The sequence below is a fragment of the Malaclemys terrapin genome, chromosome 4, assembly GCF_027887155.1.
Source record: "Malaclemys terrapin pileata isolate rMalTer1 chromosome 4, rMalTer1.hap1, whole genome shotgun sequence".
NCBI classification, from domain to species: domain Eukaryota; kingdom Metazoa; phylum Chordata; order Testudines; family Emydidae; genus Malaclemys; species Malaclemys terrapin.
In genome coordinates, this window is record NC_071508.1 from 150,972,773 (window position 1) to 151,261,130 (window position 288,358).

Below are 288,358 nucleotides of genomic sequence, written 5' to 3' on the forward strand. Positions count from 1 at the left end.
CAGAAGAACTATTCATACGGTTTTCTTGAGCTCACAATTTGAGGGGGAAAATACAGTTTTACACTTTTAACCATCTTACTGTTTAGCACTATTGCTCATGAAACAGAACCTTGCTTCATGGTAACATTCACCCCTCATGATACCCAGTGTAAAGCAGAACTTTACAGATAACATTAGTCTTTGTTGCATGTTTAGTTGTCCATAAATGATTTTTCTTTTTCATCCAACAAAAGGGAGAGAGTTTGAGTGAAACATCATGTCACAATTTTACAGAAATAAATCCATTTATTTTTTATAACATTCCTTTTTCTTTTTAAAATGAGTACAGTACTTGTAGCTGAAGAACTCTGAAAAAAAAGCTACTGAAGACCTGGCACTATGTTGTTGAGAATTACACACCTGGGCTGAGAGATAACACCTTTATAAATATTTGACAGATAAAGATTAAATTTAGTGTTTTTAAACAAAACTACGGAAGTTACATTCACCACCTGGTATTTTTTGAAGACAAATGTGTATTTCAAAATCTGTAAAAATTATTCATTTCCTAAATTTTTGTCATCATGCTTCATTATAACCTGTTAAAATTTTACATCTGTGCAGCTGATTATGCCCAACTGTCAAACAAATGTTAATCAATGTAACAGGAGCAATAGCAAACTAATACTGCACAATCATAAGTGGACTGATTTAAGAAATACATATTTTTCACAAATGTCACGCAAACCCCTGTTCTTGGTACCATATATATCACTCAAGGATTTTTTCCACTTACATAAGTAAGGCTAAGTGAGAAAACATGTCAGAACATGATTACATAATAAAAAGTATATTATTCATTACAAATTTCATATCTATTATTACATACAGGGTACTGTGCTGTAATTTCTAAAGAAGAGTGCAAATGAGCAGGATTGACTTCTCTTTAAAGACCTTAGATACTTCCATGTGGCCTGCAAGCAACACTGGTGAGGACAGTTCATGAGTGTTATACTGATTTGGTGTACATGTGCTGGTACAGGACAGTGAGGTGCTCTACAGGTTGTCAATAAAGGCAGCCATTCTAGTTTTCTACATGAAAGTGCAGGCACTGTGAAAAAGCAACTTTAGAATTGTTTCACTTGTCTTCATGTAAACATTTATCAGTCTGTCATATAGTGTATGTATTGATTGATCTACACACACATACACACCGTTTATTTTAGGTAGCTATATCAAGAAATTCTTCTAAATTCTTTTTGATGTGTGGTGGCTGAGATGCAGCCTGGATTAACAGGCTTTGACCCATTTGTGCAAAAAGTGCTTTTGATAATTTAGCTGTAGCTGTCCGAATATTTCCTCCAGCTCCGGGTAGCGATCCACTGTTTGTCATGTTTCCTAAGAGATGCCATAGGACAACTAAAACTTTCTGCTCTATAGCATGAGGCTTCCGTGGGTATAGCTCCATAACAAGATCTGTAAGAATTAAGAGAACACAATACAACCGTAATTACCATGCTGTAGTATATTATTTGTATTTTGTTTGCAAATACGATGACATCTATGAAGCCAATTTAAATAGTATCGCTTGTAAATCATCGCCCCCTCAGAGGCTTTTTACGTTTTTTAAAAGTTATATCCATCTACCACAAGTTAATAATTGTGACCATTCATTAAAAAGTGTCAGATAAACCTAGAAAAGAGGACACATTTTGAGGTAGGGTTCTTATAACGTCCTTTTCTCATCAGTATTGCAGTTTGAGTGTTAGGATAACTGACAGCGTGCTGGGCAACAGCAGCTCTACCGGCACGCTGACCACTGGATCACCAATTAAACCACTCCCAAGTAAGCCTCAGCAGTAAAGCTCAGCCTAATTGATTGGGATGGTCCAGAAGAGCCCCAAAGGCTAATTAGCCCATTACCCAAGGGGTAGAAAAGGCACAGGAAGGAAGTGCTCAGAAAGAAAGAAAGACTGCCAGGTTTTTCAGGGTCAGAGCCCACTGCATGGGCTATGTGCATGATTTCTGTGGCTGCAGGGCACATCTTGCCAAATGCGATACTATTGCTGTATGACAAACATAACCACTTGCATCAAGAAGGGAGTTTGGCAAATGAGAATAGAATACAAGTAAAAGTGAACTTGCAAAGCAATATGTAACTTTACCAGCAAGCTTTTCAGTCATGTCTTGTTTTGCTTTTCCATTCAAAAACTGGGCCTTTGTGCAGAATGGTTGGAGAAGCAAGTAATTATCTAAATTCAAAGAATAAAATGTTAAAAACCATCAGAATAATCACATTTATACAATAGAAAAGTATGTAGACAAGTTAAAATGACTTTATAAAATAAAATCTTCAGTTCACAATTTATTCAAATAAAACTACTGAACCAAAGAGACTTAAGATAGAAAGTCTCTTTTTTCACTGAAGATCAAAGGATTATTTTAACTTGTGAATTTTTATGAATAGCTACAAGAGAACTGATTTCTTGTAAGGACTAACTACTACATACTGCAGAGAGTTAGAAATGTACAAGGCCATGAACATCTACCTTCCTGCCCACTGGCCTAGTCTTCAAAGTTGCTTAACACTTTTAAATTCTATAAAAGTCATTACAGTTAGGGGCACTCAGCCATCTCAGCAGGTGCACCTCAATTTGCAGGACTGGGCCCTTCCTGTGTTATATAAGCTGACTTACAGCAACATTGTTGCATCAGTTTATGCACTGTGTAGGACTGATCAGGGCAAACTGCCTAAGTGATGGGAATGTGCAAAGTGAAAAAGGAAATGGATAGCCTCTGGTTTTTCATACTTCTCAAAAGTCACCAAAGTCAATCTACGCTGAGCTTATCAATATACTTAAACCCTCTCCTACCCACCATACATATACAATGGCTTGGTAGAAACAGTTTTATAAAGACTGGCTACTTCAAACAGTTAATTACCTAAATGTTGACAAAGAGCTTGAATAACATTTGTGGCAGCAGCATAGATCCCTGGATTCTTGGAGTTCAGGTTGTTGTCTACCATGGCTGGAATCAACATGTTGATAACAGGTGATAAGTTATCTTTCAGCAAAGGAATCATCTTGTACATTGTCTCTAGAGCTACCTGATTTACTTTGCTGTTGGAGTCATGTAAGCGAGACTTGAAAGCGTCAAAGATCTGAAAAAGCGTACAAATATCACAGGAGTTAGAGGAGTTTCATGTTTTCTCACACATTATTTGAGTAACTTGAATTGTGCACTTTACTCAAATAAGACTGATGTCATCTGGGATTTTATCCTTTTTACCAAGGTAAAATGGAGTTTGATATTTTTATACTGTATATAGTTCAAATGTATTCTAGTCATTCCCAGACAACACAATAAGGTTACACTAGCCTTCTGTAACTTTTGATCTGATAGCCGTATTTTCTGTGCTACTGATTTTTTTAAACAAGGCTACCCATTCAGACTGAATCCCTAGATTTTGCATGAGAAGAGTAGAGTGTCCCCCTCCCATATCATTTTAGAGCCATGTTTGTGCAGTGTTTAGCACAGTGGGGCTTGGTCTAGAATTTCAACCCCTGCATGCTACGACAACACAAATGATAAGGAATAAGTATGCCAAAGTGGTTTTTGCCTTCCTGAAGCAAAGACAAAACAGAAACAATAAGTATTTCTATTTATAGACTTAAGGCCAGAAGAGATTATTATGATCACCTATTCCAGTGGTCCTCAACAAGGGGTACGTGTACCCCTTGGGATACGCCAAGCTATTCCTCATCTAGATATTTGCCTAATTTTACAACAGGCTACATAAAAAGCACTAGCGAAGTCAGTACAAACTAAAATTTCATACAGACACTGACTTGTTTATACTACTCTATATACTATACACTGAAATGTAAGTACAATATTTATATTCCAATTGACTTATTTTATAATTATATGATAAAAATGAGAAAGCAAGCAATTTTTCAGTAATGTGCGCTGTGACACATTTGTATTGTTATGTCTGATTTTGTAAGCAAGTAGTTTTTAAGTGAAACTTGGGGGTACACAAGACAAATCAGACTCCTGAAAGTGGTACAGTAGTCCGGAAAGGTTAAGAGCCACTGTTCTAGTTTGACCTCCTGCATAACACAGAACCTCACTTAGTAATTTCTGTATCAAACCCACAATTTTTGTTTGAGCTAAAGCATCTCTGGGACACTGACAGAACAGCCAACTTGTGGGTGACCCATAACAACTTAACAAGAGGCACTGAAATGTAATCAAGACAATCTATTTTTATGTGGATTTCAAAGAGATGTACTAGACCAGAATTATTAACCCATTTATTTGTAGTAATAGAAATCAAGGGTAGATGCTAAGTGTATGTGTCTGTGTTTACCAGTATCTTGTTAGAAGCTTAACAATCTAATTAGCTGTAGATGCTAAATCCTGTTCCTATCTTATAATTAGGGTTGTCAAGTGATTAAAAAAATAATTGTGATTAATCACACAATAAAAAAATGAATCACGATTAATCACACTGTTAAACAATAAAAGAATACCATTTATTTAAATGTTTTTGGATGTTTTCTACATTTTCAAATATATTGGGATTTCAATTACAGCACAGAACACAAAGTGTACAGTGCTCACTTTATATTTATGTTTTATTACAAATATTTGTGCTATAAAAAACAAAATAGTATTTTTCAATTCACCTCATACAAGTACTGAGTACAATCTCTTTATCATGAAAGCTGAACTTACAAATGTAGAATTATGTAGAAAAAATATAAATGTATATTTGTGTGTATATATATACACACACACACACATTATTATATACATATATAATAATGTATATAAAATAAAACAATGTAAAACTTTAGAGCCTACAAGTTCACTCAGTCCTACTTCTTGCTCACTTAGCTACTCAGACAAACAAGCTTGTTTACATTTTCAGGAAATAATGCTGCCCGCTTCTTGTTTCCAATGTTACCTGAAAAGTGAGAATACATGGCACTGTTGTCGCAGGTGTTGCAAAATATTTCCGTGCCAGATGCATTAAAGATTCATATGTCCCTTCATGCTTCAACCACCATTCTAGAGGACATGCGTCCATGCTAATGAGGGGTTCTGCTCAATAACTATCCAAAGCAGTGCAGACTGATGCATGTTCACTTTCATCATCATGAGTCAGATGCCACCAGCAGAAGGTTGATTTTATTTTTTGGTGGTTTGGGTTCTGTAGTTTCCACATCAGAGTGTTGATTTTTTTAAGACTTCTGAAAGCATGCGCCACACCTCGTCCCTCTCAGATTTTGAAAGGTACTTCAGATTCTTAAACCTTGGGTTGAGTACTGTAGCTATCTTTAGAAATCTCACATTGGTACCTTCTTTGCATTTTGTAAAATCTGCAGTAAAACTGTTCTTAAAATGACCAACAGGTGCTGGGTCATCATGTGAGACTGCTATAATATGAAATATATGCAGAATGTGGGTAAAACAGAGCAGGAGACATACTATTCTCCCCCAAGGAGTTCAGTCACAAATTTAATTAACACAGTATTTGTTTAACAAGCATCATCAGCAGGGAAGCATGTCCTCTGGAATGGTGGCCAAAGCATGAAAGGGCATACGCATGTTTAGCATATCTGGCACATAAATATTTTGCAATGCCGGCTACAAAAGTGCCATGCGAACGCCTGTACTCACTTTCAGTTGACACTGTAACTAAGAAGCCAGCAGCATTATCTCCCGTAAATGTAAACAAACTTATCTGTCTTAGTGATTGGCTGAACAAGAAGTAGGACTGAGTGGAGTTGTAGGCTCTAAAGTTTTACATTATTTTGGTTTTGAGTGCAGTTATAGATTCATAGATTCTAGGACTGGAAGGGACCTCGAGAGGTCATCGAGTCCAGTCCCCTGCCCGCATGGCAGGACCAATACTTTCTAGACCATCCCTGATAGACATTTATCTAACCTACTCTTAAATATCTCCAGAGATGGAGATTCCACAACCTCCCTAGGCAATTTATTCCAGTGTTTAACCACCCTGACAGTTCGGAAATTTTTCCTAATGTCCAACCTAGACCTCCCTTGCTGCAGTTTAAACCCATTGCTTCTGGTTCTATCCTTAGAGGCTAAGGTGAACAAGATTTCTCCCTCCTCCTTATGACACCCTTTTAAATACCTGAAAACTGCTATCATGTCCCCTCTCAGTCTTCTCTTTTCCAAACTAAACAAACCCAATTCTTTCAGCCTTCCTTCATAGGTCATGTTCTCAAGACCTTTAATCATTCTTGTTGCTCTTCTCTGGACCCTTTCCAATTTCTCCACATCTTTTTTAAAATGCGGTGCCCAGAACTGGACACAATACTCCAGCTGAGGCCTAACCAGAGCAGAGTAGAGCGGAAGAATGACTTCTCGTGTCTTGCTCACAACACACCTGTTAATAAATCCCAGAATCATGTTTGCTTTTTTTGCAACAGCATCACACTGTTGACTCATATTTAGCTTGTGGTCCACTATAACCCCTAGATCCCTTTCTGCCATGCTCCTTCCTAGACAGTCTCTTCCCATTCTGTATGTGTGAAACTGATTTTTCCTTCCTAAGTGGAGCACTTTGCATTTGTCTTTGTTAAACTTCATCTTGTTTACCTCAGCCCATTTCTCCAATTTGTCCAGATCATTTTGAATTATGACCCTGTCCTCCAAAGCAGTTGCAATCCCTCCCAGTTTGGTATCATCCGCAAACTTAATAAGCGTACTTTCTATGCCAATATCTAAGTCGTTGATGAAGATATTGAACAGCGCCAGTCCCAAAACAGACCCCTGCGGTACCCCACTCGTTATGCCTTTCCAGCAGGATTGGGAACCATTAATAACAACTCTCTGAGTACGGTTATCCAGCCAGTTATGCACCCACCTTATAGTAGCCCCATCTAAATTGTATTTGCCTAGTTTATCGATAAGAATATCATGCGAGACCGTATCAAATGCCTTACTAAAGTCTAGGTATACCACATCCACAGCTTCACCCTTATCCACAAGGCTCGTTATCCTATCAAAAAAAGCTATCAGATTGGTTTGACATGATTTGTTCTTCACAAATCCATGCTGGCTGTTCCCTATCACCTTACCACCTTTCAAGTGTTTGCAGATGATTTCCTTAATTACTTGCTCCATTATCTTCCCTGGCACAGAAGTTAAACTAACTGGTCTGTAGTTTCCTGGGTTGTTTTTATTTCCATTTTTATAGATGGGCACTATATTTGCCCTTTTCCAGTCTTCTGGAATCTCTCCCGTCTCCCATGATTTTCCAAAGATAATAGCTAGAGGCTCAGATACCTCCTCTATTAGCTCCTTGAGTATTCTAGGATGCATTTCATCAGGCCCGGGTGACTTGCAGGCATCTAACTTTTCTAAGTGATTTTTAACTTGTTCTTTTTTTATTTTATCTGCTAAACCTACCCCCTTCCCATCAGCATTCACTATGTTAGGCATTCCTTCAGACTTCTCGGTGAAGACCGAAACAAAGAAGTCATTAAGCATCTCTGCCATTTCCAAGTTTCCTGTTACTGTTTCTCCCTCTTCACTAAGCAGTGGGCCTACCCTGTCTTTGGTCTTCCTCTTGCTTCTAATGTATTGATAAAAAGTCTTCTTGTTTCCTTTTATTCCCGTAGCTAGTTTGAGCTCATTTTGTGCCTTTGCCTTTCTAATCTTGCCCCTGCATTCCTGTGTTGTTTGCCTATATTCATCCTTTGTAATCTGTCCTAGTTTCCATTTTTTATATGATTCCTTTTTATTTTTTAGATCATGCAAGATCTTGTGGTTAAGCCAAGGTGGTCTTTTGCCACATTTTCTATCTTTCCTAACCAGCGGAATAGCTTGTTTTGGGGCCCTTAATAGTGTCCCTTTGAAAAACTGCCAACTCTCCTCAGTCATTTTTCCCCCTCAGTCTTGATTCCCATGGGACCTTACCTATCAGCTCTCTGAGCTTACCAAAATCTGCCTTCCTGAAATCCATTGTCTCTATTTTGCTGTTCTCCCTTCTACCCTTCCTTAGAATTGCAAACTCTATGATTTCATGATCACTTTCACCCAGGCTGCCTTCTACTTTCAAATTCTCAACGAGTTCCTCCCTATTTGTTAAAATCAAGTCTAGAACAGCTTCCCCCCAGTAGCTTTTTCAGCCTTCTGAAATAAAAAGTTGTCTCCAATGCAGTCCAAGAATTTGTTGGATAGTCTGTGCCCCGCTGTGTTATTTTCCCAACATATATCCGGATAGTTGAAGTTCCCCATCATCACCAAATCTTGGGCTTTGGATGATTTTGTTAGTTGCTTAAAAAAAGCCTCATCCACCTCTTCCACCTGGTTAGGTGGCCTGTAGTAGACTCCTAGCATGACATCTCCCTTGTTTTTTGCCCCTTTTAGCCTAACCCAGAGACTCTCAACACTTCCGTCTCCTATGTCCATCTCCACTCAGTCCAAGTGTGTACATTTTTAATATATAAGGCAACACCTCCTCCCTTTTTCCCCTGTCTATCCTTCCTGAGCAAGCTGTACCCCTCCACACCAACATTCCAATCATGTGTATTATCCCACCAAGTTTCAGTGATGCCAACAATGTCATAGTTGTATTTATTTATTAGCACTTCCAGTTCCTCCTGCTTATTCCCCATACTTCTCGCATTTGTATATAGGCATCTAAGATACTGGTTTGATCTTTCCTCCCAGTTTTGTCCTGACCGTCCTTTCTCTCTGACAATATAGCCCACACTCCCTCTTGTTTCCGACCCATCTCCCGGGTCTCCATGTTCCCCACTTATAGATTCATAGATTCATAGATTCTAGGACTGGAAGGGACCTCGAGAGGTCATCGAGTCCAGTCCCCTGCCCGCACGGCAGGACCAAATACTGCCTAGACCATCCCTAATAGACATTTATCTAACCTACTCTTAAATATCTCTAGAGACGGAGATTCCACAACCTCCCTAGGCAATTTGTTCCAGTGTTTAACCACCCTGACAGTTAGGAACTTTTTCCTAATGTCCAATCTAGACCTCCCTTGCTGCAGTTTAAACCCATTGTTTCTGGTTCTATCCTTAGAGGCTAAGGTGAACAAGTTCTCTCCCTCCTCCTTATGACACCCTTTTATATACCTGAAAACTGCTATCATGTCCCCTCTCAGTCTTCTCTTTTCCAAACTAAACAAACCCAATTCTTTCAGCCTTCCTTCATAGGTCATGTTCTCAAGACCTTTAATCATTCTTGTTGCTCTTCTTTGGACCCTTTCCAGTTTCTCCACATCTTTTTTAAAATGCGGCGCCCAGAACTGGACACAATACTCCAGCTGAGGCCTAACCAGAGCAGAGTAGAGCGGAAGAATGACTTCTCGTGTCTTGCTCACAACACACCTGTTAATGCATCCCAGAATCATGTTTGCTTTTTTTGCAACAGCATCACACTGTTGACTCATATTTAGCTTGTGGTCCACTATAACCCCTAGATCCCTTTCTGCCGTACTCCTTCCTAGACAGTCTTTTCCCATTCTTACCTGTGGGCTTTGCTCACCTGTCCCCGTCAAACCTAGTTTAAAGCCCTCCTCATCATCAACAACAAAATCTACATTTGTAAGTTGCACTTTCATGATAAAGAGATTGCATTACGGTATTGTATGAGGTGAACTGAAAAATACTATTTCCTTCGCTTATTTTTACAGTGCAAGTATTTGTAATAAAAATAATATAAAGTGAGCACTGTACACGTTCTATTCTGTGTTGTAACTGAAATCAATATATTTGAAAATGTAGAAAAACATCCAAAAATATTTAATACATTTCAATTGGTATTCTATTGTTTAACAGTGCGATTAAAACTCTGATTAATTGCGATTAATTTTTTTGAGTTAATCGTGAGTTAACTGCGATTAATTGACAGCCCCACTTATAATGCTTCGTTACTGTATTCTATGGACTCCAAAATCAAAAGGGGATATTATCATTTAGATGGGACTTGTGGTATAATAATATTATTGTCCTAATGTCTCCTTGAAACCTGTAATTCCACATAGTAAACCACTTGGGATCTGTCTTGTTAGTTTGAATGGCTAATTGCCTTATGTGAACGAATGCAACTAATTTACCTGCGTATGCATAGGAAATACAAGATTAGCATCAAAGTAACAATCTGCACTGCCAATTCTTTCTTGGGAAAGGTCCTGCTATGATAAAGGTCCTGCTTGTCAGCTTGCTAGGGAATTATAAAGGAAACTCATGTTCAACTGGTTTTCTACCTTGATCCCCAAGTCCTTTTTAGAGTCACTGCATACAGTCCCCATTCTGTAGGTGTGGCCTGCATTCTTTGTTCCTAGATTCATTACATTCTTACAACTGGCTGTATTAAAATGCATATTGTACAAATGAACTGTGGGAATGAAGAAAAATATATGTGTTTTGCAGTTTAAGTAATAAAGGGTTAAATTAGTTTAAAAAAATACGTGTTTCTGTAAGTCACATAAAGTGCAGGTCTGTTAGCAGTTGTGGGAAGGCCTTGAAAGTATGCAGCTTAATTGAAAAATTGGACCTGAGAGCTAATTGATAAGGTAGTAGTGAGAATCTCTGAAGCAGTACATTCTTATCAAGTCCTACAGAGAATCAGCATGAAGCTTAATGGGCCTTTGAAAGAGGATGTTTTTATATACAGTTACCTTCACAATGTTCGCAACAACGAGGTCTTGATTGTTCTCTGTGTCTGATAACAGTTGTTTAATTCCATTAATTCTGTCCCGGAAGTCTTTTGCATTCAGTAAGCTTGTAATGACCTTAACATATTCGGCACTTTCTAGTGAATTACGAGCAACTGGTTTTCTTGTAATTTCACGTGCTTCTGTAATCTCTCTGTTGGGGGGAAAAAAAGGATTACTGTTATTCGGTTAACATTCAGACCGGCTGGAACAATAGCTGTCAACTTTCTCAGCTATACAAACATCAAAAACTAAATAGAAAAAACTTCCTATCAAAGGCATTTTAAAGTAAGTTATTTAAAATGAACCATTTCTTACCCTACCCAAACTGTGGCTCTTCGAGATGATGTCAGTGTGGATCCAACTGTAAGTGCACGTGCAAGCAAGATCAGCGTCTGTTGGGGCTGTGCATGCACCCTATGCCTCCTCGTGCTTCTGTCCGAGGGCATAAAGGTCAGAGTGCCCAGGGACCCCTGCTCAGTTCCCCCACCACTCACAGCCCATGTTCGCAGAGGAGTGGGAATGGAGATCCAATCATGGGATCTGCACTAATGACTCCTCTTCAAAGAACCGGAGTTACTGTAGGGTTAGGAACTGTTCATTCGTCGAGTATATCTCATTGCTGATCCCAGTGTAGGCACCTGGCAAGCAGTGACTCTCCTGGGTGGTGAAATGAGGAACATCAGCTGCAGCAGGCAAATGGAGAGTGTAGCACTGCTCTCCCAAACTTGCCTGGCAGCTCAGTCTAATGCATAATGACAGACAAAAGTCAGTGGATTACTCCACATTGCCCCCATGCCAATCTCAGAAACTTAGCATATTTCTTAGCAGAGGATGTTGCTGGAGCTCTGGTGGAGTGAGCCTTGGTCTTCACTGGGAAAGATGTACATAAGAACGGTCATACTGGGTCAGACCAAAGGTCCGTCCAGCCCAGTGTCCTGTCTATCGAAAGTGGCCAATGCCAGGTGCCCCAGAGGGAATGAACAGAACACAGAATCATCAAGTGATCTCTCTCTTGTCATCCATCACCACCTTCTGACAAACAGAGGCTAGGGACACCATTCCTTACCCATCCTGGCTAACAGACATTAATGGACTTAACCTCCATGAATTTATCTAGTTCTCTTTTAAACCCTGTTATAGTCCTAGCCTTCACAACCTCCTCAGGCAAGGAGTTCCACAGGTTGACTGTGCGCTGTGTGAAGAATAACTTCCTTTTATTTATATATCCTAGATAATTGGTAACACTGTAAGATACATCATGTTATCCACTATTCTTTTGAACATCAAATGCAAATGAGATGCCTCACGTAAGAACTTCATATGAATTCATTTGACAGTAGAAACCAGAGCCAAAGCCAAGGTAGATTTATGCTTATTTAAATATCACCACAGACAAAAGGACTGATAACGGAGCTCAATGACACCTTGTCGCCAATGGCAGTGAAATACCCGATTTGTCATCCTGGAAGATTTCAGTACTCATACTGGCAAGGCTGCAGATTCAGCTTCATGCCCGTCACCCCAATCAGGGTATGGGCCGCCAACCACAGATCTCCAGAGTCCTCTATCCTGGGCCATTTGCTCTAGCTGGTTCCAGATATAGCCCATTTTTATGCTATCAGCCTGAAGGTTGCGTCGCCAGGTGTTTCTTGGACGGCCTCTTTTCCGCTTGCCTTGGGGGTTCCACCGCAATGCCTGTCTAGTGATGTTGGTTGGCTGCTTGCATAGTGTGTGTCCTATCCAGCCCCACCTTCTCCTTCTAATTTCTTCCTCTGCTGGAAGTTGACGGGTCCTCTCCAAGAGGTAGATGTGGCTGATGGTGTCTGGCCGGCAGATCTGGAGAATCCTTCTAAGGCGTTGCTCTCTTCATGTCTGGAATACAGCAACAGCTCTCCTGTCAACAATCGTCTCTGTCCAGCTTGCGTCCATCTTGTCTCGCTAATGCCTAGTAGGGTCAGGTTGTTGCTCCTCATCTCTGCTGCGACCTGCGCCGTCTTTCTTGACTCGTACATGGTCCTCACGTTCCATGTACCGATGATAATCCTCCTGGTTGCAAGAAGGGTAATCGGCTTAGTGGCTTCCTCACGACTTTCACCACCCAGCGTCATGCGTCTTCGAGTTGAAGGCCCTTCTTTTTCCAGGCTAAAGTCTCTGTTATCTCTACTGTTGGCGTTTCTGTAGCAAGTTAATTTTTTACGGGGTGGAGTTGCTAGCCCCACGCCCAACCCTCCTCCTTTATCCTGACTTGGGACAGGCAAATGACCCCAAAGGACCTCTCTGGTGGAGTTGCTGCAGATTCAAAAACCCCAAAACTCATCTCTTCACGAACTCTCACAGGTCACCTCTGGTCCAACAACCCTCACAGCCATTCATAACCTGGATATGATCTGCAGCCTAGATATCAAGATGGAAGACATTACAACCCAGACATGGTCTTGGACAGACCCTCACCTCATTAAGGCAGTGATCAGAGACCTTCTAGCATCCATGTAACAAGACTTATGGACTCCAAGAAATTCCAAAGCCTGTTACAGAAGACCAGCACCCCACTCACAGGACAAGGAGATGAAGGGCTCCCCACTCCAGCTTGCCGTCTCTCGCTGCTTGCAGATTTGCTGTGGCAGGCTCCTTCGACTGGCGTGGAAGGGCTCGCCATCTGGCCATCCACGACAACAAGAGTGGGGGAGAAGAAGGGGAAACGGTTCATCAGCCCTGCATAACACTCCACAGTAAATATGGGATGCTGATGCCAGGGCAAAAGGAGTGAACTGTGGGGGGTTCCTGGGTGAACCATAGGGGACTAGAGCAATAGAAGGGAGAGGGGGTTTGGGGCAACCAGCGGCTGGTGGCATACAGGCCGATCTATTGGGCAGATGGATTTGGGTGTTCAGGGCAGCAGAAGGGTACTGGTGGGAGCCAAGGGTGGTGGAGCAGGAGGAGAAGGGGATCTGATCTGCTTGTACCCAACAACCAACTGCCCATCTGTATTCCCAAAGTTCAGTACATTCACTCATCAAGAAGTTCTGGATACCCTAAAAGAGTCCTGGCTTCTAAAAGAGTCATGAACAAGTGATAACACGCCTGACCAATATAGCCAATGCCTCATTCAGAGAAGGAATCTTCCCTTCCTCTTTCAACCATCCAATAATCTGACCAACACCGAAAAAACCCACCCTGGATACTTTAGTCCTAGCCAACTATGGCCCAGTGTCAAACCTCCCATTCTTAAGCAGGCAACCAAGCAAGCAAAAGGCCAACTATAAGCTCATCTAACGGAAGCCAACATTCTACACCCAGCGCAATCTGGATTCAGGCCAGGACATGGAACTGGGACTGCTTTAGTGGCATTGATGGATGATCTCCTCCTGTCAATGGATAAAGGACAGACATCCATTCTCATCCTCCTGGACACCTCTGCACCAATTGACTCTGTGTGGAAGACAAAATCTTCTCCTAGAATGGTCCGAGCTTAGGGAATGAACTTTGTTAAGAACTAAGGACCATCACAAATCTCACCACTTCCTGCATTTCTCTGACCTGCCTTCTCTAATAATCACGTAGCAACAGGTATATTTATTTAATAAATATATTTTAATAGGAGAACAAAATCCCACCAAAACAAGACATTACACTGCATGTGCTTCTCATTCTGGAGAGAGGGTGAGGGGAAAAACACCACATGACAGATGCATAATCACTTTGCATATTGCTTTAAAAGACGGTTACTCACCGTTGTAACTGTTGTTCTTCGAGATGTGTTGCTCATATCCATTCCATTAGGTGTGTGCGCGCCGCGTGCACGATCGTCGGAAGATTTTCTACCCTAGCAACACCGGTGGGTCGGCTGTGGAGCCCCCTAGAGTGGCGCCTTCATGGCGCTGAATATATACCCCAGCCGACCCGGCGCCCCCTCAGTTCCTTCTTGCCGGCTACTCCGACAGTGGGGACGGGGGGCGGGTTTGGAATGGATATGAGCAACACATCTCGAAGAACAACAGTTACAACGGTGAGTAACCGTCTTTTCTTCTTCGAGTGCTTGCTCGTATCCATTCCATTAGGTGACTCCCAAGCCCAACTTAGGTGGTGGGGTCGGAGTGAGACATTGCTGTGTGCAAAACCGCTGATCCGAAAGCAGCATCGTCTCTGGACTGCTGCACTAGTGCATAGTGAGCTGTAAATGTGTGGACTGATGACCAAACCGCTGCTCTACAAATGTCCTGGATCGGAACTTGTGCCAGGAAAGCCGTCGAGGAAGCCTGTGCCCTCGTGGAGTGAGCGGTGAGGGTGCCAGGTCATAGCAAGTCCGGATGCAAGACGTAATCCAGGAGGATAGGCGTTGTGAGGAGACCGGTGAGCCTTTCATTCGGTCGGCCACTGCAACGAAGAGTTGCGTCGTCTTTCTAAAGTGCTTTGTGCGGTCAATATAGAAGGCCAGGGCCCTTCGTACGTCCAGGGAATGCAAACGTTGATCCTGGCGAGTGGCATGTGGTTTGGGATGAAAGACCGGGAGAAAGATGTCCTGGTTGATATGAAAAGGAGAAACCACCTTAGGGAGAAAGGCAGGATGTGGACGAAGCTGCACTTTATCCTTATGGAAAACTGTATAAGGGGGCTCGGATGTAAGCGCCCTGAGTTCAGAAACGCGCCTTGCTGAGGTGATGGCTACAAGGAAGGCTGTCTTCCAGGATAGGTACAAAAGTGAACAGGTGGCCAGTGGCTCGAATGGAGGACCTGTGAGCTTGGAGAGAACCAGGTTGAGGTCCCACGTCTGAACGGGCTGACGTTGTTGTGGGTACATCCGGTCTAAGCCCTTGAGGAATCTAACGACCATCGGGTTAGAGAATACCGAGGACGCGAGTTCCCCTGGGTGAAAGGCCGATATAGCGGCCAGGTGAACTCTAATTGAAGATATCGCCAACCCCTGCTGTTTTAGGGAGAGGAGATATTCCAAAATGAGAGGAATGGGTGCCTGCAACGGGGACATGGCTCGTTGTTCGCACCAACAGGAGAACCGCTTCCACTTGGCCAGGTACGTGGTGCGTGTTGAGGGCTTCCTACTGCTCAGCAGAATCTGTTGGACAGAGTGCGAGCATTGCTGCTCTGCCTGGGTGAACCATGGAGCAGCCACGCCGTGAGGTGGAGTGATTGCAGGTTGGGGTGACGCAGCCGGCCGTGGTCCTGAGAGATGAGATCCGGACACAACGGAAGCGGGATCGGTGTCTGAACCGAGAGTTCCAACAGTGTGGTGTACCAATGTTGTCTCGGCCACGCTGGAGCGACCAGAATTACCTGTGCCTGGTCTCTGCGCAATTTGAGCAGTACCTTGTGGACCAGAGGAAACGGAGGGAAGGCATAAAACAGGTGGTCTTTCCAGGGAAGGAGAAACGCATCCGAGAGGGAGCCCGGAGCTCGACCTTGTAGGGAGCAGAACACGTGGCACTTCCTGTTGTCTCGAGATGCAAACAGGTCTATCTGGGGAAACCCCCACTTTTGGAAGATGGAATGTATGATGTCCGGACGGATAGACCACTCGTGCGTCTGGAAGGACCTGCTGAGTCGGTCCGCTAGAGTGTTCTGGACTCCAGGGAGGAACGATGCCGAGAGATGGATTGAGTGGGCGATGCAAAAGTCCCACAGGCGAATGGCCTCTTGGCATAGAATTGACGAACGTGCTCCTCCTTGCTTGTTGATGTAAAACATGGCTGTGGTGTTGTCGATGAGAACTAACACACATCGGCCACGTAGGAGGTTGAGAAATGCCTGGCACGCCAGGCGCACCGCCATCAGTTCCCGAACATTGATGTGCAGGGCTAGCTGGGGTGCAGTCCACAGGCCCTGGGTATGGTGTTCGTTGAGATGGGCGCCCCAACCCAGAGATGAAGCGTCTGTGACCAGGTGCAGAGAGGGTTGTGGGGCATGAAATGGCATCCCCTCGCAGACCACATTGTGATCTAGCCACCAGGTGAGGGAGGTCAGGACCGAGATCGGGACCGTGACCACCATGTTCAGGCTGTCCCGATGTGGTCGATATATTGACGACACCCAGGTCTGGAGTGGGCGAAGCCGAAGTCTGGCATGCCTGGTTACGTACGTGCAGGAAGCCATGTGACCCAGCAGGGTAAGGCACGACCTCACCGTGGTAGTTGGGAATGCCTGGAGCCCTTGAATGAGGCTCGTGATGGTGCCAAATCGGTTGTCTGGCAGGATGGCTTGTGCACGTCTGGAGTCTAGAACTGCGCCTATGAATTCTATTCTCTGGGTAGGTTCTAGAGTGGATTTGTCCTTGTTGAGTAGGATGCCCAACTCGTTGAATGTGTGCACTATTATGTGGACGTGAGCTTGAACTTGCTCCTTGGTGCGACCGCGTACCAGCCAGTCGTCTAGGTACGGGAACACCTGTATCCCTTGCCGACGAAGGTACGCTGCCACGACAGCCATACATTTCGTGAACACTCTTGGGGCCGAGGATAGGCCGAAGGGAAGGACTGCAAATTGGTAGTGCACCGCGTTTACCACGAATCGCAGGAAGCGTCTGTGAGGTGGGTAAATTGAGATGTGAAAGTATGCGTCTTTCATGTCGAGGGCGGCGAACCAGTCTCCAGGATCGAGGGAAGGGATAATGGCCCCCAAAGAGACCATGCGGAACTTCAACTTTACTACGAATTTGTTGAGTCCGCGCAAGTCCAAGATGGGCCGCAGACCTCCTTTGGACTTGGGGATCAGGAAGTAACGGGAATAAAATCCCCTGCCCCTTAACTCTATCGGAACCTCCTCTATGGCCCCCATGGCCAGGAGCGTAGAAACCTCCTGTATAAGAAGTTGCTCGTGAGAAGGGTCCCTGAAGAGGGACGGGGAAGGGGGGTGTGAGGGGGGGATAGAAGAAAACTGGATAGTGTATCCCCTCTCCACCGTGCGGAGGACCCAACAGTCCGAAGTTATAAGGGACCAAGCGCGGTGGAAGTGGGAGAGACGATCCTGAAAGGAGGGGGCTGGATCCTGGGGGATGACTGGGGCACCGTCCTCGACCGCACCTTCAAAAGTTCTGTCTAGGACCTGAAGGTGGTCTTGGTGGCCCCTGGTTCTGACCGGGTTGAGGGCCAGCCCATCTTCTCCTACCACCTCGCCCTCGCCTCCGGGCCGAGTCTTGTCTCTGACGAGGCGGGGGGGGGGGGTAGAAGCGCTGAGGCTGCGGCCTAAATGGTCTGCGCTGAGGGCCCACAACATGCATCCCCAGGGAGCGCATGATTGTTCTCGAGTCCTTGAGGCTCTGCAGGCGAGAGTCCGTCTTGTCTGAGAACAATCCATGTCCCTCAAAGGGCAGATCCTGTAGGGTTTGCTGCAGCTCCGGAGGCAAACCCGAAACCTGAAGCCAGGAGATCCTGCGCATAGCGATACCCGAAGCCAGGGTCCTCGCAGCTGAGTCTGCTATGTCCAAGGAGGCCTGCAAGGAGGTCCGAGCCACCTTCTTGCCCTCCTCTACCATGGCTCCAAACTCTTCCCTGGACTCCTGGGGAATCAACTCCTTAAACTTCCCCATAGAGTTCCAGGAGTTAAAATTGTAGCGGCTCAGTAGCGCCTGTTGGTTCGCCGCTCTAAGTTGCAGCCCTCCGGCTGAGTAAACCTTACGGCCAAACAAATCGAGCCGCTTAGCCTCTTTTGATTTAGGCGCTGCAGCCTGCTGGCCGTGGCGCTCTCGTGCGTTCACTGATTCCACCACCAGTGAACACGGTTGGGGGTGGGTATACAAGTACCCGTAGTCCTTAGACGGGACAAAGTATTTCCTTTCCACCCCTCTCGCTGTGGGTGGGATAGAGGCAGGAGTTTGCCATATCGTATCCGCATTCGTTTGAATCGTGCGGATCAGGGGTAACGCCACCCTCGATGGGGCATCCGCTCCAAGGATATTCACGATCGGGTCGTGCACCTCCACTATCTCCTCTGCCTGCAGGTCCATGTTACGGGCCATCCTGCGCAGAAGATCCTGGTGAGCCCGAAGATCTATTGGAGGTGGGCCTGTGCACGATGTGCCCGCCACTGCCTCATCCGGAGAAGAAGAGGAAGATGCCTCCGGTGGAACAGGATCCAAGGGCTGGTCCTGGTCTCCCTGTTCCTGGGCTGGAGCATCACCTGTGCCTGGGTCCAGGGCGTCAGGTGGTCCGGACCCAGAAGCCTCCATGCCCCCTGGCGGAGGCCGAGAAATGGTGGACTCCGGGGCCCCTCTGATGGAGTGACCGGAGCGAGAGGTCGAAGCAATTGGAGCCCCTTGCGCCTGATGGTACGCCCACGGGGTCCAAAACGACCAGTGAGATGGGCCATGAGAATGGTCCTCTGCCATCTCCTGCCAATGGCCCAAGTCCTGTTCCTCGGCTTGCCCCTGAGGGGGGTATGCCGATCTCGAGAGGTCCTCCGAGGAGTGGGACACCGATCTCGATGGCCACGGCGGTGCCGAGGGCGTCGAGACGATTCCCATTGGCTGCGGTGCCGCACGGTGCCGGTCCGGAGATGATCTATCTCTACGCGGTGCCGGCGATCGGTGCCGGGACCGCGACCGGTGCCGATGACCTCGTCGGTGCCGGGAGTCGGATCTGGACCTCGACGAGGACCTGGAGTATGCCCGGTGCCGGGAGCGGCCTCTCGACGTCGAGCGTCGACCGTAGCAGTGCCGAGAACTACGTCTCGACGTTGATCGGTGCCGACGATCATAGCGGTGCCGAGACGTAGAGCGGTGCCGCGAAGAAGATCTTGGCCGCGAGTACGACCGGTGCCGAGGCGATATTCGGTGCCGGGACTGCGAGCGGCGTGGGGACCTGCTTCGGGACCTGGATCGGTGCCGAGGTTCCAGCCCTTGCGATGGAGGGCGCATCAAGGCAGGTTTCCCCCTCGACTGGACCAGGCGAGTCAACGGTGCAGTCGGTGCCGGTGGTTGAGGCGGTGCCGGCTCCGTGAGAGCTATTAAGTCTCTCGCCGCCGCGAAGGTCTCTGGAGTCGACGGGAGGCACTGTATCACCGCCGGTCTCGGTGGAGACGCTATCTGCACCGGACTCAACGGCCTCGGCGCCGAAGTCGACGGTGCTGGAGGCACCTGTTTCCGGTGCTCCACCGGCGGACGCGGCTCTACCCCCGGCACTGGGGGAGCCGGCGTCTTCGGCATGGATGTCCCCGTCTTATGGGCTTTTTTATGCCCCGGGGATAATGACCGGCGCCGAGGCACTGCTTGCGGTGCCGACGAGGTCCGGTGCCGGGGAGGCTTGTCTGACGCCACTCGCGTGGTCGTCATAGCCGGTGCCGCCGGGGCACTGCGCACCGAGGTGCTAGGTGCCGGGGCCTGACTTGTAGATGGAGCGTCCGGACTAAGTGCCGCCTCCATCAGGAGTTGCCGGAGCCGAAAGTCCCGCTCCTTCTTGGTCCTTGGTCTGAAGGCCTTACAGATCTTGCACTTGTCTGTTTGATGGGACTCTCCCAGGCACTTCAGACAGGAGTCGTGCGGGTCGCTCGTGGGCATAGGCTTAGCGCAGGAGGCGCACTGCTTGAAGCCGGGAGCGTTGGGCATGAGCCCGGCCCCGCGGCCGGGGGAGAAAGAGGGAGACGACCCCCTTAATCCCCTGAACTACTTAGAACAACTAGAACAACTTTTAAACTATTTAACTATTTAACTATAAACACTAGAACTATAACTATAACGATAACTATGATACAACAAACTAAGCTAGGGAGAGTGGAGAACAGCTAAGCAGCGCTCCACAGTTCCAACGACCGTCAGGGGCGGTAAGAAGGAACTGAGGGGGCGCCGGGTCGGCTGGGGTATATATTCAGCGCCATGAAGGCGCCACTCTAGGGGGCTCCACAGCCGACCCGCCGGTGTTGCTAGGGTAGAAAATCTTCCGACGATCGTGCACGCGGCGCGCACACACCTAATGGAATGGATATGAGCAAGCACTCGAAGAAGAATAGAGGACGCTCAAATAGTATGGTGATGAGTTTGGTATAAAAACCTATACAGAACAGAATTTGTGATGAGATGACCTGTATCTTGGAACATCCAACTATATCCAGGAATAAATGGGGACACTGCCTGAATGGGTTGGTTCTGTCAACATACTAAACAAAGCTCTGGAAACGTCCAGTAAGTGCAACGACTCCCCCAGTGAAGAGCAGGGAAAAAAACAGGAAAACTCATGAGACCTTCTTTGTAGCCCCTTTCAGAATGCTCCTTGCTTCATCTCACTTTGAAGACAGTCTTCCTTCACTTCAGCCAGAAGAGTGAGTGAGCGTCGAGCACTTAAGGCTGACACTCCTTACTGACTTTCAATAGGGTCGTGGTGGTGTGGAAAACTCATGCCGAATTCTGTGACTGAGACATAAGTTTCAGAGTGGTAGCCATGTTAGTCTGTATCAGCAAAAAGAACGCGGAGTCCTTGTGGCATAAGTATTAGCTGTGAGATTGAGGCTGTAAGTGCTGAGGCTACCAGTGCAAAAAGCATCATGTCAAAGTTGCTGGTGCCAGTTTTGACAGTATCCTCTTAGTTGCCTTTCTTCTGCTGCCTGACCCCAGGGCGTGGTGTCTGTTTGAGGGCGGGCTGGCCAATGCCAACTCTTTCAGAGCCACTTGGGTGGTGGTTGTTTCCTCTGGATCCAAAGTGACTAGTATGGATTGTTCAACCAGATGTAACTTGAGCCAAGCCTCCATGGACTGCGGGCCCTGAAGGAAAACGATCAGCACGCTACGCACTTTGGGATACAGCTCTCCCATAGGAAGAATAGGCAATGGCTGTGTCGGTCAGTGAGGGGAATGATGCCAATGCACAGTTTGAACCCTGATGGCTTAGAGTCTGTCATGTTAGCACAAAGAGCCTTGCCCCACCGTACGGGTGTGGGGAACTACTCTTTTCTTCCTGCAACATCCAAAGTAAAGAAAATAGAGGATAAGAGTGAAGATAAATTCTCTACACCCAAGTAATCAAGAAAACGATGAGTTTGAAGCTCTACAGTAACAGGTTAGACACTTGCTGGGTTCTATCTCGCTGCCACAAGCAATTCAAGGGAACAGAGATGTCTGCAGCCACCCTTTATGACCTTCACATGTGGCTCCAATGGACAATGCTATTCAAAAGACTTCAACCTTGTGCACATGAGGTGCACGCACACCTACAGGGGGATCCACACTAACACATACTCAAAGAAGAATTATATTTAACAAAGGAATAATAAAATATGTTACAAATTCATGTGCAATTCCTTTTACTCAGTATACTTTTAATATTGCTTCTCGGACCTCTACCTTTCTTCTCTTTTTTCAAAATAGTTTCCAATGGTATCTACAAAGCAAGTGAAGGTGTGATGGGTTTGTACTCAGGTTCTAGCCTATGCTGAAGACCGTACTGTCACATCTTTAAAACTATTGTTACCCACACTGGCTAAACTAAAGCTAGCATAAGTATGCCTACCTCTGCTACAATCACACCTTCATCTGCTGTGTAGATGTAGCCTAAAAGAGACTATTAAAACAGGAAGGAAAACTATTATACTTTCCACGAGCATCCAAAATATCAAACATCACATTTCAATCCAATGTGGGGTCCATGCTCTGTGTATTATATATAAACTATTTATATTTCAAATGGTTATTCTTCTACATGGCCATGTTTACAAATTAGGAAACACAGATTAAAGGCAAAACAGCTGTTGAATATTTGGTACACAGATAGGTAACTTTTTTGTATCCAAAACATGTGCTATCTAGCGTATGTAATGCAATTTAGTACACTGTATATGTGTATTAGCTCAGGATCTCTATTGCTTTACTAGGTGCTCAAGAGTATTGAGTAATTGGTTTGCTACAGTTTATACGCTCTCAAAAGTCCAGAAACTGTTTGCTTCTACTTGCAATTTGTTTTACGCCTGTAGTTTTAAAATGTATTTAGCCACACCTTCAATATAAGTTTGTTTGTGACATTTCCTAACAATTATCAGTATTTCGAATAAGTATCTGTCTTCTCAATGCTTGGGGTAGTAGCTACCAGAATGTAGCATTCCCCTGTCTGAATCTAAATAGTTTATACCAATGATGAATCTGGATTTTCAAAAAAACAAGGGTCAGTATTATAATGATTAATATCAGAGGGGTAGCCATGTTAGTCTGAATCTGTAAAAAGCAACAGAGGGTCCTGTGGCACCTTTAAGACTAACAGAAGTATTGGGAGCATAAGCTTTCGTGGGTAAGAACCTCACTTCTTCAGATGCAAATTTGACACCATCAGATCAGGATTAAACAAAGACTGTGAAAGGCTATCCAACTACAGAAGCAGTTTCTTCTCCCTTGGTGTTCACGCCTCAACTGCTAGCAGAGCACCTCACCCTCCCTGACTGAACTAACCTTGTTATCTCCATACTGATTTATACCTGCCTCTGGAGATTTCCATTACTTGCATCTGAAGAAGTGAGGTTCTTACCCACGAAAGCTTATGGTCCCTATACTTCTGTTAGTCTTAAAGGTGCCACAGGACCCTCTGTTGCTTTTTAATGATTAATATGGGAGTTGTGTAAACGTGAGGCGTACTCCTCTATTTTTATCATGTGACAATACTGCCATTTAGTGATTTTTATCAGACAAGTTATCCACTGACCAGCTCAATTACTTATGGACTAGTACGGAATAATCAGAATACTGTTGACAAGAGTTCGAAGAGCCCATTGCAGAATTTATATGCGATTTATTTTAATTATTTTGTATTAGTCTCCCAGCCAATAATGTAACTTCTCCAGTAGAGTTTAGTCATTATCAGATTAATGATTAAGCACTATAAAACATATGTACTGATATTCTTACTGATATGGTCCACCACTGAGTAAGAACTTCAGTTAATCCAATGTCATGCACAGAAAAAGTAAAACCTTTAAACGACATTTACAGTAATAGTGAAGCACTGTATGTGAATAAAAGGCACGACAAATGCTCCTTCATAAGATACATGTGTTTTCATAGGCAATCGGTGAGTTAATTGGCACTTAACTGCACAAAGCAGTAAGTTAGTTATTAGTAAGAAGTTACAGCCTCCTAACTAAAAGTTTTTACTTGAGACATATCAAGTTCTACCAACTTTTTTCTTTTTTTAAGTTCCACTCAAATCTGACAAATATTGCCATGAACATTGCTACAATCTCTCCCCAGTGGTACTGCAAAGAATATTCCCTGGAGATTAATTACTAATAGAGTATGTAATTTAGCCAGACAATTCTACCTTTCAGTGATATTGAGAGCATCTCTCGAAGTGGATGATGACCTTGAATGTCCAATGCTACCAGTATGAGAACGTCTTCCTTTGGCTGACGGTGTGTCTAGAGGCATCTCTCCTAGGCCCTGCAAATATGACAGTAAATAAGAGGTTATCCAGTAATGTGCTGTGGTGTTGGAAGCGCTAATAGCAAGCCTAACGGCTAATCAAACTGCAGTAGCAAATAGTTCACTTGTTGCAACCGAAGCAATTACAGATTAGATTAGCTTTGTGTCTTTTCATTGACACAATCTGTTTGTATTGTACTCCAAAGCAATAACATTTTACACTACAAAATAAAATGACCATTTATCCGTAGTATTAACATTATTCACCATTGCAAAGATGCCAGACTATAAACTCACTATTTATTTATATTAATTAAATTCACATAAGTAGGAAAGATACTTAAAACACTGCTATTTCACCTCTTCGTTTCCTTGTTTAAGTTATCCCCTTCTCCTCCAGCCTTCCTGATTTATATGCCAAAGCTACATCCACTGGTGATAGCCAAAACTACCCAAAGCTAAACTCCATCAACTGCCACTGCTTGATCCCTGCCCAGGTTTAAGTCCTCAAAGGAGAAAGTCACAACAGACTTTTCCCGTATGCAATTTATTGAAAATGAGGAGTCAAACTGCCATCTTCACATTTAGAAGCTCCTAATGATTCTGCAATTATTGGGTTAAATGTCTGAGTTCTGCAAATACCTAGAATAAGGAGCTGTTTCCATCCCATTAAATATGTTAGTTACAAGTTTCGGTGCCAACTATCAAATTTCTAATTCTTCCTTTTGGGAAGCCGTTAACTAGTTGGTTTTATGGGGCAATTTTAAATTAATCCACTTGTCTTAAAAACCAGAATTTAAAAAGAATACTTGTTGTATTCTGTAAAACCCTTTTGAAATAGTAAGTACAGTACAGTACAGTCATGTCTGGATGCTAAAAGGGATGGACTAATGTTGGTTATAAAACTAGGTTCTCAATGCTGAGCTTAAAACTCTCAGTGATTTAGTTTGTTCCCTCAGCCTGTGACCACACTGGCAAAAAAACTGGACATGCCATTCACCACTGCTGCAGCTGCTTAAATGTTGACAATGGTGAAAACTGTAGTGTAGACATTATTTAGGACTTTTTAGTCCGTCATCTGATCTTGTTCCATAGTACTGAAACAAGTACTTACACCAAAACACTGAGGGACAATTACATCTCTTCCTATTTTATTTTATTGTAAGTCACTTTATGCTCCTCACTGTAAATTATTAATTTGTTTTACATGTAACTTCGCTTTTCAAGTCATCACACAAGGTACAGAACGTTGGGCAGTCAAAGGAACTGACTACCACAAGTCCCTTCAAAGCAGCAACCTACCAGTGGTTGCATCCCCCAGGGTGCATCAGTAAGAACAAATGTTTTAATAATAAATTATACACAACTTAACTACATATTTTTCTAGCTAAGAATTCACTATTGAATATTAAAGTGCCAGCTATGTGCTAGGAGCCATAGAAGACAAAGATAAGCCCCTGAACACTAGTCATCAGAAATGTGAAATACAACATCTCTCAAGGAAGTTGCCTAACATGCTGTGAGACCTCTTGGCAGCAGTATTTCTGAAGATGGTAAAGGGTTTTCAGTACACTGGATGATGGACAATGGTAGCTCTTGGGTCCCACAGATTTGGTCTTCACCCTGGACAGTGTCTGGGTAATAAAGCCAGCTAATTGTGCTGAAACTACCTTATCTTAAACCGTGGCAAAATGAAACCTGTTCGGTGGAGGCTGTTGATAGGAGGTTTCAACTGCCTGTTTGTTGAGGGAACTTGTTCAGAAGTTGTGGACCAGATTAAGAAACCTGGAGAATGTCTACACTGCAATTAAAAACGCATGGCTGGCCCATGCCAGCTGACTCAGGCTCACGGGGCTCAGGATTTGGGGCCGTTTAATTGTGATGCAGATATTCAGGCTCGGGCTGTAGCCTGGGCTCGAAGACCCTGCAAGGTGAGAGGGTCCCAGAGGCTCCAGCTCAAGCCTGAATATCTACACCTCGATTAAACGGCCCCTTAGCCTGTGTCAGCTGTGGGTTTTTAACTGAAGTGTAGACATACCCCAATGTCCTTTTTGGTCAGGTCCCTTCTAATGAAAGCCATGTGTCAGAGGTGATTTCCAAGTGTCTATTTCGGTTGTGCAATCTGTGCAACCTACACCCTTACTTATTCTGATGTGCCCTCCGCAAAGCAACATGCTCCTTCCTATCCATGAGGCAGGATTATTGTAATTCCATTATAGCAGGTCTCCTCTTTCATTTGTTCCTGGTTCAGAGGCAGCAACACATCAGCTCAGGTTTAAGCAATGTGAGCATATTACGCTGTCTCTGCATTCTTTACACTGGCTGTTAAAGTGGCAGACTGACTATAGAGATAACTGGTTTTAAAGCTTGTCCTCAAAACTTTGAGCCTCATCTTGCCCATCATTTAAGGATCCCAACACTGTCTGAAGCCAGCAATCATGCCTTAGCTGCAGTGGATTATGGGGTAGGACTCGTCCCAACCACAGATCTAACTCAATCCATCTCTTTCCTATTTATAAAAAAGCACCTAAAAATTACTTCCATCCCAGATGTCCTCTACTGACTCCTTATTAATTATTTTATTTATTACATTATACCCATGTGTTTGCTTTTTGGATTTAAAGAGGATTATAATTTTGTTTGTGTATTTTAATTTACTTTTATGTTGTACAGAATCTGTCATGCTAAAAGTGGCATTTAATAAATAATGATGAAAGTATTTCACTGTCTTTTCCTTTCTTAAAATTGGTATGCACATTAGTTGTTTTTGAAGAGTGTCAGACTGATACCACTGGATACTGAAGTCTTAACAAGCTTCGCAAACACTGCACTGTGAAATGTATGCCTCCGTTCTCTTCAGAAAGGAGTATGTCTTGCAGAGAGAGAGAGGACACAGCAATTTTTAGGCCCAGTCTTTGGCCTTGCCATTGAATCAGTCAACAAGCAATAACTTGGTACCAGCTGCCATGGTGCTTTGTGTGATGTGGACTACTCTCCACAAGGAAAATGGCTATTAATTGGGCTACACAGCAGTAGAGATTGCTGTGTACTACTGACCTGGGCCAGATTAGAAACAATGACCAGCAGGTTCACAGATTTTTAAAGCCAGAAGAGACCATCATGATAATTTCATATGACCTGCTGAATAACGTAGGCCATAGAACTTCATCCAGTGATTCCTGCACTGTGCCCAATAACTTGTGTTTGGGCTAGAACATATCCTTTAGAAAGATATCCAACCCTGACTGAAGGCATTAAGTGTAATCTGAAGGCATTAAGGATAATCTATCGTCTCGCAATCTGTTCCAATGGTTAAATACAATCACTGTTAAATTTTTCCAGCGGTTGGATTTGTTACACATTTGTCTGCTCAATTATATAACCCTCTAGTAGAGATAACCTAACACAGGGTGAGGGTCTTTTTAGACCAGGGGTAGGCAAGCTGTGGCACGTGAGCTGATTTTCAGTGGCACTCACACTGCCCGGGTCCTGGCCACCGGTCTGGGGGGCTCTGCATTTTAATTTAATTTTAAATGAAGCTTCTTAAACATTTTAAAAACCTTATTTACTTTACATACAACAATAGTTTAGTTACATATTATAGACTTGTAGAAAGAGACCTTCTAAAAAGGTTAAAATGTATGACTGGCACGCAAAACCTTAAATGAGAGTGAATAAATGAATACTCGGCACACCACTTCTGAAAGGTTGCCGACCCTTGTTTTAGACCATGATCAAGTCTTCTTTCAACTTTCTCTTTGATAAGCAAAAAAGACTGAGCTCCTGAAATCTCTCATTGCAAAGTGTTTTTCAGACTTTAAATAATTTTTGAAGCTCTTTCATGAACCCCTTCCTGTTTTTCAATATATTTTTTCAAATGCAGATACCAGAACTGGACACAGTAGCATGTAATGGTCTCACTAATGCCATATACAGCGGTAATACCACCTCCTTACTGCAATATCCCCATTTATACATCCAAGGACTGCATTGACCCTCTTAGCCACAGCATTGCTTTAGGAGCTTGTGTTCAGTGGGTTATCCAGCTTGAACCCCAAGTCCTTTTCAGAGCCACTGCTTTACAGAAGCGGATCTATCTGGAAGGTATGGCTTACACTCTTCGTTTCCAGAGGAATGGCTGTATTAAAAAGTACATCTGACCAGTGGCTTACCAGTGGCCTTGTATCACCTTATAGATCCCGCAAGCCGTTTACTCTCCCTACATTTATTTTTTCTAACCTGTTAGACGAAAGCTTTTCCATATACCTTTTGACGTAGACTGCTGACAGACTCCTTAATGTAAGGTAAATCCTTAGACGGCACATACTTTTCAAGCATTTTGTCAAAGTCTGGGTGAGTCATCAAACTGAAGAGCATCTTTCGACCATAGTACCTAAAATCGTAGCAAACCATTTCATATTAACCTAGAAATATTAGGGAAATTTGGACCATTACCATATGTCTAATTCATCACAATAGAACATATCTTAAAATGTAATTTTCTAAGTGCCAAAACACTGTCAGATATTTATATGCCCTCACCACCTCCTTCAAAGAAACCATACTCAAGAGAAGCTAGTTTAGGTACATAAAAAGGTGAAAAAACGCTAGTTTAGCAGTTAAAGAATGAAAATAATCTTTAGTTTCCATCTGGAACAGTTATTTGCCATATATAAAGTATACTACTACCTACTGACCTTGTTTCTTGTGAGCCATCCTGTGCAAACTTGGCTACGGCAGGTAAAGTCCTGTCAGTAACATCCTTAATTCCAGATAATATCCGTCCTGGTCCCATTCGTTCCACCACATCTGACAAGTGCTGGGCTGTGCATCTTCTCACTGCAGTGTGCAAATGACTAGAGGAGAAACAGTCAGATACAAATGGTCATTAATGACCATGGAAAGAGCTATGCTATATTTTCTCACTCTTTCAATGCTTACTGAAAGCCCTGTGTTTTAAATTCTTCCACTCAAGCTGCAACTCTGCTCTACTGACCAACTGCTGAAATTCGGATACTTATTTTAACTTTGTACAAAGAGATGTCCATTTCCACTCCATGGCACCAAATTTCATTCCTACTCATATACATACCACATACACACTAGAATGCACAATTAAAATAGAAGAATAAATTTCACTTTTGTTTCAAGTCATTTTTACTTTCTGGCTCTCCTACACTGGCACACTGCTGCAACAACCAAGTTGCAAATGCTGACGGAAAACATTCTTTTAGAAGTGTCTTTTTAAAGCAAAGTGAACATTAATTTAAAAGTAATCTATTTTAAAGATGAATAGTAAGAAACATACCTTCCAACATAGTCACTAACTTTATTACCAACAAATTATTGTGCTCTAAAACATTCTACACAAGGATACCAATCTATAGAGTCATTTACAATAAAACAAATCAGCATCTTTATTATCCTTTCAAAACTCCACTCAAGTCTATTTTCCCACCAGAGGTGGTGCCAGCAAGTCACTACCTTCATGCAAACAGAAAATTCTCACCCAAAATGTCAGAAGCATGCACCCAACTATTATGTATCTACATAGAAGCGCAATTGCAAATTAGACATATGCAATTCTGAATATTCAGGCCTCTCTTCCCAATTTTGTTATTTTAGCCTCCAGATAGAAATTTGATACTGGGGCTAGCACAGCACTTACAGACCTTATTGTGAACAGAGCAGTATGACCTTCTAAACAATAAATATATAGCTTGTCAGTCACACGCTAAAGAGAAAAAGGACGTTTAGAAGAGAGACTTAAAGAAAAGAAGTGACTTGTGGGCTTGGCGGAAGTAAAGCACAAGTAGAGGAGCAATTCCTATTGCATGGATTGGAGGGGAAAGACAAGGACTAGATCCAGGCTGGAGGAACTTAGTGAGCAGGCAGAGAAGGGAACAGATCAAGTGACAGATTGGAGAGAATCTATGGAATGCTATCAAGATTAAGAGGGCAATTTTTAAGTGGATTTGGCACTTGATAGGAGTCTCTGTAAGTGACAGAGTTATAATAAATAAATAATTAATGGAGATATCCCATCTCCTAGAACTGGAAGGGACCTTGAAAGGTCATCGAGTCCAGCCCCCTGCCTTCACTAGCAGGACCAACTACTGATTTTGCCCCAGATCCTTAAGTGGCCCCTCAAGAATTGAACTCACAACCCTGGGTTTAGCAAGCCAATGCTCAAACCACTGAGCTATCCCTCCCGCCCCAGTTGGAGTTGCAGGGGATGATGCAATATGTAAGAGCAAGAGTAATGTCGCAGCACCAGTGAGCAAAGAGTCCTCCAGTCTGGAAGACCAGGCTAAACAGAAGTGCTCCTAGACAAGTAAAAGCATCATTCTGCCTGTCAGACAATGCAGCAATAGAAGAGAGGGGCTAAGTGATCTTAGGCACAGCAGCTGAGCTGCCCATCCGCAGAGAGGAGAGTGGGAGTGGCGCAAAGGCCTGAGCTGAGTCTGGCATAAAAGGACGAGAAGTGGCTGAGCAAAGCAGTAGAACAGAGCTCCCAGTCAAAGCGAAGGTAATGGACCTAGCTGATGTCAGTTACACAAGAAAGGCCCTAGGGCATACCTGAGGCTGAAGCACAGTTTGAAGGCCCTGTCTGTTAGTGCTCGGGATCAGAGGTCTGTGGTGACTGAAGCGTGGAGAGAGCTGATGCGAGCTTTTCAGGTAGTCCGATAGTTCAAAGGCGAGCAACAGTTTAATTTTCCAGCGACAGTAGCAAGTCTGAGTAGCAAGTTTTGGGGTGTATCTACATTGCAATAAAAACCTGCGGTGACTCGGGCTTGCAGGGGCTGTTTAACTGCAGTGTAGACGTTTGATGGGCCAGCCTCGGCTGTCTAATTGCAGTGTAGACATACCCTTAGAGTCTTGCAAACCTGGCAGCAATGGAGCTGCTGCAAGACAGAGTTTCTTTGATTTTATGAGGAAGCACAAAGACTGTAAGCTGCAGTCACATAGTTCAAAGATTATTTTTGCCAAGAAAGTGAACAATGGTGTAAACTGCCTAACCAAGACAAAACATGCTACAACTGGATTACTTACTGAAACTGCAAAAATACAATTTGATTTGATCTTAGGTGGGAGATGGCCTCTCTAAATTACACGGGTAACACTACAATCTTGTAATTCCAGCTTTAACTGCTGTTACCAGGGCCAGGCACGATTTAAAAAATCAATCCTTTATTTACACACTATTTAAAACACTTTTTAATAGAATTATGTAGACAGACTTCATTTTTTAAAATTGTCAATATTTGGATCAATTGCTCTTTTTGGAGGGGCGGAGGGATGGGGTGTTCAAAATTCCATCTGAAAGCCTGGCCAACTAAATGTAACGCACATGACACAGAAGAGTATAAAGAACACGAGAAACTTCGACCTAAAACACTTCCTCAGCAGACATGGTTTTCATGTCAAAAAGACTGAATGTTTTGTTTAATTTGCAGAAAGCATGAAGAGGTTTCTGCTAATTGCAATGCTTTTGCAAGAAGATGTAAAACCTTTCTAGTTTCTCTTATATGTTCACAACAGCTCTGCTTCTTGGGTGAAATGCATGGTAGCAGAAAACGTCACCCTGTTCTCAAGAAGCTCCAATTACTCTATATAAAATGTAGCATGAAGAGATTCCAATGCTGGCTCTTGTTTAACCCTGTTTACACAGATGCTAGACATGATTTTAAAATCTCTTAAATTGAAATACTCCAACTTGCAAGGCACAAGTGGTCTAACCTTGGATAAACACCCACTCACAGAGGTAACACAATGTCTTTTGGGAAAAAATGTCTCAAAAAAAGTATACCAGAAAGTAGATGTATTACTGTGCTTGTTGATATACTGTGCTGAAAGCTCTGTCACTGAGAAAGAGTCAGCATACATCAAATTTGCTCAGGATGGGGAGCCTTATACTCTCCTTGCTGACACAACAAACTTGGAATGTGGCAGTTAATAGTATCCTACAGGGAATAAAAACAGCCTTCCGAGCTGGGGTCAATTGTAACTTGACCTAAACTTAGATGGTGCAGTAGTGAATATGGACTGTTCAGACAGTTCACAGGCCAAATTTAGACAAGATATTCATGTTGCTGTGCAGTGTGTCATACACAACCTTGAGCTTCCTATTCTGGATGTTAAAGAATTCTTGTCCTTATCTTAAAAGTGCTGAAGATTATTTTGAAGGTCATATTGAAAGACACTTTGGAATTTTACTGTATAAGTCTTGAGGGGATGACAACTCCAAGTTTTTTTCTGATGCCTTGGAGGCAACTGATTTATCTGGGAAGTATGCACCATGTCGATTGGGTTGCCAGTCAGATCAGAACACAATGAAAGCAATGTTAAAAATAGGGACTATTACTCATATTGCAAAAACTGAGTCAAAGCAGAAGTCAGAGTCAGAGTTTAAGGCCAGAAGGGACCACCAGATCATCTAGTCTAGCCTCCTGTATATCACAGGTCACCATCACCACCATCATCCTCTTCCTCCCCCCACCCCCACCCCAATATACATAAAATCCAACAACTGAAATTAGACCAATTTATTACAACCCACAGGAGACTAGACTGTTCTGTGCCATAAGCAGGCAGGGAACAGGAGGGACTGAGGTCCTCACAATGGCCTGGAATTGATTAAGTGAGATATACCCAGATAATCCTGGAAAGTGACCTGCACCCACATGCTGCAGAGGAAGATAAAAACCAAACAAAAAACCTAATGTCACTGACAATCTGACTTGGCAGAAAATTCCTTCCCAACTCTACACGGGGTGATCAGTTACATGCTGTGCATGTGAGCAAGAACCAGCCAGCCAAGCACCTGAGAGAGAGAATGCTCAGTACCACCTCAGAGCCCTGGCCTTGCCTATCCAATCTCCCATTTCCAGCTATGGCTATCTCTGATGCTTTAGAGCAGTGGTCTCCAAACGCATCCCCCGCCGCGCTGCAGGGCCGGATCTACCATTTTTGCCGTCCCAAGCAAACCCCCCCCCCCCCCCCAAAAGCCACTCAGACTCCCGCCCGAACTGCTGGGGGAAAAAAAAAAAAAAAGGCCGCCCAAACTGCCAAAGCGGCACTCCTCCTGCCATGCTGCTCCTGCTATTTGGAGGCTGTTCCAGAACCTCATCCCTCTGATGGTTAGAAACCTTCTAATTTCCAGCCTGAATTTGTTCATAGCCAGTGTATGCCCATTTGTTCTTGTGTCATCATCCTTTAGCTTAAATAGATCATCTTCATCTCCCCGGTGTTTGACCCCTAATGTGTTTATAGAGAGCAATCAGACCCCTTCTCAATCTTCTTTTTTGCTAGACTAAAGAAGCCAAGCTTTACGAGTCTCCTCTCATAAGACAGGCCCTATGTTCCCTGATCATCCTAGTAACTCTTCTCTCCCTTTTCCAGTTGGAATTAATCTTTATTGAACATGGGTGACCAGAATTTTACCCAGTATTCCAAATGAGGTGTTTCACCAGTACCTTGTACAATGGCCTTAATACTTCTCCATCTATCGGAAATGCCTTGCCTGATACATCCTAGAATTGCATTTGCTTTTTTCACAGCTGCATCACATTGGTGGCTCAGTTATCCTGTGATTGACCCACACACCCAGGCTTCTCTCCTTTTTGTTGCTTCCCACTGAAGAGCCCCCAGCTTGTAGCAGAATTCATTCAATCCTACATGACCTTGTACCTTGTACTACTGAATTTCATCCTGTTTATCTCTCCATATTTTCCTGTATAATATTCCAATCCTCCTCTGTATTGACAATAACTCCTAACTTTGTATCAGCAAATTTCATTAGCACACTGACTTTTTGTGCTAAGGTAATTTAATACTAATATTGAATAAGACTGATCCCAAAACCAATCCATTAGTAACCTCCCTCCAGTCCGATAACTCACCTTTCAGCACAACCCATTGCTTTCTCCCCTTGAGCCAGTTCTTGATCTACCTTCCAGTTCTTGTACTGATTCCCATCTTCCCTAATTTAACTAATGATTTCCCATGTGGTCTCATGTCAAATGCTTTACTGAAGTCCAAGTATATTAGAACTCCTGCACTTTCCTTATCTAAAAAAAATAAGTTATTTTCTCTAAGACGACAACCAGGGTTAATCTGGTAGAATCTACTTTTGCTAAACCCATGTTCCATCACATCCCCTTTACTGCCATTAATTTAATTACTCTTTCCTTCACAATTTGTTCTAAAGCCTTGCAAACTACTGAGGTCAGATTAAGAGGTCTTTAATTGCACAAATCACCTTTTCCCCCTTTCTTAAATATAGGTACAACATTACCTATTCTCCACCATATGGTACTCCTCCAGATACATTTATTAAAAATTCTTGTTACCAGAGTAGCAAGTATTTCATGATGAATTTAATCATCACTGTGACTGAAGTCTCCTTTATTTTTTGAAGAACTGGATCTCTAGTTTAAGATGCGATGCTGGAACTCTCAGCACAAAAGACAATTCTGACTTGTGTATCTGAAAATGGATCAGGGACGGGCAAATTTGAAGGGGAAGCCTTTATAGGCCTCTAAAAGCAAAGCTGCAGAATGGTCATATCTATATTCTTGAAGTTTCAATTGTACATATGGATGTCCCATTTACCAAGCTACGGCAACAACCAGTGACGCAGTTTCAATGCCTGGATTGAGACAGCAGCCTAGGGTATTTGGTTCTTTTTAAAGGATCATTATATGTCACAGTATGTAAACTGACAATTTGCTGCACTAGTTTGTAAAGGTACTAAGAAAAAGAAAAGTGACCTATATCAATGGTTGACCTCTAAAATTAAATTATGATGAATGACAATTTAAAGGAATGCAGTGTAGTTGTAGTCATGTTAGTCCCAGGATATTAGAGAGACAAGGTACATGAAGTGGTATTTTTTATTGGCTCAACTTCTGTTGGTGAGAAAGAAGTTCTCGAGCTTCACAGAGCTCTTCTTCAGATCGTGGTCCTTCCTCTAATCAAAACAAGCACGCGCACATATATGTAGCGCAGTACATTCCAAGACTTGACATAGGTGAGGAAACAGCGCAAGTGAAGATGCTTTCCAGAACCCTCAATCTATTTTCTACTGGCCTGATGGATGACCCGGAACAAAACATACTGGTGGACAGAGTCACAGGTATCACTCAACAACAGGCAGCACTACTGCAGGACTAATCTAGTGCTATTCTGTATGCTCTGATCTAGCTTCCAAACTAGAAGGATTTGGGGTTTTTTTGTATTATAAATTTTATCTGAATCTGAAATACTTGATTGCACAGTCTCAGTTCCAAGTAACAGTAGGAAACAGATGGTGCAGCGGCATTTTCTAATTACATTAAAGCAAGGACCCCAGTTTGGGAACCACTGCTTTAGGCAATCACAGCAGATACCGTGTGTTATTTTAATTTATCAGAGAGAACGAGACCACAGACCAAATACAGGGACAAACCACATTTTCTTGTTGGACACAAAGTTACAGTCTTAGCTTAGCTGAGGGATAAGCAATTGGAACATTTTTTCCCCACAGCCTGGGCGGCAGTATTCTGTCCCCCCAGAAGTTTAATCAGGGAATTACAACAGTCCGCTGCGAAGTAATGACACAGAAATAAGGATTCCAGCAGAAAAAGAATCAGATTCTGGCAGCATTCTGGAAATTGTGACAGACCAACTTGCCAGCAAGAAAAGTAGGGGGGAAAGGGCTAGAATCAAAAATAAAGCCAAGATTTTTAACTCTGGGAACAAAGTTAAAGTTTGAGTTAAGGAGTGTGACCGTCAGAGACACTGGAGAGGGAGGACTTAGCACTGAAAATTCATATATATCCAGAAGCAGGCAGAGAGATCACAGAATGAGACAAAAAAGGTATACATCACTAGAAGGGATGTCTAAGACTGAAGCTAACTACTAGGGGTCCTATAGATGGAAGATGGATAGAGGATATAAAAGGTCGAAAGACAATATGCTTAATAAAAAAGGGAATGAGTAAACTTTCTACCAAAAATAAAGGGGAGAGAATAGGATTCAAATCATGAAAAAAGAGATGGAGAGAAGTTGTCTCGTTTAAGGTACTCAAAGAATGATTGATAGAATGAAAACTCATGCCAAAACCAAGCAGGAAGTCGAAATTCATGTACAGAGACAAAGAACAGCTTGTTAGCCACTCGAAGTGTAGTCTCAGTACTGTGAAATCGATCAAGAAGGATGTGTTCAGAGGTAGCTAGAAGTGAAAGAAAACCACTTTCCCAAAACTGCTGAAGAGAAAGGTTTATGACAACAAAATAGGTGGCAGAGGAGGATGGATTAAATAAGCTCTGCCAGAAGACAATGAATGTTATCAGGCTTCTCAAGAATATGGCAATGAACACTACTACAAATTACTGCAGTCTTACAAAACTATCATAAAATGTACCAACCAGGCACAAATTTTACTAATCTGATACCTTTTACCATGATAATGGAAAAAAATCTTACATTTTATTTGACTGTCAAAAAACATTGCTCTGGATAATCAGAGTTTTGGAAGCCTGGAGTATTTCATTTTGAATGTTCTGCTTTGATAAGAAAAACGAAGTGCCTTATGTGATGCACCCAATTTTTGAATAGTTATTTCATTACAAGCTCTTTAGGAGTTACCTTTGACCTCCATTTATAAGAGAACAAAGTGCACGTGCTGGAGTCACATTATTAACCATAGCCTTCAATGCTTTGTCTACGTCTTCCCTTATAAAGGTGTTGGATTCCCCGGCTTTGTGCAACAGGACTTTTATAGTACTGTCTAGTTCTTGATCCATGCTCTTTTTCAGGTAGGTGAACAAATCCCCTAAACAGACTACAGCAGCTCGGGAAACGCCTGAGCGTAAATTCTTCACCTGCAAACAGGAAAAACCCAAACAATGTGTAAGTAGTAAAGCTTAATTTTATTTTCCTCTTTGTAAATTTTTAGTCATTTAGAAAAAGAGAAATTCTCATCTTGATTCCTGATGGGTGAGAGTTAATATGCATAACATATCAAAATGCTATCGGGTTAGATCTTAATTTTCACAGCTTTCAAGCAAATTTTAAAATACTGAATATCCCAAATACAGGCTGCTTTACAAAACTGTGCACCCATCCTTTCAAAGATGGCCAACATACAGAAAACAGCAGCAACTGAACATAACACCTTGCCACTCAAATGTTTACTCACTCCTATCAAAACAATATTTTTGGCATAAGATTTTTAGATGAAAATTTAACCTCTTGAACTACAGCCAGACTTGTTTCATGCAGCTTTCCAGTCAACACATCAACATGATAGGCAGACAAACATCGAACAAAGTTTAGTCCTTCGATCTTCTTCTCCCTATATAAAATAAATATTTAGATTAAAAGCAGTATCTCACAAAGACAGCAGATAACTAGAATGTCTGGGGTGACAGTGGCTCATAAATTGAATGTGAGTCAACAATGCACTGCAGTTGCAGAAAAGGCTAATATCCTATGAACTGTTGTATGTCCTGCTCTGCTCAGCATGGTGAGGCCTCTGCTGGAGCAATGTGTCCAATTCTGGGGGCCACACTTCGTGGACAGACTGGCGAGAGCCCAGAGAAGAGCAACAAAAATTATAAAAGCTTTAGAAAACCTGACCTATGAAAAAAGGTTAAAAAACCTGGGCATGTTTAGTCATGAGAAAAGATGAGGGGGGGATGGGGGGAGATGACTTGATAAAAGTCTTCCAATATGTTAAGGGTTGTTATGAAGAGGATGGTGATCAATTGTTCTCCGTGTCCACTGAAGGTAGGAGAAGCAGTAATGGGCTTAATCTGCAGCAAGAGAGATTTACATTAGATATTAGGAAACTTTCTAACTATAAAGATAGTTAAACCCTGGAACAGGCTTCCTAGGAAGGTTGAGGAGTCCCCATCATTGGAGGTTTTTAAGAGTAGGTCAGACAGGGATGGTTTAGGTTTACTTGGTCCTGCCACAGCACAGGGGGATGAACTACAGCACTGTTTCTCAACAACTAGTCCTTGGACCGGTACCAGTCCCTCAGATTTCCCTGACACAGTTTAGGAAGGCAGAAAGCTGGTCCCTACTATCAAAAAGATTGAGAAACATTGGACTAGATGACCTCTGAGGTCCCTTCCAGCCCTGCCTTTGATTCTGTGTCCAAGTAGCACAACCATCGGGATTATTAAGGAAACAAATAGTGAATACAAATTGTTTCCCAAAACAGCAATCATTTAAACTAGAACCTCTGGCAAAAATATTCCTTGGTACAGACAGAAGCAGGGCTGGATTAAAACAGGACGGGGCTGTAGGTACATCGCCCCCCCTCTTCCTCCAAAGAGAGGCAGGAAGGGAGCCAATAGGCCAATGCCACTGCTCATCTCTGGAGTGTCAGTAGGGGCCCATCCTCACATCTGGAACAACACAGTGATGTTGGTTGGGAGCGCCGCAGCACACTGGGTCTTGGAATTAACAACCCACTGAGATGCTTGTCCCACCTCTCAGAGCTGTTGTCTCAGGCTGTATGCAAACTCAGGCAGGCATCACTCTGATGGCTATGCCTAATTCACTTTTTCAATATTTTCTTTGCAACCATGAGGATTTGCCCTCTTTTCTTATATTTTACTAAACAGACTTAACTTTTTTAACCAAAAAGCTATGTACATTTCATTTTTTAAAAATAGGTATTAACATAAATGCTGCAAATTATAATCAGACTCCATATATGTGTGGGTATATATGTATACACACCAGTCATCATCCGCTAAAAGTCGTAATGCTTCTGTCAGCGCTGTTTCAGGTTTTGAAAAGGGTCGCAACTCTGATGGATCCATTATCTCTGGACTATGCGTGACTGATGGGATCCGATCCTTATTCTGCCCTCGCGGTCCAGGAGATGTTTCATCTGTAAAGTCATTAAGTGTTTAAGCAATAATCAGTGACAATCTTCATAATATGAAGAAAGTGACTAGTAGTAAGACATGAACGTAGTTAGCTACATTAAAGCTGGTATCTGGACAGATTGCTAAAGGGCTGAGTTTTCAAAAAGGTCACCACAGTTACACCCACAATATTTGCAAGCGCACCATTTGGTGCATGTAAATGAAAATTTGTGCACACAGGCACTCACTTTGAACACTAACTTGAATTGCACACACAAATGCAGTGTTTTACATGGACAAACAGATGCATTCAAAAATATTGTGGGCAAACCTAAGAAGGCTACTGCCTGCATTTGAATTTATTTAGAAGTCTAATTTGAAAATTCTTTATATCCCCATAACTCAGAATTTTTCCAGAATTCAGACGAAATGATGTGCTGTTTCTCAGTTACAGACTTTTCTGATATAAACAGGTATTTGGTTCTATAGTTTGGAGAGGCAACAAAATCTTGGCCTAAGGACTGAATAGCTCCCCAGAAATCTCTAATGTTCCAAGCTATGCAGTCATAAAAATACACGAATTCCGCAATTAAATGTTCCCAGCAGGACTAGTTAACACCACTGAATGATTCCTTTGAATTTTACTGCTAGTGAATCATTCATTTTAAATTTTAACGAGCTACTGCTCAAATTCAGTTGATCAGTATCACGCTACCTATAATATAATTGCAAAGACAGCTGTAGATTTTCAACAAGTTTTACTAGCAAACTAGAGAGACGACTTTCTAATCATTTCATAATCCAAAATGCATTTGTTTTTTAGTTTGTATTGCTACTGTTCTAGCCTAGTGATAATGGCTCAAGAACTACCAGAATAGCAGCTCTAAGCCTCCAGTTTGAAGGGCTTTCTGTCAGACATTTTAACTGCATCAGAGTTAATCTTCTCTTAAACTGACATATAGTATCTGGGGGGGTTTTAACTTTGTTTTTACTCCATTAAATAATTTTTGAGTCACTAAGGAAGGGGGGGAAAAGTGAAATGCTCCTAGGGTTTTAAATGGCTGTATTTGCCAAACTCTAGATGAAAAATATTTCAAGGGAGCAGAGACCACCTCAGTGACCCAAAAATAACTGGCCTAAAATTGTATTTTCCTTGCAGGTCAGACATCTAATCATCTTCAACTCTTGTTCCTTTGGTAAGGTAATCAAAAACGAGTGGCCCTGCACACTCCCTGAACTAGAGCCTTAGCACCACTCTGCTCACTTTACAGTGCACACGGAACAAACTGCCTGTAGTCAATGTAGTCGGGATAGTTGGTTCCTATGTCCCCTCCCCTGCAGTCCCCTGTACACCGCACTCTGAGTATCCACACTTACTGGAGCGTCCCTGGGGACCACTGACAGTTGGCAAACACTATAGAATCTCCCAGCTTCTTGTAACCCCCACCTGGGCTGGATTGGGACAGAGCTTTGCAGGAACTTCGGGAGCTGCCAGCAGCAGAACTGAGCTGCAGCTGCACTGTTGCTCTGTCTTCATCAGGGAGTGTTAGGAAGGAGATAATATATTAAGAGCTAAAAACATCAGGATGGTAGGCATGCCCTGCTCAGGAACAAACACAATACACTTTATGGGGAAATGGCTGTGTGCTATTCTGGAAGAAGCTACCGAGACTGAGCATTGCCATGGAACTCTCATCACAAAAAATAAAATAAAATCCTAGAACCCTCCACCCAATAATGATTCTTACAACCGCTGTGCTGCTTCTCAGGTATCCTGAGTAAAGAGAGTCAGGGACTAAGGAGTAAAAATGGTGGTTATGTTTTTAGGTATATCTATTCTACACTCATAAGTAGAGCATCTAAGACTTCCGTCGCATGTGCTTAAAAGCTTAATTTTTACTGATTTCAATGGGATCACTCATGTACTTAAGTAGAAGCAAATGTGTAAGTCTTTGTAGGATCAGGACCTGAGTGTCTTAGTGGGTGTCAGGGATGCAACTTTAGCATCTAAGCCTTAGTGCTGTTTTGCTAAAACAGCAATTACCATATGATAAACTTTTGGTGAAATCCTAGCTCTATTTAAGGTCAGTGGGAATTTTGCCATTGACTTCAATAGGGCCAAAATTTCACCCAATGTGTTTGTCTTTTTCCCCCCATCTGGTTAACACACACAGATAACACTGGGTCAGGATTTTATGCTCATTGGGGGATACAGTATTTTAATGTGGGTTTCAATCTATCAATAAAATTTGTCTTTGTAACTACTTGCAGTTTTGGGATATGTATCTGCCTCTTCCACAAAAGAAGATGGAGATGTGAAAAATGTATTAGAAGTGTTGTTCTATACCTGCAAAATGTAAGTTTATTCTCTGTAACGATTTCTTATTAGTAATAAGAAGTGGTAGCTAGCACTGAGCTAAAATGTAAGGGCATACACAGCTCTGCACACATTCCTGTAATAGAAAAAAAAATAATGAAACTGCAGTTTTAAAATAAAGCGTATTAAGCCTGATTATACTATGGGTTTGTCTCATCTGCCAGCATCCAAACATTTTAATACAATGTTTTACATTTAATTAACTGTAACAGCTTACCTGAATCTAGCAAGACTGAAGACTGTGTCTTCTTTAAACTGGATGTTCTTTTTAGTGAAGTACTGAAGGCAACATCTTCTAAAGATAAAGACTCATTCTTGGATGTTAACAACACATCTCCATAAAAACTTAAACCTACAAAACAGAGAAAGAACAGGAAAATCAGAAAAAGGGAAGAGGTCGCTATGTCTTAGTACTATGCTGTACTCTATAAAGATCTCAGAAACAGTCAGCTTATCTGTCATAAATTCCTTCCTTATTATTGTTAGTATTTTATATCCAACAACAAATAAACTCATGAAGATTACATTGTAGCATAACATTTCAGTAATACTAGATATCATTTTGGGCAGTCATAACCTTAAATAATTAGTGTTATTATACCAGATTTAGAACATACTTCTTAGTCAACACCATTTAATAGTATGCCATTAAATTGACAAAATACTAACCATTACTTTCTGTTGCCATTTTCTCTGGTTCACTATGTTTAAGTCGTTCCCAGGGATTTCGTTCCTTTTTTTCAACATCGACTTCCTGATGTTCTTTATGACTCTCTTCTTTTTCTTCTTTCTTCTTCTGCCTCATCTTATCCCGGGCAGATTTTGACATGGCAACTTTCATCTGCACAAAACAGGAAAATTCCCACTGTAAAATGTAATTGAACTGAAATAGTTCAGTCAATAACTTAAACCTAGAAATCATCTTTGCTAAACAAAGATGCTCACAACTTCTGCTACTACTCCACAGTGCGTTTGGGAATTATTTACGCTAATTTAGGACCCAATCCTGCAAAGACTTCTGCATGTGCTTACCTCTATGCACTGTGAGCAGTCCCACTGGAGTCAATGGGACTACTTATATTGTGTAAAATGAGCATGAGACTCTTTGCAGCACAGAAATAATCACTCGTGGTAATCTATGAATAATTAAGTTATTGGGGGAGCAGGACTGTGAACCCCTCGATTTAATGGTACTAATTGTGTGAATAACTACTCACTAATTTGAGTAAAGGGTATGGAGTCCAGCCCAACTTCCATTATTTGACTTTTTTTTTTTTTTTAATTTTTTGATAGAGCAGTCTTCAAACTGTGAGACCTGATTATTTTAAAAATTACTTAAAGGGTTCTTGTGATCCCCTGTTTATGCTTAAGAGTAAATGGTGGATTCTCTGTAACTTGAAGTCTTTAAATCAAGATCTAAGGACTTCAGTAACTCAGCCAGATGATATGGGCCTATTGAAGAAGTGGGCAAGTGAGGTTCTGCGATGTGCGGGGGGTCAGACTAGATGATCATGATGGTCCCTTCTGGCCTCAAAGTCTAGGAGTATTTTCAGTTAGTAATTTTCTCCCTTACTTATAAGGAAATAATGAAACTGACTATTAAAATTGCAGTCAAGTGCACGGATTAAACAAAGTGAGAAAACAGATAAACGGTCATTAATTTCTTTAAATTTTAGCAACCTTAGAGGTTACTTGCCATGCATTTTCAGGAAGAAATGTGATTTTCATTTTGAAGATGTACCTTGACCTTGTGTTATTTTATACAAATAAATATCAATGTTCAAAGTCATAAGAAAGTTGAACAAGATGTAAGTAGCAGCACAGCTCTTCATGAAATCTCTCCACAGGGCAGACACTGAGACAAGATTATTTACAGGGAATGTATGGCTAATGAATGGTGCTGGATTAAATGTCTGCAAACTATAGTCCTCTTTTTGTCCACACAACAGAAGATGGTCAGTAACAGCAGCTGGTTCCTCACACTGCCTTGCCAAAATATTCCAATCATGAAAGGAAGAGACTACCTTAGGGGCCAGTGGGAAGTTCATTCTCCATGTCCATTCAAGCCTTCGTCTCTTTGCTCAGAGTGTTAACAAAAATTGCTAATTAGTAACAATTTTAATGGCTATTTTGTGATGTTGATACATTTCAGTACCTGCGACAGCTGAACAAACAACTGCATTGAATTGAACATTTGCAACAACCAATTGAATTCCTTCACCAAATGTATCCCTTTAATCTGTTTGAATTGTCATAAAAAGACTGATGAAATAAAATAAATCTCTATTTCAGGTCTAAAGACAACTTTGTGTGAACATTTGTACAAACAAAACTATTCACATAAATGTTTACTAAAAGTGTGCAAACAGACAAAGCAACATTTTGTTCAGAGGTCATCAAGATATTGACAAATGATTCCTCATTATTCACTGAGTTTTAGTCTCCAGCCTGTGCTGGAATTAGACCAGAGACCAAGAAATAAAAAGTTCTGTATCCCATTACCAGCCACCTGAGATATCGATGACTGTACTTTAATCAAACATTTATTTACCAGAATCTGGAGAACATAAAACTATATTCACTAGTGACACTTGAAAAACAATCAAATCTGTTTTACACTCTTACATCTTTCTCATGTTCAGTATCAAGGAAAGGTGCACTGTTCTGCTGGACAGCTCTCCCATAGATCCCTGAGAGAGGCTCAATGCCTTGTTTGAGAGAAAGGACGTCTCCGTTTTCCACACACGATATCATGGACTGGCTGTATGTTAATGACGCAGATGGGGGGCTTCCAAAAACACCTGAAATGGTTATCATATTGTAACCTCACCAGGAGGTCATTTTCACACAGCAGAAGTCACTCAGTAACAAACTAAAGCAAAGCAAAAATAATTCCAGAAAATAAAACTTGGGTTGCTCTAACGTTAGTGCCAAATTCTACCCAAAGTTACATTATGCATTTCCACTGACTGCAATGGGACTTTATGGGTGGGTATACGTGCAAAATTTGGTCCTCATATTTTCTCACTGTTCTGTGTTATTTAATGCTAATATTGTAGTACAGTGTATATTACATTTCTCATTAAGAATGTAAAAATATATAGTAATTCCAATCCTTTTTTCAACTTTAATACTTTTAATTTATTTTTAAAATTGGGGATTGTTTAATCTTTAAATAATAAACATTTGAATGAGCTCATTTCAAACTCCTCTTCTCCTGACTGTCCAAAAATACAGGCTTTGTTTCTATACTAAAATTGTATTGCACATATAGAAAATAAAATGTTATTTTAAAATACCTTTTCCAACAATTACTACAGAATCTTCAGACAGGGCACTCGGTGAAATGAAGTCTAGGTTGTTAATTTGCTGTAAACTAGATGTTGACCCTGTAAATCCTAAAAATTACACACAAAGAAGAGCTAAATCATGTAGTTTACCCAGTACTATATATTGCATTCTTCCAAAGTACACCTCTACCTCGATATAACGTGACCCGATATAACACGAATTCGGATATAACATGGTAAAGCAGTGCTTGGGCGGGGGGGGGGGGGGGGAGGAGTAGGCGCACTCCGGTGGATCAAAGCAAGTTGGATATAACGCGGTTTCACCTATAATGCGGTAAGATTTTTTGGCTCCCAAGGACAGCGTTATACCGAGGTAGAGGTGTATCATCTTACCAAACTTAGTTTGAACTGATTAATCACTTTTATGCAGGACTGTATTTCTAATTTACTGCCAGGCTTAATTAATGCTGAAATTCTCAGAAGTACTATATCACATATACTAAATATCATTACTTTCAAATATACTAAATACCAACTGGCTTAACAGAATTATTTTCCACGCACCTATTTTTCCAATAATTCAGCACAATTGTGCCAATTTAGCATCAATTGAAAACCACTGGTTTTCTGTTCCAAAGAGCACTTCATGTTGATTACTGCACAATTTAGCAGTTCTTCAATTTTTCAGTTAACATACATTTTATATTTTAATTCTGGTTGCACTGTTTGCATATATGGCAATGTCAATCAGTAACAATGGCAGACTGGCATTACATTCTTTAGCATTAAATAACTCCCATGGAGTTAACATTTTCAGCTTGAGGATAGTCACTGGAAAAAAAATCACAAATACAGTAAAAAAATGTTATGGCAAATAGATGCTGATGTGCTGCAAGCCTGACTTTATTTTATTGTTACGATTACATCTGACAGTCTATAACAAAGACTTTTGAGCACAGAGGATTGAGACCAAGCCAGGGCTATACAAACTGAAGAGTCAAAAGAATTCGTAAGCCCTTTAAGACTCTGTGCCATGAGAGCTGTTCTGTTTCCTGACTCAACTTCCATCTAACTCCTTCCCTATGGAAAGTTAACTTTAGGGAGATGGGGCTGATGCTGTTGAAACTGACCAGCAAATGATTGGTTTTTGATTCTGGATTTTTGCTTCTACTCCCTCCCCTCCAGCCCCCTTTTTATTTTACATAACATAATAGAAAGCCTGGAACTGGTTTGTTTTGGGGGAGAGATTAATGTCTCCCTCTGCTCCCCGCATCCCCTATCTCTCCCCCCAAAAAAAAGGTTATTAGTTGCTATTTATTTTATACCTTAGAAATCTGAGGTACATCAAGCCTGGTCGTGTCTGCTTTAACTGAATAACTTCTTGAGGTTCTAACAAGCTGTTTAGTGTGAGGTTTTATACCTTAACCGAACAGGCATGGGAATTGTATCTTTAGCCAAATATTACTTATATTACAGTAGCGGCTAAGAACCTAACCAAGGATTGTCCTACATGTTGTACAAAGAAGCCAGTGTCTGTCCCAGATGGCTTACAGTCATGGTGTTTCATAGGCAACAGGAATTAAACTGGTGTTAACAAATAAAAGTGTTAAACACTCTGACTAAAATCCCTTCCCCCCCCTTCACTCCAACAGCTCAGCTTTCAGTCTCTTGCAATGGCATCATGTCACTGTATCTATGCTGACTGGACAGTTTGCAGGGTAGATAAGTCCCCAAATTTTTAATGCTAAAAAGAAAAAAAAAAAAAAAAAGAGCGGATAACCATACTCTTTGGGGACAGATTCTCTTGGAGACTTTCTTTATACATCACACATGTCTATCAGGCTTTGACATACGACCAATACATTTCACATCAGAAACTAAAATACTGCCACAGGATATTTACTTTAGCCACTACCAATCACCCAGATTGGGGGGAGGGATAGCTCAGTGGTTTGAGCATTGGCTTGCTAAACCCAGGATTGAGAGTTCAATCCTTGAGGGGGCCACTAAGGGATCGGGGGCAAAATCAGTACTTGGTCCTGCTAGTGAAGGCAGGGGGCTGGACTCGATGACCCTTCAGGGTCCCTATATATATATATATATATATATATATATACACATACACACACACACACCTAAGTGATGTAAAAGATGAAGACTGTATCCCTTAATTTGGCTTTCATTTTTAGCTTTCTTGGTCAAAAAGACACACTATCATGGCTATATGCTAATAATGGCCAGAGTCAGAGAAACACATAAAAGCCAAAATCCTTTAACCATAGGTAAGCTGATTACGATGCAGGGAGCAGTAGCTTTTGTATATTACTAATATGTGCCTAGTGCTAGATCAACGCAACTTTTCAAGACTTCATTAGAACTTAAACACAAAAGCTTATGATTTATCTGCCTGAACTTTACCAATAACGATGGCTTAATTTAAAAAATGAAATATATATAGCTATATCCATATTTTGGCTGAGAAAAGTGAGATTCTGATAATTCATTTAAAATCTTTTCCTATCCCGGAGACTTTAACAGTTATCTAACACTAGTTCATTAACTGCTTGTTAATTTCATAAATATATCTTATTAAGATAGAGATTGTAATTATAGGACCAAGTTGAATTCCATGAAATATTTGATTTATAAAAAGCTAACAAATGTTTGGGATTTTTTTGCCATAAACAGGACGTCACAGGAACATAGGAAGCTCACTAACCTTTTGTAGGTTTACAATGCCTTTGATGCTCTTTGTTCTGACCTTTAAAAACACAAGGTGATACTTCTCTCTGCTTGTCATCTTCATAATCACCAGATCCATTTCCATAGTTCAGACGTTGGCCAATTATGCTCACATTAGAGGTTGCTTTATCATGAAATGTTATCCCTGCACAACAGAATGCACAGCGAAGTGTTCAGTATGTATCACTGAAATGGTGTGTCACCATTTCATAAATAAAAAACCCCTCAAATCATCACATTTTTTGATAGCTCTGCAGGGTTGAGGCCAGTTTTAACATGCCCTAGCTGTGTTACAGGAAAAGGAAAAGAAACAATCCCAGAAGTCTCCTCTCATACACAAGCGCACAGTAGGATTTCAAAATGGTCAATTAAAGTCTAATAGAGTAAAAAAAAAACAAAAAACACACTTCTGGGCTAAGATTTTATAGGTCAACTAAGACCAGACAAAATTAGATACTACTTAAGTGGGGCTTGTTATGAAAATAATGGACAGATCCTTCACTAAAATGGTTTCACTTTGACTGAATTAGTTATCTCTTTCTTTTTATGCACAACAAATTACCTGCACTGGAGCTCTGTTCTACTATGTTAGTACTTCTATTCCTTCCTGAAGATAGTCTTGCTGGACGTGATTTGCATCCAAGTAGAGGAAAGATGTCTGAGCTGCTGCAATACAAAATCATTTCTATAAATATATTTCTGAATGGCACTAGGAGCCCTGCCTAAGAACATTTTTCACCTAAAGTGAAAACAGTACATGTTGGGTACAAAACATTTCCAGCACATCACCAGAAATGGTCATGTTTACTACAGAGTAGAGAAAGAATACATTTGGTAATGATCAGGTTCATCACCCCCTCCAAACCCTCCCCCTCCACCTCCTTCTAAGAGCAAAAAGTTACACGAGGCAGGTATATGGGAGAAGTTTCCATTTCTCCTGCCCATGCTGGTATTTGTTCGGTGAACACAAAATTTCAACCTCCAATGCTGGAAAGCCTGCTGTAGGCCTAGCTGGAGCCCTAGTACCATCTCTTCTGGGCATTTGTTTATGTAGTTACTTGAGAACTCTGAGTGTTCTTGTACCATCCTCTCTGGTCATGAATGTGCTTACTTGGTTAGCAAACACCTAGTGTATTACTATTCCGCCATGGCCAGGCCTACTTTGGTTCAGCTTGTCACTTATGCCTAGGGCTCCAGCAAGGCCTACATCAGCATCTGAACTAAACGCTCTTAAATATATAAAGAAACTTCAAGGTATTTAATGACTCCTGGGATGGCATTCTGTCACTCTTGCACAAATTCAAACTTCCTTATATAGGTCAGATCCTCCCTGGTGGACTAGACAGACTTGCATTAGCTCTGAGCACTATCATACATTAAGGCTGCAACGTCGGGGACTAATGGAAATGTCCTGTATTACAGAATACTGTTCCCATCGCTCCTGGTCAGAGCCAATGCTGCAACAACATGGCATGCCAGAGGTTTTTTCCGTTGGATTTTTACATTACGTTCTTCAGGCCTGAACTGCATGCAGCTTGGCCATGTGCCTAGGAAGAAGGTAAGGAGAGGCTGTACTTGCAACACTCGGCAAAATATTTCCCACTTGAATTTACAAAACTAAAAATAAGTACATACTGCGGCTAACCGCTCAACCTTAGTGCACCATAAAAACCAATTCCATCCATACACTATCTCTTTGCAAAGGAGCTGAGAGAATGAAGGCATTACATAGAAAACAATTCTCAGCCATTATTGCTACTATGAAAATGCTGCATTAGTTGATAATTCAGCTTTAGCCACAATGAAAAAAAGATTATTTGTTTCATCTGCACCCAAAAAATCTGTTTAAGAAAATGCATTCCTGATTAACTTTCCAGGTTGCAATAAGAAACCTCTTCCTTCTCCTCCTGATTCATTCTCTGTTTTACTCATTTGGTTTGCCTGTGGTTCAGCTTCATTATAAAATATTTACTAGCCACTGCCGGGCTTTACCAGCTACTTCGTGTTACTATAGCTAGAGCTTGGCACTGGGTCAAAGAAAAAGCAGGAATGAATTAGAATAATATTAAACCACAGCAGCACAGTACAATGTATTTTAAGTGGGGAATAACTCTCAGATAAAATCTAGGCACTAAGCAAACCAATGTCATATTAAAAAAATGCAGGTTTCCCACCATTCAATATTTAACTAACTCCAACAGCGATTATCTCAGAATTCTCACTGTGGGTTTAACATATAAATTACACTCACGTTATCTTTCCCTGAGGGGTTGTGGACACTGGCGAAGTCAGAGAGTCCTGACTGTAAACTCCACTTTCACTGTAAGAGCTCACGTTTGGAGAGGAAGTGCGGGAAGGGAAGTCCATAGTCAGATCAAGTTTAAGCGCAGAATCGGGGCTCTCGAGATCTGAAGTGCTGCCACTCAGTTTTGCCCTCTTCTTAGCCGCACTATTACGGAGAGACCTAAGTGAACTCTGCATCTACACGGAATTGAAAACCATGTCAGAGTTTACCCGCTGCATGTATAATTCATTTAAACACAGGAACAAGTTGTCAAATACCAGCTTGCTTCTAAAAACTTAATTCTTATATATTGTATGATGACAGTGCTGTGTCTATGCCCCCTTTGGGCAAGGTAATCTATATGGAGTCAATGTATCAGTAAGTTATTTATTAGTTTAATTTCAGAGATCATTATTATTCTTATAAAGTGAAACAGACATGCACAATTTAATAGGACAACCAATGCAAATCCAAATGCTGTATGCACATCATATCTAGTTATGTTTTGCAAAGCTTAAAATGAAAGGTTTCTCACACAAACACACTATCAATCCTTTTTTTAAAAAAAATAATAATTTTCTTACATAGGCTCTTGTTAAACAGAAGAATTAGCTGGCTCAATGGCAGTCTGTGGAAGGGAGCTCTGATTTTTGCTCCCTGAGCTAGCCAGTGCTGGGAGAACTGCAAAGGTGAATCTCACCCCAGTCTACCAGTGAAGGCTGTTACCCAAAGTACATAGTGAAACTACAGCTACTACAGCACCATTCCACTGCATCTTCTCCTCTCTCCTTGCAGGAGATACTCAGAGTAGGAAACAAGGGCACTGGTAGGTTGTATTATGAGGGTTTTGGGGGAAGGAGTTGGAGGGAGATTGGGACAAACTACAGTAAAAGGTGGGGTGGGTGAAAACAGTATTTCTACCTGGGATCCCCTTACAGTTTTGTCCCATTCACTGTCTCTTCTCTCACATTCCAATCTCTCACTAGTGACTTCCACCCACTCAGAGCCCCCACACTCTCACACACCAATCCATTCATACTCACACCTTCATTTGCCAGCTCACCCCATTCTCCCACATTCAACCCTCCCGACTCATTTCTGGTTCAGAGTTCCCCATGTTCTCTTGAGTTTCCTCCAATCAAACCTCACTGCTCAGAAACCCCTTACTCTCCAACCCACCCGAAGGCTCAAAAGCACCTTCCCAGCAAACCCAGAACCCCCTCCTCCCTTAGCCCCAAAACACCATCTTTATAGGTTAAGGATGGGGACCAAACCATGGATTTTTGAGAACCACAGGAAGGTAAGTAGAGAGCTAGGATTAATTTGAGTATGGGGTACGTTGGCATGCATCTGTGCCTGTTCACTAGTGACCCTTTTTCTGTGTTTTTTTTTTTTAGATCTTGGACAGCTGCCCATTACCACCCCAGCTTCAGTGACTCCTAGTGTGGTAGGTATATTTATGGATTGCTTTCATCTCTAATTTAATGTACTGCTTTTCTTTCCTTTTATACATGAGTTTGTGATTTTCAGAGGATGAAACCCCACTGGATAAAATTTATTATTTAAAAATGATCATTTATTAATATAAAAAAGCTTTAACTTAACTGTACCAAAGATGCATTACAATTTCCCATACAATGTGTGTTTGTCCATCCCCTGAGGAGAGCCAAATCAGGCATGATCTATACCTACTCTCTTATATGGATTCTGTATTACAACCGTGTTAACGTCATAATAGCTCCGCATTATGGACTGACATGACTCCATAGGTGACACCCTTATTCATCTAATTAATACTTTAGATCAGGTTTTCTCATTTCACTCCATGGAAATTTAAGCATGTGTCAAGGGCTGCAGCAAGGATGTGCTGGGCTGCATCAGACACAGTACACTTCAACAAACTTTACAGGTGAACAGAGTTTGAACAAGAAATTTCTGTAAGTTAAACAAAAGTCACAGTAATCAAGCGCTCGACTTTTTGGTATTTTCTATAAAGCCATTAAATAAAATAAAGGATTAATTAAGTCCTACATTAAAGGTAGCACTGTGGTTTCACCTTGGACAAAATCAAAGAGTTGAGGCTGTGTAAATGTCTAACTCATGCCATGGTACTATAATGGAGAATGTCAACATACTGATCTGAGAACCTCAAAATAGGTAAGTGAAATGAGGATATACCCAGGGCACAGAGAGTGTCCTTCAACACTGACTTTTATTGCTTTAGTTAGTTTCTGCCAGACACATAACATTATCTTAATGTAGTCATTTTGTATTCATGACATGGTCACAAAAAGTACAGCAGTGAATATGTATTTTTTTTTCTTCTACACCTGAGATTTTAAAGGGGGTTGGGTTTAGTGTCTGTGTGGGTGGGGGTTGTTGTTTTTTGTTTGTTTATAAAATGTATATTCTAGCATCTTTTTAACGTATGTAAAATCACATTTAAATCCAACCTCTTCCTGGTCTGACTCCTTATCATTGACATTTAATTCTGAAAGATCAACTGCAAGTTTCTTGTCTTTTTCACTCTTCCAAATATCGTCAGACTCTTCATTTTTCTGTCCCGCTGTGTTTAATTCAGATTTATCAGGCAACGGGCTTGCCCCCCTTGGTATTGGGGGGACAGGTTTGGTCCCATTCAATCCTCTCCGTGAAGCTGGCGATCTCACCAAAGCTGGTTTAAGCTGAATTGGAGAATGCTTCTCCTGTGAATTTTCCCCTGGGTAAGATACAGACATATGTCACCATTTCAGAAGAACAGTGGGAACACATCACTCATTAGGATAAAATACACAATCAATTTTCATGAAACACAGCAAAAATATTTTTTTAAAAGAGGTGATTTTTTCTTACTAAATACACATTTGTGAAATGAAGTTTAGTTATGTCAATATTTTAAGGACAATTTTGGTTGAAACAGCACAGCATTTTCACTAGGAAATTCTACATATAATTTTGTTGCACACAGAATATGCAAATAAATAGCTCATGATACAGATGATGTGCAGAAACTTAATAAAACCAATAAGAGATAAATTTGTTTAGGCCCGTCCTTTGAAATTTCATAATTCTATTTATTGAGATACAGTAAACCCTACTAAATCACACTTATTTGTTCCCATGCATTATAACCTTCACATAAAATTGGCTATATCTAACTATCTCTCTGGAAAAAAAAAAAGTCTTGTATTACTAAGATGTCATTATTTTTTACAAAATATACTGAAGTATATCAGCATACCACGAAGCGATCAAATAATACTAAATTACAGTTGACAAAATTAATTGAAGTACATTTTGTGATGCATAATCCTCACTTTTTTATTCAATTACTTGAAAGTTTGCAAAATTCAGTAACTCACAATGGGTTTTGAGTGTGAATTCCTGAATTAAAACTATACATATGGAGAAAAATAATAATGCTTGTACTTTTTTTTAATAGAATACCATGCTGTTCTTTTTCTTCAACTTTATCTGGTAAAATATATTTCATTGATTATTCAAAGGCTATTTTTAAAAGATTAACAGTATTAGAAAATTTCTGTTTTTAAAAAATCCAGCCATCTTCATTTTTCTAGAACAGCTACCAAAGGCAGTTTTTGTTTCAAACAGTAGAGAGTGGGAAGAGTGTATGCATATAAAATACATGGCTGGTGTCTTACAAAATTTGTCTTTACTAATGAGAAGACTTAATATAACTCAAGATGATACGTGTCAAAGAAGCTAGCTTTCTTCAAAACATACAGATCATCCAATTATCTATTGCTACATAAATTACTTATGATTAGGGCCCTACCAAATTCACAGCCATGAAAAACGTGTCACAGATCATGAAATCTGGTCCTGTGTGTGCTTTTAGCCTATACGATACAAATTTCATGGGGGAGACCCGTGTTTCTCAATTAGGGGGTCCTGACCCAAAAGGGAGTTGCAGGGGGGTCACAAAGTTATTTTAGGGGTATCATAGTATTGCCCCCCCCCCTTACTTCTGAGCTGTCTTCAGAACTGTATGGCCAAAGGGCAAGGCTATTGGCCAGATGCCCAGCTCTGCAGGCAGCAGCGCAAAAGTAAAGGCAGCAGCACCGCAACACCCTTGACCCCCAACTCCTTTTTGGGTCAGGACCCCTACAATTACAACACTGACATTTCAGGTTTAAATAGCTGAAAATATTAAAATTGACAATTTTTAAAATCCTATGGCAGTGAAACTGACCAAAATGGACCATGAATTTGGTAGGGCCCTACTTATGATATGTGGAAGGTCATAAAGAACTGCCAAAAGTAAGCCTTTGACATTTTAGTTATGCATCCATGTTTTTCAATATTGTATTTTAGTTTGTTTTACAAAATATGTTAAACAATACTATATTGAACATCTTCTGGCTCCTTACTCAGGTATTTTCATTGCTTGCTAACTTTCTGGCATCTTTGCCCTACACTCTGCCATTACCGTAACCTAATTACACTGACAGCAGCTTACAAAAGTGTTTCCTATTTGTCTGGAATACTTTCTCTTAGGAGATGTAAATTGGTCTATTGTACATACGTTTGGGGGGAATAAAATGTTACACATTAAATAGTACTCTAAATTTCTCTTTCTGAATCTAGAATAAGTAAAAGTTGTCTAGTTCCACGACAAATGCTGTTGAAAGCTGCTTTGCTAAGAAGACTATTCTAATGAAAGAACAAATGGCACAACTACTGAAAACAATAGGCTAGACATGAAAAAGTCAGCTATTAATAATTGTGCTTCATCAGGTCACTTTAGTGGGAAAACTTCCAAATAACTACTTTAGGGCTTTTCTACAAAAGAAAGCTGTACTGGTTGAACTTAAAAGCGTTATTTTAACTTGCTTTAGTCAAACCACTGCAAAAAGCTGTGTGATCACTCTTCGTTTGGTTTAAACCAGGACCATTTTGTTTTAGTTTAAATACACTGAGGATATGTCTACACTACTCAGCTTTTAGTGATATGTCTGTGTCGCTACAGCCGTGCCGCTGAAAGTCGTGCAGTGTAGCTGCTGTTTGTCGGCTGCCGACAGAAGACTTCCACTCCCAATGAGCGGCGTTTGCATTGTTGGCAGGAGAGCACTCCTGCCGACAACATGCTGTTCACACCGGTGCTTGTCGCCGGCAAAACTTGTGTCTTTCAGGGGGGGCTTAACACCTCTGAACGACAAACATTTTGTCCTTCAGTTGCCAGTATAGATGTCTACACTGGCAACTGAACGACAAAACGTTTGCCTTTCAGAGGTGTTAGAAACAAAAACAAAAAACCTGAAAGATAGAAGTTTTGCCATGTAGCTAAAAGCCGTGTAGTGTAGACATAGCCTAAGAATCAGTGTAAGGGCTTGTCTACACTGGCACTTTACAGTGTTGCAACTTTCTCGCTCAGGGGAGCGAACCCCCCCCGAGCGCTGCTCGTTTCAGTGCTGTAACGTGCCACTATAGACAGTGCACCAGAGCTGGTAGCTACACACCTTGCGGAGGTGGTTTTTTTAGAGCTCTCCCAGTTATGCCGTGACTACACAAGCCACGTTAAAGTGCTGCTGTGGCAGCGCTTTAATGTTGTCAGTGAAGACGTGCCCTAAGAAACTGAAATCAGTTGCCCTTAAACTAAAATAAGAGTGTCTAGACAAAGGTTTAACTAAATCTGTTTAAAAACAATTTCAGTTTAAACCAGTGCAACTTCCTTGCATAGACAAGGTCTTACACTGAGAGTTAATGGCAATGACTGATGTTGAAACTGGGATGGAATTAGCACAAAAATTCCAATTACAGGCACATTGGGCCTTAATTAGATTTTCAATAGGTGTGAAATTGTGAGGACTGGTCACTGAATACAGAAGTTTCCAAATAAAGATTAAAAGGGAAAAAAGGCAAAATGCAATGAGTATCATTTTCTTGTATATTCATTCATTAAGGTATTTTATTGCATTTAAGTTTTTTAGACTGTTTTTCTTTACAAGTGCTATCTTCTTTTAATCAGAAGATAGATGGTACACTAGTGTGTTCCAGCTGAAACAATTCTTGCCTAGCACATTACATGTGTGCACTTATCTTGAGTATAAAAGCAAAAACATTTAGATAATCTCACTGCAAGTGTTTTGTTTTTTTAAATGTATAAACAAAAGAGCCAAATTTTCCAAAGCTGGCTCTTGACCATGTGCCTACAACAGCATATGCATATGCAAAACCCACTTTACGTGCGCAAGCGGGAGAGTGCACATTTCCCAATGCATTCACACAGATGCAGGTTTTGCGTACACCTTTTTGAAGGCTACTTGCAAAGTGTGACCATAAACTTTTATTTTTCTGCAATATTTTTACCTGTATTGTCTCCTGACTTTTGATTGAGAAGCTTCTTCTGAGGACTGGGCTTGGGCAACCCTTCAAAGCTCTTAAGAGGCCAGGAATTTGAAAAGTTAACCGCATGATCTTGAGACTTCTTTGGAGATTCAGCAGGAGGGGAGGTGTGCTTTGGACTGTTTCTAGGTGATGAGAGTGGATAAGATGGAAGAATGAAGGCCCCTTGGCTTGTGTTAGAACTTGGAAAGGACAAAGTACGCTCTGCTGGACTGCAAAAAGTTCGTTGGGTCTTGGTAAAATTTAGGCTGGCACAAACTGATATTAGAAGGAATGAAAAAATATTATTTATACTAATAAACCTCTAACAACCAACAGCATTTTAATTTTACTTCTCTTTCTATCCAACTTATCCTTCAATTAGGCTTTAAAATACTCTGAAAAAAACCTAATTTTAGGAGGAATCAAGCATTATTTTGTCAAGGACTTGTCTACACATTAGAGTTAATCCAGAATAAGGTAGGGTGTGTATTTGAAGTGGATTAACTATTCCTGAATAACTCCACATGTGGATGCTCTTATTCCAAAACAAGAGTGCCTTATTCTGAATTGGCTTATCCAAAATGGATTAAGCCAATTCAGAATAAAGACACTTTTATTCCGGAATAAGAGCATTCCCACTTGGAGGTAATCAGGAACAGCTATTCCAGAATTGCTCACCATGTAGACAAACCCACAGTTGATAATCACACTCAAGTCCATGACAATCACCATCTTTAAAATATCAGTCTAAAACAGTCAAAATGCTAGATTCAATAGGATACCATTAAGACGACAGTGACATTTAATTCTGATTGGGTATACTATTACAGCAATAATTTGCAGTGAAATAATACATTTACCCAAACTATTACAAGTGAAGGTCAGAGCTTTACCTGAGCGAGAGATGCAAGCTAATAGATGAATTGTTCGTATCATCTAATTTCATGTGTGTAGTACAAGCTACATGGTCTCTCAAAAATTCTACTTCCATGTTTGTGTTTGGTTATGCTTTGACTACAAGCTATTTGTTTTTTCATCTCATCTATGTTCTTTTACTAAACAGAGAAAATTGCCAGATCATATTTGATCCAAATAAAAATAAAATATTTACTAAGAGGCCTGATACAGGACAACACAATAATACTCTCAAAGGGGTGTGCAGAAATTTGGAGTGTGTTTATAGTCAATGTACCTTTATCTTGACGATGATTATTTAATCCTAAAAGTTGTAAATCAGAACCCACACTACCACTCTTTCCACGTATCTGTGAGTATCCAAGTTGTCCACATTTCCCTGAAATATGTGGCTGATGAGAGCCCACACCTTACAAAAGGAAAAAGAAATAAATTTCAGCAAGTACCTCCATATGCATCTTATTAAAAGACTAAAAGACCAAAACTAAAAGAACTGAAATAAAAATGTAAAACCTTCTTTGAATAGTTATAAAATTAATGTAATTAATTAGCAGTGATTAAAAACACTTTTTTTAATTTGGATAATAAAACCTAAATGAAAAGTTTGAAAGTTTTCAGTGCTGCACTCATGGGTTTCTAAGCAACCTTATCATGTTCTTCATGCACATAAGCTAGAATAATGGCTGGCACTCATCAAAGAAGCCTGTGGTTCTACCAAGGCACATTACCAACAATGGTATTTGTAGTAGGTGAAACGAAAACCAAACAATTTCTTCTTGGAATATGGAAAAATAAAGGGGAGAAAAATGCCTTAAAAGCAGAAAAATAAGGTTTTTTTCTTTAAAATGACATCATTCTTAACATAACAGTAAAAAGACTTGGAATTCTACATATGTCAATGCTCCTCAAAGGGAGTTGAATATACACAGTGAATTGCCAAGAAAAGGGAACGAATCAAGATTGGTCTTGCCCAGTGTCTCCAAGTACCTTTTCACTATTATAATACAAAAGATCGCTATCATATGTTAGGCACTGCACTGAACACCCAATCTTTCATAGAATTGATCTTTAAAAAGGTTCCCAATTATTTTAAAAGGGAAAAAAAAAATCTCATTCTTCAAAACTGTTCTCAAAAGCCACTTTTCACCACCAACAACTATTCAGGCACTTTTTAGTTTTATGTCTATCCCCGACCAATTATTAAAAAAACACAATAGAAAAGGGAAAAGGTGAACATATGGAATAGAAAACCATTTCACTGCTGACAAAAAAAATTATTCTGAAAAGGCTACATTATATAAATGTAACCATTGCTGCATGTTGCCCAATTTATAATTTAGTGCTCCATTTATTAAGGTTACTATCAATAGGGTCTTTGCTAGAACAGTTTCCATGGCAATAAATCACTATTTTCTCAAATTGTTCCCATAGAGAAGTTGTCTCAAATTGTTCCATTGCTCTTTAATTTACTATTCAATCTGAAGTTTGAACTATATTTTACACAATGCACAAGGATACTGGTCAAGACTTTTTCCTTGCTGATCTACATAGAAATTGTGATACAGCATTTTTTCTACATTTTAACATCAGGAGAAAGGTCTTGACTTAAGGTCACCCTGAAATGATGTCATTCATTTTAGCTGTTAAAAGACTGAACTATTTCCTATTAATCATTTCTTAAATGGCCAAATTAAATTACATACTTTGAAACTAAGGGCATGTGTACACACAGAAGCTAAACTGATTCAACAAAAGGTGTGATGTTAAACAAATGTAGTTAAACCAGTACAAATTTCTGTGTAGACCAGTATTAAGAATCTCTGACTGTACTTCCGAGTTGGTGTAAATCAGCATTGTACCAATGATTTCAATAAAGCTATGCCAATTTACTGCAGCTGAGGAAATAACCCTGTTTTTATTTACTCAATTCTGGAGCTTTCCGGTTTAAAAAAGCAAAAATCCCCAAATGATTCAACAGTCTCAGAATGCTGTAAATGAGCACAGATGTCTTATCAAGTTATCCTAAATGTACCTGATCACTAACAGATCTTCTGCTTACTTAAACACAATTATCTACAATGATACTTACCAGGACAAACAGCAGAATGCTCAGAGTTAAGATCTAGACTATTCTGAAATAAATTCCTTGAAGCTTTTTTTCTGCTAAAAAATAAATCCTCACTGACTGGCATTCCTTGAGAAGATCTTAATTTTGGAGAATGAAGGAAATCATTGTATGGACAGAACTGTAAGAAAACAGAAAATGTAAAGAAACATTTATTCATATCAATAATGTGCTCAATTTTTTTTCTTTATAAACAGTGGAATCCATAATTAATTCCTGTAACATTATATTTAGAAGCCACCCTCACATAATAAGTGTCTTCATTTAGGATCTGCACCATTGCCAAGCTAGTCATAGGGGATGTAATTTACTAGAAACTGTGGTGTAAGATGGAGAGGAACAGCACTGAAACCAGCAGCCACTGCTGCAGTCCACAAAGGCGCAGGACAGGTCAGGAATGAGAATCTTACCCTGGATCTCTCAATGTGCAACTGTGTAACACTGTCTGCATGCAATTTACGACTCCTGCACCCACAGAAATGTATCTGGCCCATAATGTGTACATTCAAGAACCAGCTACGCTGAATGAAAAAGGCAAAAAGCCAGAAAGATTCTCGCCTCTGCTCTGACCCTTAAATGCCACTCTGGTGGTGAACAGACACACAGGAACAACACAGGGCTGGCATAAACGACTACCTTCACAAGCCCCTGTGAAAGCAGTATAATTGTGCATGCCGGGGAAGAGAAGGAAAGGGACGTCCCCACAACATACTGACACTTGAAAATTCTGGGCTCTGACACAGCTCAGAGACAGCAGTTAGGAAGCTGTCATTTATAACAGCAAGCTTTGGGCTGCTCTAATTTACATGATGGGCTGCACCAGCCTCCAGCCAATCCAGAATCTCTGTGCGCACCTCTAAGAGGCACAGTACAGAATTGGACTCAAAGTCAAAGCTGATTTCTGTTATTCTGAAACTTGCAAATGTCATTTTTCCAATTACCTTACATTTAAGATAAGCTTTCCTGAAGTGATCCAGATACGATGATTCATCAGTATACAAGCAGGGATGAAGCAAGAATAAAATCTTTTATGCAAGTAAAAGTATTCAATTTTTTAGAATTTAAATTTTATTTTAAAATTACAAACAGAAAATCAGAGAGTAGGGATCCAGATGTAACTCCCCACTTTTATTTTTTATTTTTTTAATACTCATGTTTCAAATCCTGCTTTCCAAGAGTCATGGCTAAACAGAAGACATCTCAGATAATTGTTTACTGGAGGACTAGAAGGCTCAAGGGATTGATAAATGGGATATGGAGCCTTTTGGTGGCCTGAATGCAGCATACCCTGGTTGCAGTATTGCCAATCCAAAGTGTTATAAATCATAAGTCAGATTCCCCCTCGCCCGCCAAATCATGAACCCCTACAATCTAAAGTTGAGCCTCTAGGGATCATATTTTCAAAGTTTCTTCTGCAAGCATTAGGACTAGATCAGGGGTGGCCAACCTGTGGCTCCGGAGCCGCATGCAGCTCTTCAGAAGTTAATATGCGGCTTTTTGCATAGGCGCCGACTCCGAGGCTGGAGCTACAGATGCTAACTTTCCAATGTGCCTGGGGGGTGCTCACTGCTCAACGCCCTGCTCTGTCCCAGTCCTGCCACCACTCCACCCCTTCCCCTAAGGTCCCTTCCCCTCCCCCCGAGCCTGCCATGCCCTCGCTCCTCCCCCCTGCCCACCAGACCCTCCTGCACATGGCAAAACAGCGGATTGCAGCAGGAGGGAGGCATGGAGAGGGAGGGGGTGGCGCCGACTGGCAAGGCTGCCAGTGGGTGGGAGGCGCTGGAGTGGGGTAGCGGATCAGGGGCTGCTGACATATTACTGTGGCTCTTTGGCAATGTTCATTGGTAAATTCTGGCTCCTTCTCGGGCTCAGGTTGGCCACCCCTGGATTAGGGTTACCATACGTCCTCTTTTTCCCCGGACATGTCCGGCTTTTCGGCACTCAAACCCCCGTCCGGGGGGAATTGCCAAAAAGCTGAACATGTCCAGGAAAATGGCGGCTCTGCTCCTCCCCTGACTCTTCGGCTCTGTTTAAGAGCCGAGCTGCCCGAGCGCTACCGGCTTCGGGCAGCCCCCGTGCCTCCGGACCCTGCGCCGCCAGAGCCCGGGAGGGAAAGTGCCCGGCTGGGGGCGCAGGGTCCGGAGGCATGGGGGCTGCCCGAAGCCCAAGCGCTACCGGCTTCACGGTTTGCCGGGCAGCCTCCAGACCCTGCGCCCCCGGCTGCGCTGGGGAAGCGCCGGCCGGGGACGCAGGGTCTGGGGGCTGCCCAGCAAACCGTGAAGCCGGTAGCGCTGGGGCAGCCCTTTCCTTGTGGCTGGGAGTGGGAGGGAGGAGGGGGCGGGGCTGGGGAAATGGGCGGGGCCAGGGCCCGTGGAGGGTCCTCTTTTTTTATTTGCTGGATATGGTAACCCTACCCTGGACTAGATTAATTTTTTTAACAAAATATGAGGTTCTCATGTAATTCCAGGAGCTGGGGCTTTAGGAAAACACTAAATATGAGAATTGCTATAAAATTACAAGAGTTGGCAACTGAGCTGATCACTGCATAGTGATCAAAAGGCAATCTATATGAAGAATAAGGTGGTCTCAATCCAGTTCCCAGTGGACATGTGTATCACAAAACTACTATAACTGCACCTTTGACTTATCTGCTGAGATGTGCGAAGAGAGACTAAATTATTCGCTCAGCCCTGAAGTTCACCGCATTGTTTGGGATGAGATATTTATTAGAGGGGTAGGTAGCATCAGAAAGCGCTCTACTCAAAGTTTTTTTTGGATGGAGGACTTCATTCTCCAAGTCCAATAAGCCAGCACCTTTCTCAAGCAAGAAGTTCACTTTAGGAAAGTCTTGACTTTTAATTTCACTGCAAGTATCCGTTTACCATTGGGTTTGAATTCTGAAAGCAAGAATCTCAACTCAAATTTTTTCCAAGTCATATTGAATACATGGAATTTCAATTAGTCTGATAATTCAACTTCTCTGCAATTTACAGCCTGGGCTATACATTATAACAGACACTACCTAGTAAAATCTTAAAAGGCACATCACTTTGACTCGATAAATGAGCTCAAAATAGAGACTGCACCCAAATACTGCAATTGTCACTACCTAAAACTTTTACATGGAGAAACTGATCTACTGCATACCTACTACATAAGCTGTAAAACCTTACTACAACTGAACAACAAAAGATGCAGTGTAAACCACAAGACAGTGGACAATTCTAAAGTTTATTAAATGTGTTCTGTGGAGAGTGTTACTGCTGTAATAATTTGACAGGTAATAGGGAGTCTTGAAAGTTAGACCATCTTGGCCAGCATACACAAGGACACATTTTGTCCTCATTTACACACGTAAAACTCTACTGAAACTACGGGGGTTCAGAGATATAGCAAAGGGCAGATTTTTCTAACAGCTCTGCTCTAGGAATTATTTTGGGGAAGTTCTATGGCCTGTGCTATACAGGACGTCAGACTAGATGATCACAATGGTACCGCCTAGCTTGGGAATCTATTAATTTGGCCCAGAATCTCTTCACACAGTGGATGACTGTACCTGAAGTGGTATAATTTTGAGATGTATAGTGTGATTGTGAGCATGTCTTGAATTTTAAAGTTAAAATATTTAATTATGTTTCATAAAATGTCTTAAGAAGGGGTTCGGCTTAATTTCTGCAGCTATAGCATGCTATCAAAAGTTATTTAAAGTTTAAACAAAAGCTTGAGGGCTGTTTTTGTAGTTCAAGAATATCTGCAACACGCTTTAAAAAACCACAACCCCACCCAAAACAATACAAACAAAATGATGACACCTCTATGAAATGGAAAAAATGTTTAAATTCTGAAGTTTATTAAGTTCTCTCTAGTAAGCGTCTTTTCATCAAAATGAAAAATCCCTTACAGACTGCATATGGTAAGTTTGCAGCAAATTCTAGTCTCTCTAAATTCCAAAAAGAGTCATTTAGCTATTTTGGTTTAAAGTGGAAAAAACAAAACACTTTTTTCAACTGCTTTATGGGGGAAGGTTGTTCATTTTTGTGATACTATTCCATGCACACATAGCAGTTATTAAACTGAAATGGTTTCTACATTTGCTTTTGTCTTTATTAGCCAAAAAAACAAAACCCCAAATTTCATTTTAATTTTATCTTTTGCATTTTATGCACTGCTGCTACACAAACTATACTTAAAAGTTAATCCATAGATCAATTCCAAATCTCCATATTCAGGGGCTTAAAACCAGTCCACTGAAAAAACTCAGCAGCTTAAAACATGACTTAAGATCTTTGCCCAGGAATGAAAGCTTTATAAATAATTTATAAGAATTCCTTTCTCTTTTAACTTGTAGATAATCATCTAGTTTGAGATGTACATCACTGAGATGAGTCTGTACAAGTCTACATGCTTGAGTCTTCCACTGAGACTAGATCCACTTCTAATGAAAGTTTATGGGGAAAACCAACTTGCTAAAAGTCCTTTGGAGCCACTGATTCAAACAGAATTAAAAACAAAGTAAGAGACACCTCAATTTGCTACATGTCAATTGAAAATAATGGCATGAAACCCTCAAGGATGTATAAATAATGACAACACATAGCATGATATAGTGCTCATCTTCAACATGTTTGTACTAGCATTATTTGACTAACGAGGAAACTAATACAGAAAGGCTAAGTGATTTGCCCAAGGCTACCAAGAGTCAGAGACAAATCTGGGATTGGAACTCAAGAGCCCTAGTTTCCAGTCCCCTGCTCAGACTACTAGACCAGCCCCATCTCTGGATGAATTTGCTACTTTTGAAAATCGTTAAACAACTTTGGAACTTGAAGTTCAGACAGGAATCACAATAGTGTACAGCACAGGACAAGCAATAAACCTAGAGCTGCCACAGTTGCCAGCTAAACAGAAGACATAGCTTGGAGAACAGAACTCAAAGCCTTCAGCTCCAATCACAAAGGCATCCACTAGTAGTGCCAACCACATAAGTAGAGCCCTGCATGGATAAAAATGTGCATCCGCATCTGATCTGCAGCTATCTGTATCCACAGATATAAAGTAGTTACACCTCTACCCCGATATAACACGACCCGATATAACACGAATTTGGATATAACGCAGTAAAGCAGCGCTCCAGGGGGTGGGGCTGTGCACTCCAGTGTATCAAAGCAGGTTCGATATAACACGGTTAAATTTTTTGGCTCCCGAGGACAGCATTATATCAGGGTAGAGTTGTAGCTGCAGAGCTCTAGATATAAAAGTTGGATCTGCATCCATCCACGATCCGCAAACATGGTCCATGGATGCAGATATCCGTGGATATCTGCAGGTTTGCAGGGTCCTACACATAAGGATACTGGGTTCCATACTCCATGAGGAAAATTAAGAGGGTTAGAACCCCTTTCAACCACCAGACTGTGACAACTGGAGAACTAGCAGAGAAAAACATATCCTTACTCACATTGTCCAATCTGTATGCCTCAACTCTGACTAGAGGAACAAGTTTTATTGTCATACAGATAGTTCAGCCCTCTTTCCAGTTTAATCTGTGCCCTCTTTGTTGAGAAATGGCAACCAGGGTGGTGGTTTTAGTGCGCAGATGCTTTTTCTACTGAGAACAAGATACAAACTTATTTCATAAAACTAATTTCAGAGGACTCTGAACAGCCATCAGATGATGTGTGTCATTACTGTCCTAACAGTGCCCATCCACCAAGTCCCCCAAGGAATTCCCAACTTAATAAGAAAACCAGAAAGGGAGGAGGGTTTCAACTGTATGTATGAACAATGAAGCTACATGACAATTAAATATGGCTCATGTGTACTTCTCTTCTGAAATGCTGCATGTTTAGGGCCCTGCCAAATACACGGCTATGAAAAACGCATCACGGACCATGAAATCTGGTCTCCCTCTCCTCCCCCCCGTGAAAACTGATCTTTTGTGTGCTTTTACCCTATACTATACAGATTTCACAGGGGGAGACGAGCATTTCTCAAATTGGGGGTTCTGACCCAAAAGGGAGTTGTGGGGGGGGGTGTCACAAGGTTATTTTAGGGGGTGACAGTATTACCACCCTTACTTCTGCGCTGCCTTCAGAGTTGGGTGGCCAGAGAGTGGCGGCTGTTGGCCAGACGCCCAGCTCTGAAGGCATTGCTCTGCCAGCAGCAGTGCAGAAGTAAGGGGGGCAAAACCATACCATGCCATCCTTACTTCTGCACTGCTGCCTTCAGAGATGGGCGGCCAGAGAGTGGCGGATGCTGACCGAGGGCCCAACTCTGCAGGCAGCAGCGCAGAAGCAAGCACAGCAATACCATAGCACTTTACTTCTGCACTGCTCCTGGTAGTGGCTCTGCCTTCAGAGCTGGGCTCCTAGCCAGCAAGTCACCTCTTTCCAGCTTCCCAGCTCTGCAGGCAGAAGTAAGGGTAGCAGTACCGCACAACCCCCCCCCCCCCCACACACACACACACTAACTTTGTGATCACCCCATAACTCCTTTTTGGGTCAGGATCCCTACAATTATAACACCATGAAATTCCAGATTTAAATAGCTGAAAAATCATGAAATTTACAATTTTTAAAATCCCATGACTGTGAAATTGACCAAAATGGACCGTGACTTTGGTAGGGCCCTAATAATGTTGCTGAACACAATTCAACAGTTACTGTCTTCCACCTTCAAGGCAGCTGCTTTTCAGAAGTAGGTGAAGTGATCCACATTCTGTGTTTTACAGATCAAAAGCTATAATCACTTTATATTATGCAAGGTTCAGTATGCACGTTCTCCCACACAACACAACAGATTCTTTAAGCGCAGATTTCAGGTAACAACTACCAAAAAATAATTTTTAGGAAATCCCATAATGTAGTGTTAATGTGTGTAACTGTGACTGTGCAGCTGGAAACAAGGAAAAGCAGATCAACCTGGTCAGTGGGATTTATGAATCAGTAGCAGTTACTCCAGAAACAGTGCTGTGCACTGGGACGTTGCACTCTACATGATTTTATGAAAATATGCTAATGAGCAGGAATATAATGTAACTGGAATATGCTTCATGCAAAAGGTCTTTTGTAAGGTATCATTACAAAGCTTATAATCTACGGAGTGTGGTCATCCTATTTGTATGTATGTATCATTCTTGTATCTGAAACTAGAAATATAACTGAGTGCCTTTTGTAATTATGCAAAGTATGGGCCATTAATGGTGGTTTGGAATCTTGATGGCTCCCATCAACCAGGACAACTGACTATGGATAGCTCTGTTTGCAGGCAAGCCTTCCTGTGAGTCAGGCTGGGAGGAATGAAGGCTTGGGGGTCTCACAAGACATGTGACCATGTCACCTGGTACTAAAATCCATCTTAAACCTGGTGCTTTTCCATTTAGAAGGCAGGGGGGACAACCCAGAGAGATAAAAGATTCCCGCCTTGTGCCAAAGTCATATAAGGGGGTGGAATAGAACAAAGGGGGCAGCAGTCATGAGAAATCTCCGAGCTACCACCTGAGCTGGAACAAGGGCAGTACCAGGGGAAAGAATTGTGCCCAGACTAGGAAGGTGTCCAGTCTGTGATAGAAGCTTACTGAAACATCTCTGAGGGTGAGTTTTTGTCTGTATTCAGTTTTCTTACTGTATTAGGCATAGACTTGCATGTTTTATTTTATTTTGCTTGGTAATTCACTTTGTTCGGTCTGTTATCATTTGGACCCACTTAAATCCTACTTTTTGTATTTAATAAAATCACTTTTTACTTATTAACTCTATCAGTGTTATAGAGGGTGAACAATTTCTAAGTTTATCCTGTCTAAACTTTATACAGGGTAAAACGGATTTATTTGGGGTTTGTACCCTATTGGGAGTTGGGCATCTGAGTGTCACAGATAGGAACACTTCTTAAGCTGCTTTCAGTTAAGCCTGCAGTTTGTGGGACGTGGTTCAGACCTGGGTCTGTGTTTGTAGCCGGCAAGCGTGCCTGGCACAACCAGGCAGGGTTCTGGAGTCCTGAGCTGGCAGGGAAAGCAGGGGCAGAAGTCGTCTTGGCACATCAGTTGACAGCCCCAAGGGGGTTTCTGTGATCCAACCCATCACATGCACATCACACTGGAGGTCTTAGTAAACTATATAAATAGAAGTCCTAATTTGGAGTTGCAATGGGCAAGAAAAACATGCCAGCTTTTGTTAGGGAAGAGTAAGGTACTGTAATGATCCAAGTTTCTCTGAACAGCCCTGCAGGGAATGTGAAGACTGTGTGGTTGTTCTGTTCGGAAAGTCACCATTTCTACATGTCCTGGTTATGCATGGTGACTGTGGTTAATTCAAGTCTCACTTTGAGGAAGGATATGGAAAACAGAAGGTGAATGGGCAGATGCAGCTTCAAGTCCTCCCTTGCCATATTTTGTTTTATACAGACAGTGGAATTTGACAGGAATGAGACGAAGAGATTAAGTAAGTAGCTGTACAATGCTTTATTAAATGACAGATTTGTAATACCCTTGCTGTGTTTGCAAGACTTAGTAACATTTGGTTAGTTGTAGAAAAGCAGTTAATTCAGAGGGATTTCACATGCATAATGACTATTTCTGACATTCCTCAGGAGCCATATGATACTTGTTCTAAATGCTCCTTCTCATGCCCAAAAGCTTCCCCACCTTTGTTGAAAGGTGCACTAGACAAACATTTGACATGTAACTCCCCAAGACCAGGAGCACATTTTTGAGTTGCACTACTGGGGCTGCCTCTGGCTTGGAGGAAGCTCTATGCCTGCTTCAAGAGTCATTCCACCAAGACAACTGCATCGTTAGGCCAGGACTTTTGCTTCCTGTCAGATGGATAAAATTCATCGCTGGCTGTAACTTATCTGCAATCCTTGGTGGGTTCCCCCAGGCACTTTGGCTCTGGAAGCGTGCCCATCCCTCCACCAGTACTTCAGGCCCCAAGGACATACTTGGTCTCAGATCCCATCCCCCATCACAGCTTTACTGTCTTCCCCCAACTCTTTTTAATTATGAATGAGCAAAATACAGAGTTTTCAGACTGAAAGCAAGAGCACCCCACTGGATTTTTAGGAGATTACAACTCAAGAATTTCCAACTCATTCCATGCATGAAATTTGGTGGAAAAGTCTAGATGGATCCAAAGGCATGTTACTAATGTTCAGCCTCTAAACAGGGGGTAGCATTTACTTAGTATTTGTATTATCTTAGCACCTAGGAGTCAAAGTCATGGACCAGGACTCCATTGTGCTAGGCACTGTACAAACAGAACAAAAAGATGATCCCTGCCCCACAGAGACAACAGATGGACACAAATAGGGAATACAAAGAAACAATGAGACAATGTTGGCCAGTATATTAGAAGCTGATGGCTAGACATCGATGAGATGTCTTCAGAGACAGGCCAAGATTTTAGTTTGGACAGAAGGAGACAGGTCTGGAGTAGAGAGGTAGAGGTGTACATCAACCACCTTTAGACTGTAGTTGAATTTGTGTTTGCTGATGGGCTTACCTAGAAAATAATGTGCAGAGGGAGAAGAAGAGAAGATGGAGAACAGAGCCCCCACAGAAAGTTTGGGAGGGGGAAGCGCAGATTAGGAAAATCTATTGAAGGAGCGATTAGAAAAGAGGAGAGGACAGGCACAGAAGCTAAAGGAGGTCAAGATTCCAAGAAGAGCATGGTTAACTGCACCAAAGACAACTGCCAGGTTGAGTGTGGTTCTGAACTTTGGCTCAGCAGAGGTCATTAGAGACTTTGGCAAGAGTGGTTTCGGTGAAATGCATGGGGCAAAAGCTTGATTGGAGAAGACAAAGTTGAGACAGAAATTGTAAACACTTCATTCATTGGTTTTAGAGATTAAATGAAGGGGCGGTAGCTGGAAAAGCAAGTTGGGTCACGGGTAGATAGGTATTTTTGTTTGTTTTTTAAATCGGTGAGGCTAAATCCTGCTTGTATTGTGCAGGAGGAGAGTCAGAAGAGCAAAAGAACAAGGAGAATAATAAGGGAGGAGCTGAGAATGGGCATGAGGGTGATCAGGAAATGCATTAGGATAGAGTCAGTGTAGCAAGTGGAGGGGTTACAGATGGAAAGCAGACTTCTTCCTCTTTGCCTGTCAAATACAGAGGAGAAGAAGAGAGCTGTAGGAGGGCAAGGAAAGGCAAGCCTTTAAATCAAGACTAGACTGGTTTAAAATATAACTCTAGGCTAGCTCAAACAGAATATATAGGCTTAAGTCAAGAATTACTGGGTAATGTTCTCTGGTCTGTATTATGCAAGAAAGACCAGACCAGATGATCATAACAGTCCCTTCTGGCTTTAAAATCTATTTATAGGCCTTGGAATGCGAACTGGGTTGCAACCTTAACTATGGAGCTGCTGACAATGCTGTACAGCAGTTAAGATATTTTATATTCTTGGTGAAGAGTTTCAGTGAAACCGTGTCTCCCTGCTTCACACCTTTTTTGACTGGGATGCGAAGGGGAATGTCGAACAGAGTTATACCTGTCATCCAGTCAGAGTTTGCTTCTTTTAGTAGTCTGATGTAGTTTGTGTTAGTGCCCTGCTCTGCAAGAGCTTTCAGCACTGAATTGATCTCTACTCTGTCGATTGCTTTTTCTTAGTCAATGGCAATGCATAAAGGGAATTTGTATTCCCTTGAACGCTCCAATAGCTGGTTTATAGTGAAGATATGGTCCGCTGTGCTGAAATTCCTTCAAAAACCTGCCTGCGCTTCACAGCCTGCCTCAAAATGGTAATGAGGTGGATGAACTGGAAGGGTGGAATCAGAGTCAACGGACAGCAGTTAAACCACCGTAGATTCGCGGACAATGTCTTGTTGATTGCCGAAAACACCAAACTACAGAAAATGCTGCGAGAACTCACCCAAAAAGCAGCCACGTTGGACTGAAAATGACCCGCTCTAAAACGAAATTTATGCCATCCGATGCCTTGCCAAAAGCCCAAATAATAGTCAAGGAGAACAAAGAAGTTGAGCAATATGTCTACTTGGGCCAAGAAATTAACATGCGCCGTGATCAGGAAGGTCAACTCTTGCAAAGAAAGAAAGCTGGTTGGCGTGCATTCAATTCTATCAAGGATGTCCTCCAAGGACAAATCAACAAGGAAACCTCTTCAACTCAACAGTACTGCCAGCAATGTTGTCCGGCAGAGAAACATGGTGCTGACAAAGATAGAGGAGCAACAACTGTCTGTCATGGAAACAGCGAAGGAAAAAAGAATTCTGGGCATTTCAATCTGCGACCGAGTCCCCAGTGAAGTGATCAGACAGCAGAGTGGAGTGCAGGATGTCGTTGTTGAAAGCAGGTACAGTAAAATGCGACGGGCTGGGCATATAGCAAGGCTCACTGACACTCAATGGACTGCAGCTGTCACCGAGTGGTCCCTAGGGGAACTGAAACAACCACTCAGCCGACCTCCAAAGAAATGGGAAGATTTTACTGTGAAAAAGGCATGGTTACACATGGAGAAGGAAGGCCAGGATAAGAGAAGAATCGAAGACGTGTTGTGATCGGAGCAATCTATATGAGTGCTGAAGGACCGATCAATCAAGGTGATATTCTTGGTGTAAAATATTGATGGCACTGATTTAGGTGGATGTTTCCCAAACTGGGGTTTGTGAACCCCTGGGGGATCATGAAATGTTACGGGAGTTCTAGGGGAAATATTCCCTAATGGCAGACAGAGCTGTCCCTAGGGACGCCGGGCAGCATGGGACATTGAGGAGACTTAACCTTCAAGACTCCTTATAAGAAATGGAAAGGGAGGTGGATATTTTTTGCTGTTTTTAAAATTAAATAGGCAGCTAGTATTGTTTTTAAAATGATTCTGAAGAACAAGTTTAAGCTTTGTTGTAACGTGCATTGTTTACCTGGACTGCTCAAGACCTGAATGCTTAAGACCTGAATGCTTATGTAGGAAGAACTCTGAGTTGGCTTCTTAAATACCTTCATGCTGTTTCACAACTAATACTCCTTGATGAAACATAGGAGCCTTGTCTTATAACAGGCTTATTCAAAGTGGTACCAGCTACGAAAGTGAGATCTTGGAAGAGTGTTGCCATTTTCATAATGCAATAAAAATACTGTAATGATAAATAATAATTAATACATAGTGTGTAAACAAACATGTCACAAAAACAAATTTTATATTTCCAATATCTCTGCTTTTATAATTTATACTTTGGTAAAAGAGAAAATCCCTGGAAATATTCATTTTTAAGAGGGGTTCACGAGACTTGACATGGTCTTGAATATCTTCTAGAAATTGGCAACATCCTTGGTATTCATTTTTAGAATAACCATTTGCAGCTTTAAAACCAAAATATTTTGACTTAGTTTCTCCTTTTTAACTTGATTGTTCTACACTGTGTGGCTCAGCATATTTGAAATAACTGATTAGAAGAAAACATGATCAGTACTGTACCAAAGAGAAGAAGTCATAGTAATAGGATATTAAGTTTATCTAGAGTCCAAAAATGTGCTTGGCACTTTGCAAAAATCAAAACTAAGTTGACAAAAGCGCAGATGGCTCCTCTATACAGTAATGTAACACAAAGACAAAGCAGTTGCTTTTGTTATCTTAAGGGCAGTAGGGTAAGTTTCCAGTCCAGACCCTGCTCCTAACACCGCGTGTGCTGCTGCACTCAGCCTGGTACAGGGCTTGGATAAAAGGTGCTGTTAGAGTGTTAGCTAACATGTTTTAACTACTGTAGTATGTTTGTAGAGTAATGTAGACAGGGCAATAAGCTCCCCGGTAGGCTTTAACTCAACCAGCTTTGAACGTGTTTGACCTGTGCTGCACACAAATTTGTATTCATGTAATTAGAGGTGTAATTTTATACTGATTTATTTTAAATGTTGCAACTCACGTTACCCTTCTTGGCAGTTTGAACCTGACAAGAATTTAGCTTGAAACTGTAAATGTACAGGTACAAGTTGAACCGAACAAAAGTTTTAAAGTGATATAAGAGTCCACAAAGAAAAGCTGCACTGGTTTAAGTAAAATGATTTGTCAAACTGTGGCAACTTGTGCGGAGGCAAGCGCTTTAACACAGGCTACATAACACTTTTCAAACATGCCCTGGTCTACACCTAAAACTGAATGACCTAGCTACATCACTCAGGGCTGTGAGAAATTTCACACCCTGCGGGATGTAGTTAAGTCAACCTAAGCCTAATGTAGACATTGATACATCTATGGAAGAATTCTTCTGTTGACCTAGCTGCCAACATTTGTAGATGTGCAGATTTACTTCAGCAACAGAACAAACCCTTGTCGCTGCAGTGTCTATGCTATAGCGGTACGGCTGCAGCCCTACAGCTGTGGCGATGTAGCATTTGTAGTGCAGACATACCCTTAGAACACATTAGTTTACACATTCCAGAATCACATCTTTTATCCTAACCTATATAAGTCTTGGGGGTCAGTAATCACCAAAAACTATGTAGTGTCTTCCTAAAAACACCACCACCAGAGAGCTGTAAATATTAAACATTAAACTGATTTCGTAAGTTTTCAGCTATTAAATGGCTCCAACAGTTAATTTTTAAACGAACTCAGCTCAAAGGAATGTCCCTAAATTAATAGTTAAACGTTATATTTACACAAGAGGTCAGATACTCTAAATATTTTTCTGTGATTTTTGTAGTTTGCGGTTTTATTTTTCATAAAATCAAAACCTAAGAATTAAGATTTATCCAAGCCTTTTCTCTTTTTGGTTTTCCAAGTCCTGAGAGAGTCACATCATAAAGAAGTAGAGCTGATCAGCTCTTTCAGTTAGCAGATGATGTCCCCAAGTACAGCGAACAAATGGTCAATTCAGCACCGGCATGAGCACATGCATCTTCACTGAAAAGCATGGAGTTCGTGTACTTACATCAAAACTGAATTTTCCCCAAAGGACATGAACGTTTATTTTTTCCAAGCATTTAGGACCTCATTGTGTCAGGCACCAGAAAGCAAGTAATAAAGAGTCCCTGCCCCAGAGAATTTATAATCTAGTTTCAGACAAGATGCAACTCAGACAAGAAAAGGGGGATGAAACAAACAAATGGGTTGGGATATGAGGATGAATTAACAATAAAATTAACAGTTTAGAGCAGCAGAATTCTTAGTTTATCTAATCAGCCTAATATTTCATTGTTTAAAAGCAGCCTACCAACTGACAGTGTATCAAAAGGTAAAGTCCATCTACATTAGGAAACACTTTTTTTATGGCAGTGGTTATGAAGACGTTAAGACCCATCAGGTTAGAGTGAAATTAAGCATGGCTGTACTGATCCGCTCCTAAAAGTACCCAATACATAGTCTAATAGGCAAGAGGCACTCATGGCTCTCTCAGTGAGTGGTCTTCCTAGTTCAGGGGTTCTCAAACTGGATGTCAGAACCCCTCAGGGGGTCGCGAGGTTATTACATGGGGGGGGGGGGTCACAAGCTGTCAGCCTCCACCCCAAACCCCGCTTTGCATCCAGCATTTATAATGGTGTTAAATATATTAAAGAGTGTTTTTAAATTATGAAGGGGGGGGGTCGCACTCAGAGGCTTGCTATGTGAAAGGGGTCACCAGTACAAAAGTTAGAACTAGGACAGTAGTTCTCAATCTCCTCTAAAGACCTGCCCTCCTCTCTCTCTAGACTTCTCCCTCAAGGGGTTATTTGTTATTTTCTTGCACTGGAAGTGCAAGGAAGAGTGGTGGGGAGTACACAGCTACCCTTCGCAATGAACAAGAATAAAATTCTACATGCTTTACCTATTCCACAGGAAAACTGATACAGCCCACACTTTGTCTTTAGGAGTATTCAGGTACAAAGAATTTATAGAAGTTTGAAGAGGAACGGCACACTTCTGATGGGTGAGACATTGATACCTTTGGTCACCAAGTGAAGAAATGGTTAGATGGGAAGGAGTGTGATTAATGACTATAAGCACGAGCCAGGCCTGAGTTAGTCTAATAGTGGAAAGGACGATGGCTACTCCCAGAATCAGGATCTACTCACATTTTGCTTTAGGTCTGTCCTGAGGAAGTCTATCTAGTTTTTGTCAATAGGCGAGTTGGGAGTTTGTTTTAATAATTAAAACATACTAAGTACGAGGCATGTAAATAACGTTTAAAAACAGTAACTGTGTAACCGATTAAAATTCTATTGGTTACAGGGTTAAACATTTACCCAGGGAACTAGACGCGCAGGAGGTGCTGCAGCACCCCCATGGTTTACGCGGGGCTCCGCTGCTGTCCCCACACCCAGGGATCCTGGCTGCCAGCCCTGTGTCCAGGTCTCTGCTGCTACCCAGCATCCTGGCACCCCAGCTGCCGGCCCCTCACCCAGGGCTCTGCTACCCGGCATTCCAGCGTGCCTGGGGTCCCAGCAGCCAGGACGGACCATGGGTGCAACGGGATGCCGGGCAGCAGTATGGTGGCAACCGGGACCTCGGGCGCGGGGCCAGTAACCAGGACGGACTCTGGCAGCCCAGAGGGACCCCGGTCACAAAGGGTGGAGTTTAACCGTTAACAGAAACCAATAAGCATCAAGCTTATTGGTTAACCGTTTAATACAGTACTTAGTAGAGATGTGAGAGTTTAATGATGGGCACTTTCCGCAGAGAACAATTCCAAAATCTCACAAATATCAACATGCTCCCCTTAACCCTTTCAACTGGTGTTGGAAATGGTTTGCCTTTTAGTGTAGACTGAGCCAAACCCTTTTCAAAACCATTACAAGACACACTTAAGACATCATGCTCTAGCAGTTTCTGTAATTTGTGTGGATAACAATTTCACACATTCTATACTAGTGGTTGAACTGTACCCAGCACTTCACTCAGAACATGGCTAAATGAAGCAGATCTGGCTGGCATGTTGTGATTACGTGTATTTAGGTCAGAAATGGACTCTTCAGAATCACCAGAATTTGGATGCTGACTCTTATTCTGGCAAGTACTTAGCAGTGTATGGGTATAACGTTAGGTGGGGAAGAGTTACATTTTAATGTAAAGTGAGTCATGGTTGAGGAATTTTCTGGTTCTTCAGCCACCCTTCAAGTAAGAGTGGACAAGGGGCACATAGGATTACCAGAGGCAGAGTGTGACTGACAAAATCTTCAAATTCAAACACCTCAAAGTCATCACTCTGCCTTAGAGACAACTAAAACATAAGAATAGACAGACTATAAAATGGACATGAGCTAGACAGTTCTAAGTCATGTGGAGGGGAAAGACAGGAAAAGAAAACATTTCCAGAGGGGACTGAGTGTCTCTGAGAAAGGTTTAGGAGATGCAGACCGTTCCTTTTTTTTAAAATCTAGTTCAGATACAGTCCTACAGACTGCATCTTCACTCTGGAAGATAATCCTATCATACTAACCACTGAATTCTGAACAGCAGTAGTGAAAGCAAGTAGAGTCTTTTTAGTTTCACTGAATGGCGCCTCGGCAAAGCCTTGAGCAGCAAAAGTAATGGAGCTGTCAGCAAGCTCGTGAAAGAGATATTACATTGGTCTATATCATGTTCAGAATGATGATTTTGCAACCCAAAGGCTAGAAACTTGGATGCCTAAATCACACCATGGATCTAGCCCCAACTGCCACTTAGCAACTAAGTCCAATATTCAGATCCTCAAAACTCCCACTCAACTGCCACCTAACCCCGATAGATGCCTGAAGTCCCCAGGCACCCATGTTTCCTTTATCAGAGAGGTAGCCATGTTTGTTGCTTTTTACAGATCCAGACTAAGAGTCCTGTGGCACGGTAAAAACTAACATGTATTGGAGCATAAGCTTTTGTGGGTGAATACCCACTTCGTCAGACGCATCTGACGAAGTGGGTATTCACCCACAAAAGCTTATGCTCCAATACATTTGTTAGTCTATACGGTGCCACAGGATTCTTTGTTGATGTTTACTTTAGTCATCTAAAAATCTGCCACTGGCCATGCACAAAGCCACCTCAGTCCTGATGCCCACGTGCCTCGCTCACGCCTAAGCCCCAACAGGATCCTCCAACTAGGCATTCTCCTGCCTATTTCACCTACAGGGCCCAATGCAGAAGGTGTTCTCAGAAATTACCTTACAGATCAGGCCCTAAACCTAAACAAAGTAACAGCACTGGAGGATGAGGAAAAGGTGTCCCCCTTATAACCTTTAGCCCAGCATTGAGAGCACTCATCCAGGATACAGAAGCCCTGGATTCAAATAGCCCCTTTGCCCATCTTGGAGCAGGGATGTGAACCCACCTGTCTGGAGAGTGCACTAACAACCAGGCTATGAGATATGCTGGGGTGGGTCCTTCAATCTCTCCTGTTGAAGCCATTCCACTTCACGTAAATACTCATTGGAACAGAGAAATGAAGGTGGATCTCCCACAGGCCAGGTGAGGGTCCTGACCACTCAGCTAGTGACTGCGTCAGCTTCACTCTATCTCTGGACCAGTGAACATATATACAAAGTGAAATGGCTCCAGCAGGAGAGACAGACCTCCCCACATCAGAATATTCCATAGGTAGGCTTGGCAGAATTTTTTTTTTTTTTTAATTTCAACGAATATTGATATTTATTTATATTTTCTATTTGTATCATTGAAATTTTCAATTGGGCAAAATCATGGGGCTTAAGCATTTTTCATGTTTATCAATTTACATTTTCACTGTTGTGGGAAATTATAAGGGTCAGACAATTATTTAATGACAGCAGACATTGAGATTAAAAAAGTTACAGCTTTATAACCATTAAAACAAACGGTCAACATCACAGCTCCAAATATACAGAGTAAATATAATTAAATCAAACTAAAGTTCTCGCACAGCATTTTTCTAATTTTGCCTATCTGTAAACTTCAGTTATTAGTGATAGAAATATTTTTAATGAGTTTGTGGGTGTACAGTGAAATTGACATTTACAACAAACAAAAATCTAATCCTTCCAAGGCTATCCAAAGGCTAGTGGTTAGGACACTGTCCAAAGATGCAGGTTCAAATGCCTGTCCACATCAAACAGGGGGTGAGGGGAATTTGAATCTGAGTCTCCCACATCTTGGGTGAATGCTCTAACCATTGTGCTAATGGGAAGAAGGAGGTGTGACAGTGTACCCCATAAGGCTTTATGGGGAGGGGGTGCTTATAAATGTATGTATGACATAACTGGAATATGTTTTGTGCTGCCTGTGCCATGTAACATATCTCCGTAAGGGTTATGGTCTACTATATCTATTCATCCTATTTGTACATATATATCATTTTCTACTCGAGGTTAAGAATATGGGCTGTATGCTTGCCTGATTTCTAAGTAAGCTTTGTGAGGCATTTGGTCAGCTTTTTTAGGAAGGAATTTGCCAGGTTAAGTACCTGATCAGGAGACACTTAGGGAACAATGCATCTTGGAATGCTCCAATCCACATGAGAAGTCTTCCTGGAGACATGCAAGATGCCATGTGGACAATGGCGTCGGCCTGCAAAGACTGAGTCATGCAGGGGCATGTGACTTGCCCAGGTGACTCCAAAACTCCATCTTGGAGCTGGGCTTTGCATAGGAGGGAGGAGGGGGGTCTCCACCCACAAGAGAGAGTCTACTTAAACCTATGGGAGACCCCTCCAGGTTGTCTTCAGCTGGCTAAAGAAGGAGCCTCTCCACCCCCCCCAGGATACTTGAAGGAGACTGAAACAAAGGACAGTAACTACAGGGGGTGTGAGTGATTGCTGGACCCAGGCTAAAAGGAGCTTAGCCTGTAAAAGGGAGCACTCTGGAACTGGTGAGGAAATTATCTGTATTCAGTTTGATTAGGCATAGATCTGCGCATTTTATTTTATTTTGCTTGTGACTTACTTTGTTCTGTCTGTTACTACTTTGAACCACTTAAATCCTACTGTCTGTATTTAATAAAATCACTTTCTATTTAGTAATTCACTCAGAGTATGTATTAATACCTGGGGGAGCAAACAACTGTGCATATCTCTCTATCAGTGTTATAGAGGGCGAACAATTTATGAGTTTGCCCTGCATAAACTTTATGCAGGGCAAAACGGATTTATCTGGGTTTAGACCCCATTGGGAATTGGGCATCTGAGTGCTAAAGACAAGCACGCTACTGCGAGCTGATTTCAGGTAAACTTACAGCTTTGGGACAAGTGATTCAGACCCTGGGTCTGTGTCTGGAGCCAGACGGGAGTGTCTGGCTCAGCAAGACAGGGTGCTGGAGTCCTGAGCTGGCAGGGAAAACAGAAGCAGGGGTAGTCTTTGCACATCGGGTGGCAGCTCCCAAGGGGGTTTCTGTGATCCAACCCGTCACAGTGGCGTAGTCGGCAGGATCTGTGCACAGTTGATTGCTTTGAGATACTGGTAGTGATTTTAAGTGAGTTTTACGTGTGGTGGCTGGAGAACAGACAAAGTGGTTACTGGTTTGTTATTTTCTGTTTGCTTATTTCGGGCAAGGGAAGTAGGGACAGAAAAGGAAGCTCTCTGTTAACTAAGAATCCCCTGAGCTGAGTGCATCTCAGTTTCAGTGAACTGCAGAGGGGTTGTGGCCCAGCACAAGAAAGCAGAACAATGAGTACTAGTGATCTCAGTTCCAGTGAACGGCAGAGTGGTTGTAGCCCAGCACGAGAAAGCAGGACAATGAGTACCAGTGACGCTGCTATTAAACTAAAGCTGGCCAGGTTGGAAGCAAAAGAGAGAGAAAGTGAACATAAGAGACGGCTGGAACTAAGACAATTAGAAATTAGTGCCATGGAGGCAGAGAGAGAGGCAGCGAGGGCGGCAGCGAGAGCGGAGGCAGAGGCAGCTGCCCACGAGAGGGCTATGGAGGCCCAGAGGGAGGCCTGGAAGCATGAACTGGCTGTTATGGAGTCAAAGAGACGAAACCCTCCCCCTGCTGGCTCCACTTCCCCAAAAATCCACAAATGGGAGCGGCTATGTCCACAGTATGATGAGTCCAGCGATATCGCCGAATATTTCATCACCTTTGAGAGACTGTGCACCCTCCATGCCATCCCTGAAGATCAGAAGATGACCACATTGATAGCAAAATTGACAGGCAGAGCTCTGGACATATTCAATAAGATGCCTATTGATGATGCTTCAAACTATGGTAAATTTAAAGAACTGGTTTTGAAACAGTTTCAGGTTACACCTGAAACCTACAGGGTTAAATTCAGGAGCCTTAAGAGGGGATCTGGATTAAGTAATGTGGTTTATGCCAATGAAATGAGAGATTTGGTAGATAAATGGGTGCGGGGGAGAGGCATTACCAGCTTTGAAGGGATGTGTGATCTAGTTACTCAGGAACATTTCCTGAATATGTGCAGTGATGAGGTAAAACAGTATTTGTGGGACAAAAAGGTAAATGCAGTGGGTGAATTAGCTGAGTATGCTGACTCTTATGAACAAGCCCAAGCTGCAATCAAACACAAACCACTGGCAGAAGGGTATAAGGTTGGGGGAAAGCAGAATCACCGTTTTACCCCTGGGTCTGGGAAAAAAGAGGCTGGGCGGTCACCTCCCCATTCCCCTGGTACTCGACCCAAATTTCCTGTGCAAGCAGAGGAGCCCAAGAGGTGCTATCATTGTAAGTCCACTGAGCACCTGAGGAATAAGTGTCCCTTACTGAGTGAAGCTGCGGCTTCTCAGAGCCAGGCTGTGGCCTCTTTCCACACAGGATTTGTAAAGCTTGCTTCCACACAACCAAGCAGTGAGCATATGCATGCTGTTAAATTGAATGGTCAAATGCTTCTTGGATTAAGGGACACGGGTGCTGAGATTTCTGTGGTCAGGAGGGACCTGATCCAAGAAAAGGATTTGTTGCCAGGTAAAATGGCAGAATTAGAGCTGGTCGGGGGTTACAAAGTCCTTGCACCTTTAGCTAAAGTACACATGCAAACTCGGGATTTGCAGGCTGAACTGACTGTTGCAACGGTGGCACACAATTTTGCACCGTTTCTACTGGGGAATGATTTCTTTAGTGTGGCAGAATCTGTCCCAGGGTTGGTTAGCAGTGAGAAGGAATCTTGTGCCAAAAGCCCCAGAGGGGGGGGCCAAGTCACACAGACTGCTGGGGGAATAGGAGGGTGTCTCTTAGATTCCTCTGCAACAGTAAAGGATGCAGATTCGGGGGCAGGGCTGATTGTAGCCGGTTCCTGTAGCTCTGGGGCTCAAGGGAAGTTCCAGAGGGAGGAGCTGGGTTCCTGTAGCTCTGGGGCTCAAGGGAAGTTCCAGAGGGAGGAGCTGGATGAAGCCAGCTCCTGTCCCCTAATCATCTCCCCGGGGGAGGGGGATGTACCACCTTGTAGCAAGGAGGCTACCACAGCTGCTGACTGCCAGGAAGTTGCAGGTCAGCAGGGGGCCGGGCCTGCCCTGGGGTGCACAGAGGTGTGTGTCCCAAAGGTGGAAGTTGGGGTCCTGGGGACCACTGTGGTGGGAACAGGCCCCAAGGACTCTATAGCTGAGTGCCAGCCCAACCCGAGTGGAAGGGGAGGGTTTTTGCGGGCCAGTGAGAGGTCTGTTGTAGCTGGTAGCTGTGAGTCCACAGCTGGGGCAGGATCACCTTCCCTTTCAGGGGACACAAGAGTGTCGGACCCAGCGGGGAGCCCAAAGAGGGAAGCCCAAATGGAAGGTCAGGGGGGGCCAGAGAGTCCACCCACCTTTTGTGGGGAGGGGCTTTCCCAGGAGGAGGGTGAAAAGTCTGCATTCGAAATGCCAACCCCCTCTCCTGTGGATCAGGTTTTAAAGGAAACCTGGGGGTCAGGTCTCCAGGATGAGGGGGTCTATCCAGCTGACCCATTGGAAACAGAAAGTGGGGTGCCCAAAGGGGTCCAGAGCACCCCAGGGAAAGCTGCTGTTCTTGCTACACTTGCAAGAGATAAAACTCTCTCTCCAAGACAGGGGGGGGGAAATCTCTTCATGGGAGGAACTTCACGAGGGAGTGGGGCCCAGCCCAGAGAAACTCTAGAGGGAGGGGCCGAGGACAAGTATGGTTGTAGTACACCCTTTCCTGGCCAAAGACCCAAGCACATGCCCGAACTAGAAGTCTCCCCCAAAGAGGCAGAGGAATCTGCATCAGAAGGTCTACCAGAGGGCACAGAGAACTGGGAAAATGCAATAGATGCTAAACAAGTCCAATTAAGTGAACGAAGCCTGTCCACTGTAGATTTGCTGTTAACCTTGTGTCTTTTGCTAATTCACCTATGGGTTAAAACAAAAGAATTCACACTAGTGGTAAACCCTTTAAAGATGTGGAACATATTTGATTCGTGGAATAAGCTGTTATACATGCTGGGGATGGTGACAGGACAGCCCCACCAGCATGTTACTTTACAGCCCATACCTGTAAAAAGCAGCAAAAGCATAACAGGCCTATGCTGCTGTGTAGAAGGGGAAACTGAGGCACACCGCCTCATGGCATTGGGGGCTAAATGCCAAGATAACTCCACGTTAATGAGTATTGCTGCCTGCATTCTGTTAGCAATACTACATCCCTACCTGTTTGCAAGCATCTGGGGACCAGGGACCCCAAAACGGGCTAGAACCCCCAGGAGTGACATCATATGGTTTCAAGGTACTGAAAGGAAGTGTGACCAGAAACAAACAGAAATTTTACAGGTACTGCCTCCGCCATGGACAGTGTCCAAGTCTCTGGCAGTAAGTTCAGGGGGAGGGTGTGACAGTGTACCCCATAAGGCTTTATGGGGAGGGGGTGCTTATAAATGTATGTATGACATAACTGGAATATGTTTTGTGCTGCCTGTGCCATGTAACATATCTCCGTAAGGGTTATGGTCTACTATATCTATTCATCCTATTTGTACATATATATCATTTTCTACTCGAGGTTAAGAATATGGGCTGTATGCTTGCCTGATTTCTAAGTAAGCTTTGTGAGGCATTTGGTCAGCTTCTTTAGGAAGGAATTCGCCAGGTTAAGTACCTGATCAGGAGACACTTAGGGAACAATGCATCTTGGAATGCTCCAATCCACATGAGAAGTCTTCCTGGAGACATGCAAGATGCCATGTGGACAATGGCGTCGGCCTGCAAAGACTGAGTCATGCAGGGGCATGTGACTTGCCCAGGTGACTCCAAAACTCCATCTTGGAGCTGGGCTTTGCATAGGAGGGAGGAGGGGGGTCTCCACCCACAAGAGAGAGTCTACTTAAACCTATGGGAGACCCCTCCAGGTTGTCTTCAGCTGGCTAAAGAAGGAGCCTCTCCACCCCCCCCAGGATACTTGAAGGAGACTGAAACAAAGGACAGTAACTACAGGGGGTGTGAGTGATTGCTGGACCCAGGCTAAAAGGAGCTTAGCCTGTAAAAGGGAGCACTCTGGAACTGGTGAGGAAATTATCTGTATTCAGTTTGATTAGGCATAGATCTGCGCATTTTATTTTATTTTGCTTGTGACTTACTTTGTTCTGTCTGTTACTACTTTGAACCACTTAAATCCTACTGTCTGTATTTAATAAAATCACTTTCTATTTAGTAATTCACTCAGAGTATGTATTAATACCTGGGGGAGCAAACAACTGTGCATATCTCTCTATCAGTGTTATAGAGGGCGAACAATTTATGAGTTTGCTCTGCATAAACTTTATGCAGGGCAAAACGGATTTATCTGGGTTTAGACCCCATTGGGAATTGGGCATCTGAGTGCTAAAGACAAGCACGCTACTGCGAGCTGATTTCAGGTAAACTTGCAGCTTTGGGACAAGTGATTCAGACCCTGGGTCTGTGTCTGGAGCCAGACGGGAGTGTCTGGCTCAGCAAGACAGGGTGCTGGAGTCCTGAGCTGGCAGGGAAAACAGAAGCAGGGGTAGTCTTTGCACATCGGGTGGCAGCTCCCAAGGGGGTTTCTGTGATCCAACCCGTCACAGGAGGCACCACCTCTGTCGTTTTTTTCCTCCCTAGCAAGAAAGGTTTTAGGCACATAACTCCAGGAGATACGAATCCCAGATGGAGGTAGGCCCCCCAAGTCCCTTTCAGAGACCAAGCTTAGGCCACATCTCACCCAGGTATTTCCTATTAGCTACTTTAGACAGCTCAGTCCCTGCTCAGCTTGCTGCTTTTGTTGATCCCATTCTTAGGCACCTAACGCACCCCATGCATTATACAGAGAAGGTGGGCAGCTAACTCAGGGCTGAGGAGTCCATTGGCAGAAGGGTGCCTAAAATTAGGCACTGCAACACTGAGCCTAAACCCCTTTGTCAATCCAGCCCCTTGCATTTTAAATACAATTTTATGTTTTGAAGAAATTGTTGGTGCAGCTGTAGGTTCCTCATCTGCCACACACTTTTTCAAGTTCTAGTCTACAAATATTTTAGGTGTGCCAACACCAAGAGGAAAACAGTGCATTTAGCATGGTAGAAGATGACATTACTAAGGGTAGGTCTACACTTACCTCTGGGTCCGGCGGTAAGCAATAGATCTTCTGGGATCGATTTATTGCGTCTTGTCTAGATGCGATAAATCGATCCCAGAAGTGCTCGTCGTCGACGCCGGTACTCCAGCTCGGCGAGAGGAGTACACGGCATCGACGGGGGAGCCTGCCTGCCGCGTCTGGACCCGCGGTAAGTTCGAACTAAGGTACTTCGAATTCAGCTACGTTATTAACGTAGCTGAATTTGCGTACCTTAGTTCAAATTGGGGGGTTAGTGGGGACCAGGCCTAAGAATGGTGGGATAAATATAAGAGGAAAGTTTGTGCTAAAAAATTTAAGATTTCCTGCGCAAGTTCTGTGTAGAATAAGAAACTGTAGTGAACAATTCAATACCATCTGAGGCGGTTTCTCCAGGTCAAAGCAAGCACACTGATGGGGTGGTGTGGGGAAATTTTACACCATTCCCGCCATACTTTACTAATTCTGTGGTTAAATAGAGCCTTTAGTCTCAACTGTTATCAATATGGCCACTTTTGCCCATTGTTTTTGAGAGTGGATTTCCCCTTTGAGGGCTCCCCCTAATCTACAGGCATCAGATATGTCCACTTTTGCAAGCACATTCACTTTAAAAAAATTGGAACCATTTCACAGCAACTAGTTGTGATGTCATGGAGAGGATTGTCTCTTCAAGCAGTGAACAAGAGGTAATTTCTGAAGTTCTACATTCATGAAAAGTTTCCTAATTTTAAAAAAGGTGAAAGATTTGTGACACTAATGCATACCACAGTATACAACTTGATTCAGTTTACAATTAGTACACTGTCAATTAGCAATTACCTACACAATTAGCATTAATATAATTGTTAGTCTCAGAAATGAGGACAAGAACTGACTGAAATCTCTTCTAACCCACAGAGATGATCTCTGCAGGCCAGCATTAAAACTCTTACCTAGACTATCTGTTCTGTGGATAAACATATGACATCAGTGCCCAGGACTGCCAATCTGAAAGTTTCATCACTTCAGATATTAGCACAGATATATACACACTGATTAAGGAATGTGCTTGTGCAGAATGAATCTCCCCCCTTTTCAATTTCTCAGTGGTTCTATATCCATTACGTGGGGCAAATTAGTTAGGGGGGAAAGCTCAAGGTAGTGAAACATATGACCAAAATATGGAGTTTAGAATAGTTACATAACTGAAAATTAACTTTTAAATGGTAAACATTCAGTGGGGGGAATTGTTTCAGTAAGACTGATTTTCTAACCAACATTCATTATGAGTTAGCTTTCTAGATAGTAACCCATGCTAAAATTAAACAACCAGTTTAATTTAAGAAGTCTTAGCAGAAAGGCAGACTTTTCATGCATCCGAAGAAGTGGGCTGTAGTCCACGAAAGCTTATGCTCTAATAAGTTTGTTAGTCTCTAAGGTGCCACAAGTACTCCTGTTCTTTTTGCGGATACGGACTAACACGGCTGCTACTCTGAAACCAGACTTTTCATGAACATCCAACAAATCATGAGAATGAAAGGCTGTTCAGTGCAGAACTAAAAGGGACTTCAGATGACCTTGGATAAGTCACTAATTTATGGATGTTATGCTCAAATTCAGGGTTTGTCTGATTTAGACTAGGATTAGCGGGAGTGTATTAGCTATGCCTGACCTAAAACCTTTCCTACTCAATGAAGGCTCTCATAGGGTCAAATGCAACTCAGGTAACTATTGACATGACCTATGCATTTAAATAGTCTGTGGTTGAGCCTACCGACAAAAGCATTGGATATAAGTGCACCCCAGAGCTCTGTATAAAGAACCAGAAGCGAAGTAGTTTATTTTGCACTGTAGGATCACAGTCATGTTCCCTTTTCAGTTTATATGTGAAGAGCTTTTGCACTCAGAAGGAAACCGACCAGTTTTCTCTTGAGGAAAAAAAACCAAGTGGATTTTAATGACAGGAAATCTGGTTTTTACTATTCCTAACTCTACCACGGACTGTACTTGACTTTGGCAACTCACTTGGCTTCTGCATGTCAGCTTCCTTATCTGTGACACAGAAGCAATATCACCTACATCAAAAGGATCTTGGGACTTCGTTCATTGAAGTCCAGCCACGAGGAAGTCTGTTCAAAAACAGACTTCAACGAGAAACTGCATAACTGGAATTAATTTGCAAACAGGACACCATTAAATTAGGCTTGAATAAAAACTGGGAGTGGATGGGTCATTACACAAAGTAAAAACTATTTCCCCATGCTAATTTTTCCCCCTTACTGTTACTCGCATCTTCTTGTCAACTGTTGGACATGAGCCATCCTGATTATCACTACAAAAGTTTTTTTTCCCCTCCGGCTGATAACAGTCCACCTTCATTGATTAGCCTCATTCGAGCTGGTATGGCAACACCCATTTTTTCATGTTTTCTGTATATAAACAAACATATATAAACTTCCTACTGTATTTTCCACTGTACGCATCCGATGAAGTGGGTTTTAGACCATGAAAGCTTATGCCTAAATAAATTTGTTAGTCTCTAAGGTGCCACGAGTACTCCTTGTTCATTAAATGTTTACAAAGAGCTCTGAGATCCTTATATGGAAGAGCCTTTAGAAAAAAAGTGTTAAGTGAATTAGTGTACATACCTGCTCTATGCCCTTTGTAAAAGGTGTCTGGTTTCCTGAACAGCCTCCTGTGCCTCCAGCTCGCTCATTTTCCCAAGGCAGTTTGTTTTTTCCTTTACCTGCACTTAAAACCCTTCTGGGACATATCCCTTGATCAGTATAGGGGCTGTGAGAGCCATAGTTTTGTGTAGCATCCCTTGTGTGATCCCCACAGTAACTGTGCGCACTCTGAGTCCTGTTGCCTGCCAGCAACCAATCTGTGTCTGCTCCATGGGGCAGATGGACCCCCCTGCCATGGGCAGAGGATGGCATGGGCACAGCATACTCCACAAACCCCTGGTCTGTTAGCTTAGGCAAGGTTTTCCTGGCCAGCCTGGCCTGTACAGCGTGCATCACTCCATCCCCGTTGTCCTGCAATTCCACAGCATCCACAGCCTTAAAGAGAAGACTGGTTTTGCCTGAGCCCATGGAAGAGGCCAACACCGCAAAGGCCTCCAGGGCAGCATGGCGGACCCGCCGCTTACTGTCCACCAGGGCTGGTGCCAACCCAAACGCCAGCTTGGGCAAGTCAAAGTCCTCACTAGGGTATGTGAGCAGGGACCCAATGCAGATGTTCACCACCTCTTCCCTGACCTTGGAGTTCTTGTGCTGAAGATGCTCTGGCTGCAGTAGCAGGCACAATACCTGCTGGGGACCCACCGCCTTCATCAAGTGCCAGAAAAGCTGATTATACTCCTGCCGGATGGCCAGCTTGTTGTCGCCCAGCACCTTGGCAGCGGCCGACACTAAGGGTCCCAGGTAGGCCTGAACCCGCTCGCCCAGGCGCAGGGCCAGCAGGTGCAGCACCTCCAAGGTGCCATGCACCACCTTGAAATTGGAGTCGTCCAGAAGGGTGTAGAGGAAGCTGATGAGCCCCAGCAGGCTGGTGGCGGGCGTGGAGGCCAGGCAGGCCGGGGAGGCATCTTTCAGCACCTGCTTGAGCTCCTCCACGGCCTGGGTGCGGTTCTTGTAATCCTCCTGGTCCAGCAGGCGGCCGTGCAGCTCCTGAGGGATCAACCCGAACTTGAGGTTGGTGCTCAGGGGATCCTGCTCCGTGGGCCGGGGCCCCGAGGTGTCCCCGCCGCCGCACAGGTCCTCGCCGAGCCGGGCCTCCAGCAGGCGAGTGTAGTGGCCGCGCAGGGCGGAGGGCAGGCGGCCCAGGTAGCCATGGAAGCGCTCGGGCCCCAGGGTCTCGCCCAGCTGCCGGAGGCTGCTGAAGGCGGCGGCCGCCTCCTCCCCCGGGCCGCCCCCGGGCCGGGCGGGCGCGCCCAGTTTCCTGGCCAGGCTGAGGAGGAGGTCGCCCAGGTCCAGGCCGCGGGGCAGCGGCGGCCCGAGCAGCGCGGGCAGCAGCAGCGCGGTGGCGGTGCGCAGCGCGGGGTCGGCGCCCTCCAGCCCGTGCTCCACCAGCGCCCGCAGCACCTGGGCGCCGGGCCCCGGGCGGGCGAGGCGGCGGCGCAGGTCCCGCAGCGCCTCCCCGCGCAGCGCCGGGCTCTCCCCGCGCAGGCCCCGCACCAGCTCGGCCAGCGGCCGCTCGCCCGGCCCCGGCCCCGAGCCCGGCCCCTCCTGGCCGCCGGGCCCCGACAGCGCGGGCAGGGCCGGGCCGGGCTCGGGGCCCCGCCGGAGCAGCTGCTGCAGCAGGGCGGCCTCCTGCTCCCGCTCCCGCTCCCGCTCCGCCGACGAGCCGCGGCCCTTGGGCGCGCGCGTGTCCCCGCCGGCCCCGCGCTCACTGGCCTCCATGCTGCCCGCCTGCGGGGGAAGCGCGAGGGCCGCGGCCATGGAGCGGCGGCGGCGTCGTCCCCGGGCAGCGGCTGGAACCGGCCTGAGAGGAAAACATCGCGGTCTCCAGGGGCCGCCCTGCGCCTGCGCGGCCTCAACCAAGCGCGGCCGAAGGGGAGTGGGCGGAGTGGACTGAACCAATGCTGCTTCTCCTCCTCCCCAGAGCGCGAGTCAAAATGGCCGCCCGCAACTTTCCCAAGCTACGTCTCGACGCCGCGTGTTGCTGGGAAGGGCAGCGCAGAGCACTATGGGATTTGTAGTCTCCGGGCGCTTCAGGGTGAGGCGTAACTCTTCCTCCCGGCGGTAGTGTCATGTGACCCACAAGATGGCGGCTGTACCGAAGTGGCCGTTGGGAAGGCAACGCTCCGGAGCCGCGGGTTTGGGTGCCCGGAAGTGACGCAAGGCCTCGGTGTGTTGGTGTCTGACAGGAGGCGACGGGGCCTGCTGCTGCCGCCGCGGGCTTTGCTCTTGTCCCGGCCTCTGCCGCCCTCATGACTCAGGTGAGTCGAGCCTGCGGCGGATCGGCCCCCGGGGCGGGGAGGGAGAGCCCCGTGTGCGGCGAACAGCGCCCCCCGGTGGCCGGGGGCTGAGCCGGGCTGCGGTCCGCCCCACCGGCCGGCCCCGAGCTCCTGCGGCAGCCCAGCTCGCCCTGCGGGCCGGTACGTGGCTCCTGCACGCGTGAGCCCCCCCGCTCCCCCCCGGCTTCCGGCTGTGCCGTGACCGTCCCCTGGCCCGCCCCAGCTGCACCGCGCAGCGCCCCGTGCCGCTGGGCGCCCCCGGAGTTCAGCCTGGCGCCGCCGCCCGCTGCGGGTCACCCGAGCCAGCCGCGGTCCCGGGCAGGCACCCGCCACCGAGCGCGCCCCGGGCCAGTCCTGGGGTTTGCAGAGCCGCCTCGGCTCCCCCGAAGACACTAGACGGCAACCTGTCCAGGTAGCCAGATGCTCAACCACAGGTAGAGCCCGGATCCCCCACAAAATGCCAAAATAAACGAAATTCCCTGCAGAATGGAAATGCCGAAACTTCCCTTAGAAAAGTCACAACGGTGCTTCCCTTTGGCTTTCTTGAAATGTTTCCGAGGCTCGCCCAGCCTCCCGGCAGCCTGCCAGGCTGGGACCCCCAGTTCTGGGGCCAGGCACCTGGCAGACTGTGCTGGTGGGAAAATGTTCCATTGGGAAATTGCCACGTTGCCAATGAGGCTTTTTAGACCAAATCCCGGGATTTTGCATTATACCTTTGGGGAAGCAATGCAGAGCTGTCAAAACAAGTACACTATGCTAACATCATGCCACTTCACCAAGCAGGTAGGCCTTCTGTTATCACTGAATCTTCAGAGTTGTCTTTAAGAATAGCCCTAAGTCCCCTAATCCAGTCTGGAGGGGACAAAGGTAGTTCTGTCTTTAGTGTCCTGTGATTTGTTGGTAGAATCTAGAAATGGAACAGGCCTGTTAGGTTTCAACTAATCAATAGTTTGAGGAGATTGTCAATATAGAGATATTACTTGTATTGTAGTGGTACCGAGACCACGTGTGTGTCCTTCTAGCATATTTTCCAAAGCTGTGCCTCTGGTGGGAGTTAAATAAGAGGCAATTTGCTGTTAATTTCTTCAGCTGTAAATTCTGTCTGAAATGGTGGTTTATTTTTGCATATTCCCTTTTTTATATTATGGTGTATAGCAGAGTTAGAATAAAATTAAGAAGCACAAACAAGAAGGTTTTATGCTACACAATGTTGGGGATGGCATTTTTTCATTGTAATTTGACTCACAAGGTGTGCGTGTGTACTGCACTGTGGTTGCTTGAGAAATTTAAAATTAAACTTGGTGAAGCTCTTGAATGTGCCATAGGGAACAAGCCTCTACTAGACAAGAGAAAGCCTAGATGGTCATGTGCTGTGATTCTAGGGTTTTATGGTACAAATGAGGATTTGGGGCAGGCATTTCAAAGCTCCCTTGACCTGGAATAAGCACTTGAGCCCTTACTTCCTATTATTCCCATGTAAAGAAAATACCATGTAGATAATTGGGAGTCATTACATAATATTGTTTGTGAAAAGAGGATAATTTACAGGTCAAGCAAATTTAATATAACTTTTCCAAGATAATCATGACATTCCTAACAATAATCCTATTGGTATTTAAAACTGAAGTACAATAATTTTTGTCATTAGAAGGGACTAGGACTCAACAGTTCATCTAAATGTTTTATAGGAACAGTACCACGCTTTGCTAAGTGCAAGTTATTTGAATAGACACATTTCTCTGACTAGTGAATGTACCTTGTTCTAACTTCATGGCTAACAAACTAAGTAAAGATATACAGATTCTGTGCACTGTTGTTTATTTGACGATCACAGGTTTTGATATGTGTGGTAAACACAAATGTGAGTAGTCACATTTAATTCTGTGGGACTGCTCACACACCAAGTTACGTGTACAAGTTTTTGCAGGATCTGGGACTTATTCCATATCACACTAATGATTCTGGTTCTCTAGCAATCGTCTTTGAGGATGTTGTTAGTTTCATGTGTCTGTTGGATTCTGCATACTCCTAGAGTAAAATTAGGAAGTGAGGCAAAGAAAAATAATCTCTGTAAACAACTACACTTAAATAAAGGAAATAAAAAGGAAAAAAAGCAGGGGATTTAGCTGCTAGATTGCATCACTAAGCTTGTGAATACTGCAAATCCAGTGACCAATTGTCACAATCTTGTTTTCAGATAATTGTGGTGAAGGGTTTTCTTAAAAACCTGATACAAGATTATAATAGGAAAGGGGTAAACTTGTGTGTTTTCCTACACAAAATTGTTTTTACTTTGATTGTAATTCTTTACCTCTTTGCTAGCAACTCTATGTTCTATATTTAAATATGGTCAGATAATTGTCTCCCTCCAGACTTAGTACTTAACTGATGCTCTGCTTTGCAAATTAGGTGTCAGGGAGTTATAAAAGTGGTGAACAGAAACTTGCCAGTGACCACAAGTCCTTACATTTTAGTACCAGTTGACAAGAAGCAAAATGATGAAACATTGTAGTCAGTTTAACAGATGAAAAGCTGGTTTATTTAAAATTCAGAAATCTGATAGGCACAATGTTCATAAGTATTTCATCTGGGGTCATGAACAAGAGTGGATCTGTCAGTTGTAGTCTCTGCCATTGTATTTAAACAAGCTGAACAAGGAAGAGGTGAAAATGTGTAGTATAATAACGGGGACACAATAGAATGCTTGAAAAGTTTACAATTTAAAATGTTGTTTCCTTCCAGTTGATTTATCATAATTTTTTATGCACAGTATCTAGGTTTAGAAGTCTGTTCTTTCCTCTGTGAATAATCCCTGTGGCTGATGCTGGGAGCAACTGTGCATGAATAAGTGGATAATGATGGCAATAGCAGACTTTAAAATTATTTGGCCAAATTTTGCCTCAAAACCCATTGATTTCAGTGGGCTTTCAGAGTGTAGTGCCAGGTTTGCACTACAGATTTCTGCCCGTAGAGCTGTATTGGTCAGGGGTGCAAAGAGGTGCAATTCCTGACTGACATAGCTTGTGCAACCAGAAGCCCTTAGCGTGCATGCGGCTGTGCCAGGATATGTGCACTTTTACCAGTTTCTTTCATTTGTAGGGAATGGTTTTATTATACTGGTACAAAGCTTGTATAGTTGCATCCTCACCAGGAGCACTTTGCTGGTATATTGTGCTAGTATTCCTGTACTAGTAAAGCACATCTGGATGTAGCCTAAAAGGGTAGAATCTGTCTAATCGTTATCTGAGAAGGAAATTCCATTGCCTCAGTTTTTAGCAGCCTGACTCTTTTTCCCAACCACAAATTTAATAATTCTAGCTGCAATAAAATAGTAAACAAAAGAGTTACTTCTGTGGTTTATGAACCAATAACTATAAAAACAACAAACAGAATTATACTCAAGATAGAGGCTAGGGGTGTTATATTTATTTAATGAATAATAAGAAGTGTCACAGTTCAGTGCAATTGCAGCCGTATTTCCCCTCAATAGTTGAACCTGGGCACCCACTCTCAGGCTTCCAGCTCCCCAGCCATTGCCTTTCTGGATGGAAACGTGTCTCTCTTTGCCTTCTGACCAGGGTTTTGCCAGGCTGAGCGGTTCCCTGCGTACACCGTGTTATCCCCAGCACAGACCGGCTGCTGATGGACACCTGCTTACTTCCTCTTCAGAGACGGTTAACACAGGTATATTTGCTACGGTTATAAAGTACCACAAAGAACTTCCTATGCAAGCCTTCTTTATTCTTAAGGCAAAAAGCACTACTAAGAAAACATATTACAAACAATAAAAGAACCTACACACATGCTAATAAGCTTACCAGACATCACCCTAAAATGGATTCTGGCAGGAGCAGTCCAACCTCCCACCCAAGGGGATTCCTTGTGGTTACAAATTCTTGTGGTTACAGTCCTTTCAACACTACGCTAAGGATTGAGGCCTTTGTAGACCAGGGTCTCATCCATTTGTTGGTTCAGGAAGAAAGCCCATGAGCCAGTTTAAAATTAGGTTAATTATTCAAAACCCGTTTCTTTGGCCTTTGGTCCCCGGAGAATCCAATCTGAACTAAGTATATGTGAGCCTCTCCAAGGCGGTGGCTTCAAGGGGTTGATAACAGGAAGTACATTAGCAGCTCCTCTCCCTTCTAGAGAAGTTATGTACAATGCCACCATAACACACAATTGCATTTTTAATACATGGTACCTCAGAGGTATTAACCCTAATTCAGTAAGTTTTAATTTAATTCAGTAAAGTTTATCTTAATTCCATAAGGTTTGTTCAAGATATTGTCAGTCTGTCACAATAAGAAAAATAGTTTTGTAGGCAGAATGGCCCCTTATAATTGTTTGTTAGAAATTATTTTGAAATAAGAGAATCTGAAATGAGCACTCCCATTCTTTTCTAAAACTACAATAATTTAATTTAGTAATGTTTGAGAACTTTTCAAAGCACTTTCTAAATATTAAATAATGAATCCTCCCCAGCGCTCCTGTGAAAGGAGGAGGAAGATATTGAACCTCCTTGCAGAATATTAAATTTTGAAGAGTGCATGGCACCGGCTGTCCTCCAAGGACATGTGTAGTAATTGTTTCCTCTTCACAAGGTTTGCTTAATACAGTAGAACCTCAGAGTTACGGACACCAGAGCTATGAACTGACCAGTCAACCACACACCTCATTTGGAACCAGAAGTACACAATCAGGCAGCAGCAGAGACCCAAAAAAAAAAAGCAAATACAGTTTTGTATTGTGTTAAACGTAAACTACTGAAAAATAAAGAGAGAGCAGCATTTTTCTTCTGCATAGTAAAGTTTCAAAGCTATATTAAGTCAGTGTTCAGTTGTAAACTTTTGAAAGAACAACCATAACGTTTTCTTCAAATATATGAACATTTCAGAGTTACGAACAACCTCCATTCCCGAGGTGTTCGTAACTCAGAGGTTCCACTGTATTCACTAAAGAGAATTATCAGTACAGCTCATTGACTTTGAAGCATTCAAACGGATGTTAGACAGATTTCTTCAAACGAGGGCATTCGTGCATCAACCTGCAGAAAAGGGCAGTGATCTGCAGCTCATATTACTTCGATAAGTTTATGAACTTCAAAGCTCTGTCCAAAATGAACATGGTCTCTTAATTGTTTTTATTCCACCACTGTGGTTGTGTTGAGGGTATATTTGATGCAAAGTCCCAGTTTAAACACACAATTAGGTAGGTAAGGCCCAAAATACAAGTTCTGTAAAGGAAAGACTTTTTAAAAAATATAATAAGAATACCTTTGACTTTAAATTAATGTGCATAAGAAAAGCACTTTGCTAGTTTGTGAAAATCAGAAAGCAAAACATTTGTTTTATTTGTCCAATTGGAGCATAATGCAAAATTAAAATAACAGCATGAGTGATGACAAATAAATTTGATTTTTTTAAAATGTCTGTTTAATGATTTAAGAGGCCTAAGTAAAATGGATAATGAAACTCTTTAAAATAAAACGCTGAATAACATATTTAAAATTTTGTTTGTCACAGATGGACCAGTCGTCTCCAACCTACATGCTTGCCAACTTAACCCACTTACATTCTGAACAGCTTTTGCAGGGCTTGAACCTCCTTCGCCAACATCACGAGCTGTGTGACATTATCCTTAGAGTTGGCGATGTCAAGATCCATGCGCACAAAGTGGTACTTGCTAGCATCAGCCCATATTTCAAAGCCATGTTCACTGGAAATCTTTCAGAGAAAGAGAACTCCGAGGTAGAGTTCCAGTGCATTGACGAGGCAGCGCTGCAGGCTATAGTGGAATACGCATACACAGGGACTGTATTCATCTCGCAGGACACCGTAGAGTCACTTCTTCCAGCTGCAAATCTTCTTCAGATCAAACTTGTGCTAAAGGAATGTTGCACATTTCTTGAAAGTCAGCTAGATCCTGGCAATTGCATTGGGATTTCTCGTTTCGCAGAGACGTATGGCTGCCATGACCTCTACCTGGCTGCTAACAAATACATTTGTCAGAATTTTGAAGACGTTTGTCAGACTGAAGAATTTTTTGAGCTTACACATGCTGAATTAGATGAAATTGTTTCAAATGACTGTTTGAATGTTGTCACAGAAGAGACAGTTTTTTATGCACTGGAGTCTTGGATCAAGTACGATGTGCAGGAGCGACAGAAGTACTTAGCACAGCTGCTACACTGTGTCCGGTTGCCACTGCTGAGTGTTAAGTTTCTTACTAGGTTGTATGAAGCAAACCATCTTATTCGTGATGACCATACTTGTAAACATCTTCTGAATGAAGCCCTGAAATACCACTTTATGCCTGAACATAGACTTTCCCATCAGACTGTGTTGACAACACGACCACGTTGTGCTCCTAAAGTACTTTGTGCTGTAGGAGGAAAAGCTGGTTTATTTGCTTGTTTGGAAAGGTAAGGAGTATTGGTGAAACTAAGTGGTGTTAACAAGCCATACATTAACATGTCCCTCCAAGTCCGGGTTGAGACAGTCTTTGGGTTGTAACTGTTTAATTTGTAATTAAAGGGCTTCAGTCTTGACATTGTCAGTGTATCAGCTCCTTTCATGAGCACCCAAATGACTAAAAATCAAATTTAAAAAACATCAGAGGAATAGGGATGAGCATATTATGCTCTTTATTTTTATATATGATCTTCCTTGATATATGTTCCTTATTTGTGCTGAGAACTTTTCTACAATGTAAAATATTGCAAAGCCTTAGTAGATAGTTTGGGTTGCATGTATTTAAATACGAAATTTGTTCACAGTACAGGTATTTTCACTCAGTTTTTGCCTTGGTACCCTTTCAGGTTTTTACTGTGTATATGATTTTTGTTACTCTCCCCAGTCACCAGTCTAGACTGCCAAATAGTAAAAATGTAGTTTAGGTGTCATAGATGTGCACCCCACAAAACCTTATTGGTGGGATAAAACAGACCTTGTACTTAACCAGAATGTATAATTGAGACTAACCCTCTTATTTTTCAAATGATGTTTGAGATGGTATAACTTTGTAAGTTACATTTTAGTGCTTTGAATCCTTGATTGTAAGTAGTATAGCTACACCTTTAGTTAAAGTTGATTTATACTTTCTCTTATAATCCTCTGTTTTCAATTGCTTAAAACCATTTAATCTGAAATTTTCCGAACTTTGTGTGCATTAGCAAAAACAGTTCTGTTTCTAAGAATAAGATGGGCAGTGGGGGGGACTAGGTCTGCCAAATTCAGATAAATGGTTGGATAATTTAAGAGCTGTAGTGCCTCAAATGTTTGGAACAAGAACTTGAAATTTGGCAGTGGGGTGATCCTGGGGCCAGAAATGTGCCTTTTGCTGTCCCCATGAAAATCCAACAAGATTTAGGATCCATGTTAGCCTCTGAATCTGGTAATTTACATATACCCAGTATAGCTTACTAGAAGCATGTTGTTACAATATAACATTCTGTCTGCACTGAACATGCTCCAAAGCACAGCGCTAGAATTGGATGAGACCGAATGCTTGGAAGAGGGAGGGGGAGATTATGCAGCACTAATAGCAACAGCCTCTGTCACCTCTAAGGCCTAGGACAGGGGTTCTCAGACTTTTGTACTGGTGACTGCTTTCACACAGCAAGCCTCTGAGTGCGACCCCCCCTTATTAAACACACTTTTTAATATATTTAACAGCATTATAAATGCTGGTGGCAAAGCAGGGTTTGGGGTGGAGGCTCACGGCCCCCCATGTATTAACCTTGCGACCCTCTGAGGGGTCCCGAATCCCTGGCCTAGGAGAAGCCAGATGTGCTAGTCTCACTTGTAAATGATTAATTATGTATGCTACACAGCCCTTTTTTTGGAGCAAGGGCTCATATCCTTACCTGAGGAGGGAGACTAATATAATTTCTCACCTTTTTAGAAACAGGGTAATTGAGAGCTTGCACAAGGTCCTTCTTTATGAATAGACCCCAATGGTCATATTCGATATACATCTCTCAGCATTCTGTCAGATGCCCAAAGCAAACTGTGTTAAAAAAAGAGAGAGAGAGAGAGAGAAACATGACTTCTTTTCGGGTGTTTTCCGGTTCTAGTATTCTTGGGTGTCGCTTATAACATTTTCAGACTAATGTGATGTTTTGTTTTGTGGTTCATAGTATACCTTTAACACTAAACATTAAGCCTTATTATACTGTTGTATGATCGAGTATTCATGTCACGGTTTCTTGGTAACTGCACCTGTATTCCCCCTCCATGGTCCCTTGAGGATACCCACATACGGTTTCCAGCTCCCAACCGTCACCTGTCTTTGGTGGAGACCCATGTCACTCTCATTCCTGACTGGGGTTTTAAGGCTGCACAGCCCCCTGCCCACACTGTAATATCCCAGCAAGCCAATCTGCCCAAAGGCTGGTCCTGTGCTTTGCTTTGTCTCTCAGGGTTATGAACAGTGCGTTGCCAGTTACTGCACAGCTCACTCTGGGCAAAACGTGTATTCTTAAGGTAAAAGCATTACAGAGAAAACATAAAAACAACCAAAATTCTGATATGCATGCTAAAATCTTACCAGAGATTACTCATCAGTCTTTTGGGATCTCTAGTAGGTCAAAGTCTTTCCAGCCCTTCCTCAAGGATTGGGGCCCTTGGTCAGGAGGTCCTGTCCATTTGCTGGATCAGAGAGAAGGCCCTGTGTGTCAGTTTAAGGTCATCCTTTTATACCAAAAGCTCCTTCTTTGTCTTGTCTTTTTGGAAAACCCAGCTTCAACCAGCATATGCAAACCTCTCTAGAATTGTTTAGTCTTAGTGACTGGCCTTAATCACCTCCCACTGTTTTTATTTTCTGTATGAGCTTTCGTAACCCTCCCCCATGGAGTAGAATGCAATTATACATAAACCATTTATAAATTTAATACAATGGCACTTAAAGTTACTGGATGGGGTTGTAATATCTTTCACAATTCAGACCATCTCTTAGAGTAGATAGGCTCGGTTAGTATCCTGTTAAATAACTTGAAACCAAACTTATACAATTACATACATGACTTAAAGAAAATTTTAGCATGTCATTTGACGTTTTTAATTTTTGAGGTAACTATTTTTGTTGCTATGTATATATCTCTGTAAATCTACATATGATTTACTATAGATACAACTGAATTTCTTAACTTTCCCAAATTTGATCTGAAAACATAGCTTTCCTGAAGCAAAGTGATAATTGAAAACCACTATTGGTACAGAAGACAATCAGGGGTGGGAAATTGTCAGTTCCTCAGATTTAAGGAATGGAGATATTTTAATTGAGAGTTTCAGTGGCTTTCTATTAAATCGAATAGTGTACTTTTCTGATATTCTCTCTGGAGCTGCTCCTCTGCAAATTCTCACAGTGAAGTACTGATTGTAGACTATCCCTTCCCAATATTTTTGTCAGAAATCCATTGCTTTCTGCTGTTCTCAAGCCTTTAGCAAATGCAGTGGAATAGGGAACTTCTCCTCTCCCCTACTGTAATTGACTAAACTGAAGTTCTTGAGTTTAAACAATCCATCTGGACATAAAGAACTGTTTGTTTATTTATCTATCTATTTGTTTTAACTTTTCTAATAAATTCAAGCTGAAAGGTAGCTGGGGGAAGAGCAAATGCAGATATCTACTCCACTAGCAGCTAGTTGAAATTGGGCCACACCACTCTGCAGCATGGAATGCCTTCTCCTGCAGGACAGCAGAGCTGTAATATTTGTTGTTTCGTTTTTATCAGTCTCTGCCTTGAACCTTTCTGTGAAGATTGAGGTTGCTGGATTCTGTAACTGTGAAAGAAATAAAGGTCTGGAAAAACTCCAGCTGTGATCACTGGAGTCTCATTTGGGGTCTGAAGCTGGCCCAGAGACTGCTGAAGCTGGATTTCCCATGGCAGCTTTAATACCAATTGCCAGCAGATTTCTGGTCTTGGTGACCATACAGTGATGATATATTTCATGGTGACTTTCGGGAATTTTCTCTTCCTACTTGTGTATATATAGAGGAAGAGCTACCTCACTGAATAACTCTCTCACACACGTTAATCAATGAGTGTGAAATACTCAGTAGTCTTGGATCTGGGTCACTTGAGGCCTGATCCAACTCCCATTAAAGCCAACGAAGGTACATGGGTATGGAACATACATTTCAGTCTTAACAAATAAGTACTGCTTGGTGGGACTTAGCAAAGCTTCAGAGAGTAAAGTCTGTTCACCTAATCCAATTTCTCTATTTCCTCTCCAGTGTTGAGATGTATTTTCCCCAGAAAGACTCCTGGATAGGTCTGGCGCCTCTTAGCATTCCCCGCTATGAATTTGGAATATGTGTCCTGGACCAGAAAATATATGTTGTAGGAGGGATTGCAACCCACATGTGTCAAGGCATCAATTACCGAAAACATGAAAGTTCAGTGGAATGCTGGGATCCTGATACAAATACCTGGACATCTCTTGAAAGAATGAATGAGAGCCGAAGTACTCTTGGAGTAGTGGTTCTAGCAGGAGAACTGTATGCCTTAGGTGGCTATGATGGGCAATCTTATTTACAATCAGTAGAGAAATACATTCCAAAGGTTAAGGAATGGCAACCAGTGGCCCCAATGAGTAAAACAAGAAGTTGTTTTGCTGCTGCTGTCTTGGATGGAATGATATATGCCATTGGTGGTTATGGTCCTGCCCATATGAACAGGTATGTACTCTTGAGGTCTGCAGGATCAAAATAATATGAACTTGGAAAACCAGGGATAATATTTACCTTGTGATCAGCAGCCATTTGTAAAAGTTTCTAAGCAAGATCAGTGGTAATCCACGGTGGACCTCATTATTTCTTGTTTTGCTGCATCAACATGATAATTCATTTGGGGAATCTTTTCTCAATGTACAACTGAAGTGTTCTAGCTAAGAGCGCAGCTCTTTTTTTATACAAATCTTAAGAGAAAAATATAAATGCTTTAAAAATTCTGATGCTAACACTATGAAGATGTAAATGTTTTATATAGATATATGCACCATGAATAAATATTTGGGAACACCACCATTCTGGAACTTCAGCTGGAAGATGGTCAACGTGTATGTTTTAAGAATTTAAGATTACGGCCAGGAGAATTAGAGAGGACCTGGAATCCCAATCATATATATAATTCCAGGTCCTCTCTAATTCTCCTGGCCGTAATCTTAAATTCTTAAAACATACACGTTGACCATCTTCCAGCTGAAGTTCCAGAAGTTCCCAAATATTTATTCATGGTGCATCTTTCAGACATTAGGTATTTACCCAAAGTATGAAAAAAGCAGATTCTAAAAGGCCAGTTCACTAAGGTACTCAAGTCCATAATTAAATTGAAACTTCCGTGGGATTGCACATGGGCTAAAAGTTAGACTCGTACTTAAGTATCTTGCTGAACTGGGGCTTTAGACTAGTTTAACAATAAAGTTCCAGTACAAGGGGATGAGCACAAAACCAAACACAATCACAGGCCCTAGTCCTGCATTCAGATCGCCATGGGTGGAACCTTACACCCATAAGGAGTTCCATTGAAGTCAGCAGTGCTCCATTCAGTTGCCAGCTTCTCACCACATGGATCTTGGTCCGTGATCCCTTCTGGCCATGAATCCCCCTGTACATTCCCTTTTTTCCCGGGCCATGGCAAGAACAGGATTGCCTGCATTGCCCTCACCATGCTCATAACACCAGTAGCTCAGTGTTAACACGCTAACTATAATCAAATTTCATGCTTCAGCCAGTCACCTGCAGGGTCAGGAAGGATTTTTTTTTTCCTGATGCACAATGACCAGATGTGTGTTGGTTTGTTTTGCCTTCCTCTGAAGTATCAGATTGGTCAGTTGGAGGCCGGACAGCAGATTTGGTGGATCAGTGCTCTAATGTGATACAAAGAATCTTTTCTAGATGCCTGGCGTGTCTTACTCAGATGCTCAGGGTCTAACTGATCACCAGATTTGGGATCAAGAATAAATTTTACCCCAGGTTATGTTGCCAGGGACCTTGGGGGTGTTTACCTTCCTCGACAGCATGGAGCAGGGATCACCTGCTGCTGGGCATCTAATCAGTTCCCAGCCATTGCAACGGTATTGTTGCTGTATTGTTGACACCTCAGTGTCCCCTGTTCCCTGCCTGTGGCACATGACAGTTTAATCTCCTTTGGACTAACACCATTGGGCTCAATTTAGGGGTATCTGGGTGAAATTTAATGGTTTGTGTTATGTAGAAGGTCAAGACTCTGATCTAATGGTCCCTTTTGGTCTTAAATTTTGTGAAATCTATGATCTGGCTGCAGGATTAGGGCCATAGGATGCAGCTTACACAAACTTTCCCTCATTAACAATGGCAGCAGAACAGCTAGGCGTCTCTCTTCAAAAGGCAAACTGGCAAAAGAAGACTCACTTAAAACAGCAGGATAATCAGCGAAAGGATGGAGAATCTGGCCATTTGCGAACTACCAATCTTTAAAATTATTGAATGTAATATATATAAATAGACTAGTTGGACATTGCTGACCTGGCATTTGGTTCTGCTGCTGTTGAAGTTCTTGGCACTGAATTAAATGGCAAAAGGATCAGACCCCTAGTTTGTGACAAAGGAGGTGCTGTTCAGTTGATGAACGAATGAGACTGCATAGGTCTCTTAGAGGTGAGTTCTGTTAAACGTTGCCGGAGGGGGTGGACTATTACATTCATCGCTGGACTAATGTGAAGTATACTTATTTAAGTATTAAACCAATGTAAATTTTAAGGAAAAAAACACTAAAAACAGACCTCAACATTAAACGGTTATGATAATCTTACTCTTCTCATGCATTCGTAGCTTGAACAGCTCTTCCTTTGTCACAAAGGAATTGCCAGTATCACTCACAGTTATGGAGTTACTGAAATTGTGACCGGTATTTCTAGATTCCCTTTTTTAAAGTTCCCTTTTTATTGAGTGGCTTTGTTTTCCCAATTTATGGACCCTGTTTATGACATGGTCAGCAGGCTCATACAAGCCCTGGGCAATAGAGTAAGCCGGCCGATGTTTAAATAAGCTCCTTGCCTTCTGTGCATTGCTACTTCTGGTTCCCTGTTCCTCTCTTCCCCCCACCCCACCCCCCCCCCAATATGTCATGGGCACTGTACATCTGGTAAGGGATGGCTACATTCCTGTGTCTGTAGTAACCACTCTGTCTTCTCTACAGCTCCAGTGCTGGAGAGGTATGTTTTGTGGGGCTGCATGTTACTTTCAAATTTACCCTGAAGTGAGGATATGTCCCATCCTTCATTACTGTTCAGTGACTGGGGTGTTGCCATTCTGGACGAATACTCCTTTCCCATTTCCATCCTCACTCCCGTCCAGTCTCAGTTGGTGTTGGGGCAAGATGGGAAAATCTTGAGCCTGAAAGACTTCTTGGTTAAATTCCATTGCAGAGTTGTGAAATGTTCAGATTACCTGTTATTGGTGGTTACTTGAATTATTGTGGCACTTGTCCTTCACAAGAACCCTCAGCCCCGCACTCTGTCTTGTTTCATGTCAAAATGTATTCTGTGGTTATGACTATAATCTGATAACCTCAGAGTACAGGCAGAACTATATTGTTTGGCTATGAGGGGATATTTTTAAACTGTTTTTGGCAATATTGTGGGCTGAATCTTCAGTTATGCCAATTCTACGTTGCTCAAGGATCCTAAGAGGGGCTGATCCTTCTGTTGTTGAGTATGTTGGCTTCAGAGCTTCTTTGTGCCAGCCTTGGTGAAAAGAAGTTAGACTGCAGAATTTTTCCATTACCCTAAACATTTTTTCTCGTTGCCTTACATAATGGAGCAAACTTTTTAGTAGACAGAAGCAAGCTAAGAATCCCTGATGAATGCAGATAAGTCTCTTGTGGTATAAAACTCAGTGCAAACAAATGTGATTAAACCCAAGCCTTACAAGTTGTTTATTTGTATCTGCAGCATGGAACGTTATGATCCAAGTAAAGACTCATGGGAGACAGTAGCTTCAATGGCAGACAAAAGGATAAACTTTGGTGTTGCTGTCATGCTGGGCTTCATTTTTGTAGTGGGCGGACACAATGGGGTGTCTCACTTGTCAAGCATTGAGAGATATGACCCACATCAAAATCAGTGGACGGTGTGTAGACCTATGAAGGAACCCAGAACAGGTAGGAATGTGTAAAATGCTGAGAATGTCAAGAGGTTTTCCTGGTGTCCTTAGAGACAAAATTGCAAGTTGACTTGATAGAAGGATACAGGACTTGGCCTTCAGACTATTGTGTCTTTTCCCTGAGTAGATTAAAGATCACTGAAACAATGTAATGTCATGTGAAAGTATGACTAAATATTGGATTTATCTTTGTTTTGTGTGAATACATTACAAGAGCATTTATTTTCCTAATCTAATTATTATAAAAGGCCCAATTCTACTACCTTTGCTCACATTGAGAAGTATCTTATTCAGAAGTAGACCATTTGAAGTCAGTGGGGACTATCTGGGGACTCAAATACATTTCAACCAAAGGATGGCAGAATCTTGACCAAGATTTATAAAAACAATAACTAATACTGATAGGTAGAAAATGTCATTTTTTAATATCTTTATGAACGAGGGTAAAAATGGGAGTAGAACTACCCTAAATAGCTGGTTGTGGACAGGCGTTTCAGTAGTGCATATCCCTTCCTCCCGTTCTGACTGGGAAAAGGAGGTCAGTGTTTTGTTGAGGGAGGGTGCAGGGTGATTCAGGAAAGGAGACACGGATCTGAAGGGGCACAGATTTTTCACCTACATGCAGCCTTTTTTAAAAACACCATTTTAGATGGTTAAAAATAAAAATATAATTTAGCAGAAATTAATGAATTTTGCATCTTTTCCCCTTTAATAGGAGTTGGTGCAGCTGTAATTGATAACTACCTTTATGTAGTCGGAGGTCACTCAGGATCATCCTATCTGAACACCGTACAGAAATATGACCCTATCTCAGATACATGGCTGGACTCTGCTGGTATGATGTACTGTCGATGCAATTTTGGTTTGACTGCACTTTGATGAACAGTGTGAACTCATGGACCTAATGTGAAGATGGAACTTTTTCTGCTTGAAAAGATGCCCAATTCATGAAGACCATAAGCTGCATTTTCTGGAGTTGGAGGAGTGGGGTGAATATTTGATTGACAGAGTTGGATTCCCCCCCCCCCCCCCCCCCAAAAAAAATTGGCTTTGGTTATTGTTAATTAAACAAAACAAATGGAAACTTGTTGCCAATCTGGGGTATGGACTGCATCCTGTTACTGGCATGAAATGGTTATCTTAACATTAGGATACCTGGGATAGGATTAGAAAACCTAGTGTATCCTTTCACTTTTTAGAACTTTTACCTCTTCCTACTATGACACATGCAGTTTACTGTGCTAGGGATGAGAGATACTTGAGTATGTTGTATGACTGGACTGTTTGTTAATAGTTGTCTGGCTGTGTCTTCATATTGAGAAAATGCCAGTGCTTCACAATCTTTTTTATGAATAGTAACTAAAGGGCTGCCTTGTTTCTGAATCTCAAGGTTTGTAAATAATAAATGCCATAGTATGTTGCCTGTACACTCTCTCCTTTGTTACCTGCTTAATGTGTTTTGGGCTGGGGATATTATCATGGGTGACTAAATTAATACATTTGCAAGGTAAGTTTAATGCCTTTCATTATATTTTTGAACCTATTAAAACAAATTGCAATCAACTGACTCGTTTTAACCTTCCCCTATATTTTTGTTGTGGACGGACTAATGCTAGATGAAATTACTTACCTGGTCTGCAGTGTGCTTGTAATCATAATACAAAGAAAATTTTAAATGATTAATTCATCAACAATGTCTTGGTTTTCTTAAGTAGCACAGCAGAGTTCACAGTGTAGGTGTAAATATTTAGAAAGAGGTGTCCATCCCATCCTTGGTCCTAGCAGACTTGTGTTCATATTTCCTTGTAACTTTTATTTTTTTAAGAATGTGTGATTGCTTTTACAGAGTGTTCAGGTATCAAAATGGTGCTAAATGTAGGATTTACCACAAGGCTGTTACCAATCTAGTGCAGTATGTATAAAGCATGATTTGTTTTGATTGTTCTCTAGTGTATTTGTTTCTATCTGCTTGATTAATTTGTGCCTATAAAAAATGTCAGTAATAACACAACATACTCTAAATTTTTTCAATTGATCTAGTTCAATATTCCTGTTTTCACAAAGTTTCTAACTCTGGACTGGATGAAGAATGCATCTCGGCCTCTTTAGACAAGTTTTGCCTTTAAAAAATATCACATTGAATAAAAAGCACTGGGCATGGTTATTTATACTATGCACGTATCCTTTGTAAAGGCTAAATCCTGAAGGTCGGTTCTTCTGGTACTTCAGTGATGGCCCTAAATTTAGTTAAGCTTTGGGTGGATGAATAAAACATTGAGGTTATGTGATGACCATTTATTTAAAATAAAAAACTGAATAAATATTAATTTAGGTTACTAGAGTATGTTTTACTAAATGTTTCTTTCTGTGTTAAGCAAGGAATCACGTTTATCTTGCATTCTGTTCTAATATTTGTACTTATGCTTACAATTCTGATACTTGGTACATTTTTCTGCTTCTGGGATTATTCCCACCCCCCGTCCCGATTTTAACATCATAATCCAATGTATGTTTCCCCTCACTCTTAAAATCCACATACTATTATTCTTGAAAGTGCAATAATGTTAGACAAAGTTGTTTAAAAAGCCATTTATAAGAACATAAAATAAGGTGTCCTGGATGTACTTAATTTATTCTGAGTTTCTGTCAAACTAATTGCAACCAGGCAAACTGCAGTTTTCCTTGTTCTTCCATAAGCTAACGTTCAGATTTAAACAATGAGAGAACTGTCTTTTTAACCATAAAAAAATCATGTTTTACCAATGTTTGCACGAATTATGAAATCCTGCAAATATTCTTCATACTTTACTAACTTGGTAGAATTCAGCAGGATTTGTAAGCAAATACAATGGACAAATTTAGCATTTTATATGCTGCTTATTTGAATGACCTATTGCTTATTCTAGTTACATAGCAATAATAGCATAATTGAATGATTCCAGTTGATCTGTTGATAGAAGACAGATAGCTCTATTGTACATGGAGTGTTTGTGCGGAGAAAAGCAGTTTTAGGAACAGGACACAACCAAAATCATGTTAGTCTGCTGTCTAGGCTGCCTTTTCATTTCGTTGGAGTAAATACTCAAGCTGAATGTTTACATATGCTGTTTTGCTTTCCAGTTACAATTTCATAGCGATACATTGATTTTTGTGAATTAAGGAGCATCTTATCCCACATCTAAACAAGGAGATAAAAATGCTCAAGAACCTAGTTTGCAAAACAGTGTTTAATTGAGTTTATGCCTTGAAGTGGCTACAAGTTTTTTGTATAATTCAGTATGTACTGAACTTTTTTAGGAGTTTGATTAATTACAAGAGTACTCCATGAATGCAGGTTTTTAAAATACAGACTTAAGTCTCAGTTGAATCATTAGTAAACAAAGTTCATGTGTAGAAAGTGGCACAAGATACAGACATAAGTGGTCTGGCATCAATAAAAAGAGAACAGTGCATACCTGACAGGTATGGTGATGGTTCGTCAATGTTTAGCTAGCACCTTTCATTTAAAGATCTCAAAGCATTTTACAAGAGCAGTGTACATTATTCCCTTTATTTAGGCTATAGTGAAATTAATTTATGTGAAATAGACTTACCACTTTACATGACACTGCAGTTAATGCAGCCTATTGCTAAATTTAAAGTACTAACCTAAGCAACATTTCAGTATGCAGGTTTGATGTTAAGAATGGAAGAAGTAATAGTTAATGAAAAATCCTGCTGTTTCTAGATGCAGATCTGTTTAGATTGGATTTTGATAGTAGTGAATCAATGTAAGATGCAGAATACTCACATATGCTGTACATCTATCAAGTTTAGAGATGTAAACTAATAAATATGGCATATTCATTTTCTGTTTTGGGCGCTGCTTGTGCTCTTTCACCGAAGTGCTCCATTTTAGGGAGATCTGACACAGCAATCAGTTTAGCATTTAAAATAAATAAACCTATTACAGCCTGTACCAACTTTCATGCAATCTGAAAGCTAAGACCTTCAAATAAGATGTCATACAACTTTAAATTATCATCCAGTTCTGTTTCTTAATCACTCAAAATTATTTTTTTAAAAGCACTTTAAAATAGGTGTGAGTTTGTATGTGCATAAGTCATTGGATTTTCACTCAGATATTTAGAAGAAACTTAATAAAATGCCATATGCAAGTTTCCTGACAGTCATTGCTATTAGAAATGCTTTGATTTTGGAATATCCTGTTTGAATCTCTGAGAAGACAAATGTCTCCAGTATACATCTCTGATGTCCCAAATAGCTCACTGTTTTATTGGAGGTAGTTAAGTGTTGCTTTTGTGAATTTGTCATCTGTAAGTCCTCGTTCATTTATATGAAACAATGCAAAAATTTCCAAGTTTGCCTTAAATTCCTGATGTTTAATTAAAACTCAAAGAACTGGATGATAATTCCTATATTTTGCCTTATGTCCTGTGCTGTACTTTAAACCCAAGGAGAATTTTAACTTTTAGCAGGATTTAGAATCATTGTAGAGAGAGTACTGTATTGTACTCCGACTTGTGAGGAGTGATTTGGTTGTGAGTTTCAGATGAGAAATGTAATTCTGTGTATGTACAGTGTTTTTATGTGTACACCTTTTTTTAGCAGCAGGATTTTGTTTTCATTATTGTTTACATAAGTGGCATTTGAGTTCAAGAAAAAACTGCTGAATAACTTGCATTCTTGTTCTTAATAGTGTTTGTTTGCTATTGTGATAATGCTCTGTAACAATTTGTTGTAACAGTATTTCATTTAATGTGAAATGTTTACTAAATAAATCTGGGGGAAAAAGGATTTTATTTTTACATTTTGGCTCGATGGTGAATGCAAATGCACACTAGCTTTAATCCTACTTTTAAATACAATGACATCCATGTGATTTGGTCCCTTAAGGGGTTTGAGGCTTAATTTAGGTCTGAGGCCTCAGTTCCCAATCATGGATTAAGCCGAGAGAGAGAATAATTTTCAGAAATCTGCTTCCTGACCTTTGTCTGCCATGCTACTTTTTGAATCCTTTCTCAAAAGCCACTTCAGAGGAGGCTTTTATACTGTAGTCTTAAAACTGTAACCCTTCACTCCACACACTCACTCAAGTGACACTGTGATCTGTGTGTGTACATATGCACATAAAATACAATATTTGATATGTCATGTGAATAACCATGCATGCACACAAGGCAGCAGAGTTACAAGTTGTGCATTTTTCTTTGTATGTGTAAACATTATATTGAACATGCTCAATTGACATTTTTAAAATATGAATTTTTTTTAATCAAAGAGAAAAATTCCACAATCTCTGCTTGTCTTTTCCCATTGTAAGGCCCTGCCCCACACACTTCACAAGGTGCAAAGGAATAAGCCCCAGCAAGCACACACTCACTTGTGAATGTGCCAACAAGTACAGGAGAGGGGTGTTCCCTCCTCTGCTCCGTAGCAGGGCTGCAGACCTGAAGACTCCTACCTGAAATCTAGTTTCAGGAAGAACTTTACATATCCTGATAAACCTTTCTGTGATGCAAAGCTCATGCTCTGGCAGAGTGGATAAAAATCAATGATTTTTTTTTTATCAAATTGGATATTTTTTATTTAAATCAGATTTTTTTGATAAAATGGTTAGTTTTAATTAAGATACATTATAGCTCAAAGATATCTCCTCATGGAATAGGGATTATAAATTCTAATTCTATAGTATAAGACAATATATTCATGTAATGTTTAAGAAGAGTTTTGTAAATGAGTTCCAATAGTTCATGGATTAGGGACCCAATCTTATAGGGTTCCAGGGGCTGCTTTATAAATTATTTAGGTTAATCTTTCTATCTACCTAATGGGACTCAGTGCTCAGTCTAGATACCATCGGAGATCCTTAGTTTTGCAGTTCTCAAACTGTGGATTTGTGTCTCCAGAGATAACATGCTTGTTAACAGCAAAAATGTTTTTAAATAAATAATATATAGAGGTGAGAAATTAGATCTCAACCCTGTTGTCCTTCTGCAAATTTGTGTATACAGAGTCAATCCCTTACCTCTCTCTAAAAGTGCAAAGTTTCAAAAAGTTCAATGAATAGAACATGGTTGGGGATGGAATAGACCTGGACAAGGACAAGAAATCTGGAGATAAATGTGAGAAGGGAGGGACAGGCAGGAGAAACAAAAGTGAAACTGTTAGAGCAGCATATTCCAGAAGTCTTGAGGTCTTTCTGAGTGTAGCCTTCATTGATTTGAGATCTACCATACCATTCTCTCACTAGAAGGGAAAACCTATAATGGCAGCAGGCCATAAAAGAGACCCAGTTTGGAAATATTTTAATGAAGTTCCTCTCCCTGGGGGTAAAACAGGCATGCGTGCAAAATGCAAACAGTGCAACAAAGAAATGCAAGGCCTGGTGCCTAGGGTTACCATCCGTCTGGGTTTCCCCGGACATGTCTGGCTTTTTCAGCTTTAAATGGCCGTCCGGGGGGGATTTCTAATAAAGTAGAAATGTCCGGGATTTCCCCTTTCCCCTCATGCAAAGTGCGGCGCAACTGATTGGATGGCTGGGCCTGATTGAAAGCCGCTCGCAGCCACTGGGGCCTCTAGCAGCCAGAGTCCTTCCCCCTCCTCCGCTCCCTCCTACCCCGCAGAGCAGCGCAGAACAGTGTTTGGATCCAGGTGGAGCCCGCAGCTTTCCCTCTGCCAGGTGAGCGGGGGAGCAGGGCAGGCGGGGGGGTGCAGAGGCTGCAGGGCAAGGAGCAGCAGGGCAGGCAGGGGCATAGAGGCTGCAGGGGCAGGGCAGACGGGGGGTGCAGAGGCTGCAGGGCGAGTGGGGAGCAGGGGGCACAGAGGCTGCAGGGGCGGGGGGATGCAGGGGCTGCAGGGCGAGGAGGAGCAGGGCAGGCAGGGGCATAGAGGCTGCAGGGGCAGGGCAGACGGGCGCAGAGGCTGCAGGGCGAGTGGGGAGCAGGGCGCACAGAGGCTGCAGGGGCGGGGGGATGCAGGGGCTGCAGGGCGAGGAGGAGCAGGGCAGGCAGGGGCATAGAGGCTGCAGGGGCAGGGGGTGCAGCGGCTGCAGGGTGAGGAGGAGCAAGGCAGGCAGGGGCGCAGAGGCTGCAGGGCAAGGGGGGTGCAGGGGCTGCGGGGCGAGTGGGGAGCAGGGAAGCACTTAACAACCCCCAACCAAGATCAGAGCGGGAGGGAGGAGGAGAAATGCAGGGTGCTCAGAGGAGGGGGCAGAGTTGGGGCAGGAACTTTGGGGAAGGGGTTGGAATGGGGGCAGGGTTGGGGTAGGGCCAAGGGTGGAGTTGGGGCAGGGCCCCATGGAGTGTCCTCTTTTTTTAAATGTTTGAATATGGTAACCCTACTGGTGCCCAAATGAAACAACATCATGAGTAGTGTTCCTTCTCAGGAGGAAGCTGCGTTGAAGATGATGAAAGGAACATGTCTGAACATGCAGGATCTTCAGGTTGGTAAACTTTTTTATTTCATACTTCTTTCTTAAGGACTGCCTGTCTTCCTTCTGGACTATTCTTGAATTCTCATGTTTGAGCAAAAAATATAGTTGTTACTCTATGGTACTATCATTTTAGATGCAGTTGTGATAAATAAATAGCTGAAATAGGCAGATCTCCCTTTTACAATTTCACCTTTAAAGTAGTACAGAGTGTCAGTGAATGCAGTGAGTAATACCAAATGAGCAGTATGGTGATAATAATTAAATAACTGCATTGAATTATTTTGTTTTGGAGAATCCAACCTCAACATACAGGATTCAAGATCATCGTTATTTTCTATAGTTTGAGTTATCTGCAAATGATAGTGTTTCAGTTACATCATGTATGTCACATGCCACAGTAGATTACTTGTAGCAAAAAGAAAAAAAATCTTCATCATCCAGAAACAACCAGCAGATTACAAAAAGAGGTAATTGATTAAAAAATTGCCCGGTTTGTTTATGCAACAAACTCTCCTTTCCGTAATTGAGAACCCACACTTGATTAGCATGTTTCAGTCATTAAGACCAGGGTACAGTCCACCCAACAGAGCAGATGTCACAGGCAAATTGCTGGATAAAATGTATGAAAGAGAAATTGAGCAGTGTGCAAAAGGTTTAGAGGGTAAAATTGCTCCACCCATCAAGACTCAGGTTAATAATGTCCACAATGATCCTGTTGTATGTGCTTGTGTGACAACAGAAGAAGGGAATGTCTTCCTTACAGAAACAATTGATACATCAGGAAATGCGCACACAGCAGAATACTTACAAGAAGTAGCAGTAAAAGCTATAACAAACTGGGGGAAAAAATTCAAATGTCTAGTACACAGCTTGGTCACAGACAATGCTGCAAAAGTATCCAAGATGAGAAGAAATTATTTAGAAGAGAGTCCCAAGCTAATTACAGTTGTAGTGCTCATTTGATGCAACTCCTAGCCAAAGACTTCAGTGTTCCAGAAATAAAGGCTAATGTTGTTGAAATTGCAAAATACTTCCGAAACAACCACTTTGCAGCAGCTGCTCTGAAAAGTGGGAGGAACCAAGCTAACTCTCCCACAAGATGTGCAATGGGACTCAGTAGTGGTCTGTTTTGAGCACTATATCAAGAACTGGCCTAATCTGATGACGGTTTGTGAACAAAATCGTGAAAAAATAGATGGCACTGTCACAGCCAAAGTTCTCAACATTGGGCTTAAGAGAAATGTTGAACACACGCTGAGTACCCAGAAGCCTATTTCTGTAGCGTTGAACAAAATGCAGGGAAATAGCTGTTTTATTGCTGATGCTGTTGAAATTTGGAAGTAACTGAGTGAGATCTTAAAAAGAGAAATATGCCATGACAGAGTTAAATTACAAGCATTAAAAAATGAATGGGACAAGCACTATCTTCAGCTCATTTTCTTGCAAATATTCTCAATACTCGGTACCAGGGTCAAACCTTAACTGCTGAAGAAGAGGAGTTGGCTCTGACATGGACATCCAATAATCATCCCTCCATAATGCCAACTATAATAAACTTCAGAGCTAAGGGTGAAGCATTCAATAAATATATGTTTGCTGATGATGTTTTAAGAAAGTCACACCAGTGAACTGGTGGAAGTCACTTAAGCACTTGGATTCAGAGACTGTTGAAGTGATAATCTCACTTTTAACAGCAGTAGCTTCTTCTGCGGGTGTAGAAAGAATATTTTCTTCCTTTGGACTAATTCATTCCAAACTGAAAAATCATTTGGGACCTGAAAAAAGCAGGAAAGCTCTTTTCCAGATTATGAACAAACAGGAAAATGAAGGTGAAGACGACTGAGTTAGCCAGAAGCCAATATTTTAAGTTTCTCATGTTGACCTGGCTGACATAGTCGATTTAATTTTTGTTTTTTTTTAAATATATTTCATTTAACTATTTTAGTTAAAAACAATTTTAACAAAAACCTGATTTAAAAAAAAAACTTGAATGTTTAATTAAATTCAAAAATTCATAGCTCGTTTTGTTAAAATATTATGTTTGCTATTGAAGAAAAAAATCCAGAATACATAACGTTGTTGTTTTAGTTAAATAAAACAATTTAAATATCTGTCTGGTGATGGTCTCCTCCTAATACAGCATGGCAAGAAAATCCCCCAAATATTAATGATTAACCTGTTGAATTGGAGATAGTTCACCTCCCAATGACTTCATATATATCTGCTTCAATTACCTTTGGTAAATGAAATAACCAAACAATCATTCATTTTCTGATATAGTGTAAAACTAATCTGAAAACTTTTCAAAATAAATCACTTGAAATGTATAGTATGTACCTTCTAAAAATGAAATCCACATCTATCTCTGAGTTGTGAAGAATATGTATTAAGGTTATAACAACCAACAAGAATGCACTTTTATGTAGAAATGCATGATTAAATCGAGTCTTCCTGACTAGTGATCCTGACTAGTGATTTAAATCAAATTGATTTAAATCACTAGTCAGGATCACTAGTCAGGAAGACTCGATTTAATCATGGATTGATTTAAATCAAATCCACCCTGGTATCTATCCTGTCTTCCAACAACAGCTGGTGCCAGATGCTTCAGAGGGAGTGACCAGAACAGGGAAATTTTTGAGTGATACATCTGCAATCATCTAGTACACATCTCATCTCACATCTCATGAAGCCATACACAGGCAGCCTGGACAGTAGTCAGGACCTGTTCAACTATAGGCTGAGCAAGTGCTGAATGGTGGTGGAATGTGCATTTGGACGTTTAAAAGCGCGCTGGCGCAGTTTACTGACTCGGATAGACCTCAGCGAAGCCAATATTCCAATTGTTATTGCTGCTTGCTGTGCGCTCCACAATATCTGTGAGAGTAAGGGGGAGATATTTATGGCGGGGTGGGAGGTTGAGGCAAATCGCCTGGCCGCTGGCGCAGCCAGACACCAGGGCGGTTAGAAGAGTACAGCAGGGCGCGGTGTGCATCAGAGAAGCTTTGAAAATGAGTTTTGTTACTGGCCAGGCTACGGTGTGAAACTTCTGTTTGTTTCTCCTTGATAAACCCTCCGCCGCCCCCCCCCCAGCTCACTCTACTTCCCTGTAAACTAACCACCCTCCCCTCCCCCCTTCGAGCACCGCTTGCAGAGGCAATAAAGTCATTGTTACTTCACATTCATGCATTCTTTATTAATTTATCACACAACTAGGGGGATAACTGCCAAGGTAGCCCGGGAGGGGTGGGGGAGGAGGGAAGGAAAAGTACACACTGCAGTTTAAAACTTATTGAAGGCCAGACTTCTGATGCTCGGGCAATCATCCGGGGTGGAGTGACTGGGTGGCCGGAGGCCCCCCCCACCGCGTTCTTGGGCGTCTGGGTGAGGAGGCTATGGAACCTGGGGAGGAGGGCTGTTGGTTACATAGGGGCTGTAGCGGCGGTCTCTGCTCCTGCTGCCTTTCCTGCAGCTCAACCATATGCTGGAGCATTTCAGTTTGATGCTCTAGCAGCCGGAGCATCAACTCTTGCCTTCTGTCAGCAAGCTGACGCCACTTACCCTCTTCAGCCCGCCACTTGCTCTGTTCATCCCGCGATTCAGCCTGCCACCTCTCCTCTCGTTCATATTGTGCTTTTTTGCACTCTGACATTGACTGCCTCCATGCATTCTGCTGTGCTCTGTCAGCGTGGGAGGACACCTGGAGCTCCGAGAACATATCATCCCGAGTCCGCCATTTTCTCATTCTAATCTTCACTAGCCTCTGTGAAGGAGAAACATTTGCAGCTGGTGGTGGAGAAGGGAGAGGTGGTTAAAAAAGATACATTTTAGAGAACAATGGGTACACTCTTTCACGTTAAACTTTGCTGTTCACATTACACAGCACGTGTGCTTTTGTTACAAAGTTGCATTTTTCCTCTTATGTTGAGGGCCTGCCGGTTTGGTGTGAGAGATCACTCACGCAGTGCCAGGCAACAGATTTCGGCTTGCAGGCAGCCATGGTAAGCCACAGTCTTTTGGCTTTTTTAACCTTCTTAACATGTGGGAATGGTTTCAAACAGTAGCGCCCTCATTTCCCATACCAAGCACCCGTTGGGTTGGCCATTTAAAATGGGTTTGCAATGTAAAAGGAGGGGCTGCGGTTTCCGAGTTAACATGCAGCACAAACCTAACTACCCCCCCCACACACACACACACCCAATTCTCTGGGATGATCACTTCACCCTTCCCCACACCGCGTGGCTAACAGCGGGGAACATTTCTGTTCAGCCGAGCAGGAACGGGCACCTCTGAATGTCCCGTTAATAAAATCACCCCGTTTCAACCAGGTGACCGTGAATGATATCACTCTCCTGAGGATAACAAAGGGAGATAAGGAATGGATGTTGTCTGCATGCCAGCAAACACCGGGACCATACGCTGCCATGCTTTGTTATGCAATGATTTCAGACTACGTGCTACTGGCCTGGCGTGGTAAAGTGTCCTGCGATGGCGGATGGGATAAGGCAGTCCTCCCCAGAAACCTTTTGCAAAGGCTTTGGGAGTATATGAAGGAGAGCTTTCTGGAGATGTCCCTGGAGGATTTCCGCTCCATCCCCATACACGTTAACAGACTTTTCCAGTAGCTGTACTGGCCACGATTGCCAGGGCAAATTAATCATTAATCATTAAACACGCTTGCTTTTAAACCATGTATAATATTTACAAAGGTACACTCACCAGAGGTTCCTTGTGTGCCCTCAGGGTCTGGGAGCACGCCTTGGGTGAGTTCGGGGGTTACTGGTTCCAGGTCCAGGGTGATAAACATATCCTGGTTGTTGGGGAAACTGGTTTCTCCGCTTCCCTGCTGTGAGCTATCTTCATTGTCTTCATCGTCATCTTCCTCATACCCCAAACCCTCTTCCCTGTTGCGTGATTCTCCATTGATGGAGTCAAAGCACACGATTGTGGTAGTGGTGGCTGCACCCCCTAGCATAGCATGCAGCTCCGCGTAGAAGCAGCATGTTTGCAGCTCTGCCCCAGACCTTCCGTTTGCCTCTCTGGCTTTGTGGTAGGCTTGCCTTAGCTCCTTAATTTTCACGCGGCACTGCTGTGCGTCCCTGTTATGGCCTCTGTCCTTCATGGCCTTTGAGACTTTTTCTAATATTTTGCCATTTCATTTACTGCTACGGAGTTCAGCTAGCACTGATTCATCTCTCCATATGGCGAGCAGATCCCGTATCTCCCGTTCTGTCCATGCTGGAGCTCTTTTGCAATCCTGGGACTCCATCATGGTTACCTGTGCTGATGAGCTCTGCGTGGTCACCTGTGCTCTCCATGCTGGGCAAACAGGAAATGAAATTCAAAAGTTCGCGGGGCTTTTCCTGTCTACCTGGTCAGTGCATCTGAGTTGAGAGTGCTGTCCAGAGCGGTCACAATGAAGCACTGTGGGATAGCTCCCGGAGGCCAATAACGTCGAATTCTGTCCACACTACCCCAAATCCGACTCGCAAAGGCCGATTTTAGCGCTAATCCCCTCGACGGAGGTGGAGTAAAGAAACCAGTTTAAAGTGCCCTTTAAGTCGAAAAAAAGGGCTTCGTCATGTGGACGTGTCCAGGCTTAATTTGATTTAACGCTGCTAAATTTGACCTAAACTCGTAGTGTAGACCAGGCCTTAGTGTTTGGTTGTTTGAGAATTTTGCATCTACCTGGAAAATCTGTTTTGGAGGCTTACATTGGTTTGGTTTTGAAATGATCTAGCTGTTACTTTTACTGACTTCCCAATAAAGAGCAAAGTACAGAGCCTAAGTCAGACACTGTGGAGAAGAATAGATACAATTTTGTAAAGGCCACTTAATTCTCTTATAGCTTTTTCATCAGCATATTCAAAGAGGACAGTGCAAAAACTGAGGTTTTATGTACAGTGTCCCTCAATATTTGTGCTATACTATGTGATTTACTGACATTTTTTTCAAGAATTCCATGACTTGCAATAGGACTTTACATTTTGGCAGAGAGCTAGTCCTTTTGCCACAAACTACTTTTTACCGGCTAAGTTATTCACTATTAGAAATCACCATGTCCTCTGGATTTTGCTAACTTCTCATTTTTGGCATGCTGCCAGAAAACGGTGAACATTGAGTTAGCCTGGCACATGCACTGCTCTGTTTCTTTGTGCACCTCCGCCAGCCCCAGGCAGGCCAGGCACAGTCAGGCAAAATCGATCCCACTCCCTACATCAGCACACCTTCTGGTCTATAACCTGGTGTACTGGGCAAGGAACCAGCCGCCGTTCAAGTCTCATTCAGACTGAAAGGTTAATCATTCAGTAACCTTTCAAAGAGTTTTTTTTTTTTTTTAAGCAAGAGTCCTACCCCACTGAGAGGTTACACAAGCTGGGATCTCTCATATGGCAGACCCCACTCAATCATTTAGCCACACTATGGTTCAGAAATAATCTGTCAAATTTAACTGCTCAGCCATGCTGTCTGTAAAATGGGGCTACTCATGCATACAGAATCCACCCTTTCAGTGAGTGAGGCATGTTGCTCTACAGGGCTCAGATGCTACTGACGACAGGTAGAATTGGCATTCAATAACTGATATTTATTTCTGTTGTAAGAACTTAGGTTTACTTAGGGTTTTTTTAAATGTTATTTCCTATGTTAAAATGTTTTTAGACCATGAAGTCAAGTACTCATGAAATGCCAGAAGTAAGGTGGTCTGTGCAACCTTAATTCTACCTGCCTTGTTTGTGCATTATGATAGAAAAATCATTTGTGATCATGTAAACTTTGAAATATTAATAAAGAAACAAAGGATACAACCATTCTTGTTTTTTTGCTTTTTTATTGTAGCATAAAAATTTGCCTGTATAAAAATAGCTCAATAAATGTTTTTTAAAAAATTGCATAGTGTTTCCCATTTCAAACTTTTACCTATAGTAAGCACTGGATGATATGATACCAGAACTACTGTAGTTCTACTCTTTTCTTGGATACCAAGTATACATAAAATATAGACCTCCATTTGGGATGGGCCAGCATTGGTGGCAGAGAAAGGAACGTGATTTAACTTGTATCCATAGTCTAGATATGTTATTTATTCTCTGCTGCTCTAATATAAACTAGAGATGACAAAAGAAGAAATTCTGGGGGTTTATTTAACAAAATTAAGTTGACATTTCTGAGGCCATCGTAGTGTATCCAATACCCATCAATCTGGAAAGCTGCAGAATAATGATGCTCCTCTTTATTAAACCACGTGGCACCTTCCAATAAGTACCTGCAAATGAAGGCAAACAGAGATGTAACCATCACAAACATGCTCTTTCTGGCAGTAAATGCTAAAGAAGAATGCTACTGTCGATGGCAGGCATTTAGTTGTTGTAGAGAGGAACCAGCGTTGCCCTTAACTCCTCTAAGGCTAGGTCTACACTACCCGCCTGAATCGGCGGGTAGAAATCGACCTCTCGGGGATCGATTTATCGCGTCTCGTCGGGACGCGACAATCAATCCCCGAATCGACGCTCTTACTCCACCAGCGGAGGTGGGAGTAAGCGCCGTCGACAGAAAGCCGCAGAAGTCGATTTTGACGCCATCCTCACAGCGGGGTAAGTCGGCTCCGATACATCGAATTCAGCTACGCTATTCACGTAGCTGAATTTGCGTATCTTAAATCGACTCCCCCCTGTAGTGTAGATGTACCCTTAGTGAGCTGTTTTCTTGCCTCAGGTGCCTGATGTCCATTTGAGCAAATCCTGGAGCAAGAGTGATGGTCTGTAGCAAGATAAGATCATATGGCTAGTCTGACCTTCACTCAAGGCTTAATTTCTGTCCCCTTCACTCCAAATTAGTATAAGAAAAAGCATTAAAATAACTTTCAAAATCAATCTGGAGTGTGTTCCTGCTGAATTATGTGGTAGAGGAAAGTTGTGCATTGGCAGGGAAGAAGGAATGAATGAGCTAATAGAAATGGGATACTCTAACATCTATGACTCCATTGAGCATGGCATTTTAATACAGGCAGAGGGGAAAAAGTTAGTGATTTGGTCCCAAGTGGCCTTCAAGTGATGCTTACTCCAAAACTCGGGTACAGTTTGCTATACACTAAGACGGTTGCCTGCTTCTTCAGGACCTGAAGCCAGCCAGCCCTGTTCAATTATCAGAGCCAGCTGGCAAGGTATCAGGGCTGAGAAAATTCAGTTGAGAAGAGATGTGCTTCTGTGGTAGGCCCTGAAGCATAAGGACAGGAGGAGAGGTAGGGTAGTGTAGCAGGTATTCTCTTTTCAGCACTGAGAAGAAAAGTCTTCAGGCACTGTAGCCCAGGGTCAGCAGAACAACTTCTGTTTTTTTATATTTAAATAAAACTGCCTAGAAAAAGACTTGGGTGTGGCAGTAAATCCTGCCTGGGAGGGTCATGAGATCCCACCTGAGTGAGGGGAAACTGAGGCGTGGCTAGCCCACAAGTAGCCTGAGTAGGTGGTGCTGTGACAGCTATGCACGCTAGAAACTCTCAGCAGGACCATGACCAAGCAACAGTTAGTTCTGTGTCTTCTATTAGAGATCAGTCTGGCTAGCAATGTGCCTGACTCGCACGCTGGTGAGAGAACCTTTGCTGGGCACACAGGAGAGCCGGCTGGGTTTTTCTGGTATCAGTGTTTCTAATGCTAGTTTTAAAGCTCATGCTCTCAAGCTACACTATTAGTCATATTAGGTTGCTTCTGCAAACTCTCGATTTGTTCCTCTAAAGCAGCCTGGTTTTTCTTTGGTTGGTTTTTGTCTGTGTCTTTCTTTTTCCACTACCCGTCCCCTTATTACTGCTTTAAAGTACTCCCCAGGATGGATCCTATACGGGATTTTCCTTCAATGTAATCAACAGTTTTGCATTTTATTCACAAAATATTTGTCTTAACAATAGATTTCTAAAACTCTAGCTTCTTTCTGAGTTGTGCTTTCTTTTCACAAACACGTGGTTAAAGAGAGAGATTCTACCACTAAAGATTATAACTTCATTAATGTTTAAAGATTTCATTAAATCTCTTTAGCATGTTATGGCAATTTCAGAAGCAAAAGTAAAGTCCATGAAGATATAAAAACCCCAAATATTCATCATGTCCTGTTCTTTATAGCATGGTGATGCTATATGATTTTTTTTAAAAAAAAACAGAGCTTATTGCCTACTTGGTAATCTATCTCCATTGGGTTAAGACCAGAGTTAGTTGCATGCCCCTATTGCACACAGGGTTACCAACCCTCCAGGATTGTCCTGGTGTCTCCAGGAATGGAAGATGAATCTTTAATTAAAGATTGTCATGTGATGAAACCACGACAGATACATCCAATCAAAACTGGCAATCCTAATTGCCCATGACTTCTGAACTATTGCAATAATTCAAGAGTTACTGAAGAAGGGAGTAGCCTCCTCATTTGGGGTATGCTACATCGTGAAACATTTACCCCTCAATACACCATCTGAACCTGTTTTAATCCTCTTACATTCCCTCCCTCCTCCTTTACTTAGTATATACACCACTCTCTTATGGGAGCAGCGAGATGGCCCATAGCTATAGGATGCCCCTTCCCTTTATGTTTAATTCTTTCAGGTTAAGTTTTCTGAAGCAATCCCACCACTAGCTTTTTTAAAAGCAGTCATTTGGTATTGTTTTATTGGAAGGTTTAATCCCCTAACATTGCAGGAGAACCAGACTGTTCCTGATTCTTTAACCATTGTCTTTACCAATACCCCAGCTTCCTCTGTCCATAACCCCTGGATCTTGTATCTATACTGTATTTGCTTGAGAGCTTCCCTACACCCACATCCCCCATGATCCCTTCTTATAACATAACCATAAACCATACACTAACTCCTGTACCATGATTTGTTGAAAATTCTTAACTTTCCTAATAAACAACTGTATGAACCTCTGCCCATGAGACAGCATTTTTCTTATAACATGACATGTTCTATATTGTATTATCTTACATTCAACAGGGTGGATTGATTTAAATTTCCAATTTAAATCATGAAGCAAGAACCCTTGTTTTAAATCAGATTTTTAATTGTATTACATTTGTACTTTTGATTTTCATAAAGGTTGAGTCATTGTTCTAATAAAACAGGATGATTTCCCACTAAAGTTGGTACTGTTTTGCTAATCAAGGAAATACACAATATCTATACACTGATTAAGCTTAGCTTGCATTTTCTTAATTTTTACATCTATTATAGTAGAAAATTCCTCATCCTGGGGGTTAGAAAGTTCGCCATTGAGACACTTAACTTAGGGTTGAAAGGGACCTCAGGAGGTATCTAGTCCAACCCCCTGCTCAAAGCAGGACCAATCCCCAACTAAATCATCCCAGCCAGGGCTTTGTCAAGTCTGACCTTAAAAACCTCTAAGGAAGGAGATCCCACCACCTCCCTAAGGAACCCATTCCAGTGCTTCACCACCCTCTTAATGAAATAGTGTTTCCTAATATCCAACCTAGACCTCCCCCACTGCAACTTGAGACCATTACTCCTTGTTCTGTTAACTTGAATCTAATCATTTGCTATTTCTTGGTCTACTACATTTGGTTCCAGTACCAAGGTTAGGAACTTCTGGGTCACCTCAAACACGTAGAAAGATTTTAACTACCATTTATTTTTATATATTTTTTAATTTTAGGATTACCAGGAATCTGTAAAGTTGTTTCCCCCCCCCCCTCCCCACCATGAAGCTGCTTGCAGATTTTCATAAATTCACCTTTTTCCTCTGAACAGCTATGGAACAATCTTGATGGAAGGTTACATGGTTGCTCTTTGCTCACCAACCAGCAGACCCAATTTGGTGATGAATCCTGGTCACATGGCACCTGAGGCACATTGCGCACACGCTACGAAGAACTGGCTGGCTGGCTCAAGAATTGAAACCTGGTCTCTAACTATATAAATGTACTAGGACAGTGTGGTCTAGCTGAATTCCTGTTATGTGCCAGGATCCTGATCCAGTGTGCCCTTTCGATCTTGATTTGACTGTCAGAATCAGAGCTTCGGGGATCCATATTTCACAGGACTCTATGAATTTTCCTCCAGCCCTCTCCAACCGTCCTAGAATACTCATACTTTTCTTGCTGCCCCTATTTATCAGATCTTCCAGTTTGTGTCAATTCTTTGACTTGAGACTCTTGGGCTGCCACTCCTGCATGTCCACCTCAATGCTGATCAGTCTTAAGTCCATGTCTACTGGCTGCTGCTGGTTCATTGGGATATCCACTGTGTGTTAGTTTTTCTTCCCACTTGCTGAAATAGGTTGTCAGCACCAGACCTAAACTGGAATTAATCTGTGCCACTGTTGTACTAGTCATCCCCATATCCACTGATTCTCCTCTGGACTCGGATTCCTTGGTTTGCATGTTGCCCTGTTCCCCCTTCGTTGTGGTTTTTGTCCAGTGACCATCCCTCACCAGTGTTTGAGATAGAGAAACTGCAAGGCCCGCTGCTATTCCCCTCTGTGCTGCACTCAACTCTAGCTGGACCCAACCTTATACAAGGCCAGGGAGAAGAACACCCTCTGCTCCTTTCACCACTGCCTATGCTCGTCACAGCTCAGGGGTAAAGCATCTATCCCTTCCACTCCCCTCAGCAGTATCGCTATCCCTATCCCAGGCATGCTCGCGCCACTTGCTACAACTTCCACAGAGGGGGAAGGGGATGAGGCGCTAATCGGCACAGCTGCTGCTCTGTGATCCTCCAGGATCCAAGGTCCCCCACTACTGCATTGCCAGTGAGTTCAGGGGGCAAGAGGGGGAGGAGCAACAGCCCACACTTCAACTGACTCTTGTAGTCTTCTGGGGAGGGCTGGAGGGCATGGATCACCCCTTAGCTGCTAATGGAAGAGGAGGAAAGCTAGTCCAGTCCTGCTGTGTCAACAGTGCCTTTGGGGGGGGTGGGGGGGTGGCCCAGCCCACAGCTCCACCACTCTTCACAATCCTCTGGGAAGGGAAGTCAGATATGCTGCTGCTTTGCTTCTACTCTCCCCCTTTGCTGGGAAGCTGAGCGCTTATCTCCTGCTAGCACATTAGCAAGGGGGGTGAGAGCAGGTCTTTTCACTGTGTACACAATGGGCCTCTCCCTCCCCCTTCCCCCACTACAGCCACACAGGGGCGGGGGTGGGGGGCTGAGGCCCTCAGTCTATCCCTATAGTGTTAGCTAGTAATCCTGTCTTACTTCCACCTGTTCTCTACTCTTCTGAGCTCTCCCCACATCTGAAGGCAGGATATGGGGCCTACCTGGGAGCTCTGTTGTGAATCTTATGGGTAAATAGGGAGGGGGAGCTCAGTCTCCTTCCTTGCTCCTCTGACAGTCACATCACCCTTCACTTTCTCCTCGTCAGGCATGCTAAGGAAGTAAAATTTGGATTCAAAGTTCTCTGATGCTTAACTGGGCCTCAGCTAGAACCCTGTATATCAAAATACTACGTCCTGTAATAATGCATTGAAATATCTGCAGTTAGATGTATTTTCGATAATTAATAGAAAATAGGAAGGCTGGTTCTGAAACCAAACAATTGTTCTAAAGGGATTTTGACAATAAGAAGTTAGCAGAAATTGACAGTGAGCACGACTGTCCATACTGCAAAGAACAGGAGTACTTGTGGCACCTTAGAGACTAACACGTTTATTTGAGCATAAGCTTTCATGGGTTTATGCTCAAATAAACGTGTTAGTCTCTAAGGTGCCACAAATGCTCCTGTTCTTTTCGCGGATACAGACTAACACGGCTGCGACTCTGAAACCTGTCCATACTGCTTCATGATTACTGACTCTAAAAAAACCCTTTCCTTTACAGATTATTCAAAAGGATTATTGGACTCCTCCTGAAAACATGAAGTGAAGAGAAGCAGTTTGCCTTGTTAAATATAGTTTTAAAATACTTACTTGTGATCAGATAAATCCAAATGATATGGTACATATGCCAGTTCTTCTGGCTTCCATTGCTGCATATTTAAAACAACAAAAGGCGGTGCCCCATGGCAGAAAACTCTCTGGGTGAATTCTCTTAACCCATTACATCTGCAAGTAGAGAAGCAGAAATGGCAATTATTTCACTGGGCAAGCAGTACAATTAAAGCAGGTTTTATTTCACATCCAGACAAGGTTTACACTTCATTAGGGCAGGTTTTGTCTTGTATTAGAATTTGGTTTGTTTATTTTATGCAGGAAGGTGTTAATGGCTGTCATCATGTGTATCTTTGATCCACAGGCAATCACAGACCTGTGAAAGCTGATGGGCTGCTGGCTATCCTTCCTTCAGCCTACAGGGAAGCAGCAACTCACCTCCTTTATGGAGTATGACAACTGGACCCCATAGAAGCTGCTGCCCAAAGCACTGGGACACACAAAAAGGCCAATCAGCAGCCATTTCATGCGGTCCAAGGAGTTTCCCAGAGGACCAATTGGCTTTCTGCCTCTGACACAGCAAAGCAGTTGCGAGCATGGTTCAGAGGGTACAGAAACAGAGCTCCTTTGCACACAAGACTGGATGGAGAGGCAGCCTTGGAAATAGTGAGCAAGAAAATTGGTGGCTGTTTGTTCCTGCTCTGCTCAGGAAAACAGGACTTTGGGTACATTCTTTGTGAATAAAGACGGCACCAAAGATACCAAACTCATGTCCACACTCTCTCCTAAGAGAAACAACCCAGCTATGTCCAGAAGAATGGCTAAGGGCTCAGGCCACGGAGCAACAATAATTCACAGTAAATTTAGAGGACACTAGCCAATTTACTATTTGCTTACCAACTTACTGCTTGAACCAAGCTGTCCTCTGGTGGTGGGATTTTCAGGTGCCCTGCGGAATGAGGTGCCACATCTCACTGAAAGTCAGCAGGAGCTGGGCACCTTACTACCTTAGGCACCTTTGCAAATGCTACTATAAGGGTCCAGAGCGTCTCTTTTTGGTAATCTGAGGCGATACTGCTGTTAAATGCAATGGTGGCACTTGGTGCAGCAGGAACCCAGATACTTCACTGTTGCTAGTTACCCCCTTTAGCTGGGATTTTTAAATGGGCCTCTGGTACTGGCCAGCAGTGATGTATGCCAAATACACAGCAGACACTACCCCAAATTGGAGGTGTCTCAGTGGAGGGAGACAAGGGAGGACTATGGCCTGGGTTTACAAAGGGACTCAAGCATTACAATGACAAAGACCTCCTGCACTGGGGTGATCTGTCCCCTAAAAGGTAGTGGTGTGAGGGGTCAGCACCCCACCATCACATCATGAGCTTTAAGATTTTTTGGGAGGTTGGATGTGCGAAGGCCTCAGAGATACTGGGAGAGAGGACACAGTCCCGTGAATAAGTAGTGGTTGGGAGGAAATCCCCATTATTGTTTCATCACAGGCCTGGGCCCAGAAGCCTTGCAGAGTGCGCAGGGCAAGGTTCTGCTCTCTCCCAGCCAACGGGCAGGACCTTTAGCAGGGGGACCAGTTTCTATGCTGCCTCTTCCTTCATAACAAGGGAGTCATCAGCAGGACTCGACCAGCCTGCTAAGCCCTTGGAGCCTGGAGACTAACGGGGGATAAGGGCAAGCTGAAAGAAAGTGGCTAAGGCTCTACAGGTGGCCGAAGTTATAACCCCAGCTCCAGGAGCGGCTGTGTGGAGGGCAGGGGGAGGTGGCTGTGTTATCTCCTGTTTCAGGGAGGGTATTATAACCTGAACCATAGTCCCAGATCCAGGAGGAGAGTTGAGGGGGGAAGGGTTGTCTGAAGGAGGGAAGATAGTGACTGCCTTAAGGGGACAGACAGAGAGGGACTGTCTGAAACCCCAGCTCCAGGAGTCGAGGAGGGAGGGACTCATCTTGAGGATGGAAATCAGAAGGATGGTTTGAAACCCAGCCCAGCAGCTGCTAGAGACTGAGGAACCACTGAGAGCAGGTGCCTACAGCAACACACTGGGGAGAAACTGCTCAGGAAACCAGACCCTCTAGAAGAGAAGACCCCTACTGGGCCTCTGACTCAGAGAACAGGCTAGAGAGGGGCTGAGAGAGCAGTGCCAACCACTTCATGCCGTCCCTGGCCTGGAACCCCGAGGAGTGTGCAGGCCCCGCTTCCCCTGCCAAACCCAGCAAGAGGACTTCGTAAGGCCTTCAACAAGTGGGCCATGCTCAGAGAGGCCAGGGACTGTGCTCCCCTCATCTAGGACAATGGGCCACCTGAGGTATAGGACTCTAACACTCAGAGGGGACAGGACTACTACTAACTTGACCAGAGCACTGAGGTCGTAACAAAGAATCAGCAAGTGGCTAGATGGCAATTGGACTAGCAGAGAAGGGAAACTGAGGCAGAATTATATACTTTAAGGCCAGAAGGAATCACCAGCTCATCTAGTCCAATCTTCTGTACATCACAGACCACCAGCACCCGTACACTAAACCCAACAACCAAAATTAGACTCAAGTCTTACAGCCCACAGGAAACTAGCCTATTACATGCTGCAGGCAGAGAACAAGAGGAACCAAGGGACACCAGTGCTTGAGGCCTCCCCACTGACAGGGAAATGATTAAGATATACCCAGATAATTCTGGCAAGTGACTGGCCTGAGATGTCTGGTTTTGCCACAAGGAGGCACTCTGGTGCTGAGTGCACACTATAACATCAACTCCGAGAACACTGTTCTGAAGCTGGTTTGGCATGATTCCTCCTAACCCACATCCCACTCCATCCTGGGCTCTTGGATCCATTTAGCTGAACCCAGTTGTAAGAATAGGACAATGCCTCTAGCATTCTGCTGACTCAATCCCCCACAGTCTGTTTTGCTCTTCTTATTCTGCAGTCTCCTAGCCTCTCTTCCCTCCCCCAAACTTAGTCCAAACATCTTCCCCTCCCACACAAGCCTCTCAGATCCAGAGCCTCAGATTCTCCTTTGCTAATTAATCCTTATAGCACCGTTGTTTCTCCTCACCCCCTCTCCGGACTGTTCTGCCCACTATGTTGTACAGGGAGATATAGAGGGGAAGCCACACAGATCAGCGTGTTTGGGAAGCAGGAGCAGCAGGTGTGGATATAGTTGCTGGTTCTGGGTTTATGAAAGGCAGCTCCCCTGCAGGAACCCATGGAAACATGTGTGCAGTTGGAGGAGTCCAATGTCAGCTTTGGGCTGAGACCAAGCACAGAACATTTCAATCCTAGGGAAAAGTGTTGTTTAGCAGTGAGCAAGTGCAAACAGGCTAACAGACCATGCCCCTCTGTGATAGCAAATACACACTTTCATATCTATTATGCACTTACCCATACTGGTCACACAGCTCAATCCTGGAACAGAATAATTCATCTACTGCCCGCTGAATCAAGTCTCCATGAGGAATTTCTTGGGGAGGACTGAAATAGTTAGGGACATTTGATCAGATTTATTCTGTACTTGCACAGTATAAAATCACTTAACCACAATGACATAAAGAACAATCCCTAAACTCAAACAAAAATCAATCATCCCGTGAAAAAGAGTCTTTAGAATGCTGTTTCTTGTCCAAGAACCTAGCTACTTTAGAGCAAATAAATGTTTTCAATGTTTGAGTTAAACGCCAAACCAACTTCTGAACATGACTGCCATATTGAGAACTCTGCTGTTGAGATTCAAGTCTTTCAGCTATGCAGTCAGCTAAACCTGATCTCATCTTGCCATGAACAAATGTATCGTAACAGTGACATGTACTGCACAATAAAGCCAAAAGGCTCCGTCCTGTTCTGTACTCTAGGATCACCCACAAGAGTGTCCATCAGACCTTCCTTTCCCTGGTGTTTGTGTAGAGTCAGGTAGTCCAAATATCTTACTCCGATGAAATGTATGAAATATAGAACAGAGTATGGACAGGAGGGCTGGTGCTTGGTTGATTTATCACATATTTCAAATAGAGACCTAAAAAGGTATCTTTACATGCTCTTCAGCACCATGTTCATTTTCACAGTACAACCATTGAGCACAGAGGTTTTTTGTTTTTTAACAACAGTATGAGAGAACTACCTTAAGCCCAGTCAGAACGGCTTCATTGGTTAGTTGGCATGCCTCGCTGGAGAAGCGGTGTATATTTAGAAGGTAGTGGTCTCCTAGGTTGCAGCACTAATGTTGTAAGAGTCCAGTTAAAGAGTCAACTTTAAAATAGCAAGCAGCTGAAAGTCTCTCGTAGGGAAGGTATTAAACCTAAACTACTATTGCCTCAGAGCACAGACCCAGTCATTGAAAGCTCATACTTGGCATGAGGGGATTAGACAAATTTGTCTTCTACCTCAAAAAAGTTTACAGCACCTGTTATTTGCATGTGATTTTTCATCCAACTATTAAATCAGACAAAGAATGATAGAAACAAAGCCTTAATTGCTACACTTATTGCTGTATGAAATTAACATCTTGAGGGTACAGCGCTGTAATCTAAGGACAGGACAGTTACATAGCATCTGGGTCACCATTAAGCAGAGTAAGGGGGTGCAATATGACCTGACCAGCTAAGAAATCGAACGCTACAAGTTGGAAAAATGCTTTCATTGATGCACAATGCCTGCAGTGAAAGGGTAAAAATTCAAAACCTGAAGTATCCAAGTCCAACAGACTTTCAAGCCCATGAAAGCAAACGCCACAATCTGCAAGAGAAGTTATAGCAGAGAGCCCTGTGCCTTACCATGTGGTCAGTATGCTGCAGTTGTAACTTTAACTCATCTGCATCAGCTGCTAGTATAAAAACCTCATGGCAGAAGTAGACAGGATTCCCGCAGAGGAGGGTGAAGAATCACTGATCATGATTCATACTGGTACCACTGACACAGCAAGAGCTCTCAGTTTCTGCTAGACAGATTTGAGAGTCAGGTAGTAAAACTACATTTCTAGCTCTTTCAGTGATCATTCTGAGCAGGTCAACAGAATTCACAACCCCAGAAATGTCTGTTTTGGCCTAATGTACTTCATTAAGTAATGAAGGCCTTCCTGTATCTTCTCCAAGACTCGATTCTTAGCCCCCCTCGTCAGACTTTTAGTGTAATACACTCTGGACTTGGGTACAAGTTGAGACTACTAAAACTGAAGTAGAGAATGCAACAACTTGCTTAATAATGTAATTTAGAGTTTCAAGATAGAAGCACATTACACCTCTACCCCAATATAATGCAACCTGATAGAACACAAATTCAGATATAATGCAGTAAAGCAGTGCTCCGGGGGGTCAGGGCTGTGCACTCCAGCAGATCAAAGCAAGTCTGATATAATGAGGTATCACCTATAATGCAGTAAGATTTTTTGGCTCCTGAGGACAGCGTTATATCAGGGTAAAGGTGTACTTCAGCATCTGAAGGTATCCTCAGTGGTTTGGGAACTTGTTACCTGAAAAAGTACCTCTCCCCTAGCAACCTATTGCCCCAGTTCCAATCAGAGGTGCTACAGCCCCTCCATTTGAGAGCTGGAGCTGCCAACAGCAATTTTTCTGTGAAGGATGCTCAACTTTGAGACTCACTCTCCCTACTGCTTTTGTCCATTTGCCCTCCCTCTGTTAATTTCTAGGTATAACTGCAAAGGTCAACTCCACCTAGCTACTGGGGACACATTTACTAGTTTTAGCATTGGGACAGGACAAAAAACAGTACTGTTGCCGTTCTACATTTATTCTTTACTGTGAAACAAACAATCCATTTTAGGCACGTAATTTATTTTGCAAGTGTTAATCTGTAGTACGAGGACACAGCATGAATGACAGGCACCTCTGGAGAGTTCTTAGTCACAATAAGTCAACAGCTACAAATGCGAGAGAGCAATTTTCATATCACATGCTCCAAGCAGAGAGGGAAGAAAGCCCAACCCAGCAGTATTTGTTAAACAGCTCTCCAAGCCAACACTCCCAATCAGTGAGCATCAAAAGCAATTACACTTTAGCACTGCAGTGTAGAATATTAGAGACATGCTCTGCTGCAATTAATGCAATATTCTTTTTAATCACTGTCAGCCAACCCTAGGCCAGAAGGGCTCATATCTAAGTCTTCTACAGCAATTTGAATGATTTGAGTACACAGGGTGTACACATTTGCTACAGATACATACAACCATAGATGTATTCTAGCTGATAAAGGCCCTTTGACAAATAATACTGATCTCTTAAAAACCAGAGTTACAGCCCCCCTTGAAGAAGTTTGTTTTATCACAGTTGCATGCCAGCATGTGCAGCAACTTACTTTATGTTAATTGTTCTATGCAGATCTTCCTGCATACGAGTTGGACACCTCGAATTTGAACAGTAGCTCTCTTGAATGGTAGACATGAGACTTTCTAGATTCTTTGTAAAGTTATCATGCTCATTTCCAAATAAATCGATTTCCAGTGAAGCTTTGTGAACTTCAGATTTGTACTGTTGCTTCTCCATCTTGTCCCAAATCCAAAGCAGCTTCACTGTTGTAAAATTATAGGAGTCCATTAAGTAAAGAAAGTAGTCGACAAACTCTCTACCTAAATGAAGGGAGAGCTCCTTGGGGAAGTGTTCATTTTCATGCAGAATGACATACAACAACATCAAGAATCCATCGATAGTGCAAGTATTTTTCAGATTTATTTCAACATAAAGTGGTGTGCAAGATACAGCTTTCCGGCCAGCTTTGATAGTAAAAACCCCTCCCCAAGGGAGCACAGGCCTCCAAAATGAGCGGTCTGGATCATAATTATTTTTAATTGATGCTTTGATCTCCTCAAACAGTGTCTTCATCCTGCAATTAAGAGAAAAAGTATTAATATATTGTACCAAGAGCATTCCGTTTTGGAACAGGCACACACTTAGAATATACAGTGAGTGGACCAGAACTTAGAAACAAACAATTTAAGTGCTATCAGTATACAAGGCTTCCAAGAACAGTCAGGAGCAGCCCCTGCTAAGAATCAAATGGCTTTGAGATTTCCCTAGTTTAGATATAGGTTTCTTCCCATTTGACCCAGCTAATTACTGGTCTTTACTAAAGAAAGTCTTCGTGATTAATTTTAAAGCATGAGTGGGCATTGGAGGCATTAAGCTGTACCTTGAGAGATTCAGTCTGCAAGAAGGGATGAGTCACTCACATATAAAGGATGTTGTTATCTCCCCCTAGAGTCCAGGCAGGCTGGCTGACTGGCACAAGAAGTGTTTTCTTGCTGAATATAATCTGTGGTTAGTCACTGTCCACTGTTTGTCACCAAACTATATAGGTTACTTTAGAGGACAGTTACCACAGAGAAATGTGAGGCAGTTGTACTCAGCTTAGCTTAGGTAAGCTGAAAGTAACTTGAAATCAGTTTACAAGGAATCCCTGAATATGTGACTAGGGCATATCAGTCTTAAACACTAAAGAAAGGGTCTTTTGGCCCAATGTCTGATTTTCACAACATGCTACGTAATGCTGCATTTGAATTCTGAACCATTCAGTGCTCTAGACAGTGAAATGACAATACCTTATTGATAAAGTATTCGTCCAGAATGAGCCAGCATTTAGAGTTTTGTAACCTTAGTGCTGCAGTGTTTAGGATCTCTAGTTTTAGGAAGCACTAGCAGTAGAACCTGTGTTATGAACACCTCCGGAATGCAGGTTGTGTTCATAACTCTGAACAAAACATTGTTTGTTTCTTCAAAAGTTTACAATTGAACATTGACTTAGTACAGCTTTGAAACTTTACTATGCAGAAGAAAAAAGCTGATTTCCCTTAATTTTTTTAGTTTATGTTTAACACCGTACTGTACAGTATTTGCTTTTTTGGTGTCTGCTGCGATTGCGTACTTCCGTTTCCAAATGAGGTGTGCGACTGACTGGTCAGTTCGTAACTGAGGTTCTACTGTACTTAATAAGAACACCTACATCAGGATACAGATACAAGGGAAGAAAAGTGTCATGTTTAATATTTAGGCAATAACTATTGTAAAAGCTAAGGCTTTTTGTGGTTCCTTGCACGTTAAAACTTAAGACTTCCAAACTCAAATGCATTTTAGTCTTGTAGACTAAAGACATCCGGTTTTCACATGGGAAGAGAGTTGAGCCCCTCTGCCACCCTATACAGTTTCTAGCAAAGTCATGTTCTTTAGGGTTTTATTTCAAGTTATGTCCTTATAAAGGCAAGAGAAACGTAGATCATCATTTCTGGCTTCAGGGTGGGAAAATAATGTGGACTAAAACTACAGACTACTTAAGCAGTAAGGCCTCATCAGTTAATTATAACCAAGAAACTCAGCACAAGTCCATTACTCTTCAGTACATGAACTTTGCTTGGTTATTTAGACCCAATGTTCTCTGCCATTACAGCTTGAATAGGGTAGAAAGTACAAGCCAAATGATGACAAAGCAAGAGACGTGAAGGGGAAACAGTGGGTTGGGGATAGAAAACAGAAAGAACACAGGGACCGGAGACCGTTCAAAAGCTCAGACACATTGACAGAAACACTCCTAAGTGTCACAACATCTCCCCTATCACTACTGCTCAGAAGCAAGTGTTTGTTTCTGCCAGAAGCTGATCTGCAGCATTCGCTCTTGGGGTCTCAACGGGCAGGGGAAGCTGCTCTCTCCCTGGGGTTCTGCTCAGGGTCCACCACCTCACTTGGGCCGAAGCACCATGCTGCTCACAGGGTGCTAACAAGGCCAGGAGGGAGCAAGCACCCCGCCTGCCTGTACCTTTCCCAGCTCTCACCACCAGGGCCCGTCATACCCAGCGCTCCTCCCACTCGCAGGGGCACGGCCAGGCCAGGCCGCGACTCAGGTGAGAGGAGCTCTGCAGAGCTGGACCCATGGGATGGCCCTGGGCTCTGCCCCAGCGCCAGGGCAGGGTCACCTCTTTCAGAGTTCGGCCGCGGAGAGGATTAGGCACAGGGGAGGGTCCATCAGGGCAGCAGCCACCTGGCCCAACAGGAGGAAGGTTCACAAGGCTCTCCCCACAACCACCCCTGTGGTAACCCCACCCACCACCACCAGCAGTCCCCCCCCCCAGAGCCCCCATGGGTTCCCCCCACAGGCCACCTGCACCCCACCAGGTGCCACCAGCACACTCCCCACAACCCCCATGGGTCCTCCTCCCCCCCAGCCCCCATGGGTTCCCACCAGGTGCCACCAGCCCACTCCCCACAACCCCCATGGGTCCTCCCCCATCCCCCACAGGTTATCTGTGCCCCACCAGGTGCCACCCAGCACACTCCCCACAGGTCCTCCTCCTCCCCCACAGCCCCCATGGGTTCCCACCAGCAGTCCCCCCCCCCAGAGCCCCCATGGGTTCCCCCCACAGGCCACCTGCGCCCCACCAGGTGCCACCAACACACTCCCCACAGGTCCTCCTCCCCCCCAGCCCCCATGGGTTCCCACCAGTTGCCACCAGCACACTCCCCACAACCCCCATGGGTCCTCCTCCATCCCCCACGTTATCGGCGCCCCACCAGGTGCCACCAACACACTCCCCACAACCCCCATAGGTCCTCCTCCCCCATGGGTTCCCACCAGGTGCCACCAGCCCACTCCCCACAACCCCCATAGGTCCTCCCTCCCCAGACCCCACAGGTTATCTGCGCCTCACCAGGTGCCACCCAGCACACTCCCCACAACCCCCATAGGTCCTCCCCCCCCCAGCCCCCATGGGTTCCCCCCACAGGCCACCAGCAACCCCCCCATGGGTCCTTCTCCCCACCGACCCTCCCCCCCAGCCCCCATGGGTTCCCCCCACAGGCCACCAGCAACCCCCCCATGGGTCCTTCTCCCCACCGACCCTCCCCCCCAGCCCCCATGGGTTCCCCCCACAGGCCACCAGCAACCCCCCCATGGGTCCTTCTCCCCACCGACCCTCCCCCCCAGCCCCCATGGGTTCCCACCAGCACACTCCCCACAACCCCCATGGGTCCTCCTCCCCCCCCAGCCCCCATGGGTTCCCCCCACAGGCCACCAGCAACCCCCCCATGGGTCCTTCTCCCCACCGACCCTCCCCCCCAGCCCCCATGGGTTCCCACCAGCACACTCCCCACAACCCCCATGGGTCCTCCTCCCCCCCCAGCCCCCATGGGTTCCCCCCACAGGCCACCAGCAACCCCCCCATGGGTCCTTCTCCCCACCGACCCTCCCCCCCAGCCCCCATGGGTCCCCCCCCGCACGGGCCCTCTGCTCCCCCGGCAGGTCCCGCCCCACGGGCCGGGCCGGGCCTAGGCCGCTCCGCGTACCTGTGCCGGCCGCGCCGAGCGCCCCCCCGGCCGCCACATCTACCCCGCGGCCCGAGCCCGCCGCACGGCCCGGCCAGGCCCGGCCGCCGCTTGGTATGACGGAGGGACCCCGCCTCCTGCGTCACCAGGCCCCGCCCCGGGGCGGGCTACAGCGGCGAGGGGCGTGGCTACAGGGACTGGGGCGGGGCTACAGGCGGCGGGGGTCCGACTGTGGGAACAAGGGGCAGGACAGGGCCGGGGCGGGGGGAACGGGGGGACAGAGAGACGTGGGCGGGGCTAATGGTGAGGGGCGGGGCTGTGGGAACGGGCGGATAGAGAGACGTGGGCGGGGCTAATGGGTGAGGGGCGGGGCTGTGGGAACGGGGGGACAGAGAGACGTGGGCGGGGCTAATGGTGAGGGGCGGGGCTGTGGGAACGGGCGGATAGAGAGACGTGGGCGGGGCTAATGGTGAGGGGCGGGGCTGTGGGAACGGGCGGATAGAGAGACGTGGGCGGGGCTAATGGTGAGGGGCGGGGCTGTGGGAACGGGCGGATAGAGAGACGTGGGCGGGGCTAATGGGGGAGGGGCGGGGCTGTGGGAACGGGCGGATAGAGAGACGTGGGCGGGGCTAACACATAAGGGGCGGGGCGTACCACCATGGGAGGAGCTGAAGAGCCAGGGTCTCACAGGGGTGCCTGTTTCACAGAGGGGTGTTTATTATTATCATTATTCCCCCTCCAGGGGTGTGGAGCCTGTCATTTATTTTTTTCATTCTCACAGCTCTCAGAGGCCAGGCCATAAATCTGTGGCAGCCTGCTAATAATACACCCTGCGTGTGAGAGGCCTAGTCATCTGCAGAATCCTGACACCGGGCAGGTGATTGGGAGCAGGCAATATCTTTATTACAGGCAGACAAGAAGATTTTGTGCTTAGATTGGTGAATTCTCTTGAGAACCTGCTTTCTTTAACTGGGCAACTACAGGGTAATTCATGCCAGCCTAGTCCCCTCTGTGTGTATGATTTTGTGGTTTGAAAATGACCTCAATGTCGTTTTCTATATTGTTTTTTCAAAATCATTGGTGAAATCCTGGCCCTATTGAAGTCCATGGTAAAAGTCCCATTGATTTCAGTAGGGCCAGAACTTCATCCCATGTTTTTATAATCATGGCTGTTAGTGTATAATAAATGTTAAAAAAAAACACCCAAACTAAAACATATAAAAGATATAGCTTTTAAATGACAATAAATAAATATTCTAGTTTTTAAAGTGACTGTAAAATGACACTCAGTTTTCATGTTTATTATCTCATAAGTCTGTGTACAGCTTATTAGCATGTTAACTACACCTGTGACACACCTCACTTGGGTTTGGGCTTAGAATGTGGATGCAAAAGCAGATTCCAATCTGATTTTTCAGATGCCAGGTTAACTTTGCATGGCTGGCAGTTAGCTTTTCTTTTCTTTTTCTTTTTTTTTTTTTTTTTGTGAACTGTGCAAATATGGTCTGGATATCTTTAAAAGATAGTAAACATTCTAACACAATGTCCTCTCAACTGAGCCATTTTTAGTAGAATCACACTTCGTTTCTTAAGGTAACATTAAATAGATTGGTATTATGTTATATATATTATACACAGAAGCTTTAATTTCAATCATGCAAGTGGTTAGTGCAAGACCGAGGATGTGTTGAATACACACAGTGAAGAATAACAGAGAACAAAAAGGTTTAAAGATGACTGAAGCCTTGAAGCTAGTAGAAGATAGAAAATGGTGGAAACGCTTCATTTGGCCCCATCGTCGCTATTGAGCTGATGGATGGGAATTAAAGAACAAGAAGAAGAAGAAAGAAGTGGTAAGTAGTGTCCAAAGCAATTGCCAAAAATACAGTTATGATGGTTCCATGCACATTTTCCCTCCATCATACACATGCACAGACTGGTTATTAACGAATCCCCCCATCAATGTAATTGATCTCACCTTGTGCAACAAGAGAAAATCCAAACTTTTTTGAAAGGTTGGATGATTTATTTTGGAATGACTTTAGCTAAACTAACTGAGTGGTAAGAAGAACATCCAAGGAAAGGGCTGTGGGTGGGGATCAAAAATTAGATTTTGTGTAACGCACACACCTCCTGGGTGTGGTGTTCTGTCCCATCTAGTGGCACCAAGACACCAGTGTGAGAGAGTGAGAGAGACTGAGACTGCTCTATAGCTAACAGCCAGTTAGCTCAGGTGGTAGCTGCTCATACACTAAGCTCCAGCGGTCCCAGGTTCAATCCTGCCCACTGACACACCTGTTGGTATTACGCTTGCAGTATGCACAGTTCCTCTAAAATTCTATAGAGAGAGAACCGGAGGCGAAGTTGCATCCATTCATTTTTCCCCGTGAGAATAAACAAAGCCATTTCACTGCTGGCATCAGGCTGGAACAACACACCCCTGAAATAAACATGGCCAAAACTCCCACTTTCAGTTCCATCACTGCCACCTTCTCACTTCCTCTCTCTGGTATCAGCCATCAGGTTCCCACGGCCTCCCAGCTCTGAGAGATGAAAGAATTAAGATTTTATCCCCTCTCCCAAAACATGAGAAAAGGGAAGGCATACAAAACCCTCTCACTGCCAAGAGAGGGAAAAACAGGGATATGATGCTTATCTTGATGATCTCACCCCTCTCCCACTTGCCACATCATTCCATGTATTGGTTCTTCTGTCCCACAAACCCATGTTCTCCCTCCACAGTTTGTCCCCCGCAGTTCCTGTTCGGCTCAGTGGTTCAGCTGTCTAGTCCAGCTCTGCAAACCTTGACTGTGGTATTACCTGCTGTTCTTCTGAGAAATCCTCCACACCAGCAGAGAAGAGACCACGTCATCCCATGCTCCCAACTTTGCTGAGAGGAGAAACTATCCACAACTGTATCTGAGCAAAAAGAGAGAGACCTGTCCTACGCCACCAGCCAGGAAAGAGTCCATCCCACATCCCTAGCCAGACAGAGAGGAGAGACTTCCCCTTTCCCTAGCAGGTCAGACGGGGACATCTCAGCCTCCCAGGGATGGAGCTAGGGAGAGATGGAAGATAAGGGGATAGAAAAGGGGGGAGGGATTGAAGGATGGAGGGGATGAGGGATTGAAGGATGAAGAGGAACATAATGGGCCGATGGGGTAGTGTGGAAATAAGAGAGGGACGGGAAGATATTAGAATAACCAAGCACCGACTGTACAGGCATCTGTCCAGAGTGGGGTCTAGTCATAAGGGAAAGCTGTTGGGATGGAAAAATCTGCCCCTCGTGCTGCTGCCCCCAGCGTTGGGGTGGAGCTCCTCCTGCTAAGGCCATGTGGAGAGGTGGTGAGGAGACTGGTGGGACCTGTTGCCTCTGGGCAGCTTTTAGCTGGTCCAGTCAGGAGTGGGGCTGTTGTATCCTGACTTCACCCCATGCTCTCTGTCCTATGGCTGCTGCTGGAGTGAGGGAGGGGCTCTGGGGACCAGTCTGAAATGCTATGTGAGATTCTGCGCAGAGGATTTATTATTATTTTTACAGCACCATGAATGTGCATGGGAAGTGTGAATGCTGTAGCATGTCGGTTCTTTTGCTGCTGTGTATGCTCTCTTCCTTCCAAGTCCCAGAGGGTCAGATGGGTTAATGGGACAAGCCAGAGTAGATAAACAAACACAAACCTTTGGCATGGGAGTGGTTTGTTTGAACATTTGGCACCATGTCAGCACTTAGAAATGGAACCGCCCTGGAAATCAATTGATGAAGCTGCTATTCACAGCAAAGGCGAGGTTGCACTATTGTAAGAATCTTTCAAACAACACTTGCTGGGTTAATCTGTATCAGCAAAAACAACAAGGAGCACTTATGTCACCTTGAGACTAACAACTTTATTTGGGCATTAGGCTTATTCCCAAATAAAGTTGTTAGTCTCTAAGGGTACATCTACACTACAGCGGGGAGTCAATTTAAGATACGCAAATTCAGCTACGTGAATAGCGTAGCTGAATTCGACGTATTGCAGCCGACTTACTCCGTTGTGAGGACGGCGGCAAAATCGACTTCTGCCGCTTTTTGTCGGCGGCGCTTACTACCACCTCCGCTGGTGGAGTTAGAGCGCCGATTCGGGGATCGATTGTCGCGTCCCGATGGGACGCGATAAATCGATCCCCGAGAGGTCGATTTCTACCCGCCGATTCAGGCGGGTAGTATAGATCAGACCTAAGGGGTCACAAGTACTCCTCTTGTTTTTGCTGATACAGACTAACCTGACTACAACTCTGAAACTTGCAAGTCAGTTGCCCAATCATTCATTGAGTTAAGTGGATTGTACCAGATACCTCTCAGATAGCTTGCTTACCTTGTCAGTCAGATGCAAGTTCCTCTTGAAGTGGATCTTGATAATGAGCACGCTGCCATGGCAAAAGGAAAAGTCACAAAATACATACTTAGCCTTCACTCACTGAGATCTTATGAAACCACTTCACTCTGGTGAGAAAGAGGCATTGAAAAAGCAAAAACTTCCTCTCCATTAAAAAAAAAAAAGTATAAAACCCCTCCATTAGCCTCCTATGTACTGCGAACTGTTTAATAAAATAATGACCATAATAAATCACATCCTTTAATGTACCTACCCACAAATAGCAATCTCTGCATCAGACTAGCCAGCCAGTTACTAAAGCTATATTTCCCCAAAAACCATGGGATGGGATTTTAATCCCTGCTATATGACCCCTGTATGCTTTTGTGGCAGACTATGGGGGCCATAAATGTCCTGGAGTTTGGCAGGGGAGAATTCCCCAGGCATTTCATAGGGCAAAGAGAGACTGCTACAAGCCTCAGGGAGAGGGAAAGAGCTGGGCCCTTGATACTATGGGAATTCTCAGAGGCAGCACCAGCCATTGGGTAGCAGAAAAAGACTGCCATAATCCCTGAACTGCCTGAATTATACTGGGACTGGAATGGCCTGGAGTGGGGCGAGCGCAAAGGTGGCATAAAGCTCCTTTTACCCACCCTCCCTTTGCGCTGCAAGTTCTGTGCTGCACCCAGAATCTCACCCCACGGGTGGAAAATCAAAGTTCACATTGCCCAGATAGGTGAGGCCCTTAGTCCTAGCTGCCTCTCTATCCCAGGGAGTGCCAGACCCAGCCTGAGGGGAATTACCACCTCCCCACTTCACTGGCCATATTGTTTAAAAAAAATACAGTTCAGCATTTATACCAGCAAGTTGAGAAAATTGTAACCACACGATTCAAGACATACAGCCCTCTATGCTTTGCACAGAACCTCTTATTACTCCTCTCTCTAAAAGAGCAACTCTCCCTTCCTAGCTCAAAGGGCCTTTCAAATATCCTTTTCCGTGTTCCCATTGATGGGGAAAGATGTGGGTGTTTGGGGATTGCCCAGGGCACACCAAGCACAAAAGTAAGCCTGTCAGCAAGCCAAGCTAACACCCAAAGACCTTTCACACCCACTTAACCGCCACCCCTGTGCTACTGGCTGCAATCTCCATACCATTTCCACCCGCTCCTGCAGGCAGTTGTTACTCTCTATAGATGAGAATGGCCAGGCTGGGTCAGATCAATGGTCCATCTGTCAACAGTGGTCAGTGCCAGGTGCTTCAGAGACAATGAATAGAGGAGGCAATTTTTGACCCATCTATCTCCCTGTTGTATAGTCCCAGCATCAGAGCCTTAGGGACACCCAGAGGATGGGGTTGCATCCCTGACCATCTTGGCTAATAGCCACTGATGGACCTGTCCTCGATGAATTTTATCTAATTCTTTTTTGAACCCAGTTATACTTTTGGCCTTCACAACATCTCCCGGCAACAAGTTCCACAGGTTGACTGTGTTGTGTGAAGAAGAACTTCCTTTTGTTTCTTTTAAACCTGCTGCCTATTAATTTTGTTGGGCAACCCCCAGTTCTTGTGCTATGTGAAATGGTAAATAACACTTTTATTCATTTTCTCCACACCATTCCTGACTGTATAGACCTCTGTCATATCCCCTCTTAGGTGTCTCTTTTCCAAGCAGAACATTCCCAGTCTTTTTAATCTCTCCTCATATGGAAGCTGTTCCATACCCCCAATAATTTTTGTTGCCCTTCTCTGTACCTTTTCCAGTTCTAATATATTGTTTTGGAGATGGGGTGATCAGAACTGCATGCAGTATTCAAGATGTGGATAGACCATGGATTTACAGAGTGACATTATGATATTGTCTGTATTATCATCTATCCCTTCCCTAATGGTTCCTAACATTCTGTTAGTTTTTTTGACTGTCACAGCACATTGAGTGGATGTTTTCAGAGAACTATCCACGAAGATAGCGTCCAGGTTCTTATAGAACCGGCCGATCTTAGGTGCAGCACCAGAGCGACGGTTTGCCTCCGTCGCCTTATGGTGCACCTGCCTCAGCTCCTTTATCCTTGCTCTGCATTGCAGCATGTCCTGATGACAACCCTTCTCGCACAAGCCTCGAGGAATCTGCCTGTAGGTATCAAAATTCCTACAGCTCCAGTGCAGCGGGGACTGCCCAGCCTCCTCTCCCCATATACTGATCAGATCTAGCAGCTCTGCACTGGTCAAAGCGGGAGAGCGTTTGCTGCGATAACCTGCCATGGTCACCTGGGAAGATGGGATGAGACTTCTCCGTGCCGAGCAAACAGGAAATGGAAGTTCAAAAATTCCCGGGGCTTCTAAGGGGGCGGGTGTGTGTGTGTGGATGGTGGCTTACCTGGCTGCAGGGCAGTGGAGTTCAAACTGCTAACCAGAGCGGTCAGGATGGGCATTGTGGGACACCTCCTAGAGGCCAATTGAAATGATAAAATCAAGCGTGTTGTGTACACTTGCACTTTGTCGACAAAAATTTTGCGCAACGCACCTTATGTCTCTCATTGGGGTGGTTTTATTTTGTTGCCAAAACAGGGCACTTTTGCCGCCAAAAGTCGCATCGCAGTGTGTACGCATCCAGTTTTGTCAACAAAAACTGCCCTTTGTTGACAAATATTTGTAGCATAGACAAGGCCAAAATGTACGTTTTGATTTATGAAATAGATAAGATATCAGTTAATAATTGTACAAAGACTTTGGAAATCTGATGTGCTTATATAGAGGATATGTACTCCTGCTGAATGTCTATTTCTTTAACAGCTCTGCTACTCCCTACCTTGGGGGGCAACAATTGAAGAGCATCTTAACAACCCCTAATTTGAATAAATCAATTGGTCATTGAAGCAATTGCCACTATATTGTTCCATAGAAGGGTTGATGCTTTTTGGGACGGGGGTGCTTAGAGATGGGCTTGAGTGGAAGATATTTACTACATATATTTACTACATGATTTGAGTAGGTTCCTTTGCATCTGTGGCATGTTGCTTGACCTCAAGATGGCAGCAAAATACAACATTTCTCTAGGAGAAAAAGCTAGGCTGTTTTCCTAAAATGACCTCACACAAGTGCTGTTTCACTTCTAAAAGTTTTAGTCCAAAGCAATATATGTTTCTTTTCTTTTCCTCTTCCCATTGTTCTGCTACAAAGTGTCGGGGACTCAGAACCCAGACGGCACGGTTCGTTGTCTGACCGCAAAGAGACAGGCAACACCAGCAAGGTCCAAATACAAGCTCTTTATTGAGGAGAGCACACAACAATAGAGAGCGGCCCGTCGCCAAAGAGAACCAGCCCCGATTACAATAACTAGTAAGGTTATATAGACAGTTCCGTCGCGTCATAGTTAAAACAACCCAACCCCCCTTTATTAGTTAGAAAGCTTCTAATATTTATGCATATCTATCTTCTCTGGCACTACAAACAATTCATGATGCTTCAGCAACTTCTTATCAGCTTTGTTGTCATGCACCAGAAACTAGGAGAAAGGAGGGAGTTAAGAACAGATGAAGAACAGAAACAGGGAGTGGAGACTGCAAGTCTCCATATGTCCAAACAAACCGTTCCTAGCACATCTGGTACAAGAATGTGGCCTCCCCCACCCCTGCATCTCGTTTTCTGCAGCTCAAGCAAGCATGCCCTCAGGTTTCACAGAGAGACAGGAATGGCCCAGCAACTACTGTTAGACTCACTCTGGCTAAGCTGGCCAAACAATGTTCTATACTCCATATTTTTGGGCCTAACAAAAGCATTTGTTTTAGATGCTAGTGAGGGAGTGAATGACCTTAGTACCCATCATCCCTGAAATTACACATTAACGTTGCAAAAACAAGGGGCAAAACTTGATCTTGTTCTTGAGCCAAAGCTTGAAATGTCCAGGGTGTTCAGCAGTGCAGAAAAGGAGTTCTTGTAATGAGAAAGTTCTGTAGTCAGGTGCCAGTCTCAGTCCTAGGACCAATGAAGACAACTTTTAAACTCCCGTGCATTAAGGGTGTGGTAGTCAAAGGCAGAATCCCAGCCTAAACGTATGTACTGCCCTCCCTGAGGTGTAGAAGAAATGCAAAAAGCAACAGAGGGTCCTGTGGCACCTTAGAGACTAACAGAAGTACTGGGAGCATAAGCTTTCGTGGGTAAGAACCTCACTTCTTCAGATGCAAGTAATGGAAATCTCCAGAGGCAGGTATATATCAGTGTGGAGATAACGAGGTTAGTTCAATCAGGGAGGGTGAGGTGCTCTGCTAGCAGTTGAGGTGTGAACACCAAGGGAGGAGAAACTGTTTCTGTAGTTGGATAGCCATTCACAGTCTTTGTTTAATCCTGATCTGATGGTGTCAAATTTGCAAATGAACTGGAGCTCAGCAGTTTCTCTTTGGAGTCTGGTCCTGAAGTTTTTTTGCTGTAAGATGGCTACCTTTACATCTGCTATTGTGTGGCCAGGGAGGTTGAAGTGTTCTCCTACAGGTTTTTGTATATTGCCATTCCTGATATCTGACTTGTGTCCATTTATCCTCTTGCGTAGTGACTGTCCAGTTTGGCCAATGTACATAGCAGAGGGGCATTGCTGGCATATGATGGCATATATAACATTGGTGGACGTGCAGGTGAATGAGCCGGTGATGTTGTAGCTGATCTGGTTAGGTCCAGTGATGGTGTTGCTGGTGTAGATATGTGGGCAGAGTTGGCATCGAGGTTTGTTGCATGGGTTGGTTCCTGAGTTAGAGTTGTTATGGTGCGGTGCGTGGTTGCTGGTGAGAATATGCTTAAGGTTGGCAGGTTGTCTGTGGGCGAGGACTGGCCTGCCTCCCAAGGTCTGTGAAAGTGAGGGATCATTGTCCAGGATGGGTTGTAGATCACTGATGATGCGTTGGAGAGGTTTAAGCTGAGGACTGTAGGTGATGGCCAGTGGAGTTCTGTTGGTTTCTCTTCTGGGCCTGTCTTGTAGCAGGAGGCTTCTGGGTACACGTCTGGCTCTGTTGATTTGTTTCTTTATTTCCTTGTGTGGGTATCGTAGTTTTGAGAATGTTTGGTGAAGATCTTGTAGGTGTTGGTCTCTGTCTGAGGGGTTGGAGCAGATGCAATTGTACCTCAGTGCTTGGCTGTAGACGATGGATCGTGTGGTGTGACCGGGGTGGAAGCTGGAGGCATGAAGGTAGGCGTAGCGGTCGGTGGGTTTTCGGTATAGGGTGGTGGTAATGTGGCCATCGCTTATTTGTACGGTGGTGTCCAGGAAGTGGACCTCCCGTGTAGATTGGTCCAGGCTGAGGTTGATGGTGGGGTGGAAGCTGTTGAAAGCATGGTGGAATTCTTCCAGGGTCTCCTTCCCATGGGTCCAGATGATGAAGATGTCATCAATATAGCGTAGGTAGAGAAGGGGTATGAGTGGACGAGAGCTGAGGAAGCGTTGTTCCAGGTCAGCCATAAAAATGTTGGCATATTGTGGGGCCATGCGGGTGCCCATAGCGGTGCCACTGGTCTGGAGGTATATATTGTCACCAAATTTGAAATAATTGTGCGTGAGGATAAAGTCACAGAGCTCAGCAATAAGTTGTGCTGTGTCATCATCAGGGATACTGTTCCTGACAGCTTGTATTCCATCTGTATGTGGGATGTTTGTGTAGAGAGCCTCTACATCCATGGTGGCTAGGATGGTGTTTTCTGGGAGGTCACCAATGCATTGTAGTTTTCTCAGGAAATCTGTGGTGTCACGGAGATAGCTGGGAGTGCTGGTGGCGTAGGGTCTGAGTAGGGAGTCCACATATCCAGACAGTCCTTCAGTGAGAGTGCCAATGCCCGAGATGATGGGGCGTCCAGGATTTCCAGGTTTGTGGATCTTAGGTAGTAGATAGAATAACCCCGGTCGGGGCTCTAAGGGTATGTTGATTTGTTCCTGTGTTAGTGTAGGGAGTGTCCTGAGTAGATGGTGCAGTTTCTTAGTGTATTCCTCAGTGGGATCTGAGGAAAGTGGCCTGTAGAATTTGGTATTGGAGAGTTGTCTGGCAGCCTCCTTCTGGTAGTCAGACCTGTTCATGATGACAACAGCACCTCCTTTATCAGCCTCTTTGATGATAATGTCAGGGTGGTTTCTGAGGCTGTGGATGGCATTGCGTTCTGCACGACTTAGATTATGAGGCAAGCGATGTTGTTTTTCCACAATTTCTGCCTGTGCACGTCGGCGGAAGCATTCTATGTATAGGTCCAGACTGTCATTTCGACCCTCAGGAGGAGTCCATGTGGAGTTCTTCTTCCTGTGTTGTTGGTGGGAGGGTATCTGTGTATCAGTGCGCTGTTCAGTGTTATCATGAAAGTATTCTTTGAGTCGGAGGCGGCGAAAGTAGGCTTCCAGATCACCACAGAACTGTGTCATGTTCGTGGGGGTGCTGGGGCAAAAGGAGAGTCCCCGAGATAGAACAGACTCTTCTGCTGGGTTGAGTGTGTAGCTGGATAAATTGACGATATTGCTGGGTGAGTTAGGGGTACCCCTGTTGTGGCCCCATGTGGCAGGTAGGATTTTAGACAGCTTACGGTCCTTTTTCTTTTGTAGAGAGGTGAAGTGTGCAATGTAGATCTCCTGTCTTATTTTAGTAAAGTCCATTTGTGTGGAGGGTTGGTTATTTATGAAAGTCTCCAGGTTGGAGAGCTCTTTCTTGATGTTTTTCTGTTTGCTGTATAGGATGCTGATCAGGTGGTTCCTCAGTTTCTTTGATAATGTATGGCATAATCTCTCACTGTGGTCTGTGCAGTATGTAGATAGCAATGGATTTTTCACCTTCAGTCCATTTGGTATGATGTCCATCCGTTTGCATTTGGAAAGGAAGATGATATCTGTCTGTATTTGTGCAAGTTTCTTCATGAGGTTGATAGATTTCCATTCCATACGGCTAAATGCAGTGCCTTGCATGGTGTCAAGTATCAGAGGGGTAGCCGTGTTAGTCTGAATCTGTAAAAAGCAACAGAGGGTCCTGTGGCACCTTAGAGACTAACAGAAGTACTGGGAGCATAAGCTTTCGTGGGTAAGAACCTCACTTCTTCAGATGCAAGTAATGGAAATCTCCAGAGGCAGGTATATATCAGTGTGGAGATAACGAGGTTAGTTCAATCAGGGAGGGTGAGGTGCTCTGCTAGCAGTTGAGGTGTGAACACCAAGGGAGGAGAAACTGTTTCTGTAGTTGGATAGCAATGCAAAGAAATGCAAAGAAATTAGTTTTTGTAAAACAGAACATTTCCAATTAAACAATCTCCATAGATTCGTAGATGTGTTGGACTGGAAGAGATCTCGAGACATCATCTAGGCAGTCCCCTGCTCTCAAGACTGGACTAAGAAATGACTAGACCATAATATGGCCAAAAGAACGTGAGGGCTTTATTCAGCATTCCATTGGTGTCTATAGCCCTGTCTTCACTGTAGCTATTCGCTAAGTTTGTAACCAGTTACTGGCCTGGCTGCCCACAACATGGTTACAGCTCAGTCAGTAACCCTGGCCACCTAACAACGTTTGACACTGGCCACCAGCACAGGCAATCACATGGTTGTCATCCTGTTACTGGTTCAGCTTGCTCCCTTTTTGCAGTGTAGACAGAGTGTTGTACCGATAGACCTGATCCAAAGTCACTGCAAATCTTTCCATTGAGTTCCGTGGGCTTCAGCTCAAGTTCTCAGCGTGCATAGCTTATTTGCACTGTGTCCTCTTCCTACTCCCTTTGTGGTAGGGCATCTTAGAAAGTGTTTCCCCATATGCTGCTAGTGCTAATGTTGCTCTGCGTATATCTGTCTGTGCTGCTCATGCACAATTTGACAAGTGTGGACACAAACCAAACCGTGTAGTGAAAGTGAGGGTGTCTTTAACTTGTTATAAAATCCAGGTTAAAAACTGCAGTATGAATAGCGCCAAAGGGTGTCTGACCTGATCCAGTAAACACTCACTACTGGGTTTAGTGCAGCCAATGGCACGACTCGGTGTAGTAAGCACTACTCCTGATAGCGTCTGCAGGATTGGACCTCTCCATTTTGTCTTCAGCTGGCTCAAGACAAAGCCTCTCCACCCCCAAAGGTTACCTGAAAGAGACTGGAACAAAGGACAGTAACTACAGGGGGTGTGAGTGATTCCTGGACCCAGACTAGAAGGAGGCTAGTCTGTAAAAGAAGCTTACTGGAACATCTCTGAGGGTGAGATTTCATCTACAATCACTTTCTTACTGTATTAGGCTTAGACTTGCGTGTTTTATTTTATTTTGCTTGGTAATTCACTTTTTTCTGTCTGTTATTACTTGGAACCACTTAAATCCTACTTTTTGTATTTAATAAAATCACTTTTTACTTGTTAATTAACCTAGAGTATGTATTAATACCTGGGGGGAGGGGGTGGAAACAGCTGTGCATATCTCTCTATCTGTGTTATAGAGGGCGAACAATTTCTGAGTTTACCCTGTATAAGCTTTATAGAGGGTAAAACGGATTTATTTGGGGTTTGGACCCCATTGGGAGTTGGGCATCTGAATGTCAGAGATAGGAACACTTCTTAAGCTGCTTTCAGTTAAGCCTGCAGTTTGTGGGACGTGGTTCAGACCTGGGTCTGTGTTTGTAGCCGGCAAGCGTGCCTGGCACAACCAGGCAGGGTTCTGGAGTCCTGAGCTGGCAGGGAAAGCAGGGGCAGAAGTCGTCTTGGCACATCAGTTGGCAGTCCCAAGAGGGTTTCTGCGATCCAACCCATCACATGCACATCACACTGGAGGTCTTAGTAAACGATATAAATAGAAGTCCTAATTTGGAGTTGCAGTGGGCAAGAAAAATGTGCCAGCTTTTGTTAGGGAAGAGTAAGGTACTGTAATGATCCAAGTTTCTCTGAACAGCCCTGCAGGGAATGTGAAGGCTGTGTGGTTGTTCTGTTTGGAAAGTCACCATTTCTACATGTCCTGGTTATGCATGGTGACTGTGGTTAATTCAAGTCTCACTTTCAGGAAGGATATGGAAAACAGAAGGTGAATGGGCAGCCTTAAGTCCTCCCTTGCCATATTTTGTTTTATACAGACAGTGGAATTTGACAGGAATGAGACGAAGAGATTAAGTAAGTAGCTACACAATGCTTTATTAAATGACAGATTTGAAATACCCTTGCTGTGTTTGCAAGACTTAATAACATTTGGTTATTTGTAGAAATGCAGTTAATTCAGAGGGATTTCACATGCATAATGACAATTTCTGACATTCCCCAGGGGCCATGTGTCTGGCACAACCAGGCAGGGCACCAAAGTCTGAGCTGGCAGGGAAAGCAGGAGCAGAAGTAGTCTTGGCACATCAGGTGCCAGTCCCAAAGGGGGTATCTGTGATCCAACTCATCACAGCTGTAAACTACACCTGACGGCAGCAGCCCAGGAGGTCACCCACCAGATGTGGGTATTGCTGAAACACAACACACTCTGGCCACTTCCCCTCCCACCTTTGGCATGCCCCAACGCTGGGAGCCAGGAGGTGGGATGGCGTACTGCTGGCTACATCATCTGGGGTTACTCCCCACTCCCCGGCTGGCTCTTTGAGTCACTATACAGCTCCTTTGTGCCACCAGAGCAGTGCTCACTGGCCAGGGCAGGGTTCAGAACTGAGTCCGGGATGTGTAGCTTGCAAACTCAGACAGTGTATTAGTCACCACAGACGCAGCTACACATGCGCAGAGCAAAGACTGCAGCAACACATGGGAGTATGATTGTGGCTTCGTTCAGGCCTGCTCTCCATCGGGGGCCTACCTTCCCACAGGAATGCTGGCCACAGCAGCTAGGCACTCTTCCCCCACAGGGACTCAGTCTCCACCTCACCAGCTTATACCGTACCGGGCAGGGCCGTGCCTAGCCATTTGGGTGCTCCACGCAGCCCCCAACAGGGTCTGGGAGGCAGGAGCTGTGGGGGGCCACTTTTGGGGGTCCCACAGGCCCAGAGTGACCCAGGGGATTAGCAGGGGGCCAGGACGGGAGCACCAAATTTCAAGGTGCCCTAAGCAGCTGCATATGCTGTGTATGTCTAAGGACAGCCCTGCTACTGGGCAGGGCAGCAAGCTTTTAGCTGGCAAATCAGAGGACAATTCCCTCCCTCAGGGTGAGCCTCTTTCTGGTTCTCTCTTTCCACTTGTTCGCTGAGGACTCAGTTGCTCCTCTGAAGGTATGTGGCTACTTCACTTCCTTCCTGCACAGGTGCATGGCACCCTGCTAGTGTAGCTGTGGGGAATGGTGCAAAGGGAGCTAAAGTCAGGCCCCACACCTTTATAGACTGAGCTGGTATTGGGGTTTTTTAGTAGATGTTTTGACATGTGCCATTTGCCTAGACCTATGAAAGCCTACAAATATATTTGATCTGGGATAGTTAAGGGTGTGTGTGTTGGGGCAGCAGGGGTGTTATGTGGAAAAGTATAATGAAAGAGGTCATTCTGATATCCACAAATATTTAAAAGGCTGGCATAATAGCACTACAAAAACAACAAGGAGTCTGGTGGCACCTTAAAGACTAACAGATTTATTTGGGCATAAGCTTTCGTGGGTAAAAACCTCACGGATAGCTATGCATCTGAAGAAGTGAGGTTTTTACCCACGAAAGCTTATGCCCAAATAAATCTGTTAGTCTTTAAGGTGCCACCAGACTCCTTGTTGTTTTTGTAGATACAGACTAACACGGCTACCCCCTGATAATAGCACTATATACTAGAGCCCTGGTCCCGTAGTGAGCCCCACATGGGCAACCCCCTGCGCTTATTTGGAGATCAATGCAAATGGGGGCCCTAGATCAGCAGGGGCTGCCTTGGTGAGTCAATTTGGAAAGCACATTTTAAAAGGGCACACTGGAAATGGCAGTACTGGCAACCCCAGAAGTTCAAAAATCATGTGTCATGCCCCCGACAGTCATGAAACTGGCTTAAAAATCACAAGGTTTTTAAAAGTCACAACTTTGTGGTTCTTTGTCCTTTGGTGTTTTAGCCTTTAGGGGTCATATTTTCAGGCTTTGCTTTGTAACCACAAGGGCTAGAAACTTTTTCAGAAGTGGAAGCTGAGATTTTCACATAACCTATGGCTCCAAGAGCTGGGACTTGAAGAAAAACACCAAGAGACTTGGGATAAAATTGCAAGAGTTGGCACAAATGAAATGTTTTTGCACAACTGGGAAAAGTATTTCGAGGTCATACAGTTGTCTCCTCCCTTATCAGAGGCTCAGGAGAGTTACATGTGTAATTCCCATTTGTGCTAGTAGGAATTACCTGCCTGGAATACAGTTTTAGCTGTGTGTTTTGACTGACTCTACTGCAGTTCTAAGGCAGACAGATGGGACAGTACTAGGTCATTTTTGTTTTAATCCTCCATCCCACAGTCTGTTCTCCTTGCCTGCCTTTTGTCTTGTGTACATTGTTGTTTCTTCATATTGCTTCCAGTACTATAAAAATCACTGAATACAACTAGCTCCTCTCAGGGGACTTTGTGTGTCCTGACAAAACCAGCGTAGCCATGCAAAGCACATTTCTTTATATGACCTGACAGGGAATTATGGAGGAAACATTATGATGGCTCTCAACGCTGCTGTAGAATATTAAACATGAAAAGGCTTGACTAATAGAAGGAAATTCTGCAGAAAACTTTTATTAATGTGGCTTTTGTTTCCTCCTCTAGTTTTTTCTCAATCCTCCCCTGTGCATTTGATACCCGTCTTAGCCTTGCTTTCCTTTAGCCAGGGGAAAGAGTGTGATATCTGATGGAGGACAACACAGCAATAGAAGAAACCCCAAGAGGAAAGGATATAAATTGGGATTGTCCCGTGGGCAGAGAACCTGAGAGTCATCTAGTAAATCTGGGGGCAGGTAACTGTGATACTGGCTCATGCTTGGACACCAGGGCCAGCTCCAGGCACCAGCTTCTCAAGCAGGTGCTTGGGGCAGCAGCTCCGGAGAGGGGCGGCACGTCCAGGTATTCAGCGGCAATTCGGCGGATGGTCCCTCACTCCGGCTGGGAGCGAAGGACCTCCCGCCAAATTGCCGCCACAGATCGCGATCGCGGCTTTTGTTTGGTTTTGTTGTAGATTTCTTCTCTCACTGATCTAGAGTCTCCACAAATCTATACTTTTTGTGGGAAATAAAAAGCTTTTCAGTTCCTTTGTTTATGAACTAAGGCCCTGATCATACAAAGACAAACTCATGCTTAACCTAGCTTCACAATGGGACTACTTGCACGTAGAAGGTTAAGCACACATGTGAGTTTTTCCAGGACCTTGACCTTTGATGTAGACATTAAAGTCCTGCTGTCTTTTTGATTCTGCAGTTGAGCAATAGCACCAAACCAAAGTGTGAACATCTCCCCCTTATTTTAATGGTGTGTTTGCGTCACTTGTGAATATTTAATTGCTAACACTTTTTAAACTCAAGCCAAAACTCAAACTCCCAGCATGAGCCTTTGAAATTTAATTACAGGAGACAGCTGGGTCCAGCTTTGTCTTGGATTCTAGACCACATGCGCGCACACACGCACACAAATATACCCCAGACACTCCAAACCGTCTGGAGGCATCTTAGTAATTTAAAATAAAAATAAAGTGTGTACACTGCGGGTTCTAACAGTCCCAACGTTTCCTTGGTCTATTACTGCAGGGAGGGTCAGTGCAGACAGCCTGCATTGAATTTCTAGTGCTGCCAGCCTTTGGGATGCTACTTCCTATGCAAGAGAGAAATTGGAAAGAGACATCCTGATGGGCTTTCCCCCAGTTAGGGTTGCCAGCCCTCCAGGATTGTCCTGGAGTCTCCTGCAATTAAAGATTAATCTTTAATTAAATATTATGTCATGTGAAGAAACCTCCAGGAATACGATTGGCAACCCTACATCTGGATTTTTCTTGCTCTAAATAGTGCTTCTAAAATGCTTGGGATGAAAGTTCTTATCTTACTGGCAGAGAAGAGTTCCAGGCTAAAGCCTTGGAATCCCCTTCCCATCTCCTCTGGGGACAGGGAGAGCCACAGTCTTGTAGTCATCCCTCTCCAGACCACCAAGCCTCTTTCCTAACTCCTCCCGCCAAGAGAGGGATGAGAGGAGTTAGCAGTTAAAAGGGAGAGGAAAGGTGGAAGCAATGGTTTGAGCTTGGGTTGGGTTTTTCCCTAGTTCACCTTTAATTTAAAATATTTTATGAAAGCTTTAAATATCCAGATCAGCTGCCTCTCTTTTCCCAGGGCCCCGTCTGCTGACGCTGCTAGGCCAGGGGAGGATCTGGGATTGAGCCTATTAATTAAAGATGGGGCCTGCTGGCAGTCTAGACTTCTTCAGCTCTTCTCTTGCACCCTTTCTCTGTACTTCCCCCCCAGTGCTGCTTCTCCCATGTGTGCCCCACGCCACCTGCTTCGCTTCGGCTCCTCTCCCCTTTGTCCCCAGGGGACCCTTTAATATCAATGTAGCAAAAGGGCAGCAGCATTACTGGAGAAACACGTCTTATTTTAAGAAGCATCTCCACCCATCTCCTCAATTTTAAAACAATCCTCCCTGTATGTTACCCAGGGTTTTCAGAACTCAAAGCAGTGGTAACTTAACTGTTTCACTCCAGGCAGTGTCAGGAATAAATCAATGGGAAAAACGGGTTACCTACCTTTTTGTAACTGTTGTTCTTCGAGATGTGTTGCTCATGTCCATTCCAAGCAGTTGTGCGCGCCGCGTGCACAGTCGTTGGAAGGTTTTTCCCCAGCGGTACCTGTCAGGTTGGCCTGGGCACCCTCTTGAGTTATGCCTTCATGGTGCCACATATAGGTCCCTGCCATTCCGCCATCTCCTCAGTTCCTTCTTGCCGGAGGCGCCAACAGAGGGGAAGGCGGGTAGGTCTTGGAATGGACATGAACAACACATCTCAAAGAACAACGGTTACGAGAAAGGAGGTAACCATTTTTTTTCTTTGAGTGCTTGTTCATGTCAATTCCCACTAGTTGACTCCCAAGCAGAGCATCGGAGGAGGGGTCAGAGCTCACGGATTCACTGATTGAAGCACTTCTCTGCCGAAAGCTGCATCGTCCCTTGCATGCTGGATGATGGCATAATGCAAGGTGAATGTGTGGATTGAGGACCAGGTCACTGCCCTGCAAATCTCCTGTACAGGGACTTGTGCCAGGAAAGCAGCCAAGGAGGCCGGAGCCCTTGGTAGAATGGGCTGTTAGTGTTGGGGCTGGTACTTTCACCAGGCGAAGAGTCATTAGAAACTGCGCCACAACCACAGCATTATTAACTGTGGGTGGTTGTTGGTTGTGGCTCAGCATTATGACTCTTCATAACACGCCCGAATGCAGGACGATGAAATTCTTTGGGACGATATACAGAGGCCCTTCACCCTGACCGCTATAGCGACGAATAGCTGGTTAGACTTCTGGAATGGTTTTGTCCTTTAAATATAGAAGGCCAAATCCCACCTCATGTCCAGGGAATGGAGTCTTTGTTCCCGGCTGTAGGTGAGTGGCTTAAGATAAAACACGGGGAGGAAGATGTCCTGACTTGTGTGAAACTGAGATACCACTTTTGGCAGAAAGGCTGGATGAGGCTGCAACTGGACCTTGTCTTTATAGAAGACCGTGTATGGAGGTTCAGATGCTAAGGCTTTGATCTCAGACCCCCTCCTAGTTATCACCACCAGGAATGCTACTTTCCATGAGAAGTAGAGCAGTGAGCCTGTTACTAAGGGCTCGAAGGGAGCTCCCGATAACCTGGAGAGCACCAGGTTAAGATCCCATGCTGGTATTGGATGGCAGACTGGAAGGTATTACCTGTCCAGGCCCTTGAGAAAACAACCTACCATTGGGCTAGCAAAGACCGATCGACTGTCCACCCCTGGGTGGAATGCCGACATGGCTGCTAGGTGAACCTTTAAGGATGACACCTCTAGACCTGACTGCTTCAAGTGCAACAGATAGTCTAAGATGAAGGATATTGATGCCTGAGACGGAAACATGCCCCTTTATGTCGCCCAGATCGAAAATCTCTTCCACTTGGCTAAGTAAGTGACTCTAGTGGACGGCTTTCGGCTGCTGAGAAGGACCTCTCTGACAGGTTCTGAGCACACCAACTCCATGGGGTTTAGCCATGAAGCTTCCATGCTGTGAGGTGGAGAGATGCGAGGTTGGGGTGCTGGAGGCAACTGTGGTCTTGGGTGATGAGGTCCGGCACAACAGCAGGGCGATCAGAGTGGCCACTGGCAGTTCCAGGAGCAATGTGTGCCAGTGTTGGCAGGGTCAGGCAGGTGCTATCAGAATGACTGATGCCCCGTCCCTTCTGATCTTGAGCAGGACCTTGTGACCGAGCGGAAAGGGTGGGAATGCATAGAACAGACGGTCCTTCTGGGGGAGGAGAAACGTGTCCACGGTCAAGCCCAGGCTGTGATTCGGGAAGGAGCAAAACTGTTGACACTTCCTGTTCATTTTCATCATGAATAGGTCCACCTGGGGCACTCCTCACTGTTGGAAGATGCTGCTCACGATGCCCGGGTGGATCGACCAGCTGTGGCCATTGAAGGATCTGCTGAGATGGTCCGCCAGCTCATTCTGGGATCCTGGAAGGTAAGATGCCTCTTGGTGTATTGAGTGAGCTATGTAGAAATCCCACAGCTTGAGGGCTTCCTGGCATAGGGGAGAGGAGCATGCTCTACCCTGTCTGTTTATATAAAACATCGCTGTTGTATTGTCCATCGTGACTGATACACACCTGCCCTCCACGTGGGATTGGAAGGTTTGACAGGCTAAGCGAACTGCTCTCAACTCTCTGACATTGCTATGGAGCAAGAGTTCTGTTTGGGACCAGAGGCCTAGCCTCCTGCGGTCCCCTAGATACGCACCCCACCCCAACGCTGAAGCATCTGTGACTAGAGACATCGATGGTTGCAGTCTGGACTGCCTGAGTGTTAAACCACCACTGGAGGGATAACCCGAGGAGGAAGCGAGACTTCCTTGCCCAAGGTGTCTCTGCTTGGGCAGTATACTGAGGCCAACCAGGCCTGAAGCTGCAGCCTTGCATGGTGAACTACGTATGTGCAAGCGGCCATGTGACCGAGCAACTTCAAGCAGCTCCATGCCGTCGTGGTGGGGAAACATTGAAAATCTTCTATGATGGAGCACCTGGTTTGAAAGCGCGACTCTGGCAGGAATGCCCTGGCCTGGGTGGAGTCTAGCACTGCTCCTATAAACTATCTTCTGGGTTGGGTGGACTTGGTCACATTCAGCAACAGCCCCAGATTGTCGAAGGTTGATTGTATCAGATGTTCGTGTGCCATTACCTGAGCCCTGGAGCAGCTCTTAGAATCATAGAAGATCAGGGTTGGGAGGGACCTCAGGAGGTCATCTAGTCCAACCCCCTGCTCAAAGCAGGACCAATCCCCAGACATATTTTTGCCCCAGATCCCTAAATGGCCCCCTCAGGGATTCAACTCACAACCCTGGGTTTAGCAGGCCAATGCTCAAACCACTGAGCTATCCCTCAAGCCAGTTGTTGCGATACGGGAATACCTGCACCTGCCATCTGCTTAGGAAGGCGGCCACAACTGACATGAGCTTGGTGAACACCTGAGGGGCTGAAGGGAAGGACTGTAAACTGGTAATGGTTGCGATTCAGTACGAACCTGAGAAACCATCTGAGGGACGGGACTATCAATATGTGGAAGTATGCGTTCTTCAAGTTGAGGGCGGCATACCAGTCCCCCAGATCCAGGGAGGGGATTATGGTGGTCAAAGAAACCCTGCAGAACTTCAGTTTCTTTATGAATTTGTTGAGGCCTCACAGGTTGAGAATGGGTCTGACTCCCACTTTGGCTTTGGGAATTAGGAAATACCGGGAGTAAAAACCCTTGTCCCTTAGCTCCTTAGGGAACTTCTCTACAGCTCCTGTGGCTAGGAGCATTTGTACCTCCTGCATGAGAAGTTGCTTGTGAGAAGGGTCCCTGAAGAGGGATGGGGAAGGGGGATGGGAGGGAGGGGAGGAGCAGAACTGGAGAGAATATCCCACTTCTACTGTGTGGAGAACCTAGAGGTCTGAGATTATCCGGCCCAACCCACAATAGAAGTGGGACAGACAGTTTAGAAATCAGGGAGAAGGACCAGGTGACTGGACTGGTATGTCGCCCCTGCGTGCACCCTCAAAAGGCAGCGGATGGGGAGGCTTGCATCTGTTATTTCTGCCCCGCTTCCTGGAGAAGACCTGCCTAGGCTGAGGAGGGTAGAAATGTGGAGGAGGTTGGGACTTAAAATGCTTTCTTTGGGTAGCAGGAGTGTGCAGTCCCAGGGACTTCAAGTATCTGGCAAGAATAGAAGTGGCCTATTAATTTTTTGTTCTTTAGGTTTTGAAAGTTTGCAGCTTTCAAAGGCTAAACTTGAAAACACTGAGAACAAAATGTATTAGTTTAAAATGTGAATACCACTTCCAGGATAACTCAGCTTCAGGACAACTTGAGTTCCTTACTGAAACCTTAGGCTGCCCAATAAATGTATCTTATCTTGAAACTACGTGGCTTACTGAATGGATTGCGTTTATTTCACATTGGTCCAAATAGGGAGCTACTGACAATGGAAATATTGCTTTCTTTTAATTCTGGAAGGATTTCTAAATGAGTCTTGTTCTCCTGAGACCAGGATGGGATGGTCACAACTTGTGACACTAATTCAGTAGTTTCCCAGATTTAAAACTTTTTACTGAGAGAAAAAGGAATAATGAATGCTCTGTATCCCTTCACGTGCCAGAGCTACATACGCTGCCATTATCCCCCAGGGAAAGACAGTAGCACCGCTAGCCACAGGCTGCACTGACATGTAAATTTACTTTTAGAGGCAAGAATCTGCTCATGTTATGGCAGCTGGGAGTACTGAGGAAAAAAAGCCTAAAAAGGCTATTGAATCACATCATACGGTAAGAGCATGTACCCAGTGCTGAAAACATACTGCACTGCATATCCCCAGGTTGAACAGATGGATGTATTTCTCCAAATAATAATCTGAAGATATTTTTCAAAATGTGTATTGCCATGGGAAAATAATTTCCATAAGTGTAATAGCTTATTTGGAAGTTTTTGCCTCCCCCCACCTCCAACATGGATAAATGTTTAAGTCCGTCAGAATTAAAGTGAAAGCATTGATTCATTGGTTACAAATTATCTTTGGTATAAAGTCCTACACACTTGGATTTACGAATATCAGATGCGTAAAGTCAAAGGAAGAATGGTTCTTACGCACAGGGCTAGGAACCAGGAGGTTTGGGAAATATTTTCAGTTCCGCTACAGCCAAGTCCCCTAGCTTCACCTTGAACGTCCACTGCCTTGTACCTTGTGAAGTCATTTACACCAGTACAAAGTTGGTGTCAAAGGCTGCTCCCGGTATTAGTAAGAGAAGATTTCAGACTGCGGAGCATTTTGTACTATGTTTGCCCAGTGACATAGAGTGACAAGGCAGTGAAACAGAAACAGTGACATAGGGTCAAGGCAGTGGAGAATCAGGCTGTTAATGTCTCATTTTCCCAAGCTGTACAATGGGAATAATACCCTGTGAAGTAGATAAGAAGTGGTATTATGAGGTTTAGTTCATTATGGACCCGATCCTGCAGTTGGATCCATGCAGGCAGACCTCTTTGACTTCAGTGGGTCTCTGGCCGGGTGACCGATCTGACGGCAGGATTGTGACGGACATGGAGCTGCTCTGTAAGAACCCAAGGATACTGAGATGTAGTAATGGTATAAATACTGTGTGTAACCTGGCCAGTGAAGTAAAGTTACAAAGTAGCTGTGTTTGGTTATAAGAATTTCCTGAAAGAATGTATTGATCTTACTTGACAGGGATCTGTTGGAAAAACAAGCAGGGAAGTGCCCCAATAATTCTAGATAAGCAAACCTCCCAATAAACATGGGAATGTGGCAGCACTTTGCAACTCAATAGCCTCTGTTCAGGGAGAAGTTACACAATTTTGCCAGGCTGTAAACTGAGAGATCAAAGGGTTATAAACAGTTAAATCTCTGTCAGGAGAGAAAAGGTTGGGGTCAGGCACAGTACTTGATGAGAACAGACTGCGATGGAACTGTGACAATCTGTACCCTCATGTTCATCCTTTTTACAAAACTGTGATAAATCTTGCCTTGTGAGGTATCGTTTGAAAACTCATAATTTTCTGATCATTATTGTCCTAGTAAAATATCGCCTGTCACCTGAACCCCAGCTGGAGATGATTCTCAAAGAGGAGGAAAAGATATAAAAATGAGGAACAGAGGCCCCAGATCACCTCTCACCCCTCATTTCTACTCATGGCATCAACAATGTTTGAAAGACAAAAGAAACATCATTGAACTGGGGGAGGGATCCTGCTGACTGAAGGCATCCAGCCAGATTGCTGTGAGCATGTGGTGAGAGAAATCCTTTTGCTTTAAGTTCACTTAGCTTGTTAAATTAGGGATTAGTTTGTGTGTTACCTTTTATTTCCTTGTAACCAATTCTGACTTTTAGGCCTCATTACTTGTAATCACTTAGGGTACGTCTATACCCAGCCGCTAGTTCGGCGGCTGGCAATCGAACTTCTGGGTTCGACTTTTCGCGTCTTGTCTGGACGCGATAAGTCGAACCCGGAAGTGCTCGCCGTCGACTGCGGTACTCCAGCTCGGCGAGAGGAGTACTGCGGAGTCGACGGGGGAGCCTGCCTGCCGCGTGTGGACCGAGGTAAGATTGAACTAAGGTACTTCGAACTTCAGCTACGTTATTCACGTAGCTGAAGTTGCATACCTTAGTTCGATTTGGGGGGTTAGTGTAGACCAAGCCTTAAAATTTATCTTTCTGTAGTTAATAAACTTGTTTTATTGTTTTATCTAGACCAGTGTGTGTTTGGTTGATGCGTTTGGGAACCTCCATTTGAGATGACAGGGTTTGTGCATATCATTTTCTATTAATGAAATGACAGGCTGGATGGTGCTTTCCTCAGGTGGCTCCTGGTCAGCAGTCCAGCGGGGCTAAGGCAGGCTCCTTGCCTGCCCTGGCTCCGCATGGCTCCCAAAAGCGGCGGCATGTCCCTGCGGCTCTTAGGCGGAGAGACCAGGGGGCTCTGCGTGTTGCCCATGTCCGCAGGCACCATCCCTGCTGCAGCTTCCATGGGCTGCGGTTCCCGGCCAATGGGAGCTGCAGAGCCGGTGCTCGGGTAGAGCTCCTGTGGTTGCCTCTCTGCCTAGGGGCCGTAGGGAGATGCCGCCGCTTTTGGGAGCCAGGCAGAGCCTTAGCTCTGCTGTGCCGCCAACCAGACTTTAAACAGCCCAGTCAGTGGGGCTGACTGGGGCCGCCAGGGTTCCTTTTCGACCAGGCACTCCGGTTGAAAACCAGATCCCTTAGATCACAAGGGACTGCAGCCTTAGGACAAGTCTGAGAGGGGAGAATATGCTGATTCCACTTGGAGTGAGGTATTAGCTGGTGGTCTGAGACCTGAGTGGGGGGAATGCTCGGCGAGAGCAGGAGGGGTCAGAGGTGCAGTTAGCCTGGGAACCTTGGCAAGGATTATGGCCTTATTTGCAAACTGCCTAGAGATGCTTGGGTGGAAGGCACTGCTGGAGTGGAATCCTACATGAAATTCAGGGGTGAGGTGGTCAGTGCTGAATATCTTAAGTATATGATTTGTTTTCCTTTAATGGGTTTTGACTTTAAAATGGTCAGTATTTCCCTTAAGAAAGAAATGTTGCTGTGCTCTAAATGTAGTTTTTAAGGTAATCAAATATTACATTTCTAATGTGAATTCATTGTATTATCTTGCTGATCTCTTTATACGCAACAAGCCTGGATAGATCTTCTGAAATGTGGTAGGGAACAGGCTAACCGCAGGTTTTTATCTTGTCACTGGATGTCAGTATTGTTCCATTTAAGGGCAGCTGAAATGAAACTGATGGCTAACTAGTCAGTAAATATGTGCCTCTACCCTTCTCAATAGGGTTCCGCTGCCTGCCAGGCTGTGGGAACATAGATTCTATTCCTATTTTCTTAAAAAAAAACCAAAACATTTTTATTAGTTGGGTGAAAGAATAAGGCCAATATAGCTGTCACACTGGACCAAATTCATGCTGCCCATTTGAGATAAGTTAGAGGGATGAATGTTGCCAAAAATGCATGTCGTCCCCCCACCCCCAGTCCAAACAAAACCTTGTCCAGAGAGCAGTGCAATTTTTATAGTGATCTACATCACACAAAATTACTTATAAAGAGCTGCTGGTGTCATTGCCTGTGGGACCATTTTTCAGGCAAGTTGATTATTGTCAAAAACATAAGCTACAGGACCTCTTGGCAAAGAGAAAGTGCAATATGAATTTAATATCTGATCGTCCCCAATAAAAGGCATATCTCCTGCCCTTGGTCTGAATGAGAGAATAGCTACAACTGTCTTAGCTTATTGGTCACCCTGGTAGAAGCTCCATTCTCTTGAGCCCTTTTATTTATGTCCATCAATGTGCAGATTTTTAAGGCAGAAGTATCAGCTGAAGAGTTTTGCTTACTCACCCCTGTTCATTCTTTTTTCCTACACAGCCACAGAAGGATTAGGGAACCCACTGCTATGCTGCAGGCACCTGTGATCCTGCACTTCAGAAAAGTCCTCAGGGCAGACAAAAGGGGCCATTTGCCCCTATTTGAGAGGGCCCCAAACTGAGGGATGTTGTGATCTGGTGTGTGGGGTCACAGCACCACTCAGGTTTGACCAGCCCCCTTCTCATGGAGGGCTGCCAGGCCGAACCTGAGTGGTACTGCAGTGCCCGGTCGTAATGCCACTCATTCACATTTGGCCTGGCCATTCCCTTCATGATTGATGCTGTGATCCAGCGCACGAGGTCACAATACCCGGTGCAGAGAGCTAGGCCCAGCCCTGTGGGACAGAAACCCCCACTGCAGCATGAGTGCAGGGCAGACTCACACTCCCATCCTCCACCCCAGGGCCTCCCCCCCCATTGATAATTTTTTAGCAGGGTAGCGGGGGGAGGGAGGGGGGGCTCAGTTTCAGATTTTTCCCCATCCACCCAAAAATCCTCTCTGCAGCTCTGCCTGCAACGGAATATTCTGTTCCCATCTGCATTGGTCTCAATAGCTTATTTGGCTTACTCCCTCCTGAACTGCCACCTGCAGAGAAATTAGCCGTGTGTTAGTTTCGATGAGTTAGCCTGCAGTCAGAAGGAGAGGGCAGGAACTGGACCGTCTTATTGTATGTCTGTACTGCGCCCTGACCCTTTGTGCTTTAGCAATATAAAAATGAAGTAGTAATAATCGCTTTCTATCTATCCCAGGTAGTTATGTGAACCCCATTACGAGGCACCTCACAATCTTTATGGTATTTAGCCTGTTGTAGTAATTGGGTGTATAAATTTACCCTGTGAGTTTCATTGTAAGAAGTGAGTGAAAGTTCATAAAATGTTACAAGAACCTATCGTGTTGATGGGGAAAGGTACGAAAGGGGAGACCTACTGATATAATTCAAGGATTGTGTTACGACAATACCTGGTAAACAGGAACAGTGTGAGACCGAGAATCAATGAACTGAAATTGGCGTGTTGGAAATTAGGTCTAATTGGTGGACACAATAATGGAGGGATGGGCTATTTCACCCACCACTGCCTTTTGTGGTCCTTCTCCTAAAGTCCTCCTTTAAAATTGGCTACTTGTGCAAGCTTCACCAACATGGCTGCTATCCCACCGTCTCCCTGGACCCCAGACCCTTTATCCTAATCCTGAATGATGTCCTGACTAAACTGGGGCAGAGAGAGGGAGCCAGATGATTGACATCACTACATCCAGCAGCTTCGGCTGAATCCTGAACACCACCTGGGACAAGAGACTTCGTCTCTCCCCCCACCCTCAGGATGTCCCTTTCTTTCCCTACCTTACTTCCTCTCTTTCCTATCTCGCTTCCCCTTTTTCCTTCTGTCTAATAAGAATCCGGCTTAGCTGTCCAGTACGCCATATTTTGCAACATGGTTGTGAGCTTGTGACCAGGAAGAGGCAGCTAAAAGCAATGCCCTAAACAGCCCAATGCTGTGGCACAAGTTTGCCGGGCCTTGAAGAAGCTGATAAGACTGTGTGCTGGGCTTGTGTTTCTCTGACAATCAGGTTGCAAGTGAGAGTCAACACCAGAGACAGAAGCTGCATGTTCTCTCTTTGCTGTTTGTTTCTCTTGTTCTGTCTTCTAGGAAATGGGACTGGACTTTAAGAAAAACAGCAACAGCTCCAGCCCATCTCTACTAACTTCTTCATTGCCCGCAAAAGGACAGAGAGTGCCACCTTTGATGGTATCTAAACAACTGCCAAACAAGGGTTTTTTCCTTATAAAAAGTCTCTCCAGCTAAAGGGACATGGAACAAGGGATGTTAAAAGGAAAGCCTTAGTGGACAGATTACATTTCAAATGCTTTAACTGGCTTTCCTCTTCTTCTGTATCTTTAAGAACAGGTTAAAAGGATTGTTCATGGAGTGTTTGCCATGTCCTAACCAGGCTGAGGTCTCTAGACCAAACCTGACCTTGTTTGACACTGTTTGATGTTGGACAGTGACTGGGTGATAACAGCGTTGTCCCATATTCCATCTAAATTAATACAACAATCCTCGCATTCCCCTTGTGGGGCAGGACAGTGCTATTCTCCGTGTTGTGCAGATGGGGAATCGAGGCACAAAGAGACTAAGGCCCAGCTCCTTAGCAGTATGACCAACTTCAGTGGAAGTAAGGAGCCTAAATACTTCAGAAGACCTGCCCAGGGCCACCCAGGAAATGTGTGGAAGAGCAGGAAATTGGATCAGGGCCTCTTCAGTCCTGGGCTAGAACCCTCACCACTGGACCATCCTTTATTTTTTAATAGGACACTGCATCCTTGTCATGTGGTTACAAAGGACACACAGCATTCATGTCAGAACGAGAGAGGTGCATTGGATGTGTTTGTTTTAGCAAAATCTCATAGGAACTCAATATCCCCTAAATGTAAGAGGCCAGACTGAGATTTGTGGGGAGGAGGGAGCAGATTGTCCCACATTTGCCTACTGTGGGAGTTCCTATGGGGCTCAGACCCATGGTCCATCTAGTCCAGTATCCTTTCTCTGTCACTGTCTCAGACAGTGGCCAGCGCCAGATGCTACAGAGGACGGTGCAAGAGACCCTACAGTGGGCACCTATGGGATACCCTGTCCCTGGGAAATTTTCCAACTGACTCCCAACCATCAGTGGTTGGCTTAAGCCCTGATCGCTGAATTTGTTTTTTTTTTGTTACATGGACAAAGCCCAGAGGCCTCCTAGATTTCGATCCATAGTCTAGAGGAATATGGAATGTTTTACATTTCTCCTGCTCACATTTTGCAGGGAATTGTTGGATCATAGTAATGTAATAACCAGCAATCAAAAGAAAAGAAGGGCTATAGAAATGAGAGTAAAGAAAATAATTCCATTTGGGTTTTGGTTTGACTTGGTTGTATATTTTCCAACTCTTGCACAGTGTGGCCAGTGAAGTCTTGCAAGAACTTGGCAAATTCAATACCAGTCACTTAGGGGTGTGTGTGTGTGTGTGTGTGTGTGTGTGTCCCAGTACAACTGAAAGGCCTAATCCATCACTGCTGGATCCTTACATGTGTGGCAAAATGTGGTGTGAACTTCATATTGAACCTGATTAAAGTACTTGGTGTCAGGGTTGCAGCGTATAATCCTGCCTTCCCTTGTCTACACAAGCACTTTTTGCCATTGAAGAGCATCAGAAAGATGAGCTGTTGAAAAGAAGGGCTTTCAAGAAAGTTACTTTCAGAAGATAGAAGTAGTGCAGCTGCAGTCACACAAATGAATAGTTTCATAGATTCTCAGGCCAGAAGGGACCACTGTGATCATCTAGTCTGACCTCCTGTGAAACACGGGCCAGAGAACGTCTCCGAAAGAATTCCTAGAGCAGAACGTTTAGAAAAACATCCAGTCTTGATTTAAAAATCACCAGTGATGGAAAATCCACCACGACTCTTGGTAAATTGTTTTAATAGTTAATTATTCTCACTGTTAAAAACTTTATGCCTTATTTTTAGTCTGAATTTGTCTAGCTTCAAGTTTCAGCCATTGGATTGCGTTATACCTATTTCTGCTAAATTGAAGAGCCCATTATTAAATTTTCCCCATGTAAGTATCCACAGATTAATCAAGTCACCCCTTAACCTTGTCTTTATTATGTTTAAGGCACTCAATCTATTTAATTTATCACCGAGACATGTTTTCTAATCCTTTAATCATTCTTGTGTCTCTTCTCTGAACCCTCTCCAGTTTAGCAACATCCTTCTTGAACTGTGGGCACCAGAACTGGACACAATATTCCAGCAACAATTGCACCAGTACCATAGATTGATAAAATAACTGTCTATTTCTATTCGAGCTTCCCCTGTTTATGCAGCCAAAAATAGAATATCAGGGTTGGAAGGACCTCAGGAGGTATCTAGTCCAACCCCCTGCTCAAAGCTGGACCAATCCCCAGAGAGATTTTTGCCCCAGATCCCTAAATGGCCCCTTTAAGGATTGAACTCACAACCCTGGGTTTAAACAAGCCAATGCTCAAACCACTGAGCTATCCCTCCCCAAAGGGAATTGCATGAAGAATTTTGGCCACAGTGTCAATCCAAGTGTGTGGCCATCCCTGCTGGTTTATCTCCTCTCAGTCGTGCCCTTAGCATGGCAATCAATTAGGGGGGAATTAGCTGTCTTTAAAGCTCAGGCTGCTTGAGTTGGGCAGAGCAATAATGAGTCTATGAACCCCGGCCCTCAATCAGGGCAGACAGCAAAGAAGTAGAGGGCTCAGGCCTGCAGTCAGGGCAGAGCAGCAAAGAGTCTGTGAGCCCAGGCCCTTAGTCAGGGCGGGGCAACAAACAGTCTAAGCGCTCATCCCTCAGATAGGGTAGAACAATAAAGAGTCTAGTGTCCTAGCTCTGGTGGATAGTAGACTAGCGCAGGCTTCCTGGCCTACGGAGGGGAGGCTGCCACCCCAGGGGTGGGGTGGCAGGGGTAGGGGGACCCAGGCCCACCCAACTCCACCGGGTCCCAGCACAGGGCCCTAACAGTGGTGGAGTATTCCACCACTGGGGTCAGCTGCAACATGCTGACCTATCTACAGGCAGCAACGCAGACAGACTACCGTCAGCTCTCCCTGGGCTATTTCCTCCCCTCGGGGTGTACCTGCATCCAGGGGTCATCCTCCATCTCACTGGAATACACCACCAATGGCAGCCCCAGCAGCTTCTCAACATCCTGCTCCAGTGGTGGGGGAGAAGCGTCTCTCTTGGCAGCTCCCGCCCAACTGAGCTGCAGGGCTGGCCTTTTATACTTCCACTTCCTGTCCCGCTCCTCAGCTTCCCGTGCGGTGGGCATGGCTTCCCTGGCTTTACAACCCAGGGGGCAGGTTGTGTCCCTGCTGGTCTATCTCTGAGGGAGCTCACACCTCCTCGCTACAATCACACTGACAGCTCCTGTTCTGCTGATTGTCTACCACAACCTCCAAATCTCTTTCAGAGTCACTACTTCCCAGGATAGCGTCCCCCATCCTGTAAATATGGCCTATATTCTTTAGTCCTAGATGTATACATTTATGTTTAGCCATGTTAAAATTCATATTTTTGCCTTCTGCCCAACTTACTAGGCTATCCATAATGGTCTGTATCAGTGACCTGTCCTCTTCATTATTTATCACTCTCCCAATTTTTGTGTCATCTGCAAACTTTATCAGTGATGATTTTAGGGGTTTTCTTCCAGGTCACTGATAAAAAAGTTTAAATAGCCTGGGGCCCAAGAACCAATTCCTGGGGGATCCTACTAGAAATACACCCGTTTGATGATGATTTTCCAGTTAAACTTATATTTTGAGACATATCAGTTAATGAGCTTTTAATACATTCTTTGTGTGCCCTGTTAACCTTATATTTTTCTAGTTTTTAAACCAAAATGTTGTGCAGTACCAAGTCTAATGCATTATAGAAGTCGAAGTCTATATTCCATAACACTATTACCTTTATCAACCAAACTTGATCTCTCATTAAAAAAAAGATATGAAGATAGTTTGGCAGAATCTATTTTCCATAAACCCGTGTTGTTTGGCATTAATTACATTATACTTCTTTAATTCTTTATTAATGTTGGGATTCCCTCTGAGACCTTTTCCACTTGGCTTCCCAGGAACTCAGTTTGACTCCGGACTTTGTCACTCAGGTATCTTTATTTGGCATACTACAACACTACACGGAGTTGACAAGCGGCGTGGGGAGGGGAGTGTTGGGGGTGTGTGGATACAGGTACATCACAGCTCCAAAGTTACATAGCAACCCTCTCGCTTTATATACATTACACATCTTTGGACAGCTAGGAAAATGTTCTCCAACAACTCCAAGTTATCATTACATTTTTCTAATACAATTCTTCCTCCCAGCTGATTTGGCTCTTAATTGTTTTCAGCTTTGTGAAATTGGCACTTTTAAAGCAACAACGGTGTGTGATATATACACAATCTGGACTGGAAGGGGGCATGGATCAGCATTCACGTCACACGCCCTATGAGTACCCAGCCCAAGCCAGGGAAGCTAATGATCCAACCAGCAGACCCAATTTGGTCTAAGGCATGTTGCACGTACACTAAGAAGACTGGACTGGATCTTATACTGTTTATATATTATAAATGGGATCAAGTCGTGATCACTTGTACCTAAGCTACCATTAATTTTTAGTTCTGTGATCAGTTCCTCTTTATCTGCCAAGATGAGTTTAATACAGAATTCCCTCATGTTGGTTGCCACACTTTTTGAGTTAGGAAATTATCTATAATAATTAGAAATTCCAAGGATGTTGTACTCCTGACAGCATGAGGCCTCCAGCATATATCTTCCAAACTGAAGTCCTCCATGATCATGTAGATTTCTTGCTACCATTATAAATAGGTGTGTAAAGAGCCACTCATCCTATTCCTTCAGTGATTTGGTGATCTGTAACCAATGATTCACTTCTGGAGTCTTCTGCTTTATGTATTCGTTCACTTTTGAGGCACAAAGAATCTCTGAGAAGATCGCTTGGACATTCTTCTTCAGCATGCTTCTGAGTTCCCTGAAGTCATCTACTATCTGCAAGACATCCCATGGTGCAGCGTCGGTAGTGCTGATATGAACCATTACCATTGAATTCTTGCCCATCGATCTCAGAAGCCTATCCAATTTTAGAGTGATGTCTTGCATCTTGGCTCTGGGAAGACAACACACTGTCTTGTTGTCTGCTGTCCATTGCAGAATGGTCTTTTGAGTCTTCTGAGTATTGAACCTACGCAGGGATTGTCTGTCTGCCTTGGGAGCTTGGAGAACTCTTTGTGGGCAAGGCTGCTTTTCCTACAGGTTGGGCCGAGCTGCCTTCCACAGGCGTGTCCCGTACATCTCTCCATTCCCTTGGACCAGATGGATTTTGAGAGGTATCTTCCACAGTTTCCATGTTGAGGACCCAGTATCAATTGGAAACTTCTAGCTGAGTGGAATTCCTCCCGATCCTCTTGTCTCTGGTGGCCACAGCCTACCCATCCTTTTCTATCTCCAGCTGTGAAGAATGCCACCATGACCGCTTGCGATTATGAACTGCCAGGACTCTTCTCCCTCTGATTCCTTGGTGGCCAGCTGCGTTCTTCCTTGAGTCTGAGGAACTGATGTCCATGTCCACTGGAAATAGAAGCAATTCGCCCTTGCTGATCCTACGCATGGGTGTGATGCTTCAAGGCCACTGTGGGAGGTGGAGAAGGCAGCAGGGAGACAGGAGGGCAGGTGAGTTGTTTAAAAGGAACTGCCAGCTGCTCCCTTTGTTCCTGAGCAGGAGCTCCCTGTGGTTAGGGTGGGGAATTGGCAGCTTCTTTCCCTTCTCCCCTCCCCTCTGTCCCTTTGCTCTCCTGTCAGCCTGTCCCAGTCTCTCCTGCGGGTCAGTCACATGCATGAGCATGGGGCAATCTACTTCTGGGGTAGTGTGATGGGCCGTGCACCCCACTCTGGACTGGAAAGGGTTAAGGTGGCCAGGTAGGCCTATTAACTCCACAGGCTGCACCTGGTATGGGACCCCCGGGAGCAGGGAATTGACTGCAAGCAGGTTCAGCTGTGCAGGAATGGGCAGGACCTATAACAGAGGCTGCTGCTGGGATAGGCACTCGCTCCCCGGGAAGAGGGAGGGGGGTTTGGAGCTAGTACACCCAGAGCGAGGCAGGGAACCAGGAGTGGTAGGCAGCAGTCCAGGGTCGGTGCAGTGAGTGCTGGGAAGGGAAATCGCAGAACTGCTGGGTTTCAGAGTTACTGGACTGGAACCCGAAGGAGAGGGCAGGCCTGGGTTCCCCAACCAGCCACCAAGGGTGTGGCATAGACCAGCGGGGCAGTGAACAGGAAGACCACCTGTGGTAGTGAGAGAGAACTGAAGGACTGTACCCCAAAAAGGGGGATGCTGAGTGACCTGGCCGGAGGGCTGAGTCAAAAAGAGGACGCTACAGTTCCTGGATGAGCGAGGAGCTACAGACCTGAGAGAGAGATGAGGTGATGACCTGTAAACCCTGGAAGGGGGCATTGACCTTGAGAACTAATCCCCAGCTTGACCAGGAGGAGGCGCCAGACAAGTGTAAGTGGCGCACCCTGTGACAGGTAGGATTTGCACCATGCTCTGTGCTGCTAATTCACAGCAAAAATGGCCTCTCAGGCATCAGTGTGCAATACAAAATTCCAGCAATGGCGGAGGGGAGACGATGCCCAGTTAAGGAGGGGGAGGTTAGGGGAGAGTATGGGCATTAATTCTGCATTCCTCTGAGGAGTGAGGCTGCATCAGCCACATCCCCAAAATGCAGCCAGCCTAGAAGAACAAGTAGTGACATAGAGCAGAACAGAAGGCAAAGCCACACTGACGCCTGTCCGGAGACGCATATTAATAGCTCTGCTCCCTCACTTGTTCCCTTTGCACTCACAGGCCCTTTTGTAACGTGCTCCCAGTAGTCCCCTGCAATATACAAATCCTCCTTCTCCCAGGAGATCAATAAGAAAACAACAGAAGGGGGGTTAGCAAGTGGTGGTGGTAAAGCAATTAGTAATGATTAATGGAATGTACGTAGCCTAGGAAGCAGTTGGCGCAGGGTCTCAGGGGGACCAGTTCTGGAGCTACTGCTGTTCAGTGCATGGAACAGCTTGCCTGTGTGTCAGTCTTCTGGGCTTTTGGTAGCTTTCTCTTTTTTTAGATCCAAAGCGCTGTGTTTATTGAAATCCTGCTTCCCCTTCACGTTGCTTCACTAGGCTGGGAAATAAAGCAGTGGCCAAGGAATTGTTTGCAAGCTGCACCTTGGTAAAACACCAGCCTTCTACTGTGCTGACAAAGACCAGAGCCCTTTCCTTCCAGAACTCTGCCACTGATCTCCCTCTGCATGTCCTCCAAAGGAGGGAAAAAGCCTCAACAAGAGCAGAGATGAGTCAGCGTTAGAATTATTCATCCTACAACACCTGTCCCAGATTAAACAGCAATCAAGATGCAAACAGCCCCCTGCTCTTCAGGTTTCTTGTCCCCGTGGCACATCACAGTTAGATCTCTGGAAAACTGAAAGATCTTGATCTAATTTCAGTTGTTGGGTGGACTGTGCAGGTGCTGGGTGGTGCGGCTGGCCTGTGACACACAGGAGACCAGATTAGATGATCTGATGCTCCCTTCTGGCCTTGAATTCTATGACTCTGAGATGATCTTGTGCACGTGCAGAGTCCCATGAACATAACATAAGAACGGACAGGCTGGGTCAGACCAAAGGTCCATCTAGCCCAGTATCCTGTCTCCTGCCAGTGACCCAGGGCCTTCAAGGGTTCACCTGCATGGCTGTGATGCAGGATCAGGGCTACATATCCAGCCCTGCTTTTGCCCATCTTTGTGTGTGCGTGTATACAGATATTGGTGTGCACCCCCCCACCTCCACACACACTCTATCTATTCATAATTATGGTCAGCTGGTGTTTTGTATCCTTCCCAATGTATCCCCTGAGTGTTCTGTTTATCCTGACAATGTGTGTGTGGGGTCACTTGTGGGATGGGACTTTGCGGTCAGTTGTTTATGTAGATACTTTTGCCTTAGAGTTATTTCTCTTACTGGAATTTTCACTTCAAAAAAATCAACTCTTGTGTGATTAATGCAGCAATTAAGCAGCACCTTGCACAATGGGGCCAGCCTGGCTGTGGCCTTTGGATGATACCACACTAATAATGTTAAAGAATAATAGTTTAGATGTAACAATTGTTATGGCTTTAAAGGGTCTCTGTTGTTGCCAAGGTTAATAGGACTCCCGCCTTGCACTGCTCTGGTCCAGAATGGATCATTAATTAGTGTGTGGTATGGGTAATTAATACACCAAAAGTTAAAAATACCAAAACCCTGAGGTTCTGCATTCTGGGGTCAGTTGGAGGAATAAAGGTTCTTTGCCTGTGTTGAAGGAAGGGGGGAAATAAATAATAATGTCTCCCTCCTGAAGTCTTCTTTTGGCAAACTCTTATTGGCTTCATTGGGACTTTGCCTGTGTCGGGCCTGAGGCCTCGACCCTGCAATAAAAGCCCTGTGCCTACACCGAACCCCTGTAAGATCAATGGGGCTCCATGTGGGTTCAGGGACCTCTCCATAGGGAGCTCACTGCAGGATCAGAGCTTAGGAAAGCTCTTTCCAAGCAGACAGCATTCCTGTGAGTCTGTGGTCTTGTGTCTGCCGTGATCTTGGTGTTGGCGCCTAAGGCGGGGCGGTCACCCTGCTCTGGCTGGGAAAGGGTTAAAAGCCAGCCCTTGGCGAGGGCTGGGGCTGAAAGCAGCCAAGGGAGGCTGATTGGGTTGGCAGCTGCAGGTATGGCCACACCCAGTTAGGGTCCAGCTGGCCCTGATAAAAGGGCTGGGAGCTAGGTGGGGGAGTCTCACTCCAGTGGGGGAGTGGGAGGGACCTGGCTGCTGGCTAGAGAAGGGACTCTCAAACAGAGCAGTGCTGGGGAAGGACAGGCAGAGCTGGGGAACTCTGACCAGGCGAGTCTCCAGGCTAAAGGGGCCTGTGGTGGTACTGAGACTGCAGTGGTGCAGCCAGGCCAGGAAAAGGCAGCCGGTCCAAACCCCCTTGCCAAGGATGAGCGGCCATTGCAGATTACAGTTTGCCCCTGAGAAAAGGGGCTAGATGAAGACTGGCAGTGGGTCACTGAGGCAAGGTGGGCTTCAGGGAATTGGGGTTCCACAGGGAAGGGAGGACCCCTGAGTGTGGGGTACTGCCAGGGGCAGTGCCTGAGCAAAAGGGCACCACGGGCTGGGAGGGACATGGGGCCTGAACTAAAGTGTGGTGGAGAAAAGGGAGAAGCAGGTGGCAGCAAGGGAGACAATGGCCAGCAGGAGGCGCTCCGAAGCTGGAAGAGCTAATTCCTCGACCAACCAGCAGGAGGCGCCGTGCCGGTGAGTGTACCACCTTGCTACAGAACCACTGTCTTCACTGGGGGCCTTGAAGTCCATGGGAGCTGGACGAGGCCCTGGTGTAAGGACGCTGCAGCTATATGTGACCCATTGGTCAGTGTGTGGTATGGGTCCATCTCTGTGCCCAAGCCACTGTTGCTGTGTGTCGCAGCACCAGCGGGAGAGCGCGGCTCTGGAGCACAGGCTGCGGAGACTCGTGTTTTAGCTCCAGAGTTCCTTGATTGAGGCCTGGCTGCGTCAGCCCGAACGACGGCCAACGCAGAAGTGGGGGCTCGTCCGGGATTCACCGGGGGGGTGCATATAGCCAGGGCTGCTTTTTGGAGGGCAGGGATTGAGACTGGCTTGAGTTTACTCTGTGCTCTCCCCTGGGTTCGTGCGCTGCTGTTACCCGGCAGGTTTAGCAATGCTAGATGATGGTTGATATTTGATTTTTGTAATGGGAGATGTTATCTGCTTGTTGAGAAATGTCAGGCTTTGTAGTGGGGCTGGCCCAGTAATGGGTTTTGGATCGAATTAAGGGTATTAATGCGCTATCTCTCGCTCGCTGCAGAAACCTTCCGCTGTGGGGAGCAGATTAGAACGAGGTTTTGCTTTCTGCCTTCTCTTCCTTAACTGTAGAATGTACTTTAATGAACTAGATTTCCCCCCCTCTCCAGGTGAATAACAGCTCCTTCCTGACAGCCTTGTGATTAGCTCTCCAGCTTCACGTCCCTGGGACCCTGCATTTGGTGGCGTTTGTGTAGGTGGAGGTGACTCACTTTGTACAGATTAACAGGTTTTTATAACGGACTCTTGCATCAGTTAGTGCTATAGCTTGTGAGCCCCCTGGCTTGCATCTTCTTTCTTGAATGAAAGCTGATGCATGTGCATTCAAAAGCATTCCATGTCTACAGCACTCTTCACATGAGTAACCGGAGGGCTTCCACCTGTGGTCAATGCAGTGAGTAACGGTAGGTCGGATGAAGTGTGTTTCAGGATCAGAGGAGCAGCAGAGTGGTGCTAACTGGCCACTGATCTCAAACCTACACAGGAGAAGCTCTTCCAAGAGGGTCCCAACCCCTCGAGCGAGATTAGTGAAATGGTGCTGAATGCCGTCTGTGCCTCTCCACCCTGGTAGAGAAACAGTTATTGATGCCAGATCGGCAGCACACATTGCTGACCGCGGCTGCCAGCAGTGTGGAGACAAACTTCAAGGAAAAGAAGGGAAATTGGACACTTCTAGGAGGCGTTTCCTCCTCCCTCAGCGCGGCCTGTCCTACTCGGGACCCCAGATGAGGCAGCATGTGAGAGATCCAGCCTCAGGTCTCCGAGTTGTCGTCTTCCCTGCTTACCTGACCCTCAGCACAGTTACACGCTTCAGGTTATTTGATGTGCCCGGCTCATTATTACCCCCCACCACCACACACACACAAAGGTGCCAACCCAGCTGTCTCTGTAGATGGGAATATTACAGTCTCTCTCCATCATCCACTGTTGTATTTGTTGCCGGTATGTAAACAGGTTTGGGTTCTTGATTTTATTTCTCTATCCATTTTACATTGCATTTCCAAGGAAGCATCTCGCTCCTTCCAGGACCTTCAGCTCTTTGCATATTAATTGTCCTTGCTGGAGGTCCCACTTGCATCTGAATTTAAAGACTCCGGACTCTCCTACCATTCCCTCTTCTCTGATACGAATTATTGACTGACTAACGGTAACATTCAAACCTCCTTATGACCCATTCCTATAGCCCCAACTTCCATGACTGCTTGAGTCAGTCTCCATCTTCTCCCTCTGTGAGTGCCTGGGACCAGATCCTAGAGTGCTCGTTATGGGCAGAACACTCTGGATAGTCGATGGATCGGACTTTTCAACCTTGTCTCCCTGCTGTTAAGAGAAGGAGGAAGATCTGCTCCTGGGAAAGAGGGTGGTTGGGCCAGAGTTTGCTCTCAGTTTCACTGGAGTGATTCTCTGAAGATCAGTGTAATGGAATGCTAACCTGAATTACACTGTTCAGCCACTCGTTGGCACTGTGGGTAAAATACCTTCTTTAAATGAACCTCAGTCATACCTGGCAGAGTGTTAAAGGATTTTATGGTGGACACATCTTGTGTATATAAGCAGTCTCTGTAGCCAGTCGATATCTGGTACAGGGATATCTGGTACATTGGATATGTTGTTAGGAGTAAGAGTGAAGCACCTAAGGTGGCAGACAGAAGGAACAAAGCGACAAAAATCACAGGATCTCATCAACATGCCACTCTCCAATGCTCCAGAGACCTTCAGCTTTGACAAACCTTCACAGTGGACAGACTGGAAGCAGGATTTTGCAGGATTTCAAATGGCAAATGAATTCCAGAAAAAAACTGATGTTGTTATACAGGTGTCGTCTTTAATGTTTACTATGGTGAAACAAGCAGAGCATATCTTTAAATCCTTTGACTTTACTGAAGACAGTCACAAAGATGTCTGTGAAAGGGTTCTGGCTATGTCTGACGCATGCTTTATACCTCAGAGAAATGGGGTTTATGAAAAAGCATGTTTTTCACCCGAGAATTCAAGCATCAGGGGAAAATGTGGAATGTTTTTATAAAAGCTCTGCATACATTGGCTGAAGACTGACTTTTGGGACTGCAAAACATAAACATATCAGCCAGGCTGGATAGTGTGGTAATAGATTAAAAACCTTTCCAGCAGCTACAATTGAAGAGAGACTTAACCCTAGTCACAGCTATACAGATAGGAAAGAAATCCGAATCTGCAACATGCACAAGGGGAGGGCAAGCAGGGGCATGCCCCCCACCATAATCTGCAGGGGCACAGAACTCCTCTGGCCACGGGGGGAGAGCGAGCTTCTCTGGCGCCCAGGGCTGTGGCAGGAGCTGACAGCTCCTCCAGCCCCGGGGCAGGGTTGCCATTTTTGTGGGGCAGGCCCCCCTGTTTTATACCAGAGGTCTGCTCACAGTGCACACCCAGGCAGAGCTCCTGGCTGCAGCATTGGGCAGCCAGATCCCCTCCTCCAGGAGCCGGCATTCTCCAGAGCTCACCCACCCTTCCCCCTTCTCTGCCTATAAGCAGCGGAAATGATAAGGAGTGACAATCCTCCTAACCAATAGTAGCGGGGCAGTGAGCAGAGCCTCTGGGTGTGGGGCAGGCAAGGAAGGGATCAGTTGAGGGTGGAGTACAGGGTCCTCAGTGGGACCCCGGAAGGACAGTGAACTCCTCCGGCCTTGGAGCTGCAGTAGGAGCACGGAACATGCCCCCACCCCAGAAGGGGTCAAACTTTTATTCCCGCGGAAGACCCTGGTCAGAATTAGTCAAACAACAAAACAAAAGGCTGGAGCAACTTGAAAAACTTGAAACTAGTTTACTTGTGGCACCTTAGAGACTAATAAATTTATTAGAGCATAAGCTTTCGTGGACTACAGCCCACTTCTTCGGATGCATATAGAGTGGAACATATATTGAGGAGATATGTATATACACACCTACAGAGAGCATGAACAGGTGGGAGTTGTCTTACCAACTCTGAGAGGCCAATTAATTAAGTGAAAAAAAACTTTTGAAGTGATAATCAAGCTAGCCCAGTACAGACAGTGTGATAAGAAGTGTGAGAGTACTTACAAGGGGAGATAGATTCAATGTTTGTAATGGCTCAGCCATTCCCAGTCCTTATTCAATCCTGAGTTGATTGTGTCTAGTTTGCATATCAATTCCAGCTCAGCAGTCTCTCGTTGGAGTCTGTTTTTGAAGTTTTTCTGTTGTAAGATAGCCACCCGCAGGTCTGTCATTGAATGACCAGACAGGTTAAAGTGTTCTCCCACTGGTTTTTGAGTATTATGATTCCTGATGTCAGATTTGTGTCCATTAATTCTTTTGCGTAGAGACTGTCTGGTTTGGCCAATGTACATGGCAGAGGGGCATTGCTGGCACATGATGGCATATATCACATTGGTAGATGTGCAGGTGAACGAGCCCCTGATGGTATGGCTGATGTGATTAGGTCCTATGATGATGTCACTTGAATAGATATGTGGACAGAGTTGGCATCGGGGTTTGTTACAAGGATAGGTTCCTGGGTTAGTGGTTTTGTTCAGTGATGTGTGGTTGCTGGTGAGTATTTGCTTTAGGTTGGGTGGTTGTCTGTAAGCGAGGACAGGTCTGTCTCCCAAGATCTGTGAGAGTAAAGGATCATCTTTCAGGATAGGTTGTAGATCTCTGATGATGCGCTGGAGAGGTTTTAGTTTAATTAGTGAAATTGAATATTCATGGCAAGATTCCTGACTTTAAAATGGACTCAGGAGCGGGACTTACAATCATCTTCCCACAGCTGAAGTTACCTGACACAGCTCTGAGTAGCCCTGCAGATATTCCGAACTGCACGGGCCAGTTCACCACAGAAACAATTTACACTCTGAATGCATAGCTTTTGTCTTTGTGTGGGATCAAAGGGCCACAGACCAACAGGGGCAGCAAAAAACCTAGAGCCGGCCCTGATTGAATCCAAGACCTCCAAAGCTGAAACAGCTCTGAGTTACCTACATGACTTGCATCCACTCTGGATACAAATTGGAGTGGGATGTGAAATGCATGCTGAACAGTGGGTTATGCTAATACAGTTGGAAAGAAATGATTTGGCCCTTTAGGTCATGTGTATGAGGGACTAACGGACAACACAGGAGCACTGGTGCGGGAGTGGGGGTTTATTGTTACAGCAGATCAGGAAGGTTACGCTGCCGTATTTTGGACTATATTAAGATAAAATACAAATTACCCGGAGAAAGGGAGTCTGTAGGTGGAAGCAGTGGGGAAGAGGTGGCAGCCTAGTGTGTGGAATGTAACAGCTGATTGATGTTTTTCCTGGGGAACCTCCCTTTCCACCCATCCACCCTGTTGCATGTACTTCTGATGGGTTCTGGGAGGGAAGTAAAAGGCAGAGAGGTGGTTAGATGCCAATCCGAGATGTGACAGGTGTTGCAGTATCTTTGGGGCCCATAGTGTATCAAGTTTTATGAATGGTCTATGTAACACTGGGGGAGTGATTGTATGTAACTCCAGAGGCGGAGGGTTGCCACAGCTCCACCAGGCACCAAAACCAGGAGATGATTAAGGAGCTGAATCGCTGAAGTTACAAGCTCATCCAGAGAGGTTCCACTCCCTGAGGACACTAGCATATTCCCGTCAAACTGTCCCCCTCTCCCCTGCCCCCCGCAGAAATCAACAGACAAAGAACAAGCTTTTGATATAAAAAGGTTGGCTTTAAATTGATTCAGGGACTGCTTTCTGATCCAGCAAAGACAGGACGTTCTGTCCAAGGGGGGGGCCCCAACCCTTGTGGAGGTGTTGGAAAGACTTTGGCCTACCAGTGCCCCATACGACTGAGGGGTGACCTCTGGTGAGTGTTTCGCATTCGTCTAGGAATATCTATTATGTTTTTCTGTGTAATGGTTTTACCTTGAGAATAAACATGTTTTTCACAGAAGGAGCTGGGTGGTTACTGGTAACTGATGGCAATGCACTATTCCTAGCCCTCCGAGGGAAAGCAAAGCACAGATGGGCTGGCTGGGAATATTGCAGCATAAGGCAGGGAGATCTGCAACCTGAAAACCCCCCATCAAAAGGGAGTGAGACAAGGGTCCTTGCCCAGAGACAGGCGGTGGCTGGACACCGGAGTCCTCCTTGGGCACTCCTGGAGTGGACAATGCGGGACGGGGGCATGGATACAGGCGCAATTACCCTGAAACCGTGACACTTGCTGCATTGCTTAAGGGGGACTTACATCCACATAAGTCTGATTTGTGAGTCCTTAAGTCAGTGGTCCCCAAACTTTTGAGGGTTGCAGGTCCCCGCCCAGAACCAGGGCCAGGAGCAGGAGCAGGGCTGTGGCTTGGGGGAGGTGTGGGGGAGGCAAACAGGGGTAAGGGGCAGGTGGGGCTGGGAATGGAGCCGAGGCCAGGAGCGGAGGCTGGGGGTGGGAGTGGAGCCGCAGCCGGGCAGCTGTGGGGGCTGGCAGTCGGGCCCACTGCCAGGTGTGGCTCCACTTCTAGCCTCGCCCCGGGCGGGAATGGAGACGTAGCCAGCAGCCGAGGGTGGCGGTGGGGGCGGGGCCGGGAGTGGAGCCATGCCAAACTGGGGATGGGGCCCGGTGTGGGTCTGAGAGCTGGGGGTGGGGCTGGGTAGTGCTCCCTCCCTGCCCCCCATGGGGGCTGACCCAGGCTCTGCTGCACCCCCCAAAGGTTCTTCCGTGCCCCCCTAGGGAGGTGCGCCCCACAGTTTGGGGACCTCTGTCTTAAATGGTGCCAAGGCTCTGTGCTGGCTCTCAGCACCGGGGTGAATTTCACCCGAAGCGTGTAACTGTCACTACGAAACTGCCCGTGTCGGTGGCCTGTCGCCCCCTCCCGTGTGAGGCAGAAACAGGCTGAATGGTGATGGCAATTACTCTCTGAGTCCATTCTCCTCCACGTCCGGGTTGGAATGGGAACGGTGCCTTTTGATGACCTTTAGATGGGGGTGTGAATGCGCTGGGTGCCCCTTTCTCGGTAGGAAGCATGGAGGGAAAAGGAATTGTCCAACGAGCCATTTATATGGGACAGATACATTCAGCCTCCAATTATTAATGCACCAGGCCTCTGTTCTCTTATCTCCATTGCAGTGTGGCAGTTGGGCTGTGATAAGTCTATCAAAATACGATTTCCACTTTGCTACACATTACAAACCTCAATCTGCTAGGTGTGACCCCTCGGAATGTAAGCCTTTTAAGAAATACGTTTTCAGGCCTGCTCCCAAATTGAGTCAGCAGCTTAATTTTCTTCACTCAAGCAATCCTCTCAGAAAATTACTCTTCTAACAGGAGAAAAGTCTCGGGGCTGATAGCGCCGGTACTCAATATGTGGAGCACACTGCTTTTAAAGGGACCATTTTAATAGCAGTAGATAGGTATGATGCTTTTCCGTGTACGGTAACTCTTTCAGAAGATAGCTTCTTACAAAGAGGTGCCTTAAGTTACATTTAAGCTACTTATATTTTCCTTGTCAGGTAGCACCTTTTAGCCTCATATTTAAGTTTTTAAATACTGATAAATGCTGTGTGTGTGTGTGTGTGTGTTGCTTTTGCTCCAAATACTTTGACCTCCCCCACGCCCTCACTCCTTCTCCCCCATTCCCCCAAAATCTTTATTCTAGCAGCAGGAGTATTTTAAAGCACGTTGGCCCTTCCATAAGCCCTGTCTGGTGGGAGCCCTACCTGGAACTGATCCCAGTGTATTTCCATATGGACCCAGGGTTCTGCTTTTGCAGTGCTCATTGCAGGATCGGGGCCTACATTGGTGCCTTCAATACAGCCTTTGCGTCTGGGGTGGATATAATTTTTGTCTGGGAACGGTTTTGATGAGTAGGATTCTTACCTTCTGAACTGATGTGAACAGAAGTCAGGACAGTGGATTTCTGCCTGCAGAGGGTGAGCTGGTTATTTCACAGGTGAGCATCATTAAGGCCAATTAAGATCAATCAGACTCAGGTCTGTTGAAACAATCCAACATCTCCTTTGCCAAATTCTTACAGTGTGTCTTCTGCTTGGAAAAGGCTCAACCAAGGCACCTTTAAAGTAGACCTGGAATATCCTCAGACCCAGCGTCACAGACACGTCTCCCATTGGTTCAATGGCACAGTTTAGTTCTAAAATCCAACTGCACCAATCTATCTTCCCCAGTGTTAAACAGTTTAGTTTTATTTTGTTCCTTGCTGCTTCAAGAATTGGAGAGTAGGCATAGGTGTCTTAAACATATACTTGGTGGCTTTTAATATTTTACCATGTTCTTTAATAAATTGGTTTCTATATTTGAATACATTGATGCCAATAGATTAAATATTAGCTGTTTTCTGTGCCTGAGCATATTTTTCTAACTTGAAATTGTCCTAAATGAGAAAGTAGCTAAGTTACTTGCCCAGATCACTTGTAAGTGCTAGTGACCATAATCCCCTTGATCGATTGGTCCATCAGCCCTCACAGAGCATTGATCACAGCACATCATTCGTGTTCTAGCCAGTCATTCAGCCACCGAACACCTGATCGGCATAGCGCACTGCACCCAGAACCTCTGAGCCATCCGCCAGCCTCAGCCTCCCAAGTAGCTGGGATTACAGGCATGTGCCACTGTGCCCGACAGTGACCGTAATAATTATAACATTTAAAAATGGATTTCTTGTTGCCTCCGTTTATTTAAATTTCCTTGTAAACTGATTCATTTTGGGCTGAAAACCAGCTCGGAAACAACTATAGTACTTTTGTCATCGTCTTCAACAAGCTTATTGGGACTGTTGTTAAAACAAGGGAAATGGAATGGCTGTGAAATCCCTAAAGAGGGAAAGCTCGTTGTATTTTAATATATTCCGATCTGCAGGAAAACATTTGAATCCTCATCTTGGTTAATAATAATAATAAAAAAAAATGACAGCACTGGAAGCTTAGGGCAGGCATGTGAGTAATCGAGTGCTTTGAAACACCATTGTCTCCGTGATCCCTCGTCTAAGCCATTGTGCAAAGTGGAATTGGGTGCTCTGTATCTTGCTTGGCAGGAGAGTACGTGATGTATTTATTTTTATGGCGCGATAGATTTATCCTCCTTTGGCTTTTGAACCCCCATATTGTTGTTGTATAAAATGAACCCCCTATTTTTCCATATATTAGCGAGGGGTCAGCCTGGCGTATTCAGAAGGCAGGGCTGTGGCTGCTATGTTAACCTGTCTGGTTGTATTTTTTGCTCAGTGTGTCAGCAGTTGGCAGACAGCTGAAGACCAGGGTTTGGTGCTCTGTGTGTTCTTAGCTTTCAGATTGTCAAAACAAGTAGAGCCGCAATGCCAATGGATGCCCTTCCACAGCCCTGGGCCATTTTGCCTCATGCCTGCTTTGGAGTGACCAATTTTAGGCAGGAGACGGGTATTGAGTCTCCAGGCCCGTTCAATCCTTGATTTCTCTGCTAACACTGCCAGGGAATGCCAACTGCATTTTCCACTGCATTCCCTCCTTCCAGCCCCGGATCTCTAGGCACTATAATATTGCATTATCCGAAGTATTCTAGGCACTGTCCAGACATGGGCTGCAATTCAGCAAAGCACTTAAGCATGCACGTCTCAGTGCCTTCCCTCAGGCTGCTCATGTGCTTAAAGATAAGCAGGAGCTTAGGGGCTTTGGTGAATTGGGGCCACAATGAGTGTCGGACCATGGCCCAAAAAGCTCACAAGCAGAGATGGCAAGCAACAGACAGAGTGCAGGAAACATGGTTGAACGACATTTATAAACATCAGCAATTCCAGCTGGCTCTCGCTTTAGCCATTGTTAACTAGCTAATTTCTTGTAGGATCTGATTGGAAGTGGATCTTGAAGAGAAAAGCGTGTTGATATGGAATTTGGGAAGGCGTTCCGGGGGGGAGGGCTGACTTAGCAGAATATGCAAAGACAGGTGAGAGAGAAGCAGGCCTGGCAGAGCCCAAGCGGGGCTCTGATGTGATAACAGTAGGGAAAGGCAGAGTCAGAGGGAGTATTCTCACCCTTCTTTAGATAGGGAAACTGAGGCACTGAGCAGCAAGTCTATGGCAGAGCCAAGAAAAGGACACAGGATTCCTGACTTACAGACCTATCTGGATCTAAATCTCTCTCCTTCCTCCTCCTGAAATGTGCAGAATGGCAGTATCAATCATATGATAGCAGGAGATAGGCAATCTGAACTCTCTTCTGCTGCAGGCAGTAGGGATTTCTGTGACCTGGTGATACTCATTAGGAATTTGATCCCAGACATTTATTTCACACAGGGCACTGAACAGCCATCAGCCAGCACCCTGGACTGGGTTTGAACCAGGCATCTAAAAGCAAAAGGCTCCATAGCCCATAAAATATATACGTTCTCTAGCAGGTACTTGCATGTTGGTTTGTATGTACTTGAAGGGCCACGTTTTGCATTCCAAAAAGGCACTTTGGAAGTATAAGATCTGCATGAGAGGGACTCCCATGCCTCATTCTGAACAATGCCTGAGTAGGGAGGAAAAGACATGAATTTGGGACAGCCAGGTTTTACTCCTGATAGTCACCAGGTGCACACGTGATAGGGAACACGTTCTCTCATCTTTAGATCTCACCGTTATCCTAATAGCTTATTCCCTTGTAGATCCTCTCTGTTATCCAGGTAGTTATATCGTTATTGTCCTGTCTGGCTGTAACTAGGCCACAATTGGAATGATAGCAGCATGTCAGTTTGAAGGAGGATCCCCAGGAATGTCCATCTGGGAGTGAGGATTAGAGCAGTCCCGTTAGTCGCTCCGTTTCTGAGAGGAGAACTCTTAACTTTTTCGGACTTTCTCTATGTCAGCTTTGCCTCAGCTGGTACAGCCATGGCGGAAGTGACATCCCATTGGGGAATGATCAGTGAAGGTGAGGAAGAAACCAGATGGCTGATGACCGAGTCTTACGTTATCCATTTGCAGACACTGGTGATCTTATTCCAGATTCACGTGTTCCCCAGCTGCTGGCACATGGTGCTAATGTCAATGTAGGGATGTGGTGGGCAGATGAGTCTGTTATTGGTGAACGTACTCCTACAAGGTGAAAACCTCCCAACTTAAACCTTCACCCCCCAGTACATAATAGTCACTAAATAACATAACTGACCCTGCCCTTGAAGAGTTACTGTTCCTGGGAAACCAGCATGGCCTGTTAATTGGTTGGTCTCTGTCTTCTGTCTTCCTTCCCATGGGAGTGGCCGGGAAGTTCAGTGAGAGGAATGGCTGCAGTTTGGAGAAGGGACGCAGGCAATAATCTGGAACCAAAGGGCAGTGCAAGGAATGGAGCGAGAGAGAGGCCCATGTCTCACTAGCAGCATGAGCAGAGACGGAGGAGGGGCAGTGCTTGGCATTGTTACCGAGCGGGATGCTCTATGCCACTTGGCACTGGCGATTAGAACAGCTTCGTGCTGCTGCAGTTTTATATCGTCACCCTCCGCCAGAGCGCCAGCACAGCGCAGGCCGCCCCCCTTTTGCAGCTTGACCCTCGGCTCCCAGCACCAGCCAGTGGAACAACATCTACTTTGCACAAAGGGAGTCAGCTCAAAAGATCTGAAGGCCCTTTGATACCTGTGGAGGAAACCGGGGAAGCCACCATGTCCCTGCTCTGCTTTTTGGGGTGGCAGGCTGCCTGTCCTCTGCATTTTGTGTCTGGAGGAAGGGAGCTGGCAGTCCTATCCACGCACGCGAGATGGGGAAACTGAGGCTGGGATATTAAGTGGCAACACATCCCTAAGGGTGCTGCTCACCCCAGTATAAGACCTACACAGTGTTGCTAAGCCCAAGCCTTCAAAAATAATGAGCTAGGCCACCCAAAATCATCTTAACTTTTCTTTTTCCTGCTGGTTTCTGTGCCTTTAGCCAAAATGCGGTTCATGTCTTCAAGCTTTTCTCTGCAGCCAGGAGGGTTAAAAAGTTACTTTCCTTTTTAATGAAAGCTGAGATTCTCAGACTCATTTCCCCCCAGAAGTTGGGGCTTGAAAAAAGCACCCAATGTTGGGAGACAAGATAAAATTGGAAGAGTTGTCACTGCTGCCTGTGCCCTGGCACGTATTTTGGGGGACTGGCAAGGGCTGCAGGTTCAGTGGATTGCAGCACATAGAATCGTAGAATATCAGGGCTGGAAGGAACCTCAGGAGGTATCTAGTCCAACTCCCTGCTCAAAGCAGGACCTAATCCCAACTAAATCATCCCAGCCAGGGCTTTGTCAAGCCTGACCTTAAAAACCTCTAAGGAAGGAGATTCCACCACCTCCCTAGGTAACGCATTCCAGTGCTTCACCACCCTCCTAGTGAAAAAGGTTTTCCTAATATCCAACCTAAAACCTCCCCCACTGCAACTTGAGACCATTGCTCCTTGTTCTGTCATCTGGTACCACTGAGAACAGCCGAGCTCCATCCTCTTTGGAACCCCCTTTCAGATAGTTGAAAGCAGCTTTCAAATCCCCCCTCACTCTTCTCTTCTGGAGACTAAACAACCCCAGTCCCCTCAGCCTCTCCTCATAAGTCATGTGCTCCAGACCCCTAATCATTTTTGTTGCCCTCTGCTGGACTCTTTCCAATTTTTCCACATCCTTCTTGTAGTGTGGGGCCCCAAACTGGACACAGTACTCCAGGTGAGGCCTCACCAATGTCAAATAGAGGGGAATGATCACATCCCTTGATCTGCTGGTAATGCCCCTACTTATACAGCCCAAAATACCGTTAGCCTTCTTGGCAACAAGAGCACACTGTTGACTCATATCCAGCTTCTCGTCCACTGTGACCCCTAGGTCCTTTTCTGCAGAACTGCTGCCTAGCCACTCGGTCCCTAGTCTGTAGCAGTGCATGGGATTCTTCCGTCCTAAGTGCAGGACTCTGCACTTGTCCTTGTTGAACCTCATCAGGTTTCTTTGGGCCCAATCCTCTAGTTTGTCTAGGTCCCTCTGTATCCTTTCCCCACCCTCCAGCGTATCTACCATGCCTCCCATGTCGATGTACCCAAGCTGAAGCCTGCGCTGCCACAGCTTCACTGCTCTCGGTACCCACAGTAGCTAGGTTAAAGCTAGTTTGGGAATGCCTACCTGTGCTGTAACCACACACCCTCCAGTCCGACCTCCAATTGCAGTGCAGACACACTTGCTCTGTGGTCACTTAACACCCCTATCTCAGTTTCCTCAGCTGTAATATGGGGATAATATTGGCTCTCTTGCTTGTTGGCTTTAATATGACAATTATAGTAATCCCTCATTCCTCCTGCCCTTCCTCTCCTCTGAGCAGCCTTGTATGTTCTAAGCAAGCCATCCACCCTGGCTGTGCATCAAGGCAGCCTGGTGTGGTTTTTGGACGAATTTTATAGCGCTTAAAGAACTGAAAATACATCTCTGTGAGTGCCAACTTGTTCCAGTGCTGTTCCTATCATCTTAACCTGTGAATACTTTATAGTTAAATATAAGCATGGGGAGGGGACAGAGAATGGAATTTTGCAACAGTTTCTCTAATGAATATGAATCACTGTAGCATTTTAAATACTTCTCCTGCCTTTGATAAAATGAATAATATGCCACAGCCAAGTATTTAGCATTCCGGCTATGTAGCTGGGCTGAAAGGGTTTAGGCTGTAGGAATAAAGCAGAAGACAGCGTGTTCTGACAGCTGTGAAGAACACAGAAAATATTAATGGTGGCAGTTAGAGACAGACAGAGAATGGCAATTCACAGGTGCATTTTCCCTAGTGACCATATTGCCTCTTCTGTATTCATGATAAAACTTCAATACCTCATTCTTTACATACGAACTAGAAAACAGTTTAGATTATTTCTGTCGTACGGTGGCCTGGGACAGCTGTCAGCGTCCCCAGATGGGTTATGTATATTAGTGATGAACCGGGCTGCTAATACAATTCTTAAACATCACAGTAAAGCAGCTTCCCTCTGTCTTGTAAGAAGGACGTTACATACAACAGAGCTTTGTAAGTCCTTTTTGCTGGATCCCCCCCACTCCATCTCACCTCTGCTGTGCAGGGAGAAATCTATGTTAAGCTGATGAGCTCGCTTGCATTAGTTTGCCAAGATGTCTTCTAGTTCTTAGATAAATATTCAGGTTCCCTAGAAACAACTTCCTGGCTCCCTGCAATCCCAACTGTTGACTCAAAACATTACTTGTGTCACTGTCAGTGTAGGATGAAGCCATGAGCCTTCTTGGCCTGGTCTGCCAACTTGTGCGAGGACATGCAGGGTCTGTTAGGGCAGCTGTTGCTTCTGTAGCTGAAAATGTGGCTCCTCACAAGGCCACATCAGTGCAGCATGCTTTGAATGATGGAGGAAATGAAAGCTCACGGTGCCCAAAGAGCAGACAGAGATGGCAATGGTCAGAAAGGGCGACATCTACGTGTGTCTCCTCCGTCTCCTCCACTGAGGAAATTGATCGCGGGAACGCACCCACCAATCCTGCTGGATGAACCCTGTCGAGGAAGGTGAACCCTCACTGTTTGCCTCAGTCTAGACTATGAACCGTTAACACTTAACATTAATTTGAAAACAATTTTCTTTATATTGTAGATTCATAGATTCCGAGGCCTGAAGGGACCATTGTGATCTTCTAAATGGACCCCCGCTATAACACAGGCCAGAAAAGTGCCCCAAAGTAATTCCTAGAGCAGAGCTTTTAGAATAACATCCAGTCTTGATTTAAAAATGGCCAGAGATGGTGAATCCTCCACAACCCTTGGTAAATTGTTCCCCGGGTTAATGATTCTCACCATTAAAAATTTAGGCCTTATTTCCAGTTTGAATTTGTCTAGCTTCAACTTCCAGCCGTTAGATGGTATTCTCTGCTCGACTGAAGTGCCCATCATTAAATATTTGTTTCCCATGTAGATACTTACAGATTGTGATCAAGTCACCCCTTAACCTTCTCTTTGTTAAGCTAAATAAATTGAGCTCCTTGAGTCTATCCCCATGAGACATGTTTTCTAATCCTTTGATCTTTCTCATGGCTCTTCTATGAACTCTCTCCAATTTATCGACATCCTTCTTGAATTGTGGGCACCAGAACAGGCACAGTATTCCAGCAGTGGATACATGAGTGCCCAGTACAGAGTAAAATAAACTCTATTAGAGCTGTCAATTAATCGCAGTTAACTCAAGCAATTAACTCAAAACAAATTAGCTCAATTAAAAAAATAATCACGATTAATCACAGATTTAATTGCAATTTTAAACAAGTTTGTTTAGCTTTAGGGGAGATAATGCAACCCACTTCTTATTTACGATGTCACCTGAAAGTGAGACAGGCATTCACCTAACACTTTTGTAGATCACGTTGCAAGGTATTTATGTGCCAGATATGCTAACCATTCATATGCCCCTTCATACTTCGGCCACCATTCCGGCGGGCGTGCTGATGACGCTTTGCATCATTATCAGTCAGAACCCCATCATCAGCATGATAACGAGATTGCACTAACGTACTTGTCTGAGGTGAATTGAAAAATACTATTTTATCTTTTTTACAGTGCAAATATTTGTAATGAAAAATAATATAAAGTGAGCAACATACACTTTGTATTCTGTGCTGTAATTGAAATTAATATATTTGAAAATATAGAAAACATCTAAAATATTTAAATAAATGGTATTCTATTGTTTAACCGTGCAATTCATTACAATTTTTTAAAATTGTTTTTAATAGTTTGACAGCTTTACTCACTACTCCTTCCTGAGATTCCCCTGTGTGTGCATCCCACGATCCCATTAGCTGTTTTGACCACAGCATCATGCTGGGAGATCATGTTCAGCTGACTATCCACCAGGATCTCTAAATCTTTTTCAGTCACTGCTTCCCATCCTGGAAGTATGGCCTATATTCTGTGTTCCTAAATGTGTACATTTACAGTTAGTGATATTAAAATGCCTATTGTTTGCTTGTGCCCCGTTTACCAAGCAATCCAGAATGCTCTGAATCAGTGACCTGCCCTCTCCAATTTTTGTATCATAACTATCAGTGATGATTTTGTTTTTCTGTAGGTCATTGATAAAAATATTAAATACTGTAGAACAAAGCCCTGTGGGACCCTACTTGAAACACACCTGCTCAATGACAGTTCCCTGTTAGATCTCACAATGTAATAGACATCAGTTAGCCAGTTTTTAATCCATTTAATATGTGCCATGTTCATTTTTATATTCTGTTATTTTAATCAAAATATTGTGTGGTACCAACTCAGCCGCCTTACAGAAGTCTAAGTATATTACATCTGCATTATTAGCTTTATCAACTAACCTTGTAATCTCATCAAAAAAAGATAGCAAATTCATTTGACAGGATCTATTTTCCATAAACCCATGCTGATTTGCATTAATTACATTATGTTTCTTTAGTTCATTATTAATTGAGCCCCATATCAACCATGCCATTATCTTCCCTGGGATTGATGTCAGACTGACAGGCCTATAATGACCTGGGTTATCCCATTTATCCTTTAGATATATGTAAAAACTCTGCATTGATGCTGAAGCATGCAGAACACCTTGCTTTCTAAACCAGCAGCAATGTGCTTTGTGTCATTCTGCCATGCCCCAATACCAGCATCCCCGACTGGTGTCACTTCATCCACCGAGTGCAGAGGACCCGTACAAGACTTATACGGCTCTTAAGCCCCACAGAAGCCCTAAATGTGGGCTGTTTGCGGCTGTGTGTGCCAGCCCTCCAAGACGGTTTTGTATGTGATACGGCTGCTGCATTGGAGAGAAGACTTAAAGTGGGCATATGTTACAGTTACACCCACTCTGGGCTCCTTTACAGAATCAGGCAGAGTGCGTTTCTGTGAGGTTTACAAAATTAGTGACTCTCATTGTCTCTTCTCTTATTTCTTGGGCATAGCAGATTTACACACCCATCTCAGTATTTGAATGCAGAGGACTTTCCCCCATCAGGTTCACTCACAGTAAATCAGACACTGCCCCTAAATCTTCAGGAGCAGATCTTGTGGCGTAGGAAGGACTAAATACCAGAGTGTACTCTTGGTGAAGTCTGTCTTTGGTATTAATAGCTGATGACATTTAGGGCTCTTATTCTAACACAACGTGACTGACACATGGACTGCAGTCAAACCGATCTCATGAAATTTTAAAGGTTCTTTCTAACAGTCACTGGGATTATTTTTGCTTGTAATTTAGGAGATCGGAAAAAGGTTTCCTTTCTATCTACATTATCTGTACTGAAAACATTTTTCTCTGTGCTTCCCAGCCCCCACTCCTCCCAAAATCCCTTTATCTCCCCATGCTTGGGCACTTCCCGTTGCTCCATTTCTGAAGCTCTTTCTGAAACACTGAGTGCATCTAATCTGCATCATTGCAGCCTCCTCAAGTTGTCAGTGCCCTCTAGGGACTTGCTATGAGAAACCATGGGTCAGATCCTGGGCTGGTGTAAACGGATGTAGTTCCTTTAACGTAAGTGCTACTATGTCAGCTTGCCCCAGCTCAGAATCTAGCCATCTGGGAGTGTTCCGGTGAGATTCAGAATGTGAAGTCAGAGCAGCGAAGGAGAAATGAATTATAAAAAGACTCAAAATGTTCATGACACTTTATGACATTCTGGGGTGCAATCCAGACCAGCAAGTGGCTGTGTCAACCCTGCCCTAAAACCTGGGGTGCGTCACAATGCTTTTATGCTGTAGCTCTCAACCTGGGCTCCTCACAAACAGCCAAGCAGCAGGCAGGTCACACCCTGAGTGTCTGTTTCTAGCCGAAGCCCTGGCCCAGCAACTCTGATCCCAGCAGCTTGTCAGCAAACACCAGCCGGACTCTGGCTTCCACCAGCCTGGGTTACTACTTGCAGGGTGACCCCAACACCCTCCCCCCATCTCAAAATTTCCCCCAACATGTGTATTCTGCACTGACCAGCCCTCTCCTGGACAGTCCACATATATTGGGTCCATTGCCCCTCTAAGGGACTCAACATACAACAGTCTGCTGCCTTACATGGAGTTACCCAAACAATTCACAACACTGGATTAGTTCTAATTAAAGAATAAAACAAGTTTATTTAACTACAAGGAGATGGGTTTTAAGTGAGTACAGGCCTAAGGCACTGAAGTCAGAAATGGTTACAAGAGAAATAGAGATCAAACACTTTCTAACGTAACAAACTGGACTTGGTTCAGGGTGAAGTCCCTTACCACATGTTTCCATTAACATTGCTGACCAAACTCTCAGGCCAGGATCTGCTCCCAAAGTCTGTTTCTTTTGTCGTCTTAGGTGAAAAGAGAGAGATGGAAAATGCAGTTGTCGTCTCTCCCTATCCATCTCTCTCTTTTCACCTAAGATGGTGGCTGTTTTTGTCCCTCACTTTTATAGTTCAGTCACCCTTTGAAATGCATTTTCCTCGATAAAGTTCCTTCCCGCTGTGGAGGCTTGGAGACATAGGGTCTCGTAGCGAAGGAGGCTGCATGCTGTTTCTTTTCACCTTTGTTTGCTGGAATGCAGATTTTCCTTGTTTCCTGTATTCCCCTTCTTGCTGCAGGAGGCCCCTGTTTACAACTTGTATGTAAATTGAGGTAAACACGTTCCTTCGTTTTAAGACCTACTTGACCAGTCCTGCCTAATCGAGGCTATGTGGGTTTCAACATGTGCTACCAACATCATTCAGAGGAAATTCATATCTTTACTTTTATTGTTGCTACATCCATTTCACCAGGATATTAATTGACCAGCAAGTTATTAGTTTTCAAATGATGCCTCACAAGACATATTTTGCACAAAGATTATTACAGTAGTGTGTAGGGTGTGAATACTGGGGGCACTTGGTCACACACTTCTGATAAGTCTTTTCCAAGTTCCCACATCAGATCTGGCTGCTTGGTCAGGGCAGGGAGCAATGCATGCAGCACAGCAGAGGTGTAGTAGGAAAGCTCTTAGGAATATTTAGTTGGGGAGTAGGTCCTGCTTTGAGCAGGGGGTTGGACTAGATGACCTCCTGAGGTCCCTTCCAACCCTGAGATTCTATGATTCTATGATATTTCATGGGGAAACGTATGTCTCAGGTTAACAGGGCCCTATTTCACAACCTTCACTCATGCCAGTAGTCCCTTCACTGGGTCATTGGCCCTTAAGAGGCACTGGCATGGTAAGGGTTACTCATGTGAGTAAGAGGTGAAGGATCAGAGACAATCTAACAGGGACAGATATGGCAACTTCCTGCAATATGCTTGGAAGACCTGATTGTTTTAGGTTTATGTATTATTGTGGGCTGGGATTGCATGTAACCTCTCTAGGGGGGAGATGTCCTAGAAGTCAGACCTGGGAGTTCAAAAGACTACACTGAAAATTCCCAGACAAGTATGGACTTTGGGACAATAAGTGTTAAGTGAAAAGAACAGGAGTACTTGTGGCACCTTAGAGACTAACAAATTTATTAGAGCATAAGCTTTCGTGGACTACAGCCCACTTCTTCGGATGCATATAGAGTGGAATAAATATTGAGGAGATATATATACACACATACAGAGAGCATGAACAGGTGGGAGTTGTCTTACCAACTCTGAGAGACCAATTGAGTAAGAGAAAAAAAACTTTTGAAGTGATAATCAAGCTAGCCGAGTACAGACAGTGTGATAAGAAGTGTGAGAATACTTACAAGGGGAGATAGAGTCAATGTTTGTAATGGCTCAGCCATTCCCAGTCCTTATTCAATCCTGAGCTGATTGTGTCTAGTTTGCATATCAATTAAGTGTTAAGTGGATTTCCTGGGGAATTTCCAGAGAGGTTAATGCAAATTCCCTAGCTCCAGTTATGCAAAAGCCCAGCCTTCTGAAGCTATGTTCTGAGAACAGGGGCATTGTCTGCTGATTACCTGCTGCAACTGGTCAAGATCCCAGGCCCACGCTTTATAAATAAACAGCTGCTCTGCCGAGGTCTATTCTGGTTCTGGATCTAAGGCAGAGTATCTTGTAATCCTGGGGAAAATGCAGTTGTAGGTTTTGAAGGACTAAAACCTACAAGAACCCAAGGCTGGAGTTGGGGTGATCTTTCGTAAGCTTTCTTGCATGCATGTAGGATCTTGTATTGTTTTATAGGCTTTCTCTGTAATGCTTGCACTTTTAAGATGTCACTTTAAGATGTGCTTGCTTAGAACAAGTTGTGTGGTAACATCCTGGTTATAGAACTTGGAAAGAAGGCAAAGCACAGGTGCTGGTCTTTTTAGGCAGTCTGGCTTGCTGGGGATATGACAGTGTAAAGCAGGGAGCTGTGCAGCCTTAAAATCCCCTGCAAGGAGGGAGTGAGACTCTGGTCTCCACCCAAGAGAGGTGATGGCTGAGAGCTGGAATCCTACAGAGGGTGCCCTAAGTGGACTTCAGAGGGGGAATACAGGTGCAGTCGCCCCGAATGGGACAGTAATGACGGGCACTATTTTTCCATATTTTTTTGGCGTGGGAGGACCATCTTTGTTCTCAGGACTGGAGCAATCTCTCCCAGACCCTTTTAAGAACTGTGCCCCAGTTTTGCCTTGCAGGGTTCATTCTTGCTGGATTAGGAAAGTGTCCCAGGCCCTGTTAACTCTGTAAAAGTGCAGCTGCTGAGACACAGCGTTGGAAGGTTTTTATCTGTGGTTGTAGAAGGGCAAGTGGCATTACCTGCCACCAGAGAGCAGTGGAGACATTCAAGCAAGTGATGCTGCGGACAGACTGAGCTACAGAAGCTTTCAGCTCTCCAGCTCTCCCTCTGTGCCATGGGCTAAAATGAAGGAGACTCCCAAAGGAAGAGTCCACCCTAGGGAGGTTGTGGAATCTCCATCTCTGGAGATATTTAAGAGTAGGTTAGATAAATGTCCATCCGGGATGGTCTAGACCGGGGGTCGGCAGCCTTTCAGACGTGCTGTGCCGAGTCTTCATTTATTCACTCTGATTTAAGGTTTCGCGTGCCAGTCATACATTTTAACGTTTTTAGAAGGTCTCTGTAAGTCTATAATCGATAACTAAACTATTGTTGTAGGTAAAGTAAATAAGGTTTTTAAAATGTTTAAGAAGCTTCATTTAAAATTAAAATTAAATTCAGAGCCCCCCCGGACTGGTGGCCAGGACCAGGGCCAGTGTGAGTGCCACTGAAAATCAGCTCACGTGCCACCTTCGGCATGCGTGCCATAGGTTGCCTAACCCTGGTCTAGACAGTATTTGGTCCTGCCATGAGGACAGGGGACTGGACTCGATGACTTCTCGAGGTCCCTTCCAGTCCTAGAGTCTATGAATCTATGAATCTTATCAGCCATTCTTGACACATACATTGTTAGAATGCTCAGAAAAACGATCACCTGTGATGAGACTTAATGGATTTAAAACGTAGCACAATTTCTTGAATTGTCACCAGTGATTGAAGCCAGCACCTTCAGCACAAAATACATTGACCATTGCTACTTGAGCTCAAGTAGCAATTCCTCCGAATGTTAGTGGTAGTAGGCTCTTATCCTCTTATGTGGACGAGCCACAAAGGATCTGAACTAGTGGGTTACATGAGTAGTTAGAGCCCTGTCAGATGCTGTGAAGTGGTGGATAAATCTTAAGGCACTTAGAACTTGTCTACACATGGAAGTTAAGGTGTGGTTTGAATTTAAAGTGGATTATCTAGTCTTGATTAACTCCATATGTGGATGCTCTGATGTCAGGATAAGAGGGCTTAAGTCTAAAGTAGTTTGGAAGTGAAATAAAGAGAATTAAACTAATTTGGAATAAGTAACTCTTATTCTGGAAAAAGTGTCCACACACAGAGTAAATCAGGCATTGCTATTCTGGAATAACTCCCCATGCAGACAAGCCCGTAGGCCCAGATCCTCCCAAAAATTTAAGTGTCTAACTCCCATTGATTTCACCACAGTGATGAACTCAGTATAAATGTCTAGGCAGATAGAACCTGGATGGGGAGAATTACTGAGAGCTACGTTCGGACAGTGTAAAACCCTGTATGTTTAACACCCTACGGGGCTGAGGACACATTGAGTGTCGTTAGCCTGTTTGCAAGTCCCCACTTGTCTTTATCTAAAGAGGAACATCTTCCCCCTGTATTACAGCAATAGGTGCTTTTTCCAGATCACCAGATTCTTTCATCCAGAGTCTAGTATCCAGATGACCATGGACAGACGAAAGCGTCCACAGCACTGTGCTTGTCAAAGCCCTGGCTGTGTCACCCGTGTTCTGGTCCAGCAAAACAAGCTGGGATTGGCTGTGGAGGGGTAGCAGGACCCGAGCCCAGTCCTTGGCCCGCGCCTTTTCCTCCCTCTCTCACTCCCAGCACAGCTGTAACGTGTAGCTGCTGCTCCTTTACCAGGATTACTTGGGTACGTGCGTTGGGAGCCAGGCCGCTGCATTATTTAGCATTGTCCGTGATTAGTTACCGTAGATCTTGCTAACAACAAGCTTACAGCTGCATCCCTATTATACAACTGTTCTCAAAGATTGCTTGTCCTTGATGATGTTTCACCAGGGTTTGCTTTAATTGCTGTAGATTGGGAAGTATTCGCCCATCCTGTTAAATAACAGCTGCCGCTGCCAGCAGCCCCGCGCTCCGCTCTGTCAGGCTTCTGCCTCTTAAGGCACTTTGACAATAAGAACTTGTTATGGAAACAGTCCGATTCCCCAGCCCTGGCTCCCGCTGAGTAGTTAGGAAGTAGTCTGCTCTCACAAATGAGTGCAGCGTCTGCCCAAACCTATGTGCTTTATGGCTTCACTGGACAGTCTGACCAGTCTCATCCTTTACTGGGCAGAAGCAGTTCGCACACAACGGAGCAGCAGCAGCTACTGTTGCATGAATTTAGGTGGAATCCAAAGAGTCAAAGACGGTAACAAGATCCTTTCACTGTGCAACATTAAACAGCGCCAAATGAAGGTCAGGGTTTGGTATGCAGAGACTTTAGTCTGCTTAGTACCATGGCAAGCACATGAGGACATTAATGTCAAAGGTTAGAAATTTGTTGCTTGATACACGCAAAAGGAAAAGAATCAAAACAAGACCAAGAGCACTGAGGCTGAAATCAAGTGGTTATGCAAAACAAACTTACTTAAAACCTATCAAAGGCCCTTTTTGAAGTCAGAGAACATTGGTTAAAGTCCCTTATTAAGTCAAACAGTCCTTCTTGGTGAGGAAACAGGTTAGTTCTGTTGTTCAGTTCTGAGTTGGGAATGGTCATCACCTTCCTGCTTTTAGACAAACAGAGACAGATGGACGGGAGAGGAGTGATAGGGTAGATAAAGAGGGGAAAATACAGTTTTTGCTGATGTTCTTCTGGCTGGCAGGACAGACATGACAGCTGTTGCTCTAGACCTGGTCAGGCCATCATCCGGTTGGTTTGGTGAAGTCCCCCTCCTTTACTGGTCCTTCTCAGTCAGAGCAGGGCTGGATGGGCCATCAGATCTCGCCGTGCCGGGGCTGTGCAGTTCAGCTGATTTCAGGGTCAGGTGAAAAGCTGAGAGAGAGATAGGACAGGAGGAAGAAAGGTGAGCCAGAAAACAGTACATCAAGGAGGGGAAGATAGAGCAGGAACTCCCAGGTCAGGCTGGGGTTCTCGCTGGTGCAGTAATGATGGTCAGACATCCCCACTGGAGTATCAAGATCTAGTGTCACAGCAACAAGCCTTGCCCCAGTGAGTACATTTCCCCCTCTCCTCCAAAGTCTCTGCCATGCGGGCAGGGGACTGGACTCGATGACCTCTCGAGATCCCTTCCAGTCCTAGAATCTATGAATCTATGAATCTCTCTTTAAGGGTCCAACAAAGGGCAATGGGTGGAGGGGTTCATCCTCTCATTTTGCCCACTAATTAGGCTTAATTTCCAAAGCATCAATTTTGATTCATTAATTTCTGGTCCTTTACTGCTGTTGTTTACCAGTCATAATCTTAACCCAGGCTTGAGTTTAAATTAAATTAAATTTATGTTGAAATTAATTTGGTCTTTCTGTCTCCTCCTCACACCTTTTCTTCCACAATTTTATTAGAGCTTCTTATAACCTTGGATAAACTTTCATTTTGTACAGTTAAAAACCTCACCATTAGAGTAAACTTGTAGGCTCCATTATCCCAACACTCTTTCAAGGCTGTGATGCAAATGAGGGCCAGATCCTGAGCTGTGGGTGAGCAGCGCTCAGCGCACCCGGCGGTGGGGTGGACAGGAAAGTTAAACTTTCTGTCCTGAACATGGGTCGAGATTCAGCCAGCTGTACCTGGCCATGCCCGCTTTCCCCTGGGGCCTGTCCCTGTGCTGGGCTGGGAGATGCATCTGGCACAGGAATAGGAGGCTCAACACCCTTTCTAGTTATATCCTGTTCTCTGAACTAGTTCTGTAGGGCGCTGCAGGTCCCAGGGCAGAGTGATAAAGATTTCCTTGATTTGCTGCAAAAGCTCTTAACTGCCCCATGCCATGGCCTGTGGGCCAAGGTTAGCGTAGCGGATCACATCCTTTCCAGGGCCCTCACTTCCCTCAGAGCTGAAGACAGGGGTTCCTGCTGCCCCAAGATGACCTTCTGCTGCACAGGGTATTGTGGAGCTCCCTAAGAGGCTGACTGGGCCTGCATGGCTTTTCAGCTGGGCACCAAGGCCTTGTAGGGGCATAAACTGGTCAATTCACATCAGGCTGCCATAAAGACTTTTTTCTCTTATGAAGATATACCTATCTCATAGAGCTGGAAGGGACCTTGAAAGGTCATCAAATCCAGTCCCCTGCCTTCACAGCAGGACCAAGTACTGTCCTTGACAAATTTTTGCCCCAGATCCCTAAATGGCCCCCTCAAGGATTGAACTCACAACCCTGGGTTTAGCAGGCCAATGCTCAAACCACTGAGCTATCCCTCCCCCACCTTGCTTCCCACCTGGCTTCCCACCTGGGCCAGATATGGAGCAGCTCCGATATTCAGATATATAAGTAGTCAGGCAAATCCAGCAAATCCAGCCCTGTGCTCAGGCTATGAATGAGCTGTACCAGCCTTCAGGGCGCTGGCCCTGGGACAGGCCATGTCTGCAGGCAAAGGCAGGAGTCTGCAGGAGTTTTGGTCCGGATGGCCTTGGCTGATCTATCCAATCCATTCCTCCCAAAGGCAAAGGCCTAACTCCTCCTTGCCTGACTGGTCGTAAATGCTGTCTGCTGTGACAGCATACATTACAGTGAGCTACGGCTAACTTTCTTTACAAGAGAATGGATAATTTCATGGCTCGTTAGACTGATAATCCCACTCTGAATTACTGGCCCTGTTCAGTGTTTTCTCCTCAGACACTTTCCTCATGTCTTGTCTTCTCCACTGCGAAGCTTTAGTAATTGCATAAAATTCACCCGCTGGGGGGTAAGCGTTGCTCAATGGGAGGTAACCGAACAGCAGAAGGCTTTCATTTCTGGAAGTCAGTTACAGCAGCTTCTTCCCTTTCCCTAGAGCAACTTCAGCCTTTGGACCAGCTTCCTCAAAGGCACTGTTATAATGTCAGGTGAACCACACGCTTCTCCCACGCATGTCTATTATGGGGAAATGGAACATTGCCATGGGCTGCATATGGGAAGACACCACCATTGCCACTTAAACCACACCGCTGTGGCAGGTGGGGACGAACTCAGCCAGGACGTTCTCTGTTCAAAAACCCAAAGAAAGCCAAAGGCCTCTAAGCTAATGCAGTTGCTCTCTTAGCTCAAGTGGCACAGGCCTGTGCTTGATAGTAATTGAGGCTTAGTTCCATTCTCAAAGTGCTTCATAAACATTAAATCCCTTTGTGACGGGGTGGACTAGGCCCAAAGGCCCGCTACTGGAGGCCTCGGGGTTCTGCCACAACCATGCCAGGAAAGTAGCAGTGGAGCGGTCCTCCAAGGAGGCTAGAGTGGCTGCAGGGGAAGCAGCCAATCAGAGGGGCTGCAGGGAGCAGCCAATCAGGCCCCAGCAGGCTCATACAAAAGGAGTTGCAGGGCCAAAGTGAGTTCAGTAACTTTACGGGGCCCAAGTGGTGCTCCTGATTGGCTGCAGGGCACAGAACTCAGGTCTCCTGAAAGGCAGCCAAACACCCAAACTGTGTGTGTGTGTGTGTGTGTGTGTACGAACAAGGGAGCTGAAAATCAGGCCTGATGGACTCATGCAAGTCATAACCTCTCTTCCTTTTATTCTTCCTATTGCCCTTGTCTGGATTCCATCTGGTTATCTCAGTGTCGGGGTGTTTGGGGTGTTTTATGTGAACCCCACAAAGAGTGTGTATGTGGCTATATTTGTCATGCAAAGTACAGCATAAGTAATTGCGGAGATAAAGGAAGAAGGAGGCACACATCAGGACCCCAATGGGGCCCCGGGTGATCACTACTTCCCACCACCCAACACAGATGGAATGAGGTTGAGCAGCGTCCGTATAAGAGAAAACTAAGACTACTAATTATTCCTCAAAAAAGGTTTTTAATGACTTACGGCTATAAATGCAACAGAGACAGAATAAGAAAAGGAGAAATAGAGACCAGCATTGGAGAAATAGAGACCACAATATAAATGGCAAGTTACATTGCAAACAAGCACAAGTACAGGTAATATTATGCATCAATTACTACTATAACGCATACTATTAGCATTGAATATATATGGCAGGTGATACTGAAGGCAGGTACAAGTACATGCAAACCTACTGTTACTTATTGACTACCAACCTTGCACGGACTGTTCCCGCCACCAGTGAACACAAACATAAGTAAAACTATTATATCAGCAACTTATAACTACTCCTAAACAACGTAATACTTTTATTAAGATTTTACTACTATTTATAATACTGCAGCATTGATATGACTTGAGAACAAATTCTCCTGATGCTACCATTTGTAATACTGTAGTGCCAACACAACTTGAGATCATATTAGCTTAAGCAACCCAGACTTCTTTACTCTGTTACTTTATACTGCATGCAACCAAACTTTTTTAGTTCAAAACCTTACCCTGCCGAAAATACGTTACCCTTTAGTCGACCGCTCTTTCCACTGGCCAGGTACAGAGAGTGGGTGTGATTCAGGTTTCCTCCGTTCAGGGGGTGTGGGTCTGACCGATCAAAAAGAATGACCTCTTAGACCAAGACGCGCACATAAACACAAACCCACCTGAGGCCCCACACATCTTATTTCTTCTACCCGCTGTGTTTTGAAGCAGGTCAACCAATTAGGTTAGGCCAAATGTTTACTGTGGTAGTTGTGGTTATTTTGAAACTATGATCTATGCACAGGTGCACAGCTCATATTTTCCGAATACAGCCAATTGTTCTAATTCTGGGTAATGGGTCAGACACCAAACATTTGAAAACATCCCAAAGAAGCGCTTGGTTGCTTTACACCTTGACGACAAGTCCGCATCTAATTTTGCAAAGCCTGCTTTTTGCAGCTGACCACAAGTCTACAATATTTCCTAGTCTGAACTTGCTACACTTGCTCTGGTTGCTACGCTTGACCTCTGAGGCTCCCGGAAGTTTCAGGCCTAACATTGAATAAGCTTGACAATACTTTTGCTTGATAAGACTTTATCACAGTAATGATCTGTCTGAAGATGCTACCCCATATTAATAGATAAATCTCCATCAGTTGCCAGTGTACTAGTAGAGCAATGTATGCCCTGGTAACTGAAGGATGGGTCAAATATAGAGGAGCATCTAACCTAAATTGGGTCATATGACAACCACTCTGTGTGTGTTGTGAAATAATCCGAATGGTTTGAATGGGAAATTTGCAAAAGGAGAGAGAAGCGTGGTGTGTGTGTGACAACCATCAGACACCAGCTTAGAAATACATGTATCTCCGGAGGTGCCGGCTTCCAGCACATTTCAATGTTTGTTTGAGATCAGTTGAGACTAGTGCCTGCTTATACTGCATTAGTATTGGCTCCTGCCCAATCACAAAGAACGTCCAGTATCTCATGTTCCAATGGAACAACAATCCGGCATTATGAGAGAGGACAACTGACTGCAGCTAAATAAGTTAGAGCCGACACACAGCAATAACGCTGCTTCTTGTTAGAAAGGTGGTAAGCCTGAAGGAAAAAAATCAGGACCGGTGGAAACTATTCCCATGAACAGATTTAAAGTGGTGTATGGCATTTCATCCCCTTTCTTTTTGCTTTCATGTATGTGAGAGCATTTCCAGAAGATTACATCTGCTTAGTGTGGCTTTCTGCGCCGGAAGAATCTCCGCTCCAAAGATGTGATTTCCAAAGTGGATTGATAAATCCTCCATCTATCTGGATAACAAGATTTCTAATGCCCAGGCTTTCCGAGATGTGTTTATCGTTATTGATTCATTATGCCTTTTTGGGGCCAAATTCCTTTAAATCTACTTTAGTCTGGGTTCTGCACTGAAGGAGATCACATTAGCATGGTATAGCTTTCTGCAGTGTGAATTACCACTGTTGGGCATATTGTGTGTTTGTTTGTTTTTCACTGACCCACAAGGCCGAGGTTTCCAAAGCTGTCTAAGATGAGACACCCCGTTAATTAATTTGGGGTGAGGAGGGCGGGGAGGATTTGGATGCCCTGTTGCTATCCCAACCCCTTAGCTTGAAAACTGCTTTAAAAATGAACCAAATGAGAACTGGAGCATTTTGATGTGTGGATTGCACCATCACCGGGGCATGAGAGCAGCGGAATGCAGAGTTCTCCTTCGCTTCCTGGGCTACACGGCAGTGCTAAGCTGGAGCTGTGCACAGGGGAGAGAGGCTCTGGGGAACCCCGGGGAGATTGTGCCTCAGTGTATGACCTTGTCCTGCAGTCTCGTGTATTTCAGTGTATTGTGTCTGATCACAGTATGGAGAGGCAAAGGCAAAGGCAGCACAAATCCAAGCGCCCACCACATACAGATCACAAAGGAACCCTGGAGCTGCACAAGAGGGTGGGTCTGTTGATGGAAAAGTTGAAATTGAAGTAGTGCCACAGCCATCCTTCAGGGCAGCGGTTCTCAAACTTCCTTCTGACAACAAAAATTACTACACGACCCCAGGAGGGGGGCCAAAGCTAAAGCCCCAGGGCTTCTGCCCTGGGCAGTGGGGCTTGGGCTTCAGACTTGCTGAGGTCCAGGGCCAGCACCAGCCTTGGTGGCCCCATTAAAATGGGGTGGTGACCCACTTTGGGGTCCTACCCACAGTTTGAGAACCCCTGCTTTATGGCAATGGTGTGTGTGAGGGTGTTAGGAATAACAGGGTCTTCCACAATCAGTAAGTGCCCGTTTAAGTGAAGGGAAGATTGTTACCAGGTGGCCAAATTCTTGTGCTGGAAAAACACAGAGGCAAATCCCGGGTGTTTTGTCAGCAATAAACACCGAGACACTGGCAAGCTGTTTACGTTGAAAGAGAGGCCCTAGTTGTCTGACTTTGGGTCTGTCGTTCCTGGAGAGAAATGATGTACAGTAAGTGCTGTCTGTCTCTCTGATGGACAGTGCGGTAATAATGTGCCAGCTGCTGATGGACCATTCGTGGCAAACTGCCTTTTAACTGGTCTAGTGACTTATTCTGGGCAGTGGCTGAGCAGTACCCACTCTTTGTGACCGTGCAGGTATTAAGACTTCAGTGTATTTTGTCTAAATATGTCTTTTTCTGATAGGGTAACGTTCTATTTCATTTGCATTTTGCAGTTTAACCCCTCCCCCCCCACCGCCAAACCCCTCTTCCCCCCCCCCCCCACTGTTTAACTTGGTGTTCTGGAAAATGAAGCGGTGACAGGTGTGAGAACCTGAAATATTCATGTTTTCCTGATCTAAACATATGTGCTCAGATGAGTTTTCATCCATTTGGATTAAAGCTTTAGCTGTGTAACTGGCTAGTCAGGTGTGCAACAGCCTGATTTGCATATGCAATCACTATGCAAATGAGGCACAGAGAGCAGTCTTTCTGTTTTCCAGGGCATACAGCTGTGTCTAGTCCCCGTGCAAGAGGCACGAGGCGCAATGGGCAAGGATCTTTGCATCCTCTTTCGCTCCTTGTGTATCTGTGCAAGGGTCAGTCACAATCGGGCCTATAAGTGGAATGTACCCAGTGCTCTGGGGCTAACCCCCCACCCTCCCCGTTTTGTGACAAGTGCCTGGGGTCTTCACTGAAATGGCACTTCCAGAGCTATGGTGTGCCAAGTACCGCGCTGGAGCATTGATTTAGCGATGACTTGGAGGGAGACATGCCAAATGCTGACCCACCAGTATCCCAGCTGGGCTTCCCCTGGCCCTAGGGGGGCAGCCTGGCTTAGCTTGTGACAGCTGCCGAGATCTAAATAACCCCAGGCCTGCTGGCAGAGCTGCATGGGGAACCCTGGGCAGTCGCTGCCCTCGGCACACTTTGTCTCTAGCAGGGATCACAGTATTGTTCCTCCAAGTGCTCCATTTACCCGCTTCATTCTCATAGAGAGACTGCAGCATTTCCTCTCTCATTGTGGGAGCGCTTAGGGCTAGATCTGCAGCTAAATTCTCACCTCCCAGTGGTTGCACAGGGCCTGATTCTTAGAGGGACTGAGCAAAGTGCCGCCCATGGTGGTTCAGCGCCTGCACTCCCTCTCCATCCCAGCCGGTGGGGCTGCTGTGGGTCAGTATGCCAGCTGTGCGAGGAGGGATTTTGTACGATCACCCCGTGACAAGGAAGGGTGGAACACAGAGCACTGGGCAAGACCCTAGACAAAACTGCCGCTCTGTGGAGCTGTGTGTAGCAGCCCTGCTGGCTGGTTCTACCTTCACGCAACCCGGAACAGATCCGGGTGGTCTGAATGCACAACTCCCAGGGGAGAGACGGAAGGCTCTGCTGCTGTCTCCCAATCCAGCCTTAGATTTGCTGCCTGCTTCCCTGGCACAGGGAACAGCTTCTCACAAATGTTCGGAAACCCTGATTTACCATTGTTCATAAATGCACCAGCCTCCAGTCCCAGCTCGAACGTCTACACTGCCATTAAACTGCCACTTGGCCCGAGCCCTGCGATCGGCGGCGGCAGTTCAGCGGCAGGTCCTTCGCTCCTAGAGGGAGTGAGGGACCTGCCGCCCCCGAATTGCCGCAGGTGCCGCCCCTCTCCCTTGGCCGCCCCAAGCACCTGCTTGTTAAGCTGGTGCCTGGAGACGGCCCTTATTGCAGTGCAGACACGTCCTGTGTTACTGCAGGGCCAGGGCCAGCTGCTCTCACAGGGCACTGGAGCACTGCTCAGGCAGCCGCGTTCTTCCCACAGCGCTAACTTGGTGCCCTGGTAGGCAGGGAACGAGGAGCGGGGCTCCTGTCAGCGCTGTTCTCTATCCTGCGGTGATAGCGCTGAACAGAATCTTTCCATTGGCTGCAGAATGAAACAACCTCCCTCCTCGATGCACCCAGCTCTTGGGGAAAGCCAGGTGGCGTGCCCCTTTTCTCCTGGGCCTAGGGGCGGAGTCCGAGCAGACCGCTCGGGAGGAGCCGGAGCCATTTGTAGTGAAATGGAGGAGATACCGGTGAGTTGGGGCATGTGCACGGAGAGTCGGGGGCGCGCTCAGGCTCTGGGGGCTATTCCGTGAGAGCGTTGGTGGGATTGTGCCGTGAAGGCCTCAGCTGGGGCAGTGCAGAACCAAACTGCCCCAGCTTGGCACAAGCCCTCCCTGAGCTTCCCACTGCCCAGGGCTGTGTGCACGCTCTGCAGTCCTGTGGAAAAGGCCGCCTGCTCCCCACCCCGAACCTGCCCAGCTGGGCTGGACCATGCGGCACGTGGGCTGCATGGATGAGCTGGTTCCTCCAGCAGCCCCGTGAGCGCAGGCGGTGCCGTTGGCTCTGGCACTCTCACCGGTTGCACAAGGGATGGAGCAGGCTCTGTGGCCCACTGCTGGGGCCTGGCACATGCTGCCCGTGCCCTCTCCATGCCCCAGCTGCCCCGCTTGCCAGGTGCTCATTTACCTGACAGGGCCGTTGGGGGCCAGATCCTGCGTCCATGCTGAACCCTGCCCCACAGTGCCCTGGTCAGCTGCCGTGCAGTTAGAGGGCGTTTGGGAACCCAGGCCTGGGCCCAGCGTCTGTCCGAGAAATGCAGAGCGTTCAGCAGCCCAGCCGGACTGAGCCATTTGGCCCTGCTGTGGGCAGTTTACAGCGGCACTCTCGGTAGCCCTGGGCCGGCTCTCTGCCTCAGGGAACCACCGTCCCTCCCGGCTCCCTGCCTGAGCTGGTAACTTCCTATAACTCCTTGTGGGGTGCATCCTGCTCCTGCCCAAGCAGGTGCCCAGCTGGCCCCACGGGCAGTGATGGGCACGGCCGGGCTCTGACTCACTGACAGAAGGATCAGGCGCACAGCCCCTGTTCCCCACCCTGTGCCAGGTGGAGCCGCGTGGGTTGCCTAGTGGAGCAGGATATGGGCCTCTCGGTCCAGCGGCTAGGACCAGGCAGGTCTCCCTGCGGCCCTTGCGTTTCAGACCCTGACTTCCCCTGGCGCCGGGGCTGGCTGCGTGTACCGCGCAGAGCGTCTTGGAAGTGCTCCCGGCAGGCTGAGAAGGAGAAGCCGCCACTCGCTTTGCGATGAGTGGGGTAGAAAGTGGGGGTGCAGGGGTGTGAATGGGGAGGTGGTGGGCAAGTTGGGGATGTGGGGCCAGTGAAGTGAGGGTGATAGTGGGAGGAGCAGGGTGTGGGGGTGTGTGTGTGGTGGGCAGGGTGAGGGGTGGCGTGTGGACTGGGGGCATGGGCTTATGCGATAGGAGTAGGCGTGTGTGACGTAGGGGTGGGGTGTGTGAGGCGAGGCAGATGTGTGGGATGGGCGTGTGGCGTGCAGGGTGGTGGCGGTGTTGTGTGAGGCGGGAACGCAGGGTGGGCAGAGTGGGGGATGGTGTGCCAAGTGGGGGTGTGAGTTGGGCAAGGGTGTGAGGGTGATGTGTGAAACTGGGGTGGCGTGCAAGGCAGGGGTGTGGGGCTTGTGAGGTGGGTGTGTGGGGTTTGTGAATTGGGGGTGGCGTGCGAGGCAGGGGAGCCGGTGTGCACAGCCTATTTTTTGTGTGTTTTAATTCCATGCAATTTGTCAAACTTTCAGAGTGTTACTTTATTCTCACAGTTGAAGTTTTTAGTAGCTGGTTTGTTGGATACGAGACTCTCGGCCGCGTGTGACGTGTGCCGCCTGACTAGATCTCCACTGCTTGTGTTGATTATTCTTGCAGTGTGAGCCTGCAAGACTTTTCAATGTCTGGTTTTACTCACCCGTGTTACTGAATTTTCTAGCAGCAGCAAACAGACGCATGCGCCAAGTCCCAAGGAGAGATGAAGGGGAAAGAAGGCAGCTGTTGAAGGGTTAAATCCCGCTACTCTGATTTAGTATGTGTGCTGCAGCAGTGTTTGAAGGCCCCAGCTGTTTTTCCAGGGGCCTGGGTTTGAATGACCCCCTGGCGGGCGACCACCTGGTGCCAGGTGCTGTACAGAAACATAGGGAGAGGCAGGCCCAAGTGCTGACAGTTGGAATAGACCAGACAGACCAAGGATGGGGAACGTGGAAACAGGCACAGAAGCGAAGTGACTTACCCAAGGTCAGTGACTGTTGTTAAGCTGAACACAAGAGGCCGGATGTTTTATTTATTAGATCTGGTTATTTTGATTTCTTTGTAGTTTTTTCCATCCTAGCTGTTTGCTATCTGAGGAAACATCTTTCATTTGAACTGTCTATAGTGTGTCTCAGACTATACCCTCTCGCTATAGGACGACAAGGCATCGTACTTCACATTAGCTAGTTGTCTAATGACTAGTCAAGATGATTTGAGGAGAACCTCTTCTTGTGGTGTAGTTTTACATAAACCAGACAAACCGAAATACTGATTCTCCATAGCTGTGCAGGGCTGCTGGAACAATGTGTATCGTGGGGGTGCTGAGAGCCATTGAACCGAACTGTAAACGCTGTATCTGATGGAAACCACGTCAAGCCAGGGAGTGCTGCAGCCCCCCCAGTATCCCTAGTTACAGCCCCTATGTAGCTCTGAAACATGAGAAGTTGCCCAAGAACTGTAGGATGACTGAGCAGTGATTACAGCGGGGAAGGGTTCCGCTTTCCCATTTGAACAGGAATTCAGTTACCCCTGTAACAGTGAAGTGATCAGGAGGGAAGCTTGAAATATACATCAAAGTGAATTTAATCAAGGCAATGCTGAAAATAAAAAAGCCTCCTCACAGAGCAGAGCTAATAATACTAATAAAAAAAATCCCAGCAGGATAAAGAGAGTTCTCTGGAAACCCCCCAGCACTAACACGCTGAGCTGGCCACGGATACCATCCTCCAAGGCTTCTTAGGAACTGGAAGAGAACTTTTCAAGCTGCAGAAGGGTTCGGTAGTTTCATCTATTCCTTTGCCATTTAATATTTTTTGATGCTGTCCGTTCCCAGTGGTGGCTGGGGGTAAAAGGAGTCAACATGCCACGAGGCGGCTCATTGGGCTGGGTAGCTCCATCCTTTCGTGTGCCACTGGCACCAGTGACTGGTTGTTCTTTGCAAAATCACAAATGAGTTCACTTTACGAGTGGGGCGTCACAGCTCTTGGGGGTAGGTTCGGCGACCTGAACGTGGAATCAAACCACATCAAAAGCCAGGCTCTCTCATGGATTATAACTGGCCTTACATTAATATGGCACAGCAGGACTTGCACATAAAAATGCTAAAAACTGCATGTCTCGGTGGGAACATTCAACTTATCTAGGGTCCTTCTGTGGCTCTGTCATCAGTGTATCTGAGCACCTCACGGTATTGGATGTATTTATTCTCACGATGTCATAGAAGTGGAAGGGACCTCGAGAGGTCATCTAGGTCAGTCCCTGGCATGCAAGGCAGGACTAAGGATTATCTAGACCATCCCTGACAGGTGTTTGTCCAACCTGCTCTTGAAAGCATGACCCCAGAAGGCAAATGAAAAGAACCCCACATTTATGGCTTAAAAATCATCAGATTTTAAAAATAAATCTCATGATTTTTGGGGTCCACCTCATGGTGATTGGTGGTTTGGGGTTGGCCGTACCGCAGCTCTGAAAACCGGACCCATTTACACTACTTGAGGATCGGGCTTTTTGTCTGCGTCTGTTTTACTGAACGTATACTTGGGGCATTCACCAAACTGCTCCTGTGGGGTGGTGTCCTTTCTTTATATTCTCATGGTGGCTAGGATCCCGGGTCATGGGCCCAAACACGGAACAAAAATATGGTCACTGCTTCAAGGAACTTACAATCTAAGTCTAACACAAGAGACAGTGAATGGCTACAAACAGACAGGGGAATCCAAGTAGACAACGAGACAGTACTGCTCACCATGATAGTCTGTGATGTCTGCACATTAACAGCGTAACCGTTGTCAAGTTTTTGTAGTTGCAGGCATTGTGACAAAGGAGAGTTTTGTGACTTTACTCTGGAACAGCTATTTTCTTACAGATCTGAGGAGTCGGAGCACTGTCGCGGGGCTGATGCACCCCGTGGGGGCGGGGGAGACCGTGTGTCACAGTCCCGTGATCGAATTTGAAGGGGAGCCCCGGGTCTTGGGGCTGTGCAGCGCAGGGGCCTCAGTCCTTAATGTGGCCCTTGATAGCAGGGCAGTGCAGTCTACTGGCCAAAATGAATATCAAAGCCCCTGCTGTCAGGACAGTGTGGCCCAATGGCTGGAGTTAATATTATTGGGGAACGGGGCCACCACCCTGGGGTGGGTGGTGGCCAGGATCGGGTGACCCAGGCCCACCCTCTCCACCCAGGGCCCCGTTGGTGGTGGGTTTGCCCACCACCAGCTCAGCGGGGTCTGACCGAAACACGCCAAGCCTTGGTCTGGTTCTGTTACTGTTTCCCCGCAAAACCTCCCTGGGTCACTTCCTACCCGAGTCTCTGGTCTCCTCCATCTCTGGGATTCTCCGGTCTCTCCCCTCTCCGTGACATCGTGTGTCAGGGTCCGTCTCCAACCGGCTGGCCTCTGCGTCTTGGCGTGCAGGCAGTCCTCCCTCAGGAGCTGGCAACACACCTCCTTCCCTGCCGCGGTCACCCAGACTGAACTGCGCTGCTGCCTTTTATATCCTGCTTCCAGCTGGAGCAGGCCCAGCAGAGCCGAGAGGGCGTGGCCTCCTCGGCTAAGAGATGGTTAACCCCTGCTGCACCAGTGCGGGGCTGATACCCCCTGTCACAAGCACATATGTTCATTTGTGCCACTATCCCAGGACATCCAGGTGCAGGGCTATCCTGGTCACACAGGGTTTATGGTCGCACTGAGAAATCTATAAATAGTTGAAGACAGCAGTTCCAGCTCTCTGTTCTGGCAATGAAAAGCTCGGCAGACATTACAGAGTTAAAAAATAAATAATAAAGCTTGTGAGAGCTGATTCTTCAGACGTTCCCCCCTCTTACCCCAATCCCATATTGTTTCTTTCTGCCTTTGGATATCACATTTTATCTGCATTCAGATGATTGCGGGAATACAAAGTCTATCTGGTCTAAGTCGAAGTGACAGACCTTGTCACATTATGTCACCCTCTATTTCCAAGAGGCAAAGGAGAAATAGAGTGAGAAAATGGAAAAATCATTTGAATGCTCCCCCCAGAAATTGGAACGTGAGCTGTGACATGTGGGTAATTGGTGAGATGTGGAGCCGGCATCGGGGTGTGCCCTTTTCCAGGCGGTCGCGTTCAGAGAGGTAGCATTGCGTGTGCTCGGAATCCGAAGGCTGGTGAACAAGCCTCTAGGCGAACCTGTTCCCTTGGGAGCCAAATGGAGTGTTACGAGTGCGCTCTGTCTGTACATATGTACACAGTTGTTAGTAGAAAAGGAGCCTGGAGATGGTGCTCAAGAATACATAGCATAGTTTCTGGGCTGTCTAGGACCAATAAAACTTATTGTTGTGAATGGCAAATAGGTTCCTGTGGCAGCGCCAACCAACCACTCTTAAAAGGGAGTACCTTTGAGTGCCACCATCTTTCCTGAGAGAGGGAGAACCTCTTCCTCGTCTCCGAACACACACGTTTTCCAGATCACTTGGAAGTGCTCGGGGCAAAATGCTCCTCTCAGTTATGTCACTGACACCATGAATGTTCATGGAGATAAACCAACCCCAAACTACTGTAGTCGGGCCCCATCCCTTTGATATGAGCACATACGCTGGCCAAACTTTGATGGTTTGGATAAAGCACAAACTGAGAACATGTGTACTGTCTTTTAAATCTGTAGTGGGAAGAGTGGATAGGGAAGGACAGAGGTAAGTCTACTGATTTTTGGTTTCAATGAATAAACACTGGAAATTCTTACTTGTACCTAATTTTTGTCTACATGGAACAGAAATGTGGTGGTGTGGGGGGGGGAGGCGTGATTTCTAAAGCACACTAATATGTTGCACATTAATTGGTCTGTGTAGGGCCTGCTGGTGTGCTCTAATATTCTTTAGTGTGCTTTAATGTAGTGCTGTTTGAAAAAGCACTAGGTTAAAGTGCCCCAGGGAACATTACAAAGAGCTTACTCATTACAATGTATATTACTATACATTACGCATTTTAACATATACAGAGGGGAAGCCCCCCCAAAACCCAATTTTTGGACATCTACATAAAACTCAAATTGCTAAAAATAAACCCTGAAACATGAAATAAACCCACAGAAACAAAAGCCCTAGTTCTACGCAAAAGCTTTAAGCTGAAGTGAAGAGAATAGTTATATGAAATAAGGAAAATAAACGGATGCATAAGGTTCCTTGTTCATGGTTAGAAGCAAGTGGCTCTTTCTGTGTTTCTTTACTATTGCCCCATGACACAAATCAGCTCCAAGTCTGGCTTTGCAAAGCCAGAGCCCAACCCACAAGTTCTGGCAACACCAGAGCCTGAACTCCCTGCTCCATTTGTACTTGGAGGGTTTAAGCACATGTTCAACAGTATGCACCTGTGTAGTTCCACTGACGTCAAAGCAAAGCCCTTGATTGGGGCTGGTGTGCTTGGCATCTTGCAAGACTGAACCCCAAATAAAAGGGATCAATAATTTTCAGTGGACTTCCATGGCTGGTCACAATTTCCCCAGTGTTACATAGGGGACATGTACAGGTCAAGGTGCAGGGCCTTTGCATACTGCGGAGAAATAGACCCTGCATTATATAATTGGTGATCCTGGGGCATGATTTGTTGCTGATTTATAACCAGTGTAATGCACTGAAGATAATCCGACTGTTCAGAGTGTAAGACAGGAGTGAATTGGGCTCTGTATTTTAGAAACTGACAATGCCAAGGGCAGATGGGAAACCGTTCTCTCCAGTTGTTTGGTGCAGAAAGTGCCTCTTGCATTACTTAAAAATCAGTTTGCTGGTTAAGCAAATAGAAATGAAAGAGGAATATTTGGTCTGAACAGGTGATGAATCGAGTGTAGCTCTGAAAAGAAGTTTAAAAAAATCAGAAAAAGGCATCCTTTGGTTTATACTTTCTCAGTGAAATGAATGCTCTCTATGAACTGGCTGTCACAGAGCTGTGGAATTTCTTTTTTAAGAAGAACGTGTGAGCGTATTTTGCAGAGACAGGCGTTCAGAATGACTTTGAAAAAGTCATTTCACTGAGTGAGTTAAGGGATTTCACTGTAGCTTTATCCTCAAAGGATAAACGTACTTAATATTTTCAGTGTCCTTGAATAGCCCTGCCTATTTTTGTAGCAGGTGCCAAGGGATCTAAACCTTAAGGAAGTGTGGTGTCAGAGACAAGCTTTATTGATAACTCTGACTTATACCCTCCTTGTGGAAAGTCCCCGCCAGTGAATTGCATTTGTACATACTTGTGATGTGAAATTAATGATAAAACATTTTAATTTTAATTCTGTGAGAGCTTGGGGAAAGAACCCCTTCCCCCCAAAAAACCCTTATTTGGTGAATTAGTTTTCTCATTATTTAAAGAGACAGCACCTGGTCTCGTAGACAACTTAAAGAAATGACAATATTAAAATGAAAGATGGAAACTAGATCTAGACTATATATTAGCTCCTTCTCACTGATCTGACAAAGGTATAAAGGCTCAGAAGAAAACTGCAAGTATCTGACAGCTCCTTTGTGGGCACTTGGAGATGGGAGTAATACTACATCACATTTCCATAGTGACTTTCACCTCAAGATCTCAAAGGCCTTTACGACCAGTGATTAGCTAACACCCCTTCTTTGTAAGGTAGGGAAGTGTTACTCAGTAAACTGAGGCACAGAGAGGCTAACACTGGATTAGGAGCAGGCCCGAGTAGAACCTATGCGTCCCGGTTCCCTCTTCGGCACTCTGACGATGACAGCATCGTTGCTATAGTCTGTCTCATGCGTTGCAGTGGAGCTGAGCTGCTGAGTCCATAATCCCCCCCGAGCCATCCTGGGATGGATGGCTGTATGACGCTGAGCTGGCCCTGGCTAACAGGTGCAGGACTGTGCTGTCAGATGGGATGGATTTGGGCAAGAACATCCTCCCCTGCTTGGAGCAGCAGTGCAGAAGGGTCAGCGAAGCTCTGGCTGCCAGTGGGTGGAGGAGGAGAGGGTTAGTTCTGCCCCTGCAAATGACCTGTCCGAGGAAGAATCTAGTTGCTGTTTTCCTTTAAAGCTTTTTGTGCAATCTCTGTCCATGGCCGTGTGGTTCAGCCAGAGGAAGTGTTTATGGGGGAGTGCGGGGGAGATGCTGTTGGAAGGAACATTTAAAGAGGCCAATGGTGTTTATTCAAGCCAGCCATAATGGGTCTGCCTAAGAGAAACCTGAAAAGGACGTTAAACTGCAGCATAAAAGGAGCATTCCCTTTTGCTCTGCACCGTCGGACCTTATCCTTTCCTTTGCAAAAGGTTGTGCTCTGCCCACCCCTGGCACAGCCCAGCCGGTCCCCAGGGCAAGGGAAACTGGGGGCTCTTTGAGCAGGTGAAATATTTAAAAGTTGTGTAATAAAATATTCAATAAAAGTCTGCGACTTGTGTTTTCCTTTGATTAGTTACCAGCTTGCAATACTGCAGCTTTTTGAGGTCCGCAGATCCTGGCAAGGAAACCCTGAAAGCCCCGGTAAGTGCTCTGTTGTTTTTATTTAACATCAAAAAAGTCTTTGAAATGCTGAGTACTGCAGAGGAACAAAAAGTATTTATGAACCCCCAAGGTGGATCGCCTCAAAGACAGCAGCTACCTAGGAAACAATGTGGCTGTAATGTATAAATTACAACAGGGACTGAACTTCACAAACTCAGTCCTTTTAACCCCTGGTGAATTCTTTCCTAGGAGAGTCAGGGTTTGTCTTGTGAAGGGGCTCTCAAGACCCTAGCAGCTGTTCTCTCTAAGGTCTTGTTCACGATTGCTTTTGTCATTTCAAGGTATTTTCCCAGCTTGAAAGGGGGCAGCTGAACCATGCATGAAGGCTGCCAGTGTCATTCAATAAAAGAGAAGTTATGGGATGTTTTGCGGAATCGAGGAAGGCGTTACAGCTGACGGGAGAGAGAACGTGTTTGGCAGCTGCAGTCTCAAGTAGGTGTTTGCTATGAGGATTAGAGAGGGCAGTGGACAGAAGTCCAGGGGAGACGCAAGGCCACCAGGCATGCGAGTCTGAGATGTGACTGACCACTTGGAGTCCAGGCTGGCACTGCTGTCAGCTGCAGAGGAGTCTGGCGGGTTTGGCACATGGCTCCGGAGCCCAGTGGCTTTGGAATGTCACTGATCGAGCCCCGCGTTGGAGCTAGGACCACGTCCAGTGACTGGTCGCAGAGAGTTCTCCTGGAGGCCCCGGAGGGAGACCAATGGCTGCAGCACGACGGAAGAAAGGGGATCTCTTTCTGTGTCTGTGGGGGAATTTATCCCAACGCTGGAGCTCTAGTCTGCTTGGAGGAGAGTTCCTCTTGGTGTGGATGAAAGGGGGGTTTGCGCTGTGTACGCTGGTGACCCAATGCAATTAGTATTCGCTGAGTAGCTCTTTGGGGATTGTGATGCTTTCAGTGCAGATGTCTGTGGAGAAGACAGAGTTCTCCATCCAGCAGGAAAAGGGCTGGGCTCCAGTCAGAGTTGAGCACTATTCTGGTCGAGCTGGTGAGCGCTCAGAGGTGAGAGACACTCCCTTTGGACAAGGGGAAATGCTGACGTGGTGAGAGATGGTGGTTATGATGGGCCAGGGTCACTCTAAAAACACACTGGTGTGAACATTTAATCTGCGCTATTCACTGTATCTGAGTCCCTGTGCAGGAACAAGATTATAGGGCCAATCAGTCTGTGGGGCATGAATCTGACCTTGTCAAAATGGCTGCAAATCACACCGACAAGGGACTCGTAGTTGCACAGATAGAACAGCAGGAAAATTTGGCCCAAATCCAGATAGGAAGGATGTCTTTATGAATGCGTGGGGAGGATCAGTGTCCATTAGCTCCTGATAATGAGGTGGCCAAACCTGATAAGGTGGCTTCACTGGAAATATTGCTAAGATTTCCTGCAATGGTGTCACTTGTGGGTTTGATTTGGTTTTGCTTAGAAAAGTTTCCATCTATGTTGTGAGTGAGGTTTAGGTCTGTAGGTCCCCTACTTTTCCTGAGTCAGCATCTCATTTCTTTATTCCCCTGCTCAGCAACTTCAGTAGTAAGAAATGACTTATTGGAACTTCACAGGCAGAAAGTTAGGGGCCTGTGACTCGATCAGAAAGGAAGGAAGAGCCAGGAAGTCTAGTAGCCGTTTAAAGAAACAGTAGAAAGTTGGATGAAAGAAAGAGACCTTGCGCAGCCTACACATACAATATTTTTCATCTACAAAGTCTCAGAAGTTTGTGGCTCCTGGGTTTTATATTCATGTCAAAGACAGACTCTACTAAAAATCCCCCACAACATCCTATAGCTTTTCTTTCATTTATGCAGGGTCAGTGGAGGGGTGGAAAAGGTTAGTGATTAGACTGATTCTCCCAAGCCTGAGTTTGAAATGATTTAGGGGCCAAACCACACAGTGCCTCATTACTTAGGAAACTGACCTTTCTCACATCTGGTGTAAGTGAGCTCCGAAAACTCTCTCCGTTCTATTACCTTGTCGGTTCCTAATATCAGGTGCTAATAAGAGTTGAAATGCAATACAGCTTGGGTTGGTCGCAATAACTGTATTGTAACTTCACAGCATACACAATCGCTGCTTAGAGTCGACTAGTGGTTTCCTGGCATGGTGCCTGGCCAGCACATTCAATCAGACAGCTGGTTTTCCTGTTATTTAAATGAGCTTTTCAGTGTGAGCTCAGGGCAGTAGGAGGGGTAATAAATCAATTCTTTGGAACCACCCCTATTCTGGACAAGCAGAAATATTTCCGTAGGAGATCCTGTAATGGAGCATGGTTCCTGAGAGACAGCAGTGACTCAAAGGAGAAACAGGAAGAAGTCTACAAATACTGGGCCAAAGCTTCTTTAGTTCCAGATCAGTGAAGTCAATGGTTTACATGGAAGTAGTGGAGAAGAATTTGACCCTCTTTCTATGTTGGACTGACTTTGGATGGAGAACTGGGATAGAGAACCTGGATCTATCCCTACTCAGATCTGAAGTTATATTCTTGTTGTTGTATTTTTGTACCAATCTATGAACTCTGACATCAGATGTGTAAAATAACACCAATATTTTTCTTGTTGACAGAAATAACTTCCAACAAAAAGTGAGCGACAATTCTTTATCCTTACCCGCCCCCCCTCCTGTTTTTGTTGAAGAGAATCACACTGTATATTAAGTCTGGTTGTTAAGGAATGTTTTCCATGCATGTAGAGTTTGTTAGGACAGTCCTGCTTGCTTTACTCAGGACTTGTTCCCCCAGCATGGCCAGTGGTACATGACCCAACAAGATCTGCATGCACGAAACAGCAGACTTAATTTATTCTGTTGTTTGCCTCTTCAGCAAAAATGGAGGAGAACCAGACAGGGAACGGTTACAAGAAGATGAATACCGGCCCCAAACCTCAGGATGGCTGGTGGGCACTCCTGCAATTGATGGAGTGAGTGGCTGCAGTGGAATTGCAATGGTCGGTGTACACTTATGCTGTAAGTCAGGGCCTCCAGGACTATTCGGCACACAGAGACAGCTGTACAAGCAAGCTAATGTCTTTCCAGCAGTGTGCATTCCCAGCTGATTATAAGTTAAAGCTGCCTTCACAATCTACAATCCATTTTCCCCTGTAAATTGTGGTCTTGCCTCATACGTGTGGTACATAATTATGCATTCAGCGCCTCCTCTTTTGACACAGCCTCTTTTTGTAGCCCAAACCTACTTTACGGAAGCATATAGCCTTCCTGAGAGTCACCTGTCGTATCAGCAAACAGCTATATGACCAGATCCCACCCTGTGCACTCACCCTTTCCAACATTTTGAGACACGGGGGGCTCACTGTTCAACAAATTGAGGACTGGTCTCTTCCTCTTGCTGGCACACAATGTTTCTTGCCCTTCAAATGAATTGCGGGCACAGCTCTGACTACCTGCACCTCAACTCCCTGATTTGTGCCTGCAACCAAGTACCAGCTATTAAATGCAGCAAGACACAGACTTGTCCCCGTAGTAAAGACTTGTGTGCACAAAAGGCAGGAGCACATTTGGCCCTTCCTGTAGTTTTTGGAGGCTACGTGCCCCTCTGCCCCCCACTACCCTCTCCAGTGGGAGTTCATGGCCATAGGCAGCAAGCTACAGGTTCAACAACAGAGAGCAGGGAGAAGAATGTGTCTGGGCCATGGCTCGGTTGCTGCTGGGTCCTGTTTACCAGCCGGGACAGGGTAATTTTAGAAATCTAATTTAACTGGCTGACTTTTTAAAATGTTGAAATAAATTGTGGGCTTTGTTAATTGTCATCTGCTCGTTGGTGACTTTAACGGCTTAGCAGCTAATGTGAACCACGCCAGTGGGATGACTGTTACAGATTCATATGAAACAGAGTAATCTTAAAACCCTCCTTGCTTGTGCCTCGACAGCTTATGTCAGACGGTGAACTGGAAAAGGCTGTTTTAAAGCACATCCATCTGGCTGCCTCCCCATTGCACCAGCTTGGTAAAGCATCTTGGTGAGTGGGAATGAGACCGGTTTTTGAAATGGCTGGGGCCAGGGTTTTCCCCAACCTGGGTCAAAGTTTGCTTTCATTCCCTAACGCTGTTTTTTCTTTAAGGCTGAGTAGGGTGACCAGACAGCAAGTGTGAAAAATCGGGACAGGGTGTGGGGGGGTAATAGGAGCCTATATAAGAAAAAGACCCCAAAATCGGGACTGTCCCTATAAAATCGGGACATCTGGTCACCCTAGGGCTGAGTATGCCTGACAATGTGCCTTCAAGAGGGACATTTTCTGTGCAAGGATCCCAGCAGCCATCACGTCCGGCCTGAGCTGATTCACTACCCAGGGAATACTGCCTGCCTGCAGCCCACAAACAACTCTCTCCGGGCAAGATTGCGAATAGTTTTGCCTGTGTTCCCAAAGGTGGGGCCCCCGGAGACTGCCTCTCCTTTGGAGGGCCAGTGCCTGGACCAGGCACAAGCCTGAACGCTGCACTCCTGGTATGCCAAGGCTGGGGAGTCCAGTGACGATCTCCCCAGAGGCTCTGGCGAGGGGCCACTCCCAGCAGCACAGGCTAGCCGAGCAGGGGTGACATTGGGGAAGTGCAGGCTGGTATCGGAGCGGGAGCTGCTCTGTGCACTCCTCCCAATGCTTCCACAGACATGAGGGGAAGGATAATCGGGTGGTGCAGGCCCTGGGATGGAACTCAGGAGATATGGGTGCAGCTCCTGGCTTTGCCAGGACCCCTGCTTGCCCTTGGACAAGTCACTTCATCTCTCCGTGCCTCAGCTCCCGTCTGTAAAATGGGGATAAACCTGCAGGGCCAGGACAGTCTTTGTATGTAGAGGGCACAGTACAACCGGGCCAGACCTTGTTTAAAGCCTCTTCATTGGGGTAGTTAATAGGCGGACCGAGGGCCAATCCAGACCTTTAAACGGACCCCGACATCTTTTTATTTACTTCTTCTGTTCTTGTTCTTTGTTCTTGTTCGTCGTTGGTTTTTTTAATTATTTTCTTTGGAGTTTGGACCTTGACTATACCTTGACCAAGAAATTTGGACCTTGACAAAAAATAATTGGCTATCCCTGTGATGATAGGTGATGCTGGAAAGATGTATGATAAATTGCTGAGTCATGTGATAAACAGATGGTATCACATGACTGTCACCTTCATGTGTGTGGAATATGTTTTGTGCAGGAGAGATCTCTGGATGTATTTCACAATTAATTGACAAGATGGACAGGACTCTAACCCAACTCTTTGTTGACAGGTGTCTATGTCGTGAATTTCTGCCAAGCTCCACTCTTCGTTGGAAATTATAGATACCAGGGAGGTGACGAGGTACAGTAGTTGGTTCTTTGAAATGGATTTGCTTCAGAACTTTCTCATAACAATAATCCAGCTTTGCATTATAGGCCTGTGTAGAACAGCAAAGACTGACTCATCCAGATGTCAGCGTGGGGATCTGTTTTGCAATTCATGTCAGGCTGTTTACTTGCTGATGAGACTTTTCTGGTTTTAATGGAAATCAGACAAAAGGATTTTAAGCTGCAAAGGAATGTAACATGTATCCCTGTGACATTTGACATGCTAATCTTATGGAAATAGATTAATTACAAATGCCATTTCTGTAGGCTTAATTTACTATCATAAGGTCATTGCTAAAGCATAAAAAGCTGAGGCGATGGTACAGAATAATAATGCAGCCATAAGAATGATCAAGCAGTGAATCACAAGGTTGCAACAGCAAAGGATGGAGTTTAGATGGAAGCTTTCCTGGCTCCAACACTTGAAGCATTTTCAGGCTGCTTGTTGAAGCTTGTGTACTGCACTGAACTCTACAGTTGGGATTTCCAAAACTGCAACGGGATCTGGATGTTCAGTCCCGATTAAAACACATCCCTTAGATAGCTCTGACAATCTCAGCCTACAAGTTTTAGATGCATTGGCAGAGTCCAGTTGTGTTCACTTCAGAGGGCAGAGCCGGCAAGGATAGCCCTCCTTTGGAGGCAGGCAAATGACTCTCCTTGGAGCCCTTCTCACAGCTTGCACCCAGGCAGAACTCACGTTTACTTCAGCGTGTAGTCTTCTATTTTCAGCAGTGCTGGGTTCTCTGTCTCTTTGCAAAGAAGGGAGGAATGGACACCGTGCACAGATTCAACCATACCATTCCTGCTGTAATTGCTAGGGGAATCAAATAGGAGGGGCGCCTCAAGCCACAATAGGGCGGCATATTGATTCCCGTCTGCATTGGATGTGCACCTATTTAGGGAGTGGTTTAGTCACCTGTCTTGGAGTTGCCCAAACCGGGCCTTGTGTGATAACTGAGTGTTATCAATGACTCCAATGGAGGCAGGGTTTCTGGTGAAGTGTTATGGCAGAACACATTCCAAGGGAAACAAGCTTTCGTTCTTCTCTGTTAAGTGTATATTTGAGGCGTTCTCTCTCGATCTTGGGCCAAGGTCTTGCAGTGCTCGAGAAAACGATTCCTTCCCTCCTGCCATCCAACTTGGTTTGCGGTTTTCGACTGCCGACTTGGTTTCTCACACGAGAAGCAGGTTGTGTCTCCTAAATCAAATCTTTACGCGACCATCTTTCACCCGTTTGAAAAGTCAGAAACAAGAATCTGAGATTCAGCGAATGGAACAAATTTGATAACAAAATGTGTGTCCTGTGGTAGCTACCGTGCACCCTGTGATGACAGGTACTGACACAGGATGGCAAGAAGAATGATGGTGATGAGAGAGACAGACTGGAGAGTGGTCTAAGTTCTGTTTCCTAGACTAGAGACTCTGAAATCATTCCTTGACGCTTGCTAAATGTCAGGTCCAGGTAACCTTCTGGCTCTTTCCAAGCTCCAGAACCTACCCGTACGTGTCTAACTGAACAAAACAGGACTATCTGTATGTAAAGTTAGGATCTTCTATGTGTGTCCATGTACGATTACTTCGTAGTTTAATTTCCTTTGATTTTTAATTCCAGTTACAAAACAAGCGGCCCCTAGAACCCATCTGTCTAACTGTTTAGGTTTTACTCTTGGCAACCACCAGTGTAGCATCCCCTGGAATTTTCCATCAGTCATTTCCATTTCAGAGTATACCATGTTCATGACATCGGTGTGTTGCCATGGAAATGCTGGGGTGATGTCATATGGCAGATTGTAGGGCATTTGTGCTACCTTATGATGACTGCAGTGTAGTTGGCATCATTATTTCTACCGTTCCCTGGTTGTTCCCCAAGGAGAACACACAGTCCCTGCCCTGTGGAGTTTGCAGCCTAAGGCCACAATACAGGAAGGTTGTTAAGTAAAGAAGTAGCCCCGCTGAAGTCAATGAGACTATTCACATGCTTAAAGGGATGTGCACAATTAAGTACTTTGCTAATTGGGGCCCAAACATTCATAACCGAGAGTACCAGACTGTGGGCTGCATGTCAGGCTGAGGGAAGGCCAGGGGCGACAGTAGCTAAAGAGTCCCCACCCCAGGACGTGCTGGCCCAGAGGAAGGAAAACATCTTTGGAACTGGGTGCTGCCCGGAAGCATCACTGGGTCCATGGGCACATTGGGCGAACCATTCTGCAAGACGGGCCTCTTGGAGGCCAGTGCTGGAGTTCGCCTTGCTGCTCCCTCCATTTCTCTCCTCGGCAAAGTCCCTGAGCTGAGCGCTGCAACGTTGCTGATATTTGTTTGGTTTGATCTTCAGTTCTGTTGTGGTTTTTTTTGGGGGGGGAAAGGGGGGTGTTGTGGGGAAGGGGCTGGCTTTGTTATCACTACACACTGCTTTGCATTGGGCTGCTTTCCACACAATTTGCTTTTACTGAGCCCACTCCCAGCCTGGATCCCCCAACGCCTCTTGCATTTGCATGTCTCCCCAAGGCAGTATTTGGTCCTGCCATGCGGGCAGGGGACTGGACTCGATGACCTCTCGAGGTCCCTTCCAGTCCTAGAATCTATGAATCTATGAATCTATGATTGCGCCTCACACCTCTGTCTAAAGCCCCTAGTTTGCAGATGATCTCCCCATGACAGTTATTTTTAGCAGCTCCGAAATCGGGCTGCTGCAGACTTTGCCCTCCACACGCAATGCACCTGGAAACGTTTCTTCTCCTGCGTAGACAAGCTTGGGGCTTTTAGCCTTTGTACAGTGAAGACTCGTGGCATCCTATGCTCAGAATCTGAAGGAACGTAAACCAGTCCCCCAAAGCATTGACGTGGGAACCTTTGCCTTTGGCCAAAAAGGGGAAGAAGAGATCGCGCCTTCTCCCACCTGCAAAAGCTTCAAGCACCTTCTGGATACCAAAACCCACAATTGCCTTTGGTGCCAAAAGCCCCCGGTGCCCCTTCCCCGTGACAACTGTGACAATGCAGCCCTGCATTGTCAATGCAAAACGATCCAGCTCACCGCACAGGGTGAATTGGAGTCCACTGTGAAAAGGAACATTCCTCGATTGAGATTCATTATTATTAGCCAGGCTTATAGCGGTAGCACCTCGGGACCAGCTGAGAATGAGACCCCATTGTGCGGGGCACTGTGGACACATATGGACAGTCCTTGGCCGGAATAGTTTCCAGTCTAGACAGGCAGGGCAGAGAGAGTAGGGGTGGGACACACAAGCAGAGTGACCAATCAGATGGTGGCAAAAGTCATGTTGGTCACAACTTTTTTGCAGGGGGTGGTTAGTGAGGAGGGGAGACATTAAATGGAACCTCAAGGGCTGGGCGAGGGTGAAGGGGCCAGACCTGAGGAGAAGAGGCCAGGGAGGAAGGTGTGAGGAGCAGATGCGGAGGGAGGCTGAGGTGATGAGACTGAGGAAGGGGTGCAAGGGGTTTGGAGCAAACAGCCAAACAGAGTCAAAACTAGAAAATCTCATCAGCGTTTGCCAGTCCTGGCTTGAGCTGCTCCTGCCACTTCAGTCTCTGGCTGGCTCTTCCCTGCAGGGTCTCTTCTCTTTGCCCTGGGGCTGGGGGAGTGGAGCCAGCGCATGGAGACTAGTGACCGGGGAGGATGTGGGGTGTGTTCCTTGCCCAGTTCTCCCTGCTCATCAGGAACGTCCATGGAGGTACCACGAGGAACACCTTGCTGTTTCTATTAGCCCTTCTCACATCTGAGTCAGTGCAAACCTCCGTTTTTGATGTTCCCTGACATTCCCACAGAAATTTCACTATGCTACAGAATTCAGCATCGCTTTGCTTTAGAGAGCGGGGCCCCTGGATGCCGAACTCAGGTCCTGTGTGCTGCGGAGTAGCTAGGGTGACCAGATGTCCCGATTTTATAGGGACAGTCCCGATTTTTGGGTCTTTTTCTTATATAGGCTCCTATTACCCCCCCCCCTCGCCCCCTGTCCCAATTTTTCACATTTGCTGTCTGGTCCCCCTAAGAGTAGCACCGTGTGCATTTAGCATGAGACACAGCAACAGCAAGACTGTGTATGAAACTTGGGTTTCTGAGGGTAGTTAGTGGCTGCTGGTAAGAAACTGACTCTCTGCTCACCAGAGCAGCTTATGGTTCCCTCAGCCTGGATTCCTCACTGCAAACAGCCCTAGTCTAGCACACTGCCACATGCTTCATTTGCAATGTAAATACAAGTGCTCGTTAAGGCTTGTTACCTTCTCCTCAGACATGGGCACCTCTTTAAGATCCTGGGCATCTTGGACCCTTCCCCCTTCCCAGACACAGGGCGAGAGAGGGGCCTGTCTCTCTTTTAACACTCCCCGGCTGAGGAACTGAATGGTCTGGTTAGTGGTTTGATCACCCAGTCCTCTAGCCCATTAGCTCCTCAATGTGGCCAATCGAGGGATGATTGCGAAGTGTACAGATTGGTCAGCCAGCCCTAGCCTACTCGCTCTGTCACCAGTATCCGCCTTTTTTGAGCCTCCCAGCTAACAGAAGAGGCCTGATTTGAGAAAGTGGCCTCTCCTGGATGATCTTCCCAGTAGTGCTGTGGGATAGCATGGCAGATACCTTTCAGAGGGGACTGGAGATCTCCGCGCAGTTTGACTATTGCTGTATTCCTAGAGAATGTTTACTCCACAGAAGAGAATTCATGAGACTGAAAGGACCTCGTTACTTGGGAAGGGACCATTCCAAGTCTGGTCAGAGTGTCTCTTCCTGTGACTTCATTGGGTTTTACAGGCCTCCACTGATCCTGTCCTGATGTCCCTTGTTGCCGGGGTTGAGAGTGGAGAGAACAGTCCTGATTCCTAGAGAGACCGTTTAAATCTCTCCCCTCTCTCAGTATGTTGAACACCAGAGTGCAGTTTGAATTGTTGCAGTATTTGATCTGGATAGTCTGTTGCAATGCAATTAATCTAAATCTTCTTAACAAAGAGTTAATGATAAAAGAGAGGGAGGCTGGCTGGCAAGAAATTGCTACAATTTGCAAGAGCTTTCACACTGATTTCGAAGACACGGAGGAGTAACCGTGATAATATTACAAGTCACCCAGTGTGAAAGACTGGTGGTGGAGAGCCTCCATTTTGACAATTTGTTGCAGTATTCCTTTCCTTCAGCTGGTTTGGGCCATATGCTGTCACTGGCTTAATGGGATAACCGGGAGCCTTAGCCTGCATGTTTGAGAGAAGTATTATTGTTTCCTTAACTGTAACAAAAGCAAGAGGCTAACAAAACCCCAGTCTTGGGAAGAGCCACTGCGTCTCCCTAATTCTGTCTTTGCCACACTGAAAACCTTCACAGCTGTTAAGGTTCAAATTGCCCATCCCTCTGTTCCCTTATTCTTCGCTGTGCTGCACAGAGTGTTCCTGGCCGTCTCTCACTCCTGGCTAGGTCGTGGGAGTCTGAAATGTGCTCTCGACATTAGCTCCTTACCTGAAATCCACCTGTACAGATTCACTGTATTTCTTTGGAGTTTGCACAGGGATGTAAAGTTGCCAGACTGGAGCAGACCAATGGGCCGCCTGGTCCCATATATTGCCTGTGATCGATGTCGTAGGCAGGCATAGCTTCCCCACAATGCACCCATGTTTGCAGTCCCTGTGGGAGGATGCTCTTGGGCCTCCATTCACCCTATCGTATTCCTTTCCCCGAAGCACGTTCCTCTGGGATCTCCCCCCCACTGTCTTCTCCTCCACGTGGCATTCTCCAGACCTGATCTCCCATCCGGTTACCGTTCCCCGAGGGTCAGATCCCCCCACGCTCTCCCGCTATACTTCTGCCCTGCATAAGGGTTGGAACGAGGGTCCACTGTCACAGCGGCTGGCCAGGGTGTGGTGGTTGCACAGGGCTTTGTGTGTGTGGAGTGAATGTCACCCTGAGAGTCAGAAGCAGGAGTTGATTATTTTTTCTGCCTTATTTGTTGGCATTTCCCAAGTGGACTGACAACAAGCTTTGGGAAGGAAAAGCCTCTATGACAGGCTGGCCACGCAGTGCCTGTTGCCTAGTTCCGCCCACACAGCCAGTGACAGCAGCGAAATAGCTGGCTGGGGACTATTCCCTGGAGCTCTCTGCTCCTGGGTGCTGCGGGTGAAGCAGAGGAATGATGCAAAGAACACACGGCTGGTCTATTCAATCTCTCGCTTTGGGAATGACATGACACCAGTTAATTTGCTCACATCCAGAATGAAAGGGACTAAAGGCGCTTTTGCACAAATCAGATTATGCAAACAACTCCGCTACCTTAATTGCAGAACACACCGAAGGAAGAGGAAAGCAGCCCCGCGCTGGAGGAAAATTCATTCCTATGTAATTGGCAGAAATACCCATGACATGAGGTTTCATTCAGTCTTCAGAATGGCAGTAGGAGCTGGGCTTGCCTGGCTCAAGTGAAAGTATGAGCCAGAGAGGAATACTTAAATAGCTGGGTGGATGCGTGTCCTTTAAATACAGTGTGAAATCAGGTACAGTTGCAGCTACATTAACAAGAAAACAGCTGTCTGATAATTGCTGCCGTTAGCTCGTTTGCTTAATGCAGCCCTATAGCATGTTACCTCAATCTATTACCAACCTTTGAAAGCCAGGGTATGTCTGCACAGCACGTAACAGCCTGCGGCAGTGCGGGTCGACAGACTCGGGCTTGTGGGGCTGACACTATAGTACTTGGGGGCTTGGGCTCTGAAGCCTGGAGACGGGGATGGGCTACAGAGCCTGAGCTCCATCTGAACCGCAACATGCACCCCGCTGACTTTAGCCGCGTAGAGCGAGCCTGAGTCTGTTGGCCCCGGCTCTGAGCTCGCTCCTGTGAGCTGTGTCGAGGTACCGCCAGACACTAAATACAGTACCTGGAACTATTCCTGAAGGGAGGGGACTGCCCAGTTCAGGAAGACAGAGAATTTCATCTAGAGTCCAGGAGGCTGGCAAAATACAGCCCAGTTGTATGGATACTGAAGGACGTTTCTCCCCCTAAGTAGTTTTAAGATGGAGCTTGATAAGGGTACGAAGGGTCACCTGCGATAGCAGGGGCCTGGACTCAGTGACTCAGGAGGCGTCTTGCAGCCCTTTGTCCCTAGGTTCCAGCTCAGTGTTTTTATGGAGAAGTGGATCTGATGTTCTCTGGGACTGGTTCTCATACGTATGGGGTCAGGGCTCTGTCTCAGGAAAGCCACCAGGCTGCTGGTGCTCTCAGAGAAAATGTTGATTCTTGCCTGACGGGAAATGTCAGGCGCTGCATCAGAAAGGTAGGTGTACGGCTGAGTTCGGGCCTGCTTCCACCACCTGCGGTGGCTAGTCATTATGGAGGGAGGCCTTGGACTCTGGGTGGATTGAAACCAGATCTCGCACTTAGCTCCTACAGTGATGGAATCTATGGAGAAAACAGGCTAGAAAGAAAGAGCCTCCCCCTGCGCCCCCCCCCTTGCTAAAGTGGAAAAGTGGCTGAGTGGAGGTTACAGCCCAGAGGCCTCTGTGCTCCTGTTGGAGCTATTTGGATCCATTGGCCAGAGTGGGATGATGTTTACTGCAGGGAACTAGGTTAAGAGGCTTATTTCAGAACTATGGCATAGTGCTTCATGCTTCTTGGCGTTACTCGTGGGGCATCAGTGAAACCGTGGCCCTTGCATTCCAATACTGCGTTCATATAAAGTGGGTTGGGAGGGCATTTGGGAGCCTGCCAGTGTTAATATAGGAGCATGAATTCTCCGCCTTCTTGTGATTCTCCACTGGGATTACTGAGTGAAATGAAGCTCTAGTTTGAATTTGGGCATGATGCCAGGGGACATGTAAGCTTCCCTTAATCTTGTTTGGGGCGCTGAGTGCTTGAAAACACTGAAAATAATGACAACTATGCGGTAGATGGCAGCAAAGGTCTATTGCAAAAGAGTTGTGCTTTATACATTACTCGGCAGAGGGAAAAGATAAAGCAACTTATACAGCATAACACTGTCTGTGCCTTAAATTAACCCATTTAGCAAGCACTTATTGCATGCCTTTCTAGAAAGAAAAAGTGACTTTGTTAGAATCTCTGTATAGATCAAATCCAGAAGAGCGCTCTTAGGTTTGGAGCCTGTTACTAGAAACCTGAATAGAGTTTGTTAACTTCAGAGACTAGACAGTGGGAGTATCCCGAGTTGTCATTAGGATGTCTAATCTAGGAATTCCCTGATTCCCTAGTCCCATATAATTATTGTTGGTGTGCTTCAAGGCACTGGAGCACTTGGTCCTACAGCGCATATTACCCGACGTGGAGAGAATTTTGAGCCCTGACCAATCCGGCTTTCACCGACGTTGTAGCACGTGCGACCAAGTATTCATGCTAACCACATTTGTTGAAAATGGCTTCCAGAAAAACTTGAAACCAGGCGCTGTTTCCATCGATCTAACAGCCGCGTACGATACGGTATGGCACACTTGTAAAGGTATCATGGGTCCTGCTACCTTGGGTCACAGGCGTCGTTCAACTATTCCTCCACGATAAGCAGTTCAGAGTCCATATGGGGGAGAAGACAAGTGCTTGGAGATGACAGAGCAATGGATTACCCCAGGGCTCTATGCAGTCTCCAACGCTCTTCAACCTTTACATCAATGACCTGCCAACAACGGAGTCACGAAAGTTCATTTACGCAGACGACATCTGTTGTGGTACCCAGGCCTGTATGTTCCATGAGCTGATGCCACCTTAAACCGGGACATGACAAAGTTAGCTGACTACTGTAAGACTTGGCGGCTCCAGCCAAGCATCATAAAAACAGTCTCCAGTTTGTTCCATCTTCATCACACCAGCGCAACCCGAGAACTGAATGTTTATCGGAATGGTCAGAAGGTGAAGCATGAAGTAGAACCGGTCGATCTAGGTGTGGCCTTGACCACACACTGAGTTACCATGCCCACCTGAAGAAGACAGCAGCTAAAGTTAAGATGCACAACAATCTTTTTACCAAACAGGCAGGTTCGTCACGGGGTGCTTGTGCTCCAACTCTGCGGATGTCAGCGCTTGCCCCCTCGTATTCGGTGGCGGAGCACTGCGCACCAGTGTGGAGTCGATTGTCACACCAGACTGGCGGATACGCGGTTACATGCCGCCATGCGTATCCTCTCCAGCTCCCAGGGTCCGACTCCACTCCCATGGCTCCCAGTTCTGAGCAATATCACTCCTCCTCGTATCAGACGAGAGGTTGCCATTGGCAAGTTACTGGAGAAAGTTCGCGCCAACTCAAGCCTGCCGCGGCACAATGACCTTTTAAAACCACCAGCTGTACGTTTGCAGTCACGTCGCCCATTATGGTCCCATCCGCCACGCCAGGATGTTAGGGCGGAAACACTCTGGCGAGAGGAATGGATATCTGTTATAATCCCCAACCAGTCCCTCGTCACCGACCCCACAATTTACCCGCCTAGTTTTGACCTGCCCCATCGCCAATGGTCCCTGTGGAACAGGTTCTGGAATGGGCAAGGTCTCTGTGCAGCCAACCAATATTGCTGGGGCCTTTGTGCAGCTGCGGCGCAACACCGACAATGATGCACGTTGTCGAGGAATGCCTGCCGATTAGGATCAGCGGTGGGCTAGAAGAACTGCTTCGCGCCACTGAAGATGCCATCGCTTGGCTAGACGACTATGCACATGCTAAATAAATAATTAGGTATTCCGATCACCCTTAAAAATATCCAGACAAGATTAACAAGTTGGCATCTAAGTACACTCAAGTGTGTGAGAGCAGGGAGTGGATTAGTAATAATGCCTTCCCATTACCACAAGACAACATGTGTTTTAAGATAACTGTAGGTTATTTGTAATTGGCTGTAATGATACTTTTAGTCAGCTACAAAGAACAGGCGAGGGATGTTTAACTAATGTGTATGAAGAGTTAGGGTTTGTAACTGTTATACCCAGAAGAATATAAGTGAAGGACTTTGTTAATGAAAATAAGTCAGGAATTGTGAATACGTATAAAAACCTCAACCCAGGACAGGTTTGTTCCAGCCTTTCTAACTGCTGTGCGTGGCGACAACCGGAGAGCAGTTCCTGCTTGCAAAGAACCAACAGCGCTCCTATTAAACCTCCTGTGTCAGGACCTAAGCCAGTCTCTCACTAATGTGGGGGTAGATCATCACACCTGCTACTACATGGTTCTTGCACTTTCCTCCAGCAGCTCACTGGACCTGCTCTGATCCAGTCTGGCAATTCCTGTGGGAGTGGGAGAGGTCCCCCTGAAATGTCCTGTGATTGTGTTGCGGGAAGAAGTACTCATGTTTGTTTTAAACCTGTTGCCTATTAATTTCATTGGGTGATCCCTGGTTCATGTGTTATGTGAAGGAGTAAATAACACTTCCTTATTCGCTTTCTCCACATCCCATTCATGATTTTATAGACCTCAAACATATCCCCCCTCAGTCGTCTCTCTTCTAAACTGAACCGTTCCAGTCTTTTTAATCTCTCCTCACTGGAAGCTGTTCCATACCTCTCATCATTTTTGTTGCCCTCTGTACCTTTTCCAGTTCTAATATATATATATTTTGAGATGGGGCGACCAGAACTACATGCAGTATTCAAGAAGTGGGTGCACCATGGATTTATATAGTGACGTTATGATATTTTCTGTCTTATTACCTTTTCCTTTCCTAGTGGTTGCTAACACGCTGTTGGCTTTTTCGACTGTTGCTGCACATTGAGCGGATATTTTCAGAGAACTATTGACAAGGACTTCAAGATCTTCCTTGAGTGATAGCAGCTAATTTAGACCCGATCATTTTGTATGTATAATTGGGATTATGTTTCCCAAAGTACTTTTGCTCTTATCAACATTGAATTTCATCTGCCATGTTGTTGGCCAGTCACCCAGGTTTGTGAGGTCCCTTTGTAACTCTTCACAGCCAGCTTTGGACTTAACTAACCTGAGTAATTTTGTATTAACTGCAAACTTTGCCACCTCACTGTTTACCCCCTTTTCCAGATCATTTCGGAATATGTTGAACAGCCCTGGTCCCAATACAGATATTTGGAGGACCCCATTATTTACCGCTCTTCATTCTGAAAACTGACCATTTATTCACATCCTTTGTTTCCTATCTTTTAACCAGTTATCGATCCATGAGAGGACCTTCCCTCTTATCCCATGACAGCTTACGCCGCTTAATAGCCTTTTGTAGGGCTTTCTGCAATTGAGCTGAGGTTGCTTACCATGGTAAGGGGCAGGGCTCAGCAGCCCAGGGCTTCCCTTCTGGTTTATGTCTTATGTTCCTAAAGCTCATGCTTCCAAGTTTCAGATTTCCCCTCGTCCCGCCCATGTATTCTGCGAGGGATTTTTTAATGTCCTTCCTCTGACGCATCTGCGCTGACCAGGGCTGGAGATGGGTCATAGGACGTGGCGGGCCAGGGCTCTGAGGTTGCACTGAGCAGTCTCGCTCTCAGATGCTTGGCTTGCTTCCATGCTCCGGGTTTAACTGATCACCGTATGTGGGGTCAGGAGAGAACTTTCCCTGGGTCAGACTGGCAGTGACCTCAGGGTTTTTTTCACCTTCCTCTTCAGTGTGTGGGTGCGGGTCACTTGCCAGGATCATTTGGATATATCTCATTTAATCATTTCTCTGCTATGCACATGGGCACTTTGGTCCCTCCTATTCTCTGCCTGTGGCACATAATAGTCTAGTCTCCTGTGCGTCTTATTTACTTTGGTCTCATTTCAGTTGTTGGGCTTAGTGTGCGGGTGTTGGTGGCCTGAGCTACACCAGCAGTCAGATGAGATGATCTAGTCATCCCTTTGGCCTTAAACTCTGTGACTCTGTATACTTGGTGCTTTAATTTCACAAAGCTAAACACAACTATGAGCCAAATTATTGGAAGGAAGAATTTAATCTGAAAAGTGTGAATGATGATTGAGAATTGTTTGAGAACTACTTGCCCAGAAATCCACAATTGAGAAAGAAGGCCATATTGGTTAAAACCTGAACTGTTTTAAAGGGGAAGTGAAAGCAGCTATATAAAATAATATATGTGTATATGTAAATACAACAAATGGATGAAAGGGGAAGTTGATAGTAATGAATATAACTCAGAAGTTAGGAATTGAAGAAAACTGATAAGGGAAGCCAAGGGACTCAAGGAGAAATCTATGGCCAGTGGAGTTAAAAACAATACATTTTTAAAGTGTATATTAGGGGGAAAAAAAGAATCCTGACAATGGTATTGGTCCATTACTAGTTGGAAATTGTAGAATTATCAATAATAATGCAGAAAAGGCAGAAGAGTTTGATAGATATTTGTTATGTATTTGGGAAAAAATAAAACCTGCACTAATATCACACAATATAACTCTTTCCATTCCACTGCTATCTCAAGAGGACTTAAAACAGAAGCTACTAAAGTTAGACATTTTAAAATCAACCGGTCCAGATGATTTGCTCCCATGAATTTTAAAAGAGTTGGCTGAGAGCTCACTGGACCATTAATGTTTCTTTTCAATAAGTCTTGGAGAACTGGAGAAATTCCAGAAGAGTGGAAGAAAGCTAATGTGCCAATTTTTATAAAGGGTAAACTGGATGACCCAGATAATTATAGGCCTGTCAGCCTGACATTGATGCTGGGCAAGATAATGAAGCAGCTGATATGGGACTTAATTAATAAAGAACTAAAGGAAGGTAATGTAATTAATGCAAATCAACATGCGTTTATGGAAAATAGATCCTGTCAAATGAACTCTGTCAAACTGGCTAACCAAAAGGACTCAAAATGTAACTGTAAATGGGGAATCATCATCAAGCAGTGAGGTTCCAGAGGGGTTGGTTTGTGGCCCTGTGCTATTTCATATTTTTATCGGTCCTTGGAAGAAAACATAAGATCATCACTGATAAATTTGAAGATGACCCCAAAATTGAGGGAGTGGTAAACAATGAAGAGGACAGGTGACTAGTAACAGAGCGATTTGGATTGCTTGGTAACTGGAACAAGCAAACAGTATGCATTTTAATATGGCTAAATGGATACATCTAGGAACAAAGAATGCAGGCCATACTTCTAGGATGGGGGACTCTATTCTGGGAAGCAGTGACTGAAAAAGATTTGGGGGTTGTGGTGGATAATCAGCTGAACCCGAGGTACCCGTGTGATATTCTGATCAAAGGAGCTAATGTGATCCTGGGATGCATAAACAGGGGAATCTCGAGTAGGAGCAGAGAGGTTATTTTACCTCTGTATCTGGCACTGGTGTGACTGCAGTTGGAATCCTGTATCCAGTTCTGGTGCCCACAATTCAAGAAGGATGTTGATAAATTGGAGAAAATTTTGGGTTTTGTTCAAAACAAAATATTTTGGTTTTTCACTGAAAAACTGGGCTAATGTTCGCTGAAGGCTGTTTTGTTGGGCCATGGAAAGCCAGGTTTGTCAGAAAAGCCACAAGAATTATTAAAGGATTAGAAAACATGCCTTATAGTGATAGGTGCAAGGAACTCAATACATTTAGCTTAACAAAGAGAAGGTTATGAGGTGACTTGATTGCAGTCTACAAGTACCTGCATGGGGAACAAATATTTAATAACGGGCTCTTCAGTCTAGTGAGAAAAGTTTAACATGATCTGATGAGTGGAAGTTGAAGCTAGACAAATTCAGACTGGAAATAAGATGCAAATTTTTAACAGTGAGAGTAGTTAACCAGTCGAACAATATACTAAGGATTGTGGTGGATTCTTCATTACTGACAATTTTAAAATCAACTTTGGATGATTTTCGAAAAGCTCGGCTCTAGGAATTATTTGGGGGAAGTTCTAAGGCCTCTGCTATACAGGAGGCCAGACAAGATCACAATGGTCCCTTCTGGCCTTGGAATCAATGAATCTATGAAAACAGGCTGCTAACCAGGAAAGCCTCCTTTTGGGAACAATTGTTATTCATGGCAACAAATCCCAGTTCAGTGTGTCGTCTCGCTAAACACAACAAGCAGGACTTAGGAGGTCTGCGTTTACAGTCAAACTAGTAGCTTTCTATCCCTCACTGCACCCAAGAGAGAGGTTGGATCTCATGGATTTGTGCATTTGGGTATAAATAGAAAAGCAGCGCTTCCTTAGGCTGCACAACAGAGACATGCCGACAGCTGAAGCCAGTGGAGCTACTCCAATGTACACCGGTTGAGGGTCTGGCCCTGAAGCACTAGACCTCTCAATATTTGAGTACCTCTATGTGGGAACGAGGACATCCCTGAGAAAAGCATCTCGTGTGAAGATCGTTTCTGCAGTTTTGAATGATCACTGGGAGAGTATTCTGCAGTACACTTTCTAAGTAGTTTGAGAGAGGACCATATAAATCCCATTAACAATAATGGGATATTTCCCTTTTAATGTAATTCCATGTACACTACTTAGAAATGTGTCCCTCAGAAATTCTCCCCGTCAGCCATCATACTGTATTCAGTACCATCAAACGTTATTTTCTCCATCAGGCAATTTGGTTGCTACTGTCTATCAATGTCTGTGTGTGCCTGGTGGGCGCGGGGTGGATTTTTAGAGTAGGAACAACTTTCTGCAAATCATGAGCAATGCCATGTAATGGGATGTTTTTTTTCAGTGGGTTTGTTGTGAATGTAATTATACACTTGTACTAGAAAAGAAATTGGATAGCAAGATCTTTCTTCTGATGAGATCCAGAGCTTCCTCCTGATAAAATGTACCATGCTACTATTAAAAATTAGATAAAACATGAGATCTGATTTTCTCCTGGCTGGGGCAGTACCATGCACATTTAGATTTGAAACAGTGAAGATGCAAATCTTGTTTTCAGTGGCCCTGAGATTCTCCACACCTGAACTTTTCCTTATGGCAAAAGAGTCCTGATGATAGACCAAGAATATACGACTAAATTAATTGATATGATGAGACTAGAAATCAGCAAAAACATTAAAACATTAAATAGTTGTAACAGGAGTAAGTCAAAATGCTTTTAAAAAAATATTTAAAACTTGTCAATTTTTTTATTTAACTTTTTTTGGACACAATGAAAAAATGTGCACAAAATTTTCATTTTGGTCAAATTTTCCTGTTTTTCAAAAACTGAAAATTTTGGTTTTTGTTCAAAACAAACTATTTTGGTTTTTCACTGAAAAGTGGAGCTGATGCTCCCCGAAGGCTGGTTCCTGGGCCCATGGAAAGGCTAGAAGAGGCTGAGCTTTCAGCCAGGTTTGTCAAAGCCGTTTTCTTGGGCCATATTCTCCTGTTGTGCAGGACAAGGCTCCTCCACGGGAGTCAGGATTCAGGGGGCCACACTTGCAGATGTAAATAGGCCTGTGACTGGGCAAACTGGGACGCCAGGGGTCAGTGTGATGGGGCGCAACGCACCACTGTGGCGCCTCCTGCAGGCTGTCCTGGGAATTACTACTTTACCGTATACACCTGGAGAAGAGTTTTCTGATATTCTTATTGAATTTCAAGTAAAAGAAGCAGATACAGAACAAGATGCAACACAGACTCCAGAGATATCAGCTAAGGAAATTGTAGCTGAGAATTTGCTTCACAAGTGACAGGGGACAAAGGCATATGCCAGTGCAATTTCAGGGCTATGTACATAGCCTCTCATGCCCCATACTTATGGTACAACAGGGGCATGAATAGTGGCTTCATTAGCATTAGTAGCTGACGTGGTAGAACCTAATGTGATTGGTCAACATTTTACAGGACTGTGGGAGACGCCAGTGATCCCTGCTCCTTTCAAATAGTAGTAGTCAGTTTTGCTTTGTTTGTTGCCAGAAGAGCAGAGCAGCTGTCCCCTCACTCCAGCTACTCTGGGACTAGCGGGTAAACAGAGGAAAAAGGTCACAAACCCCAGGAGCATGCTCAGTAGAGCATCTCCAAGGGTGGGGGCCAATTCCGCTCCCAGACATAAAGAAAAAAGGTGCCAAACTCCTCAGTTAGTTCAGTGAGAGCCAGCGGCAGTCAGCTGTACTGGAGGACAGGTGAAGAACTCTGCCCTGAGGGCTGGTGCTTACAGGCCTCCGGTGTTGGAGCCAAGCTTAGTTAGGGATTCCCTGTTAGGAATTGCTGTTGTTAGATGTTTAAGAACATTGTATTGTGTGTGGTTGTGATGTATGTTTTCTGTCGGAGAGGGGAGCTGCTGCTCAAAGCTCTTCGGTTTAGTGCAGCCAGCCCCAGAGGGAGACAGCCATCCCTGAGAACAGGTGAAGGTCTCTGTCCTGGGGGCTGATGCTCACAGGCCGGCTTGCAGTTATTGCAGAAAGAAAATAACCCCAAGGAGAAGGATACCAGCCTCTGCAAAGAACTGGGTGCTCGCTGCTTGCCCAGCTCAGGGTGATGTGGAGACATTAATGCCAAATCAACAGTGCATGTTTTAAATGCATGGGATTTGTGGCCTGAGTTCCTTTCGGTTCTGAAGAAATCTATATGTTTGATACTCTTATTTTTGTTCCCATAGTATTTGCTGTATTGCAGTGATAAGATTGTGTCTAGATTTACGAGGAGTCTAATTTAGGACTAAAATTACCCTCTTTTAACGTAAAGGTTTCTTTAGTCGGAGCAGCTTTACTACATTGTGGTGTAACTTTATTCCAGACTGGGGCAACTCAGGGTGCGGGCATCCACGATTGTCCAAATTTGCATATTTGTCTTACATGTTATTGACGGGGGAGGGGAGGGAGTTCTGCTGTCAGAACAGACTGAACCTGCTCACTGTCCTGTTTGCTATTTGTGTAATCCGAATGCAGGGGGCTACATAAGCACGTCCTGGCAGTGCCTGCAGTCCTATACAGAGTCCTTGTCTGCACTGGCAGCGCTGCTGGGGATGGGACCCACGTACCTAACTGGGAAATTTGTTCCCGCAGCCTTTCTGAAATGGGGAGTGAGTCTCCCATTTGTCCGTTCGGGAAGTGAGTCTGTTGCTCCTATGCAGTGTGTGATATATGGCTCGGATCCAGTTTTTCTTTACTGTCAGAGCCCTGCTTTTCACTGGCTGCCCATTGCTGTTCTGCAATACTGCATTCTCCAGTGTGCAATACACACTGCTCAAGGGGAATGGTCCAGCCACTGGGAGTGTGGTGGTTCCCACGTCTGTTTGGGTCTCTCAGCCTGTGTGCCTGTCACCTACATGGCTGTCCATCCCCTAGTAGCATATCACATTTTTACAGAGCCACATGTGCGCATCATACTTTACAGGAAAAACCAGGAAGGGAAGTTTACTGCCCCACAGAGCCTGCAATCTAAGCCAGGTAATGTTTGGCCATGGGACATGGGGGAAAGGAGTGTGTATTGCAGAGATTTTGCATGCACCCTGCAGTCCCAGGCTTTATTCAATAGCATGTTATAAATACACACAGATGATTTCAGATTGCTGCTATTTATTACAGCCATCAGAGTGGGAGAGAAGAGTTAGTGGTGGAGGGACAGCTGGAGCAGGGGAAGGTGGAGGACAGCGAGGTAACTAGGTAGCTGAGTCAGAGGGATTGTTCCAGCACAGGCAGCACGAAGCCCTGAGCATGTGGCTTGCCTGGGCAGTAAAGGGAACTTTCTTGAGAGCCCATCTAAGGGCAGGTCTTCACTACGGGTGGGGTCGATTTAAGATACACAAATTCACCTACGCGAATAGCGTAGCTGAATTCGACATATCGGAGCCGACTTACCCCGCTGTGAGGACGGCGGCAAAATTGACCTCCGCAGCTCCCCGTCAACGGCGCTTACTCCTACCTCCGCTCGTGGAGTAAGCGCGTCGATTCGGGGATCGATTGTTGCGTCCCAACAAGACACGATAATTCGATCCCCGAGAGATCGATTTCTACCTGCCGATTCAGGCGGGTAGTGTAGACCTAGCCTCAGACTGTGGGACTGTCACAGTGTTGGTATTTTTGTTGTGCTTATTGCCACCTGGTGGCCAGTGTGAGAAGCGATTTACTGTGTGAAGCCCTGAGGCTGGACTGAACATGCTCCAGGAGGTTGTGTGAAGAGGTGAACCTATGTCACATTGCCCATGCGGATAAACTGAAAACAACCACCAGCAAGTTCTGCACAGCGAACACCTTTGTTTTAATTGCAAAGAAAAATGACTGCACTGGGAAGGCTAGAAGAGCATGATGCAGAGCAGGAGGACTGGCTTCAGTTCTCAGACTCTCTCAGGACTTCATCATCACTAATGATCTATAGGATGATAACTAGACATATGACATTTTATTGAGCATATGTGGAGCAAAAACATATAGCGTCATTAGAAGCTCAGTGGCACAGGAAAAGCCCAGTGCCAAATCGTTTGATTAGTTGGTCAAAGTTGTCACGCACTGTCATAACCCCATGCCATCAGAGACTGGGCAACATTTTCAGGTTCATAGTTTCTCCTGCCAAGGTAGAATGTCTGTGGAAGTTTTTGTAGCGGAGCTGCATTGTTTATCAGAGTGTGATGGTTCTGGAGATGGGTTAAATGCCATACTGCGGGATAGATTTGTCTCTGGTATAAATGATGAAAGATTTCAGAGACCTGTATTGGCAGAGTCCACCTGAACAAAGCTCTGGAAACAGCCCAAGGCATAGAAGGAACCGCACAGCATGCTGTGGATTTACAGGGTAGTAGGAAGCGAAGAGTTGCAGGCATCTTGCGCCAGTTGTCCGGCATTCCATCCAAAGCAAATGAATCTTTGTGAGCAGAGGTATTGTCAAGCTGTCCTGCAGTGGCCCAAGAGCATGGATACCAACCTCAGGGCAGAAGAAGCAGGGCACAAACCCCAAATTGGTTTTGAGTGCTGTACCTAGCTTTCACCAACCAAGTATCCAGTGTGAACTGCTCAAGCACCATAACTTACCATTGAGTCACAGAGAGTTCCTCTTGGATGCTCTGGTCTGTCTTGCCACCCAGCTAAGCTTGTCTTTGTGACAGATGGTCCCTTGCATCAAAAGTCACAACAATATTCAGGCTTCTTTTCCAGTATTGTGTGACACCTCAAGCCACAACAGGAAAGTCACTTGCAGAACTCTTAATGGGAAGGAAACAATGAATCCATCTGAACTCTGCGCTCTCTGATGAAGCTGCTATGGTGAGGGAAGAGCAGGCAGCACAAAAAGTTAAATTATGGTGTATGAGCATCACCAAGAACATGAGATGGAGGGAATGCAGTATATGCTCTTAATTATCGCAACTGCCTTTGCTGGTTAGAAGGTCATATCATAGCATGGATGGGCCCATGTTCTTGGGTGATTAAGTTACCAAATGCGGGGGGCACATAGGTAAACATCACAATCAGGTTAGTCTGCAATACCAGGAGGATAAATACCTGTTGAGAATTCTTATTTGGACGTTGAGGTACCAGTGTATGGAGTCATTTGACTATCCAGTTGATACATCCAGAAATAATGAGACTGGTGAGCACCCTACGCTACAGCAGTCTTGGATGCTAAACCCGTAGAGACGGTTTGATTATCATAAATCCCTTCTGCACTTGCTACTGATCAAGGACCACAGGTGTTTTCATTGCACTGTTCCAGGAGATGTCCCAAACCAAGAGACAGACTGGATTTGTAGAAGTAATTCAATTATGCTAGAGAGGGGAGAGAACTCCCTTGTAATTGCCTGAAGATAAGGGTAGTTTATCCCTAACTCTTTGTTATGATAACAAAACAAGACATCCTATTAATGGTTTAAGTGTATTATTACTAATAATTTAAAGGGGGGCGGAGTGTAATGTTGTAGCTATTTTTGTTATGCTTCTTGCTGCCTGGTAGCTAATCTGAGAATAGCTATTTACAGTTAGAAGCCCTACGGCTGGATTGAGCACACTCCAGGGCGTTGTGGGAGGAAGCTTTCCAAAGATGGAGGTGAACCCGCACCAGAATAAAAGATCTCCTGTTGTCAGTTTGAGTGTGTTCTGGGTCTCCATGTACTACAGGAATGAACTCCCCTGGGAGCTAAAGCCCATCAGAAACCTGAGTGCCAGGTGCTCTTCTCTGACCTCCCTTCTCACACATAAACAGGAACAGAATATAACCACCCCGCCCCCAAAAGGAAACCACAACCCTACCCAATCAAAACACTTCCATGCCATTGGCCTAGAGCGGTCTACACTGGCTCTACATCACTGAAGGATTCTCCGGTGGAAAGGGAATTGTTATCCTGGTGTAATCGGAGCGTGCGCACAGTGTTCTGTTAATGCTTTTGAGAGTTACTTGTACAAAACCACTCAGATCAACGTGAGAATCTGAGAACATGAGAATCAGAAGTTGGGAATGGGTGACAGGGGATGGATCAATTGATGATTACTGGTTGTGTTCATTCCCCCTGGAGCACCTGGCATTGGCCACTGTCCAAAGACCAGATACTGGGCTAGATGGACCACTGGTCTGACCCAATATGGCTGTTCGTATGTTCTTACGTGCTGCAAGATCTAGGCACAACAGCGTGGGCTAAAGGCAGGGATTCTGACCTAATTCTGAATTGCCTTGAGAGGTTCATTTTAACCATGAAGTTTAGCATCATGTGACTCTTTTACGATTATTTAAAGCGTACGAGCTCCGCTATCAGGCCGTGGATGTATTCTGAACTGATCAATGCATGTGAGTTTATTAAACTCAGTAATTATTCTTTGAGAGACAGGTTAAACAGTGCCTTACTAATAATAGCCGGTCCATTTTACCAATAGCACTGCTGCCTGGACTCTGCGATTGAGATTTCCGGGGCAGAGGGTGTAAACACCAAAAACCCATCTCAAGCCTTCAGCTCACTGTAACAGCCAGCCTGCAGTCTGACAAGAGTAGGCTGGAAGGGCGAATAAATTAATAAAAAATCCATCGTAGCCCGCAGTGCTGCGTGTCTCTGCTTTGATCTCAAACAGCATGGTACAGGGGCTGCCTCGCTAATGCCATTTAGCTTTCAGACCTATAGTGTTACACACAGGCAGGCAGCTGAGGATTTCTGAAACGATCCCTGTTTACCTTTCACATCCCAGCCATATTCGTTGCTTTGAGCTGAACGTAGCCTTGCTGGTGGCAGATGGCAAATGAATCCAAATGCACCTTCCTCTTCTGTTCCTTGTTTAAAATACAAACAAACAAACCAACATTCGGCGTTATCCCCTTTTGTCAGACTTGGTATCGCTCCCCGTTACAGCACTCTAGCGCTTTTGCAGACAGTGATTTAAGAATCAATATAAGCTTCTGTCTTTGCAGGTTTTGGCTGCTTTTGGTAATTGCTTGCCGGCAGTAAGAGCTCTCGCAGTGCCTGTCAAATTAGCGCTCTGACAGACAAGCAATGGGCCCGATTCCCCTCTGCCTTGTACCTTATGGAGTCATTGACGCTTTCACCAAGTGGCTGGAAAATGCTACTGGCAGCGTGAGGAAGGGGAGACTTCTGAGGTGGTAGCATTTTATACTCACTTGTGCAAGGTACCAGGCAAGGGGCAAGGCAGCTGAGAATCAGATCCACTGAGTGGAGTTTGAAACACTGTAACTTCTGGAGTTCTCCCTTCTTCCATCCCAATTTGCCCCATTCTGCCTCGGGCTTCCTTTTTGGCATTGTATGGACTAAATTTCTGTCAAAGAAATGATCCTATCAAGCGAGGTGTTTAAAAAGAAAGTAATACATGTGCTGCTTCTAAAGGAAAGAGTACAGTGCCCGGGTGAAGATGTGAAGAATGGCAGCAAAGCTGTTCGTTTTCATCGGAGCCGGACTGGCTCCGCAGCAGAGACTCATCAAAGATGTGCATGGCCCTCAGAGGCAAAATAGCTGCTCTCTGTTCCAGACAACAAAATATTGGCTGCAGCCCTGAGCATGGCAGGAGCTGGGCTTGTGCTGCCAAATGCAATTTTTAAGAGACGTTATTTAGAAATAACGGCATCTGTTTAAAAATTAGACCATAAGACAAGTGGTTCTTGGGCCTGTGTGCTACGCAGGGACAATAAGTGTGGCAGTCCATACCAGAATTCTTATACTACAGGTTGACATGGGGCAGTCACCAGGTGGCGCTGTTGCACAGTCTTACAAGTTCTTTTTAACAACACAGGGGCACTGTTTGATTGTGTTTGTTATTGTTTTATGATGTTCCTCATCTTGGGGGGAGCTGTGGCAAGTAAAAAGAGAGTATTTTCTCTGCTGTAATCTCTCTAACTGGAGTCAGTTCTTGCAGCAGAGTTGCTCTGTGGAAACCAGGCATAGGTGTCTAAGATGAACTCTCTCTAGGAGGGGATTGTCTGGGTGCTGAATGCCCTTTGGTCCCAGGACTGGGGTGTATAGTGTAGAATAAACAAGTTGCACTAGGAATATACCCACACCCTGTGTCACTGACTTCTCTGCCACTGGAAAGCCAAGCTGCAAGGCCCCGACGTCCGCTGCTGCAATAGAACATTCAGGCACAGTATCAATGTGTTTATCAAGTGTAACGAACAAGTGGACACTGTACGTGGGTGCTAGACTATTACCCCCTGCCTCCCCACCCTCATGTCTGAGATCTGGTATATTGTCCTACTTCCTTTCCATAAAGATTGCATGGAACTGTCACTGAACCAATTCTTGCTGGCCTTAGTTACCTGAATTCTTCCATAGATGGAGACAGCAGCAAAGGGCTTCTCTATCCCCTCTTCTCCTGGACAGGAGGAGTAGCTGTTAGGAGACAGCTCTTCCTGGAGAGGATGGGTGGTGGATAGGGGACTCCATGCCGGGAGATCTCTTTCCCCAACAGAGGCCACTCCTGTCCCATCTACTGATAGGACATCAGGGATCCTCAGGCGGGCACCACTTTCTCCCGTTGCTCCCACTTCAGATTCCCTAAGCCTGAACAAGACCTCATCTACCAGCTAAAGAGGTGAGGTTTCCCCTGACTTTTAAGAGAGGCATGGGACTGGTGCTCCTGACAGCACGCACTAGCACAGAGAGTACAGAACCCCAGTACTGTGTGCTCCTATGCCAACCCTTAACCATCTTCCACTGTATGGCAGGCACCATCCATTCCTCACTGGCAGGATTTTTCCCTACCCCTTCATTGTACTGATCTCCTTCTACCATGTCCTTTCACTGTTTTGGAAATATCTGCCCTGGGATTATACGGCTATGGAGCATGCAGTTACAACAAGAGGTACAGCGTGCTACAAGAAGAGAAATATCATTAAAGAAAAACTGACACTGAAATGCTGTTTGTCTGGAAATCATACCAAATACCCATCAGTGGTTTCTTCCACTATTCAGGGCATGACAAAATTATTTTTTTATTTAATTAGATCAAGCTTCAAAATTTTAGTCCGCCATTCACCAGGGCCAGTAACGTGTGTGGATGTACACATATGTAGCATGACATATGAATTTAGGTTTTTTAAATTATCAGCCTCACCTTGTTAAGGGGCGGGGGGATTATGTTCTGTACACTGGCTTGTAAATGTTCAAGATGACTTAGCAAACGGTGCATTGAAAATCAGTAACATCAGGGCAGGACACCAGAGAGAGGTGGACGCCAACAGAAGTGTGTAGAAAAGGATTTGTGAATGAGGGGGTTAGAATATAATAGTGACTGTAAATATCTGAATCAATGAAGGGCCGTCCTTGAAAAGTAAATTGCTGGATCTTGAACTGAACAAGCATTGCAATTTGGGGAGCAAAGTTATTTTTTTGCACGAGAGCGGTAGTGTCATAAGATCAGAGGGGTAGCCGTGTTAGTCTGAATCTGTAAAAAGCAACAGAGGGCCCTGTGGCACCTTTAAGACTAACAGAAGTATTGGGAGCATAAGTTTTCGTGGGTAAGAACCTCACTTCTTCAGATGCAAGTCATCTGAAGAAGTGAGGTTCTTACCCACGAAAGCTTATGCTCCCAATACTTCTGTTAGTCTTAAAGGTGCCACAGGGCCCTCTGTTGCTTTTTAGTGTCATAAGACAAATTTGTGAAAGAAACCCCACAGTAAAGTAATAAAATGAGTGCAGGGCAAAGAGAAGAGGAGGGAAGCAGTCTTTTAAATCAGAGACCAAACAAGCACACGATGACTGAAAAGACCACATAGGAAGAGCACTCCAATTCTGCATCATAAGAACACCTGTATAGAAATTCAATACCTTTCTGGAGTCAGCAGCTGCATAGAGTTACAATATCTTAGGAAATGTGACCATAGGCTCTGCAAATACAGTACACAGACTTAATTGCAGGAAAGATAAATATAATCAAATCACCCAGCAATATGAGTAAACGTGACATGATAACATTGAGCAGACTGCGATCCAGTAAGACAGTTGTTACTACACAGGATAGAGGCGGATAAACAATTATTATGGGTAAAAAGGTTTAGGATAGGCAATGGAGCATCTCAATGCGAGGGAACAGATGTATCCGAAGAATAATCCTATGAACTGAATGAGTCAATGTGAAAACTCTTTCACTTGGCAGGAAGAAATATTGTCTGGTTTTGAGGACTCCCTACATTCCATTGGCAGGATCACTCATTAGCCCCTATTATTGTAGACATTTTTCTTTCCTGAAACACTTCAGCGATAGCCCACCCCAGAAAGAAGCATTGTTAAAAGCCAAACTGAAAAATCCGAGTTCACCGCTTTGAGTCTGACATTCATCTGGTCATCCAGGCTCTGAGTTCCCAGCCTAAAGACGCTCATGACGATGGGACTTTAGAGTGGACAAAGACAGCCTCTTCCTCTATGTTAGGCACTCTGCTAATGGTAAGCACGAGCGATGGGGGTTCTTTGTATGATGGGAGGCAGGGATAGCTCAGTGGTTCAAGCATTGGCCTGCTAAGCCTAGGGTTGTGAGTTCAATCCTTGAGGGGGCCATTTAGGGATCTGGGGTAAAAATCTGTCTGGGGATTAGTCCTGCTTTGAGCAGTGGGTTGGACTAGATGGCCTCCTGAGGTCCCTTCCAACCCTGATATTCTCGATGTATCTCCAGATTTAATAGGGTATGATATACCTGTTCGTGCTTGAGAAACAGCCAACCAAACTCAATTCACTCAAGGTCCCCTCAAGAGAAATATGGCCTGATAGGCAGAAATGCTGAGCACCCACCAATTCCATTGCAGTCAAGAGGAACATCAGGTGCTGAGCACCTTAGAGAGTCAGGCCCTAAATAACGAGTAGATGGATTATGGCTGATGAAAAGGTGAGATGTCCAGCTAGGATGCTGAGGCATTGTAGATATCCAAACCCATTGATCAGCCCCTGTGTGCTGTACAATGCTATCCGCAAACCTGTCAGTGGAAGGAGGCACAAATATGAATTGGGGTTCAAATAAGGTACAATCTTAAATAAGTATGTTTTTAGATAATTTAGGATCAAGGTTTAAGGATAATAGTTTTTCTTACCCTTTTGAAGCCAGAGCTGTTGTTTTGATGTGGGTCATCTCCCTTAGTATGGGAGTAGAGGGCACTTTACAAGACCAGGCCCTAACTGTGCAATGTTTACTAACCAAGACAAAATGAGCGTGAATATTTTCCCAGGAACACTGACGAAATGGCTCAGGATCTTTTGCAATATTCATGGTAAGAATAATTTATTGGGGTCGTCTCAGAAGACAAGCATAAATCAGAGGGCATTTTCAATATTAATGGTTTAAAGATATCTAGTGCTGGGGAAAAACAACCCCAAAAATCCTGTTGCCTACCATACTGTCTAATCCAACACTCGGTTATATACCCAGCCCAGACTGTGGCCTGTTATGTTTTAGTACATGGTGGAGGAACCCTGCCATGCCTCTTGCTTGGAGAATCATGGAGAAGACTGGTCACTCCCTCGTTCAGCGAACTCTGTTCAGATCACTCAGCCAATCACCTCAGCCCTTCTTCATGCAGTTGTTGGTATTGGAAATCAAATTTTCCAGCTCAAACTGGAGATTCTGCTCACCTCAGGCATGAGTAAACTCCACCTCCTGTGAGTCAGGTGGTAGGATATGACCCTGTGTCTGTGACCAGGAAGGCCTGACAAAGTGTCGATAGGTTGAAGTGTTGAAAGATTTCCATTAACTTCAATGAGCTTTGGATCAGGCTCTAACATGGAAGGCCTGAGTCACAAGCTCTCTATCTGTGCCTGATACGTCTCCCCTTGACAAACTGCAGCAATACACAATGAGATAACGACTGTAACTTTTTTGCTTAGCGGTTTTTCTCTGACCTACTGTTTGCTTTACCACCAACCCAAACCTGTAGATTATTATGGGTCTAACAAGTCTTTTGGGAGGTTCAGTTCCTCCGTTTTAATTGACATTGATTGATATTCTACTTCAAGTGGCCAGGATCACTGTTTTTGAGGCTTAATTGGAGCAACTGGTCTGTGGGACATGATCACACAATTCTTGTAGATTTTCTCTCAATCTTCCTCTTCTTCTACTTTTTCTTCTTACCTTCCTTCTCCTTTCTCCTCTCATGAGTGACTGCTCTGTTTCTGTGTGTTAATGTCAGATCTATTGTTCCTAGGGGATTTATTCCATTCCCTTTTTATCGAGCATTTCCTTTTCCACTGGGAAGTGTTTATATTCTGTTTTATATGGGCTGGTCTAGCTCCCAGGCGGCTCTCACTCAGTTGCTCAGTAACACGTAGGTCCTCTCCATATATCTCACACCCAGAGGGCCAGATGTGCTGCCACTGTGTGACTATTTGCAGGGGTTTTCTGGCCCTCTATTATTTTATTTGTTCCCATTCTGTCACACTGCTTGGCATTTATAGATCGTCAGTAGCTGATTCTTTCACCATTACCAGGGAGATCGATGCAGGTAAATCCCGTTAGTATCAAAGAAATCCCCGCCACACACACGGATGGGAGAGCACACCTGTGACCCTTCGCTCCACTCTATATCAGAAACACCAGTAGGGACCTACTGATAAAGAGAATTATTGTGAGTTATTCATATTAATGTAGCGCCCTGGAGCCCCACTTACAGACCAGCACCCCATTGTGGTAGGCACTGGGGGTGGGAGGGATAGCTCAGTGGTTTGAGTATTGGCCAGCTAAACCCAGGGTTGTGAGTTCAATCCCTGAGGGGGGCCACTTAGGAATCTGGGGCAAAATCAGTACTTGGTCCTGCTAGTGAAGGCAGGGGGCTGGACTTGATGACCTTCAAGGTCCCTTCCAGTTCTAGGAGATGGGATATCTCCATTAATTTAATATTTGAACACAAAGCTGATCAGTGCTGCTTCTTAGCCTCTGCCAGTGTGCTCTGAGTATAGATACATTGAAAGGGCCTCGGCCAAACCCCCACTGGCTTGGATCGGGCCGAAAGTGAGCTGCTGGCTGTTGCTTGGACGGTCTGTTGTGCTTTTCACCAGCTATGCACAGAGCAGAAGGGTCTAGCATAGACAAGGGCGGACACTGAACTCCCGTTAAGTTCTGTATTTAGACTTGGCACATCCGTCACTTGGAGTTGGCTGAATCCCCTCGGCACATCAGGCAGCAATTTGTTCAGTGACTCTCTACTCTGGGAATGACCACGGCTTGCAGGCAGCGGTGGGCAGTGGGCACTGGGTATTGATACTGTTTGTCTGAGGGAGGGTGATCATGTAGCTACAGCTACTGTAGTTTCCACTTCTCTTGTGTAACATTTCTCCTGCAGCTAGCCTGAGTAGGCAGCCTGTGGCTGAGGCAAGCAATTACCCACCTCCACCCAGACAGAATAGGTATTTCTAGTGCATCGTTGTTATTTACTGTTTGTAATAATAGAGGTCTCAGCCCTATTGCGTTGGGCACTGTATAGACCTAGAGCAAAACAAGGGTCCCTCTGTAGGAGTTCTTTGCTTAGCAAATGGTCACTGCATTCACCCTCCATATTAATTAGTTTGTAAGCTACTTGCAGCAGTGGACAGTCTTTTTGTTCTGTTTGTACAGCCCCTAGCACCATGCAGACCTGGTCTATGTCTAGGGCTCCTCAGTAATGTGGTGTGACTGGGTATAGTAGGCTCATAGGCCGCCTGCTGAAGGCCTTGTGGTCCTCTTCTACCCTGCCCCAGAAAAGGAGCAGTGGAGATGAGTCCTTCGGGCTGCCTAGAGTGGCTGTGGGGGAAGCAGCCAATAAGAGAGAGGCTGCAGGGAGCAGCCAATCAGATGTCAGCAGGATCATATAAAAGGAACTGCTGGAGAGAACAGTCAGTTGCTGGCTGGAAAGGTGCCCCTGGCTGGCTGCAGGGACTAAAGTGAGTGGGACTTCAGCCCTGAGCTAAGAGTGAAGGTGAAGGGGCTACAGGGAAGTGGCCTGGGGAACCATAGGGGCCGACTCTGTGAGTGCTCTGGGGCTAGAGTGCCCATGGGGAAAAAATGAGCACCGACCAGCAGCCCCCCATCAGAACCTCTCCTTCCCCCCAGCACCTGCAGGTGGCCCTGCCAAATTAGTGCCTCCACCTCCCTCCCAATGCTTCCCGCCCACCACAAACAGCTGTTTCATGGTGTGCAGGAGGCTGGGAGGGAGAGGGAGGAGCAAGGACATTGTGTGCGGTGGGGACTTGAGGCAGAGCTGGGGGTCGAGCGTCTCTCCCCCCCACCCCGGCACTTTTGAAAGTTGGTGCCGGTGTGGGGAACAGTAGCCTAGAGTTAAAAGGGACACAGCACATGGGTGCTATTTATAGGGTCCCTGGTCTGGGATCCGTATAGTGAGTGGGCTCGGGGCCCACTCACTGGCCACAGGCGGAGTGCCTGAAGGTCTTGAAGGGGTTTGCATAGTCCAAGGAGTGGGTTAAAGATCCTGAAGAGGGCCCGCACTTGTAGACATTGATACCCCGCCCCAAAGGGACTGAATGGAACTAGCAACAGAGGGTCCTGTGGCACCTTTAAGACTAACAGAAGTATTGGGAGCATAAGCTTTCGTGGGTAAGAACCTCACTTCTTCAGATGCAAGGCTTGTGAGGTTCTTACCCACGGAAGCTTATGCTCCAATACTTCTGTTAGTCTTAAAGGTGCCACAGGACCCTCTGTTGCTTTTTACAGATTCAGACTAACACGGCTACCCCTCTGATACTTGAATGGAACTAGTGGCCCAGCTGGGGCCAGGGAGGCTCGCTACCGAGGGACAAGTCCTTGGAGCATTGCTCCTTTCCAGAGCAGGGAGCATTTGAGAGTAGGGTGACCAGATGTCCCGATTTTAGGGCCTTTTTCTTATATAGGATCCTATAACCCCCCACCCTCTGTCCCGATTTTTCACATTTGCTGACTGGTCACCCTATTTGAGAGAGAACCCAGAAGGGGCTGAAAGACGGTTTGAACCATGTACTGTGATAGGACCTGCTGGACTGATTGAGGACTGAGCCCAGGGATGGGGCTGCAGCTAGAGACAGTACTGAGGGCCCTGCTGGACCTGTACCGCCATAGGGGTTTGTTTTGTTTTGCACATCCAGACACTGAAAACCCGCCTGAGAAAAGTTAACTGCCAGCCAGGGTTACCACAAGCAGCACAAACTTAGAGCACGCAGGCACACCCGTCCGGCAGGGGCACTCGCGAGAGGTGAGCGGCACCCCGTGGAAATACAAATAAATAATAATACTAACCCTAGTTTCCTGCTCAGTGCCTGGGACCAAGAACAGAGGAGGGACGCGCTGGCATGTCAGCTGGCATGTATCAACAGGCGGGCACAGCAGTTACTGGACACCACTATCCCCTGTGACAGCAGCTTTCTGGAAAGTCCCGTGGCTGACCACTCAGCTGGAGAAGGGATACCCAAATCCAGGGTGAGATTTGCATAGCTCCTGCCTCACCCGCCTTCGACCCTGAAACTTCCCTGAAGCTGATTGTTCATATTCCCTGCCCACCTCTCCTCCAGCAGGTGTGTTCACCTCTGTCTCGCAGGGAAGTGGAATCCACTAATGTTTGCTAAATGCTTTGAAATCTGCCGCTGGAAGGGGCTCTGCAAGTAATTATTACTAAGATTATTTTCCAATTTGCCTAGCCCAACAAGGCCCCAAGTCCTGTCACTGCCTTGGTTTGCAGATCAGGTGTGTTGTTACAAAAGTGAGCAGGTGATGCATTATGCCCGTCTGCTAATGTTTTATGGACTGTGTATGCTCCTGTATGCGTGACAATCTTTAGGTACTATAGTAACTGTACCCTGTAAATACCTCAGGGAGATTACTATGCTGGGTTGAGGTAATTTTGTGAGGTGCTCGAATGTGTAGCTCTGTGTGTGATTTTTAAGGGGTTATTCTTGGTATTATATTGAATTAAGAAAAGGGCACCTTCTCCTCCCCCCTCAACCTTAACCAACTAACATTTACTTGTGAGATTAACAAGGAATGAGTCAGCTGTCTAGAGCTGTTAGGCAGGCAGGGGAGAGGAACTGGTGTCAGGACGGTGGGGTAAACTGGTTGCCATGGGGCATATCGGCACCCCCAGGCCTCTGTTGGTATGAAAGCCAAAGTGGTGAGGGTCAAAACGAACAGACATTCAGATACTAGCAATTCTAAATATCCTGTAAGTGATATCTATGCAATTCTTAAACAGCTCGGGCAATGTACATAGATGGCCTTATAATTTCTCTTCTAAAGCAAATCTACTCAGACTTTGTGCAGGAAAACAAAAAATGCAGCCCAAGAAGGGACAGAACACCCCTGACTGCTTTTTAACAAAGGATAGATTGAGTGAAAACCCCAATCACACAAGTCACTATTAAAGTGGCATTTAATCTATTCGATTAAAAATTTGATGAGAAACTATTGATGAATAAAAGCCCTCCCAAAATGTAATGCCTACATTTCCTTGTGCTTGGAAACAAACTGCCCAGAACAAAGGGGCTACTGAGGACTGAACATGAAGATGGACAAACATTTAAAATGAGAGAGTCATTGATTAGTGATGCTAGAAAAACCTGCTCCCTGGAATTATGGGGAAGGGGCAGGCAGAGATTTAAAAACATAAGAATGGCCGTACTGGGTCAGACCAAAGGTCCATCTAGCCCAGTATCCTGTCTACTGACAGTGGCCAATGCCAGGTGGCGCAGAGGGAATGAACAGAACAGGGCAGTTATCAAGTGATCCATCCCCTATGGCCCATTTCCAGCTTCTGGCAAACAGAGGCTCAGGACACCATCCCTGTCCATCCTGGCTAATAGCCATTGATGGACCTATCTGCCATGAATCTATCTAGCTCCCTTTTGAACCCCATTATAGTATTGGCCTTCACAACACCCTCTGGCAAGGAGTTCCAGAGGTTGACAGTGCCTTGTGTGAAAAATATTTTCTTGTGTTTGTTTTAAACCTGCTACCTATTAATTTAATTTGGTGGCCCCTTGTTCTTGTATTATGAGAAGGAGTAAATAACACTTCCTGATTTACTTTCACCACACCAGTCATGATTTTATAGACCTCTATCATATCCCACCTTAGTCGCCTCTTTTTCAAGCTGAAAAGTCCCAGTCTTATTAATCTCTCCTCATACGGCAGCCGTTCTATACCCCGAATAATTTTTGTTGCTCTTTTCTGAATCTTTTCCAATTCCAATATGTCTTTTTTGAGATGGGGTGACTATATCTGCACGCAGTATTCAAGGTGTGGGCGTACCATGGATTTATATAGAGGCAATATGTTATTTTCTGTCTTATTATCTATCCCTTTCTTGATGATTCCCAACATTCTGTTCGCTTTTTTAACTGCCGCTGCACATTGAGTGGATGATTTCAGAGAACTATCCATGACTCCAAGATCTCTTTCTTGAGTGGTAACAGCTAATTTAGACCCCATCATTTTATATGTATAGTTGGGATTATGTTTTCCAATGTGCATTACTTTGCATTTATCAACATTGAATTTCACCTGCCATTTTGTTGCCGAATCACCCAGTTTTGTGAGATCCTTTTGTAGCTCTTCAGTCTGCCTGAGACTTAACTATCTTGATTAGTTTTGTATCATCTGCAAATTTTGCCACCTCACCGTTTACTCCTTTTTCCAGATCATTTATGAATATGTTAACTAGGACTGGGCTGAGTACAGACCCCTGGGGGACACCACAATTTATTTTACAGACAACAAATCCCTCTCCCCAGCAGAATAAGCCACTCCGAGTTTAAGTAAACAAGCAACCAATAGATTCAGTCCAGTCTGTACATTCATATTAACACAGGCTCTCTTTGAAGATTACTGGAGACAGCCTTTATGTAGCCCTTCCAGGGAAGTGGAGAGGGACGGTGCCCCATATCACATTTGAGAGGATCATGTCTTCTACCTCCACCTCTGTGAGCTCCCTATCTGCAGCAAGTTTCCGTCTCCTCTCTTCCCCCAAGAAAGAGTTTACCTCAATTCCCCTGGTCCACACCCCAAATACAGGTCAGCCATACTTCAGGGCCTGCTGAGATGAGTGAAAGCTATGGAGACCTTGCTCAGATCCCTCAGATAGTTAGTTATTTGCTCATCCCGCTGTGCCCGTAAAGATGAAATATCTGCTTTGCTAAGAAGAATGAGTGAGGATTGTTGGCTGGCAGAAACAGAACAGAAAATGGAAGTAGCAGCATTGCCAACCTCAGCTGTTCCAAAATCATGTGTCAGGCTCCGGAGAATAATGACACTGGCTTAAAAACCATGAACTTTATAAAAATACTAAATTCTGGATTCTCTTTATTTGACTTTTGAGCCCTTAGGCTGCCCTCGTGTCACATTTTCAAGCAACCATGAGGACTAGAAACTTATTTTTTATTTTAAAGGAAATGGGAAGTCTCACGTAATCACAGGATTCCAGGAGCGGGGCTTTTAAAACCATCAGAGATCATCAGACTGGCAATAAAATCACAGGAGCTGGCAATGCTGCTAGCATTATTCCCTGCAGCGTGCCATAGCTCTCTATTCTGTCTATTCCTTTTACTGCTTTACTGACGGGGGGCGGGGTTGGTCTCCTGTTTTCTGATGTATTCTCGTAACTGTTCTCTATACTCCACTATGGTGACTCAAACAAAACAAATAACTTGACAGGTAAAACTTACTCAGGCACTGTGTGATTCAGTTTAGGTTTGGGGTACTGACTTCCTGTGTAAACCTCGGTACGTTTCTTAAGGTCCTTGTGCCTCAGATTCCCTAGCTGAGGCTAATACTGCCCATCCCATGTAAAGCATTTTGAAATCCATAGCTGAAAAGCACAGTCAGTATTATCATCCAGATATCATATTTCCATCACCTGGGAGCATCAGCTCATGTGCTACTTCTTATCCATTCTGTAGTTGATAGGGTCAGCAACTTTATCCACTATCATTCAAGGCTCAGACGTTGTCCCCGACAGGAATCACTTTGCCACTTGCTAGTTATGTGGCAGCAGACTGAAAAAATAAAATTGACTTGCTCTAGAATGAGGATTGGAGCATGAATAAATTGGTTCCTTCATTCCATTTTCAGTGGGAGCCAGGCTTACATGATGAATAAATTCATCTCTCTCTAAAATGTAATTATAAAAACCTTGTTTGTGACTCATTTCCTGCAGTACGATTTGACATCTTCCAAACAGAAACATTGTCAAGAATTGTACATTCTAGGGGAAGTGCTTAGATGGAACACTTTGCAAAGCACTTTGATGTTTGCCTGCTACTCCCTGAGAAACAGTTTACAGCTTTTTCATTGGGACACAGGTTGGTATGGGACGTTAATGCTTTTGTAAGTTTAACCCAGCAGCTCTGCAGGGTGAGAAAAGCCAGTAAGGTTGTACTAATGCAGGATAATAAAATGGGCCAAATTCATCCCTACAATGGAATTATACTATCTGTTTGGCTTCTTTAATGGAGGCGAGGCCAGTTCATTTGTGGAAATGTCTTTCTTCATGGGTTGCAAAGGATAGGACAGGAAAGTATAATTCTGGAAAGTGGCCCAAACATCCATCTATGGGTCAGACTGCCCTCTGAGATAGTCAGGCTGCTCTTGGTGTAGGTAAAGTGAGCTACACACTTGCACTGGAGGACAGAATTTGGTTTTATTAAGATTTGATTTAATTGATCAGAAACGACTTCATTATATTCGGCTTCTACTGAAGATGCTATTGCCCCTTAGGCCAGGCAACTTGGCCCACACAACACGACTAGTTCAAGTTTGAACTCAAACTTTGAGTCAGAACTATAAATGTCAAGCCATAGTTGTCCCATGACCATGTGCTTTGCCACGTGTGAGGGAACATGGCCCTCAAATCCAGGCCCGTGCGTCCTCAGGCAATGCTCAGGCAGTGGCCACTACCCAACAGCTCACCTGAACCAGTGGAGACGGGGGCTACTGAAGCTCTAGCTCACAAAGAGCTCCACCCACAAAGCTTCTGATTGGAGGAGATTTCCAGCCCCACCGATTGGCTGGGATGCACTACTTAAGCCAGAAAGAGGCACAGGAAGTTGTGTGAGCAGCTAGGTGAATCTCTGGCTGGCTGCTGTTATGAAGCCTGCCTACTTGCCTGACTCCTGGTTCCTGCCCCCTTCATCCCTGACCCCTGTCTACTCCCAGTTCCTGCTTTCCTGCCTGCTCCAGATCCCTGCTCCGATGCCCTGCTGGTGCTGACTCCGGCTCTGACTCTTGGCTTAGCACCTGACTCTGACCCTGGCTCCAGTTCCAGGTTCCTGACTCGAATCACTAGGCCTGACCGCCCACACCCCAGTCCCTGCAATGCTTAACTTGAAGCCTGTGCATCGTCCCATTAAAGTCAGTGCCCTCCCCACACCCTCTGCGAAGGGACCGTTCAAATGCTGAAGTGTTTTGCTGGAACAGGGCCTGGCAGATCTGAGGGTGCTCCACAGAACCTTTCGGCCCTGGCCCCTGGCTGTCACTCAACACTGGAGAAGGCCCATTGGATTGCTGGGGGTCATGTCTTGAGAACTGGTGCCTAGACATGTCTACAGAAGAGATGGTCAGTACTCCTGGGGGAATTCTGCGCAATGCGGAAATTTGCAGAAATTGTTTTGCTTGTAGAATTTCCTTTCCCCCACAGAAATGGGCTGGACTCGGCAGAGCCCAGCTTGCACATAGAAGACACTGCCACAGGGAGCTGGAGGGTTCCTGGCAGCTGCAGTTCCCCGCACGCACTGACGGAAAGAGATGGCAGCACGCAGGAAACTCCGCACAGGACTGGGACCGAGGATCAGGCTGTTTCTCCCTCTGGATCCCTGGGCTCTGAGGGACAGGAGGGGGGTGTCTGGGCAAGCGGGAGCCCCTGCAGCTGGGCTCTGGGGTTGAGGGGTTGTGGGCGTCTGGCCTCTCAGTTGGGCTCTGCGGGAAGAAGGGGGCAGAGAAAAAGGAACTGTGTTGTCATAGGGGTTTCTTTAACTCTCTACTCCTGGGGGTATTTTTGTGTGTCTGTATTAGAATCAGAATATCAGGGTTGGAAGGGACCTCAGGAGGTCATCTAGTCCAACCCCCTGCTCAAAGCAGGACCAACCCCCAACTAAATCAGCCAATCCCCCACTAAATCAAGTATTTTACAGACATACTTGCTGACAGGTATTTTGAAATAAATTACCAAAATAATTGAAACTGGCATGATTATCTAGTGTTATTTTGACAAATAATGTTTTCAGAATTGTAAAATATCGTGCACAGAATTTTAAATATTTTGGCGCAGAATTCCCCCCGGAGCAGGTCAGTGAAGGTCTGTAGCACAGAGTGCCTCTTTCTGCCTTCTCCAGTGATACTGGCCTGCCACTTCACTGTGTGCTTCACCTGCTGAAGGGAGCCCTGTGGATAACATGCTGGCTACCCCGGGTGTAGCTTGAGAAGCCAAGATGAGAACATTTCTTTGGTTGAATTTTAAATAGAAAGGAGCTCCATCACTACCTGGCCCAAGAGACCAGGCTGGCCTGAGATTCGTAATTAGCCCTTTGAGTTTCCTCTCCTGGGATGGTTTCTCAAGCTCTGCCACGTTCTTCTGTTTAATTTGGTGTTTAGGGAGTTTGGCAAAAACCCATCTCTGGAATCGGAGATAGTCTCCAGTGCCTTCTGCTGTGTAACACGGCTCGTGCTGAGAGCTAGCAAAAATGGCGCAGATCGCCTTATCACTGCAGGTCAGGCTGCCGTTGAGGGATGCTGGTGCCTTAATTTTGTTGTTGGTTTTCAAGCTTTCATGTCAGTTGCTGCAGGCCCACTTCTCCTCAGGTTCCCCTCATGGGAGGTACTTAAAAGTAGCCTTTCCTGCTTTTCCAGTAAGACTCATATTGTATTTAGGTGTTAGCAGGCTAGCCTGCTTGATATTTTCTTCCAGCATTAGTTATCCCAGGGCTGCATTGCTTTTCATGTTTATGGTGTTATGCCCCACTCTGATTGCCCTCTGGTGGAGTGGTTGGTAGGGGAGCGCTGCCCAGTGGATAGGGCTAAGTGTGGTGACATGCAGAGGGGGTTGTTGGTACGGGAGCCTGGGCCCTCCCGCTCCACTGGGCTCAGACCCAGGGCTCTTTGAGGACTATCAGTGCTCTGAGTGCCAGGGAGGCATAAGGCGGCTTTGCCTGGGCCCCTTTCTACCCCTTGCCTGGGCTGTCCCATGGTCACCGTCTGGGTAAGGCAGCATGAGGGGTGTCTGCTCACCACAAGGCACCTCCTGGCAGCTACGTGTAGGGAGGTCGTTCTTCCATTTCAGGCAGCAACTGCCTCCTCCTGGGGTATGGCCCAGCCTCCCGGGCAGCTCAGTCCAAGGCTTTCCCCCGCCGGGGTGGTCCAAACGAAACCAAAGGGGCTCGATCCAGTCCAGAGCTCCTAGGAGAGGGAGTGCGTCCCTCTCGGCTGTCTCTGCAGCAGGCCCTGCCTTGCCTCAGTGAGGGACCCTGGGGCAGTTGTGTAGGGAGAGATTCTGCCTTCCCTCCGCTCGTCTCCGTGGAGCTGCCGGTAGCAGGTCTGCTCTCCTCCCTGGTCTGCCCCAAATGAGCTGCTCCCCTGCCTTCTAACTCTTCCTGCTAGTGGTGCATTTGCTACAGGTGTGGCGGGGCGGGGCTGGCTGAGCCCAGCATAGGTCCCTTTGCTGCTCCGTATGGGGTTTGTACAGCCCATCAGATGCCCTGAGAACAAAAGGGGCAGACACCCACTGTCATTTAGTCTCAAGAGTTCTCTTATTGTCTCAGACGGTTTTAGGGGTTTGCTTAGAGGCAGGTCTGTTAAGAGGGAGGGATAAAATTGCTGGGTTTGGCGTAAATCTGGTAATCTGCATGGAAGCCGAGGTGATGAACCCCAGCAGGAGTCTGGAGTCTGAAAAGAAGCTGATTACAAAACAGAATTTATGTAGCCTAGGGGGGAAAATAAAAGGTAATTTCCTCCCCCCGCTCCATTCCACTCCCCCACAATGCAGCAGGCTCCATGAGTCTGGGCTGTCAAGTACGGAGATTAGAGAATTGCCTTGATTGAACTCTACATCTGTTTTGAATAGTTAATGATACAAAATACTTCTGCATGGACTGCGATCTGTGTTCTCCACCTTGCATCACGACTGGTGAATGAGTTTTGTATTGTGCCCGTTTGCTTTCTGAAGGTTATAGATGGTGTCACATGAATCCACTCTTGGAGGCAAAAAGCAATGTAGACGGTCCTTACTCCTGTTGGGAGGGGCATGCACATACCACCAGAGTACAAGTAGTTTGGCTGACAATAGATCCCAAATCTATAGCCTAGAACATGGTGTATTCTTATCTAACAATAGCCCAGGAAAACTACCTTAGCATTCTGCTCACAAGATTAATTTAAAAACATCATTCTGGCCAACACAGTCCTAATGCCAGTGAACATGAGTCCCAAATCACAGCTTCAAAACACCAGGGGCTACTAGAAGAAACTGTAAATGCAAGAGATGTAGTGTATCATTCTTCTTCGGGACTGTTACGTAGCGTGAGCTTTCTGAGAGTTGCATTGATTGAAAACTCTGGGTTAACCTTGAAGCAACCCTGAGTATTGCTGGCCAGTGTGCATCTAGGAGGTTTGGCTGGTTCAAAAGAAATTGATATAGATTGAAATTCACCCCACAGCAAAGGACTTTGCACCATTTAACCTGTATGTTCACAGCATATACATACACAGAAATTAGATAAAAACATTAATACCTCTTCTGGAAGGTTGCAATGGGACCTGGCTTTATTTCTTAGAATTCAGGATGGTAACACACAAGACCCCCAAAGTAGGGAGAAAACAGGTTGCTCCGTAAGGCAGCAAGGCACAACTCCACCCTCCTTGTTTAGGCTGGCTCTTTCCGTCTGACTCGTGCTGCACACACGCTTTGCTGCAGCGCCCCCTCGCCTGCAAGAAGGACCAGGAGATGCTCCTTTTTTTCAAGTGATAGCTTGCAATTCCAACACAGTCGTCAATGCACCAGGTAAGCAGGGTTACGTGGTGAGGGTTAAGCAGGGTTGAAAAATGCCTTGGCCTTGTGTTAACCTTTCGCTGGGGTTGTCTCATTGACATCACTGGATGATTCCTGTGAATGAGGCTGGCAGAATTTGGTCCCTACTTTCCTGACCAAAGAGCCCGTGAATAGCATTGTCTAGGGGCTGCGTGCTACAGTTACATTTCTTCTAAGCTCTTCAATAAATGTGCAACACAAAAGGGATCAAATAACAATAAACTTTGTCTGAAGTTTTTCGTTCAATTTGTAAAAACTGGCATACATGTTTTGTTTTCTAAGCTGGAGTTCAAACAGCCGACTAGGGATCCAACTGATTAGATATTTTTTCTAATTTCCTGCAAAGTTCCTACAGAAAGGACTGAAGCAATGACACTGATTACTTGGTACATCATTAATATTTTAAAGTTTGCCATTATAAAATATTTAAATTCAAATATATTGATGTTAGTACTTTAATACAGTTGCAGCACAAACAGGATTAGCAGGTCTCGTATGCAGTATTCTAATTAAATCCATAAACAACACTTCAATACAAAACTTGTGCATAAACCTTGATTTGAAATAAATATTTAGAAGTGAGGAAGGAGGGTCCTGCTGATAGGGCACAGGCCTGGGACTAGGAGGTCAGGGTTTGACTCCTGGCTTTGCTACAGAGTGAGCTTGCTACCCTGTGCGAGCTTGGGTAAATCATGTAATCTGCCCTGTATCTCGGTCCTCTATCTCTAACATGGGGATAATGATCCATAGGCCTGCGGCCTGTAGGAAGAACCACACAAGTAGACCCCTATGCCTGTGTGGAGACTGATTGAAGCAGGGGCGACTAATTCTTCCTAAAAATGGGGGTGCATGAGGCCCCACCCCCTCTGTGACCCTGCCCCTCATTTTCCACTGAACCCCCAAACCAGAGGCCTGGGGAGCCTGGGCCTCTTCACCTGCCTGGGGTGGGGGGCCTGAGAACAGACCCCAGCCCGTGTCCCCGCCCCCGGGGCTCCCCACAGTCGACCGTGCGGCTCTTACCCTGATCCGGCTCCAGCTTCCAGCCTGGCCTGGCTGGGCCTCGCGGGCTGAAGAGCCACAGGTAAGGTGTGGTAAGAGCGGCCCAGCAGCTGTGAGGAGCCGCAGATGCTCCATCCATCCTGGGTGAGTGGTCTTGGGGGCAGGACATGCAGGGGCGGTTCTAGCTTTTTTGCCGCCCCAAGCATGGCAGTCAGGCAGCCTTTGGCGGCGCGCCTGCGGGAGGTCCCCGGTCCCACGGATTCGGTGGTATGCCTGCGGGAGGTCCGCTGGTCCCGCGGCTTCAGCGTACCCCTCGCCGAATTGCTGCTGAATCCGCGGGACTGGTGGACCTCCCGCAGGCATGCCACCGAAGGCTGCCTGACTGCCGCCCTCGCAGGGACCGGCAGGGCGCCCCCCCGTGGCTTGCTGCCCCAGGCATGTGCTTGGAGGGCTGGTGCCTGGAGCCACCGCTGGGGAATGCTCTCTGGGCTCCCCCACCCCAGGTAGGTGGAGGGTCTGTGGCTGCCCACAGCTATCCGGGTTTTCCTTGCCGCACTTACTCTGGCCGGGCTCCAGCTTCCAGCCTATCCAGGGGGGGCCCTCAGGGAGAAGAGGAGGGGCAGGGGGCCAGGCTTGTGGTGAAAAGTGGACAGTTCAGGCCCCTCTACTTTCAAAAGTGGGAGAGCCAAGGTCTGTTCCGGTACCTCTGCATTGAAGTCAGTGGTGCTATGTGTGGGTAAATGTCTACACTCCTACATGGCCCCATGGAGGGACTTTAGAGAGGGAGTGTGAAAGCTGGATACACCCAAAATTCTCTAATCTTAGACCAATAAACCCCCCCAAGCTATAAGAGTAAAAAGAATGCAGGTGGACGTCGAGCAGCAGACTGGGGGCTATCCAGTTTATTGCACTGAATGCAGCTTGAGGACAGGTGGCATATGTGTAAATTTGGTGCAAGCAGCTCATGACCCTCAGAGACTGAATACGAGCTCTTGAGATCAGAGTGGCTGAACTGGAGGAGCCAAGGGAGGCAGAGACGGACACAGGGTAGATGGTCAGGGACACAGTAGACTGGTCCCACCCCAACTCTGACAGTCTCTGTGCTGTTGAGGAAGGATGAAAGTCTTGGGGAAGGAGAACATCAAACTGGAATGGAGGGAAATGAGCCCATAGTTGGGAGCCTGCTTCCAGATGGCATGGTGTCCGCTCACACTGAGGATACCTCTGCAGGGGAGGAGACCCCAGTTGTTAGCAAGAGACAGGTAATAGTAATGGGGGATTCAACGATTAGAAATATAGACAGTTGGGTTTATGATGATCGGGAGAACCACATTATGAATTGCCTGCTGAATTCAAAGGTTGTGGATCTTTCGAGACATCTAGACAGACTTATGTGCACTGCTGGGGAGGAGCCGGTGATCGTGATACACATAGGTACAAATGACATAGGACAAGGTAGGGGAGAGGTCCTGGAGACTAAATTTAGGCTGCTAGGTAATATTTTGAAGTCCAGGACCTCATGGTAGCATTCTCTCAAGTGCTTCCCATTCCACTCTCAGGGCCAGTTAGACAGGCAGAATTGCAGGGTCTCAATGCATGGATAAAATGGTGGCGTTGGGAGAAGGGTTTATTAGGAACTGGAGAACATTTTGGGAAAGGAGGAGCCTATACAGGAAGGATGGGCTCCATCTCAACCAAAAAGGAGCCAGATTGCTGGCATATAAAATTTAAAAGGTTGTAGAGTAGTTTTGCCTTGCTGATGGATCATCACCTGTTACAACGAACTTTTTGGATCGAAACATATAATTCCGTCGTTAGCCGCTGTTTGTATGCAATGATGGGCATTTGTACTTTCAGCTGATTCATAGACTATTCAATTCTGTAAAGGAACTCAGCATGGCAATGAGTTGTGACACCTACTGTGCCCAAGCTCTCGTCAACCCAAAGCAACTTTGGATGAACCCAATTCGATGGCTAGGTTACCCAACAAAGGAGCTGCTAAGAATGATGTATTTTCTCTTGTGAAGGGAGTGGTACTATAAGGTACAGTGTGGGATCAAAACAGTTCCCAGTTTACACAATTTGGGTCATGTCAATGTGAATGATCTGTGAATCACGGTTGCATTTTACGGGGAATGTGAATGATCGTTCCAAAATCACTTCAATGTCAGGTTTTGGAAGCTCTTCACAAAGGTCATTTTGACATTGTACAGATGAAGGCCATAGCCCGGGGTCATGTCTGGTGACTGGGGATCAACAAAGACATTGAGGGGGAGGTGACGTGCTGTATTACATACAGCTTGCCACAACAGCCACACTACGGCCGTTTGCTTTTTACTGGCATTAGGCTTGTACAGATGTACATATTTCTCAAACATGTTTTCTAAGGTATCAAATATTACATCCGGTTCCACTGCACCTTCCATCCAAGGGAATGTCCCAAATGCAATAATCTCCTTCTCGAACAGAGAAAGGGCTTTAACTTTAGTCCATTGGGGTGCCTCTTCCACCCCTTTACTTCTCTTCTTAAACAGTGTTTTAAACATTATTACACTAACACCATGCGGTATCTCTCCACCGTTTTTTCCCCTCACAAATTTCACAAATAAAGAGTCACCCCGATTAGTCTTAAATAAGGACTCCCACAACACTGCAAGACCCTGTCTCGAAATCCGGCACTCCTAATATCTCCCCCCCCTTCACCTTCTCCACCATGTTAGACCCGCAATAGAGGTCTCCCTACGGGATCGGGAGCAGGCAGATACCGGACACAGTGTTGGTATATAATACTCTAAATGCTCTTTATTGATTACAAAACAAACTTTACTCACTCCACCTTCACACCCCAAACATAGTGTACCAGAGTCCAAAGGTCAGAATGGTCCCGATGGCCAGCCGAGATTCCTTCCAATCATAAGATCATAAGATGCAGGGAGCTGGCAAAAACCACATCTATATCCACACGAGGCTCTGGATCAATAAACGACTCTGATTTGCAGAAATCATAGGCAACCATTTATAGTCCATTCCGTTGCGTCATTGGTTCTTTGCCTTTGTTTACTAGGCCTTCTACCCACACAATTCCAAAGAGATAATCCTGGGCAGGCCACCGTGATCCAAGGCATGCCATTTCCTCCAATTCTTATACAATTTTATATCAGTCTAGCTGGTGTTGTTTCCTTTTCTGCTGATTCTCTGTATTTTTCCCAGAACATAACAAGATTGTTTTTGCATAAATAGTTTTAATAGTTCATGACCTTAAGTTCTTGCTTCAGTTACGAACTTGCAATGTTTCATGTCACACATGCGTCATTCATACCAGGCCTCAATGACCTGTAACATATTACATGGATATGTATCACAATGTATATCTATCTATCTATATCCTAACACTAGCATAAATGTGGGTCCTAATGGAGAAGTAGATTTTATAGAGTGTTGGAACTAATTGAGAGGGTGGACAGATGAGAAACCTACAACTGCTTTCAATAGCTGTAGTCCCAGTGAGCAGAGCAAATTATTTAGGGGGGAAATGTTTAATGTACTGGTAATGACACAACTCTTGCAGGTAGGGTTTCCAGTTGTGGTCCAACGTATTCCTGGAGGTTTCATCACATGACATAATCTCAAATGAAAAATTAATCTTTAATTCCTGGAGCCTCCAGGGCAATCCTGGAGGGTTGGCAACCCTATTTGCAAGTGATGTTAATTTCCCTTGGATGTCATCTCACCACAGCTATTTTCTGACCACAGCAGTTGGCACTGCTTGTGGAGTGCGGTGTAACTCATCACGAAAAAAGGTGGCAGAATTTCCCCCTTATTAGTCAAGACATAATTTATAGTGTCTATAAGAGGGCACTCAACCTTGGAGTGCATACATAGACCAGGGCACCTGCTATGGCCCTTTAAACCTGGGAGCTGTAGTTTAAGGTCGCTTGATTAGGAGTGAGCATGTGATCTACAAGAAGCTAGATAAAAAGTTTCCTGCTGCTTAGGTAGATCAACTGGCTGGAGAGATCCCAGGTCAAGGAAGCCTTTGGGTAGGTCTCTCTACAATAGCTAGGAAAGGCTGTCTCTTCTCCCTTTCCATCTGGCTAATGCTGGACAGACCTATGTCTGGTGAGCACCCAGTCACTTGAGTGGACTGCTTCTGGGTTTGGGTTTGTTGTGTGGAATTGAAGCCAGCCCTGAAGACAGGGATACGATGAGACGTTTAGCTGTGACTTTGTTCATCCATGCCTGACTGGTGAATCTGTACCCTGTCCTACAGTAGAGCTGACTGATTAGCTGATGAAAACCAATGTAAGAATTTTCTGGATTCTTACACTGGACAGAATTAGTTTTCCTTCTCACCCAGTATATCATTCAGCAATCACTGCCAGTCCCTCAAACCCACAAGCCTGTGAAAAGGCAGAAAAAACAGCAGGGAAAACATTTTTGAAGCACTTTCCCTTCAGCCTCTTATTTCTTAGTGTGGTGTTGCTTTTAGCTTCCCTGGTGGCCGTGATGCTGAGTGGAGAGGTTTTGAGATTGATGGCGCTCTGGTTTTCACAGTTAAGTGCTTAAATTGATGTGGAGATGGAGGACTCTTCAAGGAAGCAAGTGCTAGTGGATTGGAAGGAGTTCAGGGGGGAGAAAAGCTTCTTTTATTTCATACATGAAGTCCTCCTCATTTTGCCCTGATACTTCCTTGTACAGTAAGTCACAGTCACACTAGTTTGAAGTACTCTCTTTGGAGAGACAGGGTGGGATTAATTTCCCCTCACAAATGCGAGTGCTGGGCTTGAAGCTGCCAGTAAGCAGTGATCAGTTACTGATTGCACAAACATGTAGGGTATGAAAGGTTTCACTTTCAATGGCAAGATGAAATGAAATTGACAGCAAGGTGCAATGAGGAAAATCTCCTCTGAAACCATTCATGAGTCGGGTTCCATGGAAACACTCATGCTGCCAAAAGCCTTAACAAGGAAACTCTCTCTCACAACTTTTCTGTCTTCCCTCGGGATACATGTGATTCCCATTGGATAATATACTCTTCCCTCAGCCCCAGCTTCCAGCAGACCATCTACTCCCACCATAGATTCCAAGGAAGGACCACCGTGATCATCTATAACACAGACAAGAGAACTTCCCCCCAAATAATTCCTAGAGCAGAGCTTTTAGAAAAAACATCCAGTCTTGATTTAAAAATGGTCAGTCATGAAGAATTCACCACGACCCTTGATAAATTGTTCCAATGGATAATTACCCTCACTGTCAAGAAGGTGCACCTTATTTCCACTTTGAACTTGTCTAGCTTCAACTTGAAGCCCACTGGATCACGTTAGACCTTTCTCTGCTAGATTGAAGAATCCATTTTTAAATAGTTGTTCCCCATGCAGATACTTATAGACTGTAATCAAGTCACCCCTTAACTTTCTCTATATTAAACTAAGTAAATTGAGCTCCTTGACTTTACCACTATGAGGCAGGTTTTCTAATCCTTTAATCATTCTCGTGACTCTTCTCTGAGCCCTCTCCAGTTTATCAACATCCTTGAATTGCGTATATTAGAACTGGACATAATATTCCAAAAGTAGTCGCACCAGTGCCAAATATAGAGGTAAAATAACTACAGCTCCACCTCAAGATTCCCCTGTTTATGCCTTCGAGGATTGCATTAGTCCTTTAGGCCACAGCATTGCATATTCAGCTGATTATCCACCAAGACCCCCAAATCTTTTTCAGTCACTGCATCCCAGAGTCCTCCATCATGTAAGTATGTCCAACATTCTTTGTTCCTAGATCTATACACCTGTATTTAGCTGTATTAAAATGCATATTGTTTGCATGCACCTAGTTTACCAAGCGATCTAGATCACTTTGTACCAGTGACCTGTCCTCTTTGTTATTTACCACTCCATTAATTTCTGTGTCATCTGCAGACTTTACCATTCTTGACACTCCAGGCTTGCTAGTCCTTAGCAATTCAGGGTGCTCCTGTAGCTAACTCCCTTACCTGGCAACTTTTCTACCCAGCAGCGGTAGTGTCCTGCAGACTCTGCTGGTGGTAGTAGCAGGCCATCCTGAGGCGCATGGCAATGTGGTGGTCAGGTGGATGGGGAGCAGATCTCCGCTGGTAGTGTACTGGGTGGTCAGTTGGAGAATGAGTGAGGCAGGTGAATCTCTCCTAACTGCTGGTGGTCTCTCCTGGCTGGTGAGAGGAGTTGAGTGAGTGTGAGTGTGTGTGTGTGTGTGTGTGTGTGTGTGTTGGGGGTGGCAGGTCTCTCCTGGCTGGTGAGAGTGTGTGTGTGTGTTTGTGTTTGTTGGGGGTGCAGGTCTCTCCTGGCTGGTGAGAGGGGTTGTGCGTGTGTGTGTATGTGTGCGCGCGTGTATGTGTGTTGGGAGGGGCAGGTCTCTCCTGGCTGGCAAGAGGGGTTGTGCATGTGTGTGTGTGTGTGTGTGTGTGTGCGTGTGTGTGTTGGGGGTGGCAGGTCTCTCCTGGCTGGCAAGAGGGGTTGTGCATGTGTGTGTGTGTGTGTGCGCGTGTGTGTGTGTTGGGGGTGACAGATCTCTCCTGGCTGGTGAGAGGGGTTGTGCGTGTGTGTTGGGGGTGGCAGGTCTCTCCTGGCTGGTGAGAGGGTTTGTGTGTGTGTGTGTGTGTGTGTGTTGGGGGTGGCAGGTCTCTCCTGGCTGGTGAGAGGGTTTGTGTGTGGGTTAGGAGTGGCAGGTCTCTCCTGGCTGGTGAGAGGGTTTGTGTATGTGTGTGTGTGTTGTGGGTGGCAGGTCTCTCCTGGCTGGTAAGAGGGTTTGTGTGCATGTGTGTGTGTGTGTGTGTGTGTGTGTGTGTGTTAGGGGTGGCAGGTCTCTCCTGGCTGGTGAGAGGGTGTGTATGTGGGGGAGGAGGGAGTGGCAGGTCTCTCCTGGCTGGTGGGGGGATTGTGTGTGTGTGTGTGTTGGGAGAGGCAGGTCTCTCCTGGCTGGTGAGAGGGTTTGTGTGTGTGTGTTGGGGGTGGCAGGTCTCTCCTGGCTGGTGAGAGGGGTTGTGCGTGTGTGTTGGGGGTGGCAGGTCTCTCCTGGCTGGTGAGAGGGTTTGTGTGTGTGTGTTGGGGGTGGCAGGTCTCTCCTGGCTGGTGAGAGGGGTTGTGTGTGTGTGTGTGTGTGTGTGTGTGCGTGTGTGTGTGTTGAGGGTGGCAGATCTCTCCTGGCTGGTGAGAGGGTTTGTGTGTGTGTTGGGAGTGGCAGGTCTCTCCTGGCTGGTGAGGGGATTGTGTGTGTGTGGAGTGGGGCATGTCTCCCCTCGCTAGTATGTTTTGGGTTTGGGAGGGGCAGTGGTTTTCCTGTACTTGGTAGGTTATTGAGGGTGTGTTTGTGTGAAGAAGGCACCAGGCTCTCAGATACCAGCTCTTCAAATTCTGCTGGCACTGGGTAGGCAGGCATTGGTGGAGATGTGTAGTCTGCCCAGAGAGCTTGACCCATAGAGGAGAATGGGAGCATAAGCATCTGAACTACAAATCCCATGAGGCACTCTGGTGCCATCTTGAATTGAAATATTTTGTTTTTCAGCTGACATATTTCACCAAAAAGTTAAAATTTCCCACAGAAGGAAACCGTTTCTCAACCGGCTCCAATTTCAGTCTTGTGAGGTGTCACAATCCCATTAGTTCTCCAGAGATTCCTCCAGCAAACTCATGGAAGTCAAGACCTGAGGGCTCTAGCCCCAATCCTGTATACACTATGACTGTGCTTAGCTTTATGCTTGTTAGTAGTCCTACTGAAGCCAGTGCAACTAATAATGTGCATACAATTAATGATGTGCATGAGTATTTGCAGGTTCAGGGTAATTTAGGGTGCCCACTTGTAGCCACTTAGAGAGTCTCATTTTCAGAAGCTGGATGCTCCGTGCTTTCCAGTAATCTGGCTCCTTTGAGGTGCCTCCAGTTGGGTGCCCCAAAATCCTGCAGGCTGCAGCACTTATGAAAATTTACATGGATATTTCTAGTTTAGAAAACAAGCAGAAAAAAGACATTTTTAAAGACATGCTCACTAAAAAGAACAGCAAGAACTTGCATACTGGTGGTGGGTTATATTGGACTTTGGAGCTGCACTTTAGTTTTGTTAGAGTGTAACTGGTGATGTACTTTTAAGTTATAACAAGGTCACTAGTGCCCCTTCTTCCAGCACTGGTGTCCCATTCTGACATCAGCATTGCTTTTCTGCTGAATGGTAGTGAGTGTCTTTGTGGGTTAGCTTCCCACTGGTGGAGAAATCAGTAATGCATGGAGCCATGTTGGTTTCTGACTGTAACTTTTTTTTATTTACATGCATATTCCAGTCCTGGAACAGAGGTGGACAAACAACATGCAGGACAATCCTTCTTTTGGGAATCTCAGCCCAACACCAATGACTGGTTCCCAGGGAACAGCTCTGCATTAAGAATGGACTCCCCTCAGACATCAAAGCAGAGAGAAAACCCTTCTGCTGCTCACTTAGCTTCCTTTACACAGTAGCAGTCTCTATGCAGAATCTTCCATGACCCAGAACTAATAAGAACTCAGCATGGTATTCCAACACAGAATGTTTGCTCGCACACTAAGAAAAAGAACAAGGAAGACTTCGTGTAATTACGTCACCGGAAGATATGTGCCATAACGGGCATACGGAATATGTGGATAGCAACTATGGTTTTGGCATTTGCTTAGATCCAAATAAATAAATAAAAACATTGAGGACATTTATAGAAATCAGTAAAAGGGCACAAAATCCATTTTTACACCTCAGGGCAGCTGGACTCAGAGTCTGTCTCAGGATTTTTAGCTCGGTGAGTGTCCAACTGGATTAAATCTCTGCTTAGGTTTCTCCCTTCCTGGAGCCTCTAGCTACTCTCAGCTCAGCGTTAGCTTTTCCTTGCCTTTGCACTTCGGTAACTGAAAAATGCCCAAACTAATTGATGTTCTAACATTTATTCTGACAAAGTTTACGGTGGGCTCTGGCTGCTTTGTCAATTGCTTTTCGCTCGCGGAGGTATTCTCCAACATAATTCAAGAAAGCCACAACAAGAAGATCACCTGAAGTGGAACAGCATGAAGGGGGCTGGGATAATCGCCTCCTGTACGAACACCCGATTCAGCAGAACAAGCTGCTCACGTTCATGCTGACGAGGGCAGCGTTTGGGATGTGTTTTTGGTGGCCCTTCCCTTATAATTGAACCCTGAATGAGTGCACCTTTAAGGGTTATCTGAGCAGTGGTAGCATCAAGATTTGGTCTGCCCCTCCCCACCCCCTCTCCAAGCTGTGCTTTAGCTCTACGCCTGGGTTAAATCTCATTATGCAGGTTTCCTGGCACAGCGCTATTTCACTTGAAAATATACAGTGCCTTTGTTTTATACAATGCCCCAGGGAAGAACTTTGCCATCAGAGCTGCTGGTGACTGAGGCTGCCTCCTCTATACTCATTCGCTTTCCTTCACAAGCAAGGTCTGACCCTTTGTCTACAGATGGACACAGTGTGTTATCCTGTCTGAGCGACCGCAGCTATCTGGGACGTGTACCCAAAGCAGCGGTGCTGGATGGCCAGCACTGGGCCGGCCCCTGAACAAGGCACCGAGCCAGGGAGTGGGAGAGCAGGAATCCACCACTTTCCTGGTGAAATGTCTGGGGAAAGGAGGGCTGGCTCCGTCTGAAGGTGGCTGGCACTGTCTAGCATGGCAGGCACAGGGTGGGTGAATGCTAATGATGTGGGGCCCTGTGTTGCATCCTGGGGGTTCAGGACAGTGATTTTAAGATAGTCCCTAAACACGTATTCCAGGGCAGGGTGTTTTGCCTGGATCCTGGGAGCCATTTGGTAAGTGAATAAAGAAGCAGTTGCTGGGACCAGACCTGTGTGTTGCGCTCTGTACGTGCCCTGAGCAGCGGTCAGGCCCTGCTTTTTATTTCCCCCCGTTGCTGCTGAGTGACCTAAATCCCCACCGTACTTTGGCAAGAGAGCCGTATTGGTGGCTCTAGCGTCTGCGCTGAGGAGCCCTGTCTGAAATGGCCTGGGTGCTGTGCAGAGCGGACTTGTTTGCATGGCCACAGAGTGCTGCCATGAGACGCAGGGAGACCGAAGAAAAGCTGGTGGCCAGCCTGTGCAAGTTTGAAAGCCTAAATATCATGACTTTCATGTTTCTCTTTGAGCCGAGCTCTCAGGCTTTCCTTTAGGCAAGGGGTGTCCCTATATCTCCTTTCTCCCAGAAGCAAGTGAGGCTCGGCCTTCTCCAGGGTTACTGGCCCCTGACCCCAACCTAGGCCTCTCCATGGGTCTGGGGAAGAGGTGGGCTGAGGGCAGCAGTGGGCAGACTAGAGCAGGGATGCACATCAGATCCTGCAGAGATTCAGATGAAAAAAGCAATGAATCTTGCTATGGACTGCAGCAGGCTTTTGATCAAAATGGTCAAGTCAGTCTTGTCTATCTCGGAACCCAGGACTGGCCGGATTGGCTCAGTTTCAAGGGCCATGTAGCCCAGTCTCCTGTCTTTGGCAGTGGCCAGTGCCAGATCTTCTGAGGAAGGTATGGGAAGCCCTGCAGTGATGGGACAACCTATCCCCAAGGGAACTTTTCTCCTTACCCCGTCAGTTGGAGGCTGGCTCCTGCCCTGAAGCATGGGGGTTCAGGCCTTTTGTGATCCAAACTCTCTTTGGGTGAAATGCAGATTTGGCGACACCAAAACATTTTGAGAATTTGTGTCAATTTCACCAAATTGACCAAAAAATTGAAATGTTTCATTTCTACATTTTCAAAATGAAACATTTTGATGATTTCATTTGAAATGACTTTTCATTTTGAAGTTCCCTTTCCTTTTATTTTTTAAATGGTCAGTGTTTAAAAAGCCATTTAGTTCAACCCAAAACCATTTTTTTTTAACTTTTCCGTTCGCTGAAAATTTTTGGTTTTTGTCTGATCCAAGCCAACATTTTTTTGAAATGACCAGGGAACTGAAAAATCCATTATGTGCCAGCTCTATTTCATAGCCCTTTTAGAATGCTTGGTTTTTATTTTATATTTACTACTGGATATTATTGTTATTCATGTAAATGTCGAATCCTTTTTTTGGATCCTGCCAAATTCCTGGCCTGTTAAGTCTTTCTAAAGTATGTGGGATTAGGGCCAAATTCTCTTCTGGCATCACTGCATTGGCGTCAATGGGGTTACACCTGCAGAGAATTCCTATGTCCTTAGAAAGACTCTTAGTACATTTGATTTCCATTTTGTCTTATAATGCTCCACCTTTTGTTACAGCCAAGTAAAAGAGCAAAACCTTGTTGTCACTGTCCACTGAGCTGCGAACTCTCTGTTTTTATCATGGGTTTTATATTTTGTAGCTAGCAGGAATCAGGCAGGGTCAGTTTATGGCCTGACTATCTCATCAGACTGAGTTTGCAGTACTACTGTGAGAGTGAAGGAAGCGGCTTTTGGCACAAGTAGCTATTATACCCATTTAGGAGGAGACAACGAAATTGCCATGCCAGGGGAAGACAAAGGACTGTCCTGCCATTGTTCTCAGCATCACATTGATCACCCATTTATCACAGGTACAATCCACTTCTTTCACCATCATCAGCAGCTTCCCCATTTCCGAGTGCACCCATCACATGCTGCCTTCTCAGAATAGTCGTACCTCTCTCAAATCTATAGGCTATTGCTCCTACTCCACACATTTCTTTCCCTTGCTTCTGCATTGCAGTGCTTCATAATGACTCCCCATGTGCCTGTGCATTTGTCATGAGGAGATCAGATGGGCTTTATAAAATACAGCGCAGTGGATTGCATTCTGGGAATTCCAATGGAACAAGAAGAAATGCCTTTTTTCAGCCATAAATGAGGTGGTAAATATTAGGGTCTCCTTGTCCCTTTGCTTCTGTGAGTGGGAGGTAACTCAGAGGGAAGATCCATGACGAGGGGTTTTGAAATGGGTGAGATAAGTCTACCTGGTATTGGCTCCCAGCCATCTCGGGGGCTCTGCAGATGCTCCATAAGACTGGCCAGACTGGGTCAGACCAATGGTCCATCTGGCTCAGTATCTTGTCTTCCAGCAGTGACCTGTGCCAGGCGCTTCAGAGGGAATGAACAGAACAAGGCAATTATCAAGTGATCCATCCCCTGTCGCCCATTCCCAACTTCTGGCAGTCAGAGGCTCGGGACACCAAAAGCATGGGGTTGCATCTCTGACTATCTTATCTAATAGCCATTGATAAAGCTATCCTCCATGAACTGATTGAATTATTTTTTTAACCTAGTTATAGTTTTGGTCTTCACAACATCCCCTGGCAGCGAGTTCCACAGGTTGACTGTGCATTGTGTGAAGAAATACTTCCTTTTGTTTGTTTTAAACCTCCTGCCTATTAATTTCATTGGGTGACCCCTCGTTCTTGTGTTGTATAAAGGAATAAATAACACTTATTCACTTTCTCCACACCATTCATGATTTTATACACCTCTATCATATCCCCCTTTAGTCATCTCTTTTCCAACCTGAGAAGTCCCAGTCTTTTTAATCTCTCCTCATTTGGAAGCCGTTCCATACACCTAATAATTTTGTTGCCCTTCTCTGTACCTTTTCCAATTCCAATATATCTTTTTTGTGTTGTGGTGACCAGAAATGCACAAAGTATTCAAGGTGTGATTGTACCATGGATTTATATAGAGGCATTATGATATTTTCTGTCTTTTCTATCCCTTTCCTAATGGTTTCCAACATTCCAACATTCACCACATATGTCTGACTGGATCTAAGAAATAAATCTATGACTGGGTTTGGACAGTACTTGCTTTTTAGGCAAAACAATGAATGATGCAATCTGAAGCTGGTATTGCATCATACATGATATGAATTGCATCATGTTATTCCTAGAAGTCATGGATGATGCAATCATAATGAAGCTTACATCACTCTGCTGAACAAATTGCCCTATATCAGCTCTAGAAATCATACAGTGTCGTGCTCTCTTATTTGTCAGTGTTTGATTTTGCGAAACATTTCTGTTTAGCCAAAGTGAGCAGAGATGCCTCGTACTTGTGTGAACAGTGCAGATAACTTCTGCTATGTTTGTGGTGAAGTAACTTTTGCATCACAAAAGCACTGTATAACCACTATGGTTAAGAAAGCCTATCACCTTCCTTTTGGCTGCAAAATTGGAGATCAGGACAAGAGGTGGGCCCCACACATATGCTGCAACACTTGTGCAACAAATCTTCGCCAGTGATTGAACAGGAAAAGGAAATCTATGCCTTTTGCAGTGCCAATGATTTGGAGAGAGCCAACAGATCATACCAGCAATTGTTACTTCTGCATGGTGCCTCCAGTTGGGAAAGGTGTGTCAAAGAAGAAAAAGTGGACAGTGCATTATCCAAACATTCCATCAGCTATACGCCCAGTACCCCATGGAGAAGGACTGCCGGTTCCTGATGCACCAGAATCATTCTCACTTGAGTCAGATGAGGAAGAGGATGAAACTTCTGGTCCTGAACCATCAATGTCACAGGACCCACATTTTCTCCCATCCTCCTCCTCGGAACCACACCTCATAACACAAGGTGAACTGAATGACCTTGTCAGGGATTTGGATCTACCCAAGAGTAAGGCAGAGCTCCAGACTACAGCAGTGGAATCTCCTTGCAGGTGATGTTAGGGTTTCCATGTTCCGTGACCGTCAAAAGGATCTTGTCCCATTCTTCTTCATGGAAGGTGATCTTGTAGCCTGCAACAACATCGATGGTGTGATGGCAGCCCTCAACATCGTTCACGATCCAGATGAGTGGAGACTGTTCATTGATTCATCGAAGACAAATCTTAAAGCTGTTTTACTGCATAATGGCAATGTTTTGCCATCAATTCCAGTTGGTCATGCAGTCCATACGAAGGAAACTTATGACAATATGAAACAACTTTTGAGGTGCATAAACTATGACCAACATCAGTGGCAGCTTTGTGGCGATTTGCAGGTTGTTGCTCTCTTGCTTGGTCTGCAGACTGGATACACAAAGTACTGCTGTTTTCTCTGAGAATGGGATAGTCGTGCAAGAGATTCCCACTACATCGAGAAAGATTGGCCACTCCGACAGTCATTGGAGCCTGGGAGGAAAAGTGTTCAGCGTCCACCACTTGTTAAATCAAGGAAGATTTTGTTACCACCCTTACACATCAAGCTGGGTCTGATGAAGAACTTTGTTAAGGCCATTGACAAAACACAAGCAGCTTTCAAGTACCTCCGTGGAAAATTTCCAAGGTTAAATGAAGCTAAGATAAAGGAAGGTGTCTTTGTTGGTCCTCAGATTCGTGAACTTCTCCGAGATGAGCAACAGAGGGTCCTGTGGCACCTTTGAGACTAACAGAAGGATAGGGAGCATAAGCTTTCGTGGGTAAGAACCTCACTTCTTCAGATGCAAGTGAGGTTCTTACCCACGAAAGCTTATGCTCCCTATACTTCTGCTAGTCTCAAAGGTGCCACAGGACCCTCTGTTGCTTTTTACAGATTCAGACTAACACGGCTACCCCTCTGATACTCTCCGAGATGATGCATTTGACCATGCACTGTGTGGCAAGGAAAAGACGGCATGGAAAGCCTTCCAGTTAGTGGCAATAAATTTTCTCGGAAACAACAAGGCAGACAACTACAGGCTGTTGGTGGAAAACCTCCTCAAGGCATACAAAAGCCTTGGTTGCAACATGTCACTAAAGATACATTTTTTGCACTCTCATCTAGATTTTTTCCCACCGAACTGCGGAGCAGTGAGCGATGAGCACGGCGAACGATTTCACCAGGACATTGCAACAATGGAGAAACGCTATCAGGGCAAATGGAGCCCATCAATGCTTGCAGACTATTGCTGGACAGTGACAAGAGATGCTCCATTTAATGAATACAAGAGACAAGCCAAGAAGCGCCGAGTAGACACTGAATAGGACTAAGCTATGTACATAATAGTTTTTTGCCTTTTGTTTCATAATAAATTTTATTTATATAACCCTTTTGCTGATTTTTAAAGTGTTACATAAACAGGACAGGTGAAATATTATCATGTAAAGCAACCATAAACACATGAAAAGACCTAGGTTTACAATTTATGATTAAAACTCTACTATCTACACAATATACATAGACATAAAATGTAAAAACTTAAATATCTTAGAAACAGTAGCCAATCAGTTGTTTTAATTGTCATATTTGAATTCAGCACATCAAAATAAATAATAAATAGCACATTTTATCTCTGAAGCAGACGACTTCTCAAAAATTGTAGACCAGTGATACAGATAAAACCTCACCCTCAAAGGTGTTCCAGTAAGCTTCCTTTTGCAGACTAGTCTCCTTCTAGTCTGGGTCCAGCAATCACTCACACCCCGTCGTTACTGTCCTTTGTTCCAGTTTCTTTCAGGTATTCTTTGGGGGTGGAGAGGCTATCTCTTGAGCCAGCTGAAGACAAAATGGAGGGGTCTCCCACGGGTTTAAATAGACTTTCTCATGTGGGTGGACACTCCTCCCTCCCCCTGTGTAGAATCCAGCTACAAGATGGAGATTTGGAGTCACATGGGCAAGTCACATGTCCATGCATGACTCAGGCAGCAGCCATTGTTCACGTGCTACCTTGAACATCCTCAGGTAGACTTCTTATGTGGATTGGAGCCTTCCAAGATCCATTGTCCGTTAAGTGGTTCTTGATTGGGCACTTAATTTGCACATTCCTCTCTAATGAAGCTGACCAAATACCTTACTAAAACCTACTTAAAATCAAGCAACTACATAGCCAATATTCATAACTTCAAATACAAAAATGATACATGCATACAAATAGGAGGAATGTATTCAGTAGGTCAGAACCTTTACAGAGATATGTTATATGGTATGTGTAGCATAAAACATATTCCAGTTATGTCATATGTACATTCATAAGCATATTCCCATAAATCATTATGGGGTGCAACATCACAACATCACCCTTGGTTTTTACCCCTTTTATCCTTACCCAGAGACTTTCAATAAGTCTGTCTCCTTTTTCCATCTCAACCTCAGTCCAAGTGTATATATTTTTGATATATAAGCAACACCTCCATTTTGTCCCTGCCTGTCCTTCCTGAGCAAGCTGTACCCTTCTATACCAATATTCCAGTCATGTGTATTATCCCACCAAGTCTCTGTGATGCCAACTATCTCATAGTTTGTTTATTAATTAGCATTTCACGTTCTTCCTGCTTATTCCCCATACGTCTCAGTAGTATATAGACATCTAAGATACTGATTTGATTTCCCCCCATGGTCTCTCTCGTCTCTCCCTTAGCTCTGCTTTAATGGCCTATGCTCCCCTCAGATTCCAATCCTTCTTCCAGGTGTCCATGTTTTTGATTTACCTGTGGCATTCTTACCTTGTAGTTTGTAAATATATAAGTCCCTCTGTCCATCCCCTTCCTTCATGAACCATGGGGTGAACAGAATTGCCTGCATTGACCTCAGTATGCTCATAACACTTGCAGCTTTGCCTTAAGACAATAATTATAACCAAATCTCATGCTTCAGGGCTTCAGCTGGTCATCTGCAAGATCAGGAAGGAATTTTTCTCCCTGATGCACAATTAACCAAATGTATTCTGGGTTTTTTTCCCCCATGTTCTTCTGAAGCATCAGAGATGGGCTATAGCTGGAGACCGGACACTGACTGGGGATAGAGTGACCAGTGCTCTGAGTGACACAGAGAGAAAGTCCTCTTTCTAGATGCCTGACTGATGTGTCTTGCTCACATGCTGAGGGTCTAACTGATCAGCAGACTTGGGGTTGAGAAGAAATTTCCACCCAGGTCAGATTGGCAGGACCCTGGGGTTGTTGCTTTTTTTGCCTTCCTCTGCAGCCTGGAGAGGGATCACCTGCTGGAATCACCTGGGCATGTCTCACCTAGTCAGTTCCTTGCCATTGTAGGGGCCTCTGGCGTTGGTGACATCTCAAGTTGAAAAGCTTTAACCTAACTAAAGTCATTGGGTTGAATACAGGGGTATGTGGGTGAAATATAATGGACTATGTTATAGGGGAGGTCAGACGAGCTGATCCCAATGGTCCTTTCTGGACTTGGAATCTATGAATTCTCTGAATCTATCCTTAAAGCTCGTTATGTATGCTATGCCCCTGCCCTGCAGAGTGATTTGGGAAATGCACAAAATAAATGTTTTGAAAGCAGTATGGTTACGTTTTCTGACAGCGGTTGTGGCGATGCTCAGAAATGCATGAAATGGATAAGAAATGTTCATTGTTTTGTTATCTTAAGCTGTGCTAGGTTGCTAGGGAAAAAGAAAAAAGAGTTTTCTGAAATTAAAATAAGTTTTCAATATGTTAGATAAATATCACCCCTCTTGAAGAGATGTTTGAGCAGGCAGAAGAAATATCTCCAGAAGGAAGCAGATAGCTGAATGAAATGTTTATATGCAGGCACTAGCTATGTGTAGACAGGGCTGGCGGGGGGCGGGGGTGAACTCTTTCAAATTCCCCTTGCCACTCTCCCTTGCTCAGCATCCCCCTACGTAATGCTCCCTTTCTCTGAAGCAGTAGATTGTGGGTTAGGGTGGCCACTGTGGCATCCCCAGAATACTAGACACTCTGGGTACTTCTGGGAACAGCATGACCCCGCCCCTGCCTGCATGACCTCAGACCCATGGCGCATGCAAGGTCCTGCTGGTGGGGCTGGAGCAGTGCGCTCCTGAAAGTGGCACCCTCTGCGTGTAATACTGGACACAAAGCATCCAGTTTCACAGCAGTCCTGGGCTGGGGGCAAATCAGACAAAAGCAGGACTGTCTGGGTTATAGGTGGATGCATGCCTGCATGCTGTGGGGTGTGGTGTCTCCCTGAGGCCCGGGGTTGGATAACCTGTGTAATTACCGAAGAAGGAGCAATACATTATAAGCGCCACACCGTTGCTGCTGCGATCTACCCTGACTGTATCCCCTCCCGTCCCCCGTCCCCCGTCTCTCCTACGTGTCTGGCTCTGCGGGATCATGGTGTAAGAAACAAGAGGCAGTGTGGAAACGTTAAACAACGCGCTGGAGTTTAATCCCTTGGCCCCAGTTCAGCAATTAGCACTTAAGGATCTTCTTAACTTTAAGCAGGTGCTTAAGTCTTATTGACTTCACTGGGATTTAAGCGCGTGTTGGAACCATACATCCGTATCGAGGAGCTTTGCTGGGGTGGGTCTGGGGTTAAATAGCTTTTCTACAGCTGCCATATTGCTTCCTTCTTTTACTCCTGTACCAGTCACTGCCTTCAGGTCCACACTGCCATGTCCCCAAGCCGTTGGGTGGCCACCTCTCAATCTACCAAGCACTGAATTAAATCCACATCCACGCCCCTCCCATGAAGACACACCTGTTTTGCCATGCCGTGAACCTTCCTTTTGGCTGCTGGAAGGAGAGGGGGCTGCAGCAGCTCTGGGGAAGAGCTCTGCTCTCTGCAGCGGGACGCTTAGGGTGCCCGTCCGCTCTCTTTCCCCTCCTAGCTGGTTGGCATAGAGAGGGGCATTGTCCTCTCCCTGCTGGCTGCAGAGAGGAGAGAGGGACTTTCTCTCTCTCCTCCCGAGCTGCTGGAGGGGCGGAAGGGGAGACGCAGCATCTCATCTCTCTTGCATGTTTGCCAGCACTTGAATCTAGCAAGAGGAAGATTTGGGGAGTAACTACATGGGCCCAGGTTGTAACATCCTTGAGACACGTTGGACTGGATGGGCAGAGCTTAGCAGTGGCTGACAGTTTGATAGAAAGGGAGTTGAGGGTGGGCACCCCGCCCAAGTGGGGCTAATCAGTGTGTGTGCCTCCGACTGTGCTTCCCTCTCAGAAGAACCTAGGAATTGAGAGACCGGATTAAACCCATGGTCCATCTAGTCCAGCATCTTGTCTTGACAGTGGCCGGGACCAGATGCTTCAGAGGAAGGCGTAAGAACCTGCAGTAGGCAGCTGTCTGGAAACTGCCCCCACATTCGGTCTCAACCTGGTAGTAGCTAGAGATTGGGATTAAACCCACCTGCACAAGGGATTATCTCCCATAGTTTGTTAGCGTTAGCTATTCTAACACTGGATATTTTTGTTATCCATGTAAATTTCCAATCCCCTTTTGAATCTTGCTGAGTTCTTGGCTTCAGTGACTTTCTGTGACAGTGAGTTCCACAGTCTGATTACAGGTTTGGTGCAAAAATATTTATTTTGATCAGTTTTGAATTTGCCATCTTTTAATTTCCTTGCTCTAGTGTTAGAGGACAGGCAGATCAGAAGCTCCAGGTCTAACATCTGTAGACCAATAATTTTGTAATATACTTTTACCATGTCCCCTCTTCATCTCCTTTCTAAAGTGACCATTCCCAGAATTATCAATCTTTCTTCATAGGAGAGTTTTCCCAGGCCCTGGAATGTTCTTGTTACCCTTCTCTGAATCCCCTCCAGTTCTACAATGCGCTTTTTCTGATGGAGTGACCAGTACTGTGCATGTTATCCAGATGAGGCCACACCCCTGATTTATATAAAGGCCTTAAAATATTCTCTATACTGTTCACCCTCCTATTCTTAATGCAACCTAACGCCGTGTCTGTCTTTTGACTGCAGCAGCACGTTGAGCGCAGATCTTTATTTAACTGTCATCAGTAACCCCTGATCCCTTTCTTGTTTTCTTGAGCTAGTTATATCATCCATTGCTCTTTTACCCACGACTTTACTGATAGTCAAAGAATTCTAAGATGTGAGATGTGATTTTCCTTTGTAGAATTCATGCTGGTTAGACCCAATTGTATAATGATCTTACAGGTGTTTTGCTATTTCATTTTTAACTCTTGCCTCAATCAGTTTGCCAGGTGCAGATGTAAGACTTTCTGGTCTATAATCCCCCAAATCACCCTGAGAGCCTTTTTTAAATATAGGTATAACATTTGCTGCCTTCCAGTCCTGTGGAACAGTGGCTATTTTTAATGAGATTACATATTTATTTGATCAGCTACTTCATACTTCAGATCCTTCAGAACTCTTGGACGACCATCTGGGACTTGTGACTTGTTGTGTTTTAAATTATAAATTTGCTCCAGGACCTCTTCTTCTTTGTGACCAGGTGTGATAGCGCTCCCTTACCAGAGCACCCCCACCTGGCAGCATGCAGTGCAGCAGCCACTCAGCCTCAGTTTCCCAGCTGGTTTTCCGCTGCTCTGCCCAGCCGCCAATGCCTTCTGAACTGCAGAATTTAGCTTCCCAGTGAGGTCACTTACAAGTTCTACCCCTTTCAGAGCACTCAAAGCTCAAAACAAGGGTGAAGCAACATGATCTCTTCCCTTTCCTCTGAGAGATCTTCTAGGCACCAGTCTTCCCTGGCCCTTAACCAGCCTTCTCTCCCACAGTGAGAGCCACACATCTTTCTCTGCCAGCTCTCTCCAGCTGAGAAGGGCTCTACTCTTTAAGCCCTTCCTGGAAATCTACATCCTGCTCCTGGGCTAAATTTGGGCTAAATGGGCCTTCAGTAACCCATTAAACCCACCCTGCCTTGTGTGGAGGCTTATGTGCCCCTTACACCAGGAAAGAAGGAATCTCCCCAACATCCACAGTAAAGAAGACTGAAACAAAGAAATCATTTAGCTTCTCCGCAGTGTCCTTATCTTCCTCCATTGCCTCCATTGTCTCCTAGTGGTCTGGCAGGCCTTCCGATTCTTTTACAGGCTTCCTGCTTCTGATGTACTTAAATAATCTCTTGCTCTTTTAGCTATTTGCTCTTCAAAATGCAATTTGGTCTTTCTAATTCCCCTCTTGCATAATATATGCTGCAGTTTATTGGTTTCACTGCGGTCAAATGTTCAAATCTGGCAGGATTTCTGCTCAGTTTGGGTGGCCTTTCAAACCTTGCTAATCAACCACGGTAGTTTGCTCCATCACATCCTGGTTCTCTCTTTGTTCAGTGGTGTGCATGCTTTCAGAGGTGCTAATATTGGTTTTTAAAGGAGCGTTCATGCCACCTCTAAGGTTTTACTTCCTTTACTCTGAACTTTTAGGGCCTTTTTAACTAACTTCATTTTTTTGAGATTTTCCTTCCAAAAGTTTAGTGTCACTGTCTCTCTTTGTGGTGCCCCATCTGCCCTTATGATGTGGAACCTAGTTACACTGTGGTCACTATCATTTACTGGCTCAGCTATTGTCTCTTCTTGTATTACGGGTATTTCTCAGGACAGCAGCCACTCCCCGGGCTGCACTGACTGAGGGTGCTCTGCATGGGTGCAAGAGATAGGACCAGTGAGGATACCAATTTGCCCAGTCAAACTGTAACTTTTTTGAACCAGTGAGCAGAGAGGGTCGTAAGGTCTGGTCCAGAACTATGGTTCTGAGCACTCCTACACGTTAAGGGTGCTTACGAACCGAACTTACACCTTAAGCCAAATTTTGCAAATGGCCCTTTCTTTACTATGGGCTGAAGCAAACCCCATAGTTCAAATAGCCCCAAACTTTGGGGGTTTTGAAATCTGAATTCTATGACTAGAGTTTATTCTATCGCTAATGTTAATCACCCTAACCTGCTCTTCCATATACATCCATAGACTTAGGCCTCTGGTGCCCGACCATCCTCAAGGGGAGGGTGCTATATGTGGGGTTTGAGGCCCTCTGTATCTATCAGAAAACTGCAGAATATGGGAGTAAAGTTGTGCTGATGTTTCTGACAAAAGATATTTGCAATGTAGGCTCTTGGTTTACATGGAATATTTCTTATCACACAATATTTTTACATTTCTTCTTTTCTCACAGATAGCCTAATCCCAAACCTAGATATATTCAAATTATAAATGAATGTAGATCACAGGCCAATATTTTATGTACACTGCTGCATTTTGTGCAATTTGTTTGGCCCAAAGCAGCGAAATAGCTCTTTTTTTAACCTCATTGGAAATAAGTTAAAGAAAAGATAATGCCTGAATTATTTTTCATTCCTGCTGATGGATACTAAACAAATGGCTCTTGTATGGCAGTTTTGTATAGCAGAAGAAAAACAAATAGAATTGTTCAGGGAGATCAGTGATAAAGTAAAGCTTATTTGAGAGAAACCATGGTCTGGTGCTGAGAGTCAGGAGATCACTCAATCGAGTTATCTGTTTTATACTGCCATCCATCATTGTAGTATCAGAGCGTCTTCCACATAAAATCAATAGTAGTAAAGTCCCTTGTGGGTTTCAGAGAGTCTCTGGAACTCTGCTTGGCGTTGGGTTTTGTGCTTGGAAGGAGTTTAGGAATAAAAGGGATGTTTGAATTGTGAGTGTCCTGCTGGAACGGCTTTCTTGAAAAGAGAGATTTTGTAATGTTTCTCAAAGCTGGGCAGGGTCTGGCTTTGTCTGATCTCCTCAGGAAGGAGGAGGGGAAGTTCTAGGGGGCTGGAAGGAAGCTAATGTTGGGCCAGTTTTTCAAAAGGGTAAATGGGATGACCCAGATAATTTTTGGCCTGTCAGCCTGACATCGATCCGGGGACAAGATAATGGAGCAGCTGATACAGGATTCAATTAATAAAGAACTAAAGGAAGGTAATGTAATTAATGCCAATCAACATGGGTTTATGGAAAATAGATCCTGTCAAACTAACTTGTTATCTTTTTCTATGAGATTACAAGATTGGTTGATAAACGTAATAGTGTTGATGTAAAACACTTAGACTTCTGAAAGGTGTTTGACTTAGTATTGCATCACATTTTGATTAAAAGACTAGAATGAAATAGAAATTAACAAGGCACACATTACATGGACTGAAGACTGGTAAACTGCTAGGACTCAAAATGTAATTGTAAACAGGGATTTGTCATCTAGTGGGTGTGTTTCTAGTGGAGTCCCGCAGAGATTGATTCTTGGCCATACACTATTTAACATTTTTATCAATGACCTGGAAGAAAATATAAAATCATGGTAAAGTTTTCAGGTGACACAAAAATTGGGGGAGTGGTAAATAATGAAGAGGACAGGTGACTTATTCCGAGAAATCTGGATTGCTTGGTAAACTGATTGCAAGCAAACCATATGTGTTTTAATATGTCTAAATGAAAATGTGTATATCTAGGATCAAGTTATGTAGGCCACACTTACAGGATGGGGGACACTATCCTGGGAAGCAGTGACTTGCAAAAAGCATTGGGGGTTGTGGGGATAATCAGCTGAACATGAACTTCCAGTGTGACACTGTGACTAAAAGAGCTAACGTGATCCTTGGAAGCGTAAACAAGGGATCTTGGGTAGGAGGATGGAGGGTTTCACCTCTATATTTGGCACAGGTGCGACAGCTACTGGAATCCCGTGCCCAGTTCTGGTGCCCACAGCTCAAGAAGGATGTTAATAAATTGCAGAAGGTTCAGAATGTTGAAAAATTAGAAAACCTGCCTGCTAGCGATAACTCCAGGAGCGCAATCTATTGAGCTTAACAAAGGCAAGACTAAGGCCAGGAGGAGGTCACCTGCTAGTGCCACTGGTGCCATCTCTGTGCTGAGTCGTTATTAATGATTCTGTATTTATTTGTATTCCCATAGTGCTGAGGCGCCCAAGTCCTGCACCAGGACCCCACTGTGCTAGCTGCTGTACAAACACAGAACAAAAAGGGCTTAGAGTCTAAGGGCATGTCTACACTTTCCTCCGGAGCGATCGATCCAGCGCGGGTCGACGGGGAGTGTCAGCAGTCGACCTACCGCAGTGAAGACACCACGGTGAGTAGATCTAAGTACGTCGACTTCAGCTATGTTATTCATGTAGCTGAAGTTAAGTAACTTAGATCGATTACCCCCTCCCCCAGTGTAGATCAGGCCTCAGTATTGGAAAAGCGACAAGAGCTGGTTACAGACAGACAGGGGAGTACAAGGAAACAAGGAGCTAAGACCGGTCAGTGTGATCAGCAGTGGTACCAGGACGCCAGCTGCCTAACGGTTGTCAAGTGTTTTGAAGGCCTCCCGCCCAAGGAGAGTGATGAGGAGGGAGTTGAAGGACAATGAGGTGGCTTTGTGGATGCTCCGGGGGAGCTCCTCCCAAGCCAGTGTGGTGTAATGGGAGAGAGAGCATCAAGGTGCTTGTTTTAAAATGTAACAAGTGAAATGTGGGGGCTAGTAGCATGGGCCGATGGGAGGCAGAAGGCAGCATTTCGATAGCCAATGAAAAATAATAGGTGGAATATGGATAGGTCTTGAAAATCCAGACATGCCGCTTATGTTTGATGCAATAGTGAAGGGGGGACCAATGGGAGAGATTCAAAGAGAGAGTGATATGGGCAAGGATCTTTGCAGCAGCATTCTGAATGGATATGAATGGGGCAAGATGGCATTTGGCCTAGCCCGACCCTGATTGCGAGGCACCCGGGACGATGGCTGGTGTCACATGGGGATTGGTGGCTGCTACTTCCTTAATCATTTTGCCCAGGAAGGGAGGTTGGAGATGGGATGGTAGTTGGAGAGATCTTCAGAGTGGAGTGTTGCCTTGTCAGGACTGTATTGTTCAGTGACTTTTACCAGCCATGAAGAGCATGTGTCCATTTCACAGGTGGTGGCTCTAATATTACTCAGAGCTCTCTTTATGGGGTCCCGCTCAGCCAGAAGGGATGGGGTGAATAATGCAATCTGTTCAGGGGTAGAATTTTCTTCCCAGTTGGCTCCATACGTATTATTTTGATCTTATCTGTTAAGCATCTGACAGCTCTTCACCGTGCTCGACGCTTGGGTCTGTCTCCACACTGTGCACTCTGGGTTGAGTAGCCGGGTCGCTGTGTAGTGTAACAAAAACAACAAAGAGTCTGGTGGCACCTTAAAGACTAACAGATTTATTTGGGCATAAGCTTTCGTGAGTAAAAACCTCACTTCTTCGGATGCATAGAGTGAAAGCTACAGATGCAGGCATTATATACAGACACATGGAGAGCAGGGAGTTACTTCACAAGTGGCGAACCAGTGTTGACAAGGCCAATTCAATCAGGGTGGATGTAGTCCACTCCCAATAATAGATGAGGAGGTGTCAATTCCAGGAGAGGAAAAGCTGCTTCTGTAGTGAGCCAGCCACTCCCAATCCCTATTCAAGCCCGATTAATGGTGTTGAATTTGCAAATGAATTTTAGTTCTGCTGTTTCTCTTTGAAGTCTGTTTCTGAAGTTTTTTTGTTCAATGACAGTGACTTTTAAATCTGTGATAGAATGACCAGGGAGATTGAAGTGTTCACTTACTGGCTTATGTATGTTACCATTCCTGATGTCCGATTTGTGTCCATTTATTCTTTTGCGGAGGGACTGTCCGGTTTGGCCAATGTACATGGCAGAGGGGCATTGCTGGCACATGATGGCATATATGACATTAGTGGATGTGCAGGTGAATGAGCCCCTGATGGTGTGGCTGATGTGGTTGGGTCCTCTGATGCTGTTGCCAGAGTAGATATGGGGACAGAGTAGGCAACGAGGTTTGCTACAGGGATAGGTTCCTGGGTTGGTGTTTCTGTGGTGTGGTGTGTAGTTGCTGGTGAGTATTTGCTTCAGGTTGGGAGGTTGTCTGTAAGCAAGGACTGCCCTGCCTCCCAAGGTCTGTGAGAGTGAGGGATCATTTTCCAGGATAGGTTGTAGGTCGTGGATAATGCGCTGGAGAGGTTTTAGCTGGGGGCTGTATGTGATGGCCAGTGGTGTTCTGTTATTGTCCTTGTTGGGCCTGTCCTGTAGTAGGTGATTTCTGGGTACCCGTCTTGCTCTGTCAATCTGTTTCCTCACTTCCTCACTACACTGTGTAGTGTAGCGTGGCTGGGCGTTGTGCTTGGGGATTGTGGAGGTGTAGAAGGCTTATTTTGCCTCTTCTACTGCAGCGGCATCATCCTATGGATCAGACTCTCTCTGCTGTCAGTTTTGTCTGGGCAGGTTGTCAGCTCTTCAGGGCAGGGACAGTCTCTTACAGTGTCCGTACAGCACCTTGCGTAATGGAGCCCTGAGTTTGGTGATGGCCTCTAGGTGCCATAGCAATGCTAATAATATTAGAGCTGATGTCTGGGCCAAACCTATGGCGGATGGAACTCTCCTGAGGCATAGGAAATGTAGATTGGTGCAGCGAGTTCATTTCGGTACCCAGGGATGTCTCAGGCATTTGGGGATAGACATAAGCTCATCTTTGTGTTCTAAGATATATTTATGCCCTGGGGCTCCTCGCGGTAGGGAGCGCTGTGCTCAGGAGTGGAGGTGGGCAGGACTGTCCCTGTCTAAGCTGCTCAGGGAGGATAGGGAAGTGCGGATTGCAGTAGGGAAAGTACTGAAAGTGTTGTGGCACACTGCTCTGCGCTTCTCTGCCCCATAGCTTAGCTCTCGCGTTAGCCATTGCTGTCATAGAATCATAGAATATCAGGGTTGGAAGGGACCTCAAGAGGTATCTAGTCCAACCCCCTGCTCAAAGCAGGACCAGCCCCAACTAAATCATCCCAGCCAGGGCTTTGTCAAGCCTGACCTTAAAAACCTCTAATGAGTTGAACTCTTTCTGACTGGTTCATTTCAGGGAGCTCTGAGGAAATGCTGGTAACTTAATAACTATTTTAGGGGCTGGTTAAAATCCCACAATCAGAACTAATATGGCTTTCGGATTCTTTGTTTAATGAGGTGGAGCCAGGTTGTGGGGCCACAGCAGACTAGGCAACATCCATTTACCGTTTCCAATTACGGCATGTCATCATAAATCTTAAAACTTCGTCCATTAATAGGGAAAAAAGCCCCCACCTGTCCGCAAAAGGAAGCAAAGCAGAGATACAGCTGCAATTGCCGTATCCCCGCTGGCCACCTTGTTTTTCTTCGTTAAACGAAAACCAGCACATGACAGTTTCACTGTGTTTTTTCGCATGCAAGTTTTACAAGCCAATGAACGATTCCTTTCTGGAATATGAGTAAATCACAGAGAGCCGGTTTGCAGACTCCATCAGGGCAATTTACGGAAAGACAACAAAAGATGCAGAGCTCCTGCTCAGCGTCACGACACTTAGCGTGGAGCAAACGTGATTTATACAAATCTGTCACAGATCAAAACACCATCTGTTCTCGAAAGGATTACCCTAAAACATCACTGGAGTGAAGACAGTAATCTGGAGATCCTGCCACAGTAAGGTGAGGAGATGGAGAGTTATAGTGTTATTTAATCATAATGTCAATATCTGGGGAGAATGGCTCTCAGGCTCAGAGCCGTATTGCTGGTAATAGCGTGATAGGTAAAGGCAATCGGCCTTCAGCAAAGAGCTGCCCAGGAGTGCAGGCAGACAGCAACACATCACTCCTCTCCGCTGGCTCTCGTCAGTTCAGGCCCCTTTCCCGAACTGCCCTGTGCCTCTGTAAAGGGCACAATCCCGCCCTGCCCGATGCCAGTGTGCGAAAGGAGACAGAGCAAGAAACAGCTATGGGAGTTCTGTGCTCACCCTCTGGGCGCACCTGGCCCCCTTCCCAGTGGGAGTGTAGCCCTGTTTCCTCCTGGGGCTCTCAGGGGGTCTAGTTGTCTGGAACAGAGCAGGCTGAGGGCAGGGCAATAGCGGGTCCCCCCACCAACTTTGCATCAACCCGAGGAGCTGGCTGGGGGCAGAACCTAGCCCCCATCCTCCAGGAATTGGCTGCCAGCACACCAGGGCTTGGGCAGGATCTGGGCCCCCACTAAGATGGTTTTGCACCATTCTGGTAGGTAAAAGCAGCTTACGTGGCTACACTGAGGCCTTGAGAGCAGTCCAGTGGCTGGCAGCCCCAGGCCTAGGGAGCTGCAGAGATGGCTGCACTGCAAGGACTCCAAACAGTATATCCTGATGTCATTCCTCAGCACCCAGGTGGGTGGCGTTATGGCCCCTGCAGAGGGGGTAGGTGCTCGGAGGCTGTACTTGAAGGTTGCTGCACAGGGTTTGAGGAAGGCCCTGTGGTGTACATACTGCAAGGCCAGGAGTTGGTTGGGATGAACTGGGCTCTTGTCCTCTGATCTTCTCTACTGCCATGTCCCTTGCAGCTAAATACGATGTTATTTGATGCACATGGAAGGAAAACCCTTGGGGCTTTTCCTTGCGTCTTTTAAACAACGGCATCAGGGTCGAACAGACAACAGCTTCAGCCAAAGCGAGCAGCTTGATGGTCCCAAAGAGGAGAGAACGGCTTGGAGGCGAGTGGCCTGAGAGACGAGAGTGAAGTCATTGCTCTGGTGGTGATGTTTTCAGCACGTTCGAAATAAGGGCAGCAGGGAAGTGTGCTGGCTGCACGTCCATTGCAAGTCAATCCTTGATGGCCTCCCGCCAAAATTCCCCTTGTTATGCAGCAACCAGGAGTGGGTGCACTGTGTTAGCACTGAGGTACCAGTAACGCACAGTTATACTGCCCCTCTTGTCCTCATGCACCGTACAAATCACCAGCCCTGTGTACATCACTGCTCTAAGCACAGACATGAATACAATCAACCACTTCAATGTCCATAATGGAATCTCCAAAGAGTGGGAGCTCTTATAGGACCTTTTAGCTGATTGCATTTGGGGATGGCAGACTGGGTTTGGATAAAGCAAGACCTGAGCTGAACCTGTGCCAGGAACGGGAAACTTTCTGAAGTTTGTAAAATCTGGATAACTTTAGAAAAGCATCTGGTTTTCATTTCCACGCGAGTCTGCATTTCCTGGGAGCAGATGAACCAAAACACCCACACATGGTATTTCTAGTTCAAGAGGGAGCAGGGGAGAAGGAATTCACATCAAAGCCTGTTCTTGTGGCACTTCCACCCAAATGCTGGAGACGTAGGAGGGCCCTGATCCTGCAACTGGATCTGCATGGGTTGGCCCTGGTGCTCCACAGGTTCTGCACAGCTTCAAGAGTCTGTCTGGGTCAGAGTCTGGGTTGGATTCTTTGCACAAGGCTGACATGCTTCTCTGAACTGGGCCGTCAAACCTCCTGGAGTTTGCCTGCCACTAATTGAACCTGACATCACTGAGGATTTTAGCAAAACCATAATCTTAGGAGGCTTGGTCTCCTTACTGGGGGATGGGAAAGTAATCCCCTGTATACATTTACCATTCTTACTTGAAATAATTTTTGAGATAAAATTTGATCCACTTCCTCAAAATGTAAAAGCTGTTCTCATTACCCCAGAGGCCCCAGAAGATGGTGTAGCCCATATTTCCAGTGCACTTCCCATTTGTGCAGCTCCGATATTTATATCCATAAAGAGGAACACATTGCAAGGTTGTGCGTGTACAAATCAGTGACCGGTTGGAAAGGCGAGACTGTGTCTACACAAGCTCTTAGGTGAACCTGGATAATAACTCTGGACTTCAGGAGATCATGATTGTGTTCCAGTGGCTGGTGTGAGGAGAGCTGATTATTTCTTGTCAGGAGAGAAGACTGTGCACATTGCCTGCTACGCTCTGCAGAAGAAAGTTGCTATCGTTGAAAGCAGATTTGTTTTTCACCAGGGTATTGATATATCTGTGCTATTCCCTGCTAAGCTCCAGGCTCTTGTTAATGGGCATAAGTTTATTTGTTATGACTATGATGGTGCTCAATGTTTTTTAATGACTCTTACAAAAGACTTAAGGAAAAATGAAGATGAGAAGAGGGAAACTCTACTGGGCTCTAATGCAAATCTTAGTCATTCCGGATTTCTAATATTGTTTTCCCTTCTGAAAGAAAATCATGATTAAGTGTCCTCTGTGACTTATTTTGTAATGAGTCTGAATCACACTCCTTGTTTCTCTTCTTCCTTGATGTGTGGTTTTCATTTTACAGCTGCAGTAGAATATCATTGAACTGGATCATAGCTTGTTCCTTCTGCATTCAGGGGGAACATGGGACTAGTTTTAACTAAATTCAGACCTGATATGAGTGGGTGAGATGGCATTGACTTCAGTGGAGTTATACCAAGGATGGATTGGGTCCATTGCATTTAATTACCCCAGTTAGAGATTTGATCTTCCCAGCTTTTGCTAGGTGAGCAATCTAGCCATCTGAGTTATAAGCATCTGTAATGAACTCATGTTCACATGTGTAGTGTGTAAATAACGAGGAAATGAATGTGGGTAGGTCACGTCTGATGGAAGAGTTGTGTGTGGAGGAGAGGGGGGTTAGCTTTTCTGTGCTGGGAAGAAAAGCCTTTTGGGGCTATTTCTGTAATCTGGATCCTGATTTTTCTGTATCTTTATTATGCCATATCATGTTGGGTATACGGAGAGACATTGCACATACTGAGTGTCGTGTCAAAGAGTGGAGAAAAAAGTCAGCCATGCCTTTACGTTCCAGTCAAGGAAAAGCACATGGCAGGTTATGCGTTAATTGCATTTGGCTTTTCAGGACTTTTTTTTTTTTTTTTTGCAGGCTCTTTAAGCTGGGGCTCTGAATTTAATACGATGTTCAAATCCTTGGGTTCTGAGTTCAGTTTCCACCTCGGCCATAGAAGCTCAGTGAGCCCTAAGGCAAGTCATTGAATGTCTCTGTGCCACAGCTTGGGGATAATGATCCTTTTTGTCCTGCTTTGTTCATCTTTTCCATTTAGAACATGCAGAGGAACACACTCACCAATCCTGGATCTTTTGAGAAATGCCTGATTCATTTGAACTCAGGTGCATTTTTTTAGGAAAACATACAGGTAGCAAGCTGTAAAAAACTTGAGCTATTCCATTCCTTCTGGTACAGTGCCTAAACATTAGAAAGAAAAGCCTAATTTGCAAAGTTACATTGACATTGTAATTTTTGCATATTTAATAAACCAGAGCTCCTTTAACTGAAAAGTGGAGATTTTCATGGAATGCTACCCTTTTCATTACTGCATACGTCTTAGATTTAATTTGGCATGGGACACATCAACCTTGGCTTTTGGAGACAAGGTTAGAGTCTGCAGAGCATGACAATGAGCTCTTCTAAACACTATTTTTTCCCATTTGCTACACTATCAGCTGCAGCTTTTGAAAGAACACAAGGAACAAGTTATCTTTTTTCTTGGCTCGACAGAAAATTAATAAAGGAGATGCAAATATTTTCCAGTATACAATGGAGAGTGCTGCATTTGTCTCCTAAAAATATAGATAAAACAATTTTGGTCGTAAAGTAAAACTGCATGTATTGTAGATATACTTTCTGTATATTTAGAATATCACTGTTATTCTTGAGTGAATACAGGAGACATTTCTGGAAATTTTTAATTGTCTACGTATTGCCTAATTATTGTTAAAAAGAACCATTATTTTTCACTTTGCCAGGTTGCTAGGAAGTTAAATTGCTGCTACTGGCAAGACTTTTTAGTTGTATTGCTCCTTTCTTTCAAGCTGTATTTAGGATCCTTATACATAGGTACAAGTGAGTTCCTTTATGCCACTACTTAGCATGCCCAGATAATTATTTCATATTCTTTGAAATCTCTTTTCTTTTGGTTACTGTTTCTAATTTTAGAAGGTTTTTGAGTGTCTTGGACTTGTTCTGTTTATCTAACGATGTGTTGCCTGATGAGCTGCGGTGAGATACCAGTGGCAGATTAAGCATTAGTAAACCTGATGTTACTGGCAATAGTTCATTAATGTAACCCTCATTTTCCTTAGGGTTCATATCTCACAGCTCTGAGCGCTGGGAGAGCGTTTGTGCTTGTTCCCTGGGGTTATGTCCTGTACTGTACATGGGATCACTGCATGGTTGGGAAAGAAAAGCCCTGTTTTACTCTCCCATGAACGTCAATGGGAAAACTCCCATTTAAGATCAGACCACACTCAGTAAAGAATGAGTTATTCTTCAGTAAGGGCTGGGTTGCAGTGAGGTAAGCATGCTGTGTGTGGGGGCAGGGGGCTCAGAGCGGAAATGCAACCTGGCAGTCAGTGTCCCCTATCCACAGGGGATGTGAGTCTATTCCTGCCCTCAGCTACACAGCCTGTCTGTTTCATAGGGTATCAGTTTTTTGCCACAGATGAAGCTGATTTCTTGATTAACAGAGGAAGGGAAAATATAATTTTTCCAAGAATACAAAGTTGGAAAAACATTGGATTTAAAATGAAAAGCTTTGGCATCTCGAAAAGAAAATCGAGTGCTGTGGTTGGCATGCTGGACCCACCCCTCCATCTGGTGCTGGTATCAGTAAGAAATGGTTGAGCTGGATAATTTAATTGAAAAACAGATGACGCTGTCTTTCCTACTGACTAGGGCATATTTACACTTCTCATTACCATAGGCACAAAATGTATAGAAGAAAGCAATTAGGGCTCTGAACCTCAAGTGCAATTAAGTTCTTGTGTGTAGCACCATAACTTTAGCCCATACCTCCCAAACTTTTAAAATCACCCTCGTGAGCAGCCAGCAACTTTTAATGGGAGAGGAGAGGAGTAGGCAGGGGAGGTATAAATTCTGCGAAATGGGAAATCAGATAGCTATGGTGAAATAGCTCTCTTTGTTACACGTAAGTTTGCTCCATTTGCTCTTAATGAAGCATGACCACTTTGTGCCCATTTCTGCATTAAATTAAACTTTTCCGGTGTGTGTACTGGCGATACCTTCTCTGAGAGAAACAGAGAGGTTGTGAGCAAAAGGAATATACTAATAAAAGGCGAGAGAAGAATCTGTCTGTTCCAGATAACTAGCACTGATGTGTTCTCTGGCAAATAGCTCTGCATGATAACAATTTGAACTTGCACTTCTACTGGTGTATTTTGAGATAGCTATAGAAGCATGGTCATCAGAGAGGAAGGGGTCATTTCTCCTGTATTAGTAAACAGCAGTAAAATTTCAGTCTCATTCGCTGTTTAGAAACATCTGGATCCCATTTCAAACAGGGGAAGGTCCAAGCACACTAAAGAACTGTCAGTGCACGGCAGAAGGGGGCACATGGACACTTGGTGCATGGCAAGCTACTGCAAGGTAGATTTACACCCCAACTTGCCATGAACGAGTGTTTGTCTAGACACACCCCAATGTTCCACGTATCCGGAAAGGTCTCCACCCTCCACACCAGCCTGGCTTGTTCCGAACAGGAGTCAGATGGAGCCTGATGGAGTTTTGGTCCCAGGTTCTGGAGTGTTGTGAAGCCTCTTTGTGTTACACCCTGCAAAGCTGCACCAGTCTGTTCCCACTTCCAGTATCCTACAGTGTATATGACGCTTCCTTGGAGTATCCAGAACTGGAAGTCACCCTGTTGCCCCTCGGCCTCAGCATGAATGGGATCTGCTGGTGCTAAACCAAGTGACAAATCCTTGCCACTCCAGTTTGTTAGCCAGTTCCACAGATCCCTCTGGACTCCACCAGTCCTAGCTTTGGCTTGCAGGTTACCCATCGGTGCACTTTAGTCCCTGAACTCTCCCGAAGCCCCTGTCACTGGATGCTCACAGAAATTACCATGTCTGCTGGTCCTAGAAAGACCAGCTTGATTGGACCAGGATTTGCCGTCTGTTTAACATAACAGGGCTGAGATATCCTTATGATAAAACAAAGAGAAATTTATTAACCAAGAACTGAGATTTACTGAGCAGGAATAATAGAGACAGAAATGGTCTAAAGGCTTCAGCTAAAACAAATGTATGAAAGCTTCTAAGTGACTAAAACTCAACAGGCTTCCATCCTTGACTAAGATAAATTTCTTACCTAAAGCAAATGGTCAGTGTCACCCACCCCCATGGCAGGGGACCCACCATTCAAAGATACAAAGAGCACCGGGCTCTTTGTTCCCTCAGGGATGGAGAACGAGATGCCCTTATGCATCTCCTTTTAATCCCTGAAGTTAATTGTCTTTGTCTCAAGAGTCAGGATGAGCCCCTGGGTTTAGACTCTGGTGTGCTGGCACAAAGCTGTTTCCTCAGCCTCCTGGTAATTGGTTTATCTCAGCTGGACGTGACCTGCCTGTTGTCTCTGGCGTCCCCATGCTCAATGTACATATTAATACCTGTTTCTCCCTTTGTCTGGTTACAGACTTTAAAGCATAATATCAGCGAGTCTCCATAATTCCTCATATAGTGTTCATTCGTACATTTGCCAATGATAGTAATGAGCAGCCTATCACTGCCTTTTATTTGATATTCCAGACAACGTCTGTCAAACACTGTTCTATAATTGCACATAAAAGCAAGACTTTTTTTTTATGGAACAGAGTCTCCCTTGCTTACCAAAGTTAGCAATCAAGCATGACATCAGGTTAAACACTGGTTACCAGTGATTCATGGGCAGCATGGTCATACAGTACTCTTTTACTTAGCTAATGAACTGAATTGTTTACTTCATGCTCCATTTCCACAACTAAATGGCTGTAATACATAATGTGATAATTCTTGTTTTCTGTTTTTTTATGCCTGTAAGAAACATGGAGAGCTTTCAAAAAGCATAGTTAGGGAAACATCATACTAATGAGTTTATCCATATTGCATGTAAATTATTAAATATTGTGAAATCAAGATGTTTACACATCTCAGGAGTGTAATAGAGGAAGCTAAACTATGTCTGGAAGGAACTTTCTAAGCAGCTTTCTAAAGAGTTCCTGACTGTTTTTATTCTTGCCTTGGACCTAAAACCAGTCATCATTTCTATCCATTCTTAGAAATCTGAAAATATCTTTGTCTGCTGCCTTTTCATTTCCGACTGTGAACATTTTGGATTTTTCCTGGGTCTCCTGGAATCCAAGCCATCATGTTGC

General features: G+C 45.0%; 3 protein-coding genes across 4 annotated transcripts; 1 reads left to right on the forward strand and 2 right to left on the reverse strand.

Annotated features, from left to right (window-relative positions):
• Positions 1-259: 259 nt before the first annotated feature.
• On the reverse strand, positions 260-87,788 carry TOGARAM1 (TOG array regulator of axonemal microtubules 1). Its single transcript, XM_054026183.1, has 22 exons — positions 85,995-87,788; positions 58,958-59,114; positions 57,146-57,277; positions 55,936-56,229; positions 52,059-52,324; positions 49,573-49,802; positions 47,884-47,987; positions 47,299-47,466; positions 44,589-44,687; positions 43,915-44,090; positions 41,959-42,130; positions 41,507-41,641; positions 38,782-38,935; positions 37,279-37,384; positions 36,676-36,911; positions 28,742-28,900; positions 28,311-28,437; positions 23,944-24,062; positions 10,667-10,856; positions 2,923-3,142; positions 2,145-2,231; positions 260-1,455 (listed from the first exon to the last, which is right to left on the reverse strand). Exons 1-22 carry the CDS (start codon positions 87,786-87,788, stop codon positions 1,202-1,204), a joined length of 5,379 nt encoding a protein of 1,792 aa, XP_053882158.1. The 3' UTR covers positions 260-1,201.
• Positions 87,789-88,168: 380 nt separating this feature from the next.
• Positions 88,169-107,259, forward strand: KLHL28 (kelch like family member 28). The gene is made up of 6 exons (XM_054027883.1): positions 88,169-88,288; positions 91,885-91,990; positions 93,829-94,727; positions 98,543-98,986; positions 102,241-102,449; positions 103,167-107,259. Exons 2-6 carry the CDS (start codon positions 91,949-91,951, stop codon positions 103,328-103,330), a joined length of 1,758 nt encoding a protein of 585 aa, XP_053883858.1. The 5' UTR covers positions 88,169-88,288; positions 91,885-91,948; the 3' UTR covers positions 103,331-107,259.
• Positions 107,260-116,701: 9,442 nt separating this feature from the next.
• C4H14orf28 (chromosome 4 C14orf28 homolog) lies at positions 116,702-133,124 on the reverse strand. Of its 2 annotated transcripts, XM_054028456.1 has the most exons (5): positions 133,027-133,124; positions 129,056-129,580; positions 126,134-126,223; positions 122,787-122,921; positions 116,702-117,150 (listed from the first exon to the last, which is right to left on the reverse strand). In XM_054028456.1, the coding sequence occupies exons 2-5, from the start codon at positions 129,577-129,579 to the stop codon at positions 116,964-116,966; spliced, it is 936 nt and encodes a 311-aa protein (XP_053884431.1). In that variant the 5' UTR covers position 129,580; positions 133,027-133,124; the 3' UTR covers positions 116,702-116,963. The 2 variants fall into 2 exon arrangements, with proteins under 2 accessions (XP_053884431.1, XP_053884429.1); XM_054028454.1 differs by lacking the exon at positions 133,027-133,124 and having other exon boundaries at positions 129,056-131,206.
• Positions 133,125-288,358: the final 155,234 nt, after the last annotated feature.

Excerpts from the sequence above, each read along its gene's own strand:
- TOGARAM1 (XM_054026183.1), bottom strand. The coding sequence starts at position 87,788 with ATGGCCGCGGCCCTCGCGCTTCCCCCGCAGGCGGGCAGCATGGAGGCC. Across the intron at positions 47,467-47,883 it reads AGAACAGAGCTCCAGTGCAG|GGATAACATTTCATGATAAA; the intron begins GTAATTTGTTGT and ends TCTGTTGTGCAG. Across the intron at positions 36,912-37,278 it reads GTCTGGCTGTAGTTCAAGAG|GTGAAGAATTTACGCTCAGG; the intron begins GTTAAATTTTCA and ends TCCTGTTTGCAG.
- KLHL28 (XM_054027883.1), top strand. The coding sequence starts at position 91,949 with ATGGACACCTGCTTACTTCCTCTTCAGAGACGGTTAACACAG. Across the intron at positions 91,991-93,828 it reads TTCAGAGACGGTTAACACAG|ATGGACCAGTCGTCTCCAAC; the intron begins GTATATTTGCTA and ends TGTTTGTCACAG. Across the intron at positions 94,728-98,542 it reads TTATTTGCTTGTTTGGAAAG|TGTTGAGATGTATTTTCCCC; the intron begins GTAAGGAGTATT and ends TTTCCTCTCCAG.
- C4H14orf28 (XM_054028454.1), bottom strand. The coding sequence starts at position 129,624 with ATGCTCTTGGTACAATATATTAATACTTTTTCTCTTAATTGCAGGATG. Across the intron at positions 126,224-129,055 it reads CATAGAACAATTAACATAAA|TCCTCCCCAAGAAATTCCTC; the intron begins GTAAGTTGCTGC and ends TAACTATTTCAG. Across the intron at positions 117,151-122,786 it reads TTGGATTTATCTGATCACAA|GTACTTATTGGAAGGTGCCA; the intron begins GTAAGTATTTTA and ends CTTCATTTGCAG.